Here is a 231999-nt window from a genome sequence, read left to right on the forward strand (position 1 = left end):
AGCCAGCGGCTTTGATTATCCAGAAGAAATGGTAAGATGTGAACAGGCAATTAAACAGTTAAATGTCCTCCACATGGAAGTCTAATTTTCACCGGCTTCTGTTCTTTCTCGTTATAATTGCAGCGTTTCCACAAATTTAGGAATGATATGGATAAAACAGGAGGTTAATGAGCTCAACTATACCTTTCATGTATATTAACAGCATTGTTATTTTCATTTATGGATATATTCTATTGATTAGCTTTTATGCCTATTCTTTTTTTTTTTTTAAAGATTTTATTCATTTGAGAGAATGAGATAGAGAGAGCATGAGAGAGGGGAGGGTCAGAGGGAGAAGCAGACTCCCTGCTGAGCAGGGAGCCAGACGCAGGACTCGATCCCGGGACTCCAGGATCATGACCTGAGCCGAAGGCAGTCGCTTAACCAACTGAGCCACCCAGGCGCCCTATGCCTATTAGTTCTTGATGGAATGTGACACACGGAAATTTGAGTATGCTGATCGTATCTGATAATCACCATAGATATTTTGGTACATTTTTTTCTTTTTACATGGACTCATCTTCTATTTCTGTTATGTTAACAAGAGTAATTCCAAAGACTTAAATATAGCATTTCAGAATTGAGCATTGTGTATCCCACTAGATAGATTCAAATCAACGTTTGCTTGCAAAAGAATTCACTAGAGCCCTAGATTTGCATTATTTTTCTCACTTAGCATAGAAAAAAAAAAAAAAGGAGGGGAGCCCAAACTGGGGTAGAGGGCCTGGATTGACTCCCTGCCTTATCACACACCCTGTGACCTTGGGTAGGTCCTTTAGTCATTTAAGTTTCTGTGTCATTCTCTCTGAAATGGATAATATTTCCTATTTAGCAGGAGTATTAGGAGGAGTAAAGATAACAGATGCCTAGCACAAGGTATGGGAGGCTCAATAAATGGTGTTTATTGATTTTGGCCAAACCCACTTCCTGCAGATACCATGAGAAATTTATGCCAGGTTGGGAAGACTCAGCCGTGCTTCACTACACATTTGCTGCCCAAGTTACACAGAAAGCAATCACCCGTTTACAGGGATCTTTCCTACACAGCCCTACACAGCTCATGGTCCATTCAATCTTCCTATTCCTCTGCCATGGGACATATCTGACATGGTTAACTCAGACCATGAACTCCCACATTGTTCACATGTTTCACCATCGGTTGCCAAACTGACCTCATTTCCTGCCAAGCTAACTTCATTTCCGTTTTTGATAGGGTTACTAAACTGGATGGGTTCCGAGAATACTGCTGACACAGTGTATCTGGATTCTGCAAAGGGGATGATAAGGTCCCGTGGTCTCTCTGTGGCCAGGATGGCCAAAAAAAGTAACAGACAGGGTAGATAGCAGAAGTCATAACTTCTATGAAGCACATTCACTCATTCACACAGCAAACAATTATTGAGGGCCTGTGTGGAGCACTAGCGACAGGAGAGAACAAAACAGACAAGAATTTCGGAGCTTACATTCTAGTGGTGGGGAAAGAGACAACGAACACACAAATCATCTGGAAATTTCTAAAGCTGATAAGTGTTACCAAGAGAATAGCATGACTGGGGCAGAAGAGGGGGTGCTCCTTTAGGTGTAATAGTCTAGTGATCTAAAGACTGAGGAGCAGGGGTGCCTGGCTGGCTCAGTTGGTGGGGCACGCAACTTCTGATTTGGGGATTGTAAGTTCAAGCCCCATCCTGGCTGTAGAGCTTACATTAAAAAAAAAAAAAAAAAATGAAGAATGAGGAGCCAGCTGTGTGAACTTCTGGAGCTATAGCACTCTAGGCAGAGGCAAATGCAAAGCCCCTTTTAGAGAATGTGTTTGGGGGACACCTGCGTGGCTCAGTGGGTTAAGCGACTGCCTTTGGGCTCAGGTCATGATCCCAGGGTGCTGGGATCGAGTCCTACATGGGGCTCCCTGCTCAGCAGGGAGTCTGCTTCTCCCTCTGCCTCTACTCTTCCTCCCCGCTCATTCTCTCTCTCTCTCTCTCTCTGACAAATAAATAAAATCTTTCAAAAAAAAAAAAGAGAGAGAGAGAATGTGTTTAGTATATTTAAGGTCTAGGGAAGAAAAGCAGGTCCTGGAAGCTCAAATGAAGTGAGAAAGGCACAGATGGGCAAGGAGTGGACCCTCTTGTGAAGAGCCTCCCAGATGATGTTCCTCAAGGAATTTCACATGACCCCCAGCTATTGATCCTGTCAGCCCTCCACTAGGCAGAAGCAGGACTGGGGCAACCTGATTCCCTCCCTACCACCATCACCTTGGACTACAAAAAGTTCCATCTACTTACCTGTGTTCTGTGCACATATTATAATTTCCTTTGTGTTCCATGATTTGGAAAGTTGAGAAATGCTAATGTAAGTTTTTGTAAATCATGTTAAACACTTTACATTTTAACTCCTATATAGTTTCAAGGGACAAAATTAGAACCATTGCCTAAAAAAGACACAGAAAGACATGCACTTCAAAACAAGGAGGAACTTTAAAAATTAGCAGAACCATCCAATGATGGAATAAGTTGCCTCAAAAAATAGTCTGGTAGGAGGAAGAAAATATACATATTAGATAGGAAGACTCAATATTATAAAGATGTCAATTCACAATAAATTATCTATACATTTAACATAACCAGGATTAAAACATCAAATTTGGGGGGGGGGCACCTGGGTGGCTCAGTTGTTTGGGTGTCCAACTCTTGATTTTGGCTCAGATCCTGATCTCAGGGTCGTGAGATCAAGCTTCACATCTGGATCCCCACTCAATGGGGATTCTGCTTGGGATTCTCTCTCTCCTCTTCCTCTGTCCCTCACCCCACCCTCTTTCTCTCTCTCTCTCTCAAATAAATAAATAAATCTTTAAAAAATAAATAAGGGCGCCTGGGTGGCTCAGTTGGTTAAGCGACTGCCTTCGGCTCATGTCATGATCCCGGGGTCCTGGGATCGAGTCCCACATCGGGCTCCCGGCTCAGTGGGGAGCCTGCTTCTCCCTCTGACCCTCCCCCTCTCATGCTCTCTCTCTCTATCTCATTCTCTCTCTCAAATAAATAAATAAAATCTTTAAAAAAAGAAAAAGAAAAAGAAAATCAAAATTGTGTGTATTTAAGGTATACAATGTGATATTTTGATATACATATACATTGTTAAATGATTACCACAATCAAGCCAATTAACATATTCATCACGACATCTAATTACCCTTTTTTTGGTGGTGGTGAGAACCCTTGAGATCTACTCTCAGCAGATTTCAAGTATACAATACATTATTATGAACTCTAGTCACCATGGTATACATTAGGTCTCCAGAACTTATAGCTGAAAATTTGTACCCTTTGACCAACGTCACCCCATTCTCCCACTCTCAGTCTCTGGTAATCACCATTCTTTAAAAAAAAAAAAGATTTTAGGGGCGCCTGGGTGGCTCAGTCAGTTAAGTGTCTGCCTTCGGCTCAGGTCATGATCCTGGGGTCCTGTGATCGAGTCCCACATCAGGCTCCCTACTCAGTGGGGAGCCCGCTTCTCTCTCTCCTTCTGCCTGCTGCTCCCCCTGCTTGTGCACTCTCTCTCTGTCAAATCAATAAATGTTTTAAAAAACAAATAAATAGGGCGCCTGGGTGGCTCAGCTGGTTGGGCGACTGCCTTTGGCTCAGGTCATGATCCTGGAGACCCAGGATCGAGTCCCACATTGGGCTCCTTGCTCAGTGGGGAGTCTGCTTCTCCCTCTGACCCTCCCCCCTCTCATGTGCTCTCTCTCTGTCATTCTCTCTCTCAAATAAATAAATAAAATCTTTTTTAAAAAAGCAAATGGGGCGCCTGGGTGGCTCAGTCGTTAAGCATCTGCCTTCCGCTCAGGTCATGATCCCAGGGTCCTGAGATCGAGCCCCACATCAGGCTCTCTGCTCAGCGGGAAGCCTGCTTCTCCCTCTCCCACTCCCCCTGCTTGTGTTCCCTCTCTCGCTGTCTCTCTCTCTGTCAAATAAATAAATAAAATCTTTTAAAAAATAAATAAATAAATAAATAAAATAAAATAAAAATTAAAAAAGCAAATAAAAATTTAAAAAAAATTTTTTTTAAAGATTTTATTTATTTATTTGACAGAGAGAGAGAGCACAGGTAGGCAGAGCGGCAGGCAGAGGGAGAGGAAGAAGCAGACTCCCCACTAAGCAAGGAGCCCGATGTGGGGCTCGATCCCAGGACCCTGGGATCATGACCTGAGCCGAAGGCAGACGCTTAACAACTGAGCCACTCAGGCGCCCCAAAAAATTTTTAAAAATTTTTAAAGATTTTATTTTATTTTTATTTTTTAAAAGATTTATTTATTTATTTATTTATTTAAGAGAGCCCTCACCAGGGGGAGGGGCAGAGGCAGAGGGAGAGAATCTCAAGCAGACTACTAGAGTGTGGAGCCTGACACAGGGCTTGATCTCAAGACCCTGAGATCATGACCCAAACTGAAACCAAGAATCCGACGCTTAACTTACTGCACCACCCAGGCGCCCCAAAGATTTTATTTTTTTAAAAGCAATCTCTACACCCAACCTGGGGCTGGAACCCACATCCCTGAGATCAAGAGTTGCACACTCCACTGACTGAGCCAGCCAGGCGCTCCTCACCATTCTTATCTCTGTTACTATGTGCTCCACTTTACAGATTCCATATATAGGTAAGATCATGTAGTATTTGTCTTTTTATGTTAAATTAAGCATATTAAAAATATATACATTACAGAGACACCTGGGTGGTTCAGTTAGGTGTCCAACTCTTGAACTCAGCTCAGGTTTTGATCTTAGGGTCTTGAGTTCAAGCCCTGTGTTGGGCTCCAATACATGGAGCCCACTTATACACACACACACACACAGTATGTTTTATATATATATAATATATATATACATTTAAAGTCTAAATATTGACAAGAAAAGCAACAAAAAGAAGAAAACATATAGGTAAAGGATATAAACAGACCACACACAGAAAAATAAATACAAATGGCCCTCATATATATGAAAGGATGCTCAACTTCATTCATAATAAAAAGAAGTACAAATGAAAACAGCTAGGGGTAATTATTATTATTATTTTTTAAAGATTGTATTTATTTATTTGAGAGGGAGACACAGAGAGAGCATGAGAGGGAGGAGGGTCGGGAGGGTCAGAGGGAGAAGCAGACTCCCCGCCGAACAGGGAGCCCGATGTGGGACTTGATCCTGGGACTCCAGGATCATGACCTGAGCCGAAGGCAGTCGCTTAACCAACTGAGCCATCCAGGCGCCCGGTAATTATTTTTGATCTAGCAAATTGGCAAAAGTTGTTTTTTTTTTAAGATTTTATTTATTTGGGGGGGGGCGCCTGGGTGACTCAGTCGGTTGAGAGGCCGCCTTTGGCTCGGGTCGTGATCCTGGAGTCCTGGGATCGAGCCCCACGTCAGGCTCCCTGCTCAGTGGAGAGCCTGCTTCTCCCTCTCCCTCTGCCTGCCTCTCTGCCTACTTGTGCTCTCTCTCTCTCTCTCTGTGTCAAATAAATAAAATCTTTAAAAAAAAAAAAGATTTTACTTATTTGGGGTGGCTGGGTGGCTCAGTCGTTAAGCGACTGCCTTCGGCTCAGGTCATGATCCCAGGGTCCTGGGATCAAGCCCCACATCGGGCTCCCTGCTCTGCGGGGAGCCTGCTTCTCCCTCTCCCACTCCCCCGCTTGTGTTCCCTCTCTCGCTGTTGTCTGTCTCTGTCAAATAAATAAATAAAATCTTTAAAAAAACACACACACAAAAATAAGCACACAAGTGAGTACAGACATTCTGTTTAGAGTGATGAAAAAATTTTGGAAATGGTGCTGGTTGTACAACATTGTGGTTTTCATTAGTGTCATTGTATTTGTATATTTTAAAACAGTTAAGGGGTGGCTGGCTGGCTCAGTCGGTAGAGCACGTGACTCTTGATCTCAGGGTTGAGTCTGAGCCCCAACGCCGCGTTGGGTGTCGAGACTATTTACAAATAAAATCTTTAGAGAAAAAAACAGTCAAGATGGCAAATTTCATGATGTGTATATCTTGCCTCAAAACAAACACAAAACCATCTAATCAAAGTCACCTATCACAAACTTCCTCCCCCAAAAGGGGCTCTTTCTCTGACATGCTGTTCCAGGGGCTGCTCAGCCGCTGTGGACGGACAGCTCACAGAGCGGGCCAATATGTGCTCTGGGTCATTTTCTGTTTCTACACAGACTTAGGCTGAGTGATGGAACCTGATCCTGCTATCCTTTCAACTGCCTCGAAATGTCAGGATGGGGTGGCGGACCTTACCTTCCTCAAAGAAACCAGCCCACAGTTGGCCCGAGCCCCAGAGCCCCACACCGCTCCTCACGCTCTCCCATGAGGCATCAAGGTGCAGGATGCATGTACAGCCGCACCCATGACCAAGAATTCTTGTTGCAAAACGCCCTTCCCTGCCTCCTGTAGCAAGAGGCGACATTCACAACCATAATCGGGCACTTCCCCCTTTGCCTTCTGCTCTAAGCCAACCCTGGTTTTAAAACAACTCAATGAAATGAAACAAAGGGTGGCAAATCTGGCGGGAACTTCCGGGGAGAGGAAGGAAAACAGCACCTCGCTCTCAGTCTCCGTGCAAACAATCCCTTCCAGCAGGTCCAGGACCTCCTTGGTGTCCTGTGAGCGGCTGGGATCCCACTTTAGAATGGTCACTAGCCCTCTCACGGGGAAGTGTTTGCCGAGTGCCTTCGACTAGTTCTTTAATCCTAAACTGGGATCTGCTGGGACTGACTCATCCCTCCCTCGCGGCACCGATACTCAGTATCAGGGCACAGCGGCTGCGGCAAAACCCCCGCCTGGCTTGGAGCTTTCTCTCCTCCTCCCTCGAATCTACTGTAGCCCAGTCCTTGCTGCCTACCTCAGGTTTCTCCAGTGCCTGGCCAATTCGGCACTGAGGTTTTATTTTTTTGCTTCCCTGCACAAGCAAGTATTTGTTACTATTTCTCCACTCAGCCTCCTAGGCTTGTCTTTAAGAAGGTACTTTCCCTCTACTGCAGGGTCCTGGTAATTACCCCTTCTAACTCAATTACAGGACCTTATTTTTCCCCCACTTCCTCTTTCCTTCCATTGTTATGCACAGGGAGGGGAGGCTGCTGAGTGTGCAAGGAGAATTGGATTAGGTAGCTGAGTATCTCAAAAGCTGTCTTCCTGGTTCTGCCTCTGCCCTGGAGGTCTCACTTACAACAGCCCCACACCCGCTCCACGCTGTCTTCCCACCTGCGAAACCCCGAGTGTAAGAGAAACCAATTAAGGGTGCCTAAGCAGAGGTGACAAAGGGGAGGTTCTGGGAGATTACAAAGGTGATGGTATTGCAGGGGAGGAAAAAGTTTCCCTCGAGGTTCACAGGGTCCCTGGCTTGGTCAGACAATGAAACTGACAAAGACAGATTAACAGGAGGAAAGAACAATGTTTTCAAAAAATTTTACACGTACATGGGAGCCTTCCAAGAGAATGAATATCTGAAGAAGGGACCAGAGCAGAAAGGTTTTATACCTTTTAGGGAAATAAAATTTTGTGAAGAATTGACAAGACAAGGGGGTTGGGGCTAGGGGCAGTAAATGGTGAAGACGTAAGTAGGAAGGTAAGGGTTAGTTTAACAAGGCTTGTTTACACAGCCTTCCCAGCCCTAAATTCTCTGTCCCTAGTAACAAGAATGTCCTACTTCCTCCTGGTACGGGGAGGGTACCGCTCACAGGGGAGTTTTACGACCTGTTTCAGGGAAGAAGGTGGGGTGGGGGAGGTCAGAGTAACCCAACAGCTTCTGTGGCTTTTAAAAATTCCTTCAGCTAGGGGCACCTGGCTGGCTCAGTCCATAGAGCCTGTGACTCTCAATCTCCAGGTTGTAGGTTTGAGCCCCACGTTGGGTGTAGAGATTACTTAAAAATAAAATCTTAGGGGCACCTGGGTGGCTCAGATGGTTAAGTGTCTGCCTTTGGTTCACGTCATAATCCCAGGGTCCTGGGATCGAGCCCCGCCAAGCAGGGAGCCTGCTTCTCCCTCTCCCTCTGCTGTTCCCCCTGCTTGTGCTCTCTCGCTCTATCAAATAAATAAATAAATAAATCCTTAAAAAAATAAATAAAATCTTTTAAAAAATTCCTGCAGCTTAAGATAAATATTTAATAAGTCAAGGTGTCATATTTTGGGGTAGCGTGTCCTCGCCCCCATCAGCGTTCACTTAGGTGAACGGATGATTCTGACATTACAAAATAAACTCAAGAGATTATAGACAGAAAGAAAACAGTAGTGTTGATAAGAAAAATAATTTTGTTCAGAGAAATCAATGCTGAGAAAACTTACATAAAATTTCCAACCTGGAACCATTTTCTCAATGATTACTCGTTCTTTGCGGGGGACAGATGCCTCTTTGAAAACCTGATAAATCATGTAGAATCTTATCCCCAGGAAAATGCACATAAACAGAAACCAAACCTTAGGGGTTCACCGCCCCCTTGAATCCCGGAGGCACACGAATGGCTGGTTAAGTGATGTAAGGAATCCGGAGCTGCGATCAGGCCTTTCCTTCTTTGTAAATCCCATCTAGAGTTCAGAGTAGTTCGGAGAAAGCATTCATTTGTTCATTCATTCAACAAGTAACTCTTTGAGAAACTTCCAAGTGTCAGGCCCCACGCTGGGCCACATTGTGAGGCAGAAAGAGGTGAATCGGACACAGTGCCTGCTCCCGGGCCGCTCACGTCTGGCTGGGGAGACCCACAGAGAACAGACAATGAGCGTACAGTGATGGAGGAGGGACGGTGGGAGCCCCGAGGGGAGGGGCAGAACTATTTCCCACAGTCCCCCCTGCCCACAGCAGTCAGTTCCTATACCTCTGACTACAAAGCGAAGTGTTTTTAGAAGCCCCAGTACTCCCTGAGGGGCTCGCGGAGCGGCCCAGGTCAGGGCTCTCACCCCACCCCTCCCCCCACCCCGGCCCCATCCAGCTTTCACACCTCCACTGGGACATGGCTGGCTTCCCTATCTCTTCCCATAGGCTCCCAGGGTGCTGCCATATCCTTCCCCTACCCCCATCCCAACACACACATACCTTCCCTACTCCCCCGGCCAGCTTTTAAATAAGTAACTAATCCCCCTTGCACCTCCTCCTTTCTTTGCTTAAACCCTTATACATTTTACTAGTTGAGCTGCCTCAACGACTACGAGGAGTAACGAAAATAGCTAACTTTAAGGAAGTTACAGATTTGCAAGAAACCTGGGCCGTCTTGGTATTTATTCACAGGCCCTAAGGCTGGGCTGGACTGGGCTGGGAGGGACCTGGGCCTGACCATGCTTCCTCTCACCTCTTCTCTGAATTCTCCCTTCCTTGGGGGCCTCAGGGAAAAGTCTCTGGCTCCAAGTCTGGGTGTCAGCAATTCTGTGTGTCTGGGTTGGATGCTAGGCTGCATCTGCTTATCCTAGCTGCTTCCCTATCACACCTCTGGCCACCGGCCCCTGAGCACTCCTTTGCAGGCTCTGGCTGGCCCTCTTCCCTTCCTGGGTGCAGCTCCTGACTCCCAAAGGAGAAAGTCCCTCTCCCCATAGGTCTTTGAAGAGTCCTCCCCAGGGCTCTGGGCCCTCTTGTCCTGACTAGCTTTCACCATTCCCAGAGGTTTCTCTGACTTGGATACATTTTCCTACTGTAATGTGCATTTGCTTTGTAGACCACTCTATTCCAGTTTAGAAAATGAATGAGTTTATTACTTGTCAGATAATGGCAAAACCTTTTATAAATTTATTAAGGAAAGATAATAAATACAAGATGTGTGTGTTTGGGGCGCCTGGTGGCTCAGTCGTTAAGCGTCTGCCTTTGGCTGGGGTCATGGTCCCAAGCTCCAGGGATCAAGCCCCACATGGGGCTGCCTGCTCGGTGGGGAGCCTGCTTCTCCCTCTCCCACTCCCCCTGCTTGTGTTCCCTCTCTCACTGTGTCTCTCACTGTCAAATAAATGAATAAAATCTTTAAAACAAAACAAAACAAGATGGGTGTGTTAAAATTAGAAAGGATGGAAGGACCAAGTGATACCTAATTATTTTTGAGGTACTAAGAGAATATGAGACACTCTAAGTATTCTAAGTATTCATGATATCCTAAAGATACCCGAGACACTAAATATTCACGAAGGAAATCATTTTTTAAAAGATCTATTTATTTGTTTTAGAGAGGGGTGGGGAGAGGCAGAAGAGAGGGAGGGGAGACGCAGATTCCCCGCTGAGCAAGGAACCCAGAAGGAAGCAGGGCTCTGTCTCACGATAGTCAGACCCTTAACCTACTGAGCCACCAGGCAGCCTTGATGCATGAAGTCTTAATGCAGAAGATGACAACTAGTCTGGCCCCATTCTCTGACCAAAATATACAAGTAAAACCCATAGTTGCTCAGATGGCTAACTGATGAGCTACATCGGTGGCCAGGTGTACTGGTCCGTGCATTTCTTTGGTGTCAGCGTGTGTCACTGATCCAGGGAAACTTCTATCTGTGGGTGGCATGCCTTCGCTCAAACCTCCACTCTGGTGCTTGTAACCACACCATTAGCAGGGAAGGCTGACACAGCCAAGAGACAGATCATGCAAACATTATGTCCCCCCGGGGGCTTCAGGTACCTTCATGCTTCTACCCCATTGTGTCTTATCCTAGATGTGTCAACCCTATCCCACCTTTCCCCTTGCTTCTCCCTCTTTGTGTTTTTTCTTGATTTAATAATGCGTGTGTTTTGAGCATTTAGCCTGGTTGGAGACCCTTTCTGTTCCATGCCCTCTGAGATAGTTGGCCTGATAGTGCACTTGGAAGCTACCTTGCCATTACTCTGTAACACCTACTTTCATACCCCTTGTTTCTCCAAATCCTGTTTTGCTGGCTATGACGTGGGCTCCCATCTTGCATACATTTGACCCCATCTTTTTTCCTTCCCCTCACCCACTGCCCTCTCAATAGCAGTCCTTCCCCTGATCCCCACAGTGGCCTGGGGGTGGGGTGGGGTGGGGGGGTGGGAGGGTGGGGGCGTCTAAAGTCTAGGTTACCACAGTTAGCACAAGTGCTGTCTTATAAAGGCAAGGCTCAGGCCTCCCATGTCTAGAAGGAATACAAAGCCCATTCTCTCAACTGCAGGTGAGACCTTTGCTATTCCTGTTGTTTTCTTTTCTGAATATTAGACGCTCCCTCTGCTATAAACTCCTTGAAGGCAGAGACTATTCCTCATCTTCACCGTCCCACCTCTTACCACAGGGTCTAAGACATACCACCTGCTCTGTGATTGTTGAACTCAGTGAATATTAATGTATCCATTTTATTCATTCATTTTGACAATCCAGCCCCTTACATCTATCAAGTCCATAACCCAATCCTAGCAGCTCCACCAAAATTGTTCTTAAGTTAGCTTCTCTTCATCTCTTTTGCCACCATGACACTCGGGTCTAAACTACCTAGGTATTTTTCTAGCTAGGAATATATCAGAGCTTCCTTGCTTTCTCTACCTTTCTCCACACAGCTGATACGGTGATCTTAGATAGCTGAAAGAAAGGAAGAGGGAAAGAAGGAAGGAAGGAAAGAAAACAGCCAGCTTCATGACTCTGGAACCCTTGAAACCTGGCATATTCTGAGCAAATTTCCCAATCATGGGAAAAGTGTGTCTGTGACCCCACAAATATATTTGTTCTTTTTTTTTCCCCCTTAAGTAAACTGTATGCCCAATGTGGGGCTTGAACTCAAGTGACCCCTGAGGTCATGAGTTGCATGCTCTACCCACTGAGCCAGCCAGGCACCCCCCCCCCATTCTTTTTTTAAAAAAGAAATAAGGGGCATTTGGCTAGCTTGTGGATGGAGCATGGGACTCTTGATCTTGGAGTTATGATTTGAGCCTCACAATGGGTGTAGAGATTACTTAAATAAATAAAACTTAAATAACAAAGTGAAGAGCTTTAAAAAAAAATAAAAATCTTAAAATAAATAAAAGAAATTAATTGGCTTTCTACTCTTCCTTTCACAGTTATAGTTAGCTGCAAATAACAGAGATCCAACTAAGGCCAGCACTAGGGAAAAGTGGAGTTATTAGCTCAAACAGTTGTGAAGCGTTGCCGATCTGCGGGCTCTAGCCCTCTCTTAGACTGAGAGTTTCAAATGATGATCTTTCTTCTCTTGCTTCTGCCCTTAGCTATCTTTTTCTCTGTATTTCAGTTGTGTTTTCTAATCTGTTCTCTTCATATAATGGAAGAGAGGTCTAGTTTCATTTGCCCTTATATCTATAGACCCAGAGAAAAAGAGCCCCCTTCCCTGCACTGATTATAGCGATGACTTTAGTTGGGTCACTTGAAGTCACCTGTTCCTCCCTGAACCAATCACATTCATCACTCTGGCCAGCCCCCCACTCCCCTCCATGCCAGGGGTAGAGCAGAGCTCTCATATAAGGAGTCTTGCCAGGCCCTGTGGAATGGGGGGATTGGGGCTTCTAAAGGAAAAATAGGGACAGAAACAACAGAGGTCCAGGCACTTTTTTGTAGAGTAGAGGTGGGAAGAGATTTTTACATGTGCCCAACTCCTTGTCTCTGTTTATTGATGGTGGGTTGGTGGGTGCTTTATCCCTTCCTTATAGGCTGTAAGCTCCACCAGGGCAAGAATCTCTCAGTTTTAGCTCTCAGTGTTGGTTATCCCTGCACTCCTAGCACATGGTAGGTTTTCACTTCCTCATCTGTTCAGGGGGGGAAAAAAGGTGATAGGTGCTAAAGACGCAGGAAAAAAAAGACGTGTCCCTGCACTCAAGGAGTAGCAACTTATGCATGTATATGCATTGAGCCAGTGTTTTTCAAATTGGAAGATTCAAGGGGTGGTGAAATTAACTTGGTGGATTGCAACTACAATTTTTAAAAATGTGAGATAGAATAGAAAATAGAAATGGACTAGCCAACATCAGAGTGCATCACACATAATGGGGGTATTGTTCCATCACATTTTTATTTCAGTATAAATATTATAAATACACACACAGACACACACACAACATACTGGGTTGCAGTGTGAAATGCATTTGTTACTGGGAGTTGGTCAAAAGTTTCAAAAAGCCTGCCTTAGGCTGCCTGGATTGAAGTGTGGTAAGATAGTATCCTTTCAGTTCAGAGCAAACAAAGCTTCAGAGACTGAGTCATGTCATCACTGGGAAATAACACCTGGGAAACTCATTCAAAGACCTAGAGTGGAGACACAATTTCAGGATGCTGTTGCAGGGTGAACTCTGGATTTCTGTGCTTAGGTTGGCTCGTGTCACATCCTCAGGGCCATTTTATCATATGTACATTCAGGTGTGTTTTCTCTCCCCACCCCCCCAATAACAGATGACTTAACAGTTTTCAAAGTTGAATACAAAATTAATTTTTTTTCTGTTATGTATGGTTGGATCATAAATTATATATTCCTAGAAAAAAAAATCTGAATTAACTAAATTATTCCTGCAAGAATAGAATTCAGGGAGGCTGGGGGACAGCAGTTAGTATGGTGTGGAAGGACCAGGGGCTATTATTGCCCTGAACAGAATCTCTACTTCAGCATTTCCTTGCTCTGTGGATTCAGAAGAAGGGACCTAGTCTACATTTGCTGAAAAGTGACTCATCAAGACCCTGTGTCAGCTGTGGAAGGTATAAAAATAAACACTGTATCTGTAAAACCACAGGCCCGCCTTCCATTTTGTACAACTCCTCAGAGTTTCCCTCCACCTACTTGACGAAATGCTGCCCAATTCATGAATTGTTAAAAAAAAAAAAAAGCCAATTGGGGCGCCTGGGTGGCTCAGTCGTTAAGCGTCTACCTTCGGCTCAGGTCATGATCCCAGAGTCCTGGGATCGAGCCCTATGTCAGGATCCCTGCTCAGCAGGAGGCCTGCTTCTCCCTCTCCCACTCTCCCTGCTTGTGTTCCCTCTCTTGCCCTTTCTCTCTCTGTCAAAAAAAAAAAAGCCAATTAGGTCTTTCAAATGAACTCAGTTGGGTTTTTGTTATTTACCAATACCCTGTTCCCAAAGAGTTTACCATCTGGTGGAGTTATGAGTGCATAAATAAATAGCCAAAATATAATCCCTGGAGGTTAATGTAGTTTATCAGTAATAAACTCATTTATGTTTTTCAATCAGTCATTTGATACTTCCAAAAATATGCTTTGAGGATATTTAGGTGGCAGACTCTGCTGGGGATGCAAAGACAAATAAGACATTATCCTTACCTTGAAGGAGTTCAATCCAATAGAGTTTTCAGTCTCAAAATATACACAATGTTTCATAAAATTTAGGCTCATTTGTTAAGGAGTCCGGCAGATCTGGTTTCAATTTTAGGTACATCACTTTCCAGCTGTTGTTAAACCTTTCTGAGCCTCGCTTATATGCATCTGAAATAATATTATAGGCATCTAGAAAATGCATATAATCATAGACCTGCTTCCTTGGCTATTCGGAAGATTAAATGAACAAATTCAGATACTTAACCTGGTGCTAATGGATAGTAGAGAGGCACTTGATAAATATTTGCTATTCAACTTAATTTTTTTTATCAATTCAACTTTATAAAATAAAAAATACTCTTCAGTATTTAGGACTTCATATAGAAAATCAGATGCGGTTGGGCGCCTGGGTGGCTCAGTTGGTTAAGCGACTGCCTTCGGCTCAGGTCATGATCCTGGAGTCCCTGGATCGAGTCCCGCATCGGGCTCCCTGCTCGGCAGGGAGTCTGCTTCTCCCTCTGACCCTTCTCCCTCTCATGCTCTCTGTCTCTCATTCTCTCTCTCTCAAATAAATAAATAAATAAAATCTTAAAAAAAAAAGAAAATCAGATGCAGTTTTGAAAAACTAGGTATTGAGGGGCGCCTGGGTGGCTCAGTCGTTAAGCGTCTGTGCCTTCCGCTCAGGTCATGATCCCAGGGTAATAGGATCGAGCCCCGCATCGGGCCCTCTGCTCGGTGGGAAGCCTGCTTCTCCCTCTCCCACTCCCCCTGCTTGTGTTCCCTCTCTCGCTGTGTCTCTCTCTGTCAAATAAAATCTTAAAAAAAAAAAGAAAAACTAGGTATTGAAATTCATGATTCAGTGAATAAATGTTTATAAATGCAGATGCAATGTAGACAATAGTTATACGAAATTATTTTTTTAAGATTTTTATTAAAAATTATTTTTTATTAAAAACAAGCAGGGAGGGGTGCCTGGGTGGCTCAGTCGTTAAGCATCTGCCTTCGGCTCAGGTCATGATCCCAGGGTCCTGGGATCGAGCCCCACATTGGGCTCCCTGCTTGGCGGGAAGCTCTCCCACTCCTCCTGCTTGTGTTCCCTCTCTCCCTGTGTCTCTCTGTCAAATAAATAAATAAAATCTTAAAAAAACAAAAACAAAAACAAGCAGGAGGAGTGGGAGAGGGAGAAGCAGGCTTCCCGCGGAGCAGGGAGCCCGATGCGGGGCTCGATCCCAGGACCCTGGGACCATGACCTGAGCCCAAGGCAGACGTTTAACCACTGAGCCACCCAGGCGCCCCAAGAAATTCTTTATGTTTAAATTCTGAATTATTTTAGATTTTTTTTTTTTCCTTTATGTTATGTGATTCCTCTGTGGAGTTTCTCAAACTTGGGTCTATATCAATAGAATAGGCTGGGTTTGAGGGCCCTGGCTGGCTCACTTGGTTAAGCATCTGCCTTCTGCTTAGGTCATGATCTCAGGGCCTGGGATCGAGCCTGGCGTTGAGCTCAGCGGGGAGCCTGCTTCTCCCTCTCCCTCTGCCTGCCTCTCTGCCTACTTGTGCTCAGTTTCTGTCACATAGTAAAATAAAATATTTGGAAAAAAAAAAAGGCTAGGTTTGCTGCAATTACAAACAGCTCCTAAACCTCAGTGGTTTAACATGGCAAAGGTTTGTTTCTAGATCATGCACGTCTGTGTCAGCTCCTGTTGGCTCTCCAGGACAGCTGTCCTTGTGTTGGCTCAGAGATCCTGCTCCTTTCCTGTGGTGCTTTCATATTAGCTAGTAGGAAAGAGAAAAACCTACTGTATCTCTTAAATGTTTCCATGGAGAGAAGGAGAAGTAACAGAAGCCACTTCTGCTCACATTTCACTGGCTAAAGCAAGTCTCAGGGCTCCACTCAAGTTCAAGAGTTCCACCTAACTTCGAAGGAGCAGGGAAGTACAATCCTCTCAAGTGCTCTGGAGGGGAAGAGAACTGGAAATATTATCGAGTGATGGGAATGTCTACCTAGGGCATCCCATGCTTTCTGGGGTTTTTTTGGTTTTTAAATGGCCATGTTCCCTCCTGCCACAGGACCCTTGCCTTGGCTATTTTCCTTGTGCCACTTTTTGCTCCCATTCTTTGCCTAGTCTTTCCCTTCCTTAGGGAAACTTTTGCTTTCCCCTCCCATTATTATTTACTTTCATAGCATCAGGCGCCCCCACCTTATGGCACTTAATTGTAATTTGCAGTTAATCATGTGATGACTTCATTAATGACTGTTTCTTCCTCTACAGCATTTGCTGTAGGAATCATGTTGTTTTGTTCAGGCTCCTATCTCCACCACTTATCCCAGTGCCTGGGACGGTTGCTGAGTGAATGAAGAAGTGAATATTCTCAAGGGTCTGGGAACATTTTTTTACTCTCCAAAGTGTCTGCATATTATTGGATTTGAAAAACACAGCCTTGTATGAAATTTTCTTGGCAGCTGTTAAGGAGGACAAATACTTGCTGATTTCATCCTGAAAGCTGAGTCTGGATGGAACATCTCTAAACCCTCTGAGTGTCTAAGTCTTCATCTTATAAGAGAAATAGTATTTATCTGCTCCTTGACCCATCTGGGGGATTGAGGACTAGGGAAGTCATCTCACATTTCACTCTGGTCCCCACCCTTTCAGATTGAGCAATTCAGGTTTTTGTTTTCAAGACCCATCCTACACCTGCAAGTTTCCCCGGTCATTTGCATAAGTATTTCAAGACTGCTCTAGACCTGTGAGCCCAGCATGACTTCAGTATCAAAAAGTTGGTGTCAGGGCACCTGGGTGGCTCAGTCAGTTAGCATCTACCTTTGGCTCAGGTCATGATCCCAGGGTCCTCTGCTTCTCCCTCTGCCTCCCCCCTCCCCACTTATGTACTCTTGTATTTCTCTCTCTCTCAAGTAAATAAATAAAATCTTTTTAAAAAAAGTTGGTGTAAAGTGGCGCCTGGGTGGCTCAGTTGGTTAAGCGACTGCCTTTGGCTCAGGTCATGATCCTGGAGTCCCAGGATCGAGTCCGCATTGGGCTCCCTGCTGAGCAGGGAGCCTGCTTCTCCCTCTGACCCTCCTCCCTCTCATGCTCTCTCTCTATCATTCTCTCTCTCTCTCAATAATAAATAAATAAAAATCTTTAAAAAAAAAAGTTGGTGTAAAAAGAAGTTAAAGTAAACCAACTCTTGACTTTGGTGTTTCCTTAAGGAAAAAAATGTGATGGAGCCCACTTTTTAGCTAAAGTAATTCCCTTTGAAATTAGGGTTTGTTTTGCAAATATAAGGCCTTTGAGCTGCCTGAGGAGCTGAAAATAAGCTGCGCCCAAAAAACTCAATAGTGGATGAATCAGGGTGAAACTACAAATAGGCCACTGCCATTGGAGTTTGAGACATTTCTGCCTCTGACGCCTTCCTAATGGGCTAGAAAGTTCTTGATTCAATGTGTTCAAGGTAACAGATTATTTTTAATGTTAATGTTAATTACATTACATTAGCTTCCTTATATATAAAAACAGGTTAAATTGGAGTCCCGGGTAGCTTGTCTGAAACAACAAACAGGGCAGCGCCTTTGTTGATAAATAGTTTTCATTCCAAAAGGGAAAGTCACACCCAAACCCCCTGGGAACGCGGACTACAATCTTTGATCTAGCTAACTCTGCATACCAGCCCTAACTGGTTTTAAAAGTGCCTGATTTATTGTTTTTCAGCATTCAACTTATATTTCTTCAGTGCTTGACAGCATTCTAGAGTTGCAAGTTAATAGGACTGAAGACCAATTGCACTGAAAATGCAGTGTGATTGGCCTTCTCAGTTTGCAAGGCTAGTCCCTGAACCTACTTCCTGTCCTTCTAGTGCCCTCATTGCCACACCAATTCCCTCACTAGGCTCCACCTGTTCCTCTCCTGCTTTGTGCCTCTTCTTCCTCAGCGATAGGCATATCTCTCACTAAATTACACTCCTCTTGTATATTTTCTTTATAATATACATTTTATAAATTACATATATAATAAGTGATGATACGTGAACATGATAAAAATTTCAAATAGCATAAAAGAGAATAACCATAAAAATTAATTCTCCCTTCCACCCTTGTTTCCCAGCCTCTAGTTACCTTTCTTCCAGGCAACCACTGTTTGTTTCTTTTTTCTTTTTAGATTTTTATTTATTTATTTATTTATTTATTTATTTATTTATTTATGCGGGGAGGGAGAAAGGTAGGGAGAGCAGAGGCAGAGCAGGCAGAGGGAGAAGCAGTCTCCCCACTGAGCAAGGATCCCGATGTGGGACTTGATCCCAGGACTCTGGGATCATGACCCGAGCGGAAGGCAGACGCTTAACCCACTGAGCCACCCAGGCGTCACCACTGTGAGCTTCTTCTGTCTTTCTGATGATAATCTCTGCATAACCAAATAGCAGCATATTTTAGTATTCTGTATCTTACCTGTTTCATTGAATAATTTGGAGATTGTCCCAGATCAGTTCATATAGAAATGCCTCATTCTTTTTTTTTTTTTTTAAGATTTTATTTATTTATTTGAAAGAGAGAGAGAGCATGGGGTGGGGGAGGAGCAGAGGGAGAGGGACAAGTAGACTCAGCGCTGAGCACAGAGCCCAACTCAGGGCTCTATCCCATGACCCTGAGATCATGATCTGAGCCGAAATCAAGAGTTGGGTGCTTAACCAACTGAGCCACCCAGGACCCCCCCTGCCCATTCTTTTCAAAGTTGTATAATATCACATAATTCAGCTATAATCTCTGTGCATGTATGTATGTGTGTGTGTATATATCCAAGTGCTTTAGTACATTTTCCTTCAAAGCCTTATATATCTATTATTTTGCTTTCCAGGAAAATGTAGTGTCTGGTCCCTCTTGAGTAATCTCCACATCCCATCTGCCTCTCCCTTTCTATCCCCTTCCTCCCATGGTTGGTGGTCCTGGTGTATGTGGATGGACCTCTTTGCTGTTTTTTTTTTTTTTTTTTTTTTTTTTAAGATTTCATTTATTTGACAGAGACAGCAAGAGAGGGAACACAAGCAGGGGGAGTGGGAGAGGGAGAAGGAGGCTTTCCGCTGAGCAGGGAGGCTGATGCGGGGCTCGATCCCACATGACCTGAGCCGAAAGCAGACGCTTAACGACTGAGCCACCCAGGCGCCCCTGGGTTTTTTTCTTTTTCTTTCTTTTTTTAAAGATTTTATTTATTTATTTTAGAGAGAGAGAGAGAGTGGCGGGGAGAGACAGAGGGAGAGGGAGAGGCAGCGAATCTCAAGCAGACCCTGCATTGAGTGCAGAGCCCAACCCAGGGCTCAGTCCCATGACCTGAGCTGAAACCAAGAGTTGGACGCTTAACTGACTGAGCCACCCAGACACCCCTTATGCTGGTCTTTGAAGGCAGTTGAGGAAGGGAGAGAGAGGCAGCATGCCCATAGCTGTGAGCAGAACAGGATGTTTGAGGCTTTGTTGGTTCTCTGTTATGTGAGCTCAGTATTCAGGCCTCCTCCAGAATTTAGGAATGATAACTAACTTGCTCTATGGCTTTGTGCAATTCTTTTCCCCTTTAAGTGTTTTGATTTATCTCTGTGTAAGATGAGTGGGCTGTATAATGTGATTCTAAGTCTCCGGGCTCCAAGCTCTAAAATTCTAAGAAAATAAACTTTCAAATACTCTGCTGGTGGGAGTATTAAGAGTATATATATTCTTTAAGGGGCGCCTGGGTCGCTCAATTGGTTAAGCATTTGCCTTCAGCTCAGGTCATGATCTGAGTCCTGGGATCAAGCCCCACATTGGTGGTGGGGGGGTGTCCCTGCTCAGCGGGGAGTCTGCTTCTCCCTCTGCCCTTCATCCTGCTTGTGTTCTCTCTCTCTCTCGTTCTTGCTCAGATGAATAAATCTTTAAAATCTTTTTTAAAAATCTTAAAAAAAAAGAGAGTATATCCTTTAAGATGGTAGTTGGTCAATATCCTCTCAATTACAAATATCTATAGCTGTTGATCCAGTAATTCTTCTAGGAATTTCTTTTGTAGTTACACTTGGATATGCACAAAGTGATATAAATTCAAGATTGTTCAATGTAACATTGTTTGTATAGCAGAAGACTGGAAACAGTCTAAATATCCATTAATAAGTGACCAGATAAATAAATTCTAGTATATGCTTACAATGGCATAGTATGTAGCCATAAAAAAGAATACAGATACAATGAAATACTATTTAGCAACGACAATGAACAAAGTATTGTGACATGTAGTAGTGTATAAATATCAAAACAAGATAGGGGAAATGTAGAGCAAAAGAAGCTAAACACAAAAAGAGCACACCTCTGGAACCTGGCTGGCTCAGTTGTTGGAGCATGCAAGTCAAGGAACACACCAGGGGCACTTGGGTGGCTCGGTCGGTTGGGCACCTGACTCTTGGTTTTGGCTGGCGTCCTGATTTTGGAGTCATGGGATCGAGCCCTGCATCTGGCCCCGTGCTAGGGGATTCTGCTTGAGAGATTCTCTCTCTCCCCCACCATGTGTGCTTATGCTGTCTCTCTCTCTAATAAATCAAGCAATTAAATTAAATCTTAAAGAAGAGCACACCAAATGAATCTTTTTTTTTTTTTAAGATTTTATTTATTTATTTGACAGAGAGAGAGAAAGCACAAGCAGAGGGAGCGGCAGGGAGAGGGAGAGGGAAAAGCAGGCTCCCTGTCTGAGCAGGGAGCCCGATGTGGGGCTCGATTCCAGGACCCTGGGATCATGACCTGAGCCGAAGGCAGACGCTTAATGACTGAGCCACCCAGGTGCCCCTGAATCTTTTTTTTTAAAAAAAGATTTTATTTATTTATTTGAGAGAGAGAGAGAGAGAACATGAGCAGGGGTAGGGGCAGAGGGAGAAGCAGGCTCTCCACTGAGCAGGGAGCCCAATGTGGGATTCGATCCCAGGACCCTGAGATCATGACCCAAGCAGAAGGCAGATACTGAACTGACTGAGCCACCCAGGTGCCCCCAAATTCAAAAACAATAATAATAACAAAAGTACAAAACAGAAAAAAGAAATCTCCAGTGCTAGAAGCTGGGATAATGGTTGCCCCTGGGGATAGGGCCATGACTGGAAGGGGTTCAGAGAAGTGGGGATTTTAAGATATTCCTCATGGGGCACGTGGTTGGCTCAATTGGTAGAAGAAGTGACTTTTGATCTTGGGGTTGTGTGTTTGAGCCCCCACACTGGTGTAGAGATTCCTTAAAAAAACAAAATAAAGGAGACTGGATGGCTCAGTTGGTTAAGCATCTAACTTCAGCTCATGTCATGCTCTCGGGGTCCTGGGATCGAGCCCAGCATCAGGGAATCTGTCCCTCTGTCTCTCCCCCTGCTCGTCTTCTCTTTCTCTAAGAAACAAAACCTTAAAAAAGAAAAAAAAAAAAAAAAGATGTTCCTCATGTTCTCTTTATTGTATACAGGTGTGTTCAGTTTGTGAACATTTAGGAGGCGTGCGGGTTTTTTGTGAGTATTCAATACACCAACAAATGTTTAAAAGAACACAGAAACTATATGCCCTAAGACAACCTGACATACATTACGTGAAAAAAGCAAGCATGAGGCAAACACTTCCATTTGTGTAAAAAAAAAAAAGTAGGGAAATATATCTGTATTTTCTCATAAATGCATACAATACCTCTGGAAGGATGCTCAAGAAATTGACAACATCGGTTTTCTAAAGAGCTTCAGAGCCAAGAGACTTATTGCCCATTTGGTTGTACATTTTGGATCTCAAATCATGTGAATATATTACTTATACAATGAAAAGAAAGCACTCAAATTCTAAAAAGAAAAATAAAAGAAATTCTGTGATCTTAGGAAATATTCAGAAGTACTTAGAAAGAAAATAGGGAAAAAACACCAAAAGGTTATATATTGAAACTATTACACAGAAATCAGTGATGGGAAAGTGGGGGACATGGAGAACATTTGAGTCTTCTAAAATTGGACAGATAAAAAAAAAAACTTTCTCTTTATGTTCACAACTTTATTTTTTTTAAGTTTATTTATCTTTTTTAGTAATCTACACCCAACGTGGGGCTTGAATTCATGACCCCAAGATCAAGAGTCTTATGCTCTTCTGACTGAACCAATCAGGCACCCCTACGTTCACAACTTTAATTATGATTTAAGACTAGTCACAAATTTTTTTTTAAGATTTTATTTATTTGAGAGAGAGAGAGCGAGCCAGAGAGAGCACAAGTGGAGGGGAGTGGCAGAGGGAGAAGCAGACTCCCCGCTGAGCAGGGAGCCCCATGCGGGCCTCGATCCCAGGACCCTGGGATCATGACCTGAGCTGAAGGCAGATGCTTAACCAACTGAGCCACCCAGGTGCCCCACTAAATCAATCTTTAAGAAATAAGACAAGACCATATTTATTTAATTAAAAGAATAAGTTAATACATATACGGGTTATAGTAAGTAAGATAACTCAAAGATCTATGTATATTAAAAAAAAAGATCAGGACGTCTGGGTGGCTCAGTCGGTTAAATGTCTGCCTTTGGCTTGGGTCACGATTCCCGGGTCCTGGGATCGAGTCCCGCATCGGGCTCCTTGCTCAGCGGGGAATCTGCTTCTCCCCTTGCCTGCTGCTCCCCCTGCTCGTACAATCTCTCCCTCTCTCTCTGACAAATAAATACATCAAATAATAATAATAAAAAAAGGATAACTCCTTCCCACCCAAGTCTTCCTCTTTCAGCCCTCTGAGTTATCCAATATGATCAGCCTACTATAAATCCTTCCACCCCTTTCTTTATGCTCATATAAACATATGTATAAATGGTCAGCAATATACTACAAGGGTCATAACACTCTTTATCACTCCAGAATTTGCATTTTCCCCTGTAGCATAATATTCCATAGTACAGAGGTAGTACAACAGATTCATGGATTCCATTACCTATGGACAATCAGGTGGTTCCCAGTTTCTTTGTGTCTGTTATGCACCACAAACAATATAAACATGTCTTAGTTTCCTGTGGCTACTTTAACACATTACCACAAACTGGGTGGCTTAAAACAACAGAAATCTATCCTCTCAGAGTTGTTGAGTCTAGAAAGCTGAAACCAAGGAGTTGTCAGGGTTGCTTGCTTCTGGATGCTCTGAGGAAGCCTGTTCTATGCCTCTCTTCTAGTTTCTAGTAGCTGCCAGAGATCCTTGGCCTTCTTTGGCTTTAGATGCATCACTCCCTTCTCTGCCTCATTCTTCACATCACCTTTGTCTCTGTGTCTCTGTATCTCAAATCTCCCTCTGCCTTTCTCTTACAAGGACATCTGTCACTGGAATTAGGGCCCATCCTAAGTCTAAGATGATCCCATTTCAAGATCCTTAACTTAATTACATGTGTAAAGATGCATTTTCCAAATATGGCTATATTCACAGGTTTTGGGTGGACATATCTGTAGGAGGGCCAACATTCAACTCACTGCAGCATCCTTATGTATATCCTTACAACTGGTATTTTCTTTAGCTTTTCTATAGGGCAAAGTTAATGCAATTTTTGGTCACTGGGTAGGTATGTGTACTTTAAATATTAATAGACATTTCCAGATTACCCCTGGAAAGTTTGTGGCTATTTATACTCCTACCAGAGATGTGCCAGGGCTCCTTTCCCTGTGTATCATTGATTGCTCTTTTTAATGTTTGCCAATCAAATGAGTGAAAAATGGATTATTGGGGCACCTGAGTGGCTCAGTTGGTTAAGCGACTGCCTTCGGCTCAGGTCATGATCCTGGAGTCCCTGGATCGAGTCCCGCATCGGGCTCCCTGCTCGGCAGGGAGCCTCCTTCTCCCTCTGACCCTCCCCCCTCTCATGTGCTCTCTGTCTCTCTCACTCTCTCTGTCTCAGATAAATAAATAAAATCTTAAAAAAAAAAAGAAAAGAAAAGAAAAATAGATTATTGTTTCAATTTATTTTTCCATAAGTATTAGTGAAATAAGCATCTTTTTAATGGATCACTTGGATTTTCTCTTCCATTAATTGCCTGCTTGCATACCTTTCCCATATTTTTATAACATTGATCCAGCTGGCTTGCTTTTACTTATTTTTTAAGATTTTATTTATTTATTTGACAGAGAGACAGCGAGAGGGAACACAAGCAGGGGGAGTGGGAGAGGGAGAAGCAGGTTTCCCATGGAGCAGGGAGTCCGATGCAGGCCTTGATCCCAGGACGCTGGGATCATGACCTGAACGGGGGGTAGACGCTTAACGACTGAGCCACCCAGGCGCCCCTGATCCAGCTGGCTTAAAAAAAAATCCATTTATAGGGGCACCTGGCTGGCTCAGTTGGTAGAGCATGTGACTCTAATCTCTGGGTTGTGAGTTCAAGCCCCACCTTAAGCAAGTAGAGCTTACTTAAAAAAAAAAAGTCCATTTATAGAAACTCTTTTATGGTAGAGATACAATGTGCTTGCCAAATGTTCTGTTCTATTCTATTTCTTTTTTTTTAAACTTGTCATTGTGATGTCATGCAAAACTTTCAAAATATTTATGTAGACAAATGTTTTTACTTTTTCATTAATGATTCTAGGCTTCCTGCCTTGCTTAAAATTTCCCCCTCAGTAAAGTCATATTACTATTCTTTAAAAAATTTCCTCTAATTTTTTTCCGATTACTCAGCTATTTGCCTGAGCTATTATAGTAGCAGTAAGTTACAATACTACAATATAGCAGCTTTACAATAAGTTAAGATTTCAGCAAGTGCAATTCAAGTGTGCCACTGAGGATGAGGGCCATAAAATTTCCTGGTTGAGGTTAAAAGATAACAGGAGATAAGGTATGCAAAAAGGGTTGCGTGAACTCTAAGGCACTGCATACAAATGTTAGCTATTATTGCAAAAGTAAAGACATAGAAAACCAACCTTGGGCTTACAAGGCTGGACTTTTGCTTTTATGACCATTAACATTGAGGAAGTGAAGGACCAGCTGTGAAGCAATCTAGCACTCCATCTCCAGAACTAGCGTGACAGAGAAGGGGGGAGACAGAAGAGAAGGGGGGAAGAGCGAAGGGCTGTGCCCAGTCATGACTCTGTTTAAAGTTCCAGAACCGAAAAGAAGGCCAACAAGAAAACCTAGGAACAGAGTGGTGTCTTGGGAGGGGTATACGAAAGCCGGGGCAGGTGGCGGTTCTCTGCTGAAGGCGGCCTGTTGGAGATTCCCGAGCCCACGGTCCTCGGGGAGCCACGAAAAGGAGCCAGACGCCCTGGCAGCAGCGTCCGGGACCGGTAGGCAGCCCTAGTGGACCAGGCGGCCGTGCGGCCTCTTCCCCGGCCCCGCCCGGCCAGTCCCGCAGGTCTGGCTGCGGCCGCTGGGAGCCCGGGGATTGGTCCGAGCGGCGCACGGGGCGGGGCGAGGGCTGCTGGGAGGCCGGCCAGGGAGGTGCGCGCGCGCGCGGGCACGGCGGCGGCGCGCGCGTGCTCCGTCGGTCGGTGCGGCGGCGGCTGTGGTGGAGTGGGCCATGGCTGTGGGTGGCGGGCCGGTGTAGCGCCGCGCGGGGCAGGCGGGAGGCGACCGAGAGAGGCGGGGATGGGGGCGCCGCAGCTGGATGGTCGCGGTGGCCTGGGCTGCTGACCGCGTAGCCGGAGCCAGGAGTCGGCGGCGGCGGCGGCGGCGGCGAACGGGGCAGGTGAGAGCGGCGGCGCGGGACCCGGATGCGGCGCAGCTGAGTGGCGGCGCGGTCGCGGCGGCGGGTAAGGTGCCCTCGCGCGGCGGGCGGCGCGTTCTTGCCCGCCACAGCTTGCAGCGCCGCTGAGTTGTATACCCGCTGCGCGCTTCCTGCCGGCGCCGAGGACACCCGTCCGCCGGCCTGCGCTGGCGCCTCGCTCGACTGCGGCCCTCCCCGGGCTCTCTTAGGTGAGAGGCACTTCCCGGCCTCTGGGCGGCCGAGACACGACCGGGCGCCCCGGGCCGCTGGCGCTTTTGGTGGCGTTGCTGAGGGGCCCTCTGTGGAGAGGCGGCGCCCTTGCCCTCTGTGTCTCCTCAGCCTATGCGGACACCCCCGGGGCTTTCAGACCCTCAGGTGCCTTTTTGCGTAGAAGTGCATTTGAGGGGCGGGGGTCCTGGACTGTTGGGGTACGGGCGTGTTTTCAAATCTCTGCGCTTCCACCGACTAGCCTTGGGGCCTTGGGCCCCAGTATCCGGATTTGTTAATGGGAATAATATGTACTTAACAGGGTTGTTTTGAGGCTAGGACGGGATGATGTGCATGCCCGATCAGCCAGCGCTCGGTCAGTGGTAGGCTATTAGGAGCAACCCCGGTGCAGCATCTTTTCTTGTTAGCTATTGCTGATACCTGGCTGCGGGTGTACGTTCGGGGGCACGTTTATTTCCGAACCGCTCTGATGTTGGAATAACCTCCACTGGAGTTGCTTAATATTGAATCCTGTTCTCTTACAGGGGCCAAAATAGAATCCTATTATTTCCCATCCTAGAATCTTGTAGTCTCTTTTGCCAAGGCTGGCTTGGGATACCTGTTTGAGGCGCTGAGTGGAAATTGTGGTAAATAAGACCGAACGAATTTTAGGATTCGCTTAGGATGGAAGATGGTGGGACACACAAGCTGGAAGTGCTTTGCTGTTTAAATAATCTTAAGTGACACTTAACTGTCACTTGTTACATAGTATAAACACACGAGGAATCTGGAAACAGACTCTTTTTTTTGCATTGCTACATCCGAAGGGAGTGACAAGTGCTTTTGTAAACATCATTGTGGGCAGTGTTAGTGTCTGGTGAAGTCACCATAATTAAGTTAGATGAGTACTTATTTTGAAGCCCTGAATGAATGTTTGGAAATAAGATTCCTAATAAAATCATCTTTCAGGAGTCAATTCTCAGCAGTTCATTAATCATTTGGGGATTATTATGCAACACTAAGATTTTTAGGGTAAAAGCAGAACTGTTTAAGTCATGATAATGTAGCTTAGGAGAAAGTGGTCAGGATAAAGATCTTAGTTTCAGAAGGCAAGTGTGAAAACAAGTAAAAGTCTTAAACGTTAAAAACTAAAATTGCAGGGGTGCTTGGGTGGCTTAGTCGAGCGTCCCACTCTTTTTTTTAAAGATTTTTTATTTATTCATTTGAGACACACAGAGAGAGAGAGAGAGCATGAGCAGGGAGAGAGGCAGAGGGAGAGGGAGAAGCAGGCTCCCCGATGAGCCAGGAGCCCGATGTGGGGCTCGATCCCAGGACCCTGGGATCATGACCCGAGCCGAAGGCAGACACTTAACCACCCAGGCGCCCCAAGAGCGTCCCACTCTTGATTTCCTCTCCGGTCATGATCTCAGGGTCCTGGGATCAAGCCCGCCTGTTGAGCTCTGAACTCAGCAGGGAGTTTGTTGGTCCCTCTCCCTCTGCTCCTCCTCATCTCTCTCTCTCTCAAATAAAATCTTAAAAAACAAACAAAAAAACCTGAAATTGTATTCACTAAAGCAAAAATGACTAAAAAAAAAAAAAATCCTTGTTTTACACATGCTGATTCATTCTCTGATGAGGGTCTTCCACCTTCAGGGTGTTTTTAGAACTATAGAAAATTGAGTTGGCTTACTGATTTATAGCCATTTTGTACCTCTTGCCTGTGTTTCCTAGTTTTCTTTAGGGACCCATCCATAAAGGCTTTTGATCCAACTTGTTTTTGAATATGAATAGAATACATAGAAAAAAATTAAAATTAAGCCTTGTAAGTTATGTTTTTCCTAAATTGTGATCTTTCCTGTTTAATTTCAGACTGGTGACTTGACAGTAGACGCACAGCTAGCTGCTGTGAAAAGGCTAGGGGTCAGAAGTCACATCTTGCTTCGTTCTAGGCCTGGACCTGGGTTCCTATTAGCTGGGGCTTTGGGGATGTCACTCAGTCTTTTTGGGCCTCAGTCTTTTTATTTATAGAGTGTGAGTGGGTGTGTGTTGCAAGGTTTGGGAGGGTGGTGGTGGACTAGAGAATCACATTATATAGCAGAACCTTCCAGGATACTACACTTCATGATTTTCTTTCTCTCTCTCTTTTGATTTTTCTTTCTCTTCCTGAATTCAAAACATCCTAATGCCTGGGGGTATAGCTCAGGGGTCGAGCATTTGAAAAACATCCTGATGCCTTAGTGCTTCCAAGTCATTACCTCTACTATTTTTTTTTTTTTTTTAAAGTAATCTCTATGGCTCAAGAGTTGCATGCTCTAGGGGCGCCTGGGTGGCTTAGCTGGTTAAGCATCTGCCTTCAGTCATGATCTCAGGGTCCTGGGATCGAGCCTCTCAGCTTCTCAGCTCAGCTTCCAGTCCACTTCTCCCTCTCCCTCTGCGATCTCTCTCGCTCTCACTGTCTCTCAAATAAATAAAATCTTAAAAAAAAAAAGTTACATGCTCTACCAACTAAGCCAGCCCAGTGCCCCCATTCCCTCTACTTCTTTTTCTTTAAAAAAAAATTTTTTTTGGGTGTAGTTGACACAATGTTACATTAGTTTCAGGTGTACAGCATAGTGATTGGACAAATTTATACATTATGCTGTGCTCACTACAAGTGTAGCTAACATCTGTCGCCATACAGTGCTATTTACAATATCATTGACTATGTTCCTTATGTTCCCTTTGCTTTTTTTTACTTGCACTCTCTCTGGCTGATCTCATGTCCACTGTCTGCTGTTGACTCTCACATTTTTTTTTTTTTTTAAGATTTTATTTATTTATTTGACAGAGACACAGCGAGAGAGGGAAGAGAGGGAACACAAGCAGGGGGAGTGGGAAAGGGAGAAGCAGGCTTCCTGCCGAGCAGGGAGCCCGATGCGGGGCTCGATCCCAGGACCCTGGGATCATGACCTGAGCGGAAGGCAGACGCTTAACGACTGAGCCACCCAGGTGCCCCTGACTCTCACATTTTCATCTTAAGTCTTGGCACTTCAGATTTCTTCTACTGCCTGTGTGTATCTTCACTCCATTTGTCTATAGGCATCTTAAATTGAACATATTCGGAGTGGAGCTCTTGATTTATGTTCCTCAACCCATTCCTTCCTCAGAAGTCTCCATTTCATAAGAGTACCCTTCTGCTCCCCATTCTCCACCCTCCTCAAGTGAAAAATACAGTGGTCATCCTTAATTCATCCCCTTGCCTCACTGCTCCCCCATCCCCACGCACAATCAGCCCTTCAGCAAACCCTGTCAATTTTACCTCCAAAATACCTTTTTTTTTTTTTTTTTGAGAGATTGATAGAGAACACTCAAGTGTGTGAGCCCCGGGAGGGGCAGAGAGAGAGAGAATCTTAAGTAGGCTCCACAGTCAGCGGGAGCCCGATGTGGGGCCCTATTTCAGGTCTTTGAGATCCTGACCTGAGCTGAAATCAGTTAACCGACTGAGCCACCCAGGCGCCCCCAAAATACACTTCAAGTATATTTACTTCACTTTGTTGTTATTGCTACCACCCCAGTTCTTGTGAGTAGCTTCCTAACTGGTCTCCTTGCCTCTGGTCTTGCTTTCCTATTTCAAACAGCTGTCAGAGTGATCTTTCCTCACTTCCCTGCCTCAGTGGCTTTTCATTACACTAAAAAGTAAATCCACCCTTTTTTACCTGCATTATCTGCTAATTATCTTGCTTATTTTCTTATTTGTTTATGGTCTTTTTTTCCTCCAGCATACTCTAAACTCTCTGAAGGAGAGGTTCTTGTCTGTCTTCCCTATGGTATTATTATTATTTTTTAATGTAGGCTCCACGCCCAGCCGTGCTGGAACTCAGGAGCCTGATACCAAGACCTGAGCTGAGATCGAGTCTCAGTCCCTTAACTGACTGAGTCACCCAATTGCCCCTCCCCCGGCCATGGTATTCTTGGTTACTAGAACAGTGTCTGGAACATTTAACTAATGTTGAATGAACGAATGTGTGAATGAAATAAGTCACAATCTTTTGATTCCAAGTACAATATGTACTGAACAAACTACCCTTTTTGGTCCCAGATTTGTGCAAATGAGGAAGTAATCAGAGGGCCAAGGGTTACTCTGTTGGTATCCTTACCCCCTAAGTCTTGGTTAAGATGTTGTACCTCCTGAAAAGGCTAAGCATTTAGACATTAAGCCATTGATAGCAAATGTGAATTTTATTCATCGTGTCCTGGTTCATTAGTATTTTTGTAAAATAAAGAACCAAATAAGCTTAACAGGCTTGTTTGGTTCTTTGGAGACATTGAATTTTGGTCTTGACTGGAGGGGATCGGCTCTAGAGTGTGGTAATTTCATTCAGTATTACATACCAAATCCTATAGGTTAGCAATTGGATTTTTTACAGAGAACAGGTGTTTTTATTTCAATTACACTATTTAAAAAAAAATCTGAGACCTCGCTCCTGCATGTAAGTATGTATGTATGTATCCTCTGAGCCATTTGATTTGGAATTATCACATCTGGGGGATAAGTCCCTATCATTTGTTTTCCTTTTTTTTTTTTTTTAAGATTTGTTTATTTGAGAGGGAGACAGCGTGAACATGCCTACAAGTTGGGAGAGGGACAGAGGGAGAGAGGGAGGGAGAATCCCAAGCAGACTCCCTGCTCTGTGTGGAGCCCCACACAGGGCTGGATCCCACAACCCTGAGATCATGAGCTGAGCCAACATCAAGAGTCAGATGCTTAACTGACTGAGCCACCCAAGCACCCCTCTTTTTTTTTTAAGATTTTATTTTATTTTATTTTATTTTTTTTAAGATTTTATTTATTTATTTATTTTTGGGTTTTTTTTTTTTAAGATTTTATTTATTTAAGAGAGAGAGAGCATGAGAAGGGGGAGGGTCAGAGGGAGAAGCAGACTCCCTGCCGAGGAGGGAGCCTGATGTGGGACTTGATCCTGGGTCTCCAGGATCATGACCTGAGCCGAAGGCAGTCGCTTAACCAACTGAGCCACCCAGGCGCCCAAGATTTTATTTATTTATCAGAGAGAGAGAGAGACACAGACAGAGGCAGGCAGAGGGAGAAGCAGGCTCCTTGCTGAGCAAGGAGCCCGATGTGGGACTCGATCCCAGGACCCTGGGATCATGACCTGAGCCGAAGGCAGACGCTTCACCGACTGAGCCACTCAGGCGTCCCTAAAAGATTTTATTTTATTTTTTTAAAGATTTATTTATTTATTTGAGAGAGCGAGAATGAGAGAGAGAGAGTACATGAGAGGGGGGAGGGTTAGAGGGAGAAGCAGGCTCCTCGCCGAGCAGGGAGCCCGATGCGGGACTCGATCCAGGGACTCCAGGATCGTGACCTGAGCCAAAGGCAGTCGCTCAACCAACTGAGCCACCCAGGCGCCCCTAAAAGATTTTATTTTTAAGTAATTTCTACACCCAATGTGGGGCATAAACTGACAACCCTGAGATCAAGAGTTGCATGCTCCACCAACCGAGCCAGCCAGGTGCCCCTCGTTTGATTTCTATTAACTGATCATTTGAAAACTTTGTCATGCTGTAGAAGGAGGGACATAAACTTAGGATTTTTACCCCCACCTGAGACCTGAGTCTGTAGCCCTAAAGACTTGGAGGTCTGTGAACAGAGAAAGATATAGAAAAATTAGAAGTGTGCAATTCCATTGTCAAAGTAGAAATACTGGGAAAAAATATGTTGAAGAAGAAAATCCTAGATTAGAAGAATGAAACTGAACATTTAGTAGAAGAGCAGAAGAAAAGGAAGATAGGAGAGAATGTCATCGATTTTTTAGGCTTGTGTGGGACAACTTTCCTTATCACTCCTCTTCACACTTCCCTTCCCAAATTTTGTCTTTTGGATTTTATTCCCTCTGCTCCCTCTCGATTCCGTGATTGGTATGGGCTGTTTTTCTAAGGAGTGCCTATGAGCCTTCAGTAGTCCAGTGTCTGCTAGAAAGCTTTGTGAGAGGAAACTATCCTTTTCTTGAAGAGCCCTTTCTCCTTACTCCTAGTCCAAGTCTGTCTTCCTGGATTTTCTAGCCATTTGGTCCAGTTTTCCCTTTAGACTGGCTCCAAACTGGTATATTTCCTTTTTCAGTTGTTCTACCATATATTCCATAGTAGCTTTTATGTTATCATCTCCAGGTTAAATAGTTCTGAGTCACAGGCTTCTATTTGAGAGAGGGAAAATGAAAGGGATTAGATGTGTGGTTGGGTGTGTATAGTGTGTTTGCTCCAGTTGCTCTGATAATGCAGATTGTGTATCTAATTTAGACCTTTCTTTTTCAGTAGACTTATTTAGATGACTAAAGAGATTTTGATAAAAAGACATTTCTAAAAGGGGGTGACATTGAATTAAAAAAATTTTATATACAGTGAAACTCAAATTTTAAATTAGTTTTAAAAAAAATTCCAGTACAGTTAATGTACAGTGTTACATTAGTTTTGGGTATACAGTATAAAGTATTCAACAATTCTATACATTACTCGGTGCTCATCATAAGTTAGTTTACTCTTTTTTTTTTTTTTTAGTTTACTCTCTAATGCCCTTCACCTATTTCACCCATCCCACACCCCCCCCCTCTGGTAACCATCAGTTTGGTCTCCATAGTTAAAAGTTTGTTTCTTGGTTTGTCAAAACTCAATTTCTTTCATGTATAGTCCTGAGTTTTAACACATGCATAGATTTTTGTAATTACAACCACCACTAAGAGTATACAGAACAATTCCAACACCCCAGAGAATTCCCTTGTGTTACCCCTTTGTAGTCCCCTCCTTCCCCATTCTTAACATTTGGGGTTATTTGTTTTTTATTTTATTTATTTATTTATTTTAAAAAATATTTTATTTATTCATTTATCAGAGAGAGCAGGCAGAGGGAGAAGCAGGCTCCCCATTGAGCAGGGAGCCCCATGCGATGCCAGGCTTGATCCCAGGATACTGGGATCATGACCTGAGCCAAAGGCTTAGGCTTAACCCAGACACTTAACCGACTGAGCCACCCATGCATCCTGGGATTATTTGTTTTTTAAAGAGAAAATTTTTCATGGCTAGAACATGTTAAAACTGGAATGAGTGGATAACTGATCACCCTAATTGTTGGTTTTCCTCTGGAAATATAAATGATATAATTCCAGTCTTCAACATGCAATAGAGTAGTTATCTTTGTAGATAGAGGAATGTTTATAAAGGTTTTAAATTAAAAAAAGTATAACTTCTGGAACCTTTAAAGGGAGACTAATCCCATAATGTCAGGTTACAATAGAGACCGTCTAACAAAGAATTTGGGGGCTGAGTCTGTGATAAAATCATAATGGGTGACATCACATATCCGCTCATCTCTCTTTGGTAAATCTAGACTTCCCATTTACTGCTATTGTAGGGTTAGCTAGAGATTAATTTTGTCAAGGATTATGTTATGAAGTCCAGTTTTTCTCCCTAGTTTCTCTATAGCATTGTCACTTTCTGCTAAACGTATTTTTTCCCAGCACTTAAAGTTGTTTTAGCTATTCAACTTTCCTAGGGATTGAGGGTAGGATATGCTATATGTATAACTGAGGTAATATTGCTAATACAGCTTTCAGTCATACTATTATATTAGTTCAAGCCTAGAGTAGTTAATAATCTAAAAACTCCATCATTTCTGTACAAAATTGACAAATCCTTACTCTGAGTCCTGGCTCCAGGATCTGTTTTTCCCCCACCCCTTCACCAAGAATGTATACCTCCTTATTTCCTGCATATTTAAAGCAGCTCACTTGAGTTATTATCAGTTGACCCTTTAACTGGGTGTATTTACTGCTGAAATAAAGAATGTTAATCTGGACAGTGCCCTGTATTGTGGTGTTGCTAGAGCCAGGTGTGCAGCTCATAGTCCTCTAGTGCAAACTTGGGAAGAACTGATGGGCTTGTCCCTGACGCTGTAGGTTGTCCTCCCCGGGTGCTCTAGTCACTTGGACCATCGGGCAAATGCTCATTTGCCTTCAAGGGAAATGGGATCCTGATTATCCATGCCTTCAGGAGGAGGATTATGTGGATTAAAAGAAATCCATGAATAATCTAGAAGCTTTATTTAAACTGCAGTTTAACCACATTCCTGACCATAGTTTTTCCTTACATTTCTAATAATTTATAATATTTACTGATTTCATATCTGTCTCCTATCATTTAGAAGTATTGGCAGTTGTGAAGTAAGGAAAGGATAGGGAGGGGTCAAAGGAGCTAGATAATGAACAGGCATTGCCCTACATAATTTGGTGTTGACTGGGTGGTTTAACCACAGTGCTTACTAGACCCTGAAGACCTGAATTCCATGAATTCCTTACCTGATGAGCCACTGGAAGAAATTTGAGGTGATTGTCAGCAAGAGGTCAAACTCCATTTTGAGATATTTGCGCTTTACTAGTTTAAATGATTGAGCTTTCATGACTTAAATAATGAGAATTTCAGAGCATCAGAATTATAAGTTTAATGCAATTTGAAGTTTTCCTTAATGTCTATTTAATAATTTAACCTATTGACAATTTTTATAGGAATTAAACAGAAAAACTGCAATTTGAAATAAGAGATGCTCAGTTTTTGTAGCCAGGCTACCCACTGCTACCTCTGACAAATTACTTACATGTAGTTACACAGTAATTTCTGTTAAGTAGTTGAAATATGGTCATCTAAAATTGTGTGTTTTTTTTTTTTTTTGGTGCAAAATGTGCTGTTTTTTTTTTTTTTTAATTTTATTTATTTGACAGAGCACAAGCAGGGGGAGTGGCAGAGGGAGAGGGAAAAGCAGGCTCCCCGTTGAGCAGGGAACCTGATGTGGGACTTGATCCCAGGACCCTAGGATCGTGACCTGAGCCGAATGCAGACGCTTAACTGACTGAGCCACCCAGGTATCCCCCAAAATGTGTTTTAAAGTATGGTAACGGGAACTGTGGGCAGAAACAGCTGCCTAAAATTGTGTATTCTTGAACTACTGATTTATTGTAGGTCTTGTATTTAGATACTATTAAAATCAGTGTTTTTCACTAGGCTTTAGAAATCATTGCAAATTGCTGTTGTTATCAGAACAAAAATTAAAATTTGTTAGTTAAAACTTACCTCTGCAGGGGTGCCTGGGTAGCTTAGCCAGTTAAGCGTCCGACTTGTGGTTTTGGCTGGGGTGGTGATCTCAGGGTGCTGAGATTGAGCCTCACATTGGACTCTGCACCCAGAGTGGAGTTGGCTTAAAATTCTCTCTCCTTCTCCCTCTGCTTCCCTCCCCATGGGTGCATGCGCCTGCTCTCTTTCTTTCTCTCAAATAAATAAATCTTTAAATCTTTTTTTCAATTATTCTTTTTTTAAAAAAGATTTTTATTTATTTGACAGAGACACAGTGAGAGAGGGAACACAAGCAGGGAGAGGGGGAGAGGGAGAAGCAGGCTTCCCACTGAGCAGGGAGCCCGATGTGGGGCTTGATCCCAGGACCCCGGGATCATGAATTGAGCCGAAGGCAGACCCCTAACCACTGAGCCACCCAGGTGCTCCTCCTTTTTTTTTTTTTTTTTTTTTTTAAGATTTTTAAATTTATTAGAGCAGAGAGAGAACACGAGTTGGTGGGGGAGAGGCAGAGGGAGAGGGAGAAGCAGGCTCCCCACTGAGCAGGAAGCCCAACTTGGGGCTTGATTGAAGGACCCTGGGATCATGACCTGAGCCTAAGGCAGACACTTAACAGACTGAGCCACCCAGGTGCCCCAATAAATAAATTAAAAATAAAAAATAAAACTTACCTCTACAGTTGTATATTTTAAAAAGTTAGGTTCCATGTTTATCAGCTAGATAAATGTATATATATGTGTGATATATAGATGTCAAAAAATACAGATATCATTCCCCTTAACTGAGATTCATTATAGATAATTTTTTGAGGGGGGAGTGTCCTGGGGAGAACCATCCAGCATTCTTTTAACATGCTTTTTGCATGAGAGCTTAAGGAAACATCCATAGGAATAGATAGATGGTTGTTGGTTTTGACAAGGTAGTGATCAATTGAAATTATTTTTGTTCTTTCAATGGCTATGAAAATTTCACATTTTCATTGAAAATCATTAGTTGTCTTTTTTTTTTTTAAGATTTTATTTATTGGGGGCGCCTGGGTGGCTCAGTTGGTTAAGCGACTGCCTTTGGCTCAGGTCATGATCCTGGAGTCCCGGGATCGAGTCCCACATCAGGCTCCCTGCTCAGCGGGGAGTCTGCTTCTCCCTCTGACCCTCCCCCCCTCATGCTCTCTCTCTCTCATTCTCTCTCTCTCTCAAATAAATAAATAAAATCTTTAAAAAAAAAAAAAGATTTTATTTATTGGGGCGCCTGGGTGGCTCAGTTGGTTAAGCGACTGCCTTCAGCTCAGGTCATGATCCTGGAGTCCCGGGATCGAGTCCTGCATCGGGTTCCCTGTTCAGTAGGGGGTCTGCTTCTTCCTCTGACCCTCTTCCCTCTCGTGCTCTCTGTCTCTCATTCTCTCTCTCTCAAATAAATAAATAAAATCTTAAAAAAAAAAGATTTTATTTATTTGAGAGACAGTGCACAAGTCGGGGGAAGGAGAGGTACAGACTGTGGGCTGAGCATGGGAGTCCAACTCGGGGCTTGATCTCAGGATTCTGAGATCATGACCTGAGCCAAAATCAAGAGTCGGATGCGTAACTGACTGAGCCACCCAGGCGCCCCTTAACTCTTTTTGTTTTTTTCTTTCAAAGATTTTATTTATTTGAGAGGAAAAGAGAGAGAGAACTAGTGGTGGGGAGGGGCAGAGGGAGAGAGAGAGAAGCATACTCCCTGCTGAGCAGGAAGCCGACTTGGAGTTGGATCTCAGGACCCTGGGCATCATGACCTGAGCTGAAGGCAGATGCCTAACCAACTGAGCCACCCAGGCACCCCCCTTAACTCTTAATATACGTTACTACCCACCATTCCATTAATATTTTTCCTAACTAACTGAGATTCTTCTGGGTTTTAGGTTGTGATTCTATCGACCAGGAATGTCGTGTGTGTGTGTGTGTGTGTGTGTGTGTTATGTGTGTGTATACAGTAGCTATATATGCCATGCCAACCAGCAATAATGGTTTTACCTTTAATTTGTAAAGAATTCATTATCTTCTCCTTAAGCCCCCAGGCAATTATTTTTCAAAGATTTGTTTGAGAGAGAGAGTGCGCCTCTGCGTGCGCACGAGCGGGGGAGGGGCAGAGGCAGAGGGAGAGAATCTCAAGCAGACTCCCCACTGATCGCAGAGCCTGACTAGTGGCTTGATCTCAAGACCCTGAGATCACGACCTGAGCTGAAACCAAGAGTCAATTGCTTAACTGTCTGGGCCACCCATGTCTCACCAGGCAATTATTTTTCAATCAGTGCTTTCTTTAATTCTGTATATTGTCAATTATTCAGTTATTTCCTTTCCTCTCCTTTTTTTTTTTTAAGTAATCTCTACACCCAATGCAGGGCTTGAACTCACAACCCTGAGACCTGAGCTGAGATCAAGAGTCGTTCGGTTGGGGCACCTCGGTGGCTCAGTGTTAGGCTTTGGACTGTTTTTTTTTTTTTTAATGAGAGCCTTTGCAGTGTTTTTTTTTTTTTTTTTTTTTTAAGATTTTATTTATTTGACAGAGAGAGACACAATGGGAGAGGGAACACAAGCAGGGGGAGTGGGAGAGGGAGAAGCAGGCTTCCTGCAGAGCAGGGAGCCCGATGTGGGGCTTGATCCCAGGACCTTGGGATCATGACCTGAGCCGAAGGCAGACGCTTAAGGACTGAGCCACCCAGGCGCCCCAGGCTTTGGACTCTTGATTTCATCTTGGGTCATGATCTTGGGGTTGTGGTATTGGGCTCCATGCTCAGTGGGGAGTCTACTTGTATTCTCTCCCTCTGCCCCCCCCTTTTTGTAGGTAGGTGCACACTCTCTTAAATAAATAAATCTTTTTTTAAAAGATTTTATTTATTTATTTGACAAAGAGAACACAAGTAGGCAGAGGGAGAGGGAGAACAAGGCTCCCTGTTGAGTAGGGAGCTCAACGTGGGGCTCAATCCCAGGACCCTGGGATCATGACCTGAGCCGAAGGCAGCCGCTTGCATTACCGACTGAGCCACCCAGGTGCCCCATAAATAAATAAATCTTAAAAAAAAAAAAAAAAGAGGGGCGCCTGGGTGGCTCAGTTGAGTGTCTGGCTCTTGATTTTGCTTCAGGTCGTGATCTCAGGGTCCTGGGATCAGACCCCAAGGGGGCTCTACACTCAGTGAAGAGTCTGCTTGAGATTCCCTCCCTTTGCCCCTCCCCTGCTCACGTGTTCACGTGCACTCTTTCAAATAAAATGAATGGATCTTAAAAAAAGAAAAGAGAGATGTTTAACCCACTGAGCCACCCAGGTTCCCGTATTTTCTTTTGTCTTTTAAAGTTGTGTCTGGGTGGCTCAGTCAGTTAAACATCTGCCTTCATTCAGCTCAGGTCATGATCTCCAGGTCCTGGGATTGAGCTCCACATAGGGCTGCCTGCTCAGCGGGGAGTCATCTTCTCCCTCTGCCATCCCCCACACACCCCGGCTTGTGCTCTCTCACTCCTCTTTCTCTCTGTCTGAAATAAATAAAATCTTAAAAAAAAAAATGTGGCTGTCAATATACCCCATTAGAAAAAGTGCTCTTTTACCTCTGAAGGAAGGTTGGCCCAAAGAACTGAAAGAACCTTCTATTTGAACAACATTTTCAAGCATGTAATACTTTTGTACCATATGAAATTCAGATAAAATGTTTTGAAAATAAGGGGAGAGAAAAAAAAGAAAAACTGCTTTTTGTGCTTACTATATGGAATTAGACTGTAGTAATAGTTAACATTTATTAGTTGCTTCCTTGTGTGTATTATGCTAAGTGCTCTTTCTAGATTTTATCTTCATAGCAAACTTGTAATAAAGACACTGATGATATCCTTGCTTAAGAGATAAGGGAACTGAAGCTTTGAGATGTTAACATGCCAAGCAGCATATAGTTTGGGAAAAGTCAGGTTTCAAACTCAGGTCTCTCTGACTCTAGAATTTATACCTTTTTTTTTTTTTTAAAGATTCTGTTTTTAAGTAATCGCTACACCCAATGTGGGGCTTGAACTTATAACCCCTAGATCAAGAGTCGCATGCGCCAGCCAGATGCCCTTAGAATTTATATTTTTAACTGATTGCCTCGTACAGTTCTTTATTTTTTAGGTCCTTCAGAGAAAGATTGAAAAAGACTATATAAGTTTAAAATATTTTTTAGTACAATAATCCCTAACTTCATATTATAGTACTTGTGTAATATTTGGAAACAGGAAGCAATTTTCTGGTCATTTAACCAATAATTTTTTTTTTTAAAGATTTTATTTATTTATTTGAGAGAGAGAGAATGAGAGACAGAGAGCATGAGAGGGAGGAAGGTCAGAGGGAGAAGCAGACTCCCTGCCGAGCAGGGAGCCCGATGCGGGACTCGATCCCGGGACTCCAGGATCATGACCTGAGCTGAAGGCAGTCACTTAACCAACTGAGCCACCCAGGCGCCCCCATAATTTTTTTTTTAATTGAAGTATTAGTTTCAGGTGTACAATATATTGATCCAGCAATTCAATACATTACTCACTGCTCACTATGATAAGTGTAGTCACTATCTGTCACCAAACAATGTTATTACAGTATTATTGACTGTATTCCCTATGCTGTATTTTTCATCTCCTTGACTTATAACTGGAAGTTTTTACCTTTTAGTTCCTTTATTTTACCTATCCCCACTCACCTCCCAACCATTAACTTTCTTTTTCTCACTACTCTTAAATAAGTTGATACGGATATAGCCTCGTTTTATCAATAAGTTAAATGTTAGACAATAAATTAGTATTTGATGTAGTATGCTTTTGTTTTGAATGTATGATAAGCTTTTCCTTTTGCCTTGGCTTTATAATTAGAAAGTCTGTGTTTTTATGCTTTATAATATACATGTAACTAACAGAAATGCTTAATGTATGACCTAGTATAGTAGATGTTCTAGTAAGCTGGTGTAGATCATCTTTACAGAATTTTTTTTTTTAAAGATTTTATTTATTTATTTGAGAGAGAGAGAACACGAGCGAGGGGAAGGGCAGAGGGAGAAGCAGACTCCCCGCTGAGCAGGGAGCCCAATGTGGGGCTCGATACCACGATCCTGGGATCATGACCTGAGCTGAAGGCCGATGGTTAACTAACTGAGCCACCCAGGCGCCCCCAGAATTTTCAAATAAGAATACTCAAAAGTATTTTTTCCCCTCCTACTCCGGTAATTTGTTTGGGTGAGGTATTGAAACATGTTGCTAAACTTGATCCTAAAGTGTTGGGAGATAGAGGAAGGTAGACGTAAATTTACTTTTGAATAAATGAACTAAGAGATTACAGTTATTAATCCTTTAACTTAAAAAAATGAATAGAGAAGCATTGCATTTGTGTTATTTGGCCTCCCTCTCCCCATATTCACATGAGAGAAGAAAATGAGTATTAACATTATATCTGCCATTAATAGTACTCAAACATATAGAAAGAGATGCCCAGGACACAGGAGGTTTTCTGTCCACCAAGCTGTGAGTGGACTTAAATTGGGGTAGAGTTATTTACCCTCTAAGTAGTCTGAACTTTTTTTTTTTTTTAAGATTTTATTTATTTTTTTTGACAGAGAGAGACACAGCGAGAGAGGGAACACAAGCAGGGGGAGTGGGAGAGGGAGAAGCAGGCTTCCCGCCGAGCAGGGAGCCCAATGCGGGGCTCGATCCCAGGACCCTGGGATCATGACCTCAGCGGAAGGCAGACACTTAACGACTGAGCCACCCAGGCGCTCCTGAACTTTTTCTGTTAACAGTAGTCTCAGTGACTTGCCAGTGTGATTTTAGTTACCCACTTCTCTTTTATTTAACATTATTTCCCAAACTATGTATTATTTTACAAAATAAAAAGCAAGCACTTAGGGGCGCCTGGGTGGCTCAATCGGTTGAGCGTCTACCTTTGGCTCCGATCATGATCTCTAGGTCCTGGTATCATGGGGGGTGGGGTGGGGCTCCAGCTCAGCAGGGAATGTGCTTGTCCCTCTCCCTCTGCCCCTTCCCCCTACTCATACTCTCTCAAATAAAATCTTAAAAAAAAAAAAAAAAAGCAAGCACTTATGCACGCCTTGCTGGCTCAGTTGGTAGAACATCTGACGCCATCTTAGGGTCGTGAGTTTGAGCCCCAGGTTGGGTGTAGAGATTACTTAAAAAAAAAAAAAAAAAAAGCAAACACTTAGAACAAGAAAATCCTGTCTTGTCAGTTCCATAATAATTATTTTGAGCTAACCCTGAATTTTGAATTTATCTGTAGGCAATGATTTCTATAGATGAGGACTGTGTAGTTATAAGTATTATTTCTTCATTACTAGATGTGGAGATTTAAAGCCACTACATATTATACATTTTGAGAATGACTACTTAATAAATTAGAGAAGTTTTGCACTTGGTTATATCTAGTTACACACTAAGGTTGGGATCTGATTTCAGTAAAGAAAAAATCTTTTTAAGGAGCCCAATGCTCTTTGAAGTCTTTGTATCTTACTGACAGTGTCAGTAATGTTTGCTTTAAAGTATAATCCTAAAAGGTAGAAGTTTGAAAAAAAAATAGCAGTTTGGTGAAGTTACATAGTAAAATGCTTTACTTTTAAGAGAAATCCAAATTATTTAAAATGACACCGAAGTAACTTCCATCTGTCAGCTTGGCAGAGATAATATATTTTAATACCTTTGAATAGGATTGGGGGAAAGATATTATCTTACTTTGTTACTCAAAGTATAAATTGGTACAACTTCAAAGGAGGACAGTTAGCAATATCTATGAAAATTATGAATGCATATGTTTGACCCATTCTTTTTATAGGAGTTATTTTATAGTTACACCTTGTCCATGCAAGATGACGCATGGGCAAGGTTATTTGTTACATTATTGTTTATAATGATTTTTTTTAAAGAAAGATTTATTTATTATAGAGAGAGAGTGTGTGAGTGGGGCAAGGTTCAGAGAGAGAGAATCTCAAGCAGACTCCCCACTGAGCACGGAGCCGGATGCAGGCTTGATCCCACAACCCATGGGATCATGACCTGAGCTGAAATCTTGAGTCGGATGCCTAACTGACTGAGCCACCCAGGTGCTCCTATAATGGCAAAAATTTTAAAGTAACTTAAATGTTCTTCAGTAGGGGATTGACTTAAAAAAGTAATACACCCATGTGATTGAATGCTCTGTAGCCATAAAACAGATGAGGAAAGTTTTTTCTCTACACCCAACATGGAGCTCCCACTCAACGACCCTAAGATCAAGAATCACATGCCCTACTGACTGAGCCAGCCGGAGGAAAGTTTTTAAGTACTGATGTGGAATAATTCTACCACATAAATGGGCAAAGTTAAAAAAAAAAAGATGTGGCATGGTTATGTGTAGAATCCTACCATTACTAGTTTTTATTTATTTATTTATTTATTTATTTATTTATTTATTTATTTGTTTATTTATATTTTTAAAAGATTTATTTATTTATTTGATAGCGTGCGTGCGAGCGAGCACACAAGCAGGGGGAGCGGCAGGCAGAGGGAGAGGGAGAAGGGAGAAGTAGGCTCCCCGCAGAGCAAGGAGCCTGATGTGGGGCTCCTTCCCAGGACTCTGGGATCATGACCTGAGCTGAAGGCAGATGCTTAAAGGACTGAGCCACCCAGGTGCCCCCCATTACTAGTTTTTAAAAAAGAAGTCAGGGACGCCTGGGTGGCTCAGTTGGTTAAGCAACTGCCTTCGGCTCAGGTCATGATCCTGGAGTCCCGGATTGAGTCCCGCATCGGGCTCCCTGCTTATTAGCAGGGAGTCTGCTTCTCCCTCTCCCGCTCCCCCCTCTTGTGCTCTTTCTCTCTCTCATTCTCTCTCTCAAATAAATAAAAGCTTTAAAAAAAAATAAAATAAAATAAAAAAGAAGGCAGTAGACTGTATGTATTTACTTGGTTATAAATGCAGTATTTCTGAAAGGATATCCAATGAAGTGGTATGTGTTGGTTGCTTCTGGGGAGAGGAACCTGGGTTACTGAGGGACATGAGTGGTAGGGATACTTGATTGTATATCCTTGTGCTTTTGAATTGCTTTTTGTGCCTTCCCCCCCCTTTTGTACTTTTTAAAAAAATTCTAGTTGAGGGGCGCCTGGGTGGCTCAGTCGTTAAGCGTCTGCCTTCGGCTCAGGTCATGATCCCAGGGTCCTGGGATCGAGCCCCGCATCGGGCTCCCTGCTCAGTGGGAAGCCTGCTTCTCCCTCTCCCACTCCCCCTGCTTGTGTTCCCTCTCTCGCTGTCTGTCAGATAAATAAATAAAATCTTAAAAAAAAAAAAAATTCTAGTTGACACACAGCGTTACTTGCTTTTGAATTTTGAATAACATATTCACCACAAAAGGTGAATGCATATATTTAAAAAGTAGAGAAATTCAACTAGTTTGAAGATTAGAAAAAATAACCTTTTATAAGGTATTGTAAAATTAAACAAAATGGACACTAACTATAATGTTTAGTTTAAGTATCATTAAGACTTTAATGTATTCATTCTGTTTTCTACATTGACTAGTATTATACTGCAGTTACTGCATAGGTGGATGAATGGAGGTCAGTATTCACATAAATTTCATTATGGGTTGAAAACTATACCTTCTCCACCACCTCCCTGCTACTGGAAGTTTTTACATTGTAGAAATAGCTCTGTGCTTAGCATCAAAAACAAAACAAAAAAATGGGTTATCTTAGCTTTAACATTTACCAGTCAGTATGATTTTGAGCAAGGAATTGGACACTGGATGTGAAGTAATATTTGTTGAGCACCTGCTTTAGGTACAACCCTGTGTTAGGCATATTAATAATGATAGCCAAAATTACACACATACACAGTCTGCACACTTTTCTACACAGTGCTTCTTTGACAATTTTATAAATTTGTGATTAAGGACCAATATTGAAGAAGTGCTTGTAAAATTTTCAGGTGACACAACTGGGAATCATAGCTGAGATAACTTCTGTATGTTGAATAAAGGGATCTAAGTTCTAAAAGTGTTTAAGACCAGACGAAAACTACAAAATGAAATTTAGCACTGTTTTTTTTAAAGATTCTTTTTTATTTGAGAGAGAGAGCATGGGCACGCATGAGTGGGGGCGAGGGGAAGTGAGAAGAAGCAGCAGACTCCGCACAGAGCAGGGAGCTCAATCCCAGGGTCCTGAGATCATGACCCAAGCTGAAGGCAGATGCTTAACCAAGCCACCAAGGCACCCCGACACTTTTGTTTTTTTTAATTTGATTTACTTTTAAGTACTCTCTACACCCGATGTGGGACTTGAACTCACAACCCTGAGATCAAGAGTAGCATGCTCTACCAACTGAGCCAGCCAGGTGCCTTGAAATTTAACACTCGGAACTTTTTTTTGGGGGGGGGGTGCGGGGAGAGTGCATGTGAGTGGCGGGGGAGGGGCAAAGGGAGATGAAGAGAGAATCTTAAGCAGGCTGTACATCCAGTGCAGAGCCCAGTGCAGGGCTTGATCTCCTGACCCATGAAACAAAGAGTCAGACAGATGCTCAACTGACTGTGCCACCCAGGCACCCCTCTCTGTCCAGTTAAAAAAAAAAAAATTATTTTTAAAATTGTATTTACTTTTTAAAAGAATTTATTTTTAAGTAATTTCTACACCCAGTGTGGGGCTTAAACTCACAACACCAAGACCAAGAGTTGCATGCTGTACCAACTGAGCCACTAATTTTTTTTTTAAGATTTTATTTATATATTTTTGTGAGATAGCGTGTGCGTGAGCATAAGCAGGGGGGAGGGCAGAGGGAGAAGCAGACTCCCCGTTGAGCAGGTGGCCCGACTCAAGAGACTAGATCCCAGAACCCCATACCCCAATGACCTGAGCTGAAGGCAGACACTTAACTAGCTGAGTCACCCAGGTGCCCTCTCTGCCCATTTTTTATTTGGATTGTTTTTTGGTGTTGAGTTTTAGAAGGTCTTCATGTATTTTGTTTTTTAAAATTTTTGTGTATTTTTTATTTTTTTAAGTAAGGTCTGTGCCCGATATGGGGCTTGAACTCATGATCCAAGATCAGGAGTCGCATGCTCCACTGGCTGAGCCAACTACATGCCCCATGTTCTTTATATATTTTGGATATTAACCCCTTATCAGATACATCATTTGCAGGTATCTTTCCCACTCATTATGTTGCCTTTTTGTTTAGTTGATGGTTTCCTTTGCTGTGCAAAAGCTTTTTAGTTTGATATAGTCCCAGTTGTTTATTTTGCTTTTGTCTCCCTTACCTGGGGAGACAGATCCAGAAAAATAGTTCCAAGATTGATGTCCAAGAGATTACTACTTATGTTTAGTTTTATGGTTTCAGGTCTCACATTTACATCTTTAATCCATTTTGAGTTTGTTTTTGTGTATGGTGTAAGAAAGTGGGCCAGTTTCATTTTTTGTATGTAGCTATCCAGTTTTTGAAGAGACTGTCTTTCCCCTATTGTATATTTTTGTGTTCTTTGTTGTAAATTAATTGACTGTGTAAGTGTGGGTTTATTTGTGGGCTTTCTGTGATTAATTATCTCTAGGTCTGTTTTTGTGCCAGTACCATGTTGTTTTACTATAGCTTTGTAGTATAGTTTGATGTCTGGGATTTTGATACCTCCGGTTTTATTCTTTCTCAAGATTACCTTGACTATTTGGGTTCTTTTGTGGTTCTATACAAATGTTAGGATTATTTGTTCATGTTCTGCGAAAAATACTATTGGTATTTTGATAGGGATCACATTGAATCTGTAGATTGCTGTGGGTAGTATGGATAGTATGGACATTTTAACAGTATTCTTCCAGTCTGTCAGCAGGTGTATTTTTCCATTTATTTGTGTCATCTGATTTCTTTTTCAATGTCTTATGGTTCTGAGAGTATAGGTCTTTCATCTCTTTGGTTAAATTTATTCCTAGGTATTTTATTCTTTTTGATGTACTTGTAAATGGGATTGTTTTCTTAATTTTCCTTTCTGCTATTTTTTTAAGATTTTATTTATTTATTTGTCAGAGTGAGAACGCACAAGCAGGGGGAGTGGCAGGCAGAGGGAGAACCAGGCTCCCCACTGAGAAAGGAGCCCAGTGTGATGTGGGACTATGACCCTGAGCAGGAGGCAGATACTTAACTGACTGAACCACCCAGGGGTCCCTCCTTTCTGCTATTTTGTTGTTGTGTATAGAAATGCAACAGATTTTCGTATCTTGATTTTGTATCTTGCAACTTTACTGAATTTATCAGTTCTAAAATTTTTTTGGTGGAGTCGTTAGGGTTTTCTGTATGTCCTATCATGTCATCTGCAAATAGTGACAGTTTTACTTCTTCCTTACCAATTTGGATGCCTTTTATTTCTTTTTGTTGTCTGATTGATGTGGCTAGAACTTCCAGTACTAGGTTGAATAAAAGTGGTGAGAGTTTTTTCTTAATTTTGGGGGGAACAGCTTTGTTGATTTTATTTATATATGTATATACATATATATGTAATTACCATACAATTCATCCATTGAAAATGTACAATTCAGTAGTTTTTTGTATATTCCTATACCAATTAAAAAAAAATCAATTTTAGAAGATTGTTTTATCCCTACAAAAAATAACCTTTTAGCTATATTGTTCAATCCCATCCATGTCCCCAGCCCTAAGCAATGACTGATCTACTTTATGTCTCTATAGATTTTCCTATTCTGGACATTTCATATAAATGGAACCATATAATATGAAGTCTTTTGTGATTGGCTTCTTTTGCTTAGCATAATGTTTTAAAGGTTCATCTATATTGTAGCATGCATCATTGCTTTCTTTTTTGGTGAATAATTCTGTTTTCCTTTTAGATTCCATTAGTAAATGTGTTTTGCTAAGTATTAGGGTTGTTAATCAGGGGATTGTCCATGACCTAGGTTTTCCTTCTGTATATGATCTGGTTGTTAACATTTTGCTACATATTTATTAAACTGTAAAAGTATTGGCAGAGAGAGGGAAATGGTGTAAATTTTAAAGTGAGGTTAGCTGTTAGTATCATTGGCAAGAAATTTAAAAGGAGTTTGAAATTATGGGATAAATAAGCGAAATTTGGAAAAATCCTAGATTTTACGTTTTACGGTTTTTCTCAATCCCTGTTGTATCTTACATTCATTTGAACTAATGTGTATTATATCAACTGTGTATTCTATCTACACTTGAACATAAATTAAGGAGAAAGGTAATCAGATGTAGATTTGGAGTGTTGGAAAAGGGATGGTTTCATATTCAGAGCACTTCTATCCTGAAACCCAGTCCAGACTAGTCTCCCAGAGTTTACAGAACACCTTGAGTTGCCTTACTTTAATCATCTCAGATATTTAACCATGTGTATATTTTAAAGAATGATTTCTCAGTTAATTTATGAGGCTTAAAAGAACATTAAACTCCCATGTGTTGTCTTTTAGAAAGAGGTTGGTTCCTGAAGTGTTCTGTTTGTTTTTTGGCTCCATTCAGCTTTGTTTTTTTGGTTTTTTTTTTTTTAATTGTTTAGTTTGGATTTGGATTGTTTTCAGTTTTGGGCTGTTATGAATAAAGCAAGTATGAAGATTTATTTTTTGTGTGAAGAGAAATTTTCCTTTCTCTGATAAATTGTTTAAGAGTGCAATTGCTGCATTGTCTGGTAATTACATGTTTAATTTTATAAGAAACTGCCACAATCCCTTTTATCATAAAAGGAGTAACAGAAAAGCCTTATGTAAACAGAAACTAGCTGCAGTATGTAAACAAATCCTAGCTGTTCTGGTTGAAGTAAGCTTGGGAGTTCCACCTGCTTGATCACTACCTAGTGACTCTGCCAGCCTTGTGTGCACTCTTCACCCAGGCTGGAACTGAGGGCCATACAGGTGAAATGACATTAATTTTTTTTTTTTTTTTTTTTTTTTTGGTGGGCAGCAAAGCAAAGTTTATTGAGTGATAGTAAAGTTTATTGAGGGATAGTACAAAGCTCCCAAAGAGGAAGGGTACCCAAGAGGGTTGTCCGACATTAAAAAGTTTTTGAAAAAGGGGTGCCTGGCTGGCTCAGTCGGAGAACATGCAACTTTTTTTTTTTATTACGTTAATCACCATACATTACATCATTAGTTTTTGATGTAGTGTTCCATGATTCATTGTTTGCGTATAACACCCGGTGCTCCATGCAGAACGTGCCCTCCTTAATACCCGTCACCAGGCTAACCCATCCCCCCACAACCCTCCTCTCTAGAACCCTCATTTTGTTTTTCAGAGTCCATAGTCTCTCATGGTTCGTCAACATGCAACTCTTGATCTCAGGGTCATGAGTTCCAGCCCCATATTCAGTGTAGAGATTACCTAAATAAAAACTTAAAAAAAAAATACTTAGGAGTGATTTTAGGCTTATTACTGGCAAAGCTGTTATTGGTACTCGGGTTTCTTGATTACTGGTTTTTTGTTGTTTTTATAAATTAGGCTAGTCTTTCATATGTATGTTTTGAATGGTCAAATAGTCCTCCAAGGTTTGTTAGGAAAAATAATAGTATTATGCTGTTCCACTCCCTTCTTTTTTTTTTTTAGATTTTATTTATTTATTTATTTATTTATTTATTTGAGAGAGAGAGAGAGAGAGGGAAACAGCATGAGAGGGGATAGGGTCAGAGGGAGAAGCAGGCTCCCTGCCGAGCCGGGAGCCCGATGTGGGACTCGATCCCAGGACTCCGGGATCATGACCTGAGCCGAAGGCAGTCGCTTAACCAACTGAGCCACCCAGGCACTCTGTTCCACTCCCTTCTGATATAATTGTACCAGGGTATTTACCATTGGCATATATATTATGTTGTACTAAATTATGTTCCTTTAATTTCTCCTTTATAATATAGTTAGGACTCTATGTAACGTATACATACATGTAATTATTTAAAATTATGTTTTGTTTGTATTATCTATAAATTTTATTTCAGTGTGGTAAGTGGTAAAGAGGTTGCTATGAAATACTTCTTATTCTAAAAAAAGGGACCGTTGGGTCTGACATGACTGAGCACCCCTAGAATAGGTGGGATTTGATGGTACAGTGCATGGGAAAACTCTTTGGTGAGAAGGTGGTTGGCATCTTGGAGAAACTGAAAGGAGGCTATATATAGTTTGAGAGGAGAGAGTGAGTGAGACAGATGTGTAGGATGAGTCCCACCAGGGAGGCAGGGGCCATGTGGGACTTTGTAGGAAGAAGCTTGGAGAGTTGTTTGACTGGAACTAAAGCTGAGGAGTTTCGAGGTATGGATTGCTTGACCAAGTGCAATTTATAGCTGAAATGGATTTAAAGATCATATAACTTAACCATTCCATTTTATAAGTCAGAAAGTGGAAGTTAAGGGAATTTTCCCAAGGTTAGACAAATAATGGATGAGCTGGAGCTACAACTTGACCTTGCTAGTTCATTGTTTACACTGGACTGCCAGGCAGAGGGATTACCTTTTTTTTTTAAAATTTTATATTTAAGTAATCTCTCCATACAGTGTGGGACTTGAGCTCACAACCCCAGGATCAAGAGTCCCATGTTCCACCAACTGAGCTAGCCAGGTGCCCCCACAGGGATTACATTTTAGATAGTTGGGAGCATTTCAGGGTTCACCAAGAGAATTCTAGGATGGAGATGGCTGGGTGGCTGTGTGCAGGCTGGAGGCAGTGGGTATTGGGAAGCCACAAAGTCAGCCTCCCCGCTCCCCTGATTTTATCTTCTGGTCAAACTGAATCACTGATTACGAGTTCTGATCTTGACTTATGCTGTTACTTGTTTTTTTGTTAGTGTGCTTGTCTCCTAGATAGTATGCCCTTTACTTTTTACTTTCTATACATTCTGGCTCAAATACTTTATAAGTAATGAGTTTTACTTGTAAGTTGCCCCAGCATCAGGTTTGAATTAGGCCACCAGTTTACTAGAATCTTCATTTTATCTTCGTGCATTGACTTTTTAACCTGGTTATGTATTTTGATTCAGAAGACTTATGGTTGCCTGCAAAGATGGGTTCATGCTCTCTCTGTAGCAAAGCTCATCTCCAGCAACATACTTTGATGACTACTTTTTTTTTTTTTTTTTAAGTAGGCTCCATGCCCAGCGTGGAGCCCAGTGTGGGGCTTGAGCTCAGAACCCTGAGATCAAGACCTGAGCTGAGATCAAGATTTGGACGCTTAACCAGCTGAGCCACCCACATGCCCCTGAAGACTGTACTTTTAAGTAAAACCGAAAATAAGGAAATAGGAGCTCTTTAGCTAGATCTTGTTTAGAAGATTATTTTTAAAAGGAGTTTATGTGTACTTAATTCTCTAGTATTAGACATGGATTGGTCCTATGCTGGTGCATTATCTGCTTACTCAGGTAAGGTAATTAAGCTCTGAAGAGTTGCCAGTACCATTTGATGAATCTGAGGGCAGTCCCATTGTTCCTAGCAGGTAAATAACAGTCTCTAAGGAGACAACCACCTTCTGTTTTTTAACTGTTTTATTTAAATATATGTTTATTTTTAATAGCTGGTTCATGCATATCATTTAAAATTAAAAGTGGAGGGGTGCCTGAGTGGCTCAGTCAGTTAAGCGTCTGACTCTTGGTTTTGGCTCAGGTCATGATCTCGGGGTCCTTGAGATTGAGTCCTGTGTCGGATTTCAAGCTCAATGCAGAGTCTGCTTAGGATTCTGTCCCTTTCCTTCCCCCCTCCCCCACCACTTGCATGAGGGGGTGCTCATTCTCCCTCTCAAATAAATAAATTAAAAAAATCTTAAAAAAATTAAAAATGGATACAGTGAAATATAAATCTACTTTTTAAATTTTTTATCTTTTAAAAAGATTTTATTGCCTTGGGAAGTATTTTATTACAGGGCGTGCACTTACAAGTAGGGGGGAGGGGCAGAGGGAGAGGGAGAAGCAGGCTCCCCACTGAGCAGGGAGTCCGATGCAAGCTTGATCCCAGGACCCTGGGATCATGACCTGAGCCAAAGGCAGATGCTTAACCTGCTGACCCACCCAGGTGCCCCTAAATCTCCTGTTTCTGTCTGCCAGCTACCCAGTTCTCTTCTCAGGAGGTATTCATTCTTTTAAGTTTTTTTGGGGTATTACTCCCTAGGTAGCCAATGTATTTACTTATATACACACCCAAAATCTCCACCCTCACCAAAGGTAGCATAGCATACTCATTGTTCTTCATGTCTTTTCTGTCACTTAATATATTTGATATTATGTATCTGTAGGTTTAGAACTGTTTTTTTCATGGCTTCTTAAGCATTGTTTTGTCAATGTAATACAATTTTTCTCTATTTGTGTATGAATGGACATTTAAATTCTATCTAATCTTTTGCTGTAGTTTTGACTAGTTTTGTTTTATTTATTTATTTAATTTTTATTTGTTGGGGGGGGGTTACAGAGGGAGAGGGGGAGAGAGAGCAAGAGAGACTCTTAAGCAGGTTCCATGCCCAGTGCATGAGCCCAACGTGGGCTTGATCTCATGACCCCAAGATCACAACCTGAGCTGAAATCAAGAGTCAGACACTTGGGCGCCTGGGTGGCTCAGTTGGTTGGGCAACTGCCTTCGGCTCAGGTCATGATCCTGGAGTCCCTGGATCGAGTCCCGCATCGGGCTCCCTGCTCGGCGGGGAGTCTGCTTCTCCTTCTGACCCTCCCCCCTCTCATGTGCTCTCTGTCTCTCTCATTCTCTCTGTCTCAGATAAATAAATAAAATCTTTTAAAAAAAAAAAAAAGAGTCAGACACTTAACCGACTGAGCTACCGAAGTGCCCCTTTTGATTAGTTTTAAAGTGGCCAGGTTTGGGGGCACCTGGGTGCTTCAGTCGGTTAAGCGGCTGCCTTCGGCGCAGGTCGTGATCCCAGGGTCCTGGGATTGAGCCCTGCATCGGGCTCCCAGTTCTGCGAGAAGCTTGCTTCTCCCTCTCTCACTCCCCCTGCTTGTGTTCCCTCTCTTGCTGTCTCTCTCTCTGTCAAATAAATAAATAAAATCTTAAAAAAAAAAAAAAGTGGCCAGGTTTGATATCAACCTGTGTAGGGTATGTGTGGAGACAAAGAGAAAGGCCATGATACTGATTGAGCCAAGGAAGGAAGATGAGCAGGAGAAAATCCAGGGAAAGGTAGAAGAATGAAGGGAAGGAAAAAAGTTAAGGTTAGAGGAATAAAGGATAGGAATGAAATATCCTTGGGGGTCTTCCCAAGGCAATACTGAAACCCAAGACACAACTTTTCTGTTACCGTCTTGGAACCAGACTGAGTTATTAGCCATGTGATCTCGGGCAAGAATTGGTGTTGAAACTTTCTCAGTTGAGGGATGGGACAAAATCTAGATTGTAGGCAGTAAGGGCAGACAAATAGATGATTTTGGCTGTTAAGGAAGGAAGAGAAAAAGGTTAGGAGGAAGGGAGGGAGGGAGGGACAAGTGAGGTGTGTATGTTTTTGGAGTCAGAGGGAAAGATCTAGTTGGTATGAGGGGATTGAAAATGCTAGCGAGTGAGGTAAGTACAGGAATTAGATGCCTCGGATGCTGGATTTAGTTTTTATTTTTTAATTATTGATTTTGAACAGGTAATACCCTTCCGTGGTTCACAATTCAAAAGGAAACAGAGCATACAGTGAAAAATCTCTCTTCTATCTGTTGTCCAGCCCTGCAATTTTCATTCCCTGAGGCAACCAGTAGTTGCAAATGCATTTTTCCTGAGTGCTTATATATACAAATACGTATCTTTGTATATATCCCCTTCCTTTTTTTTTTTTAACAAAAATGAGAACATACTCCAGACATTGTTCTGCACATTGTTTTTTTTTTTTTTTCATTTAACGTGTCTTGGAGATCTTTCCAAATTTTTTTATTGTGATCAATCCAGATTTTTAAAGACTTTTTAAAAAAGGTTATTTACTTTTTTTTAAAAAAAGATTTTATTTTATTTTTTGACAGAGACAGCGAGAGAGGGAACACAAGCCAGGGGGATTGGGAGAGGGAGAAGCAGGCCTCCTGCTGAGCAGGGAGCCTCATGTGGGGCTTGGTCCTCGGACTCTGGGATCATGACCTGAGCCGAAGGCAGACACTTAACGACTGAGCCACCCACGTGCCCCATTATTCACTTATTTTAGAGGGAGGGAAATAGAATGTGCATGTGCAGCATGGGGGAGGGGCAGAGGGAGAGGAGAACGGGACTCTCAAGCCGACTCCACCCTGAGCATAGAACCTGATGCAGGGCTCAATCTCATGACCCTGAGATCTTGACCTGAGCTGAAACCAAGAGTTGGACACTTAACCAACTGAGCCACCCAGGTGCCCCAGGACTTTTTGTTTTGTTTTGTTATAGTTGCAAGCAAAGCATTCCCATATGTGGATGTACCATAATGTACCTAACCAGCCTTCTATTGGTAGACTTTTAGGTTTTCAGTCTTTAGCCATTCAAGCATTCCTGTAATGAATAAATAAGATTTAGATTTTACATTGAAACATTTGGTTCAGATTCTGTATGATCTAACATATGGTTTATGGCCAGTGAAAGAAACAATGAAGGCAAATTGACATACTGTAATAAATGGCTCAAATTCAGAATAGTGGTTAACACATCTATATGTAAGGATATAATTTATGTGTTTGAGGGCACTGCCACAAAGAGCTATAGGAGTTGTGGAATGATTGCATATAGTATAAATCTTAAATGTACAAAAATTTGTTGTGAAAAGTAAGCCTCTGTTCCCCTGCCTAGGGATACCTGCAATTTTCCAGTTTATCGTGTTTTGATGATTGTGCTTTTCAGTGTCCGGCATGTTCAACATCATCACTGGCCTGTCGACTTGTTTTCCAGGGTAATCCCAGAAATCGCCGATCTTCTCACTAGTTCCCTAATGTCCGTTTATTTTTCTCCTGGCCATTCCAGCTCTTTACCTCCTATTGGTCTCTTCAAGTTTTTGATTAAACAGATGCCAGATTCTCTGGAGTTCAGATCCTTCTCTTCAGTTCTAGCCTTAACCAGATAGAATGTCAGTTCAGTCATTACTAGGGCTCCTCTGTCTGCTGAGCATGTTTAGTTACCATGTGGCTGGATGAGTACAGTGGTGGTTCTCTGTAAGGTTTCTTTTCAAGCCTGAAAAACCACTGAAGGTTTTTTTTTTTTTTTTTTTAAAGATTTTATTTTTTTGACAGAGAGAGACATAGCGAGAGAGGGAACACAAGCAGGGGGAGTGGGAGAGGGAGAAGCAGGCTTCCCACGGAGCAGGGAGCCCGATGCGGGACTCGATCCCAGGACCCTGGGATCATGACCTGAGCTGAAGGCAGTCGCTTAACCAACTGAGCCACCCAGGCGCCCCACCACTGAAGGTTTTATAAACTAAGCACTGATGTCTTTATAATTGTGTGTTAATCCATCTTTCTCTTAGTCAATATAGAAACTCTTGCTCTGGTGATCTAATTAAGGAAATTCTGATTTTTTTTGTAAGGGGAAAGAAGAATCCTTTTAAAATGGGAAGTGGATTTCCTGATGCTGATTTTTTTTTTTTTTTTAATACTAAATGAGTTTGCTAAAGGCTGCTCACAGTATACCTAGGAAAGAAAAAGAATTCCTAAGGAATTGTATGTCTTGTATTTAATGACCAGATTTTAGTTTATTTTGTAGAGCTGTTCTTGCTCTCTTTTTTTAAAGATTTTATTTATTTATTTGACAGAGAGAGAGAGCACGAGTAGGCAGAGCCACAGGCAGGGAGAGGGAGAAGCAGGCTCTCCGTTGAGTAGGGAGCCAGATGTGGGGCTCCATCCTAAGACCCCGGGATCATGACCTGAGCTGAAGGCAAACGCTTAACCGACTGAGCTACCCAGGTGCCCGTGTAGAGCTGTTCTTAACAGTTGGTGAGATTATCAAATGAGAATAATGTTATATCGATTTAAAGGCCATGGAAGGCTCTTTGAATAGGTAATATAAAAAATAAATAAAATTGAGAATATAGTGAAATTTTAGTGAACATAATTGATAATACCTTCTTTTCCTGTGTCAAAACTAGAAAATAAGAAAAGCTTATTTTCTAAACCATAATATTATGGTTCTACAAACAATGTTCTAAGGTTATCCAAAGTGAATGTCTTAGTATGGTTCTGTATTTACAAGTTGTGTTGCTAATGCAAAAATATTTTGTGATTTTAAGTACTAAAAGTTTAAAGAGTTCTGCTTTCATAAAATTTTATGGGGCTAGGAAATTATTTTGATGACTATTATTTTCTAAAATACTCACATGGCTTTTTCTCCATAAGAGGTCAAGTAATTTGTCAGGTTACTTCTGTTCCTATTTCCTTATCTAGAAAATATAGTAACAGTGTTAACCTGTTTGTTGTAAGCAATTTAACTCTTTGCCAGTATGTGAAATACTAGTGAGCTGACTGGTCAAAATTCAGACCTTTGGAATGTCAGATTTGTTCTGCCAAGAGGTTGGGACTTTCTTGGGCATGCAAGCTACCAAGACTTCCTGCAAAGTGTGGGAGAAAGCCTCTGCATTTTAGAGTTTGATTTTATGGTTTAGAGTACAGACCTAGAGAAGGAGGCCATCACTCTAGTGTGTGCACGCTGCTCCCCTAGAGCCCCAAACTCCTTTAGCTCTGCATTGAATTTCCCCATCCCTCTTGAGAATTGTTCTAAGAGCTTTTCTCTTCGTCTTGATCCCAACCCCATCCTAGGTCTTACTGCAAAAGGATCTCTTTTTCCTTGGTGCTGGTACTTTGATATCCCATTAATGGATGAACCTAGACATAATGGTTGAGCATCAAGGTACTGGGCTAGGTTAAGTAAGACATACACATATGTGTCTTATCTTCAGTAATGTTAGGATGTTGTTTAATTTGATTGAGAGGAAGATGTTCGTTCATAGAAATGTAAGGAGGCATTGATTTGAAAAACATTGCAAATAAGTACAGGAAAATATATTTTTTCATATTCTAATTTGACAGAATTTCAAGAAATTCGTAAGCTGAGAATACCTGTTTCAGTGTTAGTCATCAGTCACTGGCACTCTCCCTACCTAGACACCAGCACTTCTCCCCACCCATTTTTTTTTTTTAAAAACAGTGGTTAAATTGTTTTGTTGCAGAGGTGGATACTTTTATTTAGACAGAAGACTGGAGCAGTGGGTGTTTGTTTACAGTCTAAGATACTTTTTAGGATCTGCTTTCCTAGTTCCCTCAGCGCTGAACTTTGAAAAGGTGTAATCTAGTGTGGTCATACCAGGTATCCTTTATTCTATGTCTGGAATTATTATAAGTGTATTGTAAGATTTTTCTTTTATGCATTTCTGTTAGCTAAAGAACTGGACATGGGAAATCTACTTTATTCACATATATCTTTTTATATTAAGGTGTGTATTTTCCTCTATCATTTATTCATGGAGTGTTTATTGAGAAGGATATATGGAATACGCTTTCTGAGGTACTGGGGATGCAAGGTTGAAGGCTCATGGTTCATGGCTTAAAGGAACTTTAAGACGAAGACAGACAAATGAACAGATAATTCTGATGCCTTGTGGTAAGTGCAAATGATAGAGCCTAGCAGGGTATTGTAGGAGTACAGAATGGAGCAGTAGTTTTCAAAGTATGGGGACACCCTGGTGGTCCCTGAGCTCATAACAGATCTGTAAGGTCAAAACTGTTTTCATAACTTAAGACATTATTTGCTAGTTTTGCTCTCATTCACTTATAAAATATGAAAGAGTTTTCAAGAGGCAGTATAACTTGTGGTATCACAATAGATTGAATACAGAAGCAGAAATGAGAATCTGGCTGTCGTCATCGTCTTTATTTATTTATTTTATTATTTTTAAAAGATTTTATTTATTTGAGAGAGAGAACATGAGAGAGAACACAAGTGGAGGGGAGGGGCAGAGGGAGAGGGAGAAGCAGACGCCTTGCTGAGTAGGGAGCCCTGTGTGGGACTCAGTCCCAGGACCCTGTGATCATGACCTGAGCAGAAGGCAGATGCTTAACTGATTCTGCCACCCAGGTGCCCTTATTTATTTATTAGAGAGAGAGAGAGAGAGAGAGAGAGAGCAGGAGTGGGAGGGGCAGAGGGAGAGGGAGAGAGAATCTCAAGCAAATTCCACACTGAATGCAGAGCCTGATGTGGGGCCTGATGCGGGGCCTGATGTGGGGCCTGATCTCATGTCCATGAGGTCATGCCCTGAGCCAAAACTGAGGCACCCCTAGCTGTCTTCTATTAAGCCAGACATTAGGAGATTTGCAGAAATATAAAGCTGTATTACTGTTCTTACTAAAAGTTTTATTTTGAAAAATGTTTTTTAAAGCTAAAATATGTTTAAAAATAAACTTTTTTTAAAGCTTTTATTTATTACTCATTTTGAGAGAGAGAGTGAGTGAGCATGAGCAGGGGAAGGAGAAGAGGCAGAGATAGAGAATCTCAAGCCGACTCTATGCTGAGCACAGAGCCCAGCGTGGGGCTCCATCTCATGACCCTGAGAGCATGACCTGAGCTGAAATTAAAAGTCGACGCTTAACTGACTGAGCCACCCAGACGCCCCTAAAAATAAAATGTTTTAAGTAAACGTTTAATAGGCTTTTTTTTTTTTTTAAAGATTTTATTTATTTGACAGAGAGAGACACAGAGAGAGAGGGAACACAAGCGGGGGGAGTGGGAGAGGGAGAAGCAGGCTTCCCGCTGAGCAGGGAGCCCGATGTGGGCTCCATCCCAGGATCCTGGGATCATGACCTGAGCCGAAGGCAGACGCTTAACGACTGAGCCACCCAGGCGCTCCTGTTTAATAGGCTTATTAACTTTTACATGGTAAATATTTTAAAATCCTCAGTTTTAACTTCAAATTCAGCAAACGTTGATATAACTTACATAGACAAGAGCTTTTGAGTTCTCAGTAATATGTTTTTTAAGATTTTATTTTTTGGGGGTGCCTTGGTGGCTCTCAGTTTGTTAACTGTCCAACTCTTGAGTTCAGCTCAGGTCATGATCTCAGGGTTGTGAGATTGAGCCCTGTGTTGGGCTCCACATTGGGCTTCACGGTTCGAGCCCTACATTGAGTGTGGAGATTACTTAAAAATAAAATCTTTTTTTTTTTAATTTTTAATTTTTTTTTTTTAATTTGACAGAGACACAGCAAGAGAGGGAACACAAGCAGGGGGAGTGGGAGAGGGAGAAGCAGGCTTCCCACCGAGCAGGGAGCCCGATGCGGGGCTCCATCCCAGGACCCTGGGATCCTGACCTGAGCTAAAGGCAGACGCTTAACGACTGAGCCACCTAGGCTCCCCTTAAAAATAAAATCTTAAGAAAAACCCCAAAAAGCTATCTTTCCCTCTTTTCCGGTGGAAGAAACAAAAATATAAATAATAAATGAGAATTGCAAGTACTAATTAGCAAGTATTATGACGGTGATAAAGTAGTAGAAAATGACCCAGGTTATATCTTAACACTGTTTATACACATAAAATCTCTTAGAAGAGGTAACTTTTGGTTGAGACATGAATGTTAGAAGGTGACAGATGACCTGGGGCAGAACATTTGAAGCTGAAAGCACAGCAAGTATAAAAAAACCCTAAGTAAGGAAAAAGTGTGGGGAGGAATGGAAAGCAAATCAGTATGGCTAAAGAGTAGTTAATGAGGAAGAGAGTGGAAGATGAGGGCAGAGGTAGACAGATAAGAGATCATGTAGGGTTTCTGTAGGTCATAGGTGCAACTCAGGTAGGGTTACAAGGGGATGCATTTGGAAGGTTTTAAGCAAAGAATTGGGAGTTATCTGATTTATGCTCTACAAAGTACATTTTGGGTTCCTCGGGCACAGTTGAATTGTAGAGAGGCTAGAGTAGAGGCAGAGAGACTGATTAGGAGGGTTTTGCAGCAAAACGGCCAAGAAATACTAAGGATGACTTAGACTGAGGCTGTGTTAGGAATAGTGGTAGTGTTGAGTGAGTTTGGTATGTTTTGGAGGTAGAGCCAGTTTTTTTGTTTGTTTTTGGTTTTGTCTGAGATGGTGTTTGAGGGGGAACAGAACAGAGGATGTCAATAGTTTACATTGTAGCATTGTAAAAATATGGGAAACAATATAAATACCCATCAACAGTGGTAATTCCACACAATGGAGTACAGTGCAGATGTAAGAAAAGAATGTGAGGGGCGCCTGGGTGGCTCAGTTGGTTGAGCGACTGCCTTTGGCTCAGGTCACGATCCTGGAGTCCCGGGATTGAGTCCTGCATCGGGCTCCCTGCTCAGCGGGGGGTCTGCTTCTCCCTCTGCCCTCTTCCCTCTCGTGCTCTCTGTCTCTCATTCTTTCTCAAATAAATAAATAAAATTTTTTTTTAAATATTTTATTTATTTATTTGACAGAGACATAGAGAGAGAGGGAACACAAGCAGGGGGAGTAGGAGAGGAAGAAGCAGGCTTCCCCGCGGAGCAGGGAGCTGGATGTGGGGCTCGATCCCAGGGTCCTGGGATCAGGACCTGAGCCGAATGCAGACGCTTAACGACTGAGCCACCCAGGCGCCCCATAAATAAAATCTTAAAAAAAAAAAAAAAAAGAATGTGAAAGAGCTCTGTGAATGGATACAAAGTAATTTCTAGGACATACTGTTAATGGAAAAAAGCATGTTGCCTTTTATGTAAGAAAAGAGGGAAATAAGAATATAGATAAGTATTTGCACATTTGTGCAAAAATAAATACAAGGAAGGTAATCCAGAAACTAATGAGATTGGTTTCTTATAGGATTTGGGTGGGAACATTGTGGAAAGGAAGGGGATGGGAATGAAAGTAGTAGGGATGGAGAGAGGGGTGCTTTTGTGAATGTATCTTTTTGTGTAGGTCTGACTTTGGAACCATACTAATGTTTCACATAATCAAAAATAAATAAAATCTATCAGGATGGGAAGGAAGAAACCCAAATGAAATAAAAACACAAACAAATGAGCCTAATTGGATTTCTAATAAGTAACAACCACGTTGAAGGAGAAGAGGGCCGTGTGGGTGGCTCAGTCAGTTAAGCAGCTGCCTTCGTACTGGGATCATTGAGCCCCGTGTTGGGGCTCCTTGCTCAGCGGGGAGCCTGCTTCTCCCTCTGCCCCGATTGTGCTCTCTGACTCTCTCTCTGTGTCAAATAAATAAAATCTTTTTTTTTTAAAAAAAAGGGAGAATAAAAAAACCAATTAACGACACAGAATTTTGACTATAAACCCCAAGCTCAAAACAAAAAAATCTGTAAACAAATACTGAGCTATTGTTATTAGAATTGTTTTTTGTTTGAATTAGGAATTCCGTACTACCTTATATACTTTAGGAGTAAGTGAGTTTACCAATATACTGAAGATAGAGATTTATCACTGTGGTAAAGAGAGTTGTAAATATGGCTTGAATGACATTGTGATTGGATTAGAATCTGAGATCAGTATGAATTACTGGTCTTTTTAGATAGACACAATAAATATAGATGTGTGTATGCATGGATCAGTATACAGGCATTTGTTTCCTAGTTCTGTCTGCTGTTCATTCTCTGACAAAATAGAAAGCTCTTTTGAGTTCCTGGATTTGGAGGACAGGTTCACAGTTAACTAGGATGTATTTAACAGGCATCCTTAAAATTTGCTTTTCTCCTTAGTTCCTAGTTTTCACCAGTATTTGATAAAATATGAAAAGATGCTGAATGATAAACATGTGCCATATAGTTCTTGGGTATATATGAATAGTTGATTATTCTAGTCTCTGCTTACTCTTCCTCAGGCCACTTGGGACAGCCCAAATGGAAAGCTTGTATAAGTTAGTGTTTAAGACACTATGTGGAGAAATGTCTGATCCCTATAGTCCTGGCTACCTTCTTAGAAGATGCTGTGTGTATGTATATATATATATATATATATATTTTTTTTTTTAAATATTTTATTTATTTATTTGACAGAGAGACATGGCCAGAGAGGGAACACAAGCAGGGGGAGTGGGAGAGGGAGAAGCAGGCTTCCTGAGGAGCAGGGAGCCCAACGTAGGGCTCGATCCCAGGACCCTGGGATCATGACCTGAACTGAAGGCAGACACCCAACGACTGAGCCACCCAGGTGCCCCTAACTCATAATTTCTTAAAAAAAAAAAAAAAAAAAGTCATAAAATTTAGCACTCCATCAACTGTGTTTTGATTAGCTTTGAACAGACACACTTTTTTTTTTTTTTAAAGATTTTATTTATTCATTTGACAGAGAGAGAGTAGCAAGAGCAGGAACACAAGCGGGGGAGTGGGAGAGAGAGAAGCAGGCTTCCCGCAGAGCAGGGAGCCTGATGCGGGGCTCGATCCCAGGACCCTGGGATCATGACCTGAGCCGAAGGCAGATGCTTAATGACTGAGCCACCCAGGTACCCCAACACACATTTTTTTTTAAAGGTTTTAATTTATTGGAGAGAGAAAGCGAGAGAGAAAGCACGCGTGGGGGCAGAGGGAGAGGGAGAAGTAGACTCCCCTGCTGAGCTGGGAGCCCGATGTGGGGCTCAATCCCAGGACCCTGAGATCGTGACCCAAGCCAAAGGCAGATGTTCAACCAGCTGAGCCACCTGGGTGCCCTGAGACACACATTTTTGAAATAGTTTTATGCAACATTCATGAAGTGATTGAGATAATATTTTCAATTTGTTTCATATTAATGTAAGATATTAGTAATTTCAGTAAGGTAGAGTGTTATTGGAGTTGCTGTTTCCTTCAAAGCAGGGACTGAATGAAGTAAAATGCCTTTGGGTCTAAGAGAACATTAAGTGGGATTTCAACCATGCTCACAGTTTGCCTACATGTGTAGTTTCTTTAATTCATTTAGTGAGCCCTTTTGATTACCTGCCATTTGTAAAGGCACTCTGCTAAGTACTTGGATTATAAATATGAATATGACTCTCTCCTTGTCCTGAGGTTCAAGGTCCAATAGGGAAGATAAGCAAACTAATATTTGTAATGTAATGATTTAAAGCTAATAATAAACTGACACAGGTCACAGCAGGATCCCATGGAAGTGAGCCTTGGGGAATTAGGAAGGGCTCTAGAGAAAAATGTCACCTGAATTAGTACAGGTGCATAGGAGTTGGCCTGATGGACAGGGTGCTGGAATGAGCAGCATCTTGATAGATACCATAGTGTTTTGCACTTTAGGTAAATGAATAGTGTATGAAATAATTTCTTAAGTAGGATAATTCATGATAGGGGTTATCTCATTCTGTAGTCTCATTTGGTTGGCAAATTCTGGATGGCTTCATTTTGTGGGTTCCCTTATTTATTAGACCATGACTTAGTTGTTGGGGTGAATTGCTGGTGAGTAGAAAAGACTAACCTCTGGACTCGTAAGTGAGAACCCTTAGGTGAGGCTTTTGTTCTGAAGAGACTGGAGAAGTGTGTGTGTGTGTGTGTGTGTGTGTGTGTGTGTGTGTGTAACTAAGGGAGAAGAGTTTGACCTTAAACCTAAGAGAAGCAAAATGGAATTATAGAGAAAATATCTTTAGAAGACTAAGTTTTAGGGATCTTGGACTGATGACTTAAGCCAGATGGACATAGTCATACTATAGACTTCAGTGAGATAGATGGGCAGTGCTGGGGTCTCAGTTACAGAGATGGTAAAAGAATAGTTCTTGTCATCATATGTGTATGTTGATAGTATTTGGACCCTATTTTGGTTTATTAGTTTACTGATCTATTTAGTAGTAATTCCTGTGGGATTAAAAACTTTTTAAACATAAAAAAGTTAGGGGCTCCTGGGTGGCTCAGTTAAGTATCTGCCTTCGGCTCAGGTCATGATCTCAGGATCCTGTGATAGAGCCCCACATCGGTCTCCTTGCTCAGCAGGAAGTCTGCTTCTCCCTCTGCCTCTCCCCCCCCTTGTTCTCTCTTGCTCTCTCTCAAATAAATAAAACAAAGCAAAAATTTAAAATAAACATAAAAAAGTTAAACAATGTAAACCTTCCCACCCCTAGCCTCAGTCATCCTGTTCTTGTTTTTACCCTATTCCTCCAGCGCATTTACCCCACCCAGGAAACTTTTTATTAATTTATGTATTCTTCTAGAGTTTCTTTATGTAAATAAAGAAAATGAAAATACAGATTCTTATTTCTTTCTATCTCCACTGTCCAAAACCCACCAAAGCCAGCATATTATCCCTATTCTGCAAATTGGTCTTCCCATCCTTCCCTTTACATATTGTGTTTCTTTTTTTTTTAAAGATTTTATTTATTTATTTGAGAGAGAATGAGAGAGAGCACATGAGAGGGGGGAGGGGCAGAGGGAGAAGCAGACTCCCTGCCGAGCAGGGAGCCTGATGCGGGACTCGATCCTGGAACTCCAGGATCATGACCTGAGCCGAAGGCAGTCGCTTAACCAACTGAGCCACCCAGGTGCCCCATATTGTGTTTCTTAACAATGGAAATCTTCACAGAAGATTTTCCATAGAGTATGTATAATTTTATTTTATTTTATTTTCTTCTTCTTCCTCTTTTTTTAGTTTGTATGGTTTCCTTTTGGATACTTTATTTAACCAGTTCTCTGTTGGTAGACATTTGGGTTGTTTCTAGTTTTTAAAAAAAATTTTTTTAAAGATTCCATTTATTTATTTGAGAGAGAGAAAGAAAGTGCAAGCACGGGGTGGGGAGGGGGGTGGCAAGGAGCAGAGGGAAAGGGATAAGCAGACTGCACTCTTGAGTGTGGAGTCCAATGCAGGGCTCCATCCCACGACCCTGAGATCATGACCTGATCTGAAATCTAGTTGGTCGCTTAACAGACTGAGCCACCCAGGCACCCTGGGTTGTTTACAGTTTTTTATTATTATAACAGTGTTGTAGTGAATTACCTTGTATATGTCATTTGTCCATAAGCAAGTATAAAAATATGGAATCAATTCAGATGCGGTATTACTAATCGGAGGCCATATATCTTTGTAATTTTTTTTTTTTTATTTGTGAGAGAGAGAATGAGAGACAGAGAGCATGAGAGGGAGGAGGGTCAGAGGGAGAAGCAGACTCCCTGCCGAGCAGGGAGCCCGATGCGGGACTCGATCCAGGGACTCCAGGATCATGACCTGAGCCGAAGGCAGTCGCTTAACCAACTGAGCCACCCAGGCGCCCTATCTTTGTAATTTTGATAGGTAGTGCCAAAATGCCCTCATGTTTGGACCCAGACTCTCACACTGATTATAAGGACTAATGTGTATTTCTTTCTTGCAAGCTTATTCGGATTTAATTGACATAACATTGTGTAAGTTTAAGGTGTACAATGTGATGATTTGACATACGTATATATAGCAAAATATTTACCGCAGTTAAGGCTAGTTACTACATCTTTCACATAATTCACATAATTACCATTTTGTTGTTATGGTGGATAATAGGCATTTTTTTTTTTTTTTTTTTTTAAAGATTTTGTTTGTTTATTTGAGAGAGAGAATGAGCACGACCAAGACCGGAGCTGAAGGCAGATGCTTAATCAACTGAGCCACCCAGGCACCCTGATAATAGGCATTTCTTCACAGCCTTGACAAGAAAGTACCTTGGCAGCGTGCCTGGGTGGCGCAGTTGGTTGAGCGTCGGACTCTTGGATTCTTGTTTTCATCTCAGGTGGTGATCTCAGGGTCCTCCGATTGAGCTCCCTGTCGCGCTCCATGCTCCGCATGCAGTCTGCTTGAAATTCTTTATCCCTGTCCCTCTGCTCCTCCCTCTCCCCCCGCCCCCCGCATGCACCCTAGAGCTCTCTCTCTCTCTAAAATAAATAAATAAATCTTTAGAAAGTACCTTGGCAAACAGGGATTTTTGCTAAGCTGATACGTGGAAAATGGGGTCTCTGTAGTTTTATTTCTCATTCTAGTAAATATCTTTTGGTGAAATGTGTACATAGTTCTTTTGGATGAATAATCTATGGTTGGAATTCCTATGTCATAGGGTATGTGAATTTCCATTGCTCCACATTCTCAGCAAGCCTGGGTATTCTTAGTTTCTTTAAATTTTACTTATTTTGGTGGCTACAAAGTATCTTATTGTGGTTTTAATTTTTATTTTTATCCTCTAATGAGAGTGTCCATTTTTTCCCTATGCTTGTGGCTTTATTGGTTTTTTGAAAACTTTATTTTAAAAAACCCTGAATATATAATCTCCATTTGTTAAACAAAAAGAAAGAAGAACAGACAAACACTCTTACACTAGCAATCTTAATCTGGTTCTTCACTGGGTACTAGGTATTAAAGAATATTTTTGACTCTTCTAATTGCATTTTGTAAAAAAAAAAATGTGGTAGAAATTACGTTACTTTATCCTTTGATGTAGGGCTAGGACTTTGTGCTAGTATGTGAGGAGTACTCTGAGTTCAGTAGGAAGAAGGTGAAGTGGAGAGAGATGAATACTTACACCATGAAGTGAGTTTTGAATTTACATGGTTTTGCTTGCTTATTTGAGGGTGGAGATTGGGAGGTTGAAATCACTGTTACTTAAATAGAATAGTTTAGCCAGCTCTTAAATTATTATATAACTTGCATGATTGAGGCATAGTATCTTTTTTGTTTCTGTTTTTGTAGAAAAGTATTTTTACTTGAACAAGGACTAGAGATAGACTCTGTATAGGGGTTTTTGTTTGTTTATATGCCATTCTCAGTGCTTGGATAAGCTTTTGAAATCTTCACCCACATCTTTTTAAAGTTTATTGGATGTTTATTGTTTGTCCAGAATTTTTTCCTTTCTGTGAGAGTGGATCTTCATGTGTAAAGTTATTAATAACATTGTTTTTACCTAAAGTTTTAGTAGGAATTTTAAGAGTAAATTATTTTTTAAAGATTTTATTTATTTATTTGAGAGAGAGCAAGAGCGCCAGCAGGGGGAAGGGCAGAGGGAGAAGTAGACTCCCCCCTAGACATCATTTTTTGGCAGTTTTAGGTTCACAATAAATTGAGTAGGAAGTACAGAGAGTTCTCTTATATCCCTGCCCCCACATGCATAGCCTCCCTGACTGTCAACATCCTGCACCAACAAATTGTGGTTATTTTCAATTGACCGATTCCCTTACTTTTGGAAAAGTAAGCAGTTTGATATATTTTAACATTGTCTGAAGTCTGTTTTATAACATTCTTCTCATTTTAAAAAGAGTATTATTGACCTTATTACAAAAACAAACCAAGGCGAGAATTAAATTACTTTCTTTCTAACAGAATTTTATTTTGAAGATACAAAATGAAAAAAATTTTCAACCTTTATAGCAACAATTACGCTCTCCTTTAATTCTTACTAATTTTATGAAACTTGAAGATTAAGTCTTTTCTCCCTTCTTTTACATCTTTAAATGTAAAAATGTTCTAACCAGATGCTTGGAATTTTTTATTAAAATTTCTAAAAAATTAAAATTATTAAAATTTCTGAATTTTTAATTAAAATTAAAATCCCCTCCGGAGGGGCGCCTGGGTGGCTCAGTCAGTTAATTAAGCGCCTGCCTTCAGCTCAGGTCATGATCCCAGGGTTCTGTAATCAAGCCCCAAGTGTGGCTCCCTGCTCTGCGGAGCCTGCTTTTCCCTCTCCTCCCCGCTTGTGCTCTCTCTAGCCATCTCTGTCTCCCTCTCTCAAATAAATAAATAAAACCTTAAAAAAAAAGATACTAAAAATTTTATTTATTCATTTGAGAGACAGAGCATGAGAGGGGAGGGGCAGGAGGAGAGGGGAGAGACAAGCAGACACCCCACCCAGCACAGAGCCTGAGCCTGATGTGGTGCTCGATTCCAGGACCCTGGGATCACAACCTGAGTCAAAGTCAGAGGCTTAACCCACTGAGCCACTCAGGTACCCCATGGCCCTGCTTTTTAATTTTGCACTGGGCCTTCAAATTATGTAGCCAGTTGTGGCTACATACTATAAAGCCTAGTAAGTAATGAGAAAAACGCAACCCAATAAAAATGGCCAAAACTGTGAACAAAGGAATGCAGAAAGGAACATAGATATTAATAAACATGTGAAAAGGTCTTCAACCTCATTAAGTAATACAGACTGAAATCATGGTATAAGTTCTATATTGCCTCAAATTAAGAAATCTGAATTTACCAGGTATTGGAGAGGATTGTGTCATCAGTTTACATACTGCTGCTGAGTTGGTAGAGTGATATAATTGGAAGACAGTTTGGCATTTTTGGTAAAGTTGGGAATTTACATGTCCTATAACCCACCAATTCCACTTCTAGGTTTAAAGCATACCCTAAAGATGGGGCGCCTGGGTGGCTCAGTCGTTAAGCGTCTGCCTTCTACTCAGGTCATGATCCCAGGGTCGTGGGATCGAGCCCCGCATCGGGCTCCCTGCTCCGCGGGAAGCCTGCTTCTCCCTCTCCCACTCTCCCTGCTTGTGTTCCCTCTCTTGCTGTCTCTCTCTGTCAAATAAATAAATAAAATCTAAAAAAAAAAGCATACCCTAAAGAAATTCTTGTTCATGTGCACCTGGAGACCTGTGTAATAATGTTGATAAAAGCAAAAAACTTTAAACCATCTTAAATGCTTGAAAACAGAGTAAATACATTGTGGCGTATTTACATAATGAAACAGTCTAGAGAATTAAAAAGTAACATGAATAAAGCTTAGAAAAATATTTGAGTGACAAAATTCACATCCCTGAAGACTCCATCAGCATATGAATTTATCAAGCTGAAAAAGGGAGCCAGGGATACAAAGCTAAACAAAACATTATTTAGGGATATATACATGTGTGACAAAGTTCTGTTTTAAACAGTAATGGAATAATTATTCAGGATAAAGGTTGGGATGAGAGGAGCATGTAGGTAGATGTAATGTTACTGGTGTTCTTCTGTGGGATGGTGATTTATAGTGTTCATCTTACGTTTGCTTGCATGCATCTTTCCATATATTGTGTGTGTTTCAAATACTAGAGAAGGGGGAAGATGAAATAAGCTATCCATAGTTAGTAGCTTATGGTGTAGATAGAGGAATAGGTTGAGAAGTTGAAAGAAAATTAGCATGTTACAGAAAAGAGGTTTCAGAAAGGTGATCTGAATGAGAGGATTTAGGTAGTTGTATAGGGTGTCTACTTAGTTCCCTTCTTGTTCTAATGCTCTACAATTTTAATATTGTAGTTCATATGTTTCTTACATTTTTCCCCATATTTAAAAATAGTTATAAACAGTCATGTCATACAAGTAATAAATTTGTTTTTAATTTAGCTCATTTAGGTGTTAATACCTTTTATCTTCACCCTTTTTTGTAGTGTCTTCTAATTTGAAAGTCTTCCACGAAAACTTCAGTTTAAAAAAATAAGTAATGTCATCATCTGATATCTTAAAAGACTGAAATGGGGGCTATCATTTTGAGGTAAGTATCCAATTTTGTATCTTTACTTACGTTCATTTTCCAGAAGTTGAAAAATAGAAGGAAGGGAATATTAGTTAGGTTCTAAATCTTTTTTTTTTTTAAGATTTTATTTTTAGGTAATCTCTACTCCCAACATGGGGTTTGAACTCTTGACCTTGAGATCAAGAATTGAATGCTCTTTTGACTGAGCAAGCCAGGCACCCCTAGATTCTAAATCTTTTAGTTAATCTCTGTTAGAAAGGTAGAAATCCTAGGCGTTGTTTTAAAACAGTCTGATGGTTAGGATTATGTTTATCTCATTGTTAACAGAGCTTCATGAAGGACGGAGGAGGGGATAGTATTGTTGAAAGCTGTTTAGAGAGGTTAATTGAAAACTGAAGCTTTTTGGACCTTTTTTGGAGTTGGTAGTTAGGAGGTTATTGTTTGCCCCTTTCAAGACAGTGTTTGTGGCTGAAAATAAGTTTGCAGTAAAAGAGTGAAGAGGAGGTGATAAAGTGAATATTTCATCTCGAATTCATTTATTAAATCAGTAGGTAGAATGTACTTAGGATGCAGCAATCATTTTCCTAAGTACTGGAGTTCTAGTTAGCATGACCATATATCCTGGTTTAAGCCTCTTGTAGATCAATTAATGCCGAACTTTTCCCCCTAGCTTTGAGATATAATTGGCATATATCATTCTGTAATCGCCCACCTTTTTTTTTTTGCTCTGTACTTTTTTATCCCCATGAGTTAGTTTTTATCTTTTTTTTTTTTAAAAGATTTTATTTATTTATTTGTCAGAGAGAGAGAGAGAGAGAGAGAGCATAAGCAGGGGGAGCAGCAGGCAGGGGGAGAAGCAGGCTCCCCATTGAGCAGGGAGCCCAGTGCAGAATATGATCCTACGACCCTGGGATCATGACCCAACTGGAAGGCAGATGCTTAACCAACTGAGCCACCCAGGCGTCCCAGTTTTTATCTTTTTAAAATTTTTATTGATCTTTACTATTTTTATTTTTTTTTAAAGTAATCTCTATGCCCATCATGGGGCTTGAACTCACAATCCTAAGATCAAGAGTTGCATGCACCCTGCCACTACCCTCCCCTTTGGCCACCCCCAGTTCTATATTTAGGGGTCTGTTTCTTTGTTTATTTGCTTGTTTTGTTTTTAGATTCCACATGTAAGTGAAATCATAAGGTATTTGCCTTTGACTTATATCACTTAGCATAATATCCTGTAGGTCCATCCATGTTGTCATGAATGGCAAGATTTCACTTCTCTGGGCACCTGGGTGGCTCAGTTGTTAAGCATCTGCCTTCGGCTCAGGTCATGATCCCAGGGTCCTGAATTTGAGTGCTGCATCAGGCTCCCTGCTCCGTGGGAAGCCTGCTTCTCCCTCTCCCACTCCCCCTGCTTGTGTGCTCTCTCTCGCTGTGTCTCTCTGTCAAATAAATAAATAAAATCTTAAAAAAAAAAAAAAAGATTTCACTTTTCTTATGGGTGAATAATACTGCATTTTATACATGTATATCACAGCTTTATTCATTCATCTATCTGTGGACACTTAGGCTGCTTCCATATCTTGGCTACTGTAAATAATGCCGCAGTAAACATAGGGGTGCATATATCTTTTTGAAGTAGCGTTTTTTTCTTTTCGTAAGTGTCCAGAAGTGAAATTACCGAATTATATGGTTATTTCTTTTTTTTTTTTTTTTAAGATTTTATTTATTTATTTGACAGAGAGAGACACAGCAAGACATGGAACACAAGCAGGGGGAGTGGGAGAGGGGGAAGCAGGCTCTCCACCGAGCAGGGAGCCCGATGCGGGGCTCGATCCCAGGATCCTGGGATCATAACCTGAGCCGAAGGCAGACGCTTAACGACTGAGCCACCCAGGCGCCCCTGGTTATTTCTTTTTATTTCTTATTTTTTTTTAAGATTTTATTTATTTGAGAGAGTGAACACAACAGGGGAAGGGGCTGAGTGAGGAGAAGCAGACTCCCTGCTGAGCAGGGAGCCCGATGCGGGGCTCGATCCCAGGACCCTGGGATCATCACCTGAGCTGAAGGCAGACACTTAACCGACTGAGCACCCAGGCACCCCGGTATTTCTATTTTTAATTTTTTGCTGTTTTCCATGCTGTTTTCCAAAGTGGCTGCACCAATTTACATTCCTACCAACAGTATACAAGGATTCCCTTTTCTCTACATCCTCACCAACACTTGTTACTACTTGTCTTTTTGGTACTAGCCATTCTGACTGGTGTGAAGTGATATTGTGGTTTTGATTTGCATTTCCCTGATGATCAATGATGTTGAGCGTCTTTTCATGTGTCTTTTGGCTATCTGTATGTCTTCTTTGGAAAAATGTCTATTCAGTGCCTCTGCCCATTTTTAAAATCAGATTGTTTTCTTGGTGTTGACTTGTATAAATTCTTTATTTATTTTGAATATTAACTACTTATCAGATACATAATTTGTAAATATCTTCTCCCATTCAGTAAATTGCCTTCTCATTTTGTAGATGGTTTCCTTTGCTGTGCAGAAACTTTTTATTTTGGCATACTGCCAACTATTTATTTTTGCTTTTGTTCCTTGCTTGGGAGGACAAATCCAGAAAAATACCATGAAGGCTGATGTGTAAGAATTTACTGCCTATGTTTCCTTCTAGGAGTTCTATGGTTTCAGGTCTCACATTTAGGTCTTTAATCCATTTTGAGTTTATTTTTGTGTACCGTACGGGAAAGTGGTCCAGTTTCATTTTTTTGTATGTATCTGTCCAGTTTCCCAGCACCATTTATTGAAGAGACTGTCCTTTCCCCATTGTGTATTGCCTCCTTTGTTGTAGATTAACCACATTAAGTATGGGTTTATTACTTGGCTTTTTATTCTGTTCCGTTGATCCATGGGTCTTACTTTTGCGCCAGTACCATGCTGTTCTGATTACTATAGGTTTTTAGTGTAGTTTGAAATCTAGAATTGTGATACTTCAGTTTTTATTCTTTCTCAAGGTTGCTTTGGCTGTTTAGGGTCTTTTGTAGTTCTGTACTAATGTTAGGATTATTCTAGTTCTATGAAAAATACTGTTGGTATTTTGATACGGCTTGCATGGAATCTGTAGATTGTTGTGGGTAGTATGGACATTTTAACAATGTTAATTCTTCCAGTCCATAGACATGGTATATGTTTCCATTTATTTGTGTTGTCTTCAATTTCTTTTTTTTATTTTTTATTTTATTTTATTTATTTATTTTTTTAAAGATTTTATTTATTTATTTGATAGAGAGAGACACAGCAAGAGAGGGAACACAAGCAAGGGGAGTGGGAGAAGGAGAAGCAGGCTTCCTGCTGAGCAGGGAGCCTGATGCAGGGCTCGATCCCAGGACCTCGGGATCATGACCTGAGCTGAATGCAGACGCTTAACGACTGAGCCACCCAGCTTTTTTTATTTTTATTTTTTTTAAAGATTTCTTATTTATTTATTTGACAGAGAGAGAGATAGTGAAAGCAGGAACACAAGCAGTGGGAGTGGGAAAGGGAGAAGCAGGCTTCCCGCGGAGCAAGGAGCCCGATGTGGGGCTCGATCCCAGGACCCTGGGACCATGACCTGAGTAGAAGGCAGACACTTAACGACTGAGCCACCCAGGTGCCCCGCTCTTTTTTTATTTTTAAAGCTTCCTTTTTTTAAACTTTTTTAAAAGTTGAGCGTGGAGTCCAGCACAGGGTTTGAACTCATGAGGTCCTGAGCTGTGATCAGGAGTTGGATGCTTAACCGACAGAGCCACCCACATGCCCGGTCTTCAATTTCTTTCATCATATCTTATAGTTTTCAGAGTACAGGTCTTTTACTTCCTTGGGTAAATTTATTCCTAGGTATTTTATTCTTTTATGCACTTGTAAATGGGATTATTTTCTTAATACCTCTTTCTGTTCATTATTGCATATAGAAATGCAACAGTATTCTGTATATTAGTTTTGTGCCCTCAACTTTACTCAATTAATTTTTTATTTTTTTATTTTATTTTTTTTTTTAAGATTTTATTTATTTATTTGAGACAGAGAGAATGAGAGACAGAGAGCATGAGAAGGGAGGAGGGTCAGAGGGAGAAGCAGACTCCCTGCCGAGCAGGGAGCCCGATGCGGGACTCGATCCCGGGACTCCAGGATCATGACCTGAGCCGAAGGCAGTCGCTTAACCAACTGAGCCACCCAGGCGCCCAGTTTTTTAGTTCTAATATATTTTTTTTTTGATGGAATCTTTAGGATTTTGTTTTTTTTTTTAATTTTCTCTATATTATACCTTGTCATTTGCAAATAGTGACAGTTTTACTTTTTCCTACCAATTTGGATGCCTTTTATTTATTTATTTTTGTTTCATTGCTGTGGTTAGAACTTCCAGTACTGTGTTGAATAAAAGTGTTGAGAGTGGACATCCTTGTTTTATTCCTGATCTTAGAGGAAAAACTTTCAGCTTTGAGTATGATGTTAGCTTTGAGTTTGTCATATATAGTTTTTATTACGTTGAGATGTGTTTCCTCTAAATTTGCTTTGTGGAGAGTTTTTACCATGAACAGATGTAGAATTTTGTCAAATACTTTTTCTGTATCTATTGAAATGATCATATGATTTTTATCCTTCATTTTGTTAATGTGGCGCATCACATTGATTGATTTGCAGATATTGAACCATTCTTGCATCTCTAGATGTCCAACTGTTTTCTTTAAGATTTTATTTTATTTTATTTATTTTTTATTTTTTTAAAGATTTTATTTATTTATTTGAGAGAGAGAGAGAGATCACAAGTAAGCAGACAGGCAGGCAGAGGGAGAGGGAGAAGCAGGCTCCCCGCTGAGTACGGAGCCTGATGCGGGGCTTGATCCCAGGATGCTGGGATCATGACCTGAGCTGAAGGCAGATGCTTAACTGACTGAGTCACCCAGGTGCCCCAAGATTTTATTTTTTTTAAAGTAATCTTTACACCCAAAGTGGGGCTCAAGCTCACAACCCCCAGTTTAAGAGTTACATGCTCCACTCACTGAGCCAGCTAGGCACCCCTGGCTGTTCACCTATTTTTTTTTTTTTAAAGATTTTATTTATTTAACAGAGAGAGACACAGCTAGAGAGGGAACACAAGCAGGGGGAGTGGGAGAGGGAGAAGCAGGCTCCCCGCTGAGCAGGAAGCCCAATGCAGGGCTCGATCCCAGGACCCTGGGACTGTGATCCGAGCTGAAGGCAGACACCTAATGACTGAGCCACCCAGGCGCCCCAGTTCACCTATTTTTAATGCCCTCTTTTGCTTTTAAGTCTACTGGTTTGGATGATAAATTACATGGTTCATCCAGTGATACATTACATGGATGATAAATTACATAGTCTATGTTCTGTTAACAAGGACAGACATTACCTGCCTGGGCTTATTTTGCCAGCTAAACTGGGCTTCTAGTCTTGCAGGCAAGTTAAGTGCTTAACAAATGTTCATGAAATGAATTGGCTAATTACAGCTGTGATCAGGGCTGCAGAAGTGAAATAATGACTACCTGATTGAGTTCATTCAACAGCAGAGATTTCAGAAGTAGATTTGGCAGAGAATATGGAAGAAAGGAGTCATACAAACGAATCCAAGATTTTGAGTTCTGGTGGCTTGAAGTATGATGGTACCATGAACAGAAGAAGTAAGGAAACTATGAAGAAAGACTGGTACTAATGGTCTAGTGGGTGGGACTGTAACAGGATGAATTTTGTTAGACACATTTTTTGAGTTATAGGTAGACGTTTTAGAATATTTCCTTAATTGTGGGAATATGAAACTGGAAATTAGAAAAATCTACTTTAGGACCTGGATATAATAGATTTTGGAGTAATTCACATAGAATGTCAATTGAAAGTAGGTAATATTTACAGGGCCCTAGCCGAGAGAAAAATGTTAAGTGCAGGTCTTTAGGAAGTATCTATGGTAAATGAGTGGATGTTGTTAAAAAGAATCTGTAAAGGAGAAATAAGAAAAATATTAAGGAGACCAGAATCATGCAGCATCTTCCTTTGAAGCGTAGTAAAGAATTTCAGGGAGAGGCTCTTTAGAGGGATGAGATGCTGTAGAAAGATTAAGGATTTAATTAAATTAAATTAATTTATTTATTTTTAAAGATTTTATTTATTTATTTGACAGAGAGAGACATAGCGAGAGAGGGAACACAAGCAGGGGGAGTGGGAGAGGGAGAAGCAGGCTTCCCGCCGAGCAGGGAGCCCGATGTGGGGCTCGATCCCAGGACCCTGGGACCATGACCTGAGCCGAAGGCAGATGCTTAACCGACTGAGCCACCCAGGCGCCCCAAGATTAAGGATTTTAATACCCTGGAAAGCGTCACTGAATTTAACTATTAAGAAGTTATTGAAGGACATCTGGGTGGCTTAGTCAGTTGAGTGTCCGACTCTTTGATTTCCGCTCATGGCATGATCTCAGGGTTATGAAATTGAGCCCCGAATCCGGGCTCCGTGTTAGATGTGGAACCTGCTTAAGATTCTCTCTCTGCCCCTCCCCCCTTTCTCTCTCTTAAAAGAAAGAGTTAAGTAAATGGTTTTACAACCTACACAGCATGAAGAATAAAGTAGAATGTTTTTCAAGAAGTTTGTGCAGTTGTGAGGACTTAGCCATATAGGAGATATTTTTGCATTAGCATGTAGTATATTTTAGGTAAAGGGGAATGATCCATTAGAGTTTAGTAGTTTAAATATTAGAGTGATTAATTGCCAGGAGGAGGTAGAAAGGTTTGAGATCAAGGACATGGGTAAAGGGCTTAATTCTTACAGAAAAGTAGCAACATTTCTCCTTAGAAACCAGAGGAATAGAAGAAAGCAAATCAAGGAATTTTTAGGCAAAGAGGAGGAAAACTGTGTAATTCTTTATCCTACTTTGTTAATAAGGTAGGGATTAAGGTTATCTGCTAGGTATATAGTTAATTAGCAGGGGTGTTGGGATCCTGGGAGAAGAAAATATTTAGGGAAAACATTGTAATCACCAAATTCACTGAATATTTATTAAACATCTGCTTTGTGCCAGGTATTCTTATAGATAAGATCCAGAAAAATACCAAATTGTAATGTGATAACAAAGAGAATTTTAAAACAAAGCGCTTGGTAGAGTGGCTGGGTGATTACTTCTTTTGTTTCTTTTTTTCTTTTAAAATATTTTATTTATTTATTTGACAGAGACAGAGAGAGAGAGTGTGCATAAGCAGGGGGAGTGGCAGGGTGAGGGAGAGGGAGAAGCAGGCTTCCTTCTGAGCGGGGAGCCCGATGTGAGGCTTGATCCCAGGACCCTAGGATCATGACCTGAGCCGAAGGCAGACACTTAACTGACTGAGCCACCTAGGCACCCCCTTTATTTTTTTTTAAGATTTTATTTATTTATTTGACAGAGCACGAGTGGGGTGAGGCACAGAGGGAGAAGGAAAAGCAGACTCCTCACCGAGCAGGAAGCCTCATGCGGGGCTCAATTTCAGGACCTCGAGACCATGACTTGAGCCAAAGGCAGATGCTTAACTGACTGAGCCACCCAGGCACCCCTCGGTGTTTACTCCTGAGGAGGTGACATTAAGATAAGGTGTGAAAGGGCACCTGGGTGGCTCAGTCGTTAAGCGTCTGCCTTCGGCTCAGGTCATGATCCTAGGGTCCTGGGATCAAGCCCCACATCGGGCTCTCTGCTCTGCGGCAAGTCTGCTTCTCCCTCTCCCACTCCCCCTGCTTGTGTTCCCTCTCTCACTGTGTCTCTCTCTGTCAAATAAATAAAATCTTTAAAAAAAAAAAAAAAAGATAAGGTGTGAAAGACAAAAATTCTGTCACTTGAAAATCAAACTAAGTAAGAACCTTCAAGTGGAAACAAGCTTGTTGTGTTGGAGATATAGAAGTCCCATACTCTAGAACAGAATGGAAGAGGACCATAGTATCATGAGATGAAGTTCATGTAGGTAGGGTTGGGCCGTGTTAGTCCTATGGCCATGGTAAGGAGTCTAGACTCAAGGAAGTTTTTTTTTTTTTTAAATATTTTATTTATTAGAGAGAGATTGAGAGCATGAGCAGTGGGAGGGGCAGAGGGAGAAGCAGGCTCCCCACTGAGGACATGGGGCTCGATCCTAGGCCCTTGGGATCATGACCTGAGCCGAAGGCAGACACTTAACTGGCTGAGCCATCGAGGTGCTCAAGGAAGGTTTTGTTTTGTTTTGTTCTGTTTTTTAAGATTTTATTTATTTATTTGACAGAGAGAGACACAGCGAGAGAGGGAACACAGCAGGGGGAGTGGGAGAAGGAGAAGCAGGCTTCCCGCTGAGCAGGGAGCCTGACACGGGGCTCGATCCCGGGACCCTGGAATCATGTCCTGAACCGAAGGCAGACGCTTAATGACTGAGCCTGCCAGGCGCCCCTTGCTTTTTTATTTTTTAAAGATTTATTTATCTTAGTGTAAGTGGGGGGTGAGGGGCAAAGGGAGAGGGAGAGAGAAGTAGACTCCCTGCTGAGCCCAGAGCCCAGTGTCAGGCTTGATCTCATGACCTTGAGATCCTGACCCAAGCCGAAATCAAGAGTCAGATGCTTAACTGATTGAGTGACCCAGGTGCCCCCCTGCTTTTAATTCTTTTGGGTAGTGGAATTGTTGGATCATATGGTAAGTCTGTGTTTAAATTTTTGAGGAACTGCCATATTCTTCCACAGTCGTTGCACCATTTTACCTTCCCACACTAATATACAAGGGTTAAAATTTGTAGTTTACTTTTGGTTTTGAATAGTGGAATGTTTTAAGTATGTGTATTATCTTAGAACAGTGTATATCATAGATTGTTTTTAGTAGTTATAGAAGTAACACAAATCCTCATGCTCTGCTGTAAGATCAGAACTGGTAAAGAAAGTTGTGTTCTAGTTAATTCCTGTGAATTTAAAATTCTGGAGGCATGGGCGCCTGGGTGGCTCAGATGGTTAAGCGTCTACTTTTGGCTCAGGTCATGATCTCAGGGTCCTGGGATCGAGTCCCGCATCGGGCTCCCTGCTCCTTGGGAGCCTGCTTCTCCCTCTGCCTTTCTCTCTCGCTCTGTCTCTCATGAATAAAAAAAAAAAAATCTTAAAAAAAAATTTTTTTTTAAATTCTGGAGGCTTAAAAAGAATATGTTGCCAGAAACTTACGGATACTGTGTCTATGTAACTTGGCTGTGATATCTAATATACTAGTATCTTCACTTGGCTCTGGAGAAAGCTTTGTGTTTTGATTAGTAGGTAGGAATAATTATAATTTCGCAGGATAGGACAAGATGATTAAATGAGCTAGAATGATTTTTTCTTCTCCCAAAGAGTACACTTGTTAACTTCCGAGATTGGAAATTTTATAAGGAGGTTGGGAAATTTTCATCTTGCTGTTGACTCATACATTGTCTGTGTGATAGTTCAGGAAAGATGTTGTCTGTTTAGATGGATGATAGACCAATAAGAATTATGAAAGGAAAAACTGTTGATGGGATGGATTATAGCTCTTGCAGAGGTTTTTGAAGCTTTGCACCTTGTTTGTAATTGTGATTTTGAAATTTTGAAGTAGATTGTATTCATTGTCTTAAGTATTGTTATAATTATGCTTTTTGTTGCTAAATGACATATTTTAATTTAAAAAAGTTTACTTTATGGGGCGCCTGGGTGGCTTAGTCAGTTAAGCGTCTGCCTTCAACTCAGGTCATGATGCCAGGGTCCTGGGATGGAGCCCCACATCGGGCTCGCTGCTCAGTGGGGAGTCTGCTTCTCTCTCTCCCTCTGCCTGCTGCCCCGCCTGCTTGTATGCTAGCTCTCTCTCTCTCTGTCAAATAAATAAATAAAATCTTAAAAAAAAAAAACCCTTACTTTAGAAGCTTCTTATCATGTTACATGAACACTGTGAATAAATTGAGTGGTTTAAACTTGCTTCCCGTCTTTATTAGTTCCTCTTCCTCCAGTTCTTGTCTTTGCCTCAGGGTTCTTTTTCTTTAATGTATATTGAATGTTTATGCAGTTAGAAAAAATGTTCATAAAGATCATATTGTTGAGTGCCTACTGTTTCTGGTCCTTTGATAACGTGGTTTTTGCTTTTACTCAGAAAATAACTGTGCTCAGATTGTCCATATAGTCTACCGTAGACAGTGAGGATATTGTGAAAGAAATTCTGGCTATCTGCGTAGCATGACCTTTCAAAACTGTTTTCTTTGCTGCAAGCATCTCACTTAGCCTTTTGACTGCCACATGACAGAGGAAGTAGTATATAAAGGGCAATATAAATGGCTGCCTTGTTGATGTCAGTACAGTTTTCCAATATAAGAGCATGCTCTTATGCCACATGTTACTAAATATCATTGTTTTGTTTTTGTGGAGGATTAACAATTTTCATGCATAATACAGAGTATATTTTAAGTATAATTATAAATATTATAATAGTTAAAACTGAAATAGAAGATAATTTATGTGGGGCGCCAGGCTTGCATGGGGTCATGAGGTTGAGCCCCACTTTGAGTAAAGAGATTACTTAAAAATAAATAAATGAGGGGCGCCTGGGTGGCTCAGTCGTTAAGCATCTGCCTTCGGCTCAGGTCATGATCCCAGGGTCCCGGGATCGAGCTCCCTGCTCTGCAGGAAGCCTGCTTCTCCCTCTCCCGCTCCCCCTGTTTGTGTTCCCTCTCTTGCTGTGTCTCTCCCTGTCAAATAAATAAAATCTTTAATAAATAAATAAATAAATGAAAACTTTAATAATTTATGTTACTTTGAAAAGTCTTAATTTTTTATTCAGAGTTTTTTTTTTTTTAAAGATTTTATTCATTTATTTGACAGAGAGAGACAGTGAGAGAGGGAACACAAGCAGAGGAAGTGGGAGAGGGAGAAGCAGACTTCCCACCGAGCAGGGAGCCTGATGCGGGGCTCGATCCCGGGACCCTAGGATCATGACCGGAGCCAAAGGCAGACACTTAATGACTAAGCCACCCAGGCGTCCCTATTCAAAGCTTTTTAAATTTAGTTTTAAGAATTATTAATGATTGGAGATTCTTATATACAGACCATGACTACAAATCCACTGTTTTTATGGGCAGAGATTTTAAAGCAACTTTGGAGGTATCTTTCTGCTGTTCCTGAGCAGCCAAGAGAGTCTTCCTTAAAACTGTGAAGGGGCTATAGAATTGTTCAGTTACTATGTTGAATACCTGAAATTAATATAACATTGTATGTCAACTATATATCAGTTAAAAAAAAAACCATTGCTATGAAAGGGTCTGGGGAATATGAAAAAGCACCAGCCTTTTTTTTTTTTTTTAATTTTCATTAAAGATTTTATTTGTTTATTTTAGAGGGGGGAGGGACAGAGGGAAGGAGAGAGAGAGATTCTCAATCAGACTCCCTGCTGAGTGCAGAGCCTAACATGGGGCTGGATCCCAGGACCCCGAGTTCATGACCTGAACAGAAATTAAGAGTTGGACCCTCAACCGACTGAGCCACCCAGGTGTTCCTGCACCAGCCAGATTTTATTTTATTTTATTTTTTAAAAAAGATTTCATTTATTTATTTGACAGAGAGAGACACAGAGAGAGAGGGAACACAAGCAAGGGGAGTGGGAGAGGGAGAAGCAGGCTCCCCCTGGAGCAGGGAGCCCGATGCAGGGCTCGATCCCAGGACTCCCGGATCATGACCTGAGCCAAAGGCAGATGCTTAACGACTGAGCCACCCAGGCGCCCCACCAGCCTGATTTTAAACTTTAATCTTATTTTCAGGTAGTAACTTAGATCTATAATGTTTGTATTTATTTATTCATCATTCAGCAGATGATTATTCATGTCTGGTATCAGGCACTGTACAGAACCTGAAAGATAAAAGAGCCTGTCCCTGTTGGTCAGGAACTCACTATTTAGACAATAGCAAGGGTAGCAGGAATAAAGTTTAGTAGAATCATAACTCCTTATTCAGCTGCTAATGTCAGTTCCCTCACAGAATCTAGAGGTAAAGACAGAGGTTATAAGGAGAAGCAGTATGAGGATGGTCAAGATTCTTAGGTTGGAGCAGTGCTGGAGGGGAAGCAACTGCAGGTGACAGGAGAAATCTGGAGCTTGGGTTTAGTTATCACCAACACGGAGGTCACAGAGCAAAATGGGGAATGGGTTCCCATCAGATGAGTTCTCCATGCTAGGTGCTGCCTGGGAGCTTTACATATGTTATTGCTCTCAGTGTGTAAAAAAAAGTGTGAAATTCAGCATGTATACAGAAGATCACATTAACACTGAAATTTATGGCGCGCCTGGGTTGCTCAGTTGGTTAGGTGACTGCCTTCGGCTCAGGTCATGATCTTGGAGTCCTGGGATCAAGTCCCACATCAGGCTCCCTGCTCAGCAGGGAGTCTGCTTCTCCCTCTGACCCTCCCCCCTCTCATGCTTGCTCTCTCTCATTCTCTCTCAAATAAATAAATAAATAAATAAATAAATAAATAAAATCTTTAAAAAAATAAATTTATAATTTAAAGAACAATAAAAAATAAAACCTCTGTGCATAATAACCAGGCCAATCCTGTGTGTCTTATTTTTCTTACTTTCCCCAAGCTACACTTAGATGAATATTTTATTTCCTTACTTTTTTTTTTAAATTTATTTATTGGAGAGAGAGAGAGAGTGAGAGAGAGAGCGCAAGAGGGGGAAGGGTTAGAGGGAGAAGTAGACTCCCCACCGAGCAGGGAGCCCGATGTGGGACTCGATCCCGGGACTCCGGGATCATGACCTGAGCTGAAGGCAGTCGCTTAACCAACTGAGCCGCCCAGGCGCCCTATTTCCTTACTTTTTTTTCTTTTCTTTTTTGGGGGGTGTGAGAGGGGCAAAGGGAAGAGGGAGAGAATCTTAAGGAGGCTCCACTCTGAGCGCGGCTTCCCACGTGGGGCTCAGTCTCACAACCCTGGGATCCTGACCTGAGCCGAAATCAAGAGTTGGATGCTTAACCCACTGAGCCACCTAGGTGTCCCAACCTTGTTTTTCTTTATAGCTTTACCATCTATATGTATATATCTGAAAAATATTTAACATTGTATTTGTACTTATGTAAATGGAGTCATATCGTATATATTCTTTTTTCCTCTTAACATTGTAAGGTTCATTCATGGTGATGTGTATAGCTGTATTATACTGATTTTCTCTATTGTAAAATATTCAGTACAACTTACTGATCCATTCTATTAATATGCATTTAGGTTGTGTCTAGCTTTCAGATATTATGAACAATTCCACATTGAACATTCATGTACGTGTGGCATCATTGGTTAAGTTTTTTTCAAGGATATGTACTTAGTAATGGAATTTTTGTTGCCAGACTCTGAAAGAGATTGAATCAGTTTATTCTCCCACCAGCAGTGATCTATGAAATGGTATCTCCTTGCAGTTTTTAATTTGTTACCTTGATGAATAATGAGGTTTAACATCTTTTCCCCCATATGTTTATGGATTTTTTTGGCTGCTTTGAAGTTTGTGTTTAATTATTTTGCCCATTTTTCTGTTGGGTTCATGATTTTTACATATTTATTTTCTCACTAAAATTTATAAAAATTATTTATTTGATCAATTTTTATTTTAATTCCAGTGTAGTTAACATACAGTATTATATTACAGGTATACAATATAGTGATATAACAGTTCTATACATTATCCAGTACTCATCAAAATAAATGTACTATTAATCCCCTTTACCTGTTTCACCCCTGCCCACCTATTTGATCTATTTTTATTCACCTGTTTAACATTCTTCATTGAGTCTTTTCCTGTCTTTTTTTAATATCAAGGGCAACACCTCAATATGGCTTACCAGAATCTAGATGTAGCTAGCCTCTCCAGTATCATTCTGCCTCTCCATATTGCTAATGGCTGTCTTTGAATTCCTCAAATGTTTGAGGTTTCTTAGGTCTTTGGATATATTCTTTCTCACTTTGCCTAGCTAATTTCCTCTCTTCCTTCAAGTCTGTGTTAAAATATCCCCTTCCCGGGGCGCCTGGGTGGCTCAGTCGTTAAGCGTCTGCCTTCGGCTCAGGTCATGGTCCCAGGGTCCTGGGATCGAGCCCCGCATTGGGCTCCCTGCTCGGCGGGAAGCCTGCTTCTCCCTCTCCCACTCCCGCTGCTTGTGTTCCCTCTCTCGCTGTATCTCTCTCTGTCAAATAAATAAAAAAAAATCTTGAAAAAAAAAAATATCCCCTTCCCTTAGCATTCTTTCATATACATGCCTCAAATTCAGATAGTCTGTGCCTCTGTATTCATTTATTAAAAATGTAGTAATTCTGTTTTTTTTTTTTTTTTTTTTTAAGATTTTATTTACTTGTCAGAGACACAATGAGAGAGGGAACACAAGCAGGGGGAGTGGGAGAGAGAGAAGCAGGCTTCCTGTGGAGCAGGGAGCCCGATGTGGGGCTCGATCCCAGGACCCTGGGATCATGACCTGAGCTGAAGGCAGACACTCAACAACTGAGCCACCTAGGTGCCCCCCAAAATATAGTAATTCTAGTCAGATGACAGTCTGGAGGAGAAAGAAGGCTGTAACTTGTTTATTTTTACCAGGGGATTAAAAAATGCATTGTGAAAAGTAATAAACAAGGATGAAAGCTGTTGAGTTTAAATAGGAGTGAGTGATTTGCTAGTATCATAAACATAGTCTCATCATTGTTGTTCCCCCACTCTTCATAATTCTGTTTTCTGTTTGGTTGGAGTAGGGTGAGAGGAAAATACAGTTGTAGAGTAGGCAGAGCATTGGACTGAATGTGACTGAGGGAGGATATGCGTTTTTTTTTTTTTGTTTGTTTGTTTTTTAACTTTCAAGTTTTTCTTTTTTTTTTTCCCACGATCATGAATCTTTTTTTATTTATTTATTTTTATTCTTATGTTAATCCCCATACATTACAACATCAGTTTTAGATAAAGTGTTCCATGATTCATTGTTTGTGCACAACACCCAGTGCTCCATGCAGAATGTGCCCTCCTCAATACCCACCACCAGGTTAACCCATCCTCCCACCCCCCTCCCCTCTAAAACCCTGTTTGTTTTTCAGAGTCCATTGTCTCTCATGGTTCGTCTACCCCTCCGATTTCCCCTGCTTCATTCTTCCCCTCCCGCTACCTTCTTCTTCTTCTTCTTTTTTTTTTTTTCCTTAACATATATTGCATTATTTGTTTCAGAGGTACAGATCTGAGATTCAACAGTCTTGCACAATTCACAGCGCTTACCAGAGCACATACCCTCCCCAGTGTCTATCACCCAGTCCCCGAGGATATGCGTTTTTTAATCATGGCCTTGCAACTACCTAAACTATGTGTATGACTAAATTAGTGAAGTCCAGTTTGCTCTAAGAGAATGAAAATGAGTAATGGCTCAAACACAATAGATATTTATTTGTTACTCATGGGATAATCTAAGGTAGATGGTCCTCTTTGGTGGGTGGCTCTCTTCCAGGTGATTTCTTCCATCTCTTGACTCTTCATCCTTTATGACCAGTGGAAGAGGAAAGAAAAGGTATAGGCGGCACAACAGTTTCTTAAAATCCCTCACCTAAAGTGGCACAGGTCATTTCCCCTCAGTATTCCACTAGGGAGAACTTCATACATGACCACTTCATACTGCACAGGAGGTTGGAAGATCTAGTGCCCAGCCCCATTCCCATAATTATGGAAGGAGAAAAGCAGTGTCTGCCGCAGTGGCCTTGTGAAAGTCATTTTATTTCTGTAGGTCTCAGTTCTGAATGTATCAAATAAGGGATCTATACTCCAAAAGTTCGTAACACATACATTCTTCTTCCCTTAGAGTTGAACTTTAAAAGGCATAAGGAAAGTGTTTCCATTGTGTCTCCATTCACCTTGTTCCACTGCAGTTTTTTTTATTAAAGATTTTATTTGTCAGAGAGAGCACAAGCAGGGGGAGCAGCAAGCAGAAGAAGCAGGTTCCCTGCTGAGCAAGGAGCCTGCCAGGAGACTCCATCCCAGGACCCTGGGATCATGACCTGAGCCCAAGGCAGATGCTGAACTGACTAAGCCACCCAGGTGTCCCTCCACTGCAATTTTGAAGGAATATTAGATGCTAAAGCTGCTTTCGTTAATGTTGACTCTATTTTAACAGCCAGGCTACTCATAACTCTCTAGGTTTATCCAGGTCCTGGGTACAAACTGCATAAGGTTCTTATAGTGAATGGAAGCTTATAATGTGAGATGAAATAATTCTGGGGTTATGTTTGTGCTAAGTTGTAGACAAAATATTAGTTGGCTTTGAAATATTAAATTAAAGGGAGCCTGGGTGGCTCAGTTGGTTAAGGGCTGACTTTGGCTCAAGTCCTGATCTTGGGGTTCTGGGATTAAGTCCCACCTCGGGCTCCCTGCCCCATGTCGGGCTCCCCACTCAGCGGGGAGTCTGCTTATCCCTCTTCCTCTCCCACTGCCCACCCCTGCTCATGCTATGTGTCTCTCAAATAAATAAATCTAAAAAATAAAAAGGAAAGAAATATTAAATTAAGAACTTGTTTAAATATTCTGCATTTTCTTTGGAAAAATAAGAATTTAAAATAATTTATAAACATTTAAGGAAGTTGACTACAGCTTGTATTAATTTATAAATTTGGAGTCTAATTTCAGCAATTATGATTTAAGGAATTTTCATTTTTATATAACGACATTTTTAAAAACTCATTTAACATATACCTCATTTTCGGGGGAATTGATAGCAACATTAAGATTATCACAGGTAATTTAATTTTAGCTTTTAGTTCTCAGTTCCATTTAAATTTCAGTAGAGTTTTTATTTGGAGCTTGTTGTAATTGCAGAGATTAACTGGTTTTCTAATATTCTGAAGCTATTTGTATATAAGAAGAAGATATTTCTTATAAGAAATGCCCTTGTGAAAACTATTTAAGAACATGGTGTGTATGTGTGTGTAATTTTTTTAAAAAGTAACAGATGAATTAACTCTTGGCTGTAACAGTGTAATTTGATCTCTTCTATTTTTATTTTTTTATTATTTATTTATTTAAAAGATTTTTTTTTTATTTGACAGAGAGAGACACAGGGAGAGAGGGAACGCAAGCAGGGGGAGTGGGAGAGGGAGAAGCTGGCTTCCCGCAGAGCAGACGCTTAACTACTGAGCCACCCTGATCTCTTTTAAAGATTTTATTTATTACTTGAGAGCATGCATATGCTCAAGGGGAGGGGGAGGGGCAGAGAAAAGCAAACTCCCCGCTGAGCAGGGAGCCCAATGCAGGGCTGGATCCCAAGACCTTGAGATCAAGTCAGACAGTTAACCTACTGAGCCACCTGTAATTTGATCTCTTAATCTAATAGATTATATTCTAATTATCTATTCCTGTAACAAACCACCCCAAAACATAGTGGTGTAAAACATCCATTTTGTTATGCCCTTCTGTGGTCAGGAAGTTGGACAAGGCACAGCAGGGTCATCTTGTCTCAGGTCCATAATATCTGGGCCTCGAATGAAGAAACTCATAATCAGGGCTGGAGTAATGAAGCCCTGTTCACTCAGAAATCTGGCTATTGGTGCTGGCAGTCGGTTGGGCTTGGTCAGACGACCTACACATGGCTTTTAGAATGAGCATCTCATAAGTAAGTGTCTTAAGAGGTAGCAGGTGGAAACTACCAAATTATTGTTTTTTTCTTTTTTTAAATTATTAAAATTTAAATTCAAATAATTAACATATAATATTAGTTGTAGAGGTAGAGGTCAGTGATTCATCACTTTTTTTTTTTTAAAAGATTTATCTATCTATCTATTTATGTGTGAGAGAGAGAACACAAGCAGAGAGGAGGGCCAGAGGGAGAGGGAGAAGCAGACCCCCTGCTGAGCAAGGAGTCTGATGCAGGGAGCCTGATGCCGGCAGGGCTCCATGTGGGGCTCAGTTGCAGGATCTGGAGATCATGACCTGAGCCAAAGGCAGAGCCTTAACCGATTGAGCCACTCAGGCGCCCCTCATCAGTTTTACATAATACCCTGGGGTCATTACATTACGTACCCTCCTTAATTTCCAACACCCAGTTACCCCATCCACCCCCCTCCCGCTGCAGCCCTCAGTTTGTTTCCTGTGATTAAGAATTTCTTATGGTTTGTCTCCCTCTCTAGTTTCTTGTTTCATTTTTTCCTCTCTTCCTCTATGATCCTCTGTCTTGTTTCTTAAATTCCAATATGAGTGAGATCATATGATAATTGTCTTTCTCTGACAGACTTATTTTGCTTAGCATAATACCCTCTAGTTCCATCCACGTTGTTGCAAATGGTAAGATTTCATTTTTGATGGCTGCATAATATTCCATTGTATACATACCACATCTTCTTTATTCATTCATCTGTCGATGGATATCTGGGCTCTTTCCGTAGTTTGACTCTTGTGGCCATTGCCGCTATAAACATTGGGGTGCAGGTGCCCCTTCGGATCACTACATTTGTATCTTTGGGGTAGATACCCAGTAGTGGAATTGGTGGGTCATAGGGTAGCTCTATTTTCGTCTTTTTGAGGAACCTCCATACTGTTTTCCAGAGTGGCTGCACCAGCTTGCATTCCCACCCACAGTGTAGGAGGGTTCCCCTTTCTCTGCATCCTTGCCAACATCTGTCATTTCCTGACTTGTTAATTTTAGCCATTCTGACTGGTATCTCATTGTGGTTTTGATTTGTATTTCCCTGATGCCGAGTGATGTGGAGCATTTTTTCAGGTGTCTGTTGGCCATTTGTATGTCTTCTTGGAGAAATGTTTGTTCATGTCTTCTATTTCTTTTTTTTTTAAAGATTTTATTTATTTGAGAGAGAGAGAATGAGAGACAGAGAGCATGAGAGGGAGGAGGGTTAGAGGGAGAAGCAGACTCCCCGCTGAGCAAGGAGCCCGATGCGGGACTCGATCCCGGGACTCCAGGATCATGACCTGAGCCGAAGGCAGTCGCTTAACCAACTGAGCCACCCAGGCGCCCTCTTCTGTCCATTTCTTGATTGGATTATTTGTTCTTTGGGTGTTGAGTGTGGTAAGTTTTTTATAGATTTTGGATACTGGCTCTTTATCTGATATGTCATTTGCAAATATCTTCTCCCATTCTGTCGGTTGTCTTTGGTTTTCTTTGCTGGGCAGAAGCTTTTTATCTTGAAGTCCCAATAGTTCATTTTTGCCTTTGTTTCCCTTACCTTTGGAGATGTGTCAAGCAAGAAGTTGCTGCAGCCAAGGTCACAGAAGTTGGTGCCTTTGTTCTCTAGGATTTTGACGGATTCCTGTTTCACATTTAGGTCTTGCATCCATTTTGAGTCTATTTTTGTGTATAGTGTAGGAAAGTGGTCCAGTTTTATTCTTCTGCATGTGGCTGTCCAGTTTTCCCAACACTGTTTGTTGAAGAGATTGTTTTTTTTCCATTGGGTATTCTTTCCTGCTTTGTCAAAGATTAGTTGACCTTAGAGTTGAGGGGCCATTTCTGGGTTCGCTATTCTGTTCCACTGATTATTTGTCTGTTTTTATGCCAGTACCATACTGTCTTGATGATTACAGCTTTGTAATAGAGCTTGAGGTCCGGAATTGTGATGTCACCATCTTTTTCAGCATTCCTCTGGCTATTCGGGGTCTTCTCTGGTTCCATACAAATTTTAGGATTATTTGTTCCAGTTCTGTGGAAAAAAAAGTTCATGGTATTTTGATAGGGATTGCATTGAATGTGTAGATTGCTCTAGGTAGCATTAGACATTTTAACAATATTTGTCTTCCAATCCATGAGCATGGAATATTTTTCAATCTCTTTCTGTCTTCCTCAGTTTCTTTCGTGAGTGTTCTGTAGTTTTCTGAGTACAGATCCTTTGCCTCCTTGGTTAGGTTTATTCCTAGGATCTTATGGTTTTTGGTGCAATTGTAAATGGGATTGGCTCCTTAATTTCTCTTTCTTCTGTCTCATTGTTAGTGTGTAGAAATGCAGCTGATTCCTATGCAGTGATTTTATATCCTGCCACTTTGATGAATTCGTGTATGAGTTTTAGCAGTTTTGTGGTAGAGTCTTTTGAGTTTTCCACATAGAGTATCATGTCATCTGCGAAGAGTGAGAATTTGATTCGGATGCCTTTTATTTCTTTTTTCTGTTGTCTGTGCTGAGGCTAGGACTTCTTTTTAATTTTTTTTTTTAAGATTTTATTTATTTATTTGACAGAGAGACCCTGGGATCATGACCTAAGCCAAAGGCAAACGCTGAACTGACTAAGTCACCCAGGCACCCTGAGGCTCGAAATTCTAGGACTGTGTTGAACAGCAGTGGTGATAGTGGACATCCCTGCCATGTTGAAACTACCGATTTCGTAAACCTAGGTCCAGATACTAGTATAGCATTACCTCCGCTTTATTTAATTGGCCAGAGAGAGCTCAGATAAGAGAAAGTGCATAGTCCTCAATTCTCAGTAGAGGGAAAAAAAGTAAAGAATAGTAGGAAGTTATAGGAGAAATAAAGAAGGAGGAATAGAAGTAAAGGAATCTTGGGGTCTTTTTAAAAATCATTGCAGGTCACTAGGCAGAACTCTGTCATGTAATAATAAGTGTTTTGCAGCTAGGTTTTATTTTTTTTTAATTTTTTATTTAAAGATTTTATTTTTATTATTTTTTTAAGCTCTTATTTATTTGTCAGAGAGAGAGCGAGAGAGTGCACAAGCAGGGGGAGTGGCAAGCAGAGGGAGAAGTAGGCTCCCTGCTGAGCAAGGAACGGGACGTGGGACTTGATCCCAGGACCCTGTGATCATGACCTGAGCTGAAGGCAGACGCTTAACCGACTGAGCCACCCAGGAGACCTTGCAGCTAGTGTTTAAATATCCTATTAGATTGTTTTGTTTCTTAAAGCTTTCTTTCATTGCTAACGTTTTAGCCAGTCCATTTTAAATTCCTTGAGCATATTCCCTTAGTTTCTGGATGTTGTCATTTTTGAAGCTGAGAAATAGTCAAATGAACCTCTAATAGTAACTTTTCCTTTATTTTTTTGGGGGGATTTCATTTATTTAAGAGAGAGAGAGAGAGCACAAGCAGGGGGGAGGGACAGAGGGAGGAGGAAAAGCAGGCTCCCTGCTGAGGTGGGAGCCTGATGTGGAGCTCCCTGCCAGGACCCTGGGATTATGACCTGAGAGGAAGGCAGATGCTTAACCTACTATGCCACCTAGGCACCCCGTAACTTTTTCTTTAATAATAATAATAAAAAAAAGATCAAGAGGAATAGTGTAGGTTGCTTTAAGAGCTGAATTCAATCAGGAAACATATTTTTGTTTAGCTTTTGTATTAGTGATATGAAATTGAAACTAATGACATTTTCCATTTTATTTTCTGTCTCAATAATTCATTTGTGACAGTAAGTGATGTGGGTGGTATAAATGAATAAAGTGAGAATCACACTCTACAACAAAGCAGTATTTTATTTCATTTTGTTTTTTTAAATTTTATTTATTTGAGAGAGATAGAGCACAAGCAGGGTGGGAGGGGTACAGGGAGAGGTAGAAGCAGGGTGGAGGGGTACAGGGAGAGGTAGAAGCAGTCTTACTGCTGAGCAGGGAGTCCTATGCAGTGTTCTGTGCCAGGACGCTGGGGTCATGATCTGAGCTGAAGGCAGACGCTTTAACAACTGAGCCACCCACGTGCCTCCAAAGCAGTATTTTAAATGGTATATTAAGAAGAGAAGAGACAAAAAATAATGCTGTTTTAACACCAACAAATAGGACAACCTTAGAGAAATGGATAAATTCCTAGAACCATACAGTCTACCAAGACTGAATCATGAAGTAGAAAATCTGAACAGACTGATTACTGATAAGGAGAGTGAGTCAGTAACCAAAAACCTCCCAACAAACAACATTCCAGGACCAGATGGCTTCACTGGTGAGTTCTACCAAACATTTGAAGAAGAATTAATACCAATCCTTCTTAGTCTCTTTCATAAAAACAGAAGAGGAAGGAATCACAAACTCATTTTATGAGACCAACTTTACACTGACACCAAAACCAGACGAGGGTCCACAAGGAAAGAAAATTATAGGCCAATATTCCTTATGAACATAGATTCAAAAATCCTCAACAAAATATTAGCAAACTGGGGTGCCTGGGTGGCTCAATTGGTTAAGCATCTGCCTTCAGCTCAGGTCATGACCCCAGGGTCCTGGGATCTAGCCCTGCATCAGTCTCCTTGCTCAGCGGGGAGTCGTCTTCTCCCTCTGCCTTTCCCCCTGCTCATGCTTTCTCTCTCTCAAATTAAAAATAAAAAAATTAGCAAACAGAATTCACCAATACATTAAAAGAATTATAAACTGTGATTAAGTAGAATTTATTCTGGGGATGGAAAGATGGTTCAATATCCATAAATCACCCAGTGATATCACATGAACAAAATGAAGGGTTAGAAACCATATTATCTCGGGCGCCTGGGTGGCTCAGTTGGTTAAGCGACTGCCTTCGGCTCAGGTCATGATCCTGGAGTCCCAGGATCGAGTCCCGCATCAGGCTCCCTGCTCGGCAGGGAGTCTGCTTCTCCCTCTGGCCCTCCCCCCTCTCATGTGCTCTCTCTAATTCTCTCTGTCTCAAATAAATAAATAAAATCTTTAAAAAAAAAAAAAAAGAAACCATATTATCTCAATGGATGTAGGAAAAGCATTTGACAGAATTTCATATCCGTTTATGATAAAAACTCAACAAAGTGTGTACAAAGAAAACGTATCTCAACATGATAAAGGCCATGTATTACAGGCCACAGCCAACATCATACTCAGTGGTAAAAATTTAAAACATATTCCCCTAAGATCAAGGAACAAGGAAAGGATAACTGCTGTCACCCCTTTTATTCAACATAGTATTGAAAGTGTTGGCCAGAGCATTTAGGCAAGGAAAAGAAAGAAAAGGCGTTCAAATCAGAAAGGAAGAATTAAAATCATCACTATTAGCTGATGAAGAAATGAAGATAAGATGTAGAAAACCCTAAAGACTCCATCAAAATGTTAGAGCTAATAAACAGTAAAGTTGGCATATACAAAAATCTGTTGCATTTCTAGACTATTGATGGACTATCAGAAATAGAAATTAAAACAGTCCCATTTACAGTTGCTTCAAAAATAAATCAGTTGCAGTAAAATATGTAGGAATAAATGTAACCAAGGAGGTGAAAGAACTGCACACAATCTATAGGACATTGATGAAACAAAGAAGACACAGTAAACAGAAAGATAGTTTGTGCTCATGGATTAGAAAAAAAATAGTATTGTAAAAATGTCCATACTACCCAAAGCAATCAACAGATTCAGTGCAATTCCTATTATAATTGCAGTGTAATTATTTTTTAACAGAAATAGAATAAACAATCTTAAAATTTGTATTTAACCAAAAAAGATCCTGACTAGCTAAAACAATTGTGAGAAAGAGCAAAGCTAGAGGCATCATACTTCCTGATTTCAAACTATATTACAAAGTTGTAGTAATTAAAACTGTGTTAATGTCATAAAACAGACACACAGATCAGTGGAGCAGAATAGAGAATCCAGAAATAAAGTGAACATATATATGTTCAATTAATTTATAACAAAGGAACTGAGAAAATACAGTGGGGGTTAAGACAGTCTCTTCAATAAAAGGTGCTGGGAAAACTGGACAGCCACATACAAAGGAATGAAACTGTATCCCTATCTTACACCATAGATAAAAATTAACTCAATACAGATTAAAAATGTGAACTTAAGACCTGAATCCATAAATTCCTAGATGAAAACATAGATGGTAAGCTCCCCTACTTTGATTTTGGCAATGATACTTTGGATTTGATGATGAGTTTTTGGATTTGACACCAAAAGCAAAGGCAAAAAAGGCAAAAAAAACCAAATGGGACTAAATCAAACTAAAAAACTTTTTTATACAGCAGAGGAAACCGTCAATAAAATGAAAAGGCAACCTCCCACCTACCAAATGGGAGAAAATATTTGCAAATCATATACCTGTTGAGGGTGTAATTCTAAAGACATAAAGAACCCATACAAGTTAATGGCACCCCCCCTCCCGCCCCAGTTAGCAGAAATCTGAATAGATATTTTTCCTGAGAAGACCTGCTGATGTCTAACAGGTAATTGAAAAGTTGCTCAATATCACTAACCATCAGGGAAATTAAAATAAAAAACCACAATATAATCACCTCACCCTGTTAGAATTGCCTGTAATCAGAAAGACAGTAACACTGGTGAGAATGTAGAGAAAAGGGATCTGTTTTGTACTGTTGGTAGAAATGTAAATTGGTGGAACCATAATGGAAAGTACTGTGGAGATTCTCCCCAAAATTAAAAATAGAACTACCTTCTGATCTATCAATCCCACTTCTGGGTATTTATCTGAAGGAAACAAAAACAGTAACTGAAAAAGATGTCTGCACCGCTCTGTTCATTACAGCATTGTTTACAATAGTCAAGATGTAGAAGCAGTCTGAGTGTCCATCGATGGATGAATGGATAAAGAAGTTGTGTGTGTACACACACACACACACACAGGAATATTACTCAGTCATAAAAAGGAGGAAATCTTGCCATTTGCAACAACATGGATAGATCTTGAGGGCATTATGCTAAATGAAATAACTCAGAGATGGACAAATACTATATGATGTCACTTAACATGTGTTATCTTAAAAAGAAAATCCCCAAACCAGACTAATCAATACATAGAACAAATTGGTGATTGCCAAAGGCAGGGGTGGGGTGTGGGCAAAATGGGTGAAGGTGGTCAAAAGGTATAAACTTCTAGTTATAAATTATAAGTCATGGGAGTGTAATATACAGCGTGGTGACTGTAGTTAATAATACTGCATTGCATAATTGAAAGTTGCTAAGAGAGTAGATCTTAAAACTTCTCATGACAAGAGAAAAAGTAATGCTGTTTTATTTATTTTTAAAAGATTTTACTTATTTATTTGAAAGAGAGAAAGCACACAAGTAGGGGGAGAGGCAGGCAGAAGGAGAAGCAGGTTCCCCGCTGAGCAGGGAGCCCAATGTGGGACTCTATCTCAGGACCCTGGGATCATGACCCGAGCCGAAGGCAGTTGCCCAACCAACTGAGCCACCCACTGTTTTATTTTTAAAAAATTTTTAAAGGGGCTCCTGGGTGGCTCATTCGGTTAAGCATCTGCCTTCAGCTCAGGTCATGATCCCAGAGTCCTGGGATCGAGCCCCGCATCGGGCTCCCTGCTCAGTGGGAAGCCTGCTTCTCCCTCTCCCACTCCCCCTGCTTGTGTTCCCTCTCTTGCTGTGTCTCTCTCTGTCAAATAAGTAAAATCTTTAAAAAAAAAAAATTTTTTTTTTTAAAGATTGGGATGTCTGGATGGCTCAGTTGGTTAAGCAGCTGCCTTCGGCTCAGGTCATGATCCCAGCATCCTGGAATCAAGCCTCGCATCAGGCTCCCTTGCTCAGCAGGAAGTCTGCTTCTTCCTCCCCCTGCTCTTAGATTTCACTTGCTCTCTCGCTGTTTCTCCCTCTCAAATAAATAAAATACATTTTTTAAGATTTTATTTATTTGAGGGGGAGAGAGAGAGCATGTGTGCGCACAAGCGTGCACATGCAGTGGGGGTGGGGGGCAGAGGGAGAGAATCTCAAGCCGGGCTCATTCCTACCACCCCGAGATCATAACCTGATCCAAAATCAATAGTGGACGCTCAACCAACTGAGCCACCCAGGTGCCCCAAGTAATGGTGTTTTAAAAATAATGCTGTATTTGAGGTTTTTGAAACAAAATATGATTTATTAGTTTAACTATAAGGTATTGTTATAAATTAAATACAGGACAGTAGCCAAAAGTGGTTTGAAGCATAAATAGATGAAGATTTCGATTCTTTTATTTAAAAATATTTTAATTAATTTATTTATTTGAGAGAGAGAGAACGAGCGAACATAGAAGCAGGGGGAAGAGGCAGAGGGAGAGAGGGAGAAGCTGACTCACTGCTGAGCAGGGAAGCCACTGTGGGGCTCGATCCCAGATCCCTGAGATACATGACCTGAGCCAAGGGCATATGCTTAACCAGCTGAGCCACCCAGGCACCCCAAGATTTCAACTTTTTGAGAAACTAGACATAGTGACCTCTAATGAATTATATTCCAAACCATGTAACTTCTAGTACCTGTTCTTTTGTGCACAGGTCATAAGCTGAGGCAGTGTGTGGCAATGGAGGTGGGGTTTCATGACAGTAATACTGTGTTGCTGCCTCAGCTTTTCAGGTGATGTCTCCTGATCCCTAGACACTACCTTCCAACCTCCTCTGTGAAGTTCAGGCAGATACTTTATATTTCCCATTTCCAATAGTCCAACCTCATCTCTTGTGATTGAGGCTGTGTGGGGGTTGAGGTAAAAAATACTATAGTCAGTGATATGAGCCTTTACTATCTATCTCTGTTTTATTACCTCCAGTAGTTTAAGAAGGTGTACCCTCTGAATGAAAACAGAACAGACAAATCTCCCATTCATCTGTCTCAACCAACCTAAGTGCTCTGTTACAGGCTGGGTTGCAAATTGGTCCATGTTTTATTTTTGTAATTCTCTCTTCTCCCAGTCAAGTGTGTGATATGGTGTCTTAAAAAAGTATAAGTAGCTAATATTTATTAACTTGAATTCCAATTTTTTTCCCTATCTTTTTCTCTTGATCAAGGCCTAGCACTGAGATGACACTGTCCTCCTGCCTCTCCTCATTTACCATGTCCTCTAGATAGAATAGGCAGTGAAAGAACAGTGTTGGCACCAAGGAAAACATCTTTTCAATTTTTTCTGGCTTTTAAATTTTTTTCAAATTCTTTTACTGTCAGTAATGAAGAGGAAATAAAAACAAGCATTTTGTCATTCTTGGCTAGATACCTTAGGAGAATAATTGGTCTCTGAAGAAAAGCATTTAAACAGACAAACAAATACTTGAATAGACCAGAGTTAAATTAGTATCTAAAGTAGTAATGCTGAAATGGTTTGGGACAAATGCCAGCTTTTTAGGATGCTGTTTGAATTTTTATGTATTATAACTTAACTTTCAAAATGACAGACAGAGCTAAAAGATTTGGAGCCTGGAATAATTCTTTTTCTACAGCTGTAGAGCTATTTAAAATTCTTCTCATGTTACTGTTTGCCATCCAGATGGCTTTCTGGCACTGATTCAGTTCCTAGATGTGAGGGCTGTTGGTTAGTTACTCACCAGCATCACCATACACTTGTACAGTTTGGCTCATGACTCACTCTCACAGCACTTAACATGTGGGTATCCTTTGCTAGATACAGTCATTTCTGATTGTCATGATGTCACTTGTTATAAATAGGTACCAGAATTGACTGGATAACATTTCTGGGATGAATGGTTGACATCCCTCTCCCCCCAAAAAAGAAAAAGACACCCAGTAAGTCTTTTGGACCCCCATTGCCACTGTATTGAGAAACAGAAGTTGTCTGGACGATGAAACTTCTAAAATATGTATCTGCATGGTAGATGCAAAAGTATATCCAATAAACCAGAATTATTTACTTCATTCCTCCACTATTAGCTAAAATGATTAAAAAACAAAAAAGAACTTAGCTCAGAAATCAGAGTTGTGATGAGAGGTTAGGGAGAGGAAGGGGTTTGTTATCTGAAAGGAACACCCAAAGAGGCTCTGAATGCTTGCAGTGTTCTGTTTCTTGACCTGGACTGTGGTTTGCTTTACAGTGGGTGTTTGCGTTATAGTAACTCATTGCATACTTTCTTTTTTTGTGTGTGCTTTTTTGTTTTATTATTTTAAACAATAAAAATGTTTAAAAAAATAGAAAATACTTGCCCATCATGTACAAAAATTCCCTCAGCAATGTCTTCAAAGGCTAAAGAAAGTCACCATATTTTGAACTAGATTATTGGTAGTAAGTCTTTGTTTTGCTAGTTTTATCTATTTAGTACAATAATCAGTGTTACCCTAAAACATGGTTATGGTCAACAGTGATTTAAAATAGGCTTAACAATTAGTCCCCATGCCCAAAATACCATTCATTTGGAAGTGGAAGAGAAGGGACAGGGTGAGGGGAGAGCATTGTGGGGATGAAATATATATTTCTTGGAAATATATATCCAATTTGAGTAATTTATTATCTTTGTTGATAAACATCGAATATTTAGAAGAAAGGAGGACAGACTGAAAACACTGAAAAAATTAATTAGCATTACTTAATAAAAGTTAAATTTTGGGGTACCACAGTGGCTCAGTCAGTTGGGCGTTTACCTTTGGCTCAGGTCATGATCCTGAAGTCCTGGGATTCAGGATCGAAGCCCTGTGTTGGGCTCCCTGCTCAGCGGGGAGTTTGCTTCTCCCCATCCCTCTGCCCCTCCTCACCACTCTGCTTTCTCTCTCTTGCTTGCTGTCTCTCTCTCAAATAAAGTCTTAAAAAAATTAATATTTGAATCAAAACCATTTATTTTATTTTCTAAAGATTTATTTACTGTTTTTTAAAGATTTACTTATTTTAGAGAGAGAAAAAGAGGGTGAGCACACACATGTGTGGGGGGGAGGGTTAGAGGGAGAGAGAGAATCTCAGGCAAACTCCCCCCTGAGCCCCATGTGGGGCTCTGTCATGACCCTGAGATCATGACCTGAGCCGAAACCCAGAGTCGGACACACATCCAGCTGAGCCACCCAGGCACCCCAAGACCATTTATTTTATTTTTTAATTTTTATTCTTATGTTAATCCCCATACATTACATCATTAGTTTAGATGAAGTGTTCCGTGATTCATTGTTTGTGCATAACACCCAGTGCTCCATGTAGAATGTGCCCTCCTCAATACCCACCACCAGGTTAACCCATCCTCCCACCCCTCTCCCCTCCAGAACCCTGTTTGTTTTTCAGAGTCCATCGTCTCTCATGGTTCGTCTACCCCTCCGATTTCCCCCACTTCATTCTTCCCCTCCCGCTACCTTCTTCTTCTTCTTTTTTTTTTTCTTAACATATATTGCATTATTTGTTTCAGAGGTACAGATCTGAGATTCAACAGTCTTGCACAATTCACAGTGCTTACCAGAGCACATACCCTCCCCAGTGTCTATTACCCAGTCACCCCATCCCTTCCACCCCACCCCCCACTCCAGCAGCCCTCAGTTTGTTTCCTGCAATTAAGAATTCCTCATATCAGTGAGATCATATGATACATGTCTTTCTCTGTTTGACTTATTTCACTCAACATAATACCCTCCAGTTCCATCCACGTCGTTGCAAATGGCAAGATCTCATTTCTTTTGATGGCTGCATAATATTCCATTGTGTATATATACCACATCATCTTTATCCATTCATCTGTCGATGGACATCTTGGCTCTTTCCACAGTTTGGCTATTGTGGACATTGCTGCTATAAACATCGGGGTGCACGTACCCCTTCGGATCCCTACTTTTGTATCTTTGGGGTAAATACCCAGTAGTGCAATTGCTGGATCATATGGTAGCTCTATTTTCAACTTTTTGAGGAACCTCCATACAGTTTTCCAGAGTGGCTGCCCCAGCTTGCATTCCCACCAACAGTGTAGGAGGGTTCCCCTTTCTCCGCATCCCCGCCAACATCTGTCGTTTCCTGACTTGTTAATTTTAGCCATTCTCACTGGTGTGAGGTGGTATCTCATTAAGGTTTTGATTTGGATTTCCCTGATGCCGAGCGATATTGAGCACTTTTTCATGTGCCAAGACCATTTATTTTAAATGAGCATCTTAAATAAGTTAGTTTATTTTTGAATAATGGGGTGATATGATTTTTTTTTTTATAATCTTTGTAGGAAATTATTAACATTCTTTAGACTTTGGAATCTGCTGAATTAAAACTTTTTTATCAGCCCATTTTGTCTGAAGAAATAATATCAACAATGTCCCGTCTCCCCATTGGAATTCCATTGTTCTATCTAAATTTATGTTTAAATGTTTACCTGATAATGACTTTTAAAAAGTTGTTGGGAATGTGGGAGTTATTTAATTCTCTAGTGCCTTTTAAGTGAACATAGGTAATTTATGTAGCTTGTGAAAAGATTTTTTTTTTTTAAAGATTTTTTATTTATTTATTCATGAGAGAGAGAGAGAGAGAGAGGCAGAGGCAGAGGGAGAAGCAGGCTCCCCGCGGAGCAGGGAGCCCGATGCGGGACTCGATCCCAGGACCCTGGGATCATGACCTGAGCTGAAGGCAGATGCTTAACCGACTGAGCCACCCAGGCGTCCCGAAAAGATTTTTTTTTTTTTAGTAGGCTCCATGGTTCAATGTAGGGCTTGAACTTACCACCCTGAGATCAAAAGTCACATGCACTGGGCACCTCGGTGGCTCAGTTGTTAAGCGTCTGCCTTTGGCTCAGGTCATGATCCCAGTGTCCTGGGATCGAGTCCCACATCGGGCTCCCTGCTCGGCGGGGAGCCTGCTTCTCCCTCTCCCACTCCCCCTGCTTGTGTTCCTGCTCTCGCTATCTCTCTCTGTCAAATAAATAAATAAAATCTTAAAAAAAAAAAAAAGAGTCACATGCACTACTGACTGAGTCAGCCAGGTGCCCCAATGTAGCTGGTTTCAAACATTATTTGTTCAGTGGCTATCAGTGGAAGGTGTAAGGAAAATGTAGGGTAAATGGTATGAATTGTAGAGTACCCTGTAGTTTGATGTTTTCCATAAATTTTGGGATACATTGCAGTTTTTGAAAAAATGTAATTTAATTTTTATTCCAGTATAGTTAACATACAGTGTTGGTGTTTGAATTTTGTACAAATAGTGATTCAACAATTTCATACATCACCCAGTGCACATCTCAGCAAGTGCACTCCGCTTAATCCCCGTCACCTACTTCACCCATCTACCCACCTCCCCTCTGGTAACCAGTTTGTTCTCTGTAGTTAAGAGTCTTTTTCGTGGTTTGTTTCTCTCTCTCTCTTTTATTTCCTTTGCTCATTTGTTTTGTTTCTCAAATTCCACACATGAGTGAAATCATATGGCATATGTCTTTCTCTGACTGACATATTTTGTTTAGTATTATGCTATCTAGATCCATCCATGTTGTTGCAAATGGCAAGATTTCATTCTCTTATGGCTGAATAGTATTCTATTGTGTGTGTGTGTGTGTGTGTGTATACACACACACATACCATCTCTTCTTTATCCATTCATCTATCAGTGGACACTTGGACTGTTTCCATATCTTGGCTATTGTAAATAATGCTGCTATAAACATAGGGGTGCATGTATTTCTTTCACTTGGTGGTTTTGTATTATTTGGGTGAACACCCAGTAGTGTGATTACTGGATCATAGGGTAGTTCTATTTTTAATATTTTGAGGATCCTCTGTACCAGTTAGGGGTTTCTGAGTGCCTGGACCAGTTTGCATTCCCACCAGCAGTGCACGAGGTTTCCTTTTTCTCCACATCCTCATCAACACTTGTTATTTCTTGTGTTTTGATTTCAGCCATTCTGACAGGTATGAGGTGATATCTCATTGTAGTTATGATTTGTATTTCCCTGATGATGAGTGATGTTGAGCATCTTTCATGTGTCTGTTGGTCATCTGTAGGTCTTCTTTGGAGAAATGTTCATGTCTTCTGCCCATTTTTTAATTGGGTTATTTGTTTTTTGGGTGTTGACTTGTATAAGTTCTTTTTTTTTTTTTTTAAAGATTTTATTTATTTATTTGACAGAGAAAGACACAGCGAGAGAGGGAACACAAGCAGGGGGAGTGGGAGAGGGAGAAGCAGACTTCCTGCCGAGCAGGGAGCCCGATGCGGGACTCGATCCAGGGACTCCAGGATCATGACCTGAGCCGAAGGCAGTCGCTTAACCAACTGAGCCACCCAGGCGCCCTTGTATAAGTTCTTTATAGAGTAGAATATACTAACCTTTTATCACATATGTCATTTGCAAATACCTACTTCCGTTCTGCAGGTTGCCTTTTAGTTTTGCTGTTGTTTCCTTTGCTGTGCATATTTTGATGTAGTCCCAATAGTTTATTTTTTGCTTTTATTTCCCTTGCCCTCTGGAGACATGTCTAGAAAAATGTTGCTACAGCTGATGTCAGAGAAATTACTGCCCATGCTCTCTTCGAGGATTTTTATGGTTTCAGGTCTCACATTTAGGTCCTTAATCCATTTTGAGAATTTATGTTTGTGTATGGTATAAGAAAGTGGTCCAATTCCATTCTTTTGCATGTAGCTGTCCAGCTTTCCCAATACCATTTGTTGAAGAGACTTTTTCCCATTGTATATTCTTTCCTCCTTTGTCGAAGATTAATTGACTATATAATTGTGGGTTTACTTCTGGGTTATCTATTCTATTCCATTGATCTATGTGTAATATTTTCCAAACAAAACCAGAATGTCTCTTGAATCGTGATTCTGTTAGTACCCAGAGTATGCTGTGAATGGAATTTTTTTTTTTTTTTTGACAGACACAGCAAGAGAGGGAACACAGCAGGGGGAGTGGGAGAGGGAGAAGCAGGTTTCCGTGGAGCAGGGAGCCCGATGCGGGGCTCGATCCCAGGACCCTGGGATCATGACCTGAGCCAAAGATGCTTAATGACTGAGCCATCCAGGCGCAGCTGGAATTTTTTTTAAAGGAAAAAATAATGGCAGCAGTACAATTAAAATTGAAAAAATACAGTTTCTCATCATTTCTAATGTAACATGAATGACAAATAGATATGTTAGCATTCTGTGAAACCTGCTTAGGGCATTCCATTAACTGATAAGCTCTAGTTAATTTAAACTTACTTTAGACGAGTATTTGAAATTGGAATGTGTTTGAAACTCTTTTTTCTTAGAAAGCAGGATTTTATTATGGAGATTTAAGTGTTTGGAGAGTTAAGTGTCTAAAATTTAAGTGTATGGAGATTTAAGTGCTCTATTTTTTAAAAAAGATTTTATTTGAAACTGATATTACACAATATGTTAACTAAGTGGAATTTAAAACCTTGAAACTAAAAAAATAATGTATTTATATATTTTTAAAGAATTTTATTAAAGATTTATTTATTTATTTTAGAGAGAGAGAATGTGCCATGCATGAGTGGGATAGGGGCAGCGGGAAAGAATCTCAGACTCTCCGTGGAGTGTAGAGCCTGACCCCCAGGGCTCGATCTCACAAACCTGAGAACATGACCTGAGCTGAACTCAAGAGTCTGACACCCAACTGACTGAGCCACCGAGGTGCCCCTAAAGATTTTATTTATTTATTTATTTTTAAAGATTTTATTTATTTTTTCATGAGAGAGAGAGAGAGAGAGGCAGAGGGAGAAGCAGGCTCCCAAGGCCAGGGAGCCCGATGCGGGACTCGATCCCAGGACCCTGGGATCATGACCTGAGCTGAAGGCAGTCGCTTAACCATCTGAGCCACCCAGGCGCCCGCCCCTAAAGATTTTTTTACATACTGTCTACACCCAGCCTGGGGCTCAAACTCAAAACCCTGAGACCCAGAGTTTCATTCTGTATGGACTGAGCCAGGCAGGTTTCCCTCAGTGCTCTGTTTTATCATGCAAGAATTATTCTCAAAGCAAATATTCTCTAAGATACCGAAGTGTTCAGTTTACTTGGATAGTATACCTTAACGTATTAAAAGTAACAAAGTCTGGGGCGCCTGGGTGGCTCAGTCGTTAAGCGTCTGCCTTCGGCTCAGGTCATGGTCCCAGGGTCCTGGGATCGAGCCCCACATTGGGCTCTACGCTCAGCGGGAAGCCTGCTTCTCCCTCTCCCACTCTCCCTGCTTGTGTTCCCTCTCTCACTGTGTCTCTCTCTGTCAAATAAATAAATAAAATTAAAAAAAAAAAAGTAAAAATAACAAAGTCTAAGATAAGCAACAGGTTAATAAAACTATGATTCATAATTCTAACATTTTCACATAATTATTTACTCTGCTGTAAAAAGACTATACATGGTTATTTACTCTGCAGTAAAAAGACTATTAATGTTTAAGTGAAACATCTATAAATTACACTAGTGTGACCAAACACATACAGAAATTCAAATTTCAGTAAAATAAAGTTTGATTTTATAAGTAATCAGAAAAATGCAGTTTAACTCACAAGAACTTTTTTTTGCCTTTGGATAATTGACTAAAATTAAAAACTTGTATTACAATTCTGTTAATTGATACTATGTACATCCATCAATGTAGTGGGAATACAAATTGGTAAAGACTTCTAGAAAATATCTTTCTAGAAAGTTTGACAGTACATATAAAGAACCTTGATGAACTTTGTACCAGTGATTTTAAATCCTGTTGGACTCAAATCTTTTTTTTTTTTAAGTAGGATCCACGCCCAGCATGGAGCCCAGTGCAGGGCTTGAACTCACAACCCTGAGATCAAGACCTGAGCTGAGATCAAGAGTTGCATGCTTAACCTACTGAGCCACCCAGGCAACCCTCACATCCCTTTTTTGTAGCATATTTTGTAATACTTGTACTATATTGAAATAAAATTTATAGTTAATATAATCTACCAAAAATGTTATTTATTTTTAAAGATTTTATTTATTTGACAGAGAGAGACACAGCGAGAGAGGGAACACAAGCAGGGGGAGTGGGAGAGGGAGAAGCAGGCTTCCCGCAGAGCAGGAAGCCCAATGTGGGGCTCTATCCCAGGACCCTGGGACCATGACCCTAGCCAAAGGCAGACGCTAAACGACTGAGCCACCCAGGCGCCCCCCAAATGGAAAGTCTTGAGTTAATTCTTAGGCTTGACTCCTGTGTGTGGTGCTCCCTATGAAATAAGGGTGACAAAGGGAAATAGGAACCAGATATACTTTATATTTGAATCTGTAGCCATATTTTTTTCAAAATATCTCTGCAAAAGATTTATCTGTTAGCATTTGGTTTGTTAACTTCATTTGTTTAGCAACCATGTGACAGTTTTAGTCTGACAAAGGACATGCTGTTTTAGTAACAGCAGAGCACATTTTGTAAGTATGCCCCCTCTCCCAGTACGTATGTACAGTGTTGTGTATGATGTTCTGAAGAGCTACCAGTTACCCTGTGGGTTTAGTTTGACCACTCCATCTCTAAGTTTGTTTACTAAGAGTCATGAAAATTAAGAGCTAGTCATACTGGCCTTATATTCCTCTGATTGTTTAAGGGGCTAATGTTTTCTTTACTTGAGCTTCTTTTACCCTTCAAGAATTAGCCAAAGACAACATAGCCAAATACAAGAAACACCATTGGTTTGCCAGTAGAAATGTATGATAAATTGTGTTCATTACTATTTTAAATACGGAGTATAATTAGGTCTAGATAGAAACATTTCTAGGTTGGGGAGCGTGGGTGGCTCAGTTGGTCGTAATCTCAGGGTCCTCATATTCAGCCCCGAGTCAGGCTCCTTGCTCAGCAGGGAATCTGCTTGTCCCTCTCCCTCTCCTTCTGCCCCCTCACCCTGCTCATGCTCCCTCTTTCTCTCTCAAAAAATAAAATCTTAAAAAAAAAAAAAAAAGTCCATTTCTAGGTCATTACTACTTTGAGAAATAATAGGAACTGTCCTTAATAGGAACTGTCCTAGAGCAGTGGTTCTGAAAGTGGACAGTAACCTCCCTCCTATGTTTTTGAAATTTGTAACAGGTGATTTTGTTGTATTTGTTGATACAATGACTGGGGGAGGTGCTACTTATTAGTAGGTAATGGATTACTGGATATCCTGCAATGCATAAGACAGTCTTCTACAACGAAAAAATGTCTCAAGTACAACACAGTTTTTGAATTTTCTTCCAGATACTAATGTAGGTGAAAACTCTATTATTATCTGAGCTGAGATCTTAACTCTGTATTACATAAAAATATAATACAAAGTATTTTTTACATGATTTCAAAATATTAACATTGAAAGATAAAGATTTGGAAAATCTGTGACACCAGTGACCAGCATTTGTACTATTTGCTCATCACTACAACACATCTGGATTAGTCTGCATTTGTAGTTGTCATATCTGCCAGTTTGTATAGAGGCAAACCTGACTGCTTCATTAAGCAGAGGTTTGGTCATGTCCAAGTATTTACATATTGAGAGAAGCTTTATTATTTTCTTTTATTTCTCCTTTTATGTTACAGCTAGGACATTATACAGGTGTTTGTTTTTTTTTAAATTCGGTACATGTATGTAAGTTATATGAATAGTTTCATTTCAGATTTTTAAAGTGTTGGTGTAATACTTGTTTAAAGAAGAGTATGGAATATGAGAAGATTGAAAACCATTCTTCTAGGTAGTATTTAGCTTAAAGTACTTGAAAACCTTGAGCATTGGCCTAATTAAAAGTGCTTTTATTAAAGTGACACACAAGTACAACCTACATGTTATGCTGTAATTATATACCATATATCTACCTGAGTGGGTTGTTTTTTTGTTTTTTGGTTTTTGGTTTTTGTGTTTGTTTGTTTGTTTGTTTTAAGTAGGCTCTGTGCCCAACATGGGGCTTGAACTCAAAACCTTGAGATTGAGAGTTCCTTGCTCAGGGCACCTCTTTGGCTCAGTTATAGAGCATGGAGCTCTTGATCTCTCAGGGTCATGAGTTCCAAGTCCCACGTTGGGTGTGGAGCCTATTTTAAGGGGGGGGGGGAAGTTCATGCTCTTCTGACTGAGCCAGCCAGGTGCCCTTCTACCTGAGAGTTTATAAAGTATAACAACAGTCTAACTCAGTTATTAGTGAATTATTAATATGACTATTATGGTAGAAATTAGTGGACGTGGTTGTAACCTTGCAGTATTCCCTTTTGATAATTTACTCCTGGTTGAGAAAAACATTTCTAAGTCTTTCTTTAAACCTAGTATTGCTTAACAAGCATCTTTATTATCTTGCTGAATCATTGGAATCTTTTTGAATCAGTTGACATTTGAAAGTGAGGATTTTGCCCTTGAAATTGAAGATCAAGGAATTAATTTTGGAGATTGGTGTGTTTGTTCCTTTAGGAAGCAAAGAGCATGATTAACTGTAAAGCTAAATGATTAAACTTTCCTTTTCAATACATTTTGAGGTGGCACGAGAAAAATACTTGGCAACTTATTTTGCCACTTTTAAACATTTAATTTATTTAAATGTTTCTAAATATTTCTGTTGTGAAATATAGCGTAGTTATAGAAAAATACAAAAACATAAATATGGAGCTTAGTGAATTTTTCTGAAGTGAAATTCTATATTCTTTTTCTCTATATTAAAAATAATGGTTATCCCTTGACGTCATGGAAGTTCTCCAGTCTGTCTAAATTTAATAGATGGCATTTTATGGGAATAAGCCATTCTATAGTTAAACATTAGTTGAAAATGCATCATTTTTTGGAGGAAATGCCTATAATGTTACTGGGTTGCTGTATGGTGGGAATGCAGTGCTTAGGTTATAGGTAAGATATATTTCATGTTCCTTTCACATGACAGGAATGTGTGGATTGGAGACCAAGTGATATCAGGTGAAGCTTGATCCATTGCAAGTGATGATGCTATCAGAATTCTGTGTATTTGTTAATACTTTTCTGATTTACTCTTTTATGGAAAGGTACATCTGCTATGAAATATAGACTGAGATTTTTGTAAAGCCATGTGCAAATAGACTTAATTAATATCTGAATTAAATCATTTCAGTTTTTTTAATTTGAGTTATAGGAAATCTATATGTGTTATGGCATTTTATCTGTGTAATGGTAGATATTACCATGACTTCATGTAAAGATGTCACCTTTGTGGGCTGTTTATGGAATTTTCTTAGACTAGGCACTGAGAGACTACATTGAAGGCCACATAAATTTTTCCTGTTAAGAATGATTTAAATCACATTTTTAATTATCCAGTATAATTATTCTACTAAGTGACTTCCATAGAATTTGTTTCACTCATTCACTAATTCATTTAGCCATGTGTAAATATTTACTGAGACCATAATATGTGTCAAAGCTGCAAATAAAGAGGTGGGAATAATAGGAAGTTGGGAGCTGTTTGTAAGCAACGACCTTCAGTGCATTGTGCTCCCGCTTTGACATAGGTATGCCCTGGTGCGTGGGTGCACAGGAGTATTAGGGAAGGATTCCAAGAGTCCAGAAGAATAAGAGTTGATCAGGAGATACATAGATAAGGCCATCTTAGGGAGAGGGAATGATGGTTAAGGTAGGAGGTAAGAGAGAGTATGGGATATGCTGGCAAGTATTAGTGGTTTGGGGTGGCAGGATTAAGTCTAGGATGTGTGAGGGTGTTGAGCAACAGATCTAGAAAGGAAGGAAGGTAGGGGCCCATGAATTCATTCTTGTAATTCATTTTAGTTATAACTACTTCATCAAAAAATTCTTAAATCTACCATAGTGCTTTTTCCTCCAATACCCCCAGAAGTTCATAATTTTGTAACTGGGCAGTTAATGCCATATGGTGGTGTGAGGTGCAGTCTCTTTGAAAAGATTGCTCTTCTGGGCTTCAGGCCTGAGGAAGCCTCAGCATTTCCAGCTATCTGGTAAGGGTGAGATAATAGAGGTTTTGTTTTTATAGTTTCATGTTCCTTTATTGCTATTGTTATTCATTAGGTGATTTGGTTTCAGTTGTGAGTCTTGCCAAAAATAAAAAATCTATGCTGAAAGTAGGGGCATGTACAGGTTTATCATGATTGTAATTGTGTTACAGGTGGCTGATGTTTCATAAACCCTTCTCTGTTTTAAATGGAAACTTTGGTTTTTCCTCTCTCAGCTTTTGTTGCAAATTACTGATTCATGTCATACATGCTGTGCTTGGTGTTCAGGGAGGTGGCTTTCTCCCATCTTTGTGTGGTGGTAATGAATATAGGCAAAGCATGGTCTTTATAATTTGGTGTAGCACATTTTCTTGAACACCTGCTATTTGCAAGATTGAAAAGCACCTTTTCTAAAGACAGTCTCCAAAGTCTGTTCTGCAGTGATGTAACTAAAGCTATTCCAGGACCAGTGACTGTTTTTTTTTTTTTTTTAAAGATTTTATTTATTTATTTGAGAGAGAGGGACACAGCGAGAGAGGGAATACAAGCAGGGGGAGTGGGAGAAGGAGAAGCAGGCTTCCCGTGGAGCAGGGAGCCCGATGCGGGGCTCGATCCCAGGACCCTGGGATCATGACCCGAACCGAAGGCAGATGCTTAACGACTGAGCCACCTAGGCGCCCCTGGGACCAGTGACTGTTAATGACATCTGTAGTAACTTTGTGTAGTTTGTTCATGTTTATAAAAGTATCAGGTTAGGGCGCCTGGGTGGCTCAGTCTGTTGAGCGTCTGCCTTTGGCTCGTGTCGTGGTCCCAGGGTCCTGGGATCGAATTCCGCGTCGGGCTCTCTGCTCAGCGGGGAGCCTGTTTCTCCCTCTCCCTCTGTCTGCCACTCTCCCTGCTTGTGCGCTCTCTGTCAAATAAATAAAAATAAAAATAAATCTTTATAAAAATATCAGTTCAGAGTGCCCAAGTATAATAACTTCTCCATACACTGTGGTAAGAGACAGTACTTTAAAAAGCATGGGGGGAAGAAAGCAAAAATAAAAGCATGGGGCAAGCCCTCAAGAAGCTTATAGTTAACATAATGTGGTTTATTGTGGTTAATGTATCAGACGTTTTTCTGGTACTTTGTTATGCAGAGGGTTGTGTAGGGCTCACACTCTACAGTTAGACCCAAGTTCAGATCCAGGGCTGCCACTTGGTAGCTATGAGATCTCAACCTCTTTAAGTTTCTCAAGGAATAGTAATATTACCATAGGATGGTAGTAAGGATAAAATATAGAAATGCACGTAAAGAAGTTACTAGAATGCTGGCACAGAGTAAGAACTCACCGTTAGCTGTTTTAGATTTTTTTATTGTCCTGTGATTTTCTTTTTTAATTGTAGGAGTAGGGATGATAATGTTTTTCTTAAGTTCATTAAACAATTACTAAATGGCTACTATGTGCTGATCACTTTTAGGGAAATGAAAGTAGTTGAAAATATATAACTCATAGCTCAAAAGAACTTAGGGCTTTTGAATAAAAATTAAAAATAAGCAAATACTTATATTGGATTACTAAGTTCCAGGAGTTATTCAGTTTTTATAACTATGTGCTCTAAGGTAGTTACTGTTGATTTCATCATTTTGCAGATAAGGGAACTTAAGTAGGGAGAAGATACGTGATTTGCTCAAGATCTTTCAGCCAGTGAGGGATGGAACCAGCTCTCACAAGTAAGCTGTTGGATTCTGAGACCACAGTCTTTCATCAGTGCACTGTCCTGCCTACAGAAACAAGACTGGCACATGGGAAAGAGTCAGGGCCTGTGTAAGTGTCAGTGTAATGGGTCCAGATTATAAGAGGTGTAAGAGTTAGGAGAGGAATCAGTAAAGGCTGGAATGTTCAGGGAATGCAGTTTCCCTCATCCTTGCCAACCCCTGTTGTTCCCTGTGTTGTTAATTTTAGCCATCCTGACAGGTGTGAGATGGTATCTCATTGTGGTTTTGATTTGTATTTCCTTGATGATGAGTGATGTTGAGCATCTTTTCATGTACCTGTTAGCCATCTGGATGTCTTCTTTGGAAAAATGTCTTCATGTCTTCTGCCCATTTCTTAACTGGGTTATTTGTTTTCTGGGTGTTGAGTTTGGTAAGTTCTTAGTAGATCTTGGATACTAACCCTTTATCAATATGTCATTTGCAAATATCTTCTCCCATTCTTTAACTGCCTTTTAGTTTTGTTGATTGTTTCCTTCACTGTGCAGAAGCTTTTTATCTTGATGAAGTCCTAATAGTTTTTTTGCTTTTGTTTCCCTTGCCTGTGGTGATGTGTCTAATAAGAAGTTGCTACAGCCAAGGTCAGAGAGGTTGCCGCCTGTGTTCTCCTTTAGGATTTTGATGGTTTCCTGTCTCACACTAAAGTCTTTCATCCATTTTGAATTTATTTTTGTGTATGGTTTAAAAAAGTGGACCAGTTTCGGGGCACTTGGGTGGCTCAGTTGGTTAAGTATCTGCCTTCGGCTTAGCCCATGATCTCAGGGTCCTGGGATCCAGCACTGTATTGGGCTCCCTGCCTAGCAGGGTGTCTGCTTCTCCCTCTTCCTCTGCTCTTTCCCTCTGCTCTCTCCCTCTGCTCTTTCCCTCTGATCCTCTCCCTGCCTGAGCTCGCTCTCCAGCTTTCTTTTGACATCCATTAACATGATAGGTTGTGCTCCATCTCCTCATTTTCAATTTGCAGGTGTCTTTAAATCTAAAATGAGTCTCTTGTAGGCAGCATGTAGATAGATCTGTTTTTTTATCTATTAAGATCCCATTGTTAAGTAATCTCTACACCAAATGTGGGGTTTGAACTCAACCCCACGATCAACAGTCACATTCTCCATTAACTGAGCCAGCCAGGCGCCCCACCAACAGACCATTATTATACCTCACAAATGTAACAGTATTTCCTTAAAATCATCTAATTCATATTTAAATTTCCCAGTTTGTTTTATTTATTTTTAAAAAAGATTATTTATTTATTTGACAGAGACAAAGCGAGAGAAGGAACACAAGCAGGGGGAGTGGGAGAGGACCCTGTGATCATGACCCAAGTCGAAGGCAGATGATTAACGACTGAGCCACCCAGGCACCCCTCCCAGTTTGTTTTAAAGATAGGTTTTTATAGCTGATTTGGTGAAATAATGTTGGATAAGGCTGTTCCACCCCCAGCACAGAACTGAGGCAGGGCTTGATCTTAGAACTGTGAGATCATGACCTGGTCCGAAATCAAGAGTACTACGCTTAACCAACTAAGTCACCCAGGTGACCCTCCTGAGTGTTTGTTAACAGTCTTTGCACCATTCTCTTTTTTTCTCTTCTTGTTGTTGATTAGCTTGTTTTGTTGTCGTTGATTACTTTTTTTATTGATGATTCATTGGGGACTTGACTGATGCTTTTGAAGGCTTTAATTCCTTTCGCTATTTTCCTATTTCTTGTAAACTGATAAGTCAGATCTAGAGTCTTGATTAAATTCAGGTTTTTTGTTTTTTAAAATCAACCATATTCTATAGGTTGTGGTTAGTACTTCTGTTTGCATTACAGGAGGAGGCATATGTCTGGATTATTCACAGGATTTAGATAGTGTCAACCTGATAATGTTCATTATAAAGTTCCTCATCATCCTTTCACTTTATTTTGTAAACTTTTTAGCATCCATTAATTATGCATTCTTGCCTAGATTCATTGCTTCATTAGAGGTTGCACAATGGTGGTTTTCTAATTTTATCATTCTTTTTGTGTTTATGAACTAAAATTGTCTAAAAATCAAGAAAAAAAACCTTACCCTCATCATTCATTTGGTTACCCTGCAATATTTGGTATAAGCTGGTCAAAACATGTTTGATTTACTTCCCCATTTTTTATCAATTTTCAAAATAGTAAGTTGGTCTTAGCAATCTGCAGTGGTGATCAGTAAACGATTTATTTGTTTCCTTTTATTATTTAGTCACTCATTTGTATATATTTGATGTTTCAATCCATGGATGTCATGAGTATTTTTGATGCTCAGAAATGCTTCAAGTTGACTTTTGTCTCTTTTGATGTGATACTTTCATTCTTTCAGTAAATGGGATTTAAATCTTGGCTTAATTGAGTGCCCATGTTCTTCCCACTGTTATTGTTATGCTTTCTTGAAGGAAGCTCTCAAGGAAGTCTTCAAGGCTCAGTTGAGGGGTACATTTGTTGGAATAGGGGTTTGATTCCAGGAGTGTCAACGTTTGTATGAACATAGTTCTAACAGCAGGTTGATAGCCTTTGTGGTACAAAGGCCTAGGCAATACAGTAATAGGACAAGTAAAGGAAATTAGGCCAGAAACATAGCACAAAGGCCCTTGCCAGCTGGGTTGAGGGATTTGGTGTTTTTAATTCTCAGGTGGTGGGTCATGAGACTATAAGTTCAAGACATTTTGTACATGAGAATGATAATTTTTTTTTTTTAAAGATTTTATTTATTTGACAGAGAGAGAGATAGCAAGAGAGGGAACACAAGCAGGGGGAGTGGGAGATGGAGAAGCAAGCTTCCCACTGAGCAGGGAGCCCGATGCGGGGCTCGATCCCAGGACCCCGGGATCATGACCTGAACTGAAGGCAGCTGCTTAACGACTGAGCCACCCAGGTGCCCGAGATTGATAAATTAAAAAAAAAAAAAAAAAAAAAAGAGTGCACATCTGGAGGGGGGAGGGGTTAGAGGGAGAGGGAGAGAAGCTCAAGCAGACTCCTCACTGAGCATGGAGCCCGACACAGGGCCTGATTGGATGACCCCAAGATCATGATCTGAGCCGAAATCAAGAGTTGGATAGATGCTCAACCAACTGAGCCACCCAGGCGCCCAGATAGGAAATTATATTTGAAAGAAGGCCCTCTTGACTGCTGTTTTCATTAGAGTTTGCAGAGAAGAACTCAGCCAAAGAAGCCAATATTATTTTTTTTATTATTTAAGTAAAATCTGGAGACAGTCACCTGTTGAGTGGTTAACTGAATTTCTTAGAAACCTCTAATCTTTAAATCTTTCATTTTTCTTTTCTTTTTTTTTTTTTTAAAGATTTTATTTATTTATTCATGAGAGACAGAGAGAGAGAGGCAGAGGGAGAAGCAGGCTCCCAAGGAGCAGAGAGCCCAATGCAGGACTCGATCCCAGGACCCTGGGATCATGACCTGAGCCGAAGGCAGACGCTTAACCATCTGAGCCACCCAGGCGCCCCAAATCTTTCATTTTTCACATGTGATATACTTTTGTTGAATTTGAGTTAGTGCAGTGTGTGTATTTATATATATATATAAAATACATGTAATGATAACCGAAAGTGTTTTTAAGTAATTTATTTCTGGTGGCTTAATCTTTAATTAGCCACCTTATTATTGGCTATATTGAAATCCAAAGACTAATTATGGATTGGTGGGCTTTATCATATTTTAGTATAAGATTTGGCTAATTTTCTGTTTCACTAAGTTTTACTTAATAATTTCTAGGGCCCCATGGTTATGAATGTGCTTCAGTTTCATAATGCCTCCTGCTATGGCAGACATCCTTGACATCTGGGCAGTGGATTCACAGTTAGCATCTGATGGCTCCATACCTGTGGATTTCCTTTTGCCCACTGGGATTTATATTCAGTTGGAGGTTCCTCGGGAAGCTACCATTTCCTATATTAAACAGGTATGTTAATAGGTGGAATTTTTATAAATGTAGCTTACTGTATCACTTAGGGGAAGATGTTATTCTATTACAGAAAATTTTATTAATGTAAATCATATGGTCAATTTGAGGGAAAATGAACCTTTAGGTCCTCCCTACATTTTAAAGATTTGATATATGCTTTGTCTTTTGTAGATGTATAAAAGGTAATTCTCACTCTCACTTTTTTTTTCTCACTCTCACTTTTAATCCATATGTGATACCTGAATTAAGAAAAATTATGTTAGTGTGAAATGTTTATTCAGGTGGTTTAAAGGAATTTGACATTGTCAAAGTTTAGAGTTTAAATCTTTTTAAATACTATCTTTGAACTTGTCATACTTTTTCTGTATGTGATTTTTGGTTGGTTTTTTCTTCTCTCCTTTTCCTTCCTCTTCTTCCCTCCATACCCCCACTACTTTTCATGGTGATTATGTGGAAGAAAAAGTTTTCCCCCAGTAGTGAATAACATGCCCTCCTTTGGAAGCAAATTCTTTTTTTTTTTCTTTTTTCTTTTTAAGTTTTATTTATTTATTTTATTTTTTATTTTTATTTTTTTTAAGGTTTTATTTATTTATTTGACAGAGAGAGACACAGCGAGAGCAGGATCACAAGCAGGGGGAGAGGGAGAGGGAGAAACAGGCCTCCCACTGAGCAGGGAGCCCGATGCGGGGCTTGATCCCAGGACCCTGGAATCATGACCTGAGCCGAAGGCAGACGCTTAACGACTGAGCCACCCAGGCGCCCCTCTTTTTAAGTTTTAATTTAAATTCTAGTTAGTTAATGTACAGTGTAATATTAGTTTCAGGTGTATAATATAGTGATGCAACAGTTGCATACAATACCCTGTGCTCATCACTACAAGTGCACTCTGTACTCCTTAATCCCCATCACCTATTTCACCCATCACCCCCAACCATCTCCCTTCTAGTAACCATCAGTTTGGAAGCAACTACTTCTACATAACAAGGCTTGCTTCTTTTGTTGGATTATTTTTTCACATGAATTGGCGAGTGGTATTGATTTGTGAGTACTATGAAATGTAAATGAAATTATTTTGCTAAACTTTCTCTTTAATGTTTTCCAAATAGCTGAACCCAATATGAAAATCAGGGGCTATGATATTTTTAAGAAAAAGTATTTATGACAAACCATTTTAAAGTTCTTGACTTTGGACAGCCTCTTAACTCTTTTCCAAGCTTCTTCTTTCGGGAGACATGAGAATTCTAAAACTGCATGATCCCTGGAGTAGAAAAAAAAAAAAAGAAAATTATTTTAGGTATCCCAAGGTTCAGAGAGTACTTATTTTTATAGTCACCAGTGACAAGTATGGATGTCTGTGGCTGCACCTGAAGCTGGATTAATCATTCATGCCCTCCATTCTTTTAATTGTAAAACATACACAACGTGAAGTTTACCATAAGAATAATTTTTTAGGTGCATAATTCTGTGGTATTAAATACATTCACAGTATTGCCCAACCATCAGCCCTATACAGAAACACAAACTCTCTTCTCATTAAATAATAAACTTTCTTTTCCAAGTCCCTGTGGTAGTCCCTATTCTAGTTTCTGTCTCTAGGAATTTGTCTATTCCAGCTACCTTATAAAAGTGGAATCACACAATAGTTGTCCTTTTGTGTCTGACTTATTTTACCTACCATAATATTTTCAAAGGTCATCCATATTGTAATATGAATCCAAATTTCATTCCTTTTTAAGACTTAGTAATATTCCATTGTTAGGATATGCTGCATTTTGTTTATCTGTTCATCTCTTGATAGGTATTTTTGTTGTGTCAGTCTTTTGGCCGTTGTGAATAATGTTACTATGAACATTGGTGTACAGGTATCTGTTTGAGTCCCTGCTTTCAATTTTTTTGGGTATATGTCTGCTTCTTCTGACAGGGCAGTGTTAATTAATGAAGATAACCTTGGTGAATAGAAAAGAATGCAGGAAAAATAATATAAATTTTGTAAAGGGGTAATGGTACATACTTGGAATTTTCTATTTTTTTCTAATTAGAAGTTATTTATGTTCATAAGGTAAATATGGACATCTTCATAGATACTTTTAAAAAAATTGAAGTAGAGTTGACATACAATATTATATTACTTTCAGGTGTACAAACTAGTGATTCAACATTTATATACATTATGAAATGTTCACCATGATATGTGTAGTTACCGTCTGTCACTATACAAAGTTATTCCAATATTATTGACTGTATTCTTTCTGCTGTACTTTTCATCTCTATGATTTATTTATTTTATAACTGGTATTTTGACCTCTTAATCCCCTTCACCTGTTTCACCTTTCCCCCATCCTCCTCTCCTCTGGCAACCATTAGTTTATTCTTTGTATTTATTAGTTTCTGTTTTTGTTTGTTTCGTTTTTTAGATTCTACATATAAGTGAAATCATATGGTATTTGTCTTTCTCTGACTTTTTTACTTAACATAAGGCTAGGGGTTTTTTTTGTATTTGTAAATGGCATTGTTTTCATTTCTCTGTTAGTGTATAGAAACAATAGGTTTTTGTATATTAATTTTGTATTCTGCAACTTTATGGAATTCATTTATTCTAATATTTTTTTGTGGAATCTTTAGGGTTTTTTATATACAGTATCATGTCTTCTGCAAATAGTGACAGTTTTACTTCCTTAACAATTTGGATGCTTTTTCTCTTTTTCTATTATTATTATTATTATTTTTAAAGATTTTATTTATTTATTTGAGAGAGAGAATGAGATAGAGAGAGCATGAGAGTGGGGAGGGTCAGGGGGAGAAGCAGACTCCCTGCTGAGCAGGGAGCCCGATGTGGGACTCGATCCCAGGACTCCAGGATCATGACCTGAGCCGAAGGCAGTCGCTTAACCAACTGAGCCACCCAGGCGCCCTGGACGCTTTTTCTTTTTGTCTGATTGCTGTGACTGGGTCTCTAGTACTATATGTTGAATAAAGGTATGGAGAGTAGACATTTTTGTCTTGTTCCTGATCTTAGAGCAAAAGCTTTCAGCTTTTCACCTTAAGTATGTTAGCCATGGGTTTGTCATAGATGGCTTTATTATGTTGAAGTGTATTTTCTCTGTTCCCACCTTTTTGAGAGTTTTTAACACGAACAAATTTAGAATTTGTCAAATGCTTTTTCTGCATCTACTGAGATGATTAGATGGTTTTTATCTTTCATTTTGTAAATGGTATTATATCATGTTGATGGATTTGTGGATAATGAACCATCTTTGCATCCCTGAAATATTTCCCACCTGATTGTGGTGAATGATCCTTTTAATGTCTTGTTGAATTTGCATTGCTAATATTTTGTTGAAGATTTTTGCACCTATGTTCATTGGTCATACTGGTATGTAATTTTCTTTTTTTTGTAATGTCTTTGTCTGGTTTTGGTATCAGAGTAATGCTGGCCTTGTAGAATGAATTTGGAAGCATTCCTTCCTCTTCTTTTTTTTGGATAAGTTTGAAAAGGATTGAAGGGTGCCTCGGTGGCTCAGTCAGTTAAGTTTCTGACTCTTGGGGCACCTGGGTGGCTCAGTCGTTAAGCATTTGCCTTCGGCTCAGGTCATGATCCCAGGGTCCTGGGATCGAGCCCCACATTGGGCTCCCTGCTCGGCAGGGAGACTGCTTCTCCCTCTCCCACTCTCCCTGCTTATGTTCCCTCTCTCACTGTGTCTCTCTCTGTCAAATAAATAAATAAAATCTTAAAAAAAAAAAAAAGTGTCTGACTCTTGATTTGGCCACAGGTCATGATTCAGGGTTGTGAGGTCGGGCCCTGCGCTCATTTCTCTCCCTCTCCCTGTGCTTCTTTCCTCACTTGCAGGCTCGTGTGTGCACTCTCTATCAAATAAATAAATAAATGAAATCTTTGAAAAAAAAAAGAAAAGGATTGATACTCTTTTTTTTTTTTTTCCTGGAGAGGGAGAGTCTTAGGCAGGTTCAGTGCCCAGCAAGGAGCCTGTGGCGGGGCTTGATCGCACGACCCTGAGATCATGACCTGAGCCAAAATCAAGAGTTGGATGCTACTCCTGACTGAGCCACTCTGGCACCCTGATATTCATTCTTTTTTTTTTTTTTTTTTAAAGATTTTATTTATTTATTTGAGAGAGAAAGAATGAGACAGAGAGAGAGCATGAGAGGGGGGGTGGTCAGAGGGAGAAGCAGACTCCCTGATGAGCAGGGAGCCTGATGCGGGACTCGATATCACGACTCCAGGATCATGATCTGAGCTGAAGGCAGACACTTAACCAACTGAGCGACCCAGGCACCCCCGATATTCATTCTTTTTTGAATGTTTGGTGGAATTCACCAATGCAGCCATCTGGTTCTAGACTTTTTTTTTTTTAAGATTTTATTTATTTATTTGACAGAGAGAGTGAGAGAACACAAGCAGGCGGAGGGGCAGAGGGAGAGGGAGAAGCAGGCTCCCGCCGAGCAGGGAGCCTGATGGGGGTTGGGGGGGCTTCAATCCCAGGACCCTGGGATCATGACCTAAGCCCAAAACAGATGCTTAGCCGACTGAGCCACCCACGTGCCCCTAGATTTTTTTTTGTTGCAAGTTTTTTATATTAATGATTCAGTTTCATTATTGGTAATCAGTCTGTTCAGATATCTGCTTCTTTCTGATTCAGTCTTGGAAGATTGTGTTTTCAGGAATTTATCTATTTCTTTTGGTTTTCTAGTTTGTTGGCATACAATTTTTTATAGTAGTCTCTTAAAATCTTTTGTATTTCTGTGGTGTTAGTTGTAACTTCTCTTTCATTTCTGATTTTGAGTCCTCTCTCTCTTTCTTAATGAGTCTAGCAGATATTCACTTAATAATTTTGTTTATTTAAGTGCATTTTTTTGTGCATTATACTATTACTTAGAAAAAATGGGTTAATACTATTTGTATTCTCTTGTAAGTTGGTATTTTAAAAAAAAACCTTATATTTTGGACAACTTTCCATGTTACCGTGTATTTTTATTTTCACAAATTTGTAATACTTTATAATTGATTTAGCCAATCTTTTATTGCTAAACATTTAGCTTGTTCTATGTTTTTGAGTTTTATAAAGAGTGCTGCAGTGAGTATCCTTGTAGATGTATCTTTGTACACTTGAACAAATTTTTCTGTTCCACAAAGTGTCTTATTTTTTTTCCTGCAGATGTTATGGAAGCAAGTTCACAATTACCCAATGTTTAACCTCCTTATGGAAATTGACTCCTATATGTTTGCATGTGTGAATCAAACTGCTGTATATGAGGAACTTGAAGATGAAACAAGAAGACTCTGTGATGTCAGACCTTTTCTTCCAGTTCTCAAATTAGTGACAAGAAGTTGTGACCCAGGGGAAAAATTAGACTCAAAAATTGGAGTCCTGATAGGAAAAGGTAACTTAAAAACGTCTTGGTATGAATTCTTTACATATTTGTTGTTGTATGTATAAACATGTAGTAAGTATGATCAAAGATATTGCTTTGTAGAGTGTGACTCAAGGATCAATCCTTGTTCGTAAATTGATAACCAGTCTGAGATAATGTAAGTGTAAAAATTGAGAGTAAATGTTTTAAATTCCTGTAGCAATGTGATAACCCCTGGGACACTGTGGTAATATGTTTTGTATGTCTTTTTCTAGTGACTTTATTTTTATTTGCCGAAGTATTGTTTTTTTGGCAGATTGGAAAGAAAAAAGTTGTCCCTTTGTCTTAGTTTGAGAAGCCCTTTTCTAAGAGATACATCCTCCATTTCTTTTGAACTGCTTCTACACTATACACACTATTTATTTTTTTTTAATTTTATTTTATTACATTAGTCACCATACAATACATCATTAGTTTTTGATGTAGTGATCCACGATATAAACACAATTTATATACAACTCTCTATACCAAGACTTTAAGCTGATTGAAAAGTTTCTATAAATAACCCACATTTTTTTTTAAAAGATTTTATTTATTTATTCATGAGAGACAGAGAGAGAGAGAGGCAGAGGGAGAAGCAGGCTCCTAAGGAGCAGGGAGCCCGATGTGGGACTCGATCCCAGGACCCTGGGATCATGACCTGAGCCAAAAGCAGACGCTTAACCATCTGAGCCACCCAGGCGCCCTAAATAACCCACATTTTTGACAATTTTACTCCTTAACTAAAATTGTCTTTAAGTAGAGATTTTTTTTTTTAAGATTTTATTTATTTATTTGACAGAGACACAGCAAGAGAGGGAACACAAATAGGGGAAGTGGGAGAGGGAGAAGCAGGCTTCCCACTGACCAGGGAGCCTGACACGGGGCTCGATCCCAGGACCCCGGGATCATGACCTGAGCTGAAGGCAGACGCTTAACGACTGAGCCACCCAGGCGCCCCAGTAGAGATATTTTTGTAGGGAGTCAAGATACATTAATTCCAGGGAGAATTGTGAGTAACAAAATGTGGTAGAGGCTCTCTTGCTATAATAATGTTAGGTGTCACAGGGGCCAGTGGTATATCAATATCCTGCTTTAGACAAGGTACTAGAATTAAGTACTATAAGAGGACACTTGAAGTTTGTTTATTTATTTTGAAGTAGCAGGTTTGTGTTGTTGTTTTCATTTTTATTTTATTTTATTTTTTAAGAGACTTGACATTTAAATACAAAACCAAACAATCCACTGGAGGTTTTTGGATTTGGATTCGCCTCTTGTATTGATTAAATTCACTCTTATAAGATAATATAGTACCATTCCATTTAGTATTATAAGTATCTTCAAGATAACCTAGTATCATCCCCTCTAAAAACCATGTGCTGTAAGATTGCATTCTTTGATCTTGACCTGTAGTTATTTGGGCTAACTAATGATTACAAATGCAGGGCTACATTCTTCCCTCTGAGTATTTAGAACAGAACCTTGTTGATTTACTGAATGACAGCCTAGTATGTATTTCTTTCTCTTTTCTTTTCTGTTTTTTTAAGTAGGGTCCATGCTGGGCCTGCCAATGCCAGGTTTGAACTCACAACCCTGAGATCAAGACCTGAGCTGAGATTAAGAGTCAGATACCTAACAGACTGAGCCACCCAGGTACCCAGACAGCCTAGTATTTAAAAAGGTTTGATTACTTCAAAGGATAGCTTGTTTGCTTTAGGCAGTAATTTTTTACCGCTTCAGTAAGTTTGTAATTACTTACAAGATTTTTTCTTTCTTTTTTTTGTTTTTTTAAATTTTATTTTTTTTTATTTTTACGTAATCTCCACACCCTGCATGGGGCTTGAACTCACAACCCTGAGATCAAGAGTCACATGCTCCACTGACTGAGCCATCCAGGAGCCCCCACAATTTTCTTACATATTAATGGCCTCACTAGAAAGCATTCCTTTCCATTTGCTAGAACTCCAAAGATATTTTTGATAAATTTTAAATTCTCCATTACAAAAAGTCTCTCCTTTGTTTGAATTGAAGAATATATGGAAAAGTAAAAAAGAATAACCAATCACTTAGTCTTATTGAAGACAAGAATATCCACTGATAATATTGAGATATAGTTCTTTCCAAGTGGCTTTGTATGTGTGTATGAAATATATAGCTTTTATGTTTCCCTGCTGATGGAAGGAAGTAGACCAGAACCACACTGATTGTTAAATATTTGATAACCCAAAAGGTTAGCACCACAGAGAGAGCTAACTTTTGTCAGGATATAGGTATCTTTTTGAGATGTACCATGTTTTCAAAACTTAGATCACTGCACTGTCTTCTAGTTGTGATCTTCCAAAAATATGGGCTCATTAGCCACTGTTATCTCTACATGAACTTGGCAGATTTAGCAAATAAAAATATACTAGATGCAAATATGGGATATACTTAATGATAAAAATCATTCATTGTTTATCTAAAATTCAAATAGAATTGGGCATGCTGTTTTTTTTATTTGGCGACCATGACTTTACCTTGCCACAGTGCAGGGGTAATACGTATATACATATATATAAATTGAATTTTTATTTCTATAAGCAGTGTGACCATACTTCGTTCTGTACCATAAAGTTTATTATATACAGATTTTTAATGCAGTGTGCCCTGCAATTTGAATGATCAAGATGCAAGCTGTGTTTTATATTAAATTGAACAGTTTATGGGGCACCTGGGTGGCTCAGTTGGTTAAGCATCTGCCTTCGGCTCAGGTCATGATCCCCGGATCCTGGGATCAAGCCCCACATTGGGCTCCCTGCTCAGTGGGGAGCCTGCTTCTCCGCAGCTCTCCATGCTTGTGCTTGCTCTGTCTCTCTGTCAAATAAATAAGTAAAATCTTAAAAAAAATAAATTGAACAGTTTATAAACTCTAAACTATAAATTGTACTTTAGATTTTCAGCATTTCTAGAAAACCTGGTGTTAATGATCATATACACAGATTCAAGTGTTAACATGCATTTAGGAAGTTGAGTAAGTCTGTTTTAATATTTTAGAATGAATTTTCACTTTAGGTACCTAACAAGTCAGTTTTTGCAGTTGCTAATTTGTATGTGATGACTACAACCGGGACTTGGTGAGGTCATGCCTCTTGGTAAAACAATAAACAATTATTTCAGTTTAACTTCAGGAACAAGTTTGCTGCCTCCTCCTCTCCAAAGAAAACAATAGAACCTTTACAGATGTAACTGCCCTGGTGGGTCTAAAAATACCTTTTCCTGAATGATGATGTGTCTGATCATTTTATTTTTTATTTACAGAGCTTCTGTTCGGCCTCTGATTATGCTCTGTAGTGAAGGTCACCCCTTCAAATACCTATTAGTAAATCTTGATCAGAGGATTTTTTTCAGCATCCTGAAAAAAAAAAATTGGAAAACTCCCTTATTTTTTCCCTGACCTATATAAAGTTGTGTTATATTTTAAAGTGAAGGAAATATAGAGTCTGCATGATTTTAACACTATCTTTAATGTGAAGAAATTATTCACTCAATACCTTTTTTTAAGATGTTATTTACTTATTTATTTATTTAATTCAGAGAGAGAGCGAGAGCACACAAGCAAGGGAAGTGGCAGGGAGAGGGAGAAGCAGGCTCCCTGCTGGGAGTCAGATGTGGGGCTCAATCCCAGGACCCCGGGACCGTGACCTGAGCCAAAGGCAGATGGGTAAGCAACTGAACCATCCAGGCGCCCCCACTCAGTACTTTTTTTATGTGAAAAAATTATATTTGGGGCACCTGGTTGCTCAGCTGGTTAAACATCTCACTTTTGATCTCAGCTCAGGTCTTGATCTCAGGGTCGTGAGTTCAAGCCTTGAGTTGGGCTCCATGCCGGGTGGGATTCCTACTTAAAAAAAAAATTATATTTGACTGTAAATGATACAATATTTTTATCTTAAAATTTGCTATCAAATTTTCTTATCAGAAGGTATGTAGAAATTAACTAGGTTGAAAATTAAATTACTTGACCTAATTGTTTTGTTTGTTTATTTTTTAAGTAATCTCTACATCCACCATGGGGCTTGACCTCACAACCTGGAGGTTAAGAGTTGCATGCTCTTCCGATTGAGCTAGCCAGGCACCCCCCTAATTTCTTATTTTTGGTGACGTTTCTATTTTTAAGAAATCTTTGTAATGGTTTCTAAATTCAAGTTTTATTTATTTATTTTTAAGATTTTTTTTTTAAAATTTATTTATTTGAGACAGAGAGAACGAGAGAGAGACAGCACATGAGAGGGGGGAGGGTCAGAGGGAGAAGCAGGCTCCCTGCCGAGCAGGGAGCCCGATGCGGGACTTGATCCAGGGACTCCAGGATCATGAACTGAGCCGAAGGCAGTCGCTTAACCAACTGAGCCACCCAGGCGCCCCTATTTATTTATTTTTAAAGTAGATTCTCAGAGATTGAGATTCAGTGAGTCTGGGATGAATTAAAGAAATCTGTACTTTTCAGTTGGTTCTAACAGTTATGTGAGCAAAGCTTCTTATTTATAATATATTGAAAAAATGACCAAAGCAGTAGCAATTGCAGTTCAACAGTATATATCAAATGTTTTTAATTGGGACTACGGCAGTGAACTCGGGTGATAATTATGGTCTTTGTCTGCTTAGAGCTCACAGTGCTGTAGGAAATAGGGATCAGCAAATAGACAATTACAATACAGTGTGTAAACTGCTATAAGTTAAGGACGTAAAATCAACTGAGAGAGGATTGGCCTTATAGAAGACACACAACTAAACTGTGCCTTCAGTGCTGATGACTAGTTGAACAGGTAGAAGGAGTTGGAAGAAGGATAATCAAATGGGAATGGCATGTGTGAAGAATGGCCTATTCAAGGAATAAAAGTAATTGGTTATGGTTTGCGTCAAGGGACAGCTAGGACAAGCAGGAAGATGAGAGAGGCAACCAGCTTCAGAGTATGTGGAGCCATTCAGGCCATATTAAGAATTAGAGACTGATTCCTAAGAGCAAATGGGAAGCTCTCGAAGGGATTTAAGTGGTGGAGTAACATGATCAGATTACATTTATAAAGATTATTCAAATTGTAAAATGAGAATGGATCAGAAAGATTAAGACTGGGAATAGAGAAATTAGTGAAAAACTGATGTAATAATCCAGGGGAGGGATGGTGATGGCCAGGATTAGATTAATGGCTGCAGGAAGTAGGAGAAGTAGACAGAGTTGAGAAACATTTAGAAAGTAGATTAGATAGGGGCACCTGGGTGGCTCAGTTGTTGGGCATCTGCCTTCGGTTCGGGTCATGATCCCAGAGTCCTGGGATCAAGTCCCACATCGGGCTCCTTGCTTGGCAGGAAGCCTGCTTCTCCCTCTCCCACTCCCCCTGCTTGTGTTCCCTCTCTCGCTGTGTCTCTCTCTGTCAAATAAATAAATAAAATCTTAAAAAAAAAAAGAAAGTAGATTAGATAGGCTTTTACTAGATAAAGGGAGATAAAGAGTGTGATTTTTGTTAAATGTACTAGGTACTCATTCTCCTTTCCTTACCTGTAATACCTATGTCTGTGGGTAGAAATAGTTTCAACAGTGCTAGGGAAGAGGCTCCAAAATGCCTTCACTAGTCTGCATAAGTTACACTTCCTTCATAGCTGATTTAGAGTATGTATTTCCATTCCAGATCTAAAACTACCCAGGAAATCATAATGTACCCTCAAGATTTTAACTTTGCTGTATTATGCAACTTAAACATTTTTATTTTTCTTTATTTAATGCCACAATTGATTCTAATATTTATTTATTAAAGATTTTTATTTGAGGGGGGAGGGGTAGAGCAAGAGGGAGAAAGTCTTTTTTTTTTTTTTTTTAAGATTTTTTATTCATTTGTGAGAGAGAGAGCGATCATAAGCAGGGGGAAAGGCAGAGGGAGAGGGAGAAGCAGATACCGCTGCTGAGCTGGGAGCTGACATGTGGGGCTCAATCCCAGGACCTGGAGATCATGACCCAAGCCGAAGGCAGATGCTTAACCATCTGAGCCACCCAGGCGCCCCAGAGAGAGTCTTAAGCAGTCTCCATGCTGAGTGCAGAGGCAGACGTGGGGCTCGATCTCACGACCCTGAGATCATGACCTCAGCCAAAACCAAGAGTTGGATGCTTGACCGACTGAGCCTCCCAGGAGCCCCTAAACATCAGTTAAAAGAATGAGAGCTGACACTGGAAAGTCTCCTCAATACATGCACAGTATTGATGTAGTTTTGGAGTGTTGCTGGGATTCAGAGCCCATGGCCAAGAAAGAATTCTTGAGACATCTTCAGTGCAAAAAGGTGGTTTTATTAAACATGCGGACAGGACCTGTGGGCAGAAAGAGCTGTACTGGGGTCATGAGGTGTGGCCAGTTTGAATAATCTTTAAATTAAAATGTTTGCACTGGGTGTTATGCACAAACAATGAATCATGGAACACTATATCAAAAACTAATGATGTAATGTATAGTAATTAACATAACAAAAAATTAAAAAAAATAAAATGTTTGCTAATCTCACAGTTAAAAGTTAATGTATGTAGGGGCGCCTGGGTGGCTCAGTCGTTGAGCGTCTGCCTTCGGCTCAGATCATGATCCCAGGGTCCTGGGATCGAGCCCCACGTCGGGCTTCCTGCTCTGTGGGAAGCCTGCTTCTCCCTCTCCCACTCCCCCTGCTTGTGTTCCCTCTCTCGCTGTGTCTCTCTCTGTCAAATAAATAAATAAAATATTAAAAAAAAAAAAAGTTTATGTATAAAAATTTCTGCATGTTCATTTATTGTAGATTTCAGGAATTATTTATTAGGATAATGGTAAGTTTATGAAAAGGTTGCTATATTTAGTTGTCTTCATGGTAGAAGTTCATAATTAAGTACAACAAAATAATTTTTTGAGATTTTTGATTAATTGATATAACCATTGTTAAAATCACAGGGAATTGGAAGTTTAATCTATAAAATTTAAATTTACTGAGTTTTAAGTTAAGTAATAGCTTATATTTTAAGCTTATATTTTAATAGCTTATATTTTAATTTAAAAGTTTTCAGATTCTTAGGCTTTCTCAGATATATCAGATGTGATTTACTTGGCTTTTAAAGAAAAACTGGATATTTTATATGTGGTTTTAAAGTGTGTACTATTTCAGTGATTATCTTTATAAAACTGGTACCCAACTACATTCTTTAAAGGTTTCAGGTTTGTCTTCTTTAGAAATCTTAATTATATGTTCATCTTCTGTACATGAAATTTGTTATTTTTTCTGGATAGTCTTTCGATCTTTCATAATATTTTCCTGCCCAGTTTTGTTTGCGTGATAAAAACCACATATCCAATATATTTGGTCGAATATATTTTGTATTCTCTTGTATTATTATTAGCTACTCAAAATGACACATTAAAAAATTTTGTTTAGGTCTACATGAATTTGATGCACTGAAGGATCCCGAAGTGAATGAATTCCGAATAAAAATGCGCAAATTCAGTGAGGAAAAGATTCAGTCGCTTGTGGGATTGTCTTGGATGGATTGGCTAAAGCAGACATATCCACCAGAACATGAACCATCAATCCTTGAAAACTTAGAAGATAAACTTTATGGAGGAAAGCTCATTGTGGCTGTTCATTTTGAAAATTGTCAGGTAGTATTATGTTATTTAAGAAATACATTGTAATAAATCTGTGGTTTTTACCTGAATGCAGCACCAGTCTAGAGGAGATAGCTGGTAAATGTTATTACAGAGAGCATTTTTAGATTTAAAGATGGAAATAAATTTAGGATTACGTATAACAATCAGAAGTGACACATCTTTTGCACCTGTATGATTTTGTGATGCAGTGATGTATTAGTCTAGATCAGGGTTGGAAAACTGCAGTTTTTGAATGGTATGTATGTATTTATGTTATTTATTTAACTATTTTTAAATTTTATTTAAAATCAATTAATTAACATATAGTGTATTATTAGTTTCTGGGTTTTATATTTTAAAGGGATGTAAAAAAAACTCATGGAATTTTTAAAAGATGGAAAGAGAAAGGAAGAGAGAGAGAGAGGAGGGAAGGAAGGGATGGAGGGAGGGAGGAAGGAATGTGTCACAGGTTGTCAGCAAAGCCTGGTTGTTTACAGAAAAAGATTGCCAACCCCAGTCTAGATAATGTTCTTTAGTGTAGATGTTTTGTTTTCTCATTTGATTTTTCTCTTGTATATAAAATGAAAGGTTTGATCAAATGATCTCTTTTTTCCCATATTCTTATATGTGCATTCTGTGAATATGTATTTAAGTGGTGATATGGATATGGGCATTATATTTGAGTGTATTTACAGTCTATACCTGAATGGTCACAGCTATTTTACAAACCAGATTATGATACTGCCTTTGTATCTAGTGTGGTCATTTTATCATCTAGGATCTAGCTTTAGAATTATGGTAGGAGTTCAAGGATATTTTGTGTTCTTCTTCAATTACTGTGATAACGATAATGACATAAACCATTTCAGTAGCCATTCTATATTGAGCACTTTACCATGCCAAGAACTATGAAAGGTATTTTTAATATATTTTCCACCTTTAAAACAACTCCAAAAAATGTTATCATCCCTATTTTACAGTGAAGAAAATGAAAGGGAGAGAAGTTTTTCTTTTTCTTTCTTTCTTTTTTTTTTTTTTGCTGCCAGTCCTTAGAGCTGGTCCGTGGTAGAGACAGGATTTTATCCAGGTGTCTCAGTTTTATTCACTTCTGTCTCCTTTCCAACAGTGTGTTTCTAAATATTTGTAAGAACAAATGCAAAAGAAGGAAAGAAGGAGCCGGCCTTCTGGCATTTTACAAAGGAGGTTTATCTAGGTTAAAAAATAAAAATAAAAAAAATATTTGTTGCTCTCTCCCGAGGTGTGTTGAGACTAAAGTTCAGTTTAAATCAAGATTTGGATATTATAAAGTCTCAAGATCAAATTTAAAATACTATTTAGGGAATTCTGCAGTGTTGGAAGAGGTGGAATGGGCAATTTTACCACTGAAAGGTGACTAGCATTCAACTTGAAAACACTGGCTCAGGGCAATTTGCCCATCTAGGTCAGTCTGCATTTCATTACATATGGGTCAGATCTCTACTGAATATACACGTTTTAATGTAATCATCATTGTAACAAAGTATATGTGAAAATAAATGTTTTGAAGTTAGAAGAGAAACGGAGATACTGTGAAATCTTACTGGATTCCAAGCAGTCATAGAATTTTCCCCCAAATTCTTTTATTTATTTACTTTTAGTTTTTTAAAAAAGGTATTTTAATCACCTAGTTATCAGCATGACAAGTGCACTCCTTAATCCCTGTCACCTCTTTCACCCATCCCCCTACTCACCTCCCCTCTGGTAACCATCAGTTTGTTCTCTGTAGTTAAGATTTCCTTTCTTGGTTTGTCTCTCTCTGCAGGTTTCTTTAGGTCTAAAATGAGTGTCTTATAGGCAGCATATAGATGGGTCTTGTTTTTTTTTATCCACTCTGTCACCCTACGTCTTTTGATTAGATTGTTTAGTCCGTTTACCTTCAATGTATTTGGATATATATGTATTTATTGCCATATTAATACCTGCTGTGTGGTTGTTAAGATTTTCTCTGATCCTTTCTTGTCCTTCTCTGTTTCATAGTTTGCTGGTTTTCTTCAGTGATACAGTTGGATTTCTTCTCTTTATTCTTTGCATATTTATTAGCGGTTTTTGATTTGTGTTACCATTAGGTTTGTATATAACCTCTTCTGCATATAGCATCTATTAAGTTGATGGTTATTTAGGTTTGAGCCCATCCTTTATTACTCTCCTTCCCATGTTTTAGGTGTACATTGTCATATTTTATATTCTTTTGTTTTGTGAGTTCCTTGACTGATATTTTACAAAAATATTCATTACTGTTTTTGTGTTTCCTACCTTCATACTTTCACTTTTGGTCTTTCCTTTCCACTGAAAGAGTCTTCTGTGTAGTATTTCTTGCATTGCTGGTTTAATAGTCACAAACTCCTTTAGTTTTTCTTTGAGAAACTTTTTTTTTTTTGAAGATTATTTATTTGACAGAGAGAGAAGTGAGAGAGGGAACACAAGCAGGGGGAGTGGGAGAGGGAGAAGCAGGCTTCCTGCTGAGCAGAGAGCCCAATGTGGAGCTCGATCCCACGACCCTGGGATCATGACCTGAGCCGAAGGCATATGCTTAACGACTGAGCCACCCAGGTGCCCCATGTCTGAGAAACTCTTTATCTCTCCTTTTATTCTGAGTGATAGCCTTGCTGGATAGAGTATTCTTGACTGCAGGTTTCTCCCATTCAGCAGTTTGAAAATATCCTTCCACTCCTTTTGGCCTGCAAAGTTTCTGTTGAAAAATTAGCTCATAGCCTTATGGTGTTTCTTTTGTATGTAACTGTCTTCTTGTGTCTCTCTGCTCTTAATATTTTTTATTTATTTCTATATTTTGCCATTTTAATTATAATATGTCTTTGTGTGGGTCTGCTTTTGTTGTTTTTGTTGGGGGTTCTCTGTGCCTCCTCCATCTGGGTATGTTCCCTTCCCCAAATTAGGGAAGTTTTCAGCTATTATTTCTTCAAATAAATTCTCTGCCCCTCTTCTCTGTCTTCTTCTGGGATTCCTATAATGCAAATGTTATTACTTTTGATGGAATTATTATGTTCCCTAAGTCTGTTATTGTTTAATATAATACTTTTTTCTCTTTTATTCATCTTGATTATTTTCCATTACTCTCTCTTCTAGGTTATTTGTTCCTCTGCTTCTTCCATCAAACATGTTTCTTATTTTGTTTATTGAGCCTTTTATGTATGCTATATTTTTCTTATTCTCTGTATTAATGGTCTCACTGATGTTCTCTACTCTTTTCTTATGTCTGGTTAGTATCCTTATGATCATTGCTTTAAATTCTCCATTAGGCATGTTACTTATATTTGTTTTGCTTAAATCTCTGGCCTTGGCCTGTTCTTTCATTTGGGACAAATTCCTCTGTCTTCTCATTTTGTCTAAGTCTCTGTGCCTGTTTCTCCATGTGTCAAGAAAGTCAGCTACATCTTCTGTTCTTGTGAGTAATGGCCTTATGCAGAAGAGGTCCTGTAGTACTCTGCAGTGTAGTGTTCCCTGTTCCTCATGGCCTGGTGCTTCTAGTAACATCTCTATTGTGTGCTGAGTGGTCTCTGCTATTGTGTCCTGGACACTTTATCCTTCAGGTCAATAGTCTGCAGAGGCTTTGTTTGCCTGTTGTGGGCAGTGTTTGGTCCAGGGCCTGAATGTGGTGCATTTTAACTAGATGTGTTCTGGTCTGCTTATGAAATGAGATCTGTTGCATTGCCACCAGAACCGAGGCCTCACAAAACTCCTGGGTCGGGAGACATGAGACATGTTGCTGTCAGGGGTTTGGGCTAGTCCTCTGGGTGAGGAGGCATGCTGTGGTGGGACCGAGGCAAGCATGACTGGGAAGGATGGATCCACAAGAGTGTGGGGGCAGGGCTTGGTGTAAGCAAGTTACATGTGAGTGCCAGTGCTGTGTTCATTCCCTCAGGTGGTTCTGTGTTTATGCTGAGGGATAGGGAAGGAAAATGGCGCCAGGCAGTTCCTTTTTTTCCCCCATGGGGTTTCTCTGTAAGGGCTACCTCTCTGGAACTCCTGCCCTGAGTTGAGCAAATATCTTCCCCTCTGTGCACTTTAGGCCCTCTAAAGATCTCTGTTTCCATGCTATTTCCGTGGGCTGTTTGTTCCACCTTGTTTCTAATCCCTCCGGGCTCTCCCTGAACCAAGTCCACTAACTGCAGAATTGCAGACTTTAAGCCCCACTGGTTGCAAGAACTTGTGAAATCGGGCCGTCTTTTCTTGCTGGTTGCGCTGTGGACTCCTTTTTCCCTTGGGCTTCTCCGTGTGCTAGTTTGTCTCTTGTTCTTCTGCACTGTAGCAGCTCCCTTTGTACTGCACAGGCCATGATCTGTTTCTCCTCTAAGTCTCATCTCTGCAATTCCCTCCTTCTTCTTTGTGGCTTCTTCTCTACCTTTAGTTGTGGAGTTTGTTCTACCAGTCTTCAGATTCATTTCTGGGTATTTAATTTAGGAGGATTTGATAATTATTTATTGTATTCATGGGACTAGGTGATCTTCTTCTCTTCCTATTCTGCTGTCATCTTCCCCTCCAACAGTCATAGACTTTAATGCTGAAAGTAGTTTGAAGATCATCTAGTCAGATTCTTTCTATAATAAATCTTTTCACCATCCCTTATATAGTGTAGTATCTCTGACCAAAATACATTCAGTACTCGGGGAAGCACTCGGCCTTCTGAAGTAGCATGCTTTCAATTTGGCAAGCACATACTTAAATTTTGATATAAAATATATTTAAAAATTCAAACTAGCCTTTTATGACTTCTGCCCCTGTGGTTGTCCTTTCTCGTTTACCCATTCAGTCTTCTCTTTATTATACATGTCAAATATTCAGATAGTTGAGATACAGCTATCATAACTCTCCTTAGTTTACTTTTCTTTTAGCTGAGCATTTCCCTGGGGATTAAAAAGTTCCTAGTTTTGTATTGTATAGACTAGTAAAATTATTAAGTTATTAAAGAAATTTGGAAAGCCACATAGAGCTTATTGCTCTTTGTTTACGCAACTAAGACCATTTTAAAAAAAAACAAATTTGGTGCCTGGCTGGCTCAGTCGGTAGAGCATGCAACTCTTGATCTCAGGGTTGTGAGTTCGAGCCCCACATTGGGTGTAGAAATTACTTACAAATAAGATCTTTAAAAAGAAATAAAAATAAAACCTCAGATTCATTGTTATTACCAGTACTATTTCGTAAGTGAATAAATATTTCACCAACAAAAAATAAGAATGATGATATCAGAATAAAGGATGGTTAGCATACTGATACATGCATTTTTTTTGCCCTTCCGACTTATATAAAATATTCATTTTGCCATTTCATCATTACTGCTAATGACCAACATTAGGAAGCAGTATGTAGGAACACTAAACATGAGATGAAGTATAACAAAGTACTCATAGGTTAAAAAATGGTTTTACAGGATAGTTGGGGGGCAATATAGACAGTAGTTTCTATGAAAAATGTGAAATTTTAGATGACCACATTGTCCATATCATCTAGCTTAGATTAGGGCTCTTAAGACTTAGCAAGATAAATATAATCATGGAACTATCATGTTTCAGTTTTGAAGAACATTAGTCCCAGCAGCCAGACCAGAGAGGAGTCATTTTTAATTCCAAGAGTCATAATTTGTTAAGGATACCAATAAACCTGAGGATCACTTTCAAACCTGTGTTTTTTTAACCTCAGCCAGCATAAGTTATATGAAATAATAGTATCAATTAAGGGAGAGGGGCACATGGCATTTGAAATAGTCTCCTGTGTGTTAGGGAACAGGGCGGGTTGTGAAGAAGGAAGAAGGAGGTGGAGACTATACTTTTGGGGAATTTCAGAGAATATATCAGAAGCACGGGCAGAAATGTGAGAAACAGTGAAGCCCATACAGTAAAACTATGAAGAGTAAGTATTTCTTCGCCTGTGTAGACATTATCTGAATATCTGATATAGATGTAGTCACAAATGAACTGTATACCTTCCTGCTAAACAGAAGTTTCTGTCCCATCCATATGCGTGTCTTTGTTGGGTAGTCTCTCATGCAGCTGTTCGTAAGCATTGAGCAAAACAATGCAAGTTGACTCCTCAGGAAAATTACAGGTCTTTTAAAGGTGCAATATTTTGTGAAGTATTTAAGAGAGATGTTGGAAAATTGCTTGATACAGGAAAAACCAGTTGAGTTCTGACCAAGTCAGCCCAATTAACGGTTTATGTGAAGAAAATTAACATGGGTGATGAGACACACCAGTAGTTCTTCAGAAGACTTGAATGTAATCATCATGATATTATGATTGGTCTTTAAAGGAAAGTTTCGAGCTCTTGGTACTATATACAGTTCCATTATGCAGATGTACAGTTGACCCTTGAAAAATGAGTGCCAACCCCTCCATATCCAGAAATCCACATAAAACTTTTGACCCCCACAAAACTTTCCTCCTACTAATAGCCTCCCACTGACTGTAAGTCTTACTGATTTATCATAAATAGTTGATAAACACATATTTGTTATGTGTTGTATACTGTATTTTTATAATAATGTAAGCTGGGGGAAGAAAATGTTATTAAAATCATAAGGAAGAGAAAATACATTTATGGTATTATCCTGTATTTATTAAAAAAATCCATGTAATTAAGTGGACCCACGCAGTTCAAACCCATGTTGCTCAAGTGTCAACTGTATTTCCATTGTCTCAGTTGCATCTCTCTAAGAAATGATGATGAGGAATGTCTTTCACATACTTTTGAACCATTCATATTTCTGTTGTGTTTGTTTTTTGTCTATTTTAAAATTGTGTCATGTGTGTCTTGCTGATTTGTATAAGTTCTTGGTATTTGGGGGTTAGTGAATCTTTGTCATTCATATGTGTTGGGAATGTGTTCTCCCTTTGTGTGGCTTATCTTTCTTATTCTTTGTTTTGCTAGTTTTATTTTCCTTGCTTTTTATCCTCAAATTCTAGTCAGTGTTCAGATTTTCTCAGTTGTTGTGTTATACACATGTATACACACACAGCATATCAAGTTCAACATTGCTTTGTATGAAATAACATCAATTTATGTATTTCTATTAGATATAAACCTAGAAACAGAATTGGTGAGTCATGGGTGTATGTGTGTAATCGGCTTTTAAAAGATAATGCCAAACAGTTTTTCTTTCTTTCTTTTTTTTTTTAAAGATTTATTTATTTTGAGAGAGAGCGCACGCGCGCGAGCATGCTTGCACAAGCAGGAGGGGCAGAGGGAGAGGGAGAGAGAATTCCAAGTAGACTCTGGCTGAGTGCAGGGGCTCAGTGTGAGGCTCAATCTCATGACCTTGAAATCCCGAACTGAGCTGAAACCAAGAGTCGGTTCCTTAACCGACTCCGTCCCCTCAGGTGCCCCCCAAACAGTTTTTCAAATTTATATTCCTACCAAAAATATTTTCAGTTTAGTTTCTTCACATCTATGCTAACACTTGATATTGTCAAATTTAAAAAATCTTTTAAAATTTGCCATGTTTCTTTTCATTGAGTTTTAAATTTCACTTAATGTGTTTTATTTCTTGGAGTTCTCTTTGATTATTCTTCAGATATATTTGCTCTTTATTAATTTTCAAACTACCTTTAATTCTTGACACACATTAACTAAACTTGTTTTATTTTCTGAGTATTACTTGTAATATCTGCAGTTTTTCAAGCCCAGTTCTGATTTCTGGTCTTTTTTGTAAGTTCTTGCTATCTGATAATGAGTGTGTCCTCTAGTTTTGTATTTCTAAAAAGTTTATTTATGGGGGCGCCTGGGTGGCTCCATCAGTTAAGTGTTTGCCTTCCGCTCAGGTCATGATCCCAGGGTCCTGAGATCGAGCCCCGCATCAGGCTCCTTGCTCTGCAGGGAGCCTGCTTCTCCCTCTCCTCCCCACTTGTACTGTCTCACTGTCTCTCCTTCTCTCTGTCTCTCAAATAATAAATAAATAAATAAATAGTTTATGAAATAGAGAGTAAATGGGAACTTTAAATAATTTTATGATATATTAAGGAGTATAAGGCCTTATTATTCAGACCTGTGCTGTTTAAATGGAGTAGCCATTAGCCACATATGTACATTAATTTTAAATTTAAATTAGTTAAACTAAGTAAAATTAAAATTCAGTTCTTCACATTAGCCACATATCAAATTTCTCAAGAACCACTGTGGCTAAGAGGATGTTGCATTGGACATTCCATTTTTAAAGAGTTTTATTGGGTAGCACTGCTTTAGACAGTTATGACCATTTGTGTTATGTTAAAAAAAGTATCATATCTCTTTGTGACTCTCTTTTTAAAGGTAGATTATTTTCTAAGGTAGATGAAGGTTTTGAGGTGGATAGTGCAAGGAAATTAAATAAGAAGCTGTATTGCTCTTTAGGAGAAAGATGAAGAATTGCTGAAGTAGAAGAGTGTTATTGGAGATGGAGAGGAGGTGACAGTTGGCAACCCAAGGATATGAGATCATTGGTATCTTATTGGGAAGTGAGACTTCTCAAATGACTCTGTGGATCCTGGCTCATATGCTTTGATGCATATTGCACCAACTCATATAGAAAATTAGGAAAAAAAGGGTAAAAAAACGAGAGAAAATAGATTGGAACACCCAGTAAATTTAGGTTTAAAATGTTGGAATTTGAAGTACCTTGTGGAAAAGGGAGATGACTTAACTTAGTGGAAATAGTGCAGAAGCAATCTCCAGTCAGTACGAATTTTTTAACAATCACAGCCAGGGTAGCAGTTGGCTGCTTTAGGAGATAGTGAATTTTCTTAAATTCTTGGTATGTGATCATATGGTGGGAAATAATTTTGCTAGATTATGAGAAGTTTCAGATGTTAAGTAATCTTTAATATCTGTACATTTGGGATTTATGATGAGCAGATTTGATAATATTCAATCCTGACTATATCCTCGTTTTGTATTAATGAAAGCTTCTTTGTTTCTTTTTCCATGTTTATAAAATTGGACTGAATTGTTCAGTTATAATTTAGTTGTTATATAGATCTCTTCTTACTAGTGACAACATAAAATTCTTAGTATGGACTACATTTGAACAACTACAGGTATTTTGGTATCTTTTTTAAAGAAAATATTAAAAATATAAAGATATTCACTGAGAAATGTATTTGATCAACTCTCTGGTGGTAAACTTTCGTTAAATATACACTTTAGTTAAATATGAATCTTACCTGTGGGATCTGTAGCACTTTGTATAGTGTAAGATGACTTGCAGATTACCAGAAATCTTAATTTGTTGTGGACATATTATATTTAGAAAATAGGAAAATGTACTGGAATGTTAAATGTAAAGTGTATACATATGTAATATATATATGTACATATTATGTATGGCTATATACAATATAGTAATAAGTATAAATGTAAAGAGTGGGTTTTTTCAGCACAAATATAAAATTGCTCCTTTTTTCTATCCCCCTTTTTAGGATGTGTTTAGCTTTCAAATATCTCCTAATGTGAATCCTATCAAAATAAATGAACTGGCAATCCAAAAACGTTTGACTATTCATGGGAAAGAAGATGAAGTTAGTCCCTATGACTATGTGTTGCAAGTCAGTGGGAGAGTAGAATATGTCTTTGGTGATCACCCACTCATTCAGTTCCAGGTATGTGTATTAACTATCAATTTTCCAGAGAAGGGTGTGTGTGTGTGTGTGTGTGCACGCGCATGTGTGTATTTAACAATTTAAATTTCTGATAAAAATGTATTGTTATAGTCAAGTATTTAGAACCTACAGAAAATTGTACAAAATTAAATAATAGATACTCATAATTCTACCCACCTCTGAGATAACTATTGTTAAAATTTTGGCATGTTTTTGTTGTTTACTTGCAGTTATACATATATATATTTTTGGCATAATGATTATATATTTAATGTATGTATCTAAATGTTTCCTTTCTACTTTTTTGGTTGTTTCAGTGTTATATCATCATTTCCTGTGGCATAATGAATTATTTTTTATTTTTTAAAGATTTTATTTATTTATTCGACAGAGAGAGACACAGTGAGAGAGGGAACACAAGTCGGGGGGGTGGGAGAGGGAGAAGCAGGCTTCCCGCAGAACCGGGAGCCCGATGTGGGGCTTGATCCCAGGATCCCAGGATCATGACCCAAGCCAAAGGCAGATGCTTAATGACTGAGCCACCCAGGCTCCCCTCTTTTTTATTTTTTAAAGCTTTTATTTATTTGCGAGAGAGAGAGTGCACAAGGCGGGGGGACAGAAGGAGATGGAGAAGCAGACTCCCTGAGCAGGGAGCTGAGCAGGGAGCTAGACGAGGGTCTCAATCTCAGGACCCTGGGATCATGACCTGAGCTGAAAGCAGATGCTTATCCGACTGAGCCACCCAGGCACCCCGGCATAATGAATTCTTCATAAAATTTGCTAATGCCTTCTATGTTATCATATAAACATAATAATTAGGTAGGAAATATTCTGGGGGAAGTAAAATACAAGATTTTTATTAAATGGTTACTAATTAAATTGTATAAAAACTTATTTGTGATTATCCGTTAACAAGGTCTTACACATTTTCATTGTGAATTAGAAAACTTCAGTTTCAGTCTAACATTTTATATGTATAATTGCCTTTCCCTCTGCTTTTTGTTACTTCCATATATGGTAGAAAGTTTGTAAGCATAAGGTCTGACCATCCTCAAAAGCTTTCCTCCATCTTTGACATACATATTTCCATGCAGTCATAATTTCCTTGAGTATAGTGCCTCAGATTGTTTTTGGAGTAAAGTGGAGTTTAAATAAGGTAAGTGAGGGGCGCCTGGGTGGCTCAGTTGGTTAAATGGCTGCCTTTGGCTCAGGTCATGATCCCAGGGTCCTGGGATCCAGCCCTGCGTCAGGCTCCCTGCTTGGCGGGGAGCCTGCTTCTCCTCCCCTGCTTGTGTGCTCTCTTTCTCTGTCAAATAAATAAATAAAATCTTAAATAAATAAATAAATAAAGTAAGTAAATGCAGTTTAACACCCCTCCCCCACCATGAAGTGTGCTATTTATCAGATAGATCCTGGCTTTGCCTTTAAGAAACTTGAAGATATTTTTGTTGAAATTACATTTGGAGACTAAAAAATGGTCATTGCATAAAGAATAAAGGCTAAATGCCAAGTTAGAGGTAAATACTAACAGGATTTTAGAAAAATATGTCAGTACTCTTGTTTTTTATTGTTTTGTTTTAAGCAAGGATACAGGCATGCCATATATTAAGTGATGGCTGACAATAAGGAGCTGTGATTTTTTTTTAATCTTAATTAGTGGAGGGCATATTATTTTGCCACAACTAGGGTTTGTGGGGTTTTTTGTTTGTTTGTTTTTTAGGATTTGTTATTATAAAGAAAATTAAAGGCTTGTATACGTTTTGTACAGGGTCATAGGAGAGAGAAAGTATACCATGTAGGTAAAGGAATGTGAAGGAAGTATAATGATACATATTTCATAGTGAAAAACTTTTGATTGACTATATTTATCATAATATGTAACTCCTTACAGACCATTCTGGAATTTTTTTTTATATATATATATATTTTTTTGATTTTTATTTATTTATTTGACAGAGAGAGAGACAGCGAGAGAGGGAACACAAGCAGGGGGTGTTGGAGAGGGAGAAGCAGGCTCCCTGCGGAGCAAGGAGCCTGATGTGGGACTTGATCCCAGGACCCTGGGATCATGACCTGAGCCGAAGGCAGTTGCCTAACTGACTGAGCCACCCAGGCGCCCATTCTGGAATTTTTTAAAATTTCAACAAAAAAGTATTTTGTGGTTCTGAATTGAATATAATATGTTCAATCTATATAGGAAATTTATTCTTCTGAGGAAATATTAAATTTCTTTCTATTCAGTTTGTTAGGCATCCCCGGTAATGTGAATAACCACCCCTTTTCTTATATGCCTTTGGAGAGTCATTCTGGTCTCATGGAAGTAAAGCAGAGTATCAAGCTAAGATGGCCAGTATGTTTTTGCAAGGGAGATAGTAATGCTTGTCTTCTGGAGCCCTGTTCTGTAAAGGTACCAGGTCTGCCTCAGGGATCCATGGGAAATTCTAAGATGACCACCTCAGGATGTGAAGAAATGGCCACATACGTACTACATGTCCACTTTTCCTGACTGATTGGTCAAAGCTTGCACTGTGATATCACAGTCTTTACCAATCAAGTCCCACCCTTAGAAAGGTGAGCCAGTTGGTCAAAATGTTAGGTATTAAGAGCAAAGAGAAGGCAAAACATCTAGACTGAGGTATATATTTCTTAAAGGTTTAGCAAAAAAAAAAAGAGGTAGATTTAAAGATACCAGCTATAAAGATGCCAGGTATGTAACTTAGCTCTTCTGACTTTTAGTTCTTTCATCTATTAAAGGGAGGAAAATCTCTCTTATAGTGTTGTTAGGAAAATTAGCTATAAATATAAAAAGCAGCTAGTTCTTAGGTACTTAGATGTTCAATTAATGGTGGCTATTTTATATTGTGATTTTAATTTCTCATATTCTTGACATTAGTTAAGATATTTTCATAGTACATTGGTATAGTGGTGTTCATTTAATATTATTCTTATGTCGATTTAAGTATTTGCTTGAAATCTTTTTTTTTTTTTTTTTTTTAAGATTTATTTATTTGACAGAAAGAGACACAGTGGGAGAGGGAACACAAGCAGGGGGAGTGGGAGAGGGAGAAGCAGGCTCTCTGTGGAGCAGGGAGCCTGATGCGGGCCTCTATCCCAGGCCCCTGGGACCATGACCTGAGCCGAAGGCAGATGCTTAACGACTGAGCCACCCAGGCACCCCTGCTTGAAAATCTTTACCTTATTCTTTCTTGCCACTGTAGTATATCCGGAACTGTGTAATGAATAGGACCTTGCCCCATTTTATGCTTGTGGAATGTTTCAAGATCAAGAAGATGTATGAACAGGAAATGATTGCCATAGAGGCTGCCATAAATCGAAATTCATCAAACCTTCCTCTTCCTTTACCACCAAAGAAAATGCGAATTATTTCTGTAAGTTTCATGTGTGAACCTTTGGTAACCCAGAAAGCATGTAATTTTGTTAGGTGTGTGCTTAAGCCTCACATATTTTCTCTGCTCACTTCTCCTTCTGTGAAAACCAATGCACATTTGCCAAAGATCCATTACCATTTATTGGTAGTTATCTTTCTAGCTACTATTCTTTTTCCTCAGCTCAAGCTACATATAAATGTAAATATGCTATTTCTGGTTTTGGTGTTATTTTGGTATCACAAAAAATGACACCAAATTAGAGGTTTCTTGAGAGTACAGCCAAACGTAGACTTCAGTGAGCAATTTGAGAAATTTGAGACATTCTAGTAGAAAAGTTAGATGTGCAAAATAGTTGATGTTCTCGCGTATTTCATTTCTGTCAGCTTAGCTATGATAACATTTTTGGTATAACTTGCCTTCTTCTTACTAAATACTTTTAGAATTTAGATATATCAAAGTCATTTTTTCCAGAATATAATATATTTATATAAAGCAAATCCTAAGTTTCTGTTTATTGATTGGAACGGTTAACATTTTTAATAGTTATTCAGTTTTAACAAGTTGTATGTTTAATCTCTCCTTGATGATTAAGATATTAACTGTATATTAATTTAAATGGTCAATTCTTAGTTCATTCAAATCTTTAATACTATTTGTTTATGGTGTTTAATTTAGTGAATCTCTTGGCAGTATTGGAATGCTGCCTGTGTTTTGCCATAAGAAATAAGTGCTAGTGGTTGTGATGCTTAATTTAGTATATGTGATTTTCAGTTGTTAGTTCAGAGGCCTGTTTTCATTATTTTGCTAATGGACATGAGAACAGATAAGATGATTTCATTGCTAGCATAGAATATTTATGTCTTTAATTAAAATACTCTATTTCATTCTTTTGTAGCATGTTTGGGAAAATAACAACCCTTTCCAGATTGTCTTGGTTAAGGGAAATAAACTTAACACAGAAGAAAGTGTAAAAGTGAGTACTTGTTAAGATTTGAGTTTTTTTTTTTTTACCTGCTCCATTGTTAATATTTTTGAAAGATTTATTTATTGACTTTAGAAAGAGAGAGAGCACACACAAGCACTTGAGGAGGGGGAGAGGCAGAGGGAGAGGGAGAGAAGCTGGCCCCATGCTGAGCCCGGAGCCAAATGCAGCCTGATCCTAGGACCCCAGACCATAACCTGAGCGGAAACCAAGAGTTGGCCACTCAACCGACTGAGTCACCCAGGTGCCCCTATCTGCTCCATTATTTGAATAACTTACTGATATGAGTGAGTTATTCACTCAAAATGAATATTCAATGACTGTTACATTGGAGATTAAATTTTCCCTATATTGGTCAATTATACAAGATAGAATGGTATAGAACTTAATGGATAGAATGGATAGAACTAATATAAGACAATTAAGGATTTTTGTTTTAAAGTATTCTTCGAATAGTTGGAGATGTACTGGATATAGTGACATTTTTCCTGTATGTATTATGTAAAAGAACTTGCTTTAGATCAGGAATTCAGCAGATACAATTTAAGCCAAAACTATAGGTCACAGATTCCTATGCAAGCTTAACTCTCCTTTGTCAGCCTTGTTTAGAGCTGCACTCAGCCTCCTTTCTCAGACCTTTCCCTTTCTTTTAAACTTGTTGAACACAGAGAAAATGTAATACCATTTCCTGGAAGAAAATAGATGACTACATTATGGACCACAAGTTGTTAACACCTGGCGATTTATTACATAACCCCATACAATTAAGTAAAGATTTAACAAGGCTTTTTGTCTCAAAGTATAAAGCACGCATTTTCCCCTATTTTGCTTGGCAGGAAATTAAGTGAATAGTTTTGTGATCCAAGAAAAGATTCACTTAGCTTGAGATATTTGCTGGCATGAGGATATATTCAGGAACACCTTGCCAAAGATTATACCAGTGGCTTGCTTTTATAAATGGACTTTAAAGATTCTTTGGTTAGCTGTCATTAAAATAGGGCTTTTTTGCGGGGGGGGGGGCTCTTATTTTCTCAGCTAGGATTTAATTTTTAATGAGTATGCTTATGGCCAGTTAGCCTTTGTTTTCTGTTTTAGTGGTAATTCAATTTTTTCCTTTAATTTAAACTTTCCTTATTAATTTTTGTCTAGTTGCAGGAGTATAACGTGATTGTTGGGACAGGTAAAATAGTTCAAACACCATGAAAGAAAAAAGTTACTGATCTTTTTTCTCTTACAAATTGACTTGAGAAAGCTTCCTCTTATCAATTTTCTGAATAAGCTTATATAGGATTAGTATTATTTCTTCCTTAAATATTTGGTAAGATTTACTCCAAGCCATCAGTCCCTGGAGTTTTCTTGTGGGAAAGTTTTTTTTTTTTTTTAAGATTTTATTTATTTGATGGAGCGTGAGCATGAGTAGGGGGGAGGGGTAGAGGGAGAGGGAGAAGCCAACTCCGCTGAGCAGGGAGCCTCATGCGGGGCTTGATCCCAGGACCCTGGGATCATGACCTAAGCCCAGGGCAGATAGCTTAACCGACAGAGCCACCATGTGGGAAGGTTTTTAATTAGAAATTTAATTTCTCTCTCTCTTTTTTTAAAGATTTATTTATTTGAGAGAGAGGGAGACTGAGCAAGTGTGTGGGGATGGGGCAGAGGAGAAGGAGCGAGAGAATCTCAAGCAGACTCCCCGTTGAGCATAGAGCCTGACGTAGGGCTCCATCCCACAACCCTGAGATCCCCCTTCCCTGAGCTGAAATCAGGAGTCAGATGCTTAATCAACTGAGCCACCCAAGCATCCCTAGGAATTTAATTTCTTTAATGGATAGTCAGGTTTTCTACTTCTTTTGTGTCAGTTTGGTAATTTTTGTCTTTTGAAGAATTTGTTCTAAGTTGTTATACTTTTGGCATTACGTTTATAATAGCCCCTTAAATTAGTTCTCCATTGCTGTTTAACAAATTACCACAAACCTAGCAGCTTGGATGCCTGTTTATTAGCTTGCATTTCTGTTAGTCAGAAGTCTGGGCATGGTGTGGCTGGGTTTTCTACTTACGTTCTTGCAAGGTTGAAATCCAGGTTAGTTGGGTTGTATTTCTTCCTGAAGACTCTGGGGAAGAATTTGCTTCCAAGGGGATTCAAGTTACTGGCCAAATTCAGTTCCTTGAATGTTGTAGAATTGAGGTTCTCATTTCCTTGCTGTGTCTTGGTAGGGGATTGACTGGGGATTACTCTCCATTACTAGAGGCATCTTTCATGCCTGACTGTGTGGCTCTCTCTATTTTTAACTCTATAGAAACGGAGAATTTCTCAAGCATCAAATCCTCACACTTTGAATTTCTTGCCAGGAAGAGCCTGGTGCCTTTTAAAGGTCTCACCAATGCATCAGGCCCATGAAAGATAATCTCCTTTCCTTAAAGTCAGTTATGTCAAGTAGTATAACCTAATCACAGGAGTGAAATCCATTATATTTAGAGTCCCAGAGATCTTAAAGAGCACACGAATGTCTTGACCAGGTGAGTGTGCTTAGAATTCTGGAGCATATTGCTTCCTGATCAGTCTTTTCTTAGCCTTGTAGTGTTTTACTTTTCAGGTATGTATCTTAATATTCAGGAGAAGCCTGAACTCAATGCTGTCCCAAATCTAGAAGATGACATTAGTGCACACAGAACTCAAGAAGCCCTCTAGTTAGAGCTCTCAGGGGAAAGAGATTGTCTTCTAACTCTCAGAGAGAGTGAGAATTTCCCTACTTTTCCCCTCTGTTACTTGTTTCCTGTTCTTCTCTGTTGTCATTTGCCCCAGTTTCTAAGAAGTCCTCTGGGAGCAGTAGCCGTGGTGGCAGTGGCAGCAGCAGCAACGATGGGGACAGGCCTAAAATGCAGAGTTGAACCTTCTCTGATTAGAGGAGTTGTAGAGAGAATGGGGCAAATCCTCACAGGCTTTTTTTTCTTTTTCTTCTGTTTGGCAGGAAGTGTGGGTGAATAAAGCTTTAGCTTTCTGGCCGGGTGATTAAAAAAGGGGAGCCCTAGGCAACCAAAAAAATACTTGGATGATTGAAGAGTGGGAAGAGCTTGGGAAAGCAACTTCTTAAAGTTGTTTATGCTTATAGGTTTATTCCTGAGCTGTACTTAATGCGGATCTGAGTCTGAACTCCTACGTACTTTGAAAAGAGAACTGTAGCATATGCTCCCACCAGGTCTCAGTCTGGTCACTGTATGCTGCACACAGAGGACAGATCCAAGAGCTCTGCAAAGGATTTTGAAAACTGAACTGGCATTAGAACCATAGCTTCAAGAGGCTTGTTGCAACTTGTAGTCTGAACTTAACCATTGTCTCCTAAAACATCAACATTCTCTGTAGGATATAAACAAAACCCAGAGTCTTATAACATAGTGGTCATAATGGTCTAGGATGCAATTTAAAATTAATTGGCAAATAACCAGGAATATCTCAAGTTCTATGGATAATGATAATCAATAGGTGTCAGTGCTCAGACGACATAGATCTTGAGTTATTATGTATAAAAATGCTCCAAGTAAGGGCAAACACAATTGAAAGGGATGGAAAAATAGTTTCAGCCAAGAAATAGAAGATAAAATGGGAACCATATGGAAAATTTAGAACTGAAAAATACAATAACTTATCATTTAAAAACTCATTGAATGGACTTAGTAGTGAAATGGTAATGAGAAAGGAAAGAGTCAGTGAATTTTAAGATTAATAAAAATAATTTCTGGGGCGCCTGGGTGGCTCAGTCAGTTAAGCGTCTGCCTTCGGCTCAGATCATGATCTCAGGGTCCTGGGATTGAGCCCCACATCGGGCTCCCTGCTCTGCAGGAAGCCTGCTTCTCCCTCTCCCACTCCCCCTGCTTGTGTTCCCTCTCTCTCTGTCTCTCTGTCAAATAAATGAATAAAATCTTTAAAAAAAAAAAAATTCCAATTTGAACAAAATAGAGAAAAATGATTGAGGGAGAAAAAAACTTTATAGCTTCAAATACCTGTGTGTAACAATATCAGAAGATTGAACATGTGTAATCTGAGTTCCAGAAAGAAAAAGAATACAGTTCAGAAAAACTATTTAAAGAAATTATCATTGGGAGCTTTCCTGGTGAACGACATAAATATAACAGATTCAAGAAGCTCAGTGAACCACAGATAGGATAAACCCAGAGAATTTCAAGTTCACGTACATCTCATAGCACACTTAGTCAAAAATCATAGCACCTCATAGCCTACTTACATGGGTGTCAGCACACCTAAACTGTTAAAATATATATATAACCTCAGGAAAGAAGGAAACTATCTTAATTTTTTTCTCTTCTTATCAGTGCCTGGAACACTAATTAAATATTTGTGTTATGAATTAATACATTTTAGTGTAACTATCTCTAACATCTTTATATTCTTAGTTAAAGATAGCATAACACTCCTCCCAAAAGCCAGAACAAATCTGCCTCTTTACAAAGTGATGCCCTTCATGAAACCATGGGAATTTCAACTTATTCATCTCACTTGATCTTTTTTTGTGTCTCATATCTAATGGTAGAAAGTAGTGGATTTTGGCCATTATTACTGAATAAGAAGGAAATTAGATGTAATGTTGGGAAAAAGTTTCATGTCTTGCCCAACACAGAAACATTTTTAATTGTTGAATTCAGGAATTGTGTGTGTAGCTTTGGCACATCCTTGCTGTAGCACAGTGGAAAGTTCTTTGCATGATAAAGCCTGCCTTTTCTTGTTCTCCAAATGTTCTGGGGCTTGTGAAAAAGGGTCTCTGGAAGTTTACTAAAGTTGGACAATAAAACATGACTGTGATAAGCATGATGGTGCTTTAAAATTCTTTTCACAGCCTGAAGATGATTCAGACCAAGCATCAGGGAATGGGACAATTTTGACAAAATTCCATGTGATGCAAGTTCAGAGTATAGTTTTGCTTACTGATTTTTCTGAAAACAAAAACTTCTCTTTAATTTTGCTACTATGGGAGATTCTAAGTTCAGAAAACACAAGGATTCCACTTTTTTTTATTGTATTCACATACAACTTTTTAAAAATTTTATTATGTTATGTTAATCACACATTACATCATTAGTTTTTGATGTAGTATTCCATGATTCATTGTTTGCATATAACACCCAGTGCTCCATGCAGTATGTGCCCTCTTTAATACCCACCACGAGGCTAACCCATCCCCATACCCCCCTCCCCTCTAGAACCCTCAGTTTGTTTCTCAGAGTCCATGGTCTCTCATGGTTCGTCTCTCCCTCCGATTCCCCCCCCTTCATTTTTCCCTTCCTACTATCTTCTTTTTTTTTTTTTTTAACATATAATGTATTATTTCTTCCAGAGGTACAGGTCTGTGATTCAACAGTCTTACACAATTTACAGCGCTCAGCATAGCACATACCCTCCCCAATGTCTATCACCCAGCCACCCCATCTCTCCCACCTCCCACCACTCCAGCAACCCTCAGTTTGTTTCCTGAGATTAAGAATTCCTCATATCAGTGAGATCATATGATACATGTCTTTCTCTGATTGACTTATTTCAATTAGCATAATACCCTCTAGTTCCATCCACGTTGTTGCAAATGGCAAGATTTCGTTGTTGTTGTTGTTGTTGTTGTTTTTTAAAGATTTTATTTATTTATTTGAGAGAGAGAATGAGATAGCACGAGAGGGGGGAGGGTCAGAGGGAGAAGCAGACTCCCCGCCGAGCAGGGAGCCCGATGTGGGACTTGATCCCGGGACTCCAGGATCATGACCTGAGCCGAAGGCAGTCGCCCAACCAACTGAGCCACCCAGGCGCCCTGTTGTTGTTGTTTTTGATGGCATCATATATATCCCATCATATATATACCACATCTTCTTTAACCATTCATCTGTTGATGGACATCTTGGCTCTTTCCATAGTTTGGCTCTTGTTTCCACTTTATTTTAAATGTAGGTCACTTTTAGTATTCTTGTTTGTTTTTAACTATGTATCAACTTGAATTATTTTAGCAAATTACTAGGAGATTTCTCAAGTAGATATATAATCTTAATGACTTGGTCTTAAATCACACTTTGACTAATTACATAATGAGTAATATTTCAACACATTTCTTCAGAATATGCAGGGTCTCTTTTTTTATTGTTACCACCCATGCTTTGGTTAGAGTCTTTATTATTATTCTTTTCTGGATCACACCCTTTGCTGTTGCTGTTTATAGCTAGTATAGAACTTTTCGAGTTCATTATACTTGAGTTTTTTTGAGCTTTGTAGCCACCTGATCCATAATTTTACTTCATTCCTTATATCTGAATTCTGTTAGAAGTTGGTTGTTAGAATTACAGCTAGCATTTTTTGTTTTGGTTCCTTAAATACTAATATTTTTTGAGTACTTATGGAGTAGACTCCTATATGTTCTTATTCTCAAAAATTGTCAAAAACCAAGAGATGCTAACATTTTCAAGTTTAGCGATTTAAGTAGCTTGTTTTTATTACAAAAACATTGAAAAATATTCATTTCTTTAAACTTGTAATTTTTCTGAAGAAAGTATTCCGTATTCAAAAGGTGATAAATTCCTAAGTCTCGTACATGTTCAGGGTCACCAAGAGTAAGAACTGAATAGAATTTTTATCCTCAAATTCATTCTATCCTATCATACAAAAGATGCAAAATGTGTCTTATGTATGTTTTGTTTTATTTATGATTTACCGAATCTCACTTTACAAATGTTTGAGCTAAGTGTATGTGTGCTTGATCTCTCTGTCTCTTTGTCTCAGTCTCTCAACACATACACAGTGTCCCTATACAAAATTTTGACTTTTTAGAAAATAATTGAGGATATTTAATAGTCAAAAAAGTCAGGAGCAAGATTCACAGTAAGTGAAGTATAGTAAGATCCTCCATAACTGCTTGATGTTGGACTACAGATTTTGCTCTCTTGCAATATAGCTAGTGGTCAAAACAAAGAAAACATGATCAGTTATATCATTTATATTCAGAAACTCCTAAGATAAACCAACTAGTTATTCATGGGTTTGGAACTCATCCTGATACTACTATAAATTGAGAGATGTTAGTGGTTCCTTCTGAAGGAGACACAGTAGGAGATAAGAGTGGGCACCAACACCCATACTAGCATCATTACAGTAGATAAAATAATGTTTCACATCTTTCTTTTTTTTAAAATTTAAATTCAATTTAATTAACATATAGTGTATTAGTTTCAGATGTAGAATTTAGAGATTCATTCTTTTTTTTTTTTTTAAAGATTTATTATTTTAAAGAGAGAGAGAGCACATGGGTGGGGAGAGGGGAAGAGAGAATCTCAAGTAGACTCCTGCTGACCGCATAGGCTGAAGCAGGGCTCCAAATCATGACCCTGAGATTGTGACCTGAGCCAAAACCAAGAGTTGGACGCTTAACTAACTGAGCCACCCAGGCGCCTCTCACATATCTTTCTTAAAGTTATTTATTTATTTATTTATTTATTTGACAGATAGAGAGCACAAGTAGGCAGAGCGGCAGGCAGAGGGAAAGGGAGAAGCAGGCTCTCTGCTGAGCAGGGAGCCCAATGCGGGACTTGATTTCAGGACCCTGGGATCATGACCTGAGCCGAAGACAGCCACTTAACCAAGTGAGCCACCCAGGCGCCCCCACATATCTTTCCTTTATAGAATCTTTTCACTGGCTAGACTTAAAATATAATATTGACAGTACAATAGGAAAAGTCGTTTTTTAAAAGATTCATTTATTTCGAGAGAGAGAGAACGCAGGCAGGGAGGGGCAGAGGGGGAGAGACCCTTTTTTTTTAAAATTTAATTTTATTATGTTAATCACCATACATTACATCATTAGTTTTTGATGTAGTGTTCCATGATTCATTGTTTGCATATAACACCCAGTGCTCCATGCAGAACGTGCCCTCCTTAATACCCATCACCGGGCTAACCCATCCCCCCACCCGCCTCCCCTCTAGAACCCTCAGTTTGTTTCTCAGAGTCCATAGTGGGAGAGAGAGTCTTAAGCAGACTCTGTACTGAGTGCAGAGCCCAGGACCCCAAGATCATGACCTGAGACGAAACCAAGAGTCAGAGGCTTAACCATCTGTGCCACCCAGGCACCCCAGGAAAAGTCATTCTATAAGAGACCAAAGTAATTCAGTCTAGGTATTATACTCAACTATGTGATGGTTTATCTTTAATTGAATGGTAATATTTGAACTTCCCAAAGAAATAAATATATTGTGTATCTTTCAGGAAATTCTGTACACATATTTTTACCTCGAACTGGGTTTTGGGTAAGGTTGAGGCAGAAGAGACTTTTCTGTGGCCATTTAAGGTCAGGTGAGCCTAGAGTAGAATTAAAGTAGTCTTAGGAACATGAAGTTCCTAAGGGGGGGATCATGTGTGAATAGATGACAACCCTCACCCCATCCCCCATACATCTTTACTTGGAGATTTGTGGAGCATCAGGTGCATATGAAGCAATCTGCATTTTTCTGGGAGAAAAATACTCTTTAAACCTTTTACTTCATCCCAACATTTATGCCATCCTCAATCTGCCCACTGACATGACTTCGCAATTTAGTAACAATGGTCTGTAGTTGGTGAGTATTGGATTCTCATTTTTTTATTAGCTACATAATTTGATCTTTCTCATTACTTTCCTTACCTTATAAATAATAATGGACTAGTATTTCATTATTCTAATATTTTATCACTTCTAAATAGTATAGATTGACAGACAGGAGGTATCCATGAAAGCATGTCATCTTCAGGTAACAGAAAGCCTAACCCAAAAAAGGAGCTTAAATAGGGGTTTTACATTATTTTTTTAAATAGTTTTATTGAATATGAGGAAGGCTCATCTTATAGGAGAGTAAATGGTTATGCAAGTTTTCAGCAGTTAATTAAAGGTAAGAAATGTTCTTGCAGTGATGAAAGAATAATTTTACATTTGAGACTGGTCAGTCATGGTGCTGGTTGATCCCAAAACATGTAGTATGGAGGAAAGGCAGGTAATTAGGTTTATCCAGGATATGGACTTCGGATGGATGTGACAGAGAGAGGCACATTAGCAGAGTTTTGGTGAAGGCAAAGACAGACAAAGGTGATAGAGAAAAGCGGGAATTGGGGGGAAGTGTTGGTCACTGAAATGGAGGCCTTAAAGAGGGCAAGCAGATTTTCCTGTAGGAGTGTCAGAGTGAGTTGGAAGGGAGGTGGGTAGAGAGTGAGATGTAGCAGTTAGTGATTTGGAGATGCTAGGGTGTGTTTAGGTTTGTGTGGCTGAGGGGAAAGAGAGGAAGTACTATGGAGGTTTTGAGGTCACAGAACTCAGAGGTCAGATGGATTGTTTGCTTGAGGCAAGTGGGCCTTGCCTCAGCAACACCTCTTAGTGTTTTTCCTCTCATTTGGATTCTTCATATCTTGGAAAACAATTACTGATATCCTCTTTGTAAGAAAATTGAAAAAACTGTACCTCCTTTGCTTATGATTCTCAAACCATTGCCTGTAGCCCAGATAGTTCTTCAGTTCCAGACTCCTGTTTTCACATCCTCAGTACACATTTCTAAAGCCAACTTTATTTATTGTCCCCCAACTCATTCTCTTAACTCCTTTAACTACTTTTCCTCTTATATTTGGTAAAGCAGCTGGAGTCGCCCTCTCCCTTACCTACCATATTTAGTCAATTGATCACACACTGTTGATCCTACCTCATTGAAATACTTTACTATCCATTCTTTCCTCTTTGTCTTCCTGAACATTTCATAGTTCAAGCCTTTACTGTCTCTCCCCGAATTACAGCAACAGCCTCCCGCCACTGATCTCCTTGCCTCTGTTTTCATACCTTACCTTACACCCAGACTTTTACCTTACCTGAAAACAAAGTTGTCTTTCAGTAGTTTAAATTCTTTTTTTTTTTTTAAAGATTTTATTTATTTATTTGACAGAGAGAGACAGCAAGAGAGGGAACACAAGCCGGGGAGTGGGAGAGAGGGAGAAGCAGGCTTCCCGCTGAGCAGGGAGTCCGATTCGGGGCTCGATCCCAGGACCCTGGGATCATGACCTAAGCCCAAGGCAGACGCTTAATGACTGAGCCACCCAGGTGCCCTCATCTTTAAAATATTTTAAAATTATTATTCTAGAGAAAGTACCACACAAAATAGCTGGATGATCTAAATCCTAAATACAGGCATAACACCAAATGCTCACAATCAATCCAAAACTCATTAAATTTAATGCAAGTATGAGTGAAAATGAAAATCATTTTAAAAAACCTTTCAGGGCACCTGTGTGGCTCAGTCAATTGAGTGTGTCACTCTTGATTTCGGCTCAGGTTATGATCTCAGGGTCGTGGGATCTAGCCTTGCATTGAGCTCCACACTCAGTGTGGAGTCTGCTTGAAATTCTCTCTCTCCCTCCCTCTGCCCCTCCCCCCCACTCGCATGTGCACACATACGAGTGCTCTCTCTCTCTTTCTCTCTAAAATAAATCTTTTTTTAAAAAAAAAACCCGTTCAAGGTTACCTGTTTTTAAACAGTGTCAAAATTTAAATAAGTAATAGACAATGTCAAGCAACTTTTAAGTCCATGTCTCTACACTACTTTAAATGCTATTTCCCTGTGTTCCCCGAAATAAAGCAAAATGTTGTGGGATTCAGTTTTACTCTGTAAAGAATATAACAATAATTATAAAGAAGGAATTATACAACAACACTTTTACGAAATCTTTGCATTTTCCTTTATGCTGTACTCAAAGTATCTAAACTATGAGACACTTACTATACTAGTATTTTTAATAGCCATGACAAAATAGGAATAACAATTATTCTATAAAGAAAACTATAATTGCCTATAAGAACCAAATTATTTTCTCCTAAGCAATGAAGAAATGGCGCCATCATGAAATGCTCAATAAATGGCATTTAGTGTTAGTAAAATTATATGGGAAGTAGTAAGAGCACAAAATCCAGATTTCGAAGTTTTCTTTTCCTCCCTAATACACCTCAGGAAGATTGAGCACCAGTTTATAAACAAACTGTGAATGGTAATTTTAGTTTATCAGGAGGTTAGGAAAGGTTCCACCACTATCACACCAGTCATTATCTTAAAAGGAGTTAAACAGGAGGAAAGGAAAGGAGTGCCTACTGCCTGGGCAAAGACAAACCCCCCTGGCATGCCTTAAGAACCGAAACCACTGTGGCACAGCCAGAGGCAGATGGGGGCCACGCTGGTGGTTGGGTTGGAAAGGTGCGCAGCAAAGTCATTGCCAATTAAGACTACTAAACAGGAATAGAATTTAAACCATTGGGGGTGCCTGGGTGGCTCAGTGGGAAGCCTGCTTCTCCCTCTCCCACTCCCCCTGCTTGTGTTCCCTCTCTCACTGTGTCTCTCTCTGTCAAATAAATAAATAAAATCTTAAAAAAATATATTTTAAAGGTAACATTATAAAATATAATCCAAGATCACTTAAGAGAATGATAAATCACCAGTATTCTTGCTATCCTACCATAACTAGTTTTATTTGTATTCATTTCTTTGCACCATCAAAATGTGAATATGCTTTTAGTGCATATGTATTGTCTTTTTTATTTTATTTTTCATTTAAGAGTACATTATAGGGGTGCCTGGCTGGTTCAGTTGGTAGAGCATGTAATTCTTGATCTCAAGGTTGTGAGTTCAAGCCCCACATTGGGCATAGAGCCTACTTAAAAAAAATAAATCAATATATTAAAAAAATTTTTAAAAATAATATTACATCATAAACCAGTTTCCCCTTGTATTACAATATAGGTTTGATTATGGATTGAAAGTAAGAAACATGAGTGTCTAAGTAGATACTGGCACCATTCTCATTATGATTAGTTAGGTTCTAAAGAAGATTTTTGTTTGAGTTTGACATGGGAGAGAAATGCAAAGGTTTTATAGCCTGCTGGGAAGGGGTTTTTTCCAATTCAGAGAAGCAAAGGAGCAAGGTCTAAGTACTTGGGAAATTGGAGCAAGATGGAACTAGAAGTTTTGAGTAGAAGGAATAATCCCTTTTCTGTGAAGTTGAAGGGAATCAGGTGTGTGTTCAGATAAAAATTCTTGGTGGCCTGAGAATTTACTGCAAGTGCTTTTAGCAATTTTTTATAATCCCTATTACTTTAATCTTTACTTATCAGATGGATTACTATGTAATAATAATCCATCTGTATTTGGAATAAATAATTTTCTTCTCTTTAGCTTGAAAATTTTTTTAAAGGAAAAATTCAAACATATGCAAAAGTAGAGAGAATAGTGTAATAAACTTCCATGAACCCAACACCCAGCTTCAATAGTTATTCTGATAGCTTTTTAATAGTTTTTCTTTTTAATTAGCTTTTTAGTGATTTAAACATATCTAACCCTTTAATCTGTATTTATTTTTATTTTAAGATTTTATTTATTTTAAGAGAGAGATGTGTGTGCGAGCAGGAGGGAGGGGCAGAGGTAGAAGGAGAGAGAGAATCTTAAGCAGACCCCACACTGAGCACAGGTCATGGTCTCGGAGTTGTGAGATTGGCCCCACATCAGGCTCCGAGCCATCCAGGTACCCCAATCTGTGTTTATTTTGCAGGAGTTAGATAAATGAATACTGTTGGTTAAAGTAAGCCATTCTTGCCCTGTTACATTATGAAATGTGTAGTCTACTAACCTATAGTTTTAGTTATGCAATTATAACATAATTTTAATAGCTTTTAAAATAATTCTAATATAAATATTTATAATTTTAAAAATTGATGGTATTACTTAAAATTTTGTATTTCTATTTAAATATGTTTCTGTATCTTTAGATAGAATGGGTATTTTTGATACTCCTTTTCAAAACGAGGATAGTAACTCTTCTGATAAGTCAATTTTTATTGATAAGCCCATTTTAAATTAAAGATGAACCTATATATTCACATGTATTCATTTATTCAGTAAACAGTAAATTGAGTACTACAGTATGCTAATATCACATTTGAATAAATCAATATAAAAACATTTGACCATAAAGTATTTCATTAAGTCAGTCTGTGTTTTGGTATTGTTTTTAGTTCTACTTTCACCACTCACTTTTTAACTTATTAGTCAACCAATTTTATTGATGTATAGTTGACACACAATGTTAAATTAATTTCAGGTGTACAGCATAGTAATTGTACAACTCCATGCATTATGCTATGCTCACTACAAGTGTAGCTATGATATGTTACCATACAACACTGTTACAGTACCATTGATTATATTCCCTATGCTGTACCTTTCATCCCTGTGACTTGTTCATTCCATAACTAGAAACCTGTACCTCCTCCCCTTCACCCATTTGCTCATCCCCTTCCCCTATCCCCTCTAGCTACCATCAGTTTTTCTCTGTATTTATGGGTCTTTTCCTGCTTTGTTTGTTTTTAGATTTCATAGATAAGTGAAATCATGTGGAATTTGTCTTTCTGACTTATTTCACCTAGCGTAATACTGCTTTGATTACTTCAGTTTTGTAGTGTATCTTGAAATCTGGGATTGTGATGCCTCCAGTTTTGTTCTTTCTCAAGGTTGCTTTGGCTATTTGGGAGTCTTTTGTGATTCCATATACACTTTAGGATTATTTGTTCTAGTTCTGTACTACTCACTTTTAAGTTTAGAGATAATTGGGTTATGTCATTTAAAAAACTATATAAATGACTGAGTAAAATTTTCTGGGACATTGCACATATGTCCTGCATCACTCTGGACCTGTGTCTTTAGGAAAAAATGAAAAACAGTGATGTGTAGGATAGTTGTAAATATGGATAGAATATCTTTAAGAAGGTGGCTCTTGGGGGCGCCTAGGTGACTCAGTTGGTTAAGCCACTGCCTTCGGCTCAGGTCATGATCCTGGAGTCCCAGGATCGAGTTCCGCATCAGGCTCCCTACTCAGTGGGGAGTCTGCTTCTCCCTCTGACCCTCCCCCCTCTCATGCTCTCTCTCTCATGCTCTCTCTCTCAAATAAATAAATAAAATATTAAAAAAAAAAAGGTGGCTCTTGTAATGACCAGTTCATACATTATTTAGAATTAGAAAGAGACTTTGGAGACATTTTCTCCATCACTTACTTTGCAGTTATACAGAAGAGTAAGACAAGACCCCAAGTAAATGCAGTCAGTGGAGGTGAGCATATGATAATAGTTTTTATACTTATGGTCTTGGTTTCTATTGATCTGTTTATACCATTGAGACATACTGCATTTTTTAGTTGGTTTACCTACTAAGTGAAAGATAGATTAAAGTTCAGTGAATTATATACTGATTACTTACAGCCTGATGGTTCTATGGAGAGTTTTTCCTAGAGTTGGTGTGCTGCTTGTCCCAGTACATGTTTGTTTTTCAGAGTAAAGGTGTTTCAGTGGTGCAGTATTCATAATTCTGTGTTTGTTTTTGTCTCCCTCATTACAGGTTCATGTCAGGGCTGGCCTTTTTCATGGTACTGAACTCCTCTGTAAAACCATCGTAAGCTCAGAGATATCAGGGAAAAATGATCACATTTGGAATCAACCACTGGAATTTGATATAAATACATGTGACCTTCCACGAATGGCTCGATTATGTTTTGCTGTTTATGCAGTTTTGGATAAAGTGAAAACGAAAAAGTCGACTAAAACTATTCATCCCTGTAAATATCAGACCATCCGGAAATCTGGGAAAGTGGTAATTATACACTACTGAAAAATTTTTACAATGGAATAATTTTAAGACTTTCTGAAATAATTGAGTAACATGAAATTATAGCATATAACTTCGGTCCCTATGAAGTGATTTTAAAAAGATGATAAATCTTCATTTTTATCTCCTCATTTATTTCTCTTTTGGCAGATTATTTTAGCAAATATCATACTATAAGTGTTCCATTATAAATATAATACTTTAGAAAATATAGATAAAAAAGAATGAAAAGATTAAGAAAATTTTATTTCCACAGTACCTTAATTGAAATTCTGTGTGCCACATATGCTTGAACATTCAGAATTTTGTGAGTTTTAGAAAGATCATATGACATACTTTACTCAGCACACCTGTGGGCCTGGGGCACAAATCTGTAATCAAACACATCAGTAGCAGTGAATATGAATATTCACATTAAATGAGACAAATGCAGAATATCAGTTAACTTCATGCCATTTTTGGCCATGTTTTGTTGTCATATGAATTATGAATAAACTTTTAGTTTTCAGTTTCTTAGATTTTGAAATTATGGAAAAAGGATGGTGTACCTGTTCTCATATTCTCATCTTCTGTTTCATATTTTTAGTCCTATCTTTTTCATTTTCCTTTAAGTTTATGAAAAGTTGTTTTGGAGGGATGGGGACATGAATTTTATATGTTTAAAAAAATGGTCACTATATTTATGTACATGAATTTGTGTCCTTTATTCTTTAATGTAAGAATTAAGCAGGTTTTTCCTCTGGTTATTATCATACAGTTTTTAAAAAATAAATTTTAGGGTGTAAAAGTCACAGACGAGGTATTTCCTTAGTACTTTTTCTTATACAGATAAAGAATTTTACTCAAAGTATTTGACTATAAGGTTTTTTGATACACTGTGACCAAGTTAATTGGTCTAGGTGTCTATGCTTCCTTCTAAGAAGTATAAATAAATTCTACAATGCCTGCAGACATTGCCTTCTCCTACATTAAGGTTTACTATGGCTTAAAGCTCATAAAACTTATAACCTAACATATCACACGTATTTTCTTGAATCATTAAAAATTCCTCATCATTTATAATGTTTATACAATAAATAATGTTTTTTGGATACATTATTTCATGATGAGACATTAATTGGCTTTCAGAGTTTTCTTGAACCATGGTAAAGATCTTGAACATTTTTCCTTGTATATCTTGTTTTATTTTGGATGATATTTTGGAAATCATCTGGAACTCTAGAAATTTCTCCATCTAAATGTTTGAAACAAAGGGCAAGTACATGTTTACATGCTAAAGTTCTTTTTCAGCATATTTATGCAGTGGTATCTTTTTCAACAGCATTATCCTGTAGCCTGGGTAAATACGATGGTTTTTGACTTTAAAGGACAGTTGAGATCTGGAGACATAATATTGCACAGCTGGTCTTCATTTCCTGGTAAGACTTAAATCCTAATCCTTAAAGAGTAGCTTTTGGCATGTGGACTAGTTAATGTTTCTTTATGACTCACTATTCTTTCAGTTTAGTAAAGAAACATCTTTTCGTATCTTTATTCTAAAACAGATTCCCACAGATTGTTTTAATGTATTTAAAAAGTGATTTGTATCTGAATATATTTGTTATCTCGGTGAATATGTTCTTGCTTTAAAAGTTTTATTTTTATAGATTTTGGGAGAAATTCTCCTAAGGAACAGTGTTTTCTTTATAACAACCCTTTTGCTTGTAGTTGTACTAAATTTCTACACTAATAGAAGGAATATTCACTAGTATGGGAAGAATAGTAAAAACACAGTAAGTAAGTGTTTAGTTGGCTTTAACCTGAAATTTGAGCCTAGAGGAGCACCTTCCATATGCCTATATTTCTGAAATGTTTTTCAGAGCACCCCAACAACGTAGATAGTTTTATCTCCATTATCTCCATTTTATCTCCATTTACATACCTCCATTTTACAGATGAGAAACGTGAACCTTAGAGATAAGTTAGTTAAGTCTTACAAATTGGTTCAAAAGTAGGATTTGTACAAAAGACTGCTTGATTCTTTCCATTATTCTATACTGCTTTTCCCGAGTGTTTGAAATTTTTAGTGTAAACTTTACATTATAATAGTGGTTTTCTTTTTTTCTCCCTGCCTTCATAGTTCTTTAATATAATTAATAAAATTGTGAACTTACTTGCATTTTAAAAGTATTTGTGGGTGACAAACATTTGAAAATAGTCATTTATTAGTAGTTGACATCCGAGAAATTGGCTTTAGATAATGAGTTATTCACAGACATATTTAAAACTCATGTTCTAATATTTTATGTATGTATATATTCTTCAGTTTCTACCCTTTCCTCCATATACCTGAAATAGTTTTTACTAATCATGTTTTCCCCCAAATATAGGGGAGAGTAGTGTGCATTTACACATTTTTAAAGATTTTATTTATTTATTTGACAGAGAGAGAGATACAGCGAGAGAGGGAACACAAGCAGGGGGAGTGGGAGAGGGAGAAGCAGGCCTCCCACTGAGCAGGGAGCCCAATGCGGGGCTCAGTCCCAGGACCCTGGGATCATGACCTGAGCTGAAGACAGACGCTTAATGACTGAGCCACCCAGGCGCCCCCATTTATACATTTCTTAAGAGTAACTATGAGCTTCATAGTTAGAGTAAAAATTATGCATTTCAGCAGTTAACACTGTTTTGAAAATTTTAATTTAGACTCACACATGTTCTCCAGAATCACCAAGCAACTTGACTGGTATTTTTAGCAAAATAAGACAGTTTGGGGCACTATTAACTTGGCATACCATGAGCCTGACTTCATCTCTAACAAAATGTAATATGAAAAATAATAAATGAACACATTTGCTATACATGTATCAGCTCTAGAATTATCACTTTATCCCAGTAGGAGTGAAGCTGAAACAAAGGAACTTCAAATAATCTATTGTCTCGAGTCCCTCGGCCATCATTAAATGGTATATAATCACATTGCTGGTTGCTTTTGTATCTTCCAGATTTCTTCGTGTATACACTAGGAAATACAAATGTAGATTTCTATTTTTCTTCCTATTAAAGTAGCTTTCTGTGCAGTGTTCTCCTTTTCGCCCTTTTAACTTAGTATCTATATAGAGTACTGCTGCTGTTCTTAAAGCAGACTTACCTTTTGATAATTTAAGCAGTGTTACAATGAATAAGCTTGCTTATGTGCAGGTATATGTCTAAGATAAATTCATAGAGGTGGGTCTATTGAGTTAAAGAATAAATACATTTGTTATTGTACACCTGGAGCTGATATAACACTCTATGTTAACTAACTGGAATTAAAATAAAAACTTAAAAAAAAATAAAAACTTGGAATTTTAAAATGAAAAAAAGAATAAATACATTTGTAATTTTGATAGTCACAAATTGCTCTCCAGTAGAGGTTGTACCAATTTGTACTCTGTTTATAAAATATTTTAGTGTGCTTTTTTGTAATTACTTTTAAGCAAGGTTACCTCTCTATGTTTGGGGCTAATAAGAATACCAAAATGCTACATTTTACTTTATTATTATTATTTTTTAAAGATTTTATTTATTTATTTGACAGAGAGAGAGAAAGAGCAAGAGAGAGAACACAAGCAGGGGGAGTGGGAGAGGGAGAAGCAGGCTTCCAGTGGAGCAGGGAGCCCAGTGTGGGGCTCGATCCCAGGAGCCTGGGATCATGACCTGAGCCGAAGGCAGACGCTTAATGACTGAGCCACCTAGGCGCCATACATTTTACTTTATTTTTTATTTATTTATTTATTTTTTGTTTTGTTTTGTTTTGAAGATTTTTATTTATTTATTGAGAGAGAGAGAGAATGATAGAGAGCGAGCATGAGAGGGAGGAGGGTCAGAGGGAGAAGCAGACTCCCTGCTGAGCAGGGAGCCTGATGTGGGACTCGATCCCAGGACTCCAGGATCATGACCCGAGCTGAAGGCAGTCGCTTAACCAACTGAGCCACCCAGGCGCCCCATACATTTTACTTTAGATAGATTGTGTATGATAGGACAAAGGAGTGTAATGCTACCAGATAGCATAAGTATAGGATTTTAATTTGCTGAGAAATCTTTCTGCTTTAGAGGTGTATAAATGATGAGAATTGCTTCCTTTTGAGTGATAACAGAATCTGAAATTTGAGAGTATTAAACAACTCAAGCAAAGAATTGATCAACGAGCTGAAACTTGGAAATAGTCTATAAAGATTTTCTAGCCGGGCTCCCGAGTGACTCAAATAATTAGGTGTCTGCCTTCATTTCAGCTCAGGTCACTATCTCCAGGTCCTGGGACTCCCCCCACCCCCACCCCCCCAGTTGGGCTTCCTGCTCAGCAGGGAGTTTGCCTTTCCCCCAGTTCGTGCTCTCTCTCTCTCAAATGAATAAATAAAATCTTTAAAAAAGTATTTTCTAGCATTGGTAAATAATTGAGTATGCATAATATCTGGACATTAGGCCTGGACACAGTGGATTTTTACTTCCTTAGGAGAGAACAACTGTGCTAAAAATCAGTATAAGGAAAGGAGATAATAGTTTGGAGAGGATAGACTTTAGGTTGTACTGCTAATTCTGTTCTCTTGAGTTTACTGTCTCTTCAACAGTTTACTTACCTGTGAAATGAAAAAGTTTTATGAGAACAATGAAATCTAAGATTCCCATGCCCAATTCTGTGAATGGACCATGGTGGAGCAGAGGGAGTGCCTTAAAGAAATAAGCAGTTCATTCGGTTAAAGAAGTACCACTTGAATGGAGTGTTGCAGAAACTACCAGAGAGCCCTTTAACTGTATCAGCAGTTTATGGGATAATTGAGCATAAACATTAGATTTGTCAAAAAGAATGTTGTTGATGACTCTCAAAATAATCAGTTTGGGTACTGTGATGACCAGGGAAAATAAGGAATCCATATATGTGGTGAAGTAATAAATTCTATGGGTCACCTTATTATGATGGAGAGCAATTCCAATTAAGTTTTTTTTTTTTCAAGATTGAGGATATTTGTCAAATTTGCAGAAAGAGGTGAGGTAGGTATTTTTATAAACTTTCTCATTTTAGAGATGTATGTAAACTCACATTCAATTGTTGTGTCAAGTATTACAGAAAATTAGAGGCTTACTGATAACAATTGTCTGCCAAATTCCTTAGGTGACATACTTTTAAAATACTTTTCTCTTAAGGATTTATTTTAGTTTAGTTTTAAAAACATTTTTTAAGAATCAAAATTATTTGCATATTTTAGATGAACTTGAAGAAATGTTGAATCCAATGGGAACTGTTCAAACAAATCCATATACTGAAAATGCAACAGCTTTGCATATCAAATTCCCAGAGAATAAAAAACAACCTTATTATTATCCGCCCTTCGATAAGGTAAGCTCATTATTTAAAGGACCACTATTCATGAAAATCACTGAATCATTAGTTCTTGGCTCTGCATGTTTATGGTTTAAGCTTTACATGTTTGTTTCTCTTCTAAACATCACATACATTGGCAGCTTGATTCAGTGGAAAGACCACTGAGCCTGCAGCCAACTAAACTTGTATTTAATCTTGACTTTATCACTGACCAGGTGAGACATAATATCTCTGGAGGTCAGATTTCTCATTTATAAAATGAGGAAGTCATAATTGTTCTCTGAGGTTCTTTTGAATTTAAAACTGCTGTAAATGCATTCGTATAAGTCTGAGCATGTGAAATATACATTGAAGCTTGCCCAGCATATTAGTTTAGGGATTAAAGACATAGTCACTGCTGTGTTAGAATTGGTATTCAAAGAACAAATGATTTATGTTGAATGTTACTATTAGTAGACTTCCTAAGGTAGTGTTATTTGTGTAGAATCTATAGCAAGGACTTCCATTTCTAAACACATTTCTTTAGTATACAAACTGCTTATCTTGGGTATTGGGGGTATCTGGTGGAGTTGAAAATGGGGCTTTGCTAATTTACATTCTGAGAGCTAAGCTGTCATATGTTTTATCTTAAGGTTTGACATCTTTGTTTCAGGTATGATTGATGCGATTTTTATGAGAAAATCTTGGAGCAAATTCTCAGATAGTAACAAGTTTATTTCCTTAAATCTATGTGAGAATAAGCTTCCTTTAAACATTGATATTATACTGAATAATACTCAAGTTAATCCACCTTTAAACTTATTTGTATCTTAAAATTCAGCATTACCAGACCTGTATAGATTTTTAAAGTAATATGTCAATTAAATTTGTTACCTAATGTTTCTTCTTTAGTCTCATTTTAATTGAATTTTATCCACATACAATTTTCTGATCAGTAATATACAGCCAAATTAAATTTTGTGGTTAGTACAGTAGAAATCCCAAATATGTCAAGAACCGTATACCTTAGTGTTGAGTAGTAAAAGGTACATTTTGAACCATCTGTTGCATTCATGCCATGGCTTTATTTCCTTAGGATAGCAATTTAATCAGAAGGCATAGCTACTTGTGATACATTTTATACTCCAAGCTATGACTATTTTTGTGTTCACTTATAGTATGTGTTCAACAATCAGTTATAGTTTCTTTTGGATCAAATGAGGTGCTTTTTGAAGCATTTTTACAAATAGAGAATATCAATGCAAATACAAGTAGTTTAGAAGTCCAGTTCTTTAAAATGTTTTATTTCAGCATTGCTTAAGTCACTAAACTTACCTTTTGCCTTTGTAATCTCTTAGAGAGTCTGTCTTTGAAGATCAATTTGGGATAGAGGATTTGTCTTTAAATATGTATAAATATATTTATACTTACTGGGTTTTTTAAAATTGTATAATTTATATGTGATCATTTAAAAAATCAAATAATACAGATAGAAAAAGTGAAAGTTCCCTGTATTCTTTTTATTTAATTTAATGATTTTTGTTGTGATCACTTGTGTATATTTTGCTTTTCAAGACAATTTTATGGTTATTGATAATTTTACTAATTTTAATAACTCATTTTGTCATCATAACAACCATATGAAATAGGCGAAAGATTTATACGACCTGAAGAGAAACCAGAGTATACAACCATATGAAATAGAATAGGAGTTTATCACTATACATTTGAGGATACAGTTAAATTATTCGTTTAGGATTATGTACTTCAGTAACTGGATATAAATCTTCAGATTCTTTTTTTTTTTTTTTAGATTTTATTTATTTATTTGAGAGAGAGAGAATGAGAGAGAAAGCACGAGAGGGAAGAGGGTCAGAGGGAGAAGCAGACTCCCTGCTCAGCAGGGAGCCCGATGTGGGACTCGATCCCGGGACTCCAGGATCATGACCTGAGCCGAAGGCAGTTGCTTAACCCACTGAGCCACCCAGGCGCCCTAAATCTTCAGATTCTTTAACCACTGATTTTCCCATCTTTTCAAGAATCAGAGCCCATTTTGAACTTGATGAATTCAAAAGATATTTTTAGACTATCTCTTGATATTCTACTTTTGTTAATTTAGAAAAACCAATGACAAATGACAAAAACTTATTTAGTAACTCTTACATACCTTTGCATTTTCTTAATCAGAAAATATTTACCTGTATTTAGAATTCTTTCACATACCAAAGGAAAATTCTTTCACATACATGTTGAAGCCTTTGCTTGTTTTATCTACAGACAATGCTAGTGCACCCTAGGAGTTACAGTCCCTTATAATAATACCATTGACTCTCAGTTGTCAGGAGTTTGAAGATTGGGAATCACCACATAATACCATTTTGCATTTAAATTCATGTTTACATTATAAAGCATAGAAATGCCAGACCCTATATTGTTTCTTGTAGTCTAAGTACAGTTGTAATCATTTACAATTAAAATTTTACAAATACGAGTGCCAAAATTTAATTAAAAAAAATTTTTTTTTAACAGATAATTGAGAAGGCAGCTGAGATTGCAAGCAGTGACAGTGCTAATGTATCAGTAAGTATCAAGGTTTTAAAATGGTCCTTATTATAACATTGTGCTCATTTTTAGTTACCTTCATCTGATTTATGCTGATGACTTACAGATGACTATACTCTTATGCAAGAATAGCCTGTGAGTGTATATGAATATGTACATACTAATGTTTTGTTGAATGTCAGCTGTTTGTAGGTGGTCTGTGTTCAATGGTAAATCCTTTTCTGATATGAGCACAGGTTTAGCAGCTAATCTTTTTTTTTAAATTTAATTAATTTATTTTTTAAAGTAGACTCCACGCCCAGCATGGGGCTTAAACTCAACAAACCGTGAGATCAAGAGTTGCATGTGCTACTGACTGACCCCCAGTAGCTAGTCTTTAAGAGATGCTATGGCACGTCCTCATAGATAAACAATACTGTTCTTGTGAATATTATTCAGTTGAATGAAGAGTTTGTAATTTTCTTTATTTTTCACATGTAACAGCAGATATAATCAGGCCAGGATTTACAGTGTTGGGGAACCAGGTTTCTTCCATCCTGGTGCTCTGTCATGTTAACATGTAGTTTCTATCTAGTGCTTCAGCTTCTCATAGTATTATGGTCCAGCCAGCAGGAACAGGAAAAGCAAGAATAGAGGCCACACCTATTCTTTTTGAGGATATCATTAATATGCCTCATTGCTGCTCACATCTTATTAGCCAGGAATTAGTCACATGGCCATACTTTACAAGTGAGGCTGGGAAATGTAGTCTTTAGTTGGCCAGGCATGTGCTTGACTAAGAGTAAGAGATTCTAGTTAAGGAAGAGCAGAAAGAATACTGAGGGACAAACAGCAGTCTCTGCCATACACACTATGCCTGTCATTTCTACCCAGAGCTCTTGGGTGATCAGGTGCATTGTCAGCACTAATGTTGTGAAAAGAATCTTTTTTTTATTACCAGTAGGTCTCAGTAGTAAGCATAAAATATTCAGTAAACCATGTTGTAAACAGATTTGCTGCCATCAGGCTTTGTTGTTCCATATATAGAACATAGGCAGAATAGATTTAGCATAATTCTTAAGTGTCCTAGGATTTTGGAAGGGTCATTGAGCACTGGCTTCACCTTAAAGTCACCAGCTATATTAGCCCCCCAAAAGAGAGTCAGTCTGTCCTTTGAAGCCAGGCATTGACTTCTGCTCTTTAGCTTTGAAAGTCATAGCACCGATCACCATGACAAATACAGTAATAATGAGAAAGTTTGAAATATTGAGAGAATTACCAAAATGAGACATAGAGACAGTGAGCAAATGCTGTTGGAAGAATGGCACTGATAGACTTGCTTGATGCACGGTTGCCACAAACCTTCAATTTGTAAAGAGTACAGCACAGTATCTGTGAAGTATAATAAAATAAGCCTGTACTAAAACAGATAATTACAGTTTTAGGTTTCAGAGACAGTAGTTATATAAGGATATCTTCATTCTAATTCCTCCTTTTGTTACCCTTTATTAGTCTTTATATTGATCCCCAAATATCAGAAGGGTAACTGGTAACTGAATTTTTACTATTTCTCTTATGCTTTACTACCACCTTACCTAAATCAGAAGGTTTCCTTCTTATTGAGGATGCAGTATTCTGGCCCAAGTTTGATGTGCCTTTTTTTAAAATTGGGGGCATAGTACAATTAATAAATTGTGAAACCGAAAATTGAAGTTATTCCTGTAACTGCCATCTACTTTTTATCCTCCAAGATAACTGTGTGAGCAGTTTAGCTTATAGGTACTAATCCTAATGCAATGTATGTATTTACATACCTTTATGTATAAATATATCCTTTTTTTTAAATGAGATCTTTATAGTTTCTCCCTTTTTAATTTAATGCATTTTGTGCATCTTGGCTCTTTCAGAGGTCCTCTTCTCTCTTTTTATTTATTTATTTATTTATTTATTTTAAAAAGATGTATTTATTTTAGAGAACGGGAGAGAGTAAGAGTGCAAGGAGGGAGAGGCAGTGGGAGAGGAAGAGAAATCCTCAAGCAGTCTCCCAGTGAGTGCAGAGCTCCTACCCAGGGCTTGATCCCAGGACCCTGATATCATGACCTGAGCCAAAATCAAGAGTCAGACGCTTAACTGACTGAGCCACCCAGGCACTCCCACACTTCTCTTTTTAAAGCTTTTTCAACATTCTGTGGCACTATTAGCAGCTGTTAGTTATTAAACATACATACTTCTGGGTTTTTTGCTTACTTCCCATTATTCTTTTTTTTTTTTTTTTAAGATTTTATTTATTTATTTGACAGAGAGAGACACAGCGAGAGAGGAACACGAGCAGGGGGAGTGGGAGAGGGAGAAGCAGGCTTCCTGTGGAACAGGGAGCCCGATGCGGGGCTCGATCCTAGGACCCTGGGATCATGACCTGAGCTGAAGGCAGATGCCTAATGACTGAGCCACCCAGGCGCCCCAACTTCCCATTATTCTTTACTAAAACAGTGTTGTAAGGAATATTTTATAGATCTTTAAACATGTATTTTATGGTTTAAAATTTTTTTAAAAATTTATTTATTTATTTATTTATTTATTTATTTATTTATTTATTTATTTATTTATTTATTTATTTATTTAAGTAGGCTCTGTGTCCAACTTGGGGCTTGAACTCACAACCCTGAGACCAAGAGTCGCATGCTCCACTGACTGAACTGGCCAGGTGCCCCTACGTACATGTATTTTATAGGATGGATTCTTAGAAGTGAAATTATTAGATCAAAAGTATCCCTTTTTTTAAAAATAAGAATTCTGCCAAATTGCATACCTTAAAATACCTTAAAATTTAAAACCCTAGCCACACTGTGGAAGAGTTAGTATCATTTTGTGTATCTGCCAGCCCTTTTAATATTTTTTAACCCTTTTAGTATTTTAATTAATTGGACAAAAAAAAATGGTGTCACACTACTTTAACTTTCATTTTTTAAAAGATTTTATTTATTTGTCAGAGAGAGCACAAGCAGGGGGAGCGGCAGGCAGAGGGAGAAGCAGGCTCCCCACTGAGCAAGGAGCCCGATGCTGGACTCGAACTAATGCTGCTATGAACATGAATATACAAGTATCTTTTTAAGACTCTGTTTTCAATTCTTTGGATATATACCCAGAAGTGGAATTGCTGAATCATATTATAGTTCTCTTTTTAATTTTTTTAAGGAACTGCTATACTGTTTTCCACCATAGCTGTACCATTTTACATTCCCACCAGCTACAAAAGCAATGTTTTTCACATCCTTGCCATCACTTTTGTGTTTTTTGATAGTAGCCATCCTAATAGGTGTTGGTATTTTTTAAAATAGATGTTTGCCAAGGATCTTGGGTCTGTAGAATAGGAAAAATGTGATCCTTGTGAATTATGATTATAGAATTGGCAGCTTTTATCTTCTTATCTAGTGGTTCTCAACCTGAGGCTAATTTGCCCTCTGTGGGCCATTTGGCATTATCTAGAGGTTTTCTTGGTTGTCATAACTCAAGGGGTGGGGGTGTTCCTGGCATCTAGTGGGTAGAGTTCAGGGGTCTACTAAATTTCTACAATGTACAGGACCATCCTCCTACAACAAAATACTAATAGCACTGAGGTTTAGAAACCCTGCTCTAGGGGCACCTGGGTGGCTCAGTTGGTTGGGCGACTGCCTTCAGCTCAGGTCATGATCCTGGAGTCCCGGGATCGAGTCCCGCATTGGGCTCCCTGCTCGGCAGGGAGTCTGCTTCTCCCTCTGACCCTCCTCCCTCTCATGCTCTCTGTCTGTCATTCTCTCTCTCTCAAATAAATAAATAAAATCTTTAAAAAAAAAAAAGAAACCCCGCTCTAATCTAAAACATCTGTGTTATAATTTTATCTTCTTTTCTTACTGTGGAAACTCAGGCATAAAATTTTATTGGTTGGCTTTGGAGAGTGCAGATGTGATGACTCAAGCCATTAGTTCACAAGTCCTAGAAATCTACCTAGGAAGTTTTCTTAGAAGAATGATTTGGAGTTTTTAAAGTCCTCAATTTTAGGGAAGGAAATACCAAACATTTAAAAAAAATTTTTTGACTTAACTGAAAATTTGCAGGAAGTATACAGAGAATTCCCATATAGCCTTCCTTCAGCTTCCCCAACTGTTAACATTTTGGCACATTTGTTTTTTGTTTTGTTTTGTTTAAGATTTTAGTTATTTGTTTGACAGAGCACAAGCATGGGGAGCGGCAGGTAGAGGGAGAGGGAGAAGCAGACTCCCCGCTGGGCAGGGAGCCTGATATGGGGCTAGATCTCAGGACCCCTGGATTATGCCTGAGCTGAGGGCAGATGCTTAACTGACCGAGCTGCCCAGGCACCCCAGCCAATATATATTAATAAATGTTTATTAAACAAGTGGGTGAAAGTTTGATGTGAAACAGGATGGTTAGTCTCAAAATAGGCCCACAAGATACTTCTTGTTAACTTTATACCAGAAAAACCTAGTAGGCTATCCTAATCAAGTGATAAAAATGAACATCAATAGTGATAGGAGAAATTAACATTATTTGCCTCCTGATAAAATACAGTAAGAGGAACACTCCACCACTTCAGTGTATTCATTCTAAAAATACATAGCTGGAATCTGATTATGACAAAACATTAGGCAAATACATACTGAGTAATACTCTACAAAGTAATTGACCTGTATTCCTAGAAAATGTCAGAGTCAGTGAAGGTAAGGAAAGACTGAGGTACTGTTTTAGAATGAAGAAAACTAATGATAAATGACAACAAAATGCAACAATTAACCTGGGTTGGATCCTGGACCTATAACAAACATTTAGAAAATTGGAAAAATTGAATGGAATGTGTGAATTATACAGTAGAACTATATCAGTATTATTTTCCCTATTTTTATGAACAGATTCTGGTTAAGTATGAGAATGTCCTTGTTTTTAGGAGATATACACTGAAGAATTAAGGAGTAGAAGGGAATTTTTTTTTTTTAAAGATTTTATTTATTTATTTGAGAGAGAGAAAGAGAGAGAGTATGAGATGGGGGAGGGTCAAAGGGAGAAGCAGACTCCCTGCTGTGCAGGGAGCCGGATGTGGGACTCGATCCTGGGACTCCAGGATCATGACCTGAGCCGAAGGCAGCCGCTTAACCAACTGAGCCACCCAGGCACCCTAAAAGGGAATATAGTATGCCACTTAATATCATATATTAAGAGTCCTGATTCCATATGCGAAAAGTATTTAGAATCCAAGATTTGGGCACTGTATATGCCCATTGGTATTGCCATGCAATTGTATTTAGGCCTTTTCGTAAAACAGCTAGGTAACATGTATATGTGTGTTTACATATATTTGAGCATATATAAGCACAGAGATATATTGCTTTATCTATTAAAAATCATGAGCTCTTGGGGCACGTGGGTGGCTCAGATGGTTAAGCGTCTGCCTTCGGCTCAGGTCATGATCCCAGGGTTCTGGGATTGAGTCCCGCATGGGGTTCCCTGCTAGGCGGGAAGCCTGCTTCTCCCTCTGCCTCTCTCTCTCTTTCTCTCTCACTCTCATGAATAAATAAATAAAAAACAAAAACAAAAAACAAAATCATGAGCTCTTATCAATGTGTGTGTGTGTGTGTGTGTGTTTAAAATAAGATTTTATGCTTTTGTGCTCTCTCTGTCAAATAAATAAAATCTTTTTTTTAAATTTTTTTTTTAAGATTTTATTTATTTATTTGAGAGAGAGAATGAGAGAGAGAGCACATGAGAGGGGGGAGGGTCAGAGGGAGAAGCAGACTCCCTGCCGAGCAGGGAGCCCGATGTGGGACTCGATCCAGGGACTCCAGGATCATGACCTGAGCTGAAGGCAGTCGCTTAACCAACTGAGCCACCCAGGCGCCCAATAAATAAAATCTTTAAAAAAATATATCACCGATGAGTTTTCCAGCCTTTCATCCCCCTCCCCTGATGCCAACCATCACATCCCCCATTTAGAAGAGGAAAGAACCACAGTTAATTTTTTTTTTTAAAGATTATATTATTTGAGAGAGAGAATGAGAGAGAGCACATGAGAAGGGGGAGGGTTAGAGGGAGAAGCAGACTCCCTGCTGAGCAGGGGGCCCGATGTGGGTCTCAATCCTGGGACTCCAGGATCATGACCTGAGCCGAAGTCAGTCGCTTAACCAACTGAGCCACCCAGGCGCCCGAACCACAGTCATTTTTTGATGTGCTTATTGCAAAGTATATTTGCTTTGTTTTATTTTAGTTAATAATCACTATTACATCATAATATGTGTGTGATTTTGAAAAATATAAACATAAAAATAGAGAATATGAGTGGTAGTCTTCATTACTTTCTACCATTATTTTAGTTCAAGCATTTGAACAGGTGTATAAATTCACCATTTACCCTGTGCAGTCTAAGTTTTCATTACTGATTATTTGGGGTTTGCAAAAGAATGTAAGATTCTGTGTTTCCTTTGGGCTTACTGCCACATTTCTGGTAGTTGTTTATTTTTACCTTGGCTTTACTCAGTGCTGTGCTTTTCATAGCTCAGTAAATAATCATAGTATAATTATACAGCTAACTCCCTGCTCTCCCCTCTTAGTTTACTCCCAGGTCTTCAGGATATTTACTTACAGTAGGTCTGTAGAGTCTAATTTTGATTCACCAAATTACAGTAGGTTTGCTAGCTTTTTGCAATATTTAACTTAACAGCAGTCTATTTTTCTGACATGAACAATTTAGACTCTGTGTTGTTTGCAGTAACAGGTTTCATTTTAAGATGTGTAAGTGTAGGTGTAAGTGTAGGAGTTGGATCTTCAAATTCCGATGACTTGTGATGGTAACATTTCAGAGAAACCAGTGAAGCCTGTAAAATAAAGCATACTCTAAAGGTTGAGGATCTGAATATAAAACCACTGTAATCATACATAGTCTGTGTGTGTGTGTATGTGTGTGTGTGTATGTTTAAAATAAGATTTTATTTTTTAAAGAGCAGTTTTAGGATCACAACAAAATTGAGAGGAAGGTACAGAGATTTCCCATATATCTCTTTCCCTTCACATGCATATCCCTTTCCCATTATCAACATCACTCACCAAGAACACACCTACACTGACACATCGTAATCACCTAAAGTCCGTAGTTTACCTTGGGTTTCATTCTTGGTGTTGTGCGTTTTGTGGGTTTGGACAAATGTATAATGATAACGTATTTATTTATCATATCATACAGAGTATTTTTACTGTCCTGCAAATCCTCTGTGCTCTGCCTGTTCGTTCCCCCACTCTACCCCTGGCAACCACTGATCTTTTTATTTTCTTCATAGTTTGACCTTTTCCAGATGTTGTATAATTTAGAATCATACAGTATGTAGTCTTTTTCAATCTGGCTTCTTTTCCCTTAGTAGTATGCTTTTAAGGTTCCTCCATGTCTTTGTGGCATGAAAGCTCATTTCCTTTTACTGATAAATAATATTCCATTGTCTGTATGTATTACAGCTTATCCATTTACCCACTGAATGACATCTTGGTTTTTCCAAGTTTTGACAGTTTTGAATAAAACTGCTGTAAACATCTGTGTGCAGGTTTTTTTTTTTAAAGATTTTATTTATTCATGAGAGACAGAGAGACAGAGGCAGAGGGAGAAGCAGGCTCCCCGCAGAGCAGGGAGCCCGATGCGGGACTCGATCCCAGGACCCTGGGATCATGACCTGAGCCGAAGGCAGACGCTTAACCGACTGAGCCACCCAGGCGTCCCTGTGTGCAGGTTTTTTGTGGGCATAAGTTTTCACCTCCTTTTGGTAAATATCAAGAAGCGTGATTACTGGATTGTATGGTAAGAGTATGTTTAGTTTGTAAGAAACTGCCAAACTGTCTTCCTAAGTGGTTGTAGCATTTTACATTCCCACCACCGGTGAATAAGAGTTATTCCACATCCTTGACAGCATTTGATGTTGTCAGTGTTCTGGATTTTGGCCATTCTAATAGATGTGTGGTCTTACCTCATTTTTTAAAATTTGCATTTCCCTGATGAGTCTGCATCTTACATGGTGAGGTGTCTGTTCAGGTCTTTGACTCGTATTTTAGTTTGATGGTTTATTTTCTAATAGTTGAGTTTTAAAGTTCTTTGTGTATTTTGGATGACAGTCCTTTATCAGATAAGTCTTATTGCAGATATTTTCTCCTAGTCTGTAGCTTGTCTTTTCATTCTCTTGACAGTGTCTTTCACAGAGGAGTTAATTTTAAATATAGTGAAGTCTAATTTATCAATTCTTTTATTGATGGATCATGCATTTGGTGTTATATGTAAAAAGTCATTGCCAAAGATAACCCCAGGTCATCTAGGTTTTCTGCTATGTTATCTTCTAGGAATTTTATAGTTTCTGTATTTCACATTTATTTTTACTAAGTTGGGTAGTGTCAGTCCTTCAGCTTTTTCTTCTTCAATATTGTGTTGGCTGTTCTGGGTATTTTGCCTCTCTGTGTAACTTTAGAATCAATTTGTCAATACCTACAAAATTTTGATTGGGTTTGCATTGAATCTGTTGATTACATTAGAAGAGCTGACATTTGGACAGTATTGAATCTTCCTATTTGTGAACATGAAATACCTATTTAGTTATTTGATTTCTTTTATCAGAGATCTGTAATTTTCATTATATAGATTTTGTACATATTTTGTTAGTTTTATACCTAGGTTTTCATATTTTTGGGTGCTAATGTAAGTGGTATTAGATTTTTAATTTCAAATACCACTTGTTTATTGCTGATATATGGGAAGGCAGTTTACTTTTGTTTCCTAAACTTGTGTCCTACAATCTTGCTTTAATTATGCATTGGTTCCAATATTTTTGTTGATTCTTTCAGATTTTCTACATAGACAGTTATGTCTATGTAGATAATCATAATCCCCATTCTTTTGTACATATGTATTATTTTGAATTTCATAACTTTAGAAAATTAGTATGACTATTTTATTTTTTTTAAGATTTTATTTATTTATTTGACAGAGACAGCTAGAGAGGGAACACAAGCAGGGGGAGTGGGAGAGGGAGCAGCAGGCTTCCTGCTGAGCGGGGAGCATGACCCGGGGCTTGATCCCAGGACCCTGGAATCATGACCCGAGCCGAAGGCTGAATGACTGAGCCACCCAGGTGCCCCTAGTATGACTATTTTAATGCTTAAATGAAATTCCAGTTAAAAACATAAAGTACAAAATTACATAATAATAGAATATAATAGAATATAAATTTTTACAGAATCTTGTCAGATAATTCTGGAGAAGTTTTTTTTCCCTAAGATTTATTTATTATAGAGAGTGAATGCACAAGAGAGCATGTGAGCCGTGGGGTGGGGCAGAGAGAGAAGGAGAGAGAATCTCAAGCAGACTCCGCACAGAGCAGGAGCCCAACACAAGGCTTGATCTCATGACCCTGAGCCAAAACCAGGAGTCCAACCTTCAACTGAATAAGCCACCCAGGTGTCCCTGTTTTATTTTTTGTTTGTTTGTTTTTTATATGTATTTTGGCCTATATGGTATAGTTCTACTTTAAGTATGGGGAAATGAATCTCTTTCAGTGTTACTACAATTCAGAGTCTAGATCCAAAAAATAGTTTGGGCCATGTTCATTATTTTAGGCTCTTCTTGTACAGATTGGGAAAGAAAATGGGATAACAGGATAACAGTATTTGTTTCATGTTTAGTTTTATCCAGGATTCGATTCTTAATCTAAATGGTTTTGATGCCTCTGAGCCAACAAGACACTTATACTTTTTTTTTAAACTTCGTATGTTTGGGGATGCCTGAGTGGCTCGGTCAGTTAAGCGTCTGCCTGTGGCTCAGTCATGATCCCAGGGTCCTGGGATCAAGTTCGGCATCATGCTCCTTGCTCAGTGGGAGTCTGCTTCTCCCCCTGCCTGCCTCTTCCCCCTGCTTCTGTTCTTTCTCTGTCTCTGACAAATAAATAAAATCTTAAAAAAACAAAAACAAACTTTGTATGTTTGGTTTGTCTTTGTTGATTTGTTTGTTTATAGAAATTGAAAATTAAAATGGAAGGATAGAAAGAAATTCAGTTTAAAGACTAAAGGACTTTTAAATCCACATTGCAATTCTGCCACCTAGTGTTTGCATATGGATTTTTAAAGAAACAGGAAGGGGAAACCCCCTTTTTAGAACTGTTTGAGAATCCTTAGCTTTCAAATTTAATATGCTATCAACCTATAAAAAGGGCATCCATCTTTATTAATCTTTTTAAGGAATTAGATCTTTACTATCTTATCTTAAAGATTATAAATTGTTTATAAATTCATTGTATATAAATTTGCTATGGGTTTGCCAGTGATGTTCGTAGAATTAAATTATGTAATGAATGAATAATTTTACTTTCTTAGAGTCGAGGTGGAAAAAAGTTTCTTGCTGTACTGAAAGAAATCTTGGACAGGGATCCCTTGTCTCAGTTGTGTGAGAATGAAATGGATCTTATTTGGACTTTGCGACAAGATTGCAGAGAGAATTTCCCACAGTCACTGCCAAAATTACTGCTGTCAATCAAGTGGAATAAACTTGAGGATGTTGCTCAGGTAACAAAACATAATTTTTGTAATTATTTTTAGGAGTATATATTATTTTGTTGATTTCATGTAAATTGTCCTTTCTTATATAGGGATATTTCCATAGGTTGGATAATTTTCTATGGGAGAAATTTTCAGATTTTTAGACTCATACATATTCCAAATGATAGATTAGAAAGTTTAAGATTTTAAATCCCAGATTCTAGACAGGTTTTCTATATCTTTCACTAAGAACAATTAAAACATTACTTTTGGTGTAATCATCTATAATTACTGCCTGCATGTAGTAGGTTCTGGATTATTTCAATAAACAGTTTGATCGGTGAGCTCCAAAGTTTTAATCTTAAAATGACTTTAATCTTTGCATCGACTGTTCTAAAATGAATATATATTGTTTGAGAAGCTAATATTTTAGAGCATAAACCTTTTAGATCGGTTTTTAACATTCATTTTAGTTGGGCAGTGTTGGTGAATGTTTGCCTTTAGACAGAATAAAGACAGGGAAAAAAAGTTCCAAAAAAGCCACCAAATTTTAGATCCTTGATTTAATTTTCGGAATCCTGTCAAAAAGCACTGGCATTTATTAAATTCAGTTGGTTATCAATGCTCTACAGAAAGATCCTTGAAATGGTTTTTTAATCAGAATGAATACATTTGTATATTAACCTAATTTGTTCACCTTACTTATTTGAATTCAGCTGATATTTTTATTTTATTTTATTTTATTTTTTTAAAAGATTTTATTTATTTATTCATGAGAGACGAGAGAGAGAGAGAGAAGCAGAGGGAGAAGCAGGCTCCCAAGGAGCAGGGAGCCCGATGTGGGACTCGATCCCAGGACTCTGGGATCATGACCTGAGCCGAAGGCAGACGCTTAACCGTCTGAGCCACCCAGGTGCCCAAATTCAGCTGATATTTTTAAAAGTTTTCTGGGCTTAGCAAATCTCTAATGACGTTTAAAAAAATTTTTTTTAAATTTTAATTCCAGTATAGTTAACATACAGTGTTATATTAGTTTCATGTGTAAAATTTATAATGACTTTTTAAAATTTTCAAGAAATGCTTTTAATCATAGACATTTAAAATTTTTTTGATTTTATTATTTTACTTCTCTGAGTTTAGAAAGGACTTGTTTTGAATTTATTTCTAGTATTTAATAATTGTTTGAATCATGTTATATAATTATAATGTGTCTCATTTAAACTGTTTATACAGTTAGACCATATGAACATTACTTACTCTGAAAAGGAACTATTTCTGTATAGATTTTAGTTGTTTTGTCATAGTTATCTTCTAACCACTTGTTTATTTAAATTCAAGGTTAGTTTTCTATGAACTGCCGTAATGGTGGAGTATCAGCCTTTTTTAGTTGGCATGTTTGCCTGCTTCTGATGGATAGTGTCCAGTTCTAACTGCTTATCCAAGAAATGCATATATTATTACTTTGTATAGAATTAGAATAGAAGAAATTTCTTGCTATACTCTTTTTTTTTTTTTTTTAAGATTTTATTTATTTATTTGACAGAGACACAGTGAGAGAGGGAAAACAAGCAGGGAGAGTGGGAGAGGGAGAAGCAGACTTCCCGCGGATTAGGGAGCTGAATGTGGGGCTCGATCCCAGGACCCTGGGATCTTGACCTGAGCCGAAGGCAGACGCTTGACGACTGAGCCACCCAGGCACCCCTTCTTGCTGTACTCTTAAAAGATATCTGTGAGAGAGGTTTCTTCTGTCAGCTGTCAGAAAACAGAATGAGGGGTGTCTGAGTGGTTCAGGTGGTTAGCCAACAACTCTTGGTTTTGGCTCAGGTCATGATCTCATGGGTCATGAGATCCACCAGGGCTTCAGCCTCCATGCTAAGTGAGGAGTGGGCTTGAGGAGCCTCTCCCTCTGCCCCTCCCCCCACTAGCATGCATGTCTGTGCTCTCTCTCAAATCTTAAAAAAAAAAAAAGAACCAGTTTTCCCTTAATATTTCTTTCCTTTTTAAAAAACATTTATTTCTTTATTTTAGAGAGAGAGAGAGTGTGTGCAAGTAGGGGGTGGAACAGAGGGAGGGGGGGAGAGAGAATCCTAAGGGCAGAGCCCAATGCTGGGCTGGATCCCAGGACCCTGCGATCGTGACCTGAGCCAAAATCAAGAGCCAGCACTTAACTGGCTGAGCCACTCAGGTGCCCCTGATATTTCTTTATTTGAACCCTGGGGATAGAAATTTTTACATTTTGGAATTTAGCACACTTACCTCATTTCCAGGAGGTAACCTAAAGCATTGTTTTCAAATATAACCTGACATCCTCCATTTTGATAGAAGAAAGCCAATACTAATCCTCTTTTTCAGTTGTTTGGAGAAAAAAAGTTTTTGTAATAGAAAGTAATGTGTTTTTTTCTCCCGACTCTGTCCCATTGCCAGTTACAGTGAATGGGTACAAAAGAATGAATATAAACTGTATTTTTAATAAATTGACTACCTTAAGAAGTAGAGAGCCAGAAGTGTGGTGTAAAGTTTGTTTTCTGATTCTAGAGGCATAAGCAAGGCATGGGTGAAAATCCTATAGAGGCCTCCCCCCTGCCCCCACCCCAAGGGAAAAAAAAGAGGAGTAGGCCTCCGTTAATCCACAGGAAAATATTCTGTTAGCATAATGTGGAAGTGGTTTCAATACTCTTTGCAGAAGGCAGGTAATTAGCACTGCTTTCTTTATTTATATGGCTGAGTCAGATTTCTCTTCCCTATTCGCTTCCATAGCTTCCCCCAAACTAAAGTAGTAAGTTTTGATATTTTATTTAGTTTTACATTTACATAATTAATTCTTTAATAATTGTAAATAAACTTACCAAAGGTAACTTCCTTCCAATAGTAGGGCTGTTTTTAACTCACGACATAGTTTAAACTATAGTTTCAGACCTTCAGGAAATGGTCCCCCTAATTCCTCTATCCATAATGGGGATTTCTGGTCCATTAGGACCTTGGGCAAAGTGGGGAGGGAGTCCCATCAGTGATGAAAAGTGGTATTGAGGTAGGTGTTTCTTATCTTAAACCAGTATTTGTCAAACTTTTTTCATTGTCAGACTTGTCAAGAGCCCCCCCACCCCATTTTTTAAGATTTTGCTTATTTATTTGAGAGAGAGCATGCATGTGAGAGTGGCGGGGAGGGGCAGGGAGAGGGAGAAACAGACTCTCCACTGAGCAGGGAGCCAGATACGATACGGGGTTGGCTTGCAGGACCCTGGGATCATGACCTGAGCCACAGACAGACGCTTAACCGACTGAGCCACCCAGTTGCCCCCGTTAGGATCCTGTTTAGACATTTTTTCCCCTAATAGCCCCGTTCCCATGATATTTTGATACTGCAAGTGAGTATGTATCTTTTTATGTACTGTATGTATATATGTGCTGGATACATAAAAAGAGCAAGTATAAAGCTTATTCTTTTTATTTATGTAAGTTTAAGAATAATTAAATATTTAAGGTAAAAGTTAAACTAACATTTTACTATATTTGAATAAGAATTATGTAAATTGTAATATCAAATTTCATAACTATGTTAGTTTATGAAAACATAGTAATAATAGCAGTGTAGTCAAATTTTTAAAAGTTATTCAGAAGTGTTATTTTTTTCTGCAATGTAAAATAATCAAAAAATTAATTTCTCAAAAAGTATCTTTAGTGAGGTTAAATTTGCTTGATATGAGAAAATACCTTTTAACTTAGCTTCTAGGTATTCAAGTATTATTGACCTATTTTGGCACTTGACATAATTAATGAAAGGGGTTGAATAATTAGTAGAATTAAAATAATAAAATATAAATGGTTTTTATTTAGTTCACAAGCCCAACTCTCACATAAAAGCTTAAATGACAAACGACAAGGCAGCTAGACAGCAGATACTCTTAGGCCACTTCTTTCAGTATGACTGTGAGATCGGCAGTCTATTGAGAGAAGTCCTCCAGTTACTGCCGTCTCTTTGCCATATTTTTGTAACTCTATTCTTGCATACGTTTTGTGTGTCTTCTTTGGATTCCAGGTGCTACTTATATGCTACTTATGTGATACCCAATATCACATAGATACTATTGATAATAAGGAATAAGATTTTGTCAGATGGGTTTGGACTTTGGAGGGGCCACAAATCATAATTGTCAAAAACTTTTTCTCTCTCTTCCATAACCACTTTTCTTCTCATTTAACCATCCCTGATACGAATACATGCTATAAACATAATTAACCTTGAGGAGGAAGGGACTCTTGCCAGGAACAACCCTGATGAGTCTCACAGTGCTCTGATGGGGTCAGATAAGAGTTCTTTCTAGATTGGGCTCTCTGGAACTAGGGTTTCCAAAGATGTGGCCATGTCTGCTCGAATCCACCCTCCACCTGCAATTCCAACTCATCCCCATGGAGGGATTCTTTTTTATTCTGCCTAGATCATTTCTAAGTGGCATCTGTAAATAGGAGACCGGCTGTTTTTACCTTGTTTATAGAAAATTATTTCTTTTTAGTCACTTACTATGATTTAAAGGGTTTAAACTTGTTATGGTCAATAACATTCTATTAAGTGGTAGATATCCTTAAAAATATTAAGAACTAGAAGTAAGCTCCCTCAAAATAATTTTATGTTGAGTTATTAATGAAGTTTTTGTATGTAAACGGCCTGTCATTAGCTTGAGCATGTACTTATATTTGCACTTTGAATTTTACCTTTAAGTATTTCTTGATCATTTCTTTCTTCCTTCCTTTGAAAAATTATTTAATGGCTAATGATTGTAGAATCATGTATTCAGTGTATCATTCTCTTCCCAGGTAAGTACTTCATAGCTTTTTAAACTTGCTTATTTATAAATACTTCAACAAAGACAGTCTGTATTAATCCATGTTAACAGGAGTGGAGTTTTGAGGCCTCAGTAATTGCACATATGCTTTTCCTTTCTTTTGACCCATCTCTGCTCCTATGTGTCAAGGAAAAATAGATTATTTTTCTCCCCTATAATTTCTGAACCAGTTTTAATTTTTCAACAGCTTCAGGCACTACTTCAGATTTGGCCTAAACTGCCCCCCCGGGAGGCCTTAGAGCTTCTAGATTTCAACTATCCAGATCAGTACGTGCGAGAATATGCTGTGGACTGCCTGCGACAGATGAGGTATTCTGCAGGTGGCTTTCTTGGGGGAAAGGAATAACATGGGGGTAGGTAGAGAAGGTGATGTCTGCTTGAATGTCTCATAAGAAAGGAAAGAGCTAGGAATTATTCAGAGTTTAAAGCATTTTTTTTCTCTGTCCCTTCTGATCATCTCCTTCTCTCCCTCTCTCCCTCCTCTTTCATGTTTACTCTATATTATAAAACAAAGCCAAAAACACACTGGGTCAGGAGGTACCCAAGATCACCCTTGATTAGAATTCACAGGACTCCGCATATACTTATACTTCTGGCTGTGATTTATTATAGCAAAAGGAGACAGTGTAGAATTGGCAGAAGAAAAAGATTCATGGAGCAAAGTCTGGAGGAAACCATACAGGAGCTTCTAAGAGTTCTTTGCTAGTGGAATCACAGTGAATATACTTAATTCCCCTAGCAACAAGTTATGACAACATGTCTAAAATATTGTCTACTGGGGAAGCTCCTTAGAGACATGGCAGCCAGAATTTTTATTGGGGGCCTAACACAAAAGCAAAATTCTAGACTCCCAGAAAAATGGGTATTGAGCATAAACCATATTGTTTGTAAGAATAATTTATGCACACAGAGCTACTCTTATCTGTTAGGTGGTGGGAAGCCTTCTGAAATCTGTTTCCAGATGCCAGCCAAAAGGGCCAGTGTTGTAAACAGGATTTTTTTTTTTAAAGGATAAGGTTCAGGACTGCTGCTATATGTTAACTCTTTTCTGTCCACCACTCAGAATTAAGAAATGTTAATATTTTGTCACTTTTTAAAAATACTTTTAAGCAAATAACATTACAGCTAAAGGTGAAGTCCTCATAGTTTCTTAACCTACTCCTGATTACTTTTACTGCCCAAAGACAATCATTATCATGAATTAGGCATGTATCCTTCTATACCACATTTTTCTGTTTATACTCCCATTTTTGTAGCTAGAAAAATATAGAGTAACATTGTACATTTAAAAATTACACTAATATGTCTTACCATATGTATTATTTTAAATCTTGCTTTTTGAAAATTCAACATAGGTTTTTGAGGTCCTTCTCTCCCATTGCATATAAATATAGTTTATTCCTTTCACTGCTGTGAAATATTCTGTTGTAGGGATATATCTTATTTACTCCATTTCCTTATTGAGGAACATTTTTGGTTTTCTCCAGACTTCCCTGTTATAAACAGTTCTGCAGTGAGCATGCTTGTACATGTGTAAAAATCTGAGCTTTGAGGAAATGTCATTATTGAGACAGTCTCAGACAATGGGCATTTTCAGGTTTATCCAGAAAGTCTCAAAAATGAATATTATACTGTACGGTTATTTGAAAAAGAAAAGTTCTCAGAAAATTATGGACACTGTTATCCCTTTTCTTCTTTTTAAAAGTCATACATGTTTCAAGTCATGTAATGTCCAAAAGAAATTACACAAACTCTTCCACAGTTGTTATTTTAGGGGACTGAAGTTCAAAGTGTAAGGAAAGAGGAAGCCTCCTTCTGTTTCAGTACTTCCTTTCTGTCTTTTACACCATTTATAGGTTTTTATAAAGGGCAAAGATTTTACAATAAACTTAAAATTGTTGAATAGTGTTAAAAAATGAAGCTCCCAGTTGCTTCTTAGTTTCCCTAAGTTTCCATTGGAGACCTGAGGGGAAGGGGCTACCTGGCCCCATTTGGGCTGAGCCAAGTGTTTTTCTTAAATGTATTAATCCCCAGAAGGAGATTGCTGTGATCTCCATGTTCCATTTGGTAATTCTGGTGCTTTTTCCTGTGATAAATTTTCTGCTTATGAGGTTTTTCTTTTGATATAGTGCCCTGAGTTTCAGTCCCGGATCTGCATTAGATTACTTTCTTAACCATTTATTGCCCAAGGCTATAGCAAGTAGAGGACTTGGGATTCATATCTAACCTAACCTCTGGAATTGCCTCTGATGAGAGTGTGTTTACATGTGAATGGTTTGGAGATGGATACAAAATAGAGAACCACTAACCTTAATTAATTCAGTTCATTTAATTACAACATTATGTTGTATTAATTCAAATTGCTAAATTACTGATAGAATTTTTATTTTAAAAAAACTGGTTGACTGAGTATATCACTTTTCCAGCATGATCAGAAGTCAGTATTAAAGTACCTGATTTTATTCTAACTCTGGGCTAATTGTAAATACAGTCATTAATCGTATCAACCTAGATAATTTAATTAAAATGCCCCATGTATCTGTTCTTTGCTCCTTTCCTTTCCATTCCCCCTCCTGCCCACAGGAAATCCTGAGCTTTTCTTGTGTTATTTTAACAGTGGAATAGTGAATATAAGCATGCAACAAGCCTGACCCCAACGAACTGTTGTGTTTCAGTAAGTTAGTATTTGATAGTTTGATAGGAAGGGATCTTTTTCTGGCACTGGTTGTTGAGTGACTTACTCTGTCTTTTGTTTCTTTTAGTGATGAAGAACTCTCTCAATATCTTTTACAACTGGTGCAAGTTTTAAAATATGAGCCTTTTCTTGATTGTGCCCTCTCTAGATTCCTATTAGAAAGAGCACTGGCTAATCGCAGGATAGGACAGTTTCTATTTTGGCACCTTAGGTAAGTCTTTTATATTTTTTAATTTGAGTCCACCTTGTGCTTTTGTAAATATAAATCAGCATAATACAGGACATTTAGTATACTGGTCAGCTGCTTCAGTTGTTTCTGAGCCATCTGTAACATTTACACTCTTCTTGGTGTCTTCTCTTATTTCTTGATACCCAACTCTTAATTTTCAGGATTTGGCAAAGTAATTCAGATAAGTGTCCCACCAAGCTTCCTTGATTTTTAACTGAAGCAAATAATTAATGTATTGCTATTTTCTAGTCAGGTGTACTTATTGTGTACTTACAATGTGTTTGCGCTAAAACCAGACTTACTGATTCCTTCCAAAAGACTTTGGGTAGTAATATCATCATTGCTACTAATAGCTAGAGGTTTTAAAGTTTTCCTATAAGAACAGCAACATTGGGGCGCCTGGGTGGCTCAGTTGGTTGAGTGACTGCCTTCGGCTCAGGTCATGATCTTGGAGTCCCGGGATCGAGTCCCGCATCGGACTCCCTGCTCGGCAGGGAGTCTGCTTCTCCCTCTGATCCTCCCCCTCTCATGCTGTCTCCCATTCTCTCTCTCAGATAAATAAATAAAAAATCTTTAAAAAAAAAAAAAAAAGAACAGCAACATTATTTGCAGCTTCTATATTAGATCATTTTCAGAAATACATGAGTCTTATTTCACCAAGTTTATATAGGAGTAAATCAAGAAGGATAACTAAAGTTCTTTTGTCCTAGGAAAATTGTTGATTCCTCATTTCTGACTCTCTACTCAGACATTTTTGTCATTTTCTTTTTTTTTTTTTTAAGATTTTATTTATTTATTTGACACAGAGAGACAGCGAGAGAGGGAACATAAGCAGGGGGAGTGGGAGAGGAGGAAGCAGGTTTCCCGTGGAGCAGGGAGCCCGATGCAGGGCTCGATCCCAGGACCCTGGGATTATGACCTGAGCCAAAGGCAGATACTTAACGACTGAGCCACCCAGGCGCCCCATGAAGTCAATATTTTTATTTGGTGATCTGAAGTGTTTTATAAGCAACCCATCTTAATATTATTTATTAACTTATTTGTAGGTCAGAAGTGCATATTCCTGCTGTCTCAGTACAATTTGGTGTCATCCTTGAAGCCTACTGCCGGGGAAGCGTAGGGCACATGAAAGTGCTTTCCAAGCAGGTATCAGGTTTTTTTAATCTTCATGTTAAGTTTGCCACATGGTTTTTAATAAATTGGATCATATGCTCTTTCTCACATTACATTATTTCATAGCTGTTTCAGTAACTAAACTTAATTAATACATTTTTAAATTATAATTTAAGTCAAGAAATGACGTGTCAACAAACTTAGCAGAACATTGAGTGCCCCCCCCACAAAATTATGGATTCCTCCTAGTATCTATATTAATAACATGGCTTACATTTTAATAGGAAATGCTTATTTAGACATGCTTAACAATGTGTTTGATGGTGATGATGACAAAGGTCATGAAATTTTTAGACCCTGTTTTTTCATGTCCCTGAGTTACTCTTTGCAGTTAGTACTTAGTATTTGTTTCATATATTCTGCCATATGTTTTAGTTTGAGATATTTTGACACCTAAGTCCATAGCTGTTATAGGATTTAGAATTCAGACTCCTCAAGCTGCTTTTTCAAACCATATATATATATATATATATATATATATATATATATATACCTGCAGTCCCTTATCGTTTTTCCAGGCCTTCATTTTCTTAATCATTGCAGGTGATGAGATATAGTGATATTGATAGGTCAGATGTTAAATGCTTATATGCCAGGAATCATACTACATGTCTTAAGTATATTATTTTACTCTTCTAATAATGTGCCACAGTAGTTGCCAGTACTGTCTGGATTTGATGAGGGGGAAAACAAAGGCTCCAAGAGATTAAGTAGCTTGCCTAAAAACCACAACTAAGTGACAGGAATAAGTTTTAGTTAAGTCTGTCCAACTATAAAACTAACTTTTTTTTTTTAAATCATACTGGGAGTTTTCACACTTTTAGCACCACAACTCTCTTTTATAAATCAAAACTTAAACACAGATCCAATATATAAAATAGACAGCAATGTCATTTTATCAGTATAAATGTGTTTTGAAGCTAAAATAAAAGCCATTAAACAGAAGCATGAAACTGTTTTACTGAATACAGAATTCCAAAATCCGGGACTATTATTGTCAGTTGTAGTCTCAGTATTATTTCTCTTGTTTTGGAGATAATCCTGATTTATACAGCTAAGTAATTGCAAATAGTGATGGTTTTTTAATAGCTTGCTTGCAAGTGAGAAGCATAACCGTGGCCCACGCTTGATTTGCTGGTAGGTCATTGGTCCCCTGAAGGTTGTGATGAGAACATGTCTGCCATCAAAATAAAACAACGCTTTATTCTAGCTTCTTCATGCCAGAACCTTCATTGACAGATAGCAACAATATGCTCTTGTTTTTTAACAATAATTTTTCTTGAATTGAGTATCCTCTAAATAAACAAAAGAAGGTTTTCTTAATGGTTTAATATACAGTTACTCAGAACTTACTATATACCAGGGTTTGTGTTAGGTACTGGTAATATGAAGTGAATATAGTTATGTTATCAAGGAATTTATATTCCATAGAGAAGGTGTACAAATCAGTGATTGTTATGATAGAAGTGTTGGTATAGGAATATTATGGAAGCACAAAAGAGAGATATGTAACCAAACTTAAGACATTAGGGAAGAGTTCACAGTGGAGGAGACACTTGGAGGTTTTGATGGTGTAGTTGGTGTTAGTTCAATGAAGAGTGTGTTAGTGTTTTACAGAGAAACAACCAATAAGGGGTGTATGTGTTTGTGTATGTGTATGGTTGATCCTTGAACAACATAAATTTGAATAACCCGAGTCCACTTATACACTTACTTTTTTTGGTATAGTAGAGTACTGTAAATGTATTTTCTCTTCCTATGATTTCCTTTCCTCTAGCTTACTTTATTGTAAGAATATAGTATATAATACACATAATGGACAAAATACGTTGACAGTTTATGTTATTGGTAAGGCTTCCCGTCAACAATAGACTATTAGTAGTTGAGTTTTTGGGGACTCAAAAGTTGGTTGCAGATTTTCAATTGCATGGGGCTGGAGGTGGGAGTCGGTACCTCTAACCCTTTATTTAAGGGTTAGCTGTATAGAGAGAGTGAAGCAGAGGAGGATGGTACAGAAGAATTGGCTCATGTGATTATGGAAGCTGAGAAGTCCTGAGATTTTCAGTTAAGGAAGCTGGAAACCCAGGAGAGCTGACAGTGAAGTACTGGTCTGAAAGCAGACAAGCTTAACACCCAAGGAGTTTTAGTTCCAGGCAGGAAAAGACCTATGTCCCAACTCAAGGCAGTCAGATAGGCAGAGTTCCTTCTTACTTGCTGAAAAGTATGCCTTTTTATTCTATTCAGAACTTCACAGGTTCTGATAAGACCCATCCATATTAGGAAGGGCAGCCTGATTTACTCAGTCTACAAATTCAAATGTTAATTTCATCCAAAAACACCCTCACAGACACACCTAGAATGATGCTGGACCAAATATCTGGGTACCCCATGGCCCAGTCAAGTTAATACCTAAAATTAACCATGACAGATCAACTTGGCGTGTATACACAGCTCTGAAAACCATATTTAATCTCCAGATAAAGACTGTAGCAAGTTCAGAATTCCCCCAACATGATAAAATTACCCTGAGTACAACCAAAAATACACTAACCTGTTTCCCACCACAAGAAGTAATATATCCTTGAGTGTTGTCTACTCTTCTTGTTTCTCTGAAAATTAAATACGATGTAAATTAATACTTAAATACTATGATATAAAGTCATTACATCTTATGTTACATGATAAAGGAAGGGGGGCGCCTGGGTGGCTCAGTTGGTTAAGCGGCTGCCTTTGGCTCAGGTCATGATCCCAGGGTCCTGGGGATCAAGCCTTGCGTTGAGCCCTGCCCATGGAGCCCTCTATAGGGCTCCCTGCTCAGCAGGGAGTCTGCTTCTCCCTTTCCTTCTGCTCCTCCACCCTGCTCATGGGCATGTGCGCGCACGCTCTCTCTCTCTGTCTCTCTCTCTCGCTCTCACTCTCGCTCTCACTCTCAAATAAAACCTTAAAAAGATAAAGGAAAAGAGTGGGAAGGAAACAAAGACTGTGTGTCTGTGTACATATAACATATACACAGATACACACAAAAGCATACGCATACCAAAATAAGTAGGAGATACTTATGACAGTTAATCCTCATTTCTGTAAACGGTCATGTGGTCATAGCTGGTATTTGTTAACTACCTTCTTCCAACCCGTTCTGTAGTCCCTTTGCCTTTAGTAAGCATTTCACTTGTGGTCCTTGACCTGCAGGGTTGACCCAAACCTTCATTCTTTTTTTTTTTTTTTTAAGATTTTATTTATTTGAGAGAGAGCACATGGGAGTCAGCACTGAGCCCAGGTTTCCCCCAAATCTTCATTCTTGAAGAGTCCAGGTCATTAGTAGTCCTACTGAAGTTAGCTTGTAATTGTCCATTGGTCTTAATCCCAGGACATGGTCATGCTAAGAAGAGATCTCCTGTATTCTAGACATACTTTTCTTTATGTCTGTGGAGTAGTAGGCCAGTTTCCCCATGGTAGTCAGGATCAATCACTCCAGCCAGCATCATAATGCCTTCTTTGCCTGTTGATCCAAAGACATAAGGAGCTCAAAGTGGCTGGGCTGGAGTCTTAACTTCCAGTCCAGTGGAATCATTACCATGTCTCCCACTGGAATCATTCTTCCCTCTGTAACTAAGACCTTTGTGCCCATAAAGCATAAGGGTGCAGGAAAAGGAAGCAAAAATTTTGCTAGTGGGTAACTAGGGGTAATAGTGAGTGGTACCACTTCCATTTTTAAACCTTGATTTCTGGACCTTTGAGTCCTGGCTGTGGGAGAAACAGTGTCATGGATGTTGACTCAGAGCATATACAGCTTTCTGGAGAACTTTGCCCAAGTCCTGCAAGGTATTGCCACCTAGCTGGAACTGTAACTTAGTCTTCAAAAGGCCATTCCACTCTCCTGTTAAGCCAGCTACTTCAGGTTAGTGGGGAACATAGTAAGACTAGTGAATACCATGAGCATGAGCCCATTGTTATGCTTCGTTTGCTGTGAAATGAATTTCTTTATCAGAAGCAATGCTGTGTGGAATACCACGGTGGTGGTTAAGGTGTCCCGGAACGGCAGGGAAGGTAAATCCGTATCGAGAGTTAAGTGTCTCTTCCAGTAAGAACAAAATATTGCCCCTTCCATAGTAGAAGCAGTCTGTCTAGTGCAGTCCACCTGTCACCAGATAGCTGGCTGACCATCCTAGGTAAATGGTGCTATATCAGGGTCTTGGTGTTGGTCTCTGCTGCTGGCACAGCAGTCACTCAGTGGTAGTCATAGCCAGGTAGGCTTTAGTGAGTGGAAGTCCAGATTGCTGAGCACGTGTATAACCTCCATCCCTGCCACCTTGGCCACTTTGTTCGTGAACCCATTGGGTGATGACGGGTGATTGGGAAAAGAGGCTGACTAGTATCCACAAAATGGGTCGTCCTATCCAGTTGATTATAAAAATCCTCTTCCAAATACACTCTTTGGTGAACATCCAAGGAGACGTGTATCTTTTTTTTTTGCCTATTCAAAGAGGTTTATTACTTACCTCTTCTCCAAATTTCCTTGTCACTAATTTTCTAGTCATGTTCCTTCTAAGTCCCTGGCCATCAGCCAAGCTTTGGTCACAGCTCATGAACTGGTATATAATTGCGTGTATGGCCATTTCTCCTTCCAAGCAAAGTGAACAGTGAATTGAACTTTCCAAAGTTCTGCCCGCTGGGAGAATTTCACTTCAGCACAGTCCTTCAGAAATGTTTCAGAAAGCGGCTGTAGTACCACAGTTGTCAACTTTCATATGGTGCCTACATACTGTGTAGAATCATCTGTAAAGCATGCTTGAGTCTTCTCTTCCTTTGTTAACTGATTGAAGGGAACTCCCTATGAGGCCATGGGTGCAGGCTGGGAAAGAAAAGGTAGTGTAGCAAGAGGGGGAAACCATGGACATTTGAATCACTTCTTCGTGTAACTTACTGTGCCTTCAGGACCTACTCTGGCCTAGTCTCATATATACCACTTTAATTTGATGATGGAGTACTATTTTGCTCACCCATCTTTATGGCTTGTGGGTCAGATAACACGCAGTTCGTAATGGGCTCAGGTCACATGCTTGCTTGGTGGCCAGTGGTTAAGCATTCAGTACGAAATCCTAGTAGCAAGCTAAGAGCTATTTCTCTTGAGAGTATTTATCTATAGGAAATGGCAGGTGTTTTTTCCAAAATCCTGAGGACTTGTGCTATGGTTTACCTATAGGGGCCAGCCAAAGGCTCCAAACGTGTCTCTGTCTGCTACTGACAGTTCAAGCACCATTAGATCTGTTGGATCATAGGACCAAGTAGCACAGCAGTCTGAACTTATTGCAGAACCTTCTCATGTTTGGGATCTCATTCAAAACTAGCACCCTTTTAGGTCACTTAGTAAATAGATAGCAGTATATTATCCACATGAGGAATATGTTGTTGCCTTTACAATGCAAAGAGGCCCACTAGCTATTGTGCCTCATTTTTGGTTGTAGGAGGGGCCAGAGCAACAAATTTTTCTTTACCTTAGAAGGGATATATTGATATGCCCCATACAAATTGAGCCCTACAAGTTTCATTGAGATAAAAGGCCCCAAATTTTTGTTGGAATATTTCCTAACTTCTGAGTTGCTGTTTCTTACTCACCAGGTTGCATCAGTCTAATATTATAAAGGTGTCAGAGTAGTATCTTGTTGAGGGTAGAGGCAGTCAAGATCTCTGTAAATTAAATTATGACATAGAGCTGGAGAGTTGATATACCCCTGAGAAAGGACAGTGAAAATACATTGTTGGCCTTGCCAGCTTAAGCAAACTTCTTGTGGTAGTTTATTGACAGGTATGGAGGAGGAGATACCTTATTGACAGGTATCCCTCCCTGCATAGGTCAGGGAACCAATATGGGAATTCTGCCAACTGCCAAGTGTATCCATTCCAATTATGCATTACAGAATTGGAGAAATAACCAGAGGATGGGTTTGGGGTTTGGGACCCATTGGGCCCACTGTGAAACATATCTGTGCTAAAACTCTATTGTTAACTTGACTTCCATAAGCACCTACTCTGGTGGACCTCAGTGATATTTTGGGTCTCCTAGAATTAGTGTCATTTCAAAGCTATTGTCTAGAAGTTTGAAAAGGTCTGGTTATTTCCCTTCCCCCAGTAAGCAGTTAACTGTGGTAAAAGACCATAGGTCAAGACTGAAATAAGTTTTAGTCTTGGCACAGATGAAAACATTGGGGGGGGGAATTATCAACTTTACTGTGTCTAGGTTTGTGGGTGCATGTTAGAGAAATGAGTTCTGAGGGTTTTACTGTAGGTGTTGATTATTGTCTGGGTATAAACATCAGAGTATAAGCTGTATGTGACTAGGAAGTTATTAGCAAGATAGTTACATCTAGCTGATACAATCTGAATTCGTGTATTCAATCCACTTAGATGGAATATTTTGTAGAATTAAAAAACCTCTCCCAGACTTTGCTTCTTGGTACATTGTTTTTTCCTCATGGCAGAGACTCCCTACCTTGCTATATTTTCCAACCTCTTGATCTCATTTGAAGGCCATTTATTTCCTCACTCTTAACCTACTCATTCCTATACTCTCTGGTGTCCACCGTATTTTAGATCAGATCCTTGTGGTAATTCCCAGTTTCATTATACTTTTCTAACTGATTTGCATTGCCAAAGAAACTCCCATAGCTTTTCATAGATGATTTACATTATATATGTGTAATATATTATTATATTATGGTTATATTATGATTTTTCATTCATGTTAAAACAACTGTTATCTGATCCTTTTCGAAAGCTTGTTAATGGTGGTAATAAAGCTAACATTTACTCACCATTTATTATGGGCCATTTATTCTTCACAACTATATGAAATGGATACTATTAGTTCCCTTAATTTTATAGTCCTCTTAAATATATCTCATACCTATCAATGTCTCTTATATTCATGGCTAGTGTCCTCGTCCAGTCCATTATCTTCTTTCATCTGGATGTCTTCATTAACTTCTTAAATTGTGCCTTTTGTTTCCATTGTTGCATACACATCCCCTGTTATGCACAGCAGATAAAGTGACCTTTTTAAAATGTAGATATATTATGTCATTTCCATTTTTAAAATCCCTGAAGTAATATTCATTGAATGTAGAATAAAATCCAATTTTTTAAAACCATCTAATTGGCTTTATAAATTGATTCATGAATTGGGCAGTGTCCTGTCTAGCTAATCTAGTAGAGGGGACTTTGAGTTGCAAAATAGAAGGATTTTATAGGCAGAAATGGGGTGGGGCAATTAGCAAAAGAAAAATGATTGTTTTAGAACAGTTACCTTCCCTTAGGGGGAGGGGCAGAGGGTCTTATTAGGTGGATTTCCTCATTTCCCTTTGGGGATTGAGAGGGCCCCTGTGACAGATTACCTTATTGGTACTGACCAGAAAATTGCTGACTGACTGTTAAGACTATACTTCTGGGGGGGCGGGGGTGGCACCTGGGTGGCTCAGTCACTTAAGCATCCGACTCATGATCTCAGGGTCATGAGTTCAAGCCCCGCGTTGGGCTCTGAGCTCAGTGTGGAGGCTGCTTAGGATTCTCTTTCTCCCTCTGCCTCTGCTCCTCTTCCCACTTGTGCTCAGTCTCTCTCTCAAAATAAACAAATAAAATCTTAAAAAAAAAAAAAGAAAAGGGGGCATCTGGATGGCACAGTCAGTTTTTTGGCTCAGGTCATGGTCTCAGGGTTGTGAGATTGAGCCCTGATTAGGGCTCTGCCCTTAGCATAGAGTCTGCTTGAGTTTCTGTCTCCCTCTCCCCCCCCCCCCCCCGCTTGCTCTCTCTCAAATAAATAAATAAATCTAAAAGCGGGGGGGGGGGAGGAGGGGAAGGTTGAAGTTGCAGTTAGGTTAGGTATTAAGCCTCAGTTTGGTGACTTGACATAGCATTTGGGGCCTGTCATTTTCTTTTAACATTTCCCTTTTGATCAGGCTCTCAGCTTAATGGAGAGATGTGATCAAAATTTAAGGCATTTGTGTCACTATCAGATACTGTTTTGAAGTTCTCAAAGTTTTTGTTGTTCCTTTTCTGTCGTACCCATTATCCATAGGTTAGGATGTTTTTGCTTAATCCCTGTGGTATTCATAGGTTATGGAAGTCAGTCATTCTCTTTGTTCTTTTTTTTGACATTCCAGTCCTAAGGAGTTCATTTACTTGATGGTTAGTGGCTTAACATTTAAAACTTGTGAGAGAGGGGCGCCTGGGTGGCTCAGTCATTAAGCGTCTGCCTTCGGCTCAGGTCATGATCCCAGGGTCCTGGGATCGAGCCCCGCATCGGGCTCCCTGCTCGGCGGGGAGCCTGCCTCTCCCTCTCCCTCTGCCTGCCTCTCTACCTACCTGTTCTCTCTATCTCTCTGTCAAATAAATAAATAAAATCTTAAAAAAAAAAAAAAAAAAAAACTTGTGAGAGAATACAATGTGCCCCAGAGAAATTATTATCATAACTATAAGCAGGATAATTCCTGTTGTTTGGAGTACATTTTGGAGCCATGGTCCCCAAGACCCAAACCAGTCAAAGAAAGGCCCTGTTGAAGGAGTCACCTTTTAAGCCAAGTAGCTTGCTCAGTGATCTTTTGTAACTGAGTTTCAGCTTCCTGAGAAATGTTAGTCCAGATAGAGCAGCTAGTGTTGGCCACAGCAGAGATCCTCCTTGTTCAGCTAAAAGATAATCAAGAGCTGTCCTACTATCAAGAACAGCTTTGGCTAAAGAATCTAAGGATGGGGGCGCCTGGGTGGCTCAGTCGGTTAAGCGTCTTCGGCTCAGGTCATGATCCCAGCGTCCTGGGATCAAGCCCCGCATCGGGCTCCCTGCTCAGCAGGAAGCCTGCTCCTCCCTCTCCCACTCCCCCTGCTTGTGTTCCCTCTCTCGCTGTGTCTCTCTCTGTCAAATAAATAAATAAAATCTTAAAAAAAAAAAAAGAATCTAAGGATAGTTGTTGGGCTTCTGTTGCTTTAGCAGCAGATTCTGTAGTAATTTTAAGAATTGAGGAGAATTTCCTGATTATAGGTTCATTTACATTTATCCCTAACCAGGGAAGTAGGGACCTGCCAAGGGGAGTGAATTCCTGAATCATGAAAGCCTCCTGGCAGGTCCTTTCTAACTCAACAATGTAACTTCAGGGGAGTTGCCCAATGAGATACCTTATTTTGCTTGTCAAAAGTTCGGGGCTCAGTTAGATTTTCTCCCACCCTGAATTAGAAGGTTGTTTTAAAATCCAGAGGTTACCTCCCTTAAGCAGTGGCCTGGGGAGAAAGAGGTGAGGGCGTTATCTTTCCAGGCTAATGCCAGAGTAAAAGAAAGGAGAAGGAGAAAGGGTTTCATGTTTAGTTAAGGTTTAAAGTCTTGATCCAGGGGTGCCTGGGTGGCTTAGTCATTAAGCGTCTGCCTTTGGCTCAGGTCATGATCCCAGGGTCCTGGGATTGAGCCCCACATCGAGCTCCCTGCTCAGTGGGAAGCCTGCTTCTCCCTCTCCCACTCCCCCTGCTTGTGTTCCCTCTCTTGTGTGTCTCTCTGTCAAATAAATAAATAAAATCTTTAAAAAAATAAAGTCTTGATCCATTGCCTTGGACAGAAGCAGTCTGCCTTGAGGTCAGCTATATCTCTTCCTCATCAATTTGAGTTAGAGGTCGCCAAGCATCTGTACAGGACCAGGTTGGAGGTGGAACCTTCATTAGCTGTGAGATGTATACCCAAGGCTTAATACCTTTTAGTTTTTCCGTAGTATAGTGGTCAAGAGCACTTGGTAAGGTCCCTTCCAATGGGGCTCAACAGCTGTTTTCCTCTGATGACATTTCCAGAACAACCAGTCACCAAGCTCTAGACTGGGACCAAAAGGAACCTTTGAATTGGGATCCAAGAAGGCTTCTTTAACCTGTTGATGATAGGCTTGAGCATAAGATATTAGAGATTTACAGTAGCTGGTCTTAAAAGCATGAGACAACAAGGGACCAGCATAAGGCTGTATACTAAAAGACATTGGTCTGCTGGTGACTGTCACATGTGGAGTAAGTTTGTTTCCTAAAGGGGTAACTACTAATAGCAAGACCAAAGATAATACCTTAGGCCAGCAAAGTCTGGTAGTTTAGGCAAGTTTAGAAATTTTAAGTTTGAGAATCCCATTAGTTCTCTCAGCCTTGCCTGATGATTGAAGGTGATAGGGACAGTGTTAATTCTAAGAAGTTTACCAGGTTTTCTTTAAGCCTCATGTGATTTGTCCAGTGAAGTGGGGGCCTCCATCACTGGAGATTGTGGAAGGTATACCAGAAGTGGGAAATACACTTTCCGACAGTTTCTTTGCCACTGTGAGGGCATCAGCCTTGGAGCTTGGGAATGCTTCAACCCATCTGGAAAACACACATAAAATAACAACATATTGGTAATCCATACTAAGTGGCAATTGAATGAAGTCATCTGCAGATATTCCAAAGGTCCAGAAGGAGGAGGTCTGAGATCTCTTGGGACAAAAACAGTTATTCTCAGATTATGGACCTGACAGGTCAGACATTGCTGGTAGACTGTGTTTGCAATTTAATAAAAGTCTTCTTACCAATCTCTGTTCATAATTTATGTCATCTTAACTGCATTTTGGTGGGTAAAGGAATGCAAACACTAAAAAACTGGAGTTTGCCAGGGAGTCGGCAAGAACCAAGAGGCCATCTTGGGTTTCTCATAGCCTCAAACTGTTTGTTTAACTTACACAGCTATTGCTTACCCATGTTAATTTCTCTACTTCAGGAGCAAGTCCATCGGGATGGCAAAAGTCTGGCAGTGAGGGGCAGGTTTTGCAGAAGCCGAGTGGTTTTCTTCCACATGTGCCACAATCATCATAGATTATGTTACTGTTGCCTTAGCATGAAAGTCAGCTGGGGCATTTTTCTGATACTCAGGTTTAATCCTTTTAGTGTGAGCCTCTGTTTTAATGACAGCAATTTCAGAAGGGAAGGCAGTAACAGTAAGAAAATGGTTTACTTTTGCCAGTTTTGATTGGGGTCCCAGAGGATGTCATAAACCTTTTAAGATAATCAGAATTACAAGTGATTAATAAATATTACATGAGGACTTACCAGATTTCTAGGAATTTCATAATGAAATTCTTAGAACACACTTTGTAAAGAAGGCTTACTATTACTTCTTGTTTGACAATATTTTCTACGTAATTTAACATACCAAATAAACCTAATTAGTTTAACAGATCCCTTGAAATGTTCCAGGAGGTCCTTTGGAAAAATCCCAAAGTTTCTTCCAGGTCAAAAAGAACATTTATAATTTGATTTTGAGAAGTTTGGGGGTGGGGGGGAAGTCTTAAAGCCCTTGAGGAAATAGGATCACAGATCATTATGAAACTTAATACTTAATTATCTATTAGCAAAACTAGTAAAACTTAGCTTTTTTAATGTTGAGAAGACTCAGTATTCTTAAGTAATCAATGACCTGATAAAGACAGCAACCACAGGAAATTATTTTGATAAAACACAGTGTCTTTGCTTTGTAGGCAGATCACTTAAAGAAACTGCCACAGTCTGTTATCAAAAGTAGACTAAAAGTTAAAAAAAAAAAAAAGAAACCAAAACTCTAATTTTACACCAGCTTACTTTTGATACTAAAACTTACTTATTCCAGTCTTAGTCCTGACCACATACAAAATTCCTTTCCAAAGATTTCTTTTTCACAAACTTTCTACAACTTTTTTCCCCTCAAAAATATTATCTTCGTTTATCATACCTTCTTTTACCAAAAACACACATTTGCTTTCTTTGCATATGGAGATGTTTCCCTTATTTCTGCTGGCTTTAATTGCATATATTAATTAGAATTCTTAATGTTTAGAAACCTTAGTTCCTGGTAAAAACCTAGAAGGAATTATGAACTGTTAACACCAGTGGTCTTTAGATTTGCAAGTTTATGAATACATTTCATAATTTCTAGAAGCATATGCCTTTTTTCAATTTTCCAGTACACTAACACATCCAAATATCTTTTAGTTTCTCTGGAATAAGCCAAAAGTAGATAAACCTATGCTCAGTAATTAATATTTCAGTATTTTCTTATTTGGAAATGATGTAAATACTCAGCAGATCTCTATTACTTATTTTAACTTAGCAAAACTCTAAAGTTTCAAGTTACCAGCGATTTGGGAAGCTATTTTTAAGTGCATACACAATAAAATATAATTGTTGCTAAAAACTTTATTAACTCTTATTCCACTTAATCTGTTTAAATCATTTGTTCTCAACAGTTGTTTATTTTACCCATGAAAGCTTCATGAGACATTAGACAAAATCAGCCATCATTGTAAGTTATTTTTCTGCTGACAAATTAGGACAGAAATACATGAATTTAGCTAGTAAATTCAGGTAGAATAAAAGTTGTTTACCATATCGTCAATGTTGATAACTCTAAAGACATGCCTGTTTCCACTCAACCAATGAACTTAAACTTGCTTTAATTTACCAAAAATTATTCCAGAGTATGTGAACTTGAAAAACTTTTGGGATAGTTTCTGTTACATTTCTGAGAATTTTGTGAAGTCTAAATTTATATAAGTGCTTGTGTTTTGTTCTGTTTTTTGTTTTTTGTTTTTTAAGGCATATAAACAGAGCTCTTCTACAAATTAATTTTGGCAGTCCCATCTGGAGATAGAAAATACCACACATTTAAAACAAATGTATGAACACATATACCAACACCAATGGAAGCAAACAGAGACCTTATATCTTAGAGCTTTAAATTACTACCATGGGGGCGCCTGGGTGGCTCAATTGTTAAGCGTCTGCATTTGGCTCAGGTCATGATTCCAGGGTCTTGGGATCGAGCCCTGCATCGGGCTCTCTGTTCCGCGGGAAGCCTGTTCTCCCTCTCCCACTCCCCCTGCTTGTGTTCCCTCTCTTGCTGTGTCTCTCTCTCTCTCTGTCAAAAAAATAAATAAAAAATATCTTTAAAAAAATAAATTACTACCATAAATTAGGTATAATACAACAAAACTCACTGCTTATGAAAAATAGTTGGCTCCAAATTGTTTTTCTGATAGATGGAATAAGTTCAGATTATCTGCTTAGGGGCCTAAACCTTTTTCTAATACTTGTAGAGAAGAGTCTTAAGAATTATATCTGTTCTTAACAAGTCAAGTTCCAAATGACCTTTTTTCCCCTTTTGATAAGAATTACCTCCCTGAAGTTTACTTGTCAAAGAGATAGCCTAGATAAGAATTATGGAGAGGACTGTGGTACGACATGTATTATCTCAAAGGCACAGGGGAAAAAATGCCAGCTCTTCCTTTAACTTTTGTTCTCTTAAAGCCAGAATTAATAATACTTATAAGCCTATTGAGATAAATAGGGGAGGTTTTGGGTTTGGTAAAAAGTATTGATGGATTTTGAGTTGTTTCTCAGCCACATCTCTGGTCCTGTAAAGACTAGATTTGTAAAATAAGGACAACTATTTTTCAATTCCTCAAAGACTTGGGTTGCTGCCTAAATTATATCAATGGGCTAACACCTATGCACCTATGTTAGAGTGTTTTTCTTCCCCGCTGGGTAAGCATAAGGGAGAAGGCCTAAAAAAGTTCCTATCAGGCTCTCTATAATAGCTTCCAATTTGGCCAGATTTCTCATCATGAAGTTATTAAGTCCTTTCAAATATCTTGTCAGATTTCAACCTTGACAAAGTCAACTGTTTCTGGCAGTATTAAACAATCCCATGGACCTAAGAGGCATCTTCAAAGTATATGCAAAAGATGTTATCCTCACAAGATCTAGAGTTACTCCTAAACATAACCAAAAGAAAGAACAACTTGAATATCTCAGATGAGCAGATAGCCAAGCCTTAGGATATAAAACAAGACCAGCAAGAAAGAAAGACTTTTCTCTGGGAGAGAAAGGATCAATAACCAGTTGGTCAGGAGCTGGAAAGAAAGGGACAATGTGAAATTTTATTTCCCTCTCTCGACTGGGTTCCAGAGGTAATCTCCTTATAGAAATTTTCAGAATCCTCTCCCTGGGCTTAAGAAATTCCATGACTGGCCCTTAGTTTTGCCTTTGAGCAAGATGTGAAAGTTAGGGGAAGAGAATGGCCCATAGCCTCAGGTGGTCTTATTTTATAAGCTAACTGTTTAATAGTCTCTTTAGAGTAGAAAGGCAATTGAGACAGAGGGTTATTAGAATGGATACTCAGGGGCGCCTGGGTGGCTCAGTTGTTAAGCATCTGCCTTCGGCTCAGGTCATGATCCCAGGGTCCTGGGATCGAGCCCCGTGTCAGGCTCCCTGCTCTGCGGGAAGCCTGCTTCTCCCTCTCCCAGTCCCCCTGCTTGTGTTCCCTCTCTCACTGTGTCTCTCTCTGTCAAATAAATAAATAAAAATCTTTAAAAAAAAAAAAAAAAAGAAAAAAAGAATGGATACTCAAAAGGAGAGAGGGGAGCAGTAGAAATTATGTCAGTCTTATGCCTCAGTCTGTTACAGTCTTTTGTTTTAAATACCCTTTCTCTTTAATTTTTCTTTTTTTTTTTTTAAAAGATTTTATTTATTTATTTGAGAGAGAGAATGAGAGAGAGAGAGAGCATGAGAGGGGGGAGGGTCAGAGGGAGAAGCAGACTCCCTGCCGAGCAGGGAGCCCGATGCGGGACTCGATCCTGGGACTCCAGGATCACGACCTGAGCCGAAGGCAGTTGCTTAACCAACTGAGCCACCCATGCGCCCTAATTGTTCTTTTTTTTTTAAAAGATTTTATTTATTTATATTTTTTTTGACAGAGAACGAGCGAGAGAGGGAACACAAGCAGGGGAAGTGGGAGAGGGAGAAGCAGGCTTCCCACTGAGCAGGGAGCCCGATGCGGGGCTCGATCCCAGGACCCTGGGATCCTGACCTGAGCTGAAGGCAGATACCTAACGACTGAGCGACCCAGGTGCCCCTCTCTTCAATTTTTCATTAGCCTTTTGCAGTGAATCTTCAATGAAGGTTGGAATTTTGGAATTTTGAAACCTTTTAGAGGCTGCTTCATACTAATAAGTGCATATCCCATTCTTTTTATTTCATTTGGGAACACTTGCTTTCAAGTGCTTTTTTAAAATGTTTTATCTAATTGGAAATTTTCACGTAATGGCCATTATATTTCTAGGTTTTCTTCAGTAAGATTTTGCCATTTTACTAGCTATCTGAAATTTCTAGGACTGTAGTGTGTTGTTTCTCTCATTTGAATGGGGGCCCCCAAACGTGGGGCTATGGTAGCATAGAAGCTGGTGGCACTGGCAGTGAAAGGATTCACCCAAGGCAGAACAAAGGAGATAGAAGTTTATTGAATACACTGCAAGGGAGCGGTGGACAGGACAGCAAAGGAGAGCCTGTCTGCAATGAGGCAGTGGGTGGGGGCTGTTTTTAAAGGGGGAAGGAGAGGAGGTATGGGGATCTATGGAATTACCCCTTTTTTTGGTAACTGTGCCTGGTTGTAAATAGTCCATTGGTCAGTTAGGGCTTATGGATATTTTGAAGTTGGTCACCTGGTGGGCCTGTCTGTATTCAGCCTCGTGCCCACTGTGGGCCCTTTTGCCTTGTTTTACATTCCATTGCTCAAGGCTGTTGTCTAAAAGTGGCCTCTACATGTAATTCTTAGACATAAAATAAGCAGTTGTGTTGGAAGCTGGTATGCTCACCTCTTTAAATGTAAAGGATCCTATTTGTTTTAAATAGACCTTTGGGTATCTTGGAGCCAAACTAATACCTAAGAGGGACGTGTGGTGAGGTTGGGAATTGTGGGGTGTTTTACGGTGTACCTTGTTGCACAGAAATTTTCTTGCTGTTGGCGGGTAACCTAGTTCCATGACCAACTTACCCTATTACAGGAGTCTTCTTGAAGTGGCAGATGCTCTAAGAGCCTTAGCCTGCTTGCCCCATTTTTTGACCTCTGAGATCCCTCTTAGCAGTAGCCTGTATCTTTAAAAAACAAGACAGAAAAACATATGCACCTCACTAGATCATCAGTGACCAAGAAATGTTACTGTGTCCTTGCCAAGAGAAAGTCCTGGATGTACCACTAGTTTCCGTGGAACCTTGAACTGGGGAAGGGATAAACCAGCAAATCCCAAGGAATATGGAGTATGGACTAATTCCAAATAAAATGGAGAACCATAGCTGCCTCCAGCAGTTCCCAACATGGAATCTGGGGAAGGATTCCAAACAAATAGAGAATTGCAGACTAAACTGTCAGCAGTTTCCAATATGGAATCCAGGGACAGAACTAAGATTGTGGTTTTCCACCTGGGAAATTGTATTCTGAAAGGCTAGGGGCTTTAGCTCTGGGCAGACCCGTCTGCCAGCTCAGTTGGGCTTCAGGGTGACTGCCAGCTAAGCGAGCTCTGGGCAGAGCTATCTGCCAACTCGATCTGACCTGCCCTGTAAAGGAAAGTCAGATCAGGAGCTTGATACAAAGAGAGCAGAGCTCAGAGCTGAGAGGAAAATGGCGAGAAAGGTAATAAATTAAAAACAGTTCACAGTATTACACCTATGTTTCTCATCCCTGAATGCCACGGGAAGTTTGCTTCAGATCCTGAAGCTACCACAAAAAATTCAACTGAGTGAATTTTAGTTGGCTTTATTAATTGATCATGAATACAGCAGTATCTCACCTAGAATATAAGGGGATCTTCCTCAAACTTTTTACCAAAGCCTATAAGGCCCCACTTGATGAGGTCCTACTTCATTGACCTCACTCATGATCAAACCACACCATACATTTCCTTGGTTCTCTAGGAACCTCAGCTTGACTTTTATAACATATGACATATTTATGATCACATTATTTTTACTCTTAATTGATGAGTAGCAAGGGGAAGACTCTATGCTTTACATGGCAGTTCTTGTTATCACTGTAAACCTATGGAACGACAGAGTGTTGAATCACTTAAAGTATTTGACTTACGGCCATGTGGGTATTTAGGACACTCTTCCAGGAAATGGATATCAACACGATTAGTGATGGGGCCTGAAAATTCCCAACTGTACAAACATAGAAGAAATTCAAATTTGAAATACTTCAAAAAGTTCTTGTTTGCACAGTCTGTTTTTCAACTGGTTCCCTTTTCACCAGTGTTTGTACAGCTCCTGAAACTGTTGAGAAATGGAGTGTCTGTGGCTAACTTGGCAAGCTTCAGCCATCTCGATTTTCATCAAGCTACATAGAACCTTCCAGTTTCCTGTGAGCAAGCCCTCAGCCTGTCTATAAAAACTGCATGACAGAATTCATCTCCCTACAGAGTCTTAGTGGTTTCTTTTCATAGAAGCAAAGTTCGAAAATGAAAATGTTGTGTAAAATAAATCTCCTGTTAATGGAAATTCAAGCCAAGGTGTTCATAATGTTTGTTGTGTACATGTTTTATATGCTTGTTATAGTCGATTTACATGTTAATATAAATGTGTTTATCTTAACAAGCTGTTTCAGCTTTAATAACATAATAAAATAAAATACTCTTCTTTATGGCTTATGGTTGGCCAAGGCTGTTTCTAATGGGTTTTTGCGTAACATGACATGGAAAGACCTCAGTTATTAAACAATGAAGTTGGCTTTTTAAACACAATGGTTTTGATTCAGTTGGCCGCTGTTGATTGACCTTGTACTAACTGCATAAGTTTTTTTTTTAATTTGCATAAATTTTGATAGCCAGAATTACTTCATAAAAACAAGTAATGTAGACTTGGACAACAAATACTGTTCTCTATATTCATATTTATTTTATTACATGATCATTTAACTATACTACTCATGGAAAGAGAATATAAGAATATATTGAAAAGATGTCACATCAGAGTGATGACAAGAACTAGATGTTAAGGTTGAATGGTAGGAACCCCAGGATTACTTGTACACAGATTTTCCTCTTATACTATGAAGCTGGCCAAATGGAGTGGTTCAGATTGTGTTTCAAATTCTACTACTCATTGAGCTGCAGAGTTCTGAGTACTTTGTCATACTTATCTTCTTAACCACAATCTATGTCCCTTTATTTTCTCTGATTTTTAAGATTTCATTTAAGAAAAGGATTAAAGAACATTTGAAAAATGGTGCTTTAAGTAACAAGTGATAAATATGAGTTTTTTACTCTGTTGTGTCTAGTATGCTTGTCATAAATCAAGCACTGATTTTACTTTGGCTGGTTGTCAAGTGTTTGTGTTGGGGAGAGGAAGGGAGTGGTTATTAATATGATCACATGGTACTATAGTACTTTATATTATTTTTAACCATAAATAAATTTTGTTGGTGGGGAAACTTATTTTTCAGGTTGAAGCACTCAATAAGTTAAAAACTTTAAATAGTTTAATCAAACTGAATGCAATGAAGCTAAACAGAGCCAAAGGGAAGGAGGCCATGCATACTTGTTTAAAACAGAATGCTTACCGGGAAGCCCTCTCTGACCTGCAGTCGCCTCTGAATCCATGTGTTATCCTCTCAGAACTCTAGTAAGTGACCATCTTTGCTCTGCCCAGTGAATTTTCCATGAAAATAGCAATGCAGAAAGGGCTAGCTGTTAGCCCGCATAAGTACAATATGTTTACAGAAGGAAAATCTTAAATTTCTCCAAGGCTAATGTGTGCATTAGGATGTATGCCTATTAGCTAAATTTACCTGTGGGGTTCATGAAAGTTTTTACAAGTTATTTTCCTTTCAATTGTATGTGACTAAATTTGTTTTCTATATTACTGGGTTCTAGGAGTTAAAAATCCTATGTGTGCAAAATGTTGGCAACCATCAGAGATTATTTACTAATTTATTTTCCTATTTCAAAATGAAATCTTAAATTAATTTGGAAGATTATTTCTCACTTTTTTATTCCCTTCAAAAGTACTAATGGAAAAGTAATGATATGTATTCCCATATGTCATTATTCAAAATTGATCCCTCTTTAAGAAATCAAGAATGAACTCATAATATTCCTGATTTTAATCCAATGATATGATCTGGTTACATATAATAACGTAAGGAAGAATAAAGAAAGAAAAGGAGGAATTTTAAATGTAGGTAACGAGAAGGATGAATCTGGGTTTTCAATCTAGCCCATCTGGCATCACTACATGCCAGCCAAAGCTGTTGCCCTAGTTACTTTTTTACCAAGAGGATATGTTCTAGTTCTCACTTCCACAGACCTGAATGAAACAGGTGAGGGTTTTCCCCAGATCTAATATATCATGGCAAAATTATAGTCTTGCCATTTCTTTAAGTTGAAGTGGGCTAATTTTCCCCTTGCTTGATTTCAGTGTTGAAAAGTGTAAATACATGGATTCCAAAATGAAGCCTTTGTGGCTCGTGTACAACAACAAAGTGTTTGGTGAGGATTCAGTTGGAGTGATTTTTAAAAATGGTGATGGTATGTACTGAGGTTTTTTTTTTGTCTTCCTGCTTTTTCTTTAATACAGTTGCCATCTTACACAGTACCAGATTCCTTAGTATTTTTCATTTGTTGTCAGTTTGCTTTATCTGAAAGGTGATGTGTAAATGTTTAACAGATCCTAGCCAAGAGGTAGCTATCAATGATCATAAGGTTGAATTTGGCATGTCCTAAATCCCTTTTTTTTTCCTTTTAGAAAATAATGTTTACAGCTTACTTACATACATTGTTCTAATAAATCTTTCTTTTTTTTTCCCTACAAAATACAAAGTCTAATTCTTTGGTTTAGCTTGTGAAGTACAAGAGAATATTTTCAATAGTATATTCATATATTCTGTTTCAGGGATAACAATTTTGATATTGCTGTCATAGTTTTGTATTTTAATTAAAATATCTTACTGACTCATATTTTCGAAAGGAAATGCCTCTGAGGTGATTACACCAACCAGAAGGCAATTACGACAACCACCACTTGTTAGTTGTATGATTATAGACAAGTCGCGTAAAATTCACTGAGCTTCAGGTTCTTTGTGTCCATAAGGATTATAGTATTTGTATGTTGGGTTTATTAAAAGGCATTAAAGGAACATAAGTAAATGTGCTTTTATCTATTTTAAAATGAACTTGTAGTGTTTTGCTAGACATCTAACCACACTTGACCATATGAATGTCATTATGTGGAACTCAGTACTTTTACAGCTCTCTGTTAGCTGAAAATTATCCTTAGATGTGATAATAAATAAAATCAACTATTATAGTTCTGTAACCCATCATATAATTACTTAAATAATTTTTAAGTAATTATTTTTTTAAGAACTTCTGTGCATTGTTAAACAACCAGGAAAGAAAAAAATTAGCAGAGTGAATTGTATGGATTCTGTGTTACATAGTGTGTGTGTGTGTGTGTGTGTGTGTGTGTATAGCATTACTGTGTTATATAGTATTACAGCATCCATACAATTAGTATAGTAGCATACATGTGGTAAACAATGAAAAATACTGGGTTTTTTCTTAAGTAATCTCTACATCCAACATGGGGCTTGAACTCATGACCCTAAGATTAAGAGTCGCATGTTCTACCGACAGAGCCAGCCAGGTGCCCCAATTAAAAATACTGTTTAACTTAATTTAGTTAATAGTGTTATGGGCACATGCTAACCAATAAACCTAATATTTTTTTTAAGATTTTATTTACTAGAGAGAGAGAGCATGAGAGCAGGGTGAGGGGCAGAGGGAGAAGCAGACTCCCCACTGAGCAGGGAGCCCGATGCAGAACTTGATCCCAGGACCTTGGGATCATGACCTGACCCGAAGGCAGCCACTTAACCCACTGAGCCACCCAGGCGCCCCTAAACCCAATATTTAACAAAATAAATATGGTCAACATTAAAATTTTGGGAAAATATTAGCACAGTATTTGTCAGTGGTTTTAGTTAATTCTGGCTGAATTAGCTAATCTTGAATTAATGTTATGAGACAAAAATGGAAAGCATTTATAATAAAGCAGAATTTTCCTCCCTGTAGATTTACGACAAGATATGTTGACACTCCAAATGCTGCGCTTGATGGATTTACTTTGGAAAGAAGCTGGTCTGGATCTTCGGTGAGATTTCTAGTGAATTTATTTTTGTCTCATGTTGTATTCCTTCCACAGCAAAATTTTTAAAACTTCTTTTTTATTCCTTCCCTCCTATTATTATTAATTGTTGTTCATGGTTATATTTACATAGCATTTTACACTTCATGGTGTACTGTCAATATTTGTCTTATTGAAGCATCATCAGATGTAAGACTATATATGTACAGAGATTCTAGAAAGAAAGAAGAGGCTTGAACTTCCAGTAAAGCCTGGACAGACAGCAAGAGTCACACTCTATCTAACCTAAGGTTTTGAAGGTGCTCTCGTGGAGGATGCACTGGTTGGTGGTCATGGGAATGACAAAGCCAGAGGAGGGCCTGCCCATCTTCTTAGCCTGGTAACATTGATTCCTCTACCTCAGTGGTGCTTTTAGGGTTTTCAGCTTGTCACCATTATTAGCGGTAGACAGCAGAACAGCAGGTGTATGGCAGCAGAAAAAAAGAAAACATAATGGATTTTAAAAGTTTAATCATTATCAAATCTTCTAAGGTGAGGAGCAAATGAAGATAATTACAAACAAAATATTGGTTATATTTATATAACAATATAAGATTTGAATCTTATAAACCTAAAAAATTAAAAATCAAGCTTCAGACTGGGTATAATATTCATAATGAACAGGACAGAAGTCTATAATCCTAAATATTTAAAAAGCTTATAGAAAGAAATATGGAGAAAAGATGTGAAAAAGCTATTCATATAAGATACAAAATAAATACACTAATAATTACATGAACACAGTCAATTCCAGTATAGAAGTACAAATTATAAGAATAGTTGGATACCACTGATTTCCTAGCAAAGATTTTGTTAAATGATAAACTAGTCTAAGATACAGTTGAAGCAACAAAAACACAAATATTTTCATATACCTTTGTAAATTAATATAAACTCCCTGTATCAAGTTCTTTTTATATCCTCTATCCAGTATTTCCAGAATTTACTTTAAAATTAGAAATGTGGAGGGGCACCTGGGTGGTTCAGTTGGTTAAGTGTTTGAGTCTTGATTTCAGCTCAGGTCTTGATCTCAGGGTGGTGAGTTCAAGCCCTGCATTGGGCTCCACGCTGGGCTTGGAGCCTATTAAAAAAAATTTGAAAAGGGGACAAATTTATGCACAAAGGTGGTCATCTTTGCTTTTAAAAAAAATTAGATCACTGTGGTTAAGTGTCTGACTCTTGATTTCGGCTCAGGTCATGATTTCGGACCTGGGATAGAGCCCTGCGTCAGGCTCCCCACTCTGCAGGGAGTCTGCTTGTCTCCTTCTCCCTCTGCCCCTCCCCATGCCCTTCCCCCACCTCTCTCTCTCTCTCTCTCAAATAAATCTTTAAAAAAATAATTAACATACCCATATGACCAAGTATTTCAGGTATTTTAAATTACTGTTTATAGAGAATTGTTTAACAATTTGGAGAAAGTGCTTATCTTCAAATGTCAAAAAAAGGTGCAAAAGTGTTTTCATAGAATTATTTCAACTGTATTAAGAACTCACTGAAAAGTGACACACTAAAATGTTGACAGAAACTAAAATGGTAATAGACTTCATTTCTGGGTGATGTAATTAAAGGCAATTTCACCCTCTACTTCATGTACCCATTTCTTTCCTTTCTTTCCTCCTTTTTTTTTTTTTAACATTTTATTTTTAAGTAATTTCTACACCCAGTGTGGGGCTTGAACTCACAACCCTGAGATCAGTAGTGGCATGCTCTACTGACTGAGCTAGCCAGTCAGTACCTGTTCTGTAGTTTTCTTCAGTAGGCTTATATTCTTTTTTTAATCAAGGATTAAAAAACAGTAAGCATGTTTCATGATAGTAATATAGGTCCGTACAGTTTTAAACTTTTTTTCTATGCTAGTTGATAGTTTTACCTTTTCAACTCTTTTACCTAATTCTTTATATTTTATTTTTCTAAATTGTGGACTATTTCATACATGAAAGTACAGAAAATAACTTAGAATTCTTATGTTTTTACATTGGGACTTAATAAATATATATTTAGCAATTTAATAACTATCACTTAATTGCTAAATATATATTTCTTATTAGCATGTTTCCAGCTTATTCTTTTTTTTTTTTTTTTAAAGATTTTATTTATTTATTTGACAGACAGAGACACAGTGAGAGAGGGAACACAAGCAGGGGGAGTGGGAGAGGGAGAAGCAGGCTTCCCGCCGAGCAGGGAGCCTGATGCGGGGCTCGATCCCAGGACCCCGGGATCGTGACCTGAGCCGAAGGCAGACGTTCAACGACTGAGCCACCCAGGCGCCCCTCCAGCTTATTCTTAGAAAAGGAATTAAACATGCAGATAAAGTTAATGCATTCTCATCCTACTCTGCTGTCTCACATTTCAGTATTAACCACTATTTTAAAGCTGTAATATGTATATTTTTGTGCTTTAACTATACATTTGGTATCTGTTACGTGTTTTGAACTTTAAATAAAATGCTTTTATATCACATGCAACTTCTACTTTTTTTCCTCACAACCTTTTTTGGGATTTATTAAGATTAATATGTGAAGTTCTAATTTGTTATTTTCACTTCCATTAATGCTTTGAATAAATATAAAAATTTATCTATTCTTCTGTTACTAGCTTTATTACATTCATTGTTTTTTCCAACAATAACAAAAACTTGAGTTTGAACACTTCTGAACAGCTCACTATTCACAATTGGAAGAGGTGTTTAGTTTATATAGCTGGAAGTGAAATTGCTCCATCATAAGGCATGTGTGTTTTCAACTTGACCACCATTGTCCAAATGGTTGTACCAGTGTTATCACCCAGAAATATCTCCTTGCCAGTCAGACTTGTTGATTTTTTGCAAATCTAATGGATGTAACATGGTATCTCATAGAACTTTAATTTGCATTTCTTTTATAAATAACTTGGTTCTTTGTGTTTTCAGTGTTGAAAAGTACTGTGTTTTTCTCTCTGCTATAAATTAACCTAGTGTCCTTTAAGGTTTATATTTTTTGTTATGTTATTTATTATTTTTTTTTTAATAATTTCTTTTTTTTTTTTTTAAGATTTTATTTACTTATTTGAGACAGAGAGAATGAGAGACAGAGAGCATGAGAGGGAGGAGGGTCAGAGGGAGAAGCAGACTCCCTGCCGAGCAGGGAGCCTGATGCGGGACTCGATCCCGGGACTCCAGGATCATGACCTGAGCCGAAGGCAGTCGCTTAACCAACTGAGCCACCCAGGCACCCTGTTATGTTATTTTTAAAAAATTTTTTTCTCTGTGCAAATATCTTTAAAGATATTCTTCTAGGGGCACCTGGGTGGCTCAGTCAGGTAAGCATCTGCCTTTGGCTCAGGTTATGATCCCAGAGTGCCAGGATTGACCCCTGCATCGGGCTCTCTGCTCAGCGGAGAGCCGGCTTCTCTCCTGCCCCTCATCCTGGTTGTGCTCTCTCTCAAATAAATAAAATCTTAAAAAAAAAAAAAAAAGATACTCTTCTATATTTTATTTTGCAAATTATTTATTTGCAAACTTAGTGTGTTTTTCCCTCTCCTCTCTCTGCAAAGGTTTGGTTCTGGTGTTGGTTTTTTTGGAGTCCAGGTCTTTTTTGACTACTGAAATCTTTTTCTTTTTCTTTCTTTCTTTTTTTTAAGATTTTATCTGACAGAGAGACATAGCGAGAGCAGGAACCACAAGCAGGGGAGTAGGAGAGGGAGAAGCAGGCTTCCCGCTGAGCAGGGAGCTCAATGCGGGGCTCGATTCCAGGACCCTGGGATCATGACCTGAGCCGAAGGCAGACGCTTAATGACTGAGCCACCCAGGCGCCCTGACTACGGATTTTTCTTAATGGTTATTGGACTCAACAGAATTTTTTTCCTTCTTGAGTCAGTCTAGAGGCTAAAAATTGTCCAGTTCATCAATGTTTTCAAGTTTATTATCATACATCTTTTACAACATCCTCTTATAATTTTAAAACCTATTCTGTGTTTAATTTTTCTTTTTTTCATGTATAAAATTATTTTATGTGCACTGTTTTTCTTTATTAGTCTAGAGGTTTGCTTCTTAGTATTTTAAAAGAAGGAGCTTCTAATTTTGTTGATCTTTTTTCTATTTTATCATTGATTACCTCTTTATGATTTCCATTTAGTTGTGTTTATTCTGTAATGACTTTTTTTTTTGACAAGCAAGTTGAATCAAGCATTTGACTCTTGATTTTGGCTCAGGTCATGATCTCAGGTTGTGAGATTGAGTCCTGTGTCCGGCTCCACGCTGGGCATGGAGCCTGCTTAAGATTCTCTCTGTCCCTCTCACTGTTTCCTCCCCGCCCCCACTCATGCTCTCTCTCTCAAAAAAAAAAAAAAAAAAAAAATCCCCTGATAGCCTTTATGGGGTTTCTGTTATATGTAAGTGTCTTCTTTTGTCTCGCTGCCTTTAAAATTTTTTTTTAATTTAAGTTCAATTAGCCAACATGTAGTACATCATTAGTTTCAGATGTAGTGTTCAATAATTTATCAGTTAGGTATTGTTTTGCTGCTTTTAAAATTTTTTCTTTATCACTATATTTTGCCATTTTAACTATAATATGTCGTGGTGTGGGTCTGGTTTTGTTGATTTTGTTGGGGGTTCTCTGTGACATCTGGATATGTTTCCTTCCCCAAATTAGGGAAGTTTTCAGCTATAACCTCTTCAAATAAATACTCTGCCCCCTTTTCTGTCTTCTTCTGGGAATCCTATAATGTGAATGTTACTACATTTGATGGAGTCACTGAGTTCCCTAAGTCTGTTCTCATTTTACATAATCTTTTTTCTCTCTTTTATTCATCTTGATTACTTTCCATTATTCTTCTAGGTTATTAATTCATTCCTCTGCTCTTCCAGCCTGCTGTTACTGCATCAAGCATGTTTCTTATCTTGTTTATTGCACTCTTCATCTCGTTATTTTTTTATCTCTGTGTTAAGGGTCTCACTGATGTCTTCCACTCTTTTTTCAAGTCCAGTGGGTATCTTTGTGATCATTACTTTAAATTCTCTCTCAGGCATCTTACTTACATCTGTTTCACTTAGATCTCTAATCATGGCCCGTCATGTTCTTTCATTTGGCACAAATTCCTCTGTCTTCTCATTTTGTCCAAATTGCTGTGCGTGTTTCTGTGTGTTGGGAAAGTTGGCTACATCTCCTGTTCTTGAGGGTAATGGCATTGTGAAGAGGTCCTATAATGCCCTGCAGTGTCGTGTCCCCTGTTCTGCAGGGCCTGGCACTTCCAGGAGTGTCTCCAGTGTGTGCTGCATGTGCTCTGATCTTGTGTCCTGGCTCTTTTATCATTAAGGCCAGTTGTTTGCAGAAGCTCTCTTTGCCTATTATGGGCAGTGTTTGGTCCCTGGCCTGAATGTGGTTTTAACTAGGGCTCTGGAACCGATGCCCTGCATAACTCCTGGATGGAGAGATGTGGTGCTAGAAGGGGTTTGGGGCAGTCATCTGGGAGAGGGGGCCTGCTGTGCTGGGCCTAAGGCAAGAAGGACTGGGAAGGGCAGATCCACTAGAGCATGGGGAGGGGAGGCTTGGTGTAAGCAAGTTAGGTAGTGGGTGTTGGCTTTGCGCTAGTTCCAGCAGGTGGCTCTACTTATGCTGAGGGGCAGGGGAGGGAGATGGTGCCTGCCAGTTTCTTTGTTTCTGGTTGGGTCTCTCCTTGAAGCCTGCTTCTGTGGGATGCTCCAGGATGAACAAATAACTTCTGCACTGTGCACTCCAGGCACTCTTCAGATAGCTGTTTCCATGCTGTATGTTTGCAGGCTGTTTGCCCTGCCTTCTCTCCAGGAACGGTCCCAATGTTGACCTTTAGAACTCCAGGCTTTAAGCCCTCTTGGTTGTAAGAACTCAAAAAATTTGGGCTCTCTTGTTTTCCAAGCCAGTAACTATAGGGATTGGTTTTCTCTGTGTGCTCCCCTGTGTGGTAGTCTGTGTTTCGCCATTCTCCATGACCATGGCTCCCTCCCCACCACAGTGGCCACAGTCCATTTCTCTCCTATGTGGTTTCTCTGTACTTCCTACCTTCTTCAGTTTGGCCCCTTCTCTGCCTTTAGTTGTAGAGTTTGTTCTGCCAGTCTTCAGGTTGATTTCTGGGGTATTTAGAATGATTTGATAGTTATCTAGTTGTATTCGTGGGACGAGGTGAGCCTAGGGTCCTCCTGCTCTGCTGCCGTCTTTCCACAGGCTCAACTCCTGATCTGGTTTAAATTATTATAACTTCCAAATGCATTGGATTTTTTTGTTGCTGTTGTTTCTGATTTCTAATTTTACTTCTTTACTGTCAGAATTATGTGGTCAGTATATATCAATATCATATTTCTTAAGAATTTCTTTATGCTTTAACAAAAATGTCCACTTTTTGAAACATCCCATTTGTGAGTAAAAAGATTCCATATGCTATAATTATTAGCAGTAAGGTTATAAATCAGTCTATTTTATCAAGTTGTTTTATCAAGTTTGTCCAAATCTATGCTCTCATCAAATTTTTACTTATTTTTCACTTCACAGATATGTTAAAACCTCCCATTATAATTGGCATTTGTCAGTTTCTGCTTGCAGTTTTGTTAGTTTTCCCATTGTGGTTTTAATTTGTATTTCCCTAATAATGAATGATGTTGGCCAGCTTTTAATGTGCTTATTTTGGTCATTTGTATATGCTCTTTGGAGGCATAGCTGTTCAAGTCCTTTGCTCATTTTCTTTTTTTAATTCTTTTTTTTTTCCCCCAGTAATCTTTACTGCCAACATGGGGCTCAAACTCATGACCCCTAGATAAGAGTCACATGTTCGTCCTACTGAACGAGCGAGACACCCCTCATTTGCTCATTTTTTAATTGGATTGTCTTAACTTTTGAGTTACAGGAATTCTTCATATATTTTAGATACTAGACCCTATTAAATAAATTATTTGCAAGTGTTTTCTTGCATTCTGTGAGTTGTCTCTTCACTTTATTGATAGTGACCTTTGATGCACAAAGTTTTTAATTTTGATGAAATCCAATTTATCTATTTCTTGGGTTTTTTTTTTTTTTTTTTTTTTTTGTGAGAGAGAGAATGAGAGACAGAGAGCATGAGAGGGAGGAGGGTCAGAGGGAGAAGCAGACTCCCCGCTGAGCAGGGAGCCCGATGCGGGACTCGATCCCGGGACTCCAGGATCATGACCTGAGCCGAAGGCAGTCGCTTAACCAACTGAGCCACCCAGGTGCCCCTTCGGTTTTTTTTTTTTTTTTTTAATGTTTTTGGTGTCAGGTTTAAGAAGTCATTGCCTAATACAATGTCATGAAAGTTTACACTTACGTTTTCTTCTGAAAGTTTTAGTTTTAACCCTTAGGCTAGAGATCATCAATCCATTTTTAGTAAAACTTTTATGTGGTATATTGTAGGAGTCCAGTTTCCTTTTTTTGTATTTGGATATCCAGTTGTCTCAGTGCCATTGTTGAAAAAACTATTCTTTCTTCAGTGAATTGTCTTGATACTCTTATTATGTGTTAATTGAATGTAAATATGAGGGGTTTTTTTCTGAAGTCTAAATTCTGTTTCATTGATCTACATGTCTGTCATTATGCACAGCCTTGATTACTGTGGCTTTGTGTTAAGTTTTGAAATCCAGAAGTGAGTCCTCCAACTTTTGTTCCATTTCTGTTTTTATTTATCTATGAAGTCTTAATTTCTCCTTTGTTTTTGAAGAATAGACTGGATATTGAATTCTCGGTTTTCAGTCTTTCAGCACATTTTAGTATGTCCTCACACTGCTTTCTAGCCGCCAAGATTTCTGATAAGAAATCAGTTAATTCGGCAGGGGTTGGGGGGTGGTCTCTGTAAGGGATGAATCACCTCTCTCTTGTTGTTTTCAAGATTCTCTTTTTTGAATCTTGACAGTTTGATTATAATATATCCAGGCCTACTGGGATTTGACTTTGACTTCATTTGAATTTGAATTCATTTGAGCCTCTTAGATGTATAGATTTTGTTTTTTTCATTAATCTTGAGAGGTTTTCAGCTTTACTCTTTTCAGATAATTCTTTTTGCCTTTTTTTTTCTCTCCTGACACAACCATTATGTACTTGTTGGTTGTGTTCATTTTTTTTCCATTCTTTTTCTTTTGTTCTTCTCATTGGATATTTGACCTATCTTCAAGTTTGCATATTTTTTCTTAGGGCTACTCAAATCTGCTATTGTGTCCCTCTAGTGAATTTTATATTTCAGTTATAATTTCCAACTGCATAATTTGTATTTGGGTCATTTAAATAATTCTGTCTCTTGATAGTTTCTATTTGATGATTCATCATTTTCATACTTTAGTTCTTTAGACATGATTTCTTTTAGTTCTTTGAACATACTTAAAGCAGGTGTTTTATTTTTATTATTTGTTGGGGGGGAGGGGCAGAGGGAGAGGAGTGAGAGAGAGAATCTTAAGCAGGAAGCAGGCTCCATGCATAGCATGGAGTCCAAGACTTGGTGGTCAGTCTCACAACCCTGAGATCATGACCTGAGCTGAAATCAAGAGTCGGACACTTAGCTGACTGAGACACCCAGGTGCCCTTTAAAATGTGATGTCATGGGTCATGGGATCAAGCTCCACGCTCATCAGGGAGTTTGCTGGAGATTCTCTCCCTCTGTCCCTCCCTCCACTTGTGCATACACGCCCTCTCTATCTAAAATAAATAAAATCTTTATTTAAAAAAAAGTGTTTTAAAAGTTTTGTCTGAAATGTTAGCATTTGGGCTTCCTCGGGGACGTTTTTTATAGGGTGCTTTTTTCTTACGTATGGGTAATATTGTTTCTTTGTATGTCTCGTACATTTTTTTTGTTGAAACTGAACACTTTAAATAATTTGGCAGCTCTGAAAATCAGATTCTAATCGTTCCTCAGTGTTTTGTGTTGTTGCAGTCTGTTTATTTAGTGATTTATCTGAAGTAATTATGTAAAGTTTGTATTTTTTCTTGTATGTGGTTACTGATTTCTGTCCTTGGTTAGTTTATTGGTTCAACTAGTAATTGACCCAAGGTTTCCTTGAGTCCCTGAAATCTATAAGTCTTCCATTCTTTACTGAGGGGCTCTATGTGTTAGGGTAGTTCCTTCAGCAGCCAGCCAGGTAGTTCAGAACTGTGTCTTAGCCCTAACTTGTGTAATGTCTCAATGTTAGAAAGAGGTGACAGCTATGACCGTCTAAATTCTTTGCTGTGCTATATACTCCTCTGGGTATGCATAAAACCCTATCTATGCACATAGCTTTGTAGATTTCTACGATTATGTTGGAGTTTTTCACTGTCCTCTGTGGACACTTACTCCCCAAGTTTTTCCTTTAAGTTTTTTGGTTAGCCTGTTATTTGCCCAACTGTTACTTAACCCTTAGATAGCTGCAGTGTTAGTTGATTGTGATTTTTTTGTTTTCAAAACACCCCAATAAAAGGGTGTTCACAGTAGGTGAGGTCTGATTCAGATCAGAGAAACAGAATTGTGAGTGAGATTTCCCTGAGAACCACTAGAGAGTTTGAAGAATGACAGCTCCAGAAATGGGGCCAAAGGAGTTCCAACCCCATTTTGCCCCCTCTAATGGGTACTGGATTACTGTATTCACTGTGATTGTGGACTGTTCATTGTCAAGTCTAGTGCAGAACTGGGAAGGTGGGAAATTGGACTATGTCATGGTAAAGTAACTGAGATTTGGCCATTTTCTTCAAAAAACACCCCCTGATTGCTGCAACTCTTGTTTTTCCATATTACTCAAATAGTCGATTCTGACAATTTTTTGCTAGTGTTCTCACTGCTTTTATGGAAGACTGGATTTTCAGAGGTCCTTAGCTCCCTGTTTTTGCAGACATCACCTGGTTATAGAATTTTAAAATCTAAATTTACAGCTGCTTTCCTTAGAAACCTTGAAGATGTTATTCCGTGGTATTCTGACCTCTGTTACTTTGTACAAGTCTGCTGTCAGTCTAAATGGTATTTTTTTTCCCCCATTGCAGAAAACAAATCTCTCTTTGCCTTTGGTTTCTGCAGTTTTTGTTAGTATATGGATTTCTTTTTATCTTTCCTCCTCCATTCTCATTGTGTCTTTTCTTTTTTTTAATTATTTGTTTTTTTAAGATTTTATTTATTTGCGAGAGAGAGAATGAGAGACAGAGAGCATGAGAGGGAGGAGGGTCAGAGGGAGAAGCAGACTCCCTGCTTCTGAGCAGGGAGCCTGATGTGGGACTCGATCCCGGGACTCCAGGATCATGACCTGAGCCGAAGGCAGTCGCTTAACCAACTGAGCCACCCAGGTGCCCTTTTTTTTTTTTTTTTTAAGATTTTATTTATTTGCAAGAGAGAGAATGAGAGACAGAGAGCATGAGAGGGAGGAGGGTCAGAGGGAGAAGCAGACTCCCTGCTTCTGAGCAGGGAGCCTGATGCTCATTGTGTCTTTTCAATGAGAGGAAATAACATTTTCTTTTAGTGCCTACGAAATGTAACCATATTTTTCAGTATTGCATTTCTTTCACTCTCATAGTCTTCTGCAACTAATAGAGGTGTGTTGGACTTTCCTGTTCTGTCCTGCATGTCTCTTAACCTGTCTTACCTATTTCCCATCTTTAGGTGACATTCTTTGTAGTTTCTTGTATTTTGTCTTCTAATTCACTAAATTCCTCTTCTACGTTGTCCAATTTCATTTTCTTGTGTAGTTGATAAAATTTGGTTTTAAATTCCTTTTGGTGTGGATTGTGTTTTCTCTGAGGGCCCTTTATCCTCCCAAAATGAATTTGAGTTTAATTTGTGCTCTTCCCCAAGGTCTTTATACACAATCAGTCAGTTTTTATTTTAACTCTTTGCCTTTATGTTCTCAGATTTCATAGGTAGTTTATAGTTGGATTTCATGAGAATGTAGGAAGTCTTGAGTTTTTGCATTTTCACAAAACTCACCCTCCCCCCCCACACCCAATCCAGTGCCCAAGGTAGATGGCAGACTTTCATGCTACATCTTCTGGTCCGTGAGCAGACATTGTCTAGTTCCTTTTTCATACACTTGACGGTGCTTTCAGATCCACAGCCTTGTATAGGATCTCAGGTCCAGATTCTGTCTCTTATGGGCCCAACACCATATCTCTTTTCTCATGGACATTAAAATGTCAACCAAGTTAGTAACTTCCTCAGCCAGTGCTATGAATAATCTTATTTCTGGGACCCAGAGTTCTCCTTCTCTTTCTTTATTAACCATAACTATTTATGAAACCTTTTTTACTTTACCTGTCATTTTTTTGTGTGTTTTAGTATCTATAGCAGCTTAGTCTACAAGTTTGCTGTAAATAGTTTTACTTGTGATTGACTTTATCCCTTTAAGATTATAAGTGTTTTCTGATTAATTTTTGAAACCTGAATTGTTTTCTTCATTACTAAATATATTTTAGGATTTTTTAAACTTAAAACACTTGCTATGTATTGACTGAGCTAGATGTTGTATTAGGTTCTTCACATATGTAATATCATGTAACTTAAAAAACTGTTATGAGATTGTGTTACATTTTTTTTTTCTTTAAGATTTTATTTATTTGACAGAGAGTTAGCGAGAGCAGGAACACAAGCGGGGGGGTGGGGGTGGGAGAGGGAGAAGCAGGCTTCCTGCTGTGCAGGGAGGCCAATGTGGGGCTTGATCTCAGGACCCTGGGATCATGACCTGAGCCGAAGGCAGATGCTTAATGACTGAGCCACCCAGGCGCCCCATGTTACTTCTTTTTAACAGATGAGAAAATTAAGGCTCAAGGGATTTTAAACAATTTGTCAAAGGTTACAAAATTACTAAGTGAAGGAGCCAGATTCAAATCCAGGTCTTTCAGACTATATACTTGATGTCATTTTTTCATTTTACCAGTCTAAGCAAGAAAGCAGTCATGATAGGACATCTCTAGTACCCTTTGTTTATCAAAGTATTGTGGTGCCCTAAATATGTAACTTTCCATTGATTTTTTTTTTTTCTTTAAAGAAGGAGTTTTCTAGTCTTAGATCCTTCCATGCTGTTGAGATATAAAGAGCAATTTGCTGTTGGTATTGTTACTTTTATTGGACTCATAGATGGGATTGAAATAAGGAAGTGAGATTATAGTTTAGATTATCTAAAAAGGACCCTTTGAGCACCATAAGAGACAGAGTTTTGCTTTTAAATTGGGAGGAATTTCTAATACCACTGTGTAAAAAGTAGAATTATTTTGGAATAGGTAGCAAGTTTTTTAGTCAAGCACATACACATAGGCAGTACTGCATAGATAAGAGGAATGGATGATTGTGAACTCTACCTGAGGAACATAAACCCAGAGGGATCTGGTTTACACCCCCCCATCCAGGAACCCCCACTGTTTGTATATAAAGTTTTATTCGCACACAGCCACAACCCATTTGATTACATACTGTCTGTGACTGCTTTTATGCTGTAACTGCAGAATTGAGTAGTCAGCAATGCCTAAAATATTTACTATCTGGCTTAATCTCCAAAAGTTTGCTGACCTTTCCTATAAAGTAAACCCCTGCAAAAATGATTTTACTTGATTTATCCCATAAAAACGGGAGACTTTCCAAGCTTAGGCTAGTAACTCATTGGTTCTTTCCAAGGTTAGCACGTAAGCTACAAAGTGGTCTCCTTTGCTAAAAGCAGATTTAGACCATATGAGGAGTCATGTTCAGTTATGAAAGGCTGAGCTAAAAATTTTGTCTTTAAAGTTCTGATGCCTACAGGGGAGCCTGGGTGGCTCAGTTGGTTAAGCGCCCGACTCTTGATTTTGGCTCAGGTTATGATCTCAGAGTAGTGAGATCAAGCCCTGTGTCGGGCTCTGCGCTGGACATGAAGTCTCCTTAAGATTCTTTCTCTCCCTCTGCCTGCCGCGCCCCTCCTCCTGCTCTCTCTCTCTCAAAAAAAAAAATTAAATAGTAAAGTTCTGATGCCTACAAGCCAGGTCCAGGGACACAGAGTGGATCTCACAGGACCAGCCAAAAGGGTCCTTGGCTTCATGCAGGACAGAAATTTACCAGGAGTCAGCAGGAGGTGAAAGCAGAGTTTATTAAAGATATAGGGAGAGCAGATACAGATGGACTGTCCCGGACACTTGGAAAGGAAATAAGCATGAGTCTCGTCTTTGTTTAGGGTCTGGGGGGTTTTATTGAGGACGATGGTCTCAACTGTGTCCTCTCAGGTATCCAGGAACCAGTTAGAATAAGGACAAGGCCCAGGTGTCCATCATAAGTCACTTATTCCTTGAAGCCAGGGTCTTGGCTTTGAGATGCTTAGCTCCAGTGGTTTAGATATTACCTGTTGTGCTGGAAGACTCCAAAGATATTAACTTTGTCCCTTACAAGGAGGACATGCATTAAGGCAAATGTAGGGCAGAGGTGCAGTTCCTAGCAAGAATAGAAGCAGGAAAAAAAGCAAAAGGAACAAAACAGCTTTTACTTTCATGGGGTCCCTTTGGCTTGCCTCAGTTCCATCAGCCGAATTAAAAACCCCAATCCTTTTCTCTAGCTTTTTTATTTTACCCATTCTATTCAAATGTAAAGCACAGTTAGCTTCAAATGAAGTTCATTGTGACCTCAGGCAAAGGGAGGAAACCACATGTGGGAGTGCTAGAAATAAACCTAGCGTCTCTCTTATGGGAAGCAACAAGTGTCTTAACAAAAAGGAACTTGTCTGTTCAGTGAGATCTCTGCTGACTTTGTGTACTCTGACCCCATGTTTTTAAAATATGTAGAACTTTAATTCTTTAGGGTTAATTTCTAAATGAATACCTTTTTCTCACCAAACTTTGTTTTACTGTTTCTATAAATATGTGTGTTCCAGTGTTCCTATTGTTTTTCTTTTGGCCAGCTGTTAAGGTTAAACTCGGTCGCGTAGCATACACTCTGCTAACTTCAATCTTGAATCTTCAGGTACCTTCTATACTTTATTACTTTGACCAGAATATTTTAGTACTTGTAACAGTGCCATGTTAACATGAATGAAAGTGTGTATTTCTCATTTTCATTTTTCTCTGATGTCTCAAAAATACTATTGGTATCTTTCATGTTAAGTTAGAACATCTGTAAGCCGTCATTATGTTAGAACACTCTGACCTCATTCAGTCAACAGATAATAGGTATTCAGCCTTTTCTGTCAAGTCTCATGGGTTGTCTATATGTAAATCTATCTGACCTTTAGTAGTTTTGACAGTCCTCTTCCACCCCCTGAATTTTGGACAGCTGTCTTCATTGTGACTTTACATCTGACTTACATTAATGGGATTTACTTCCCTTTTAAGAGTGCTAATGAACAGTTCTGTAATGACACTGGTATAGTAATCTTGGAAGGATTAAGGAAGAAGATGGAAGCAATGCAAACATTAGGTAAAGGAATTATATTTTCCTCCTTTGGAAGGAGGTCTGGCCTGTGTCCTCTCAGGTATCCAGGAACCAGTTAGAATACCAGTTAGAGTACCACTCTGATTTGGGTCGATGAGTCAGAATCAAGGCCAGAGAAAATTGTCTATATACCCATTGAGAGTAGGGTTATGGGGGCTGCCATCCCCTCTGCTGTAGAATTTATATTTTAATTCCTGTTTAGTGGAAAGGTAACAAATTGCTCCTTGTGTCAGAGAGTGTGAGAAAGGAAGGGAAACATTACCAGTTGTTGTTCCAGCCTTTATAAAAAGTGTGGAAATCGAGTGCAAATCGGGCCCATGTAAGATGGTCAGGGCTCCAGGAGTTTGCCCCCAGCTTGACTTCTGTCAAACTGTCTGTCTGACAAGGATGTTTTTTCCTTCCCATTGTGAGAGTTTCATCCTTGAGGCACTGAATGCTTTTATCATTGCATGCTTTTGAAGAGGAAGTTGTTGGATTTTTGCCCAGTTTGGCTGCAAGTGAGGTGGGAGGAGAAGCAGGAAAGTGAGCCAAAGTGCAGTTAAACCATACACTGTTTACCTCACATGTGTTGTGTCACGAGAAGGACAGGGATGTTGGGAAAGCTTCCATGCTCCAAGCTACCTTTCTTACTGAAAGGTAACTTTTTAAAAGGAGGAAAAAAAATTAATAATGCAGATGTAAATCAGTCTATTGGTGTATCAGGCTGCCAGCATGTAGTTTGGCAGTTCTACTCCCAGTCTTACTTAGTTAAACCAGGAAAGTGCCTAAAAAAGTCATAAAATATAATTGAATTCTTGGTTGTATGGAAATTTAGGGATTATTTAATGAAACTTGGCTCTTTTATTAGGTTGTTACAGTAATGCATTCATACGTTTTCCCAACTCAGGTGCGCATGCGCATGCACATGTGCACAAACACACACACACACACCTTTCATAAAATCCTTCAAAGCTTTCTCAGTGCCTTTAAGAGAATGACAGAAGTCCTTACATGACCTGTAGGGCCCTGCATAGTCTTTCCAACACTGTTTCTTGTCCTCACCTTGCTTTTGTATTGCCCCTTATATTTTCCTCCAGCCCTGCTGTCCTTCCTCCTCATAGAGATCTTTCTTAACTCTTGACATGTTCTCATGGCAGTTCTCATTCGTACAAAGATCACATGCACATTGTGCATTTCTGCCTTGTCTGCTCAGTGAGAGCAAGGACTGCTTTTGTTTGTTTGTTTGTTTGTTCCTTTCTGTATCACCAGCAGCAAACACAATGCATGGCACATGGCTTTACCCATGTATTTGTTGAGTCCTGGAATCCCATCCATTACATTTTCTGTAGTCACCTTTCATTTGAACTTCCCATTCTAGTTTGGAGTTGCTATAAGGATAACACAGTTTTTACAAAACTGAAGAAAATATTTACAACCAAAGGAAGAAAAGGATAATGTTAATATTTAAAGAAGTAATATAAGTCACTAAGGAAAATATTTTAGAACCCTAATAGGGAAAGAATGTGAATACCTAAGTCATAAAAGAAAATCGTCTTAAAATGACTAAGAGACATGAGAAAATTTTTATTTTCATTAGGGATCGTATAAATGAAATTCAAAGCAAAATGCTACCTATCAATTCAGCAAAAATTATTTTACACAAGAGCAGCCTGAGAGGCCTGTTATATAGTCAGACTCTAGAGACTGTTGGGTTTAAAAGATAATTTTAGAGCCACACAGACCTAGTTTTAAGTCTTAGATCTTATGGTTAGTTAAATGTATGGCCTTTTGCAAATTACTTTTGTTTCTCATTTGTAAAACTGGGAACTTACCTTATAGGGATTTTTGTTATTAAATTTGTTCATTCAGAAATATTTACTGAGTGTCTGCTTTGTGTCAGGCACATTCTCAGGCACTAAGGATACAGCAGGGAACAAAACAGCCCTGCCTGGTGGAACTTCTATCCTAATGGTGGAGAGAGAGACAGTAAAGAAACAAATAAAATGTACATGATGTCTGGATAGTGTTGAGGGCTATAGAGGAAAATTGAAACAGGGAAGAGATAGCAGGTGTTGTGTCACAGATAGTTTTGTAATTTTAAATAGGATTATCAGGAATTTCTCACTGAGACAGAAACATTTCAGCAAAGACTTCAAAGAAATAAGGGAGTAAGTCAAGTAGAGGTCTTGGGGAAAGATGTTCTAGGCAGAGAAAACGGAGTGAGTGAATGTCGTACCTGATACGTTTGAGGAAAGCAAGGAAGCCAGTGTAGTAGGAATAAAAGTGAACAAGGGGAGGATACGAGGAGAGGTGAAGGGCTATGGCAAGCATGTTGGCTTTCACCCTAAGGTGGGAAGCCAGTGCAGAGATTTTGATGGGGTGGAGTGACATAATATGCATACTTTTTAAATGGATTATATTGCTGTTGCATTTAAAACAGACTATGATGTGGAAGCAGGGAGACTAGTAAGGAAACTTGAAGAATTGAGTAAGGGTTGATGGTAACTTGGTCTAGGGTAGGAGCTGGAGGAAGAGGGGAGGCAGAGAAGTCTTAAGTACATATTTTCAGGATAGGTAAATGCTGGTCATGAGAGAAAGAGTCAAAGGTGACTGTAAGATTGTGGGCTTGAACAGCTAGAAGGATGGAGTTGCCATTCATTAAGCAAGGTAATGTGTAAAGTGCTCAGCCTGCTGTGTGGCACCTATTAGGTGCTCTATAAAGGGTGGTTCCCTTCTCCAAAATGTAGAATAAAAATAAAAGACTTTTCTTTTATCTGATACACTTCTGTCCTTCTACACAAACAAATAGAATATTTCACCAGAATAACTAGATAACAAATTACACATTTGGCTGGTACATTGGAGTTCTGGTAAACTACTTCATCTGTTGGCCAAGAGGTTTACCTCCCAACAGAAAATAAAACTTGTATTTTTCCATATGACAATAATACAAAAATAGCAAGGGTATCAATAGTAATAAAACTTTTTAAAAATCAAAGAAGAGGGGCACCTGGGTGGCTCAGTCGTTAGGCGTCTGCCTTCGGCTCAGGTCATGGTCCCAGGGTCCTGGGATCGAGCCCCGCATCAGGCTCCCTGCTCGGCGGGAAGCCTGCTTCTCCCTCTCCCACTCCCCCTGCTTGTGTTCCCTCTCTCGCTGTGACTCTCTCTGTCAAATAAATAAAATCTTAAAAAAAAAAATCAAAGAAGAAACTCACTCTGTGAAAGTTTCATTTTATGGATAACATATACATGTGACTATGCCCCTTTTTTCCCCTTTCAGGATGCTGCCTTATGGCTGTTTAGCGACAGGAGACCGCTCTGGCCTCATTGAAGTTGTGAGCACCTCTGAAACAATTGCTGACATTCAGCTGAACAGTAGCAATGTGGCTGCGGCAGCAGCCTTCAACAAAGATGCCCTTCTGAACTGGCTTAAAGAATACAATTCTGGGTTAGTTTGTTTATCATTCTTCTAAACAAACAGCCAAACAAGTAATAACTGTTCTTTCAAGTAGAATCATCAGTGTCCTAGAGGAAATGTTAGTGTTATTTATTGCTTTATGTCAGGTTAGGTCAGAATGACAAATAGGCCTTCCTAAAGTCTCACAGATGGAGCATTAAATTCTGCTTTATCTAGATCAAATTCAGAGCCTTGTAGGAGGTACAATCTTAGAATTTATGAATTTTTAAAATGATTTTTTGAATGTGTCAACTTCTGTAATTACATGAATATATGAACCTAGTAAGTTTTCAGTAGATTTTTACAATAGAAGTAAATGAGTTTGTAGACTGTGATTGCTCCAAATTAAAAAAAACACAGGGCTGGGAATTGTGTTATTAATGGTTACTATGTTGGGAAAGCCCTAATCATAGATAATTAAGGAATTTCACAGTGAGGAGAAAACACTGCAAGTATTTTTGGCTAAAGACTTAAAAGTCGGATTTATATTTGATCGTTGGCAAAACAGAAGGACTTGGAGAATTAGTTTTCAGATTTCAGTCTTAAGACCTTGTCTCTAAAGGGTCTGTATTACTAACTTCTAATTTAAGTCAGTGATTTTAAGTGTTGAAACTGTAATACTTAACTCTTAAATATGGAATTGTAGTGTTAGGTCAAAACTGACCAAAAAATGTTCTAAAGCCCAGCGTCAGCCAGCAAAGCTGATGATCTCCTCTTATTATTATGCAGTTGAACTTACTCCCAACACCAGTGAAGCTCAGTCCCCAGGACACAGCAGTTTGAATGGCTGAGGTCCATTTATCTGATGTCTTTGAGTCTTCCTGCTGACTCCTTTCTGCCCTGCTTCTGCAGTGTTCACCCTCCCTCTCTTGGCTGATCCAGAATGTTCTGCTCATAGGGTTTTGGCAGCTCTGTGTTGCCTTTCTACTCACAAATAAAAAGGAAGCAGAAGTGTGAATTGGGTCTCATCCTATACTTTTGGAGACTGAAAACCTTTGTTGCTTCTTTTTTTAAATTAATTAATTAATTAATTAAATTTATTTCTCTTTTTTCAGGGATGACCTAGACCGAGCCATTGAGGAGTTTACCTTGTCCTGTGCCGGCTACTGTGTAGCTTCTTATGTCCTTGGGATTGGTGATAGACACAGTGACAACATCATGGTCAAAAAAACCGGCCAGGTGAGCTGCTCCCCAGAGTCTGCCAAGGGCCTCAGTGATGCTATTGCTTACATACAGCACAATCTCTTGTGCAATTCAGGCAGATTCTTTAGTGATTCTTGGAGTCGTGTCTTGTGCTTTCCTTTTATTTCCCATCCCTTGTTTCACATACCATCTGCTTCATATATTCATTGGTTTGTTTGCTTGAAGTTAGGTGATAAGCACTTATCTAATGTTTGAGAAGTTATTGCAGTTGTTTAAAATGACATATTCTTTCAATATAAGATTTGGGGAAAGGGGCACCTGGAGGGTGCAAGTTGGTTGAGCGTCTGACTCTTGGTTTCACCTCAGGCCATGGTCTTAGGGTCGTGGGATTAAGTCCCACTTCAGGCCCTGCACTCAGCGGGGAGTCTGCTTGGGACTCTCTCTCCTTCTCCTCTGCCCCTCTACCCCAGACTCTCTGTCTCTCAAATGAATAAATAAATCTTAAAAAAAAAAAAAAAAGATTTGGGGAAGAATTAATGAAGAGGGTCCTAGGACACTAAGCCAAGGGAAAAAAAGCTTTGTCAAGGAAGAAGATGGGCATAAAAGGAAATGTAGTCATAGTGTACTGTTGGCACATAGCTGAGCTTTGAAATGTATTTACATGGCCTGAACAGTGTAAACCCACTGAGTATTGATTTAACCAGAAATTATAATATACTGTGCCTCATTGTATAGTATTACATTAGCACAAAGTACTGAGTCTTTACCTTCCATAATTTACTTCAAAACTAGGAGGTAAAAAATAAGTATAAACATACCATTTTAAAAAAAATGGAGGAAAAACCCAGGAAAGAGTAGGGAGAAGTTACCTCTAAATAGTAAATAGTAGTAGCACTCAGGGTGTTGAGGGGGCTGCTGGGGCAAGACTGCACTTTCTTTTTTGTTTCCGTATGTAGAAATATTGACCAAAATAGTCTGATATGTAGAACTACTTGACTTTAAAATCAGACATGTTTATTATTTGGATGCATTTTTCTTTTTGTTTTTTGTTTCTTTTTTTTTACTTTTACTTTCTAAAGATTTGTGTTTCCCACTGGGTAAATGCAGTTTAATATCAGGTCTGGGTTATTATTGAGTATAAAAGATCTACGAGTGTTATTTAAACACTCTTCCCAAGTGACCCAATAGCCTTTGAAAAGAGAAAAGGGCATAGGGCGGAGGGAAGCTCATCGGTGGGGCCACGAGCTGAGTGCTTTGTGTCACTCTACCCCATGTCCCCTGGGAAGGTCTGAGACTAGGGCCATAAGGCGGCCCTAACAGGGTCCTCCCTGAGTGTCGGGGAGGTGAGTTCCCAGAGAAAAGAGAAAAGGGCTAATGAACATTTTGTAATGTATGTAATTATCAAATCACTATGCTGTACACCTGAAACTAATACAATATTGTGTATCAACTATATGTCAATAAAAAGAGGGAGAAAAGGGCTCAGTTGAGGATCAGTGTAGTGGTGGGGGTCAAGGACTGCTGAGATCTTAAACTTTTCTCTTTGGAAACAAGAGAAATTAAGTCCCATTTGTTTTCCAGCTCTTCCACATTGACTTTGGACATATTCTTGGAAATTTCAAGTCTAAATTTGGCATTAAAAGAGAACGGGTGCCTTTTATTCTTACCTATGATTTCATTCATGTGATTCAACAAGGAAAAACAGGAAACACAGAGAAGTTTGGCCGGTGAGTATTGCCCTCATGTCAAGGATAAACATATCTGACATTTTCTCATCTGACTAGCTGGACTAGCATTTCTTAGCTGAGATATTTAGATCAGGGAAATAGTCTGCTAACTGGGGGCTTTTGGGGAATTTGCCTATCAGATTCATGTTCTGGTTCAGAGAGGAGGAACAGAATCTAGAAATTTGAAATAAATTACTGTGTTTTATTCCAATAGCACACCACTTTTTATCTGTCTTAAGACATTTCATAATGAGATGCTGAGAGGGACAGGCATTTTGCTGTTATTCTAAGGGAGCCAGGGTTCAGAACTTTGTAATCTCTGATCTAGTCCTCACTACTTGTAGGTTTCCAAGCACATTACTTGCCTTTTGTTTGTTTCTTCATCTTAAAATAGGGACAAAAATAGTTAAATTTTAGGGCTATTTTGGAGCACCTGGGTGGCTCAGTCAGTTAAGCCTCTGACTCTTGATTTTGGCTCAGGTCATGATCTCAGTTTTGTGGGCTCAATCCCCATGTCAGGGGCTCCATGCTCAGCGAGGAGTCTGCTCCTCTCCTCCTCTCTCTGCCCCTCCCCAAGCTCGCTGTCTCTCTCTCAAATTTTTTTGAAAATTTAGAGCTATTACGATAATTAGAGTTGTTGTATTATGTGACCAATTCATACTATATGCTTGCCAAATGATTGCTGTTAACCATTCCTAGTTCTGCCTGAGTTTCTGCAGAATATACCTCTGGGTGTTCATTTTTCCTTTTAGCAAAATTAGGGAGATAGCATTGGATAGTCCTCTTGAATATCTTTAAGAGGAGAGAGAGGGAAAGCAAGATGATAATGGAGGTGCAGTGCAAAAGCATCGATACTGACTTGGGGAGAAATCAAAGAAATTAGTCTGTGGAGTTAGACTACAAATCTAGAATCTGCAAATATGTTCAGAAGTCCTCATGAATTATAAATTACCACTTGTTTTAGAACTAGTTTTTGGGTCTCAGAATTAAAAAGCACAGAGTAAGTGTTAAATAGCCTTTTCTTAGAATTTCAATTTAGTGTGTGTTTATTTTATTTATTTATTTATTTATTTATTTATTTATTTATTTATTTATTTATTTGAGAGAGAAACAGCATGAGAGGGGAGAGGGTCAGAGGGAGAAGCAGGCTCCCTGCCGAGCTGGGAACCCGATGCAGGACTCGATCCCAGGACTCTGGGATCATGACCTGAGCAGAAGGCAGTCGCTTAACCAGCTGAGCCACCCAGGTGCCCAGTGTGTGTGATTTTAGACAGCTAGATTTAGCCTATGTAAATTTTATTTTTGGAACAATTTTTATTTTTATTTTTTATTTTTTTTTAAAGATTTTATTTATTTTTTGACAGACAGCGAGAGAGGGGATACAAGCAGGGGGAGTGGGAGAGGGAGAAGCAGGCTTCCCGCCGAGCAGGGAGCCTGATGTGGGGCTCGATCCCAGGACTCTGGGATCATGACCCGAGCTGAAGGCAGATGCTTAACGACTGAGCCACCCAGGCGCCCCTGGAACAATTTTTAAAGAGTTTTAAAAATCAGAAATGAACCTTTAGTTCAGGAGAAATTTTCCAGCTCTTACAGAAAGTTTAGATATGTCTGTCTTGTTTTCTTTTGTGAAATTGCTCTCTTCTCTGATATCATGTTCTTGTGATTTGTTGCATCAACTGAAGCTTCCGCCAGTGTTGTGAGGATGCATATCTGATTTTACGACGGCACGGGAATCTCTTCATCACTCTTTTTGCACTGATGTTGACTGCAGGGCTTCCTGAGCTCACATCAGTCAAGGATATACAGTATCTTAAGGTACAAACCCCTTTTCTTTGTATATTGGACTTTGTAGGCATGAAGCTCAGCTATACCTACCTATTTCATTCAGATGTTCAAAGGAAATGGAACAAAGCCATTTCCTTTAGACTATTCTTACCCAGGAGTGGTAGTGACAAGCAGCTGAGTAATTGTCTTGCAGTAATCATAAATTTCATCTTCAAAAACCCTTTGGCAGAGATTATATTATCACCGTACCTTTTGTCATTTTCTATCCTGCAAAAGGCATTTAAATAAGAACACGAGACACACAGCTTAATGGTGGCTGGGGAGGCATGGCTGAGATTTTGACATTTGCATGTCACTGTGGAGGATATATAAAATCAGATTTTTTTTCCCTTTCATTTTTAGGACTCTCTTGCCTTAGGGAAGAGTGAAGAAGAAGCACTCAAGCAATTTAAGCAAAAATTTGATGAGGCACTCAGGGAAAGCTGGACTACTAAAGTGAACTGGATGGCCCACACGGTTCGGAAAGACTACAGATCTTAGTGATCAGCCTTTGCTCCTAATGTATTTGTTGGTTTTGTTTAGTTTTCAGTTTGCACTTGCACTAAATTGAATATGACCCTGCCAGAGATGTTATAAAGGGAATGAAATCCTGGAACTCAGTTAAATTAAGAACAAGGCATCCCACAGAACCTAATCTGAACAATCCCCGATGACCACCCTCTGCTTTATTGAATGCTTCCAAGATTCATCATGAAAACTCCCAACATAATGGATAATCATTTCCTGCTGACTTTGCACGCCGAAGAATGCTACTAGAGATTATTTTCTGTCTTCTTCTTCTTCTTCTTCTTTTTTAAGTATTTGGTACTTTTCCAGAAAGGTGTAAATACTTCTTTTTGTATTGTGACCAAGTGTTATCACTCAGCCAACTTATCCACACCTGGGGACTGGTAGTTGTTCTTACTTTCCAAATGAGGCTTAAAAGAAAGGTATCTTTCTTCCCTTTTTAAATTACATCAACTATAAATTATAACATAATTTGAAATTATGGTTATTTTTCAAAGGAAATCTTGAAAGCTGTGGAAAGATTAACTCTTTTGTTGATATTTATCTACTATGACAGCATCATTCCTACCAGACTTGGTGAAAATCTGCTCGTGAGGCAAATATAATATATATGCTGCATATATATTTATAAAATTTCTAGTGGGAGTTCTATATAAAAAGACATTTCTTTGTTTTTTTTCCGTCTGTGTTTTAAAGTTTTACAAAAAGCAGAGCTTTTCCCTAAGTTACTTTTTTAGTTAACTATATGAGATCCAGTTCTTCCAGTTGCTTCTGTAGTGAGGCACATAGTAATTTCAGTTTTTACATGGTATCTATGAAAGAGTTCACTTCATAGAGCATAATACTTGAGCAAACGCATCCAAGACAGAAAGCAAATGAAAAGAAACTATTTATGGAATCCTCTCCAGACCTAAAATTCAGTATTTTAGTAAAATGCCAGCTGTTCTTACTGTATTTATTAAAACTTATAATAATGTGATTTTTTTCAAGGATATTAGTTCAGATTGAAATGGTTTCATGCCACATGGAATTCTTTAATTTATTTGTTGAGGTACCATACATTTAGGGTGCTAGATGGCCAATAATGTTAACATGTGCAATAAGAACTACTGGTTTGAATGTGTAAATGGATGCTCTTTCTGAGTACTGGCAATATCCAGCAAAACTACTGCTTTTTCTCCAAAGACTTTTGGGAGCTCTCAATCCTCAGTGACATGAGAAAGAGAACCGAGTATTTACCCTGTGACTGAGTTTTCTATAGGAATTTTATTAAAGATTGTTTAATTTTGTTGTTTTCCTTCATGTTCTCAGTCAAATAAATGGGTGAGCTGGTTTCAGCTGCTCTTGGGACATGTGGGCTGCTTCTTTGTGGACAGCACAGGCCTTTAGATCTCAGCACTGAGACTCTAAGAAATGGTCAATAAATAAATCAATCTGAGAAGTAGGCTGAGGCTCATGGTCTCTTCTCTGACTTCTCTCTCTGCTTCCCAGCAGGCAGTGTGGGAGGCCTGTTGGACTTCGGTCGGAGCCTGAAGCTCATCAAGTTTTCATATCTTTTCGAGGTACCCTGAGACTGGGGAGAATGCCCCTTCAGTGACTCAATACCCAAGCCGAGGCCAGACTATAGCCACTTTGTAGGACTCTTCCATGGGGCAGATGTTCAGAACAAGTCATAGTTTCTTAGAAAATAAGTCAGCTAAGGATGGAGATTGACCTCTGAACTGACCATTCCCAGGGCTGGTCCAGACTCAGTGAGAATTCTAGGAATAGGACTCTGGAAGGATAGATTTGTTCAAGGATCTTTGTCCAGTAGCAGTCTACCTTTACATGCACTAGGTCTTGCAGGTCAGGGGTTTGGAGACTGGTGAACATTGCCAGCACCACTATTTCTAGAGGAGTCTCCTCAGCCCCTAGGGAGCCTTGGTAAATATATGCCAAGTCAGTGAATGTGAATGTCAAGAGTAAGAAAGGGAAATGAACCTCCCTGGATAGTCCTGGGCCTGAGCCCAGGATGGCCCTGTACTCCTCTCCATGGTCTCTGCCATAAGCCCCTCAAAGATAACTAGGACACTGTGACACAGTAGGCCTCTGTAGCTGCTGACCACTCCTAACAGGTGCTCCTTACATACTTACTGAATTGCATATTTCTGATTCTCAGGTTCTGGCAGAACCAGAGAAGAGGAGGTAGAAGGCAGAGGAAAGCAGTCTAAAGGTCTGGGCTGCAGGATGAGCTTGTTGCATGGGGGCTGGTTATCTAGTACCTTGGCTGTTAAGTGCTCTGGTCAACAATAAATCTTAGCCCAAAACACTTGGCTCCTTGTCTTTTGGTCCTTTCCCAAGTTTATCCAAAACAGTGTTTTGGAAACCCTATGCATTTCCATACTTGAGAGCAGCCTCTGTGTCTGCCTGGGTCTGGGTAGACAAAGGATGCCTTGGTTGAACAAGTAATTCCTGAGTATTAACCTCATATGTCTATAGGCAGACACTGGGCTGCAGAGACGAGTATTTGCAATCCAGTTCTTCCTCTGTGACCCGTGAGTAAGATATCTTATTTCTCAGGGTCTGAGCATCCTAGTTTGTAAAGTGGGACTGATAATAACTGCCCTACTCATTTCTGTGTGGTGGGGAGAGGCTAGGTTAAGGCCTTGAATGGGAACATAGGCTGAGTCCCAGTTCAGAGGCAAACTCCTTCCTTTACCTGCTTCCCCCACTTGAAAGCCACTAAAAGGAATCTCAGGGAAGGAAAGCCCCTTCCAGAGCTCTATCCCTACCTCCTGTCTGAGAAGGTCTGCAGTGTCTTCTCAGTTCTGCCTTGTCCAGCCCATAGCCCTATTAGCACCAGACCAGTCAGGCACCCTTGTAATGCAGAGGTCACTTGTGTACAGAAGGTAAAAGACTGGTCCATGGGGTGGAGAGCAGAGAGGGACCATGCCATGTGACCCTGACTGTTGGGAATGGGCAGCTTTTCAAAAAGGAGGGGCCAAGTGCTAGGGTTTCTTGGAGCAGAGGGCCTCTGGGCTGAGTCTTCAAGGACAGATAGAAGCTAGGTGAAGGGGTGATAGGTAAGACTAAGGAAGGTACAACATGTTAGAAAGGCTTGGAGGGGAGGAAAAACAGGGTCCATGGGCACTAACAGGCTCAACAGTTATTTCTTTGCCTCTGCCTCTTCCCCTTCCTCCACTCCAGAATGCTGCACTTCTCAGGGATCCAGACAGGATCTAAACTTTAGTCATGTCATCCTGGAGCCTCTTCCTCTCTCACTGCGGCAGTTTTATCCCCTTGTCTGATGATGGAAAAAGTGTCTGACATCACCTTCTGGGCTATTCCTGCTCTAAAATGTATAGCTAATGTATTTTTGGAACTCAGGGTTCCTTTCCACTCTGAGTAAAGCCCGGGTTCAACACTCAGAAAAGTCTGCCCTTTGAAACTCCCAACTTTTTTATATTGTGAGAAATGGCACATAAAGTATATAAAACAATAAGGCATATAAACAGGCTTAGCAAATATTCTAGAGCAGACATGCAGAAAACCATCGCATAGGTCCAGAAGGAACATTGCCAACACTTCAGAAGCCCCACGAGTTCCCCTTTCTGGTCAGGACTCCCTCCTCTCTGCCAACGTAATCACTGTCTCTTCTTTGATGGCAATCATCTTATTTCCTTACTTTACAGTTATGGGTCAGGCTTCTTTTGCTCAACATTATGTCTTTAAAAGATTCAGCCATGTGGTGGCATCATTATCATCACCACACAATATTCCGTCTTACGGAGATCCTATGATTTATGTATCCTTTCTACTGTTGGAACACATACATGTAGTTTCTAGTTTTGAGGCTATTACAAATAAATGCTGCTATGATGATTATAATTTATCTGCTGATTCACAGATGTATATATTTCCTTGGATGTATATACTTAAGATTAAAATTAATTGGTCATAGGATTATGCATATCTTTATTTTGACTAAGTAATGCTAAAATAAGTGGTTGTGCCAACTTACTCTCCTCCAATACTTAACTCTTGTCACTCCATATTTTCACCAGTACCCAGTTAGCCAACATTTTAAAAACTTTAGTCATTCTGATGTGTGAGGTGAAAAAATTTGCATTTTTTAATTAGTAATGAGATTAAATTGCTTTTTCATGTTTTTATTCATTTCAGTTTTCTGCTTTGTGATGTGCCTTCTTAAGTCCTTTGTCCATGTATTTATTTGGATACCTGCCATTTGGGTTTTTTTGTTCTGAGGAGGGTTTTGTTTTTAATACTACTTTTTGGTTTTTGTTATGTGAAATTATGTATTGTGTGTACAAGCCTTTTGTCAGTCACGTGTTGAAAATATCTTTTCCACCCAGTGTGTGACTTTCTCATTCTCATAACACACGATCTTAATTTTAATGTGAAATTTATCATTTTCTTTTATGGTTAATATCCCTTGTGTAGTATTTCAGATATTTTTCTCTACCCTAAGGTCATGAAGATACTCTCCTGGATTATTCTCTAAAAGCTCCTTTTAAAAAAAAACCTATTCCATTTAGATCTGTAATGTACCTGGAATTGCTTTTTATAAATAGTGTGAAGTGTTTTTTCCTATATGGGCACCAAATTGTCCTAGTATCTTTTATTGGGATCCTTTGACCACTGTTCTGTAGATCCACGTTTGTCATAAACCAGGTGTCCATATACACAGGAGTCTGCTTCTGGACTCTAGAAGATATCCAATAGATTTTACCTCCCTCTTTTTATTTTTTAAGTTAATTTATCATATTCATACATAGCGTTTGGTGTGTACTAGGAATGCATCTAAACTGTTACATATTTAATCTCTATAACAACCTTATGTATAGGTGCAAGTGTCCTTCCCCACTTTACAGATGAGAAATCTGAGGCTTAGAAGGTTAAATAATTTGTCCTTAGTCACAAAGTAAGAGGCAGCATTCAAACTCAGGGACTTGGTCTTAAGTGTTAATGCTCTTTCCTCACAATTATCAATGATGCCTCAATACACATTTCAGAATCTGCTTGTTGATCCACAAAAAGAAACCTGTGGAAATTTTTAGTGAAATTGCATAATAGATTAGGTTGAAGCAAATTCACATCTTAAGAATATTGACTCTTCCAATCTATGACAATGGAGTAACCTTCATTTAGATCCACTTTAATTTATGTGCACAATGATTTATAGTTTTCTGTGTAGAGTCTTGTATATCTTTTGTTAGAATTCTGGGTAAGTGATTTTAAGTTTCATTGTTGCTAATCTATAGCAGTGGTTTTCCAAATATGGTCCCCTAAGTAGGATTATTAGCATCTCCTGGGAACTACAAATTCTTGAGGACCTCCCCTCCCCTCTGCAAGACCTACTGAATTAGAATGGAATCCAGCAACCTGTATTTTAATAAAGCTTTAACAAGTTTCAGAGCAATTAATAGATATATAGTTGATGTTTGCATTTGGCAGACATATTAAACATTCTATTAATCCTATTTAAAGAACTTACTTTGATTTTGCATATATGATCTACAAATACAGTTTTATTTCTTCTATTCCATTCCCTTCAACATTCTTTTTCTTGACCTTCTTCCCAGTTTAGGAATTGCAATAAAATGTTGAATAGAAGCAATACTAAATCTTTTATTGATCTCAAAGGGAAAGTTTTCAATATTAAGTATGGTATATGCTCTGGAATCTGGATCTTTTACCAGATTAAGGATGCATGCTTCAACTTCCAAGGGATTTTTTTTTTTTAAATATGAAAGGATGCTGAGTTTATCAAATTATTTTTCTGCATTTTACTAAGGTTTTTCTCATTTGGTAAGTTTATATCGATTAATGTTCAAATTTTAAACCAAAGTTTACATTCCTGGGATGAGCACAACTTGATTGTGATGTATTTTTTTTAAATATACTGCAAGATTTGATTTGCCAATATTTCATTTAGGATTTTTGCATCTATTTTTATCAGTGGGATTGGCCCATAAATTTCTTTTAAGATCTGTGTTAGGTTTTGTTACCAAGGTTTTGTGACCTTATAACACAGGTAAGATTGGCATTATTTCTTACTTAAAAATCTGATAGAATTTTGCCATTGACCTTATATCTGATATTTTCTTTGGGGGTATGGATTTCATTAATAGCTAGAGGGATATTAGATTTTTATCTTATTGTGTCCATTTTAAAGAGTTGTAATTTCTAGGAGTGTGTCCATCTACATTTTAAATTTTATTTCTATAAAGCAGTTGATGTGTTAAGAGTTTATTAATGTTGCAGGATTTATATTGATGTCCTCTTTTCTTATTGGTTAGTGCCTTCTCTGTTCTCT

General features: G+C 39.1%; 1 protein-coding gene across 10 annotated transcripts; it reads left to right on the top strand.

Annotated features, from left to right (window-relative positions):
* Positions 1–25707: 25707 nt before the first annotated feature.
* PIK3CB (phosphatidylinositol-4,5-bisphosphate 3-kinase catalytic subunit beta) lies at positions 25708–226980 on the top strand. Of its 10 annotated transcripts, none has more exons than XM_045903676.3 (24): positions 25708–26123; positions 68414–68517; positions 112406–112592; positions 117767–117992; positions 125415–125638; positions 135070–135249; positions 138468–138638; positions 139534–139611; positions 154042–154293; positions 155630–155726; positions 159534–159664; positions 162158–162208; positions 172553–172741; positions 177743–177864; positions 180318–180461; positions 181526–181625; positions 199936–200114; positions 200910–201019; positions 202565–202643; positions 220285–220452; positions 221517–221640; positions 223186–223331; positions 225014–225146; positions 225519–226980. In XM_045903676.3, the coding sequence occupies exons 3-24, from the start codon at positions 112422–112424 to the stop codon at positions 225654–225656; spliced, it is 3213 nt and encodes a 1070-aa protein (XP_045759632.1). In that variant the 5' UTR covers positions 25708–26123; positions 68414–68517; positions 112406–112421; the 3' UTR covers positions 225657–226980. The 10 variants fall into 10 exon arrangements, with proteins under 10 accessions (XP_045759632.1, XP_064443283.1, XP_054360362.1 ...); XM_064587213.1 differs by having other exon boundaries at positions 180399–180461; XM_054504387.2 differs by having other exon boundaries at positions 25708–25960.
* Positions 226981–231999: the final 5019 nt, after the last annotated feature.

This window comes from Mirounga angustirostris, unplaced genomic scaffold (assembly GCF_029215605.1).
Source record: "Mirounga angustirostris isolate CCGP_5_RB_7025 unplaced genomic scaffold, mMirAng1.0.hap1 SCAF_1, whole genome shotgun sequence".
Taxonomy (NCBI): domain Eukaryota; kingdom Metazoa; phylum Chordata; class Mammalia; order Carnivora; family Phocidae; genus Mirounga; species Mirounga angustirostris.

What these genes read in the sequence shown, in the direction of transcription:
- PIK3CB (XM_045903676.3), top strand. Translation starts at nt 112,422, where the DNA reads ATGTGCTTCAGTTTCATAATGCCTCCTGCTATGGCAGACATCCTTGAC. An exon ending in TTCATTTTGAAAATTGTCAG is followed by an intron (nt 125,639 to 135,069) that starts GTAGTATTATGT and finishes CCCCCTTTTTAG; the next exon opens with GATGTGTTTAGCTTTCAAAT. An exon ending in CAGCTGGTCTTCATTTCCTG is followed by an intron (nt 155,727 to 159,533) that starts GTAAGACTTAAA and finishes TGCATATTTTAG; the next exon opens with ATGAACTTGAAGAAATGTTG.